The sequence below is a fragment of the Pongo pygmaeus genome, chromosome 1 (assembly GCF_028885625.2).
Source record: "Pongo pygmaeus isolate AG05252 chromosome 1, NHGRI_mPonPyg2-v2.0_pri, whole genome shotgun sequence".
NCBI classification, from domain to species: Eukaryota; Metazoa; Chordata; class Mammalia; order Primates; family Hominidae; genus Pongo; species Pongo pygmaeus.
This window is the reverse complement of record NC_072373.2, coordinates 26,643,133-26,931,490: the sequence shown is the minus strand read 5'-3', so window position 1 is coordinate 26,931,490 and position 288,358 is coordinate 26,643,133. Positions and strand designations below refer to the sequence as shown.

At 39.8% G+C, this 288,358-nt stretch overlaps 6 protein-coding genes, 1 long non-coding RNA gene, 1 other non-coding gene and 1 pseudogene across 23 annotated transcripts; 5 read left to right on the top strand and 4 right to left on the bottom strand.

Annotated features, from left to right (window-relative positions):
- Positions 1-48,861: 48,861 nt before the first annotated feature.
- TRNAT-UGU (transfer RNA threonine (anticodon UGU)) lies at positions 48,862-48,934 on the top strand. The gene has a single exon. It is a non-coding gene; the product is annotated as a tRNA-Thr (tRNA).
- Positions 48,935-51,462: 2,528 nt separating this feature from the next.
- HHIPL2 (HHIP like 2) lies at positions 51,463-79,201 on the bottom strand. Of its 2 annotated transcripts, XM_054468087.1 has the most exons (9): positions 78,881-79,201; positions 74,699-75,351; positions 73,162-73,305; positions 71,131-71,462; positions 69,789-69,915; positions 63,125-63,270; positions 58,118-58,199; positions 54,776-54,858; positions 53,417-54,047 (listed from the first exon to the last, which is right to left on the bottom strand). In XM_054468087.1, exons 1-9 carry the CDS (start codon positions 79,199-79,201, stop codon positions 53,761-53,763), a joined length of 2,175 nt encoding a protein of 724 aa, XP_054324062.1. In that variant the 3' UTR covers positions 53,417-53,760. The 2 variants fall into 2 exon arrangements, with proteins under 2 accessions (XP_063503797.1, XP_054324062.1); XM_063647727.1 differs by lacking the exons at positions 53,417-54,047; positions 78,881-79,201 and adding an exon at positions 51,463-51,637 and having other exon boundaries at positions 74,699-75,325.
- A 4,557-nt stretch (positions 79,202-83,758) lies between these two features.
- Positions 83,759-121,316, bottom strand: TAF1A (TATA-box binding protein associated factor, RNA polymerase I subunit A). Of its 5 annotated transcripts, none has more exons than XM_063647623.1 (12): positions 120,874-121,080; positions 119,591-119,713; positions 115,276-115,445; positions 110,926-111,039; positions 108,614-108,812; positions 101,704-101,834; positions 100,679-100,837; positions 95,228-95,294; positions 94,338-94,461; positions 92,525-92,679; positions 89,783-89,932; positions 83,759-89,432 (listed from the first exon to the last, which is right to left on the bottom strand). In XM_063647623.1, exons 2-11 carry the CDS (start codon positions 119,709-119,711, stop codon positions 89,820-89,822), a joined length of 1,353 nt encoding a protein of 450 aa, XP_063503693.1. In that variant the 5' UTR covers positions 119,712-119,713; positions 120,874-121,080; the 3' UTR covers positions 83,759-89,432; positions 89,783-89,819. The 5 variants fall into 5 exon arrangements, with proteins under 5 accessions (XP_063503693.1, XP_063503582.1, XP_054324035.1 ...); XM_063647512.1 differs by having other exon boundaries at positions 119,591-119,723; positions 120,874-121,063; XM_054468060.2 differs by lacking the exon at positions 83,759-89,432 and having other exon boundaries at positions 89,487-89,932; positions 119,591-119,723; positions 120,874-121,316.
- LOC134737697 (uncharacterized) lies at positions 121,135-124,629 on the top strand. The gene is made up of 2 exons (XR_010122858.1): positions 121,135-121,551; positions 123,347-124,629. It is a non-coding gene; the product is annotated as an uncharacterized LOC134737697 (long non-coding RNA).
- Positions 124,630-149,151: 24,522 nt separating this feature from the next.
- On the top strand, positions 149,152-196,920 carry MIA3 (MIA SH3 domain ER export factor 3). 4 transcript variants are annotated; one of them, XM_054467973.2, is made up of 29 exons: positions 149,152-149,332; positions 152,234-152,367; positions 155,520-155,606; positions 158,340-161,154; positions 162,922-163,083; positions 163,860-164,005; positions 176,326-176,457; positions 179,591-179,612; positions 181,060-181,148; positions 181,397-181,474; positions 181,556-181,666; positions 182,709-182,780; positions 182,961-183,065; positions 183,741-183,863; positions 183,963-184,074; positions 185,016-185,071; positions 185,162-185,252; positions 185,428-185,566; positions 189,509-189,610; positions 190,240-190,300; positions 190,409-190,444; positions 190,521-190,588; positions 190,692-190,792; positions 190,962-191,099; positions 192,837-192,905; positions 193,039-193,118; positions 193,239-193,310; positions 194,770-194,920; positions 196,080-196,920. In XM_054467973.2, exons 1-29 carry the CDS (start codon positions 149,200-149,202, stop codon positions 196,388-196,390), a joined length of 5,796 nt encoding a protein of 1,931 aa, XP_054323948.1. In that variant the 5' UTR covers positions 149,152-149,199; the 3' UTR covers positions 196,391-196,920. The 4 variants fall into 4 exon arrangements, with proteins under 4 accessions (XP_054323948.1, XP_054323931.1, XP_054323957.1 ...); XM_054467956.2 differs by lacking the exon at positions 193,239-193,310; XM_054467982.2 differs by lacking the exons at positions 149,152-149,332; positions 152,234-152,367; positions 155,520-155,606; ... (1 more) ...; positions 162,922-163,083; positions 163,860-164,005 and adding an exon at positions 175,028-175,362.
- Positions 171,874-174,425, bottom strand: LOC129009577 (prefoldin subunit 5-like; annotated as a pseudogene).
- Positions 196,921-198,770: 1,850 nt separating the features above from the next.
- Positions 198,771-243,170, bottom strand: AIDA (axin interactor, dorsalization associated). Its single transcript, XM_054468044.2, has 10 exons — positions 242,832-243,170; positions 233,991-234,060; positions 225,078-225,131; positions 224,657-224,711; positions 218,345-218,408; positions 217,680-217,786; positions 206,877-206,999; positions 204,081-204,203; positions 200,894-201,011; positions 198,771-200,749 (listed from the first exon to the last, which is right to left on the bottom strand). Exons 1-10 carry the CDS (start codon positions 242,939-242,941, stop codon positions 200,653-200,655), a joined length of 921 nt encoding a protein of 306 aa, XP_054324019.1. The 5' UTR covers positions 242,942-243,170; the 3' UTR covers positions 198,771-200,652.
- Positions 243,171-243,428: 258 nt separating this feature from the next.
- BROX (BRO1 domain and CAAX motif containing) lies at positions 243,429-265,715 on the top strand. Of its 6 annotated transcripts, none has more exons than XM_054468013.2 (13): positions 243,429-243,566; positions 246,321-246,437; positions 249,598-249,704; positions 249,927-250,023; positions 253,077-253,172; positions 254,747-254,819; positions 256,119-256,224; positions 257,837-257,926; positions 259,418-259,503; positions 260,286-260,367; positions 260,693-260,843; positions 262,025-262,184; positions 263,151-265,715. In XM_054468013.2, exons 2-13 carry the CDS (start codon positions 246,337-246,339, stop codon positions 263,235-263,237), a joined length of 1,236 nt encoding a protein of 411 aa, XP_054323988.1. In that variant the 5' UTR covers positions 243,429-243,566; positions 246,321-246,336; the 3' UTR covers positions 263,238-265,715. The 6 variants fall into 6 exon arrangements, with proteins under 6 accessions (XP_054323988.1, XP_054323996.1, XP_054323971.1 ...); XM_054467996.2 differs by lacking the exon at positions 243,429-243,566 and adding an exon at positions 243,898-244,040; XM_063647396.1 differs by lacking the exon at positions 243,429-243,566 and adding an exon at positions 248,503-248,542 and having other exon boundaries at positions 246,319-246,437.
- A 2,012-nt stretch (positions 265,716-267,727) lies between these two features.
- On the top strand, positions 267,728-281,498 carry FAM177B (family with sequence similarity 177 member B). Of its 3 annotated transcripts, none has more exons than XM_054467927.1 (6): positions 267,728-267,844; positions 268,429-268,546; positions 276,897-277,085; positions 277,378-277,444; positions 279,956-280,053; positions 280,412-281,498. In XM_054467927.1, exons 3-6 carry the CDS (start codon positions 276,912-276,914, stop codon positions 280,547-280,549), a joined length of 477 nt encoding a protein of 158 aa, XP_054323902.1. In that variant the 5' UTR covers positions 267,728-267,844; positions 268,429-268,546; positions 276,897-276,911; the 3' UTR covers positions 280,550-281,498. The 3 variants fall into 3 exon arrangements, with proteins under 3 accessions (XP_054323902.1, XP_054323918.1, XP_054323911.1); XM_054467943.1 differs by having other exon boundaries at positions 268,403-268,546; positions 280,412-281,300; XM_054467936.2 differs by lacking the exons at positions 267,728-267,844; positions 268,429-268,546 and adding an exon at positions 270,180-270,359 and having other exon boundaries at positions 280,412-281,300.
- Positions 281,499-288,358: the final 6,860 nt, after the last annotated feature.

The following is a 288,358-nucleotide window of genomic DNA, read 5'->3' as shown; positions in this document are numbered from 1 at the left end:
AGAAAGGGCTAAGTCATGCAGTTTGTGAGGAAGACAGGTCGTGGGGAACATTTCCTCTCCTTCCATATACCAAATGGTTTCATAATCTGTTGTGAATGTAAGGATGTGGAGTGCAGTCCCCAAAAGCCTGCATTAATTTTTTAAGTTTTAAAAATTAAAAATAACATCACAGGAGTGACTGTAAGTGAAGAGGATTACTAAGCTATAGACTATTTTATTTAATAATAGGTTCCATATCTCCAGATTAGCTTTTATGAACCTAGGCACTTTATAAAACATTCATCTATTGAACACTCTACTTCCTTCTATGTGGAATAATCCTCCTCTCTCATCACTCTCTTCCCCACTCTGCCTCTCCCTTCCCTGGCTAACCTCATTCATCTTTCAGGGTTCATGTTAGCTATCAGTTCCCCCAGAAGTCTGACCTAACTCCCAAATCTGGGTTAGGAGGTCCACTTATGGACCCTCAAAGCACTGTGTGCTCCCCACGCCATAGTTCTTTGAGACCTCACTCACAGTTCTTTCTACTCTTATTCCTAACCAAATCCTAGCTGATAAGCATGTCCATGAAGATAAATCACTCATGTGATGACCCTTTCAACAATGAGTTCTTGAAATTCACAAGTCTTCCTAACTATTCACGGTTACTCTACTGCAGGGGTCCTCAATCCCCAGGCCATGGACTGGTATCTGTCCGTGGCCTGTTAGGAACTGGGCCACACAGCAGGAGGTAAGCAGCAGGCATGAGCAAGCAAAGCTTCATCTTTGTTTACAGCCACTCCCCATCACTCTCATTACCACATGAGCTCTGTCTGCTGTCAGATCAGTGGCAGCATTGGATTCTCATAGGAATGCGAACCTTTTTATTATTATTATTATTATTATTATTATTATACTTTAGGTTTTATGGTACATGTGCGCAATGTGCAGGTAAGTTACATATGTATACATGTGCCATGCTGGTGTGCTGCACCCACTAACTCGTCATCTAGCATTAGGTATGTCTCCCAATGCTATCCCTCCCCCCTCCCCCCACCCCACAACAGTCCCCGAAGTGTGATGTTCCCCTTCCTGTGTCCATGTGTTCTCATTGTTCAATTCCCACCTATGAGTGAGAATATGCGGTGTTTGGTTTTTTGTTCTTGCGATAGTTTACTGAGAATGATGATTTCCAATTTCATCCATGTCCCTACAAAGGACATGAATTCATCATTTTTTAAGGCTGCATAGTATTCCATGGTGTATATGTGCCACATTTTCTTAATCCAGTCTATCATTGTTGGACATTTGGGTTGGTTCCAAGTCTTTGCTATTGTGAATAATGCTGCAATAAACATACGTGTGCATGTGTCTTTATAGCAGCATGATTTATAGTCCTTTGGGTATATACCCAGGAATGGGATGGCTGGGTCAAATGGTGTTTCTAGTTCTAGATCCCTGAGGAATCGCCACACTGACTTCCATAAGGGTTGAACTAGTTTACAGTCCCACCAACAGTGTAAAAGTGTTCCTATTTCTCCACATCCTCTCCAGCACCTGTTGTTTCCTGACTTTTTAAAGATTGCCATTCTAACTGGTGTAAGATGGTATCTCATTGTGGTTTTGATTTGCATTTCTCTGATGGCCAGTGATGGTGAGCATTTTTTCATGTGTTGTTTGGCTGCATAAATGTCTTCTTTTGAGAAGTGTCTGTTCATGTCCTTTGCCCACTTTTTGATGGGGTTGTTTGTTTTTTTCTTGTAAATTTGTTGGAGTTCATTGTAGATTCTGGATATTAGCCCTTTGTCAGATGAGTAAGTTGCAAAAATTTTCTCCCATTTTGTAGGTTGCCTGTTCACTCTGATGGTAGTTTCCTTTGCTGTGCAGAAGCTCTTTAATTAGATCCCATTTGTCAATTTTGGCTTTTGTTGCCATTGCTTTTGGTGTTTTAGACATGAAGTCCTTGCCCATGCCTATGTCCTGAATGGTAATGCCTAGGTTTTCTTCTAGGGTTTTTATGGTTTTAGGTCTAACATTTAAGTCTTTAATCCATCTTGAATTGATTTTTGTATAAGGTGTAAGGAAGGGATCCAGTTTCAGCTTTCTACATATGGCTAGCCAGTTTTCCCAGCACCATTTATTAAATAGGGAATCATTTCCCTATTTCTTGTTCTTCTCAGGTTTGTCAAAGATCAAATAGTTGTAGATATGTGGCATTATCTCTGCCACCTCTGTTCTGTTCCATTGATCTATATCTCTGTTTTGGTACCAGTACCATGCTGTTTTGGTTACTGTAGCCTTGTAGTATAGTTTGAAGTCAGGTAGTGTGATGCCTCCAGCTTTGTTCTTTTGGCTTAGGATTGACTTGGCGATGCAGGCTCTTTTTTGGTTCCATATGAACTTTAAAGTAGTTTTTTCCAATTCTGTGAAGAAAGTCATTGGTAGTTTGATGGGGATGGCATTGAATCTGTAAATTACCTTGGGAAGGATGGCCATTTTCACAATATTGATTCTTCCTACCCATGAGCATGGAATGTTCTTCCATTTGTTTGTATCCTCTTTTATTTCCTTGAGCAGTGGTTTGTAGTTCTCCTTGAAGAGGTCCTTCACATCCCTTGTAAGTTGGATTCCTAGGTATTTTATTCTCTTTGAAGCAATTGTGAATGGGAGTTCACTCATGATTTGGCTCTCTGTCTGTTATTGATGTATAAGAATGCTTGTGATTTTTGTACGTTGATTTTGTATCCTGAGACTTTGCTGAAGTTGCTTATCAGCTTAAGGAGATTTTGGGCTGAGACAATGGGGTTCTCTAGATATACAATCATATCATCTGCAAACAGGGACAATTTGACTTCCTCTTTTCCTAATTAAATACCGTTTATTTCCTTCTCCTGCCTAATTGCCCTGGCCAGAACTTCCAACACTATGTTGAATAGAAGTGGTGAGAGAGGGCATCCCTGTCTTGTGCCAGTTTTCAAAGGGAATGCTTCCAGTTTTTGCCCATTCAGTATGATATTGGCTGTGGGTCTGTCATAGATAGCTCTTATTATTTTGAGATACGTCCCATCAATACCTAATTTATTGAGAGTTTTTAGCATGAAGCGTTGTTGAATTTTGTCAAAGGCCTTTTCTGCATCTATTGAGGTAATCATGTGGTTTTTGTCTTTGGTTCTGTTTATATGCTGGATTACATTTATTGATTTGCATATATTGAACCAGCCTTGCATCCCAGGGATGAAGCCCACTTGATCATGGTGGATAAGCTTTTTGATGTGCTGCTGGATTCGGTTTGCCAGTATTTTATTGAGGATTTTTGCATCAATGTTCATCAAGGATATTGGTCTAAAATTCTATTTTTTTGTTATGTCTCTGCCAGGCTTTGGTATCAGGATGATGCTGGCCTCATAAAATGAGTTAGGGAGGATTCCCTCTTTTTCTATTGATTGGAATAGTTTCAGAAGGAATGGTACCAGCTCCTCCTTGTACCTCTGGTAGAATTCGGCTGTGAACCCATCTGGTCCTGGACTTTTTTTGGTTGGTAAGCTATTGATTATTGACACAATTTCAGCTCCTGTTATTGGTCTATTCAGAGATTCAACTTCTTCCTGGTTTAGTCTTGGGAGGGTGTATGTGTTGAGGAATTTATCCATTTCTTCTAGATTTTCTAGTTTATTTGCGTAGAGGTGTTTGTAATATTCTCTGATGGTAGTTTGTATTTCTGTGGGATCGGTGGTGATATCCCCTTTATCATTTTTTATTGCATCTATTTGATTCTTCTCTCTTTTTTTCTTTATTAATCTTGCTAGCGGTCTATCAATTTTGTTGATCCTTTCAAAAAACCAGCTCCTGGATTCATTAATTTTTTGAAGGGTTTTTTGTGTCTCTATTTCCTTCAGTTCTGCTCTGATTTTAGTTATTTCTTGCCTTCTGCTAGCTTTTGAATGTGGTTGCTCTTGATTTTCTAGTTCTTTTAATTGTGATGTTAGGGTGTCAATTTTGGATCTTTCCTGCTTTCTTTTGTGGGCATTTAGTGCTATAAATTTCCCTCTACACACTGCTTTGAATGCGTCCCAGAGATTCTGGTATGTTGTGTCTTGGTTCTCGTTGGTTTCAAAGAACATCTTTATTTCTGCCTTCATTTCGTTATGTACCCAGTAGTCATTCAGGAGCAGGTTGTTCAGTTTCCACGTAGTTGAGCGGTTTTGAGTGAGATTCTTAATCCTGAGTTCTAGCTTGATTGCACTGTGATCTGAGAGATAGTTTGTTATAATTTCTGTTCTTTTACATTTATTGAGGAGAGCTTTACTTCCAAGTATGTGGTCAATTTTGGAATAGGTGTGGTGTGGTGCTGAAAAAAATGTATATTCTGTTGATTTGGGGTGGAGAGTTCTGTAGATGTCTATTAGGTCCGCTTGGTGCAGAGCTGAGTTCAATTCCTGGGTATCCTTGTTGACTTTCTGTCTCGTTGATCTGTCTAATGTTGACAGTGGGGCGTTAAAGTCTCCCATTATTAATGTGTGGGAGTCTAAGTCTCTTTGTAGGTCACTCAGGACTTGCTTTATGAATCTGGGTGCTCCTGTATTGGGTGCATATATTTAGGATAGTTAGTTCTTCTTGTTGAATTAATCCCTTTACCATTATGTAATGGCCTTCTTTGTCTCTTTTGATCTTTGTTGGTTTAAAGTCTGTTTTATCAGAGACTAGGATTGCAACCCCTGCCTTTTTTTGTTTTCCATTTGCTTGGTAGATCTTCCTCCATCCTTTTATTTTGAGCCAATGTGTGTCTCTGCACGTGAGATGGGTTTCCTGAATACAGCACACTGATGGGTCTTGAGTCTTTATCCAATTTGCCAGTCTGTGTCTTTTAATTGGAGCATTTAGTCCATTTACATTTAAAGTTAATATTGTTATGTGTGAATTTGATCCTGTCATTATGATGTTAGCTGGTTATTTTGCTCGTTAGTTGATGCAATCTCTTCCTAGTCTCGATGGTCTTTACATTTTGGCATGATTTTGCAGTGGCTGGTACCGGTTGTGCCTTTCCATGTTTAGCGCTTCCTTCAGGAGCTCTTTTAGGGCAGGCCTGGTGGTGACAAAATCTCTCAGCATTTGCTTGTCTGTAAAGTATTTTATTTCTCCTTCACTTATGAAGCTTAGTTTGGCTGGATATGAAATTCTGGGTTGAAAATTCTTTTCTTTAAGAATGTTGAATATTGGCCCCCACTCTCTTCTGGCTTGTAGGGTTTCTGCCGAGAGATCCGCTGTTAGTCTGATGGGCTTCCCTTTGATGGTAACCCAACCTTTCTCTCTGGCTGCCCTTAACATTTTTTCCTTCATTTCAACTTTGGTGAATCTGACAATTATGTGTCTTGGAGTTGCTCTTCTTGAGGAGTATCTTTGTGGCATTCTCTGTATTTCCTGAATCTGAATGTTGGCCTGCCTTGCTAGATTGGGGAAGTTCTCCTGGATAATATCCTGCAGAGTGTTTTCCAACTTGTTTCCATTCTCCCCGTCACTTTCAGGTACACCAATCAGATGTAGATTTGGTCTTTTCACATAGTCCCACATTTCTTGGAGGCTTTGCTCGTTTCTTTTTATTCTTTTTTCTCTAAACTTCCCTTCTCGCTTCATTTCATTCATTTCATCTTCCAGGGCTGACACCCTTTCTTCCATTTGATTGCATCGGCTCCTGAGGCTTCTGCATTCTTCACGTAGTTCTCGAGCCTTGGTTTTCAGCTCCATCAGCTCCTTTAAGCACTTCTCTGTATTGGTTATTCTAGTTATACATTCTTCTAAATTTTTTTCAAAGTTTTCAACTTCTTTGCCTTTGGTTTGAATATCCTCCCGTAGCTCGGAGTAATTTGATCGTCTGAAGCCTTCTTCTCTCAGCTCGTCAAAGTCATTCTTCGTCCAGCTTTGTTCCGTTGCTGGTGAGGAACTGCGTTCCTTTGGAGGAGGAGAGGTACTCTGCTTTTTAGAGTTTCCAGTTTTTCTGCTCTGTTTTTTCCCCATCTTTGTGGTTTTATCTACTTTTGGTCTTTGATGATGGTGATGTGCAGATGGGTTTTTGGTGTGGATGTCCTTTCTGTTAGTTTTCCTTCTAACAGACAGGACTTTCAGCTGCAGGTCTGTTGGAGTACCTGGCCGGCCGTGTGAGGTGTCAGTCTGCCCCTGCTGGGGGGTGCCTCCCAGTTAGGCTGCTCGGGGGTCAGGGGTCAGGGACCCACTTGAGGAGGCAGTCTGCCCGTTCTCAGATCTCCAGCTGCGTGCTTGGAGAACCACTGCTCTCCTCAAAGCTGTCAGACAGGGACATTTAAGTCTGCAGAGGTTACTGCTGTCTTTTTGTTTGTCTGTGCCCTGACCCCAGAGGTCAGGAATGCGAACCTTATTGTGAACTGTGCATGTGAGTGATCTAGGTTGCATGCTCCTTATGAGAATCTAATGCCTGGTGATCTATCACTGTCTCCCATCACCCCCAGATGGGACCGTCTAGTTTCAGGAAAACAAACTCAGGGCTCCCACCAATTCTACATTATGGTGAGTTGTATAATTATTTCATTATATATTACAGTATAATAATAATACAAGTAAAGTGCACAGTAAATGTAATGCGCTTGAATCACCCTGAAACCATCCCCAACCCGAGTCCATGGAAAAATTGTCTTCCATGAAACCAGTCCCTGGTGCCAAAAAGGTTGGAAGTGCTGCTGTACTGCATTTGGACCATCTCTCCTCATGGCCACACTCTGGCTGGGTTTTGTCATCACCCAACAATCCTGAACCCTGATATTCTACTTCTTGGCCATATTTTCCAGTCTTCTGAGTTCTCTCATTTCCTTATTCCTACTATACTTGCTTCCTGGCCTCACAGTGTATTCTCGTTCCTTGACTCCTCCAATTTCTTTTTTTCTTTTTTTCTTTTTTTTTTCCAACCAGCAGCACTTTTTCTTTCCTGCCAGAGATGTATCTCTGGATGGATTGTTTGAACTCTTCTCTGTCTTTGAACTTTGACTACCTTGGGTCCCTATTTTTCTACCATATTCCTCAGGAAAATCCCAATCCTGAATCAATGCTCCAATTCCTATCCCTATGTCTACCAGATACACTGCTGAGAAAGACCCAGTAGTTCACAGGATTGGCTCCACTGCATATTCACGGATTCCAAGTTCATCTGCCTCTGACATTAACCAACAAGCCTTTGATTTGTCATTGGTCAACACCCTTTTCTATTCCCCACAAAAATTATTCCAAATGTTTACCATCTATTTCCTACTCAGCCCTTAGATTCCTCTCTTTCCATAGATGATCTTGCCTCACACTTTATCAACAAAACTGCTATTATAAAATGTGCTCTCCCTCACCTTCTCTTGCCTATCTATTAACTTATATATACAGAATATTAGTCTGCTCAAGCTACCATAATAAAATACCACAGACTGTGTGGCTTAAACAACACAATTGTTTTCTCATAGTTCTGGAGGTTGGAAAGTTCAAGATCAAGGTTCTAGTATGGTTGAACTCCTGATGACGGTTTGCTTTTTGGCTTTCAGATAACCACCTTCTCACTATGCCCTCGCATGGCCTTTCCTCAATGCATGTGCACACAGAGAGAGAGTGCAATGCTTTGGTGTCACTTCTTATAAATAGGACATTAATCCTATCAGATAAGAGCCCCACCTTTATGACCTAAGTTAGCTTTAATTACTTCCTTACTCCAAATACAACCACACTAGGGGTTAGGGCTTCAACATATGAATTTGGTGGGTGGTGGGGGACACATACATTCAGTCCATAATATACAGCCACAGCAGTTTTGATTCCTTTCCTCCAAACTCAGAAAATCTGGTATCCTTCTCCCCAGTAATAGTCAACCTTCCACCTGGGACCTTGCTCCCATCTCCCTGGACACCATCTCCTCTAGAAGCCTGCTCCAAAAGTTTTCTCCACCCTATGTCTACTCTATGGAGAAGATGAAAGAAGCACAAGGTGGCATCCCAGACCTTAAATAATTTTAGATTTGCTGAGAGAGACAAAATTAAGAGACATTGGGCCCAATATTAAAGCAGACAGGCAGGACAGGTAAAATCCTCAGCCTAACTAATATAGCCTCATGGATCTACCACCTAATCACAAAAAGTCAGTACTGGAAGGGACTGCAAGGTCATCTGATACTCCTGTCCCAGGCAGGCATCCAACTAAATGGACCAAGAAAGACAGTTGTCTAGCCTTGCATTAAAATCCTCCAGAGAGAAATTCCAACAAGTTTCCATCCCAAATTGGCAGTTGCACTGCCCTTAGGAGCTTTCAGAAGGGATATATTTTGACGGTGAGCCAATCCTTTCAATTTTCTCCTATTTCTTAAAATGCCTCATTCAAAAAGACCACAAGGCAATCAACTAAAATTACTTTCTGGAAATGAATAATGTGAAACTCTGGGAAAGTGCAGTCAGCCATAGGACTATCAGAGTTCTGATAGCTCAATTTCTTCTTGGAGGACTTGATGGCCTCTGGGATATAACCATCTTGGATATATACTCTTTTAGAGTAGTGTGGCCTTTGCTGGTAGCCAAAAGTAACCTGAGCATTTCTAGTGAGGGACACATACACACACACACGCACACGCATATGCATTTATTGGCCCAACAAGAATCTCTGATGTACCTCCCTCTACTTTTTCTTTCTCCCTAAGAGGCACAGTTCTGGAGCTTTGAAATTTGCCTGGCCTGCTTGATGGAAGTCATCCAATCCTGTCCAAGTGACTGACAGAATCTTTGCAACAAGGTCATTAACCCTGGACAGTCAGCCAAAGCCAGTTCAGGAGTCACTAAGCTGATGCTCTCTGTTTACTACAAAGCAACCCTCCTTCTCTTCTAGCCTACAGCATCACAGAGAGACACTGGAGCCTAAAAGTGAGGACCCCTGCACAGGGCAGCCAGAATCCCCAAAGAAGACTGCTACTAATGGATGTGAGACCTTCTGTAATAGTCATTAGGGTAAATTTCTTGCTTATAAATATTTCCTTTTGTTATAGCCAAACTTTATTTACAAGATTTATATTCCCCAGATTTTCAACTTTAAAACAGTTTTCCTTCTTGGAAGGATTTAGTCACTAAAATGCATAAAGAAGGCTTGAAGCTATTGGAAAACAGTGTAATGGTGTATTGTAAAGAACAGGAAACAAAATTAAGACTAAGAACCTAGACCTATCTCCACTACTAATTATACAACAATGAGCAAGGCTGAGTCAGTTGTATCCATGACCCCAAAATAGAGGAACTAGGAACACAATACAATTCAGTTGAAATAAAATGATACATATATTTATGACATTACCATGCATATCTTATTAAAATTGACTACACTTATAATAACAGAATCTAAAATAATTTATTGTCTTAATCGATTCATTTCAAATCATCAGTTTCTCCCATCAACTTTAAGAGGCATAATGGCATGGAAGAAAAGAGTGTTATATGGGAAGTCATTTTATCTCATTTCACTAAATGAGAAATTCAAGGTCCAGAAAGATTAAATTACTTACCCAAGACCTCTCAGCTTTTAAATGGCTGAGGCCAAACTTCAGCCCAGGTCCTGTGATTCTAAAGTATGATTTACTCGGCATAAACCTTACAAGTCACAAGTGATCTGGGTCCTATCTTTAGCTTCCTTAAACAGAATAACTGTAAGCCCAGAATTTTCTATTCAACAAAACTAAGTTTCATAAATGAAGGAGAAACAAATTCTTTTTCAGACGAGCAAATGCTGAGGGAATTTGTCACTATCAGACCAGCCCTACAAGAAATGCTAAAAATGGGTTATAAATCTTGAAACAAAAAATTGATGTGTGCCACAATAAAACCTCCTGAAGGCATAAAACTCACAGAGCCTAGAAAATAATAACACAATGAAGGAAAAAAGTAACTAGGTAACAACATGATGACTGGAACAGCACCTCACATCTCAATATTAACACTGAATGTAAATGGCCTAAATGTTCCACTTAAAAGATACAACTAAGCAGAAGAGATTTTTAAAAGTCACAAACCAAATATCTGCTGTCTTCAAGAGACTCACCTAACATGTGAGGATTCTTATAGACTCAAGGTAAAGGAGTGGAAAAAGATATTCCATGCAAATAAAAATCAAAAGCAAGCAGGAGTGGCTATTCTTAGATAAAACAGACTTTAAATCAACAACAGTTAAAAAAAAAAGAAGTCAAAGCAGGTCATTATATAATGATAAGAGAATCAATGGATCAACACAAGAAAATATTACAATCCTAAATACATATGCACCTAACTCTGGAGCTCCCAGATTCATAAAACAATTACTACTAGACTTAAGAAAAGAGAAAGCAACACAATAATAGTGAGGGACTTCAAAACTAGACTGATCATTGAATCTAGTGATCCAATGACAACACCAGACTGATCATTGAGGCACAAAGTCAACAAAAAAACACTGGACTTAAACTGCACTTAGAACAAATGGACCTAACAGATATTTATAGAACATTCTACCCAAGAACTGCAGAATATACATTCTTCTTATCAGCTCATGGAACACTCTCTAAAATAGACCATATGATAGGCCACAAAACAGGTCTCAATAAATTTTAAAAACAGAACTCATACCTAGTATCTTCTCAGACCACAGTGGAATAAAAATCAGAAATTAACTCCTAAAGGAACCCCAAAACTATACAAATATATAGAAATTAAACAATCTGCTCCTGAATGATTTTTGGGCCAACAATGAAATCCAGACAGAAATGTGTAAGTTTTTTGAAATGAATGACAATAGTGACACAAGTTATCACAACCTCTCTGATACAGCAAAAGCATGCTAAGAGGAAAGGAACTGCCTACATCAAAAAGTCTGAAAGATCACAAATTGACAACCTAATGTCACACCTCAAGAACTAGAGAAATAAGAACAAATCAAACCCAAAACTAGCAGAAGAAAAGAAATAACAAGGATCAGAGCAGAACTAAGTGAGACCGAAAGCAAAACAAACAGAAAAAAAAAAAAGCAAAAACAAAAACAGCCTGGGTGCAGTGGCTCATGCCTGTAATCCCATCAGTTTGGGAGGCCAAGGTGGGTGGATCACCTGAGGTCAGGAGTTCAAGACCAGCCTGGCCAACATGGTGAAACCTCATCTGTACTAAGAAGACAAAAATTAGCCGGCCATGGTGGCTCATGCCTGTAACCCCAGCTACTTGGGAAGCTGAAGCAGGAGAATTGCTTGAACCCAGAAGGTAGAGATTGCAGTGAGCAAAGATTATGCAACTGCACTTCAGCCTGGGCAACAGAGCCAGACTCCATCTCAAACAAACAAAACAAAAGATCAATGAAACAAAAAGTTGGTTTTTTGAAAAGATAAACAAAATTGATAGACCATTAGCTAAATGAAACAAGAGGAGACAAAATTTAAATAAGTTTAATTAGAAATGAAAATAGAGACATTACAACCAACACCACAGAAATACAAAAGATTATTCAAGACTATTACGAACATCTCCATGCCCACAAACTAGAAAATCTAGAGGAGGCCAGGCACAGTGGCTCACATCTGTAATCCCAGCACTTTGGGAGGCTGAGACAGGCATGTCAGTGAGGCCAGGAGTTAAAAGCCAGCCTGGCCAACATAACGAAACCCCATCTCTACTAAAAATACAAAAAAATCAGCTGGGCATAGTGGCACATGCCTGTAATCCCAGCTACTCATGAAGCTGAGGCATGAGAATCACTCAAACTAAGGAGGTGGAGGTTGCAATGAGCCAAGATCGTGCCACTGCACTCCAGCCTGGGTGACAGAGCAAGACTCTGTCTAAAAAAATTAAAAAGAAAGGAAGAAAAGAAAAGAAAATCTAGAGGAAATGAATAAATTCCTGAAACATACAACCCTCCTAGCTTGAATCATGAATAGAAATATTGAACAGACCAATAACAAGTAGTGAGAATGAATCAGTAATTTAAAAACTTGCCAACAACAACAACAACAAAAAAACCCAGAGCCAGACGGATTCACAGCCCAATTCTAGAAATCATAGATGACACAAACGAATGGAAATACATCCCATGCTCATGGATTGAAAGAATCAACATTGTGAAAATGACGATACTGCCCAAAGCAATCCACAAATTCAATGCAATTTCCATCAAAATACTAACATCATTTGTCTCATAATTAGAAAAAACAATCCTAAAATTCATATGGAACCAAAAAGGAGCTCAAATAGCTAAAATAATAGCAAGCAAAAAGAACAAATCTGGAGGCATCATATTATCTGACTTTAAATTATACTACAAGGTTATGTATAAACAGCATGGTGCTGGTATAAAATTAGATACATAGACCAATTGAACAGAATAGAGAATGCAGAAATAAAGCTGAATAATTACAACCAACTGATCTTCAACAAATCATACAAAAACATCAATTGGGGAAAGGATACCCTATTCAATTAATGGTGCTGGGGAAACTGGATAGCCACATGTAGAAAAATAAAACTGGATCTCTATCTCTACCATATTAAAAAAAATCACCTCAAGATGGATCAAAGTCTTAAATCTAAGACCTGAAACAGTAAAAATTTCTAGAAGAAAACCTAAGAAAAATTCTTCTGGACACTGGTCTAGGCAAAGAATTTATGACTAAGGCTCTAAAAGCAAATGCAACAAAAATAAGTAAATGGGACCCAATTAAACTAAAAAAAGTTCCTGCACAGCAAAAGAAACAGAGTAAGTAGACAACCCACAGAATGGGAGAAAATATTTGCAGGCTACGCATCCGACAAAGAACGAATATCCATAATCTACAAGGAACTCAAATCAGCAAGAAAACACAAATAATCCCATCCAAAAAAAAATGGACAAATGACATGAATAGACATTTCACAAAAGGAGATATACAAATGGCCAATAAACATATGAAAAAATGCTCAACGTCACAAATCATCAGGGAAATGTAAATTAAAACCACAATGAGATACCACCTTACCCCAGACAGAATGGCCATTTTTAAAAGTCAAAATACAATAGATGTTGGCATAGATATGGTGAAAAGGGAACACTTATACACTGCTGGTGGGAACGTGAATTAGTACATCCTCTATGGTAAACAGTATGGAGATTCCTTAAACAACTAAAAGTAGATCTACCATCCGATTCAGCAATCCCACTACTGGGTATCTACCCAAAGGAAAGGAAGTCATTATATTAAAAAGACACCTACATGCATATGTTTATCACAGCACAATTCACAATTGCAAATATAGGGAACCAACCTAAGTGCCCATCAACAAATGAGTGAATAAAGAAAATCTGGTATATATATATACACCATGGAACACTACTCAATCATAAAAGAGAACAAAATAATGTCTTTTGCAGCAACTTGGAGGGAGCTGGAGGCCATTACTCTAAGTAACTCAGGAATGGAAAACCAAATACCATATATGCTATCATATATGGTATATGATATCACTTGAGCTCAGGAGTTCAAGACCAGCCTGGGCAACATGGCAAGACTCCATCTCTACAAAATACACAAAAATTACCTGGGCATGGTGGCGTGCACCTGTAATCCCAGCTAGTTGGGAGGCTGAGGCATTAGAATCTTTGAACCAGGGAGGCAGAGTGAATTAGTCCATTCTTGTGCTGCTAATAAAGACATACCCAAGATTGGGTAATGTATAAAGGAAAGAGATTTAATTGACTCACAGTTCCACATTGCTGGGAAGGCCTCAGGAAACTTAACCGTCATGGCAGAAGGCAAAGGAGAAGAAGGCACCTTCTTCACAGGGCGGCAGGACAGAGTGAGTGAAGCAGGGGAAATGCCAGACTCTCATAAAACCATCAGATTTCATGAGACTCACTCATTATCACGAGAACAGCTTGGGGGAAACCACCCCCATGATTCAATTACCTCCACCTGGTCCCACCCTTGACACATGGGGATTATGGAGATTACAATTCAAGGTGAGATTTGAATGGGGACACAGAGACAAACCATATCACAGAGGTTACAGTGAGCCAAGATCACCACTGCACTCCATCCTGGGCAACAGAGCAAGACCTGTCTGTTAAAAAAAAGTGCAATTAGGAATGTGTCTTTTGCATTAGCTCTGACAGCTTTGGTGTGGTCTTCAAAAACAAATTGCCACTTTTCTAGACCATGATACTCAGATTAAGAATTCTCCATGGAAAGAGTTTCAAACAAAATACTTTTAATATAGAAATACATCACCAATTTACTAATATTTACAAGAAGTTATGAGGAATATAATGCACCATTATAAAGAATGGGTTAGAGCAGTGTTGTCCAACACAAACATGATGCAAGTAACTTTAAGTCTTCTAGTAGCCACGTTTTAAAAATAAAAGGAAATATGTAAAACCTAGTTTAACAATAATATTGCATTTAATTCAATACATTCAAAATATTCTTTCAACCTACAATCAACATAAAAATTATAAATGAGCTATTGTACATTCTTTTTTATTTTCACACTAAACCTAGAAATCAGGATTGGCTACATTTCAAATGCTCAGTAGCCATCTGCAGCTAGTGGCTACTGCATTGGACACAACAGGGTTAGAGACATCTACTCATCCAGAGGGACAGGGATGCCCATGGTATATTTTTAGGGGGAAAAACGGAAGGTGGAGGATATTATACAGTTAAGAGCTCATGTTTGAGGGGGAAACCTAGGCATGTATGTCATGTATGCTTGCATGGGCCTATATGAGCATGAAGAAGGATGGTGAAGTATATACACATCGGGCTTTAACACTGGTTATTCATGACAATAGGATTTGAGGGGACTGGGTACTAGATAGAATATTACTAGCTTTTTAAAATATATATATCCTTGTATTGTTTCACATATTACAATGGCCTGTATTAGTTTTGTAATTTTCAGCTGGGCACAGTGGCTCTTGCCTGTAACGCCAGCACTCTGGGAGGCTGAAATAAGAGGATAACCTGAGCAGGAGTTCGAGGCCAGCCTGGGCAACATAACAAGACCCCATATCTAAAAATAATTTTTAAAAATTAGTAGGGCATAATGGCATGCACCTGTGGGACCAGCTACTCTGCAGACTGAGGTGAGAGGCTTGCCTGAGCCCAGGAGGTCAAGGCTGCAATGATCCATGATCACATCACTGCACTCTAGCCTGGGTAAAAGAGTGAGACCCTGTCTCAAAAAACAAGATTGTAGCCAGGCACGGTGGCTTACATCTGTAATCCCAGCACTTTGGAGGCCAAGGCGGGCAGATCACGAGGTCAGGAGATCGAGACCATCCGGGCTAACACGGTGAAACCCCGTCTCTACTAAAAATACAAAAAAAAATTAGCTGGGCATGGTGGCGGGTGCCTGTAGTCCCAGCTACTGGGGAGGCTGAGGCAGGAGAATGGCGTGAACCTGGGAGGCGGAGCTTGCAGTGAGCCGAGATCACGCCACTGCACTCCAGCCTGGGCAACAGAGCGAGACCAGAGCGAGACTTTGTCTCAAAAAAAAAAAAAAAACAAGATTGTAATTTTCCTTTAACCTACTGAATAAGTTGCCAAAAGTTTCTAAAATTTATTTAAGAAGAGAGATTCAGTTGCTCTAACAGTCAGGTAAGCACAAGCTTTCCAGAAGAAGGGAAATTAAGGACATTTTATCTTTTACTCAACACACATAATGACAACAAATTTAGAAGTTACGTAGAAAAATAATGTTTGTTTAAAAAAAAAAAAAGAAAAATAGTAAGTTGTCATTTGAATCTTAGAATCAAATATTAAGGAATTAGAAGTCACTTCCCACCCTGCCCCATCTGAAGACTCCTACTTCACCTTGTCTGGTGTCTCACCTGCATGCCTTCCTTACTCAAGTTCTTCTCTCCATTTTAAATAAAAGCACCAGAACTTATAGAGCCCATTAATAATAGGACAGAAGTAATAAGGCGGACTCCTAGGCAGACCAAGGCTACAGACTACTCTGATGGATGGGTAGTAGAGAGTAGGGTTTTGATGCAATTCTCCTGAAGGCAGATGAAGATGCTAGGCCAAACCCGCCTAAGGCAGAGAGCAGCCAGGAGCAGGTGGGAGAAAACAGTTCAAGAAGGTCTCAGGGGAGAGCCTCAAGATCACCTTCACCACCACTCCCTGATAATTCTGCTGCCTGTTCCTGCAATTCACCAAATTATGACATAATATTTGCACAGGACTAAGGGACATAAAAAACTGTGCCAACAATCTTGAAACTTTTGACCAGAATATACCTTAAAATACACCAGTGATCACCTAGATGAGTCAGGGAAACTAACTGGAGAGAAGAGTTGGCTGAATAACTGGTTCTCTAGTACACGTAGGTTAGGAAAGCAGTTCCCCAAAAAACATGATGACATAACACAGCCATTTCCCCACTCAGCCAGAGCCCTTTTCCATAGTTTTTTCCTGGAGAATTGTGGTCCATGTCCTGACACAATCAACGTACAAGACTTCCATGGACAGAGAGATTCATCTAAAGGCCATATCAAATGATGAGCTATTGTTTCACTGGCTGACTCCCATTCTAACATATGTGAAAGAAACTCCCACGACGATGAATTCAAGATACCAGTTCAGAGCTCTGAAAGGAATAAACCAGCAGGCACTGATGATGTTTTTAAGGTAGTTATATGGAATCAAGGTCTAAAAAAAGAAGCAAAGAAAAAAAGATAGAAAATGTATGGGTAAATATGGCAGGAGAAATGGGCAGTGAGACAGGTAACAAACCTGCTGTTTGCTGGGTGCAGTTAGTCACAGCTCTCTGCTGCTATATGCCTTTCTTCAGGAAGGAAAAAAGAAGAGTTCAAGAGAGTGTTTGTACAAACAAAAACACATGTCATTTAGGATACCCTCTAAGAGATCTAAGGGAAAGGACATTGTAATTTTGGGTCTCCTAATCCATCTCTGCCAGTGTCTCCCTCTGATAGTTTCATTGAGCATTTTAAACCTTCCAGGATGTCAAAACTTAATAATAATGTGATTTATTCTAAACAGCCCTAGATTTCCTTAAAGCCTATTATGAATCCGTCAGACATTTATTTGTCCAAGGTTTTGAACTTTTCTATAATTTCAGTGTGTGATACATTTTAGAGAATAAAAGTTCCAAAAACTAAACTCTGTGAAGGCTTTCCTTGTATTTGTTCTTAAAATGTCTCTCAGGCTTTAAGGGTTGCCTCTAAATTCTGTTATTGTTTGGTTTGACATCAGGTCAATGCTGGTGCCATTCAAGTCCTCCATAATTTTTGTAATTTATAATGTACCACCCTTAACCTGTATGTACAGAATGGCTAGAAAGCTAGATTTCTCTTACTGTTTCTACTCGGGATTTTGTCTTAGTCCATGTGGGTGGCCATTTAATAATAGCATAAATTAGGTGGCTTATAAACAACAGAAATTTATTTCTCACAGCTCTAGGGGCTGGAAAGTCCAAGATCAAGGTGCTAGCAAATGTGGTGTCTACAGAGGGCCTCCTGCTTCCTGGTTCAAATACCTGTGTTCTTGCTGTGTCCTCAGATGGTGGTAGAGGCAAACCAGCTCCCTCAGGACTCTTATAAGAGCACTAATCCTATTCATGAGGGATTTGCCCTCATGACATAATCACCTCCCAAAGGTCCCACCTCCTAATATCATTCCTAATATCATTACCTTGGGGGTCAGGAATCAACATATTAATTGGAGTGTGGGGGGGTGCATAGCAAAGGTCTTCACAGTGAATGATTTTTCCACTAGAAATGACATTAAAGGCCTTAGCCTCACATAAAGCCCCAACTTCATGTCAAGGTACCAGGTCCATATGAAACTTCCAACGAGAGAAATATCTAAATAAAAGAGTGATAACAAGCCCCTAGGAACATAGCATCCATTCAATAAATTGCTTGCTAGACTAAGGGCATTAACCACATGTCTCTAGTTCATTAACCTCTTACCTCATATCCATCATCTGGTTCAAAATAAAGTGTCAGTTTATCCAGAAATCTCCATGACCCCTCAGGTCCAGGTTGCATGCTCTCATGGCCCCCATAGTTTCCTCTAACTTGCCTTTTCATCACACCACATTATGTTATAATTGTCTGTTATTTATCTGTATCCTGTTTCTCAAGCCAAACCATAACTCTCATGGCAGTTTTATTCTCAGACACATACCCAGTAACTAGCAGAGCCAAGGACAGTGCAATAAATATATGAGGAATCCATGAATTAGCTACTTTACCATAAATAAGCATTTTTAACTGATGTACCAAGACTATGTAATGTGCCTCCTCAATAGCTTTCTAGGCCATAGGTGACTGGGTCCCATAGGAAGCCTCTATCATACCATACACTCACATTGCAGCAGGGCTCTACACTTTAATACACCCAGAAATTGATCAAACTTCACAATTTACTAATAAAAAACACTTTAGTGAAGATTATACAGGAAGATGGAAAAGAAGGTTTACATTCTCATACCATAGCAAAACTTTCTTTAAAATCCCTTGCATACTTTTCTATTCTTTCCCATGAAATTCTCCTTGTACAGCCACCCCCTTTTCCCCCATGGGCTCCTTCTCCCCAGCCCTTCCTCTGCTTCTCTTCACCTGTATGTGTTAGAAAAGATTCACTCTAACTTGTATCTGCCCCCTCATCACCCAGCCCTATAAATACAGTAAATGCTTCACCTTGGGATCCATCCTCATTAGAAAGCAGAACCATACATCCAACATAAATAAGTTGTCCCTGAAACATATTTTTAGATGGGAGTTTACAGAGGGTATGGGGTCCTGTCCACTTAACCAGCCAGACCAATTCCACATGCAGTCTACCTTCTGGGCCTCAAATCCCGAAAGACTGACGAAAAGAGATTGCATTTTAGTCTGAGGGTCCTGTGAGAATCATCTCTTTCCTCGAAGTGGGAGGGAACAGAGGTTTGAGCAGAACTGTTTTTAAACATGTTTCAAGGACCTTGAAATACCTCCTACCACGAAGACATAAAATACTATGGATTGCTAATTGTCTCGGTCAAGATTCAACTAGAGAAGCAGAACCAGTAGGAGATACATATATTAGGAGATTTATTACAAGAAATTGCTTACATAGTTGTGGAGGCTGGCTAAGCAAGTCTGATATTCCTAGGCAGGTAGTCAGAAAGGAAGATCTCAAGCCAAGGTTGTGCACAGGCCAAAATTGTCCTCCATAAGCAGAATTCCTTCTTTTACCTAGGGAAGACTCAGCCCTGTTTTTAAGAGCTTCCACGCAATTCAGTCAGGCCCACCCAGGTTATCCTGAGTAATCTCCCCTACTTAAAATCACCTGGTTAAGAGCACGAGTTACATCTGCAAAATACCTTCAGAGTAAGACCTAGATTACTGTTTGATTGAATAAATGAGAACTGTAGCCTAGCCGAATTGACACATCAAAGAAGCCATCACTCTAAGACAATAAAAACCAGCAGCACTTAACGGAGTCCCATTCTAAACACCTCACACATGTTATGTCCTTTGCTTTGTGCAATCACCCTATATGATATGATTATCTCTATTATACACAAACTCTTCAGGCTGATTATTGGCTAAAATGCCGTTAGAAGGCAGCAGCTTCTATCTCGATCCAGTTTATTTTATTTTGTTTGTTTTGAAACAGGGTATCACTTGGTTGCCCAGGCTGAAGTGCAGTGGTACAATCATGGCTCACTGACGCCTCTGTCTCCCAGGCTCAAGTGATCTTCCCACCTCAGCCTCCCAAGCAGCTGGGACTACAGCTGTGTACCACTGCACACGGCTAATTTTTTTTATTTTATTTTTTATTATTATTATTTTTTTTAGTAAAACCAAGGTCTCCTTATGTTGCCCAGGCTGATTTCACACTCCTGGCCTCAAGTGATCCTCCTGCCTCAGCCTGCCAAAGTGCTGGGATTACAGGTGTGAGCCACCCCACCCAGCCTCGATCCATTTTAATTGTCAACCAACTGCTCTGTATTAGCAGCAAGAGGAACGTGACCTGAGGGGAGAAAATCCCTTCTTCAACACCCAGCAGATGGACCTGAGAAAATGCTCTTGATCCACCCACCATCCAGCCCAGGGGGTGCACCTCTTACTTCCTACTAAGAGTGCTCCCTCATCAAAGGATGTGCAGGCCAAAATTAGTGTAGAGATTGAGTGCACACCAGAGTTTCTTAGCAGCAATACTATTGACATTTCAGACTGAGTAATTCCTTACAGTCTAGCTGGGGGGTGCGCGGCTGTCCTGTGCACTGTTAGGTTTAGCAGCAGCCCTGACCAATACCCACTAGACTCCAAGAGCCCCCCAACCCCTCCACTATCAACAACCAAAAATGTCTCCAGATATTGCCCAATTTCTCCAGAGGGAAAGGATGGAAAAGAGGGAAGAAGCAGCAAAATCTCCCCAGTTGAAAACCACTGGGGTAGACAGCGTTCCTCCAAAGGAAAGGCTCGGGCTATACCAGGGTCATTTAGAAACAGAGGTCAGTGGTCTCTCTCCAGGGGAGCCACCACCCTTTAGGAATATAATACTCACTTTCTCACCTTCAGGCAGATGACACTCCCTCAGCCACCCCTCCCATTTGCCTGGATGATACCTACGTATCCTTCAGACTCCCTGAGTCCCTCAAGTGCAGGAAAGGTGCTCCTCCTCTGTGGCCTCTACTGAGGCACTCATTGCATAGTTTTCTTGCCCGTCGCTCACACTAGACCTAAGTTCTACCCTAGCACTAGCTGAGTCCTACTCAGCTCTCCTGCACCTGTCATAGTGCCGAGACTCTTGCTTAATTCATGCTCTTGTTAAAATAATAAAATCTAGGCCGGGACTGGTGGCTCACACCTGTAATCCCAGCACTTTGAGAGGCTGAAGCAGGTGGATTACCTGAGGTCAGGAGTTCGAGACCAGCCTGGCCAACATGGTGAAACCCCATCTCTACTAAAAATACAAAAAATCAGCCCGGTGTGGTGGCTCATGTCTGTAATCCCAGCTACTCGGGAGGCTGAGGCAAGAGAATCACTTGAGCCTGAGAGGCAGAGGTTGCAGTGAGCTGAGATCCTGCCACTGCACTCAAGCCTGGGCAACAGAGTGAGTGAGACTCCATCTCAAAACAAAAAATAATAATAATAATAATAATAATAAAATCTAAATGTTATTGATTGTATATATGCCAGGCACTGTGTAAAGAAAGAATGAGTTAACTATAAATAATAAATGAATTAATGTTGAAAGAATACATAAAATAAGCTATATATTATTCATTGTGGCCAAAATTGTACTAATTATCTCAACATTTAGAGTATTCCTAAATATACAACACAAAGAGTAACAATTTTCAAAGAATTGGTACCATCTGAAATGCGTTTTACATTAAAACTTTAACGAACATAATTTGTCTATCTGTGATGATACAGAGGCCCATTTAAGACATTTCTGTCTTGAGGAGTCATTATTAGGAATAGCAATTATCACATTTCTGCTGGGCACAGTGGCTCATGCCCATAATCTCAGCACATTGGGAGGCCAAGGTGGGAGGATCGCTTGAGCCCAGGAGTTCAAGACCAGCCTTGAAAACACAGCAAGAGCCTATCTCTACTATATATATATATATATATAGCAGATATATATATATAGTAGAGATATATATATAGTAGATATTATATATAGTAGAGATATATATATAGTAGATATATATAGTAGATATATATATATATAACTGTCAGATTTTATAGATAGGAGAAAGAGTCACACAATATTCAGTTATTGTTGATAGAATACCAGGTACACAGCCTTTTCCATGGCACAGACATGAGTTTAACATAAACTTACTCACTTTGAACCCCTGAATCATAGTGAAAGGGTCGCCAGATTTTCCCTCCCTCAAGAGGCAACGACGATGGGTCCAATAAGACATTTCTATTTGGTACTTAGCCTGGATTTTACACAAGGGACTAAAATGTTATATTATTTCAGCCAGATCCATCAAAACTAATGAGCCCTCTGCACTTTATGGTTCTTTCTCTCCATCATAGACTATTATCAGTGACCCTATGAGCCCTTCCCTTCTGAGAGCTGCCCAATGGCTCAGCTGCAAAACTCGGGCACCACTGCCTCCCAGTCCTTCTGCAAGCAGCCCTGCATTTCTGTGCAGATGGCCACCTAGGAATCAATTCATCACATGGTTCCAAAGAGCTCAATACAATTAAAAATATGCAATCTGGAAAAGCCCCAAGCCCAGACCATTGGCCCAGCCCTCTCTGTTCATGCTCAGCCCTGATCCTCCAGTGGTCAAGGAGTGACCTAGAAGGAGAGGGACAAGCTTGCTCGTGTTCAGTACTCATTGGCCATTTTGAAATTGCAAGAGAGCAGATGGAGAAGTAACCTCAAATGAATATTCATAAAAAAATCAATTATCCACCTTCTGTGCCACCTGCCCTCTTAACCCAACTTAGCCCACAGCTGTGAGCGGCAGGGGGGCATATACCCAAATCACGGCCTCACCTCGAAGGCATCCGCAGAGGCCAAGAGTCCAATGCCAAGCCTGGAACTTTGGCACACCTGACCTGAAAAGATGGAATGTTTTGTGTTTGTGACCTTTAAAACAAGAACCAAAGCCATAGGAAGATGGCACGGGGTGGTGGAAAGAACAAAACCTTCCAAGTAAGGCTGGTCTGGGCTCAGATCCCAGCACTGAACCTTCATAACTCCTGTCCCTTAACCCTGATTAAACTGGACAGGTCACCCACATGCTGAGCCTCATTTTCCTCACCTGCACAGTACGGATAAAACCGACCTGCATGGGGGTAGGGCACAGATTGGGCAGACTAAGTAAGATAAGAAATATGAAGATAGGAAGCACCCAGCCATGGTAGAAATAAACAAATATTAGTTCCTCCTGCCCCAACAATACCATGTCACAGGAGAGAGATCAGATTTTCTTGCATCAAAACCGTTTTAACAGACTGCTTAGGGATGGATGGATATATGTGATTCCTAAAAGTTTTATGACTCTAACATAGGACTTTTCAGGGAACTAAGATATATTTAAGGGATTTACTATTAATATAAAATGTTTCTGAAATATTTTTCAGTTGTTACGTTAAATAATATAGCTCCTTTGCATAAATCCTGTATTCTTGCATCCAAAGCTGTAACACGGACAAGGCCACCAGGACTTGCCCAGCACTAAAAAATTTAGAACATCCCAATTATCAATTGCACTTTTAAAGGGCAGAATGGTAGAAATGAATGGAATGGAAAGGCCAAGGTCAAGGGCAGGGATGCCCATTTGCCCAAGGGCCTCATTTTGAGCTGAGGGACTGCAGCCTGTCTCTCCAGCCATATACTTGGTTGTTAACTGTGTTTTCCTCCCCTCCCTAGTTCCCCCATTCCCAGTGGGAAGCAAAGGAACCACTTATGTCTCTGCTGTCCCCAAGTTAATATTCCCCTAGCCTAGGCCGGATCACCTTTTCCCAACCTTCTCACAAAACCATCTCAAAAGCGGGCTGGGACTCCAGCTTCCTACAGTGAAAATTCCAGCTTTCAACATAATTACCTTAATGTGGAAAGAGGGTGGGGGTGGAGGGGCATTGGCAGTCAATACAGAGGGGTCCTGTGGAAGAAAACCATTTTTATTCTGAGTGTTTATGATTTGCAACCAGGCTGTCTCCTTTTTTGTCTTTTGTTGGTTTTCCAAGTTTGTTAATCTGAGTGTCTGTTTGAAAAAGCGGAAGGTGAAAGGAAGTAGAGAGTTTGGGTGATCGATCACCCCTCCAGATAAGCAACCTGGGCTCTTGATTTAATCATGCAGAGAGAACAGTGAATTATTCTAATCAGGGGCTGCAGAACAGCTTTCCTTGGCCAAACCATAATTGGAAGCAAGTTGCTGGAGGCACCTGGGCCCCTGCCTGCCTTTCAGACAGCCAGGTGGCCACCACCATGATGATCCCAAGCAAGGACAGATTACAGACAACCCAGAGCCTTGAGTAACCCGGGATTCTACTTTCACATTGCAATTTCTCACCCACCTCACAGTGAATGGGACGAAAGCCTGACTCAATGTTGCATGTGACACACCTGCCCTCTCTCCCAACAGTCGATGACATTCACACCACACCCTTCCAACAATGGCTGTGGCTGTTCTGCAGCTCCTGGACTCCCCCAGCCCTTCATAACTAGATATTGACAGCTTGGAAGAGACAGGACAGAAAAGAGAGCTTCTAACCCATTCTCACCACTTCTCCTACCCAGAGCGGAGAAGTACGCACCCACCAGCCCATCCCCAGAAACCTTAAGTTGCTCACATCAGAAGCTCAGCTTTGAAATAATGAAACCTCATGTTTAGGGTTGGGAACAAGTGCAGATTTTTCTCTCAAACCTGGAGTTATGCAGGAGTGCCAGAAAGAGTGGGGGCAGAGTGGAAGAGGAGGGAGAGGGAAGGAGGAGAAAAAGGAGAGCTTCATTCATAGAACACTGCTGATTCGGGACAAGCCCCCAGGCAGATCTTTCTAAAGGTTCATGGCCATCCTCCTACACCATAGCCTGACTTCTTCTAGAGGCTCTGAAAAGGAGCCCTAAAGGAAAACATACCTCCTTCCCTACACCCGCTCTCTGGAAGCACCTGGGGTGAGATGAAGAGCCTGGACTTCACCTGTAATGTATATTTCCCCCTCTCCCTGCCTCCTTTCCACACGGCCTTGTTGTACCCAGGACCTTTCCTCTCTCTCCCACCCTTTACTCACAGGCCCATGTGCTCATTTTCGCTACTCACCTAGTCATTCTCAATCTATCTCAGCCCCCAGTTCTGCCCATTGGAAACACCTGCTCACCCCAACTGGTTCAAAAGTCCCTCCCTTCACGGAGGACTTGACGAATGTCCTCTATTCAAAGCACAAGGAGGAAGCCATTAGGCCACAGAGCTGATATTTGTCATCACCATCCCCTGGTTCTCTTCTATAACATTTTTCTACTGTTATTATTCCACAGAAACCCCGATGAAAATCACTGGGAGTGATTAAGACAAATAGAAAAAAGCAAACAGAATTATCAAGCATTCTGCTCCGGAGATGCAGAGGCCTTGGACAGCAGGCAGAGCTTTTCATGTGACCCACAGGCTTAGGCCCAGTATTAATCAGCAAAGCTTCACCCAGCTGGAATGTCAATGAGAGACTGGAGGATTATATAAGGGGAAGACGGATGTGCCCCCAGCGAGTAGTATCGAGGTCAGCAAGTCACTTTGTCCAGCTTTAAATCTATGAGGTGTGACATCTTGGCAGACCTGGAGATCTCCCTTGTTTTCTTTTTGATAGCAACTCAACATATTGCAGTGTGGGTCACTGTATATATTCAGGCCCTGACAGCTCCACAGAATTCCTTTCCTGCACACAATGGGGACATTCTCCACCTCAATCTGCAACCTGAAGCTGGGATAGAGCTGGTATTCAGAACTAGCAGGAAGGCCACTCAACCACAGCTGAGAAAAGGGCTCACTTGTCTGCCCCAAAGGTTCAGGAAGAAGTAAACATCCTGCCACCCCATCCAAGCTGCCTGGTTGGGATGGTGAGCAGTCAGCTGTATGCACCAGTGCCTGGCTTTGTGAAAGGCTGAGCAGAGACCCCATCAACCCCTCCCAACTGTCATTCCAGGAAAAGAGATTGAGGATGAAATTTTAAATCTCCTACCCTATGCACAAAACCTAGCCCAGGATACTCTCCCGAAGATAACCTGGTTCTCTGTAGAGTGACTCCGGGTGACATCTACTATAGTAAAGGTATTTGGATGTGCTGAGATACACTCTCCTACCCCTTGGATCCATGGCCTGTGGTCTTCCTTCCTCCTTTCCAGTCCCCACTGCCAGCCTGCATCCAGTAGCTAGTGTTTTCCACCTAGGGAAGCTCCTCTCCAATTCTCACTAGCCATGGAAATCTCATAATTGCTTTTGCATGCACCATTACCTCTGCCTGGAATGCCCTTCTCTCCCTCCCTGCCCTTTTGTCCAACAAGAAGTTCCCACTTCCAAGATCAGCTGTGACACCTTCTCAGACCCTTGCTCTCTGGTCTCACTGACCACCCTCTGCCTCCCCACTTTGAAAGTCCCTCTCATTAAGCATTTGCTACACTGTTTGGCAATTACGTGCTCACATGTGTCCTCCCGGAAGGCTAATCTCCTTGAGAACAGGAGTATTTTATTTTGTTCATCTTTATTTTATTGGTCTCTGAGTCCCAGCCAGCACAACAAGCATCTTAGGTGAATTGCATGCATTGACCAAGGCCACGGTCTTGCTACTGAATTCTTCAAATCTCTCCCAAGACCAGCATCACTCAGCCAGAGGTGTGTGGTCCTGCCCTCCTTTTCAGAGCACAGAGGGAAGCCACGAAGGATGCTTATCACCCCCTGACTGTTCTCTGTGAAATCTCTCATTTAAGATAGGCTTCTATGGCAGGCCACATGAAGTAAACTTTTTAAACTGTGAGGTGAAGCGAGGTTTGGTGGCAAAGTCCCTTCATAACACCAGGAAGGTCAACAACAGGTTGGGAGAGAGTCAGAAGGATGGAGAGCTCCCTGCACTATAGCAGGGCCTCTGATCCTGACTTCTTGTGAGCAGCGGTGTCCTCATCTCTCAGGCCACAAGCCTGAGGACCCCAGCCCTGTAGCCAGCTCCATGAGCCCTAGACCAGCCACCAACCCCTGAGGACTCTTAGGCAGAGGCAGCTGTCATGTGCGGTGCCTGAGGGTGGGTGACCACAAACCAGAGGCAGCCACAGGACATCAGATGCTTCACCAGACATTTTTATCCTGCTGGTTTCTGTGGAAAATTCTTCTTTCATATGGGTAGTGTGATGCCTCCAGCTTTGCTGTTTTGGCTCAGGGTTGCTTTAGCTATTCAGGGTCTTCTGTGGGATACATTTCATAACCCACCAGAGTTTCAACAGATGAGAAGGGGGACAACTTGATGAAAGAATTACTCGAAGTGGAAGGATCATAATAAAAGCCATGGGCCTCTGTTATTCCATCTAAACATCACCGTGCTCCAGGCCCAAGGACAGCTGGCTCTTCATCACAATCATTCTCGAATTTATGGGGCCTGGCTACCTTTCAAGTATGTCTCTTGGCAGAGAGAGATTCCTACAAGCTGGATGATCTTGACTGCATCCACAGAGAAGAAAAAAAATGTATCAAATTTGCACCTGACTGGCCCTCAAATTAAGTCCCTTAGTGTTTCCCACCCACCTCTTCCTGCCTTCTTGGTTAAAAATGGGAGAGGCATTAGGAAGGGTGGCATGGTGAAAAGGGAGTATGATTTGAAATCACACCTTTACCAAGGTTCAAATCTCAGCTCCATCACTTGCTAGCTGGGTAACCTTGAACAAGCTCCATGACCTTGCTAAACCTCAGTCTCTTTATCTTTAAAATGGGAATGAAAATACATAGCTCAGAAAGCCAATATAAGAAAGAAGATAATGTCTACGAAGCATCTGGCCGAGTTCCTGAAATGGAAGAAGCTCAGTCAGTGCTACTCCCCTTCACTTTAACTCAGGTTCTAAAGTGTAGATGTAGCATTCATTAAAAGAATTTCATAGTCAAATAAGTTTGGGAAGTACTTGGTTAAACAAATGTAAATGCTTTTCTTCTTTGCAGGACCTCTCAGAGTCTTTAATCTGCTAATGTGAGCTGTAAATCTCTAAGACGTACTACACTTTTCAGGCTTCCCAGACCACCATGACCACAAAACTCTTATCATGGAACATCACTCAGGAGTAATGTTCTGTGGTTTGCCATTTAGAAAATGATGCTTTAAAATAAAGGGAAAATAGCAGTTAGATGCCACAGCTACTCAAATGATCTCTTCTGGAGTCTGTAATTGGCCATTATTTCCCTTTAGGAAAACCATCACCAAAAAAAGAGAATCCAAAATCAATTTTCTTCCCCAAAGCTACTCTATAAAAGGACTGCTTATCCCAACCCTTGCATTTTCCTATGTATGGATCCTCAAGCACTGCACACTGCCTGAGCCTTTGCCACTCATATCCCTGCCGATATTCCTCGGCACTTGCTTCTCTGGAAGGCATTGAAGCCAAAAATAAAAGTAGAGGGGTAAATGGCCAGGCACTTTTTAGGTTTCTGTCTGATTTTATGCTCCACATATGAATTTACACCAAATAGAGATCCCTGGGCCAATTTGTAGCTGCAAAGAAATTTTCAGCCATCTTATTAACTTTGCATGCCCTTGTTAAAAAAAAAAAAAAAAAAAAAAGCAGGCTACAGATTTCCATCACCAATTGGCAAAGAAAGGAACAAAGGACCAGAGCCCAGAGCAGTTGAGCCAGAGAGCAAACTACCACCAGAGGAGGGTGCAGCCTCCCCAAGCATTCAGTTTAGCCCCAAATTGAATTCTATGATCATCACTTCTATTCATCAGTGTGGGTCCTGGCCTGTTGTGAAACTAGGCAATACTGCTGGCAAGTAGGTTGCATTTTGTAGAGAAAGAGAATTAATATGCACACTCAGTCTTTCCAAAACTATCTATCAGGTATGAAGAGCCACCATAGCCACTTTTGTCCAATAAAGTCCTGCCTAGAGTCCGGCCTAATAGCTTTACACTTTCGTTTGTTGATTAGATTCAAGCACAGTTTATCCCTTCATGCAGATGAGAATGTCAGACGGCTCACCTTCACCTCTGTGCCCTGAATCCAGGGGCACACTTAATCCTGCTGCTAAGTCAGATGCACAGCACACATGTGTCGACCTGGAGAGGTGGATGAGTGGGGAAAAAAGGAGCTTTGAAAATAAGGGTTAATGTTACCAAGGCTCGGCATCAAAATCCCCCTCTGCACATCTTTGTTTCCCCTTCCCAGCTCTCTCCAGCTGCATTCCTCTACTCTTAGTAATATCCCAGGGCCTAGAGCAGTGCCAATCCTACTAAAGTTGAGAGACCAGGATGGAGGTAGCTAGGTACTCTCTAGGGCACTCCCTCACCAACTTCCTCATAGCCATTCCAGGGAGGTAGAGACCAAGCTCTAGACAAGACTCTGGAGACAAGGGCCCCGCCTTCCTTGGGTCACTCATGCCTGAGTCCAGCCCTCTGCACCACAGAAGTGGGAATCAAACCACTAGGATCACCTGACTCTTGGTCCTTGGAGGTTGGGGTGAGGGAGAGTGGCAAGAGTCATGAGGAAACTGTGGCATTCAGACTACAAAAATTGTGATAAATCTGTGTATGAGTATCTGTCTTTCACCCAATCACTTCATGTAGAATATCATACTATCCCAAGCAGTCCCTTCAAACTAAATAGTAAATCCACTAACACAAGATCAATCACATTTACCCATCTGGGTTAGTTCATTTTGCGTTGCAAAGGAATATCTGAGGCTGACCAATTTATAAAGAAAAGATGTTTATTTGGACTCATGTTTCTGCAGACAGTACAAGAAGCACAATGCCAACAACTGCTTCTGGTGAGGGCCTCAGGATGCTTACAGTCATGGCAGAAGGTGAAGGGGAAGCGGGTGTGTCACAAGGCAAGAGAGTGAATAAGACAGAGAGGAAGAGGTACCAGGCTCCTTTTAACAAACAGCTCCTGCATGAACTAATAGAGCAAAACCTCACTTATCACCATGGAGATGGCACTAAGCCATTCATGAGAGAGACACCTCCATGACCCAACACCTCCCACTATGCCCCATCTCCAACACACTGGAGATCACATTTCAACATGAGATTTGGAGGGGACAAATATCCAAACCATATCACCATCCTTCAATGGTCAGCTCCTCTCTGTAGCCATCTCAGCCCTCCATCCCTCCTCATGCCCCCTCATCTGTGCTCCTGAGCACCCTATACCAACCTCTGGGACAGTCCATGCACATGGCAGCATGAGTCATGCATTTATGTATCTATCTTTTCTGCGAAGCTAGGTTCCCCCAAGGCAGGGTCCAAGCCTCAGGCATTGGTAGCTCTCCAATATCATGCCCTGTTCCTGGCATATGGTGGATCCTCATGTTGGTGTCACTGTTAAAGCCAAATCATAAAGCCAAATGGAGTGATGTTACCAGGTCTTAGATGTCAGAAAGTCCTTGTGCCTTGACATAGGTTCAGCATAAGCTGTTATAATATACACTAAATACATGGGACCCTCTTAGGTTCCCTTTCCTTTTCCAGACACAAGTCCTTTGACACACGTCAGTGTTGTTCTTGTCGATTCAGCACCCCATCCCCAAGTTCTGACCTGCAGAGGCATGATGAAGCGTTTTCATCGCTGTGGTGAATCTTATTAATACCGGCACACAGATTGGCCTATTCATCAGTGCATATAAAAAACCAGCCACAGAAAAGGAAAAACTTGACCATAGGCCAAGGAGTTTGCGGGGCTTATATTTATCCAAATTATTTTGGCATTAATACCATGCTGCAAAGTCTACAAAATCAAAAACGCGGAACTCTGGAAATGAGCAAGGTTAAACTAAGACCCGTTGCTGCAGTTATTTGTAATTACCACTCACTGCCTGAGTCTGCAGTGAGCTGCCCAGAAATAGCCTGTGCTCCCCTGGGATTCTGCCCATGAGGTCCCTGGTGCCACCTGCAGCCTCCCAATGCCATCTCCAGCCTGGGAAAGAGAGTGAGCATAGGCATGGGAGGCATTAACCAGAGAGAGGATGCATACAATAATGAGATCAAAGTGGAGGTGAGGGCTTGTGCATTCAGGTCTGTGGATCAGGCTGATGATAGCAGACAAAAGTACAAGAAGGATGCTTACTTCTTGACATCAGTCTTCCAATGACGTGGCCAAGAGTCGAAGCTCTGCTCACCACTCACAAATTGTGAACGTTTGGGCAAGTTACTTATCCTCTCTGGGCCGGTCTCCTCATCCGTAAACTTGGAAATCATGGCCCCTGTGTCATAGGGCTGTCATGAGGATCAAGTTAACAATATATGAAAGTGTGTTTGAACAGTGTCTGGGGCATGATATGTGTTACAAGTTTGTTGTTATCTTTATCTGGACTTGGTCCTCCTTTCTGATCACCTTACTAGGTGACATCACATTCAGCTTTTATTCATTCCTTCAATAAACACCTACTGAGTGCAGCTAGAGCACACTTTCCTCTGCAGGGCCAAACCCAAACTGTTTCAAGGCCCACCTCTCCATGAAGCTTTTCCAGTTATCCCCCATGGACGTGACCATCCCCTCCTCCTCACTCCATTTTTTCCCCTCTTTTAGCACTTAATCCTTTTAAGTTCAAATCATAGCTTAAAGCTTCTTGAGGACAGAATCAGTGTCTGATTCATTTTTATGTTTCCCACAGCATCATCTCTCACACTGAGTGTGAAGTCACTAAATAGTGTGGAATGAATAAAGGAAAACTTAGGATGAAAAGTAGGAAAAAGCAGCTCTCTGGGCTTCTCATCACCAGAACCTGTTTTTAAAAGGTAGCTAGGAGACCATAAATTGAACCCCCTACGAAAATGATTTTGTACTTAGTTTATGCACTGCACAAACCAACACGTAATTTTTTTAAATGAGAAAACCCAATGTCTTCACCATAGGATCTAATAATCAAGAAAAAGGGAAGAACCCAGTGCCCATTTGCAGTCCTGAATGCTGCTCCCCCATCCCTGCTCCAGGGTCACTGAGCTTCCAGTGAATCCAAGCACCTAACTGCCACCAGACTCCCTGTGGTTCTGCTGAGGCCTTCCCACTGCCCACAGTGCTGGGGTCAAACCTGCCTTGCCCTCCCTAAAACTCTCACTCTCTCATAAAGCCTACCATCTCATCTCACATTTCACCATGATTTGGGGGCCACAGAATGAATGTCCCCATTTCCTCCACTTTACCCCCATCCTTTTTCCTTCCACCACATCTGAGAAGACCAACCACTCTCCCTTCCAAAGGCCCCCTTTCCTGGGCTCAGGTTACCCTCCCCTGGTTCTGACTTCCCCAATCTTGCTTTCCTCCCTCCAGCCTTTTCCCCTCTTCCACTTATTAGGCCAATCTCTACTCCTGGACAAACTTGAGCAGTTTACTTAACCTCAACTATAAAAGCTAAGGTAATTTTTGGTTTAGGTTTTTCTTGATTTTTTGGAAAGACAGGCAGGATCTTGCTCTGTTGCCCAGGCTGGAGTACAGTGGTGCAATCATGGCTCACTGCAGCTTCGAACTCCTGGGCTCAAGCAATCCTCCCGCCTCAGCCTCCCAAAACAATGGGATTACAGGCAGAAGCTGCTGTGCCCAGACAAAAACTAAGACAATAATAAAACTCATCTCTCAGATCAAACGTGAGAAAGGATTTGCAAAGCAAAGGGCTTACAAAAATGTTAGGCATTTTCATGTCTTCCTGTGGACACAGATCACCGTTTTTAATTCCTCTTTGGATCATACACAATGTCTTGCAAAAGGTATGGCATATAGTAGGAATTCAATAGATGAGGCACATATTGGCTTAATGAATAAGCCCTGGTATGAATGAATCAAAACCCGCACATCGATTTCACTGATCAATTTATCTCTAAGTGAGAGTGTTTGGCCTTAACACCTTACTCTCAATCAAGTGAGAAAATTCCTGCTGGGTGGACCCCCTCTCTCAGAAAAGAGTATTTTGGGTCAAATTGGTAATGAAGTTGTAATCTGAAACAGTTTCACCCCTGAGCTCCTAACAACTCTAGGAGAAAATTCAGCTGTTGGGTGTGGCTAAGATTCATAAATCTCATCAATTTGTTAAGAACTTAGATTATGATCAATCATAGAGCTAATTTGTTAGTTGCAGAACACTGTTTTGGGGGGGTATTTTTGTTGTTTTGTTTTGTTTTGTTAAGACAGCATCTTGCTTTGTCACCCAGGCTGGAGTGCAGTGGCATGATCATGGTTCACTGCAGCCTTCCTGTGCTCAAGAGATCCTCCTGTCTCAGCCTCCTGAGTAGCTGGGACCACAGGCGTGTGCCACCATGCCCAGCTAACTTTTTTATTTTATTTTATTTTTTGTAGAGATGGGGGTCTCACTATGTTGCCCAAGCTGGTCTCAAACTCCTGAGCCCAAGTGATATTCCTTCCTCTCCTCCCAAGATTGCAATTACAGGTGTGACCCACTGCACCCAGCAGAACATTGTTTTAATGCTGTGGTATATAAATTTGTTGATTTCTTTAGGCTGGTGCATAAATATTATTTGTTGATGTAAATAATCTGTTACATGAACTTGTTGGTTTCGCTCATCTGTGTACCCTAGGTCTTCAGAAGCTCTGATGAGCAGGGTGTCACATATACCCAGGCCTCCCCAACGTTAAGGGACAAAACACCTTTCCTATCACACACACTGCTGCCCCCTTAAACTGCCATCCTATACCTTGCTTTCCTTCCTTTATCAAACCCCTGTCACAATAGCCTGCAATACTCCAATATTTGAAGCTCCTGAAATATCATCAGTTCTGCTCCACTCAGCTGCATTCTCCAATGACCTAATTACCAAATTCAGCGCATTTTATTTGATTTTCTACAATGTTTCAAACTGCTAGCCAGCCCATCTGTTTTGAACCTCTTGCCTTCTTTCCCAGACAAGATAACATCTCTGTGCTTCCATTGTTCCTCAGCCCCAACCTGCACCTCATTTCTCCAACTTCAGGCCCCAGCTGCTGATTCCCTGGGTCCTAGGGGCTCACCCACCCTTTGGCTTCAGCAGCAACTTTTTTTTTTTTTTTTTGAGATGGAGCCTCGCTCTGTAGCCCAGGCTGGAGTGCAGTGGCACAATCTCAGCTCACTGCAACTTCCGCCTCCCAGGTTCAAGTGATTCTCCTGCCTCAGCCTCCCGAATAGCTGGGATTACAGGCACGTGCCACCACACCCAGGTAATTTTTATATTTTCAGTAGAGATGGGGTTTCACCATGTTGGCCAGGCTGGTCTCCAACTCCTGACCTCAAATGATCCACCCACCTTGGCCTCCCAGTGTGCTGGGATTACAGGCGTGAGCCACCATGCCCAGCCCAGCAGCACCTTGACGAGGACACACATCTACAACTCAGGCCTCCCCCAGGCTGCAGCCTGGAATGTCCAGAGGCGTGTGGAACTCCACCTGGGTGGCCTGCAGCTCAGCAGGCCCAACACAGGATCAGTCCCCAGTTTCCCAAACCAGCTTCTCCTGTGACTCACATTCCTCATCAGGAGCCAGGCTCTGTCCTGTCACATATCCCACAAGAACAGATTGAGTGCCCACCCTGTGTGGGCATTGCCCAGGGGCGGGGGCTGCAGCATTGAGCAGGACACGGCCACTGTCCTCATGGATGGGGGAACTCACACAGTAAGCCAAAAAATAAACATAAAATATTACATCAGGTGGTGATGAACGCTATGAACAAAAATACAACAGGCTTAGGAGATCATGGCAGGGAGGCCTCCATTTTCTTTTCTTTTTCTTACCATTTTAGGAGTTTATAGTGTTTCACACAGATATTGAGCACTCTGGGTCAAGATGAGCTCATTCAGTAAGGGAACCTGGAGAAAGAAAAGAAGCAGAGGACCTGTCCCAGGGTGTGTAGACGTTTGGAGATTTGGAGGAGAATGAAAAGGCAGCCTGGGCCGGGTGTGGGGGCTCACACCTGTAATCCCAACACTTTGGGAGGCTGAGGAAGGTGGATCACCTGAGGTCAGGAGTTCGAGATCAGCCTGGCCAACATGGTGAAACCCCATCTCTACTAAAAATACAAAAATTAGCCAGGAGTAGTGGCACACACCTGTAATCCCAGCTACTTGGGAGGCTGAGACAGGAGAATCACTTGAACCCGGAGGCGGAGGTTGCAGTGAGCCAAGATCACGCCATTGCACTCCAGCCTGGGCAACAGAGTGAGACACCATCTCAAAAACAAAAACAAACAAACAAAAAAAAAAACAGAAAAAAACAAAAAGGCAGCCTGGAGACAGAAGGAGCTGTTGCTGCCTGAAAGTCTAAAGAAAATCAGGAGTGCACTTTCCCAGAAGCAAAGCAAAGAAACTTCCCAAGAAGAGTCGGCGGAGCCCAAGGCCCCAGTAGGGTGAAGACAGCATCAGCCATTGGCTTTGGCAACCTGGAGCTCGAAAGAGAGGAGACAAGGGTAGTTTCAGTGGTGCATGGGAGGGAACCCGTGAGAGAATGGGAAGTGAGGGACGAAGCAGAGACAGCAAGAGCACACAGCCCTTCCCAGGAGCTTTAAGAGAAACAGGAGCAGAGAAATGGAGCAGGAGTTAAAACAAAGTCTAACATGAGGCATTTTATGTTAGGAGATTCCAGCATATTTATATGCTGATGAGTATGAGCCAGAGGAGAAGGAAAATGTGAAGATGTCAGAGAAAAAGAAGTAATTGTAGAAGCAAACACTTGATTGGAGGGAGGGTTTAGGAACCATAGCACACATAGGGAGTTTGGCTTGGGACGAACAGAGAGTTTTCTTGAACTCCTCCCTTAGATCCCTAATCACTTATCTCTAAGCTATACTCGTGACATCTTAAATCTTGAATCAATCACCAAATGTAGTAATTTATTCACCCCATAGTACTGATCAGCTTTTGTCCCTTGATTTTCATTCTCACTGCCGTCATTTGGTAACTAAATTATCACATCTTGGAGAATCACTTGAACCTGGGAGGCAGTGAGCCAAGATCGTGCCGCTGCACTCTAGTCAGGGTGACAGAGCAAGACTTCATCTCAAAAAAAAATGAAAAAGATAAAACATGTTTGTTTTAATTTTCAAACCATAACCACACTGAGCCCCTACCTGCCCAGAGGAGCAGGATGACCAGTCTCCTTACATAATTCCCCTCTCCAAATACCCTGAGTACAGATAAGGTGGCATACGCAGTCCATGGATCAGCCCATGAGAGACTCCAATGCTCCCCTTGAAGCTACAATCACTGATGTCTGGACACTAGTCTCTGCTGCCTCCTGTCCCTTCCCTGCTAAGGCAAGGGCCTGGGGTCCCTGTTGGAATCCAGAGGATGAAGCAGGGCAAAGACAAGCCCCCAGTAGCTAGCCACAATGGTCACCTTGCTCATCAACATCCAGCAGATGGGGAAGAGGAGGAGAGATTGCCCAGGGAGATTGTGTAAGCCAGGCCTGGAAGGGATACCCATGGCCACACCTAAAGAGCATGGAATATTTGGTCTAGCTGTATTCCTAGGAAGAAGAGAAAACAGGTTTGTTGGATGGTAGTGACACATGAACATCTTATGAACCGGGGGTAATAATAGATGTTGCATAGGGACTGGCTGAGGATAAGAGATTATAGGTGACACAAAGTTTCTTAGCATATTACTTGGCACTTACATGATGGGCAAATGATCAGCTTCCTAAGTCTTCTCCCTTTTTCCCTCCTCCCTAGTCTCTCTTTTCACCAATCCTTTCTACCATTTGTTTCCTCATTAGTATTTCTAAAAGTTCTACTTTTCTCAAATCATTACCTACTCCTCACCCCATTCAGAAAATGCTGGTACTTCCCCCATTGCCTTCAGGACCAAGTCCAAATTCCAGAAACTGCCATTAAGGCTCCCTCCCCAAATGGATTGCTCTTCCACCCCTACTCCCATCATGAAGCTGCTCTATTCTCAGAACACACCAGGTGGGTTCGCAGCAAGTGTAATGTGTCCCATCTCTGCCCCCACCCAAATCTTACTCATGTTTCAAAAACGAATTCATGTCCTACCTTTTCCATGAGCCTCCTCTGACCACGCAGGCATCCCTTCCTCAGTTGAAGTCCTGTAGCACACATCGTCTTTTCTCACTGGACATGTGTGACATTTCTTCACATTATTCATTAACTTCCATCTGTGTGAATCTTCCTCCCACAGCGGTACTGGAGTTCCCTAAGGGCAAGAACCATGCCTCACTCTAGGTTGCCTAGCACAGCCCTTTTTGCAAAAAAGATGATTAAATAAATGTATTAAGGCACACATTTCAAGAGTAAGATGTACTAGGAAGAGCTCAGATCTGAGTTTTAAATCCCAAGTACAACGTTTGCAAGTTGCATGGTTAGAAACTTCTAAGTCAGAGCTAATTACAGCTACCTGATAGGGGGGGTTTGAGTATTAAGTGAGATAATGTATATAAGGCACCTAATATGTACCTGAAGCATGGTGGGCCCTCAACAAATTCCCTTCTCCTGCCACCCTACCTGAAACTGACATAGAATGACAAGAGACAAACCTGTTAGGAGACAGGCAAAGATGACAAAGGTACTTTCCATTCCACAGCTCAAAGATCCTGTTCCAGGAAGCATCTGTTTTGACAAGGTGTGAGGACTCTAAGGGAGACTGAAACTCTAAGGGAGATAATGAGATGCTAACAAGCTGGAAATCAGATGCATTTCAAGAACCATTTCCACCCCAAAATCCTGACCTCAGAAGGGCACTCGAGACTGCCCACTGCTTTGTACTGCAGGAAGGTGAGTATTCAACCCTAAAGAGGCGCTGGTCCAGAAAGCCCTGGTTCAGTATCCCAGTGGCTGAGGTCTGACCTCTAGCCTGTTCTCAACCAAATGGAGGAAGATGGGGGGTCACTCAGGCCCAGACCAGAAAGCAAGCTCACCTCCCTCTTACTTGCTGGCAAATTTCCTAACCAGTCACTAGAAGAGTCACTCTGTGGGACACCCAGTTGAGTCCATGCTATTAACAACATGATAAATGCATGCAACTCAGGATAAAAATAGTGCTCTGTACCTATATAGAAGGATGTGTGCATGAGCCTATATGTCCTTTGAAGCACCATTAATGATTGAACAAGAATTCTTTGCACCTATTTTTTCCAGAGCAGCCTCTGACACTTTATAATCTGAGAAAAAAATGGCAGAACTACTGCATCTCATACGGAGCAGTTGAGTTTCCTGCCCACCTGTTTTCTCAGATAAACCCGAGTCAGGCTCCTGACTCTCCGGCCCACCCACCCAGGACTTTGCGCAGAGATTTGCCTTCATTTCCTCATCTGTACCCAGTGTGATAACACTTACCTTGCAGGTAGTCATGAGCATTAAATAGAGGAAACTAATCTTCCTAAAGTGTTGGTATCATGCTTGCTGTTCCAACCCTGATAGCCATCATTACATTATTACAAGTCAAGCTGAAGGGCAGGAGGATAAATTGTAAGAATTCATTAAGCGTGGGTAGGGACCGAGTCTGGGCAGCCACAAGCAAAAATGAGAAAGGGATTCGCATGGTGGGAATGGCATTTGCCCATCTCCATTTTCGAGGCCTCTCTCTGGGTTCAACAGTTCTTCTAAGATCACGTGTGGCTGTCTGGCCACTTTATTTGTAAGCTTTCTCTGCTTCCAAAAGACGTGAACTCATTTCAAGCAGCTCATTGGCAGCCCTCCTGCCCATTCTATGCATATTTTACAGAGGAGAATTTTGAGGCTTAAGCAAAACGGCATTTGCAAGGTCACAGAGCTCACTGGTGGCAGAGCTGGGATACAGGAATATTGGATTCAAAGCCCCCCACCCACTTTTTACCTCCCTCCCCTTTCTAAAGCATGACCCACTGGAGCTTTCACAGTGGGGGCTATAGATTGTGGAAAAAAGTGGCAACATGACTATGAATTTGCATCTGATCCAGTGATTCCAAATCCCCTTACAATTGAGGCAGAGACTCCTCCGAAGGGACTGGTGAGCCCTGTGGCTGGCCCCATCACCATGACAACACTCCTGTTCCAGCGCCTCAAAGGATCTCCACTCTCCTACCTTCTCACGTAGGTGGGAAATGTGGCGTCCTCACCTACATGTACGGCCAGGTCTCCCACAATTTAAGCAGAGCCAGTTGGATCACTAAAATGGTCTCCATGCTACACGTTACAACTGCACATCTCACCACCCAAAGCCTTCACTGGACAGAGAAAACCGTGCCTGGGTGACTCGTGACTCGACATTGGCTCTGGAAGTGTCAGTACAGAGGAACATCGGTACCGGATCCCAGACATAGGACTGAGCCCAGCTGGTTCTCATTCTCTTCTGGGGCCAGGCCTGCTGCTCGTTTCACTTAATTGAATATTTTGATTGTTTGATTTCTGTAGCCAGAAGCCTGTAGGCAGTAAATGCCCTTTTCCATCAGTTCAAGAAAGAAAATGTACCTGCCGAGGTAGTATTTGCTTCGCTGAGCTGCTGACTTATTTTAAGAACTAAATCTTTCCTGTTACTATATTTTTCACTCTGGAGTGTGCGCGCTCCAAGACTGACAGTAACTCAGGTCTAGGACAGCAGCGTCCTCTCGGCGATGACGTAGCGCCACCTACTGACCACTTGCTCAACAGCGGCCACGTTCAGCAACCACGGTGATCTCGACAAACGCGAAAATGTTTTGTGCTCTCAACGAGAGGTTCTACATGCATTCTTCCCTTCTCACATAGCAGAGCTTGCCTAGCAGAATTGTGCTCCTTTTATTTTTTAATATAAATAAGTTAAGACACAGGGCTCCAGCAAGAAAACTGAGCAAGTTCTCCATTTGGCAACTGTTTCATACTTCCCGACTTTGACAGCTGTCATTTATAAATGATGAGTGAGGAGGCTGATGCAACCCCCAGGGGCCCAAAACACAAGCATGGAGAAAGACAGCCCTCCTGTGGGATCTGATGCAATCGTTTTGTCTTTTTTAGCCTTTCATACCAGTGTTTCCAAACGTTAGGTGCAAGATTATCCTCACAGCACCTCTAAGGAGTATAAACCCCAGGGTTATTACTTACAGGTTACCACAGCGACTCATATGTAAAGAGTTGGAAAGTCCTTCCTCTGTGGTGATTGACAGTAGAGATGGGGCTGTTTGCAACCCCCTAAACACATTGCCCCCTTGCCACACAACAGCAAAAATTGAGAATTATCATCCTGTCACCACCCAGTGGCTCTGGGCCCTCAAGCTCCCAATTCCTTACAGATATCTACAGCAGAGTCTCTTGACCTTCGCACCATCGGGTCAGATAGGTCTTTGTTGTTGGGAGGCTGCCTGTGCATTATGAGCATTTAGTAGTATCCTTGGCCTCTACCCACTGGTGTCACTGGCACCCCACCACTGTTCCCAAACCTCCACCCCTGTTATAACCATCAAAATACCTATAGACATTGCCAAATGTTTCCTGGGGGTACAAAATGACCTCTGCTTAAGAACCACCTATCTGGAAAGCAAATACATGGAATATAAGAAGAACAACAGTAATAATTACTAGTACTGCTATCATTTAAAAGGTAAAATTGCACCACCAGCTAATGGATAAGTCACTGGCTTCCTAAAAGGCGCTAATTATGTGCTGAGACTTTTATGGCCTTATCTTATTTAGTCTTCACAACCAAGAAACCAGTCTGTGTTGACAAAGCATTCACATTACAAAGAGACTGAAGTTCAGAGATGCCAAGTAACTTGGCCAAGGGTGCAGAGCTGTCAGTGGCTGAACTACCATTTGAAACCAGACTTTCCTGACTCTAAAATCTGAGCCTGTCGCCACCTCCAGATCCTGAGGTCACATAGCACAGATAGTTCTGGAACAGTCCTCATTCTCAAAAGTTCTGCCAGAGTATGCTAGCACTATTCAAATAATATATCTAGATTTAGATTTAAAGACATAAAGACTGTAGCTATCCTCTGTAAGAAATTGACCCAAAGTGTGACTGCTGCAGAGGTTTTCCAATAGGGGAATAGAGCAGGCCAGAGTCTTGGCCAGTAATTGACTATATGGCCTTTATTTGGGGTCAGTTACTTAAGCTCTTGAAGTCTCTTCTTGTTCATATATAAGATAAAAAATTTTGTCAGAGCAATGGTACTCAACTCTGGCTGCACATTAAAATCACTTGGGTAGCTTTTTGTCGTGGTTTGGATCTGTGTCCCCACCCAAATCTCATGTAATCCCCAATGTTGGAGTGGGGCCTGGTGTGAGGTGACTGGATCATGGGGGCAGATTTCCCCCTTGGTACTGTCCTCAAGATACTGAGTTCTCATGAGATCTGGTTGTTTAAAAGTATGTGGCACCTCCCGTCTCTTTCTCTTTTGCTCCTGCTCCTACCATGAAGACATATCTGCTCCCCATTTGCCTTCTGCCATAATTGTAAGTTTCCTGAGGTCTTCCCAGAAGCCAAGCAGATGCCAACATTGTGCTTCCTGTACAGTCTGTGGAACCATGAGCCAATTAAACCTCTTTTCTTTATAAATTACCCAATCTTGGGTGTTTGTTTGTGGCAATATGAGAATAGCCTAATACAGAAAATTGGTACCAGGAGTCGGATATTGCTACAAAGATACCCAAAAATGTGAAAGCAACTTTGAAACTGGGAAATGGGCAGAGGTTGGAAGACTGTGGAGGGCTAGAAGACAAGAAGTTGAGGGAAGGTTTGGAACATCCTAGAGAGTTGTTTAATGGTTGTGATTAAAATGCTGACAGTGATGTGGACAGTGAAGTCCAGCCTGAAGATGTCTCAGATGGAAATGAGGAACTTATTGGGAATGAATCAAGGTAAATTTTGCTATGCCTTATCAGACAGCTTAGCTACATTATGCCCCTGCTCTAGAGATCTGTGGGACTTTGAACTTGAGAGTGGTAATTTAGGATATCTGGCAGAAGAAATTTCTAAGCAGTAAAGTGTTCAAGATGTGACCTGGCTGCTTCTAACAGCCTATGCTCATATGTTTGAGCAAAGAAATGACCTGAAGTTGGAACTGATATTTAAATGGGAAACAGAACATAAAAGTTTGGAAAATTCGCAGCTTGGCTGTGTGGTAGAAAACAAAAGCCCATTTTCAGGGGAGGAATTTAAGCAGGCTGCAGAAATTTGCATAAATATAAAGGACCCAAGTGCTAATAGCCAAGACCATGGAGAAAAGGCCTCAAAGGCATTTCAGAGACCTTTGCAGCAGCCCCTCCCATCATAGGCCCAGGGACCTAGGAGGAAAGAATGCTTTTGTGGGCTAGGCCCAGGGACTCTGCTGCCCTATGCAGCCTCAGGACACTGCTCTCCACAGCCCAGCCACTCCAACTTCAGGCATGGCTCAAAGGGGTATAGCTCAGGCCACTGCTTCAGAGGGTGCAAGTCATAAGCCTTGGAAATTTCCATGTGATATTAAGCCTGCAGGTGCACAGAGTGCAAGGATTGAGGCTTGGGAGCCTCCAACTAGATTTCAGAGGATATATAGAAAAGCCTGGATGTCCAGACAGAAGCCTGCAGCAGGGGCAGAAGCCTCATGGAGAACCTCTACTAGGGCAGTATGAAGGAGAAATGTTGAGTTGGAGCCTCCACAAAGAGTCCCCACTGGGGCACTGCTTAGTGGAGCTGCACAAAGAGAGCCACCGTCCTTCAGACCCCAGAATGTTAGAGCCACCAACAGCTTGCACCATGTGCCTGGAAAAGCCACAGTCAATGCCAGCCTGTGAAAGCAACCATGGAGGCTGAACCCTGCAAAGTCATGGAGGCAGAGCTGCCCAAGGCCTGGGGAGAGCACTCCTCACACCAATGTGACCTGCATGTGAGACATGGAGTCAAAAGAGTTTATTTTGGAGCTTTAAGATTTAATGACTGCCCTGCTGGGTTTTGGACTTGCATGGGGCTTGTAGTTCCTTTCTTTTGGCAGATTTCTCCCTTTTGAAATGGGAATGTTTACCCAATGCTAGTATCCTCATTGTATCTTAGAAGTAAATAACTTCTTTTTTATTTTTTAGGCTCATAGGTGGAAGGAACTTGCCTTGTCTCAGATGTGACTTTGAACTTTGGAATTTTGAGTTAATATTAGAATGAGTTAAGACTTTGGGGGACTGTTGGGGAGGCATTATTGTATTTTGAAATGTGAGAAGGAAATAAGATTGGGGGAAGTGACAGGGATGGAATTATATGGTTTAGATCCGTGTCCCCCCCCAAATCTCATGTTGAATTGTAATCCCCAATGTTGGAGGTGGGGCGTGGTGGGAGGTGATTGGATCATGGGGTCAGATTTCCCCCTTGGTGCTGTCCTCAAGACAGTGAGTGAGATCTCATAAGATCTGGTTGTTTAAAAGTGTGTAGCACCGCCCATTTCTCTGTTGCTCCTGCTCCTGCCATGTAAGACATATCTGCACCCACTTTGCCTTCCACCATAATGGTAAATTTCCTGAGGCCTCCCCAGAAGCTAAGCAGTTGCCAGCATCATGTTTCCTGTACAGCCTGCAGATCTGTGAGCCAACAAAACCTCTTTTCTTTATAGATAACCTAGTCTCAGGTGTTGTTTTATAGCAATGTGAGAACAGCCTGATAGTTTTCAAATGGAATGCTTAAGCCCAATCCCAACTCATTTAAACTAGAATCTCTGAGTCCCAGGCAATGATATCTTTAAAACCCACAGGTGACTCTAATAGGACAGCCAGAATGGATAACCATGAGGCTGATGAACAGTAAGACCCTTCAGTTCTGTTTTTCCAACTTAGGTCCCAACTCTCCCAGGATCAGAAGCCATTCTTTTCTCCCTTACTGGGATCCATTCTGGGGGGTGGCTAGTTTCTCTGTCTCATAAGGCTGCCCCAAAAGCCTTGATTAATTTCCTGGAACTTTCTGACTGTCTCAACTGTCCTGCAGTCCCTGAACTGACCATTCCCAGCATCTCATTCTACCACCAAGAAGTATTGAAACCCCATCCCACTCTCCTGTGGTACATGTGGGTTGGAAACTTCTACCAAAAGCTGCAAAGAGCAGGAAACATGACAGAAGACAGCTGTGTCTACTGAAAGACTATCTTCTCCTTAGCCTCGTTGAATGCTTGCCCTGCCTGACTTTAATAAGGTTAATTCTAATCTGTGGCTTTTCCAGAGGTGAGAGAATCTCCCCTTTCTGAACATGACTCACTGGCTTCTATTTCAGCTCCCAAAGAAGAGTGATAATGTCTCACTCAGCAGGTGCCTGAGAGAAGCTTTGGCCTTATGAGCCCCATGTTCTTCACCCTTTTCTATGCCTCCTGTCACCCCTATTTCTACAACAGGAGAGCTTCGTGCAGCACTCTAAGATACAACTAACAATAAAAGTAATTTATATCACTTACTACTCTCCAGATGCGAGGCTCTGCATAAAGTGTTTACATGCTTCATTTCATTTATTCTTCACAAGTCCCCACATGAGATGATATTATAGTTATTATCATCATCATTCCCATTTTATAAATGAGGAATCTGAGTTGACTGTACTGCCTATTCCTCTTCCTTAGCACTGGTCCCCACAGTCCACCCATTATCTGAATAATGTCTGTTTTCCTACTAGTCTGTATGCTTGGCAAGAGCTGAGGCCACATCGGGATTGGCTGACCACTTAATCCCCAAACGGGCGGAGCAGAGCCAGAACTGAGACGCGAGCAGGCTGGCCCCAAGGGCCTTGTGTGCTCACCTTCTGCTCTCATGGAAAGTGAGTCTGCAAAGCTGAGAAGTGGGTTCCTGGGAGGTGGGCAGGCCCTTGGGGTATGTATGGGTCAGGAAGGCAGTGGAAGAGAGAGTTTTAGGAGGAAAAGCAGTCTTCGGCACCACGTGCTGCCAACCCACCAAGGCTTCACCCACATAGAGCTTACCTAGTGCCAATGAGGGTCATTTTGGTGGAGCTGTAGGGCCAGAAGACAGATGGGGCAAGTGGAATATGTGAAAGGTGAGAGTCAGAGTGAATGTGTGGGGACAACTCACTGGAGTTGAGGGGCGGTTTTTATTTTATTTTCCACGAGAGAGACACAGAAGCAGATGGAAGGATCCAGTTGAGCATGAGAGGTTGAGTGTCCCAGGGATAAAGGGCATAGTGGGTCCTGCAGGGGTCCTTAGAGGGAAGAGAGGACTGGGCCGGGCTTGGTGGCTCATGCCCGTAATCCCAGCACTTTGGGAGGCCGAGGCGAGCAGATCACCTGAAGTCAAAAGTTTGAGGCCAGCCTGGCCAACATGGCAAAACCTCGTCTTTACTAAAAGCATAAAAATTAGCCGGGCGTGGTGGCAGGCATCTGTAATCCCAGCTACTCAGGAGGCTTAGGCAGGAGAATTGCTTGAACCCGGGAGGCAGAGGTTGCAGCGAGCTGAAATCATGCCACTGCACTCAAGCCTAGGCGACAAGAACGAGACTCTGTCTCATTAAAAAAAAAAAAAAAAGAGGGCTGTCACTGGGAACAGATAAAGCTCCTCTACCATAATCGAAGGGCAGGCAGAAAAGTGAACCCGGCCACACAGGTCCAGGTGGGCAGTCCCTGAAGGGAGGTGAGGCCGGACCTGTGCTGACCTCTTTGCACCCAGCAGCACATTACACCCTGAAAGTGTGTACCCTCCTAGCTCCACTTCCTAGGTGAACAGGAGCTTCAAAAGTTAGGTAATTTTCAGACGCTGGGAAGGCGGGCTGAAGAGAGGTTGGTGATATACTCTGGTTCTGTGTCCCCACCCAAATCTCATCTTGAGTTGTAATCCAAATTATAATCCCCATGTGTTGGGGGAGGGACCTCGTGGGAGGTCATTGAATCATGAAGATGGTTACCCTCATGCTATTCTCATGATAGCGAGTGAGTTCTCATGAGATCCAATAGTTTTATAAGGGGCTTTTCCCGCTTTTGCTCAGCACTCCTCCTTCCTGCTGCCACGTGAAGAAGGACGTGTTTGCTTGTTTGCTTCCCCTTCTGCCATGACTGTAAATTCCTGAGGCCTCCCTAGCCCTGTGGAACAGTGAGTCAATTAAACCTCTTCCCTTTGTAAATTATCCAGTCTCGGGCAGTTCTTTATAGCAGCATGAGAACAGACTAATACAGTTGGTCAATGGGTACAAACATACAGTTAGATAGAAGGAATAAGTTCTAGTGTTCGATGGCACAGTAGGGTGACTATAATTATCAATAATGTATTGTATATTTCAAAATAGCTAGTAGAAAAGATTAGAAATGTTCCCAGCACATCATTTCATGCATGATGAAGTTCAAGTTCCTTCTTCTCATGAAGTCGCAGCTTTTTTCTCGCACTAGATAAGCTCAAAGGTTCCTTCTGGCCCTTACATCCTCATACCCTCTGACCTTGAGTCTGACTTTGGAGAGGACAGTAGAAGGTCTGCTCCCAGGAGGAGAGGATGCACGTGGGACGATGATTCAGAGAAGAGCCAAACAGGACCTACACCGAGTGGGTGGGAGAGCCGTCCTGGGCTCTCGCCTGTTTCCCACCACCTCAGGGATACCGGGGATTCGATGGGGAAGGGGAGAGGATGTAGAGGGGACAAAGGAGAGAATGAGGGTGAAGGAGGTGAGAAAGCAAAGAAACTATCTTCTTAAAGCAAAAAGAAGTCCCTTTAACACACAAAACGGCTGAGGGATGTGGCTGGGACTTACTAGTTTTCATCTCCTTTCCCTCCCAACAAAACTGGACCCTGGGATGCCTTCCCTCCTGGCAGTGCCAGAAGCTGGAATCTCTCCACGTGGTTTTCTGCTCAGGGTCGAACATAGACTAGAAGTAAATGCTCAACCTTTGAAAACCATTCCCTTCTATGTTCGTTTCTGGCATTTCACAGTTTCCTAGCACTTTCAGGTTCACTATTGTGTTGAATCCCTCAAAATGCTCTGAAACAGACAGGCCAAAATTATCACCTCCATTTTATAGTCTTTATAGGATGTCTACTTTCTTTATTTCATCTTACCATTTAACTTTGTGCCCTTTTTCTTACAGTACAGAAATTGGAATTGAAAAGAGGAGAGGTTCCATTTGTCTATCACATGCTACCTCCTGCTGCTGGGAGATCACATGCATGAGTACTGGGAGGAGCGGTCGGGGGTGGTGCTGTGCCAGGTCAAGGGAATGGAAGAAGGGAAATTCAAAATTCATTTGTTGAAGTCTTAACACCCAGTCCCCAAGAATGTGACCTTATTTGGAAAGAGTCTTTTCATAGGTAATCACGTTAAAGTGAGGTCAGTAGGGTGGGCCCTAACCCAATCTGACTGGTGTCCTTATAAAAAGGAGAAATTTGGATACAGAGCTATACATAGAGGGAAGATGATGTGAGGAGACACAAGGAGAAAATGGCCATCTACAAGCCAAGGAGATCCTTCCTTCACTGCCCTCAGAAGGAACCAACCCTATCAACACCTTGATTTCATACTTCTAGCCTCCAGAGCTAGAAGATAATACAGCTCTGTTGTTTAAGTCACCTAGTGTGAGGTATTTTGTTACAGCAGCCCTAGCAAACTAATACACTCCTCAAAACCGCCTCTGAGATGGAAAATAAGCCAGCTCTCTAAGGCTCTTGCCAAGACAACATAAGACATTAAAATCAGGCCTATATGTTTCAGGTGGAAGGAACCATGTGCGATGAGAGATGAAGGTACCTGCAGGTAGCTTGAGATGGAGAGAAAGTTTGTATATGAAAGATGAAATTACTGAGGAGTTTGACCTTTACCCAGAGTACAGTGAGAAGGCACTGAAGGTTCCTGGAGCTGAGGAGGGACGAGAGCCATGCATTAGGCAGTAAATCTCAGAGCAATGGGCCGGGGAAGCAGGAGAGGCAGAAAACCAGATAAGCTGCAGAATCGAAGGGTGATGCAAAATTTCAACATAGACAGAGTGCCAGCGCAAGTGAATATAAGGCAAAACAATGAGAAGACAGCTCCCAAAGCACTTCCCTGATTTCTCTTTTCTCTTAATTTACTAAATGAGCATCATCAGAGATGTCATTCATTTCGACATTTGTTGAGCATCTACTGTGAGCCAGACAGTATTCTGGTGTTGAGAAGACAACAGTGAATAAAACAGATCAAAGCCCTGGCCCTCAAAGAGCTGATATTCTATTAGGGAGAGATACATGAAGAATAAAAAACAATAAGCGCATTATCTACTACAAAAGAAGGTTAAGTAGTATGGAGTAAAAAGAGCAGAATAAGGAGGATGGTGCAGCTGTAAACAGGGGATCAGGACAGCTCTCACTGAGAGAGTGGATGTAAGCAGACACTTGGAGATGAGGGAGAGATGCCTGCAGCCCACTTGGTGAGCATGATCTTCATTCTCTCTTTCCTGCACTAACGGATCATGTTGTGGCCGTGACTTCATTCCTTCAGTAAATGGTTCATTAATCAAAAGGGAATGAAGCATAGTGATCCCGAACATTAAAAAAAAAAACAAGGCCCAGGTGCGGTGGCTCACACCTGTAATCCCAGCACTTTGGGAGGCCAAGGTGGGCGGATCACGAGGTCAAGAGATCAAGAACATCCTAGCCAACATGGTGAAACCACGTCTCTACTAAAACCACAAAAATTAGCTGGGCGTGGTGGTGCACACCTGTAGTCCCAGCTACTTGGGAGGCTGAGGCAGGAGAATGGCTTGAACCCGGGAGGCAGAAGTTGCAGTGAGCCAAGATCACACCATTGCACTCCAGCCCAGGCAACAGTGCGAGACTCTGTCTAAAAAAAAAAAAGGAAGAAAGAAAGAAAAAAGAAAAGAAAAAACAAAGCAGAGGCAGAGCTTTGCTTGTTCACTCTGCTTCATCTAGCATTATTTGAGTACTCAGTAAATATGTGTTGAAGCAATTAATTCATCCAAAATCAGTAGCTTAGTTTATGAGGACAAAGACACCCCCATAACTTCCCACTTCCCTGAAAGTACCAAACTTGATACAATTTATCAAGGAAGCAAGATCGAACGATTTATTGAGAGTAAACATACCACTGAAAATATGACCAGAACACCATTTCATTTTTGCACTTTCCCTCCCAGCCCTTGTCTGTATGCATAAGTTAGGTATGATTTAGTGTACTGTAATCACAAACATATGATTTGAGGTTTCAGTGTTTTCCACTTATCATCATGTTGTAAGCATTTTTCTTTGGCATTTCATAGCCTTTATAACTACCATTGATAATATATACATGGGGTCAAATTCTCACGGACCGCCAGATAAACCAATGTTGTTGGTAAGATCTGTGAATTCCTGGAGGCAAGATCTCGCGTGGGCTCCATAGCTCAGTGGTTAGAGCACTGGTCTTGTAAACCAGGGGTCGCGAGTTCGATCCTCGCTGGGGCCTCCTGTTGACTTACTTTTATTTTAATCCATAGCATTTAAATACAGAACAGAGTGACTTCCGAAAATGTTACTCCTAGCAGAGTTAAACATTAGTCCTCCTGAAATGCAAATGATGACCATCCTTAACGTGCTTTAGAAGTGACCCAGAAGAGAAAATCCTAGTCCCCCAACAAGAAGCAGGCAAGGGCAGGAGAAGGGGGATACTGGCCTGGCAGTCCCAGTATTACCTGGACCTGCAGGCCGGAGTACCGGAAATGGAGGCTCCATGGGCTCGTATTCAACGCCCTGCACACGGGCACCATCCCCTCAATTAAAACCAGGTGGAGGCGGCGGCCTCGGCCGTCAACTCGGCTGCTGGCTAACAGGACGGGCCGCGGCGTCGCTGCGCCTGCAGTTACGGCGCGTGGCCGGCGGGCGGCGCTGTGGCACCGCTCGCCATCGCCTCCCCGGAGGCTGGCGGCTGCGCTTCTCCACGCCCTGCCGGGGCCGAGAGCGCGGCCAGCGTGGCCCGAACGCTAGCCGTTTCTGTGGCTGACACGTGGCAGCCCAGGCCCCACAGCCCGGCCTGGCTCCAAGGTCCTGCCCCTTCCGAGGCTACTCCCAAAAATAGTCCCGGGTTGCTTGGGAAGCCAGTGTTTGCAGCCTTTCTGACTCTCCGTGTTTTCCCTGAATTCCTCAATGCCGCGTGACTACAGAGTCACCAGAGGAAAGTGCCAAGAGCCTTTTTTCTGAATACATGAATTTTTCCAACCCAGGATTTCTTTTCCCAGATCTGAGGGCCACAGCTTGAAAAAGGACTGTGTGTAAGGATGCCACAAGCCGCGTGTGGCCGCTGGGTGCTTGAAATGTGGTTAGTCCAAATGGCGATGTCCTGAAAGAGTAAAATACACATGGGATTTAAAAGACTTGGAACCGAAACAGGATGTAAGCCAACTCACTAGTAATTTTTGAATTGATTCCATGTTGAAATAATATTTTGGATATATTGGATTATATAAAATATAGTATAATTAAAATAATTATAAAAATAATTGTATAATTACAATTAACTGTATCTATTTTTTACTAGAAAATTTTAGGTTACATTTGTGGCTCCCATCTGCAGCTCTCATTTATCTTTCTGTTAGATGGTGCAGGTTAGGGACCCAGAGTCCTCTGACCTTGCGTTTAAGTTGATTCTTAATCTGGCTCCCACTAAGTAAACTGTAATAGCCAGAGAAACTCTCATCTCTGGGTCTGCCCGGAGTCAGTACTGTGCCTGACAAGCAGTAAGCACAGCCTTTGTTGAGATGAAATTAAATATCTCCCCAACAAGCTCTACAAAGCAAGGGAATGTACTTCCTTTTTTTTTTTCTTTTTCTTTGTTGTTGTTGGTTTTGTTTTGTTTTGTTTTGTTTTGTTTTTTTGAGAGGGAGTCTCCCTCTGTCGCCCAGGGTTGAGTGCAGTGGCGTGATTTCAGCTCACTGCAACCTCCACCTCCCAGGTTCAAGCAATTCTCTTGCCTCAGCCTCCCAAATAGCTGGGATTACAGGTGCCCGCCACCACGCCCAGCTAATTTTTTGCATTTTTAGTAGACGGGATTTTGCCATGTTGGCCAGGCTGGTCTCGAACGCCTGGCTTCAAGTGATCCACCCGCCACGGCCTCCCAAAGTGCAGAGATTACAGGTGTGAACCACTACAGGGAATGTGTTTCTTAAACTGAGTTCGCTTTTTAGAGTGATGCAACTGTAAGACTTTCTGTTTTGGCTTGCAATACTTTAGATCTAGGAAAACACACTCAACAACCTCATATTTTGTTAATTATTTTGGCTCTCTGTGGTCAGGATATCTACTGCTAGCAATGCTGTGGAGGTGAAGTGTTCACAGTGCCTTGAGGACATAGGACCCACTGATGCAAGAAAAATACCCATTATCGCAAAAGTATTAGCCCTTTACTAACACACTGAATGCCTTTTGGCAAAGCCATTTGGGATCCTTGAATACCTTAGTACCAGGACTACTTACTCTGAGTTAGTTGGTCATCAAGTAACAAAGTAGTAAGAAAGAAGTTTTTAAAGCGCTCTAATCCCGTCTCCCTCCAGTCATTGCCAGTTGTCATCATTCCTCTCCCTTCCCCTGACACCAGCTGATCTCTAGAAAGAGCAAGTACCTGCATGTGTGTATTTTTCAACTTTCTGAACTTTTCAACACCTTAGGCTGTAAGGAAGAGGAATACATTTTGGATTTTCTACGTCCTAGAGATTGTTTTCTAACAGTCCTAGACCCTTCCAGGAAGACTCACCGGCATCACCAGGCATCCTTCCAGAAAATAAAGCCACTTGCTAGAGAAAAACACTCTGCCTCTCGCCCCCCTTTCCAGCATTTGAGAGGTCCCATTCAGTTTCCCGTTCTAGACCCACGCACTACCCTCCAGTGCAAAACCAGTGTTTCAAATGCCTTGAATTTGGTGTGTGCGGTCCTTTAAGTTGATACATGAATTTTGAGCACTTTCCCCCAGCTCAAACACTTCCAGTCCAGACTGTAGTTTTGCCACATGTATTTGAAGAAAGACCATATGAGCAAAGAAAGCAGAGTGGCTCAAACATTTAGTCCAGAGGTTAGATCCAATCTCCTCAAACTGGCCTCGGGTTTTCAGCTCTTTCAACAAAATAACCGTGGGTTAATCCCCTCCACCTTTAAGTTGCTGTCTTCATCGGAGAAGAAGCTAAAAGTGTGAAATATCAAGTTGCTTAGACTCTGAAGTTCATTTCGATTCTAGAGAGTATTCATAAGCACTACAAAGGTAGGCAAGGAAAAATAAAACTATGAAAAAGGTGAAGGAAGAAGACTTAAAGATGATCAAAAAAATGATCTGCAGAACACGATGACTGGTGTTTAGCATCTTCCATAAAGACAGAACAAGAGAAAAAGAATCAGAGAGGTTTGATGGATTCCTGTTAGGTAAGGTTACCTAAAGCAAAAAGATGGAACCTGCCTCTATGGAAGTCTTTAAAAAAAAAAAATCTATCCAGAGTATGCCCAATTGTATCTAAAACAGTGATCATATGACCTTAAAAGTTAACAACCCTGGTATTTTACGCTTTTGTTCTCTTTAAACCAAATTGTCTACACTCTTCTGGATGTTTTGCATAATATGAAGAACTTGATGAAAATAGGGACCATTTCCTCCCTTAGTTCTTCATTCCTCAAATACATAGTTCAAAAGTCACAAGCCTTCATTGAGGGCCTCCATGAAGGCAGGTGCACAGCAGATTGCAAGAGGGAATTGGTTCTAGTCCAGCTGAACTGTTCCCTGTTCCCTCACACCACTGTGATCCAGACACTTAACCTCATAAAGTTTCACTTTTCTCATCTTCAGTGGAGGTTATATGGCAATATAGAAGAGCAGGGCTTTGAGGTTTCAAGATAAGGTATAAGCTTGGCACATAGTAGGTATTCAAATAAAATGTAGTTAAGTTTATTATGCTATGTGCATAATAAGGCCAAATAGTGAAACTTCCTTTGCAAAGATTATAACAGTGAGAGAAGCCTGGCATGGCTGACTCCCTCTTGCCTCTAGCCTCACGGGCTGGCTGTCCTCAATCATTCCTGACTGAGGCCAAGCTAACCATGGGAGGAATTTAGTTTATAGTTTAACTTTGAAGCAAGAATTATAATAGTCCCTCCCTAAAACAAACTCCCTCCTTGCTCAGGGACTGAAGCTGCCTTTGTAAAACTGATGAAAGGCCACTAGATAATGGGAAGGGCCTGAATTCTGCTAAAATGTAAGCATAGTTTCTATAATCCTTTACTGCTCAGGAGTCATGTGGTCAGAGTTCACAAGATTTATGACTTCTCCAGTTGCTCCTATAGATAACATCACCATTGTAGCACCTAAGATTGGTCTTCGGAGATGTTTTTCAGATGGTTGCATTCTGGAAACCAACTAACCCTATCCGGATTTGTGATTCAACACTCAACAGGTCCTGTGGCCCCGATCCAGAGGCAGACTCAGTGCACAAGGACTGTTCCTCACACCCCGATGATTCCATCCTCAACCAGTCAGCAGCTCACATTCCCTAGCCCCTCCCCCACCAAACTGTCCATAAAAACTCCAGCCTCTGAGTTCTCTGTGAGACTGATTTGAGTAATAACTCCAATCCTTCTACTTGGCAGGCTCTGTGTTAATTAAACTCTTTCTCTACTGCAATACTGTGGTCTCAGTGAATTGGTTTTGTCTGTGCACTACACAGGAAGAACCTGTCAGGCAATTACGATAGTAAGTGCTGGAGGTACAGAACTGAACCTGCTCTTGTTCACTTTATGAGCTTTGAGCTGGGGAAAGGAGATACCACATTTAAAGGGTCTTTCCTTGTAAGCTTGTCACAGGCTTCCTTTTAGACCTGGGGTGAGGCAGGAAGGTGAAGTATTGTTCTTATGCAAGAGTGGTACAGCATGCTAGATTTCCTAATGTCAAACAAACACCCAGGATATCAAAGGATATGTGTCAGTTTGAGCAAATGTTGATTTATTACCTCAGGTTGTAGGCATTTACAAGACAAAACGGAGACATCCAGTGTGATTCCAAGCGGGCTCATGGACTAGTGCTCACCATAACCCAGGTGCACAAGCAATCTGGGATATGGTCTCCTACAGAAGCACTGCATACAGAGAAGGTGCATTTATTTATTCAGTAGATAGCAAGATTTCCCAGGGAGAGGAAAACTGCCCTGCCCCACCTCTACCCTGGCTTCCCAGACTTCTAAGGTCTTTATTCAGCAATGACTTTCATTTGATGAGGTGGCTCTCCTCTCTCACATCACCCTGTTGGCCACCTTGACCAATAGGTCAAGGGCGACTTCTGCCAGCTCTCCTCTGCTCTGCTGATGGCCTCATCCTGCCACTGTGGCTTCTCAGGCTCTTCCTCCTCTTGCCCTGGCGGACATGGGGCCCCACTCTGGCTTTCTTCTTTGTACCAGGCCCTCGCAATGTATTCTTGCTGCTTGTAGGAGAAGCCAGCTTCTTGGAGGAGCCTTTCTTAGACAAACCCTGGGCTGGGCCAGAAGCTAAGGTTGCACTGGAAGATTTTCTAGCAGCTTTCTCTGATTGCTCCTTTAGCAAGTCCAAGACTGTCTCTGAGAAATCAGTATTTATTTAGTGAAAAAATAAGTCCCAGAAAGTAGCTATAAGAGAAACCTATAACTGCATCAGAGTTCTTTAATATAAATTATTTTTATTAATACTTTTTAATTCCCTAACTGGCCTTGGTCTAAATATATGACTTTTTTAGAAGGGTCACTCCAGTGATACATGGTTCTGTAATAGTTTCCTTAAGATAGTATCCTTCCTCTGTAAGTCTTTCCTGACTCCCCACCCTGCCCCAAGGAAACATTATTCGTTCTAGGGGCCCTCTCAGTGCCCTGAGCATCCTTCTATACCAGAACGTTAGTGCTACATTTATTTCTTTATTTGTCTGCACTTCCCATCCCCACTCCTATTTAACTCTGAATTCCTACATGTCATAGGCTTTAAGTGTTCATTGCTGTATCCCTAGGGATTAGCATAATTCCTGCCACAAAGTAAGTACGAAATGAATGATGCCAAATGAATGAATACATGAATGATTAAATGAATGAATCAACAAATGAATGAATGAATGAATGAATAACTAGAGGAAACCGGTCACAGTAGAAATGGGTATCCTCACACTCAAAACTCCTCTGTTATGCAGAGGAGATGTATAGACTTAGTTTCCCTCAGGGGGTAACTAAGACTCCACCATGGGAATTATATCCTGCTGGCTGAGGGCACTGCCTTAGCCTCCACACCAAGGCCTGAGCCTAAGACTCAAAGATGGACTCACTGGCGAGTGGTCTGAACGGGATCCGCTTACTCTTGGTTCTCACCGGCACTGGCTTGTATTTGCACTTGCCTGGGGGTGCTCGCCTAAAAACACAAACAGAAAGCATGAGGACGCAAGACTCTGAAGATGCAACCAGAAAATCAAGGTCACCAGAGGGCGTATATTTGCAAGAATTGGGGTCAGCCTTTACTTATCCATGGGGATGGGGTAGATGTAATAGGAAATATGCTATGAGCTCAGAAGGAGAGGTAAAAGGGCACAGACAGAACAGGGCACCTCAGGCCCTTGAGAGACAGTGCAGAGAGGGAGTTAGGAGTGTGGGCATGGTGTCAGTCAAAACGGGTTCACATCCTGGTAACCAGGGGCAAAAAAACCTTGCTAAGTCTCAGTCTCCACATCTATAAAATGCAAAAACTAATATTACCCATCTTGCTTGGAAGAGCGCCCAGCACATAACAAGAGCTCACAGATGAGGATGATGAAAATGATGATGAGGATGATTCTGCTGCTGCTTCTGATGGTGGTGCTGGTGACTCCCTTTAAAGAAAATGTCTTCAAGAACTCAAGGCACAGCTCTTAGGCAATGCCAGCTTCTCTGCCTAGTAACACACACATTCTTAAACTGCTTGTCCCCGTGTGCATCTTCTGAAATAAAAGGGACTCTGAGGACAGAGAGTACTTCCACCGTAGAGAGCAGAGCTGGAACTTCCCAGCCTGTCCCCATTGCCTTCTCTGCCTCTGCCTTGCTCCAGCTCTATCTCTCACTGCCATTCCCCCAAGTCCAGGTGGGGAAAAAACAAAAGGTAATTGTATTTATTTAAAAAACACTTATGTAGTGCTTAGGCACCATTCTAAATACTTTGCAAATATTAACTCATTGAGTCTTCCTAACAACCCTGTGAAGTAAGTACTATTATTATACTCATTTTACAGAGGGGAAATTGAGGCTCGCACAGGCTAAGAAACAGGCCCAAGGCCACATAGTTAGATAATGGCAAAGCCAAGATTCCAAGCCCAGGCTCAAGTCCATGTTCTCAACCACTGTATTTAGCTACCCCTAAAGGAAGGGTAGGAAGAAAAAATGGGAGGGGGAAAAGGATACATCAATTAATCAGGTGCCCTCAAAATGCTGGCATTGGTGCATTTCATGCAAGGACAAGCTGAATAAGTAATCAGAGCAGAATCTGGTCCACTTACAGAAGCTTTAAAAAGTCTATATGATTCAATATAGTTATAACTGAACAGAGGGAGTAGTGCTGAAATGACCTCTCCACAAAGAGAACTGAGTTCCTATTCCAGGCTCCTCTTAGCTGTACCTGGGGCAAGTAATTTAACTTACCTAGCCTTCAGTTTCTTTATCCATAGAGTGAGGATGTTAACCTGCCTGGTTGGAATTCTGTCAGCATTAAATGAGAGCCCACATGCACGGCACTTAGCACAGTGCCTGGGACACAGGAATAACTCCATAAATGTCAACTTAAAAAAAAAGGTGAATGAGTAAGGATGTCTTCAGTGTGAAAACGCTTTATGGGCGCTTTCTGTGTGCCTTCTCACAGCTGCTCTTGTGAAAGTGGGGAGTTAAATTACCTGCCAAATAAATCAGAAAACTGCCGAAGGAAAGAAAAATGGATTCACATAGGAAGCCTGTTAATGGAAAGAGAACTCCCCACCAAGGCATCGTCAACCATCAGAAGAACTTTAAAGACCCTGAGTCTGCTCCATCCCTTAAGCCCAGGAGAAGTGCACAGAAGCAGACCCAGCAGTGGAAACAGCCCAGTATTAAATTCACCCCTTGGCTATCCACGCTCCACCATCCACACATCACCCAGGGCACAGCCTCAGGGACGGAGCCTCTTCCAGGAACTTCCGAGAACACACAAACTGAGAGCCCTGTGGCCAAATACAAGCTGAACTAGAGCTGGCCCCCCAGCCCTAACCAGTGGCTGGACCTATTTGCCTCATGTCTACTGAATGCCAATCCAGATACGGGTAACATAAGCCTCAGGGGAAAATTTTCTTCTGCAGGTCTATCTGTAAGCTAATTCAGGGGGAGATTGTCTTGCTTTGGCAAGAATTTTTAGATAAATCTAGAGCACTGGGGCAGGGTGTGTGGTGGCACACACCGGTAATCCCAGCACTTTGGGAGGTCGAGGCAGGTGGATCGCTTGAGCCCAGGAGTTCAAGACTAGCCTGGGCAACATGGCAAAACCCTGTATCTGCTGAAAATACAAAAATTAGCCGGGTGTGGTGGTGCATGCCTGTAATCCCAGCGACTTGGGAGGCTGAGGCACACGAATAGCTTGAACCCAGGAGGCAGAGGCTGCAGTGAGCCGAGATCATGTCACTGCAGTCCAGCCTGGGAAACAGAGCAAGACTGTGTCTCTAAAAAAAAATAATAATAAATAAAAAATCTAGTGCACTGCCCAGACTCCTCAGGATGGATACACTGCATCACCCTCCCCGGGGCAGATAACCTGACCCAGACCCAACAACCTCTCAAGTGGGAAGTGGTATTGTGGCTTTTGCCTGTGCTGGTGGAGGTTGGTCAGCCTCTGAGAGAGATAGGCAAAGAAGCAGAAGGAAACAGCATAGAGCCCAGCAAGTGAATAAACACTAAACTCCAGGAAAGGTGGAGCTACTGAGGAACCTGCCAGTTAAACATATTTGCCAAAGACCTGGAGATCTGCGCCAAGCCCAGGGGACAGGGGAACAGTACTTACTCAGGCGCTCAGAGGTGTATACCTGTTGTTAGATGACCTCAGACAGACACTTCCAGAAGCATATTAAAAAAAAAAAAAAAAAGGCCAGGCATGGTGGCTTACACCAGTAATCCCAGCACTTTGGGAGACCGAGGCAGGTGAATCACCTGAGGTCGGGAGTTCGAGACCAGCCTGACCAACATGGAGAAACACCATCTCTACTAAAAATACAAAATTAGCTAGCTATGTTGGTGCATGCCTGTAATCTCAGCTACTTGGGAGGCTGAGGCAGGAATATCGCTTGAACCTGGGAGGCGGAGGTTGCAGTGAGCCAAGATGGCACCATTGCACTCCAGCCTGGGCAACAAGAGTGAAACTCCATCTCAAAAAAAAAAAAAGAAAAGCCACAGAGCTAGACTAACCCTAGAACAGCTCAAGGTCTTCATGTCCGACTGGAAAGAGACCGTTTCTCAAGTATTTCATAATTGTTATAGACGCACTGTCCTATGCCATTATTTGTCCAAACTGCTTTTCATCTAGAACATGAGTTTGCTTCGGGACAGTGAGGACTGTTTTTATGGGCTGCCATGGAGATAAGAAATGAGAAAAATGCATTTGAGAAGACAATGACATCAAATCTCACCTTGAGGGGTCAACAAACTTGTAAATAGATCCATGTGGTGCGTAGGCACTTGGGTAAGAGGTTGCCAGGAAATACAGCTCCCCTAAGGCAACAAAAATAGACAGGCAATAATGGGACATCAGGCAGGGCTGAGACACAGAGTTGGATGCACAGAAAATGGTCAAAAATAGGTTATGGCCCTAAAATGCAGTGAGCCCCAAGAACGGAATCCCAGAAACCTAACTGGCATCAGCTTTGCTGGGCTGTGAGCTCCTTGAGGAGAAAGTCCATCTTTGAACGCCCCAAAGACTAGCTCAGTGTATGGCCTAGCAGAGGTAATTTCACATGTATGTTTGTTTATCAAACCAAACAGGTTTCTCCCTTATCACCTCCTTGCTCTCAGAAACTTCACCTCAGTGAATCTCCATTTCCTTCCCCACCTCTTTCCTCTGTGAACACCTGGATATATACAGTCTGCAGGCTGAGAACCATCTGTCAATCACTTTATTTTGCCCCTTCTTTAGTCCTTTTGTTTCCCTTCAGCCTCACTCCCATTTTCCTCTTTCATTCTGCCCTTGAGTTCCTTACTTCCTGGTGACTCTCCCCACTCTCCACCTCTCCTCTTGATCTTTTCCATGCCCCACAAAAATCACCTCTACCCACTCTCTCCTGTCTCTCCTGTATCTCTCTGATATGGTTTGGCTGTGTCCCCACCCAAATCTCATCTTGAATTGTAGCTCCCATAATTCCCACGTGTTGTGGGAGTGACCCAATGGGAGATAATTGAATCATGGGGGCAGCTTCCCTCATACTGTTCTCCTGGTAGTAAATAAGTCTCATGAGCTCTGATGGTTTTATATAGTTTTATAAGAGGAAATCCCTTTCTCTTGGCTCTCATTTTCTCTCTTGTCTGCCACCATGTAAGAGGTGCCTTTCACCTTCCACCATGATTGTGAAGCCTTCCCAGCCATGTGGAACTGTGAGTCCACTAAGCCTCTTTTTCTTTATAAATTACCCAGTCTCAGGTATGTCTTTATCAGCAGTGGGAAAACAGACTAATACACTGTTAGAAAGAGCCCCCTGCTCCTTCCCATTTCTCCCAGTTGGAACTCTGGGAAATGTTCTTTTGTCACAGTAACTACCTCATTCCGCATTGCTTTCTAGTTATTTGTGAGGGACATTATGCTATGGGGTCATGAGCCCCAGTGGAGAGTCCCAGAAGTCTGGTTTGATTTCTGATTACACCAGTTCCTCTCCATGCTATCTTGGGAGACCTCTTCACCTGCACAGCCCTCGAGATATTTATTCATTTGTAAAATGGGGATCACAATGCCTCAAGTGATTGTTAGGTATTCAATTAGAAAGTGTTAGATAACCAGTCCGGGTGCGGTAGCTCATGCCTGTAATCCCAGCACTTTGGGAGGCTGAGGCAGGTGGATCACCAGAGGTCAGGAGTTCGAGACGAGCCTGGCCAACACAGCAAAACCCCCTCTCTACTAAAAATACAAAAATTATCCAGGCGTGGTGGCACACGCCTGTAATCCCAGCTATGCGGGAGGCTGAGACATGAGAATCACTTGAATCTGGGAGGCAGAGGTTGCAGTGAGCCAAGACCGCATCACTACACTCCCAGTGCAGTAGGCAACAGAGCGAGACTCTGTCTCAAAAAAAAAAAGAAAGTGTTCGATAATCGTAGTTATTATTACTTTCTCATCTCTCTGACCCAATGTTTGTGCCATTACACTGAATTAAATTCACTTGCTGTTATGTGCCTTACACAACTCTTTCTCAATTTTATGAAAGAAAATGTCTATTAAGTTGCAGTTCTGAAAAACCTAAAGCTTTATACAGCTCTGAATTATTTAAACAACTTTTATATATATATATACATATATATATATTTTTAGACAAGGTCTTGCTCTGTTGCTGACTGGAGTGTAGCTGCACAATCACAGCTCACTGTAGCCTCAACCTCCTGGGCTCAAGCAAACCTTCCACCTCAGTCTTTTGAGTAGCTGGGACTACAGGTGCATGCCACCACATCAGGATCATTTTTTAAACTTTTTGTAGAGACGGGGTCTCCCTATGTTGCTCAGGCTGGTCTCAAACTCCTGTACTCAAGCAATCCTCCCAGCTCAGCCTCCCAAAGCAGTAGGATTACAGGCATGAGCCACCACACAACAGCTCTAAACAACTGCTTTTTGTGGAGACCAGAGACCAGCATTTGTCTTGTGCTAAGTGTGAGCCTCATGGTATTTGCATAGCCCCTACACAGGGTAGCAGCTGCCTAACAAACTATGATTTGTGTACTGACAAACTAGATTTATAATCTTCCCCATGTAAGAGATCTGATGAACTAGGACACACCCTCCTTTAGAGTCAGTTTGCTTTGTCTGAATGGGAACCCCAGGCACCATCCAGAGTGATTCTACCATTAGATAAATGTGGTGTCTACGAAAGGTCCACGTGTACACAGGCAGGGGCCCCTCGAAACCACGCAAAGGCCTTCCAAGTCTAAAAAGAAAATTGAAAACCGTGCCCATACAGGACTGCAGTTTGTGTAAATTACATGTCTTCCACATTCCATAGACTTCCCATTGTATTATTAGGAGAAAACAATGCTAGAAATGAATTTCATCTGTAGCATCCAACTGATATTTTTAATTTACTTCTTAGGGGAGAAAAACTATAATATGCCATGTAAAACAAAAATGCATGCTATATAAATTTACTGCAAACAGAATTCATTTGACCAGCCCTCTTGGGAATGTCCTTCAGTGACTAACTTTCAGAAATCCCATCAATTAAACCTCAGCAATGGGCAGCTCCACACCAGCCATTCACTCAGCAGCAATTCATACCAGCTATCAACTCTCAGGACCCAGGGTGTGAACTGCAGCCATAGGTGAGGCAGAGCTCAATTTCCAAGTAAAAAGTGACTTACCTAAAGCCAGTGGACTGATAATAAAATAATGAAATAAGGCTCAGATCTAAAAATGCCTCTCAGAGGAAAAGAATATGGCAAGAGCAGAAAATATGAATCAGTTTATGCAAAAACACAAGAGCAAGCAACTCTGGAAAAAAAAATAATTTGCCTCAGGAACAGCCTCATTAGCCTCAGGGCCGCCCTTGGGCAAAGGCTTGGGAACACTTTGGCAAGTCTACCCCATGAAATTCAGCCAAGGACTGTGTTTTGTTTGCCAGATGTACCATGACTGGTTTTTTGTTTTTTTTTTATACTGTCTGTTTTCTACTGTGAGAAGTCTACAAGCACAACAAACCAAGCCACCAAAGCCAGGGTCTCTGTGGCCGCCTGAAGAGGAGCAAGCCACAGAAGATGGCAGCCCAGGATCCCTGGGCAGGCCTGCCTCTGGGGTTCCAATATCTGGGGTGGTGCTGGACACGGGGGTGTCCAGCAAAGGAGAGGCTCCACCACCGCCTGTAGCTTTCACGTCACTCACTTTCCACTGGCCATCATCCTGCCAGCCTGTGGTTTCTCTCCTTTTTCATGTGTTTGGACTTCCAATTTGGAACTCACATAGACTTTTTCCTGTTAAAATACTTGAAGTTTCCAAAATTCTCGAAGTTTCCTCTGCTCCTATAAAACATTCATCTCAAACTATCTGTTCATCAGCTAGCTGAGAGGAAAGGGTCCGGGAGCTGACTGGGTCTCTTTACATCCCACTCAAGTGAAGGTCCCAAGGCAGCCACCTCATGGCCCAGAGGGGAAAGAAACCAAATACTTCAGAATCCTTTGAGATTCTGGTTTACACCTATAGAGAATCATTTTTTAAAATTTTTTCTTTTTTTCTTTTTTTGTGTTTTTTGATTTGTTTTGTTTTCTGTTGTTTAATTATTTTTTTTCCACCTATAGAGAAATCTAGATGTGGAAGGGACCCTGAGAGATCACTTTATTATCTCTGCCTTTAAACATGATGATATCTCGTGCCAAATACTGAAAAGTTCACTGTCCTCACATAAAAAAATATATTTAAAATTTGAAAACTTTATCTTTCAGAGTGAAACATAACTTATGTAAAGCTGAAGTTAAAAATCGGTTTTCTGATGATAAAATGTTTGGAAATGTGTTAGAGCTGAGGCTGTCTGTGTTTCTCTCTCTCATGTGTACACATGCACATCATGCTTCACTGATGCCCTTAACACGTGCCTAGTCTGTCTATTGAGCAACCTCCTACCTAGATGTCTACCTTTTTTCTCAGATTTCTAAATAAATAAATAAATAAATAAAATCCTCCTTTTCTCAGAAACTCTTGGCAAGGTCAGGAAAGAACCTGGCCCAACCAGTGAGATGATCACCAGAGGTCCCTTTCCCAGACAGCACCGGCAGCATAAACACCCACTGCCCATTTAGTCTGGCCCACTGTTGGCCCTTTCCACATTCCTAAAACTGTGGTTCAGAATAGATCTTCCCCTCACAGTGAGTTGTGTGGTTCAGTCAGGAAGGAGTAGGTTGGCATACTCAGTCTATTTCTTCATTGGTGAAATGAGCATTATAATTACATCGTGGGTCCGGGCACGGTGGCTCACACCTGTAATCTCAGCACTTTGAGAAACTGAGGCGGGCAGATCACCTGAGGTCAGGAATTTGAGACCAGCCTGGCCAACATGGCAAAACCCCGTCTCTACTAAAAATACAAACATTAGCTGGGCATGGTGGCGGGCGCCTGTAGTCCCAGCTACTTGAGAGGCTGAGGCAGGAGAATTGCTTGGACTCTGGAAGCGGAGGTTGCAGTAAGCCGAGATGGCGCCACAGACAGAGAGCAAGACTCTGTCTCAAAAAAAAGAAGAAAAAATAAAAAATAATTATATCATGGAGGTGTTATGATTATGAAATAAGGTAAAAAATGTGAAGTGCTTAGAATAGTATCCAGTACATTATAAAAGATGACTAAACGATAGTGATCATAGTAGAAGTGATAATTACTATTTAAAATAAATGTTCAGTTGATGCCTGTGATTATCCGAGTTCCAGTAAGCAGAAATCAAACAACTCTGTACATTTGTTACCTGCTTCATCTTCAGCAAAGGAGATGATGAACTTGCTATGGGTGCTGATCAGCCCCGGGAAGGCACAGGACGTGGTGCTGCCCAGGCAAAGATCCTGCTTCTTCCATTTCTTGGTTTTTCTATCTTCCTGCAAAGCCATAAGTCGACTAGATGAAAAATAAAACCTTATGTTTTAGGAATCCATATATCCACTCTGCAGAATACTTTTTCTCCTAGAATCAGGGATCCCTGAGTACTAGGACTGAGTTCCCCATTAAGAGATCAATAACTACCCTGTCTCCAAGCAACCAAAAAGCTTCTTCAGAGATATTTCAATCACCCACTTGCCCTAGATGTGGAAGTTCATGTTCTATTATAAAAGGAGTTTGGACCAGGCCCAGTGGCTCACACCTGTAATCCCAGCACTTTGGAGGCCAAGGCAGGCAGATCACTTGAGGTCAGGAGTTCACGACCAGCCTGGCCAACATGGTGAAACACCCATCTCTACTAAAAATATAAAAATTAGCCAGGCAGGGTGCTGCACACCTATAGTCCCAGCTACTCAGGAGGCTGAGTCACAAGAAATGCTTGAACCCAGGACGTGGAGGTTGCAGTGAGCCAAGATCATGCCACTGCACACTCCAGCCTGGGTGACAGAGCGAGACTTTGTCTCAAAAAAAAAAAGAGTTTGATGCGCTGTGTAGGCTGCACCACTACAAAAGACTGATCTTTTCATTAGTTGTGTGACCTTTGGGTAGTTGCCCAATATCTCTAAGCTTCAGATTCCTCATCCGTAAAATGGGGAGTGATAACATAATTTACATAGGTGAGAATTTTGAAGGTTAAACAAAATAATATACATAAAGATCTCAGCAATGTGTGTGGCACATAGTAAGGGTTAAAAAAAACTACTAACTGTTATTATTATTGCTGTATGTTTATATAGTAGCAGAAAGATGTTTCCTATCCCTCTATCATCTATCTGAACTAAAAGCAGGTTTTTAGAAGAAAAGGGAAAGGAAGTTGGTTAGACCCTGGGTGCTCATCAGAATCACCTGGAAAGTTTTATGGAAACAGAGATCCCAAACCCAGGGGATTTTGATAAGTACACCTCAATTAAGAATCACTGCCTACGACTGGGTGCAGTGGCTTATGCCTGTAATCGCAACACTTTGGGAGGCTGAGGCAGGTGGATCACCTGAGGCCAGGAGTTCGAGACCAGCCTGACCAACATGGCAAATCCCCATCTCTACTGAAAATACAAAAATTAGCTGGGCGTGGTGGTGTGTGCCTGTAGTCCCAGCTGCTTGGGAGGCTGAGGCATGAGAATTGCTTAAACCCAGGAGGCAGAGGTTGCAGTGAGTCGAGACTGCACCACTGCACTCCAGCCTGGGCGACAGAGTGAGACTCTGTCTCAAAAAAAAAACAGAAAAAAAAAAAAAGAAAAGAAAAGAAAAATGAATCACTCCATATTAACCAAATGATGTGTGTATGGGGGCAGGGTGGTGAGTGGAGGTTGTAGGGAGAAAAACATGAAGAACAATGAAATCCCAAAGCTCTAGTAAATGATGATAAAGGACCTGACCAATTAGTAACTTTACCCCATCTCTGTAACTAAGAATTGCAGCATGAAAATAGAACATCTTTTCTAACAGGGACCAGATTTACTTTCCCATCTTAAACATTCCAAAACCTGCACAAGATAGAATAATAATGGCTTGAAAGATACTGAAGATCAGGCAATGGAGGAGTGTGTTCTCTGAGAGACAGGAAACAAACAAGGTGAACCCTATGATTGTTCCAGCATACTACCTTGAGAGTTTCCAGCACAGGGAGGGAAAATACAGGCAAAGCCCAGCAGGCTCCTTGAGCTGAAAAGATATTGCTGAGAGTCCAGGAAGACCAATGCAGTAAGAGATTGCAGGACAGATACTGGAGAGAAGAAAATTGCACAGAGAATGAATGCCAGAGAGCTGCAAAAGGTTCCTGAAGTAATCATCAGTATACTCAACAGCAGATACACGTGAGAAAATATTTTAAAACAAAGGAAAGATTAGAAGAAAAAGTACTTGGCATTTACTTGAGATCAGGAATAGCATAAGTATCACGGGGTATAGGTGGAATTCAGTAGTGAGGAATAGAAAGCACTAGAAAAAGCACTACGTTGGTTCTGTTTAGCAAATATCAATAGCAAGACCTGAAAGAATCACACTACTTCCAAGTAACTTAACTACGTCTCCAAGCAAAATTCAAAATCATTTATAGGAATACAAAAATATCCAGCACCTACTAAGTTAAATTAATATTTCTGGCATCCAATTAAAAATTACGAGGCAAGTAAAGAAGGAGGAGAATACAACCCATAATAAAGAGTAAAATCTGTCCATTGAAAGTGACACAGAACTGATGAAGATGTTAAAATTAGCAGACGAGAACATTTCAACAATGATTCTAAACCTCGTCTCTACTAAAAATACAAAAATTAGCTGGGCATGGTGGCGGACGCCTGTAGTCCCTGCTACTCAGGAAGCTGAGGCAGGAGAAGGGCATGAACCCGGGAGGCGGAGCTTGCAGTGAGCCAAGATCGCACCACTGCACTCCAGCCTGGGTGAAAGAGCAAGACTCTGTCTCTAAAAAAAAAAAAAAAAAAAAAATTATAGAGAGATATGAGAGATACAGAACAGACCCAAATCAAGTTTCTAGAGGTGAAAAATACACTGAGATTACACACACACACACACATACACTCAATGGGATGAATGGCTGGCTAGACATTACAAAAGAAACAATTCATGAACTAAAGACATAGCAATGGAACTACCCAAAATAAAACAAAGAGAAAATTTTTTAACATAAATAGATCATCAGCGAATTATGGAACAACTTTAAGCAGCCCAATATACATGTAATTAGAGCCTCTGAATAAAAGAAGAGAAGGAGTGGGGACAGAGAAAAACATATTTGAAGATATAATGGCCAAAAATGTTCCATATTTCTTGAAAGCTATAAATTCACAGATCCAATAACTGCAACAAACTCTAAGCACAAGAAATATGAAGAAAACCGAACTAAGGCATATTTTAATGAAACTACACAAAATTAATGATAAAGAGAAAATCTTAAAAAGCAGCCATAGGGAAAAAAATGATATATTACATATGAAGGAACAAACAGAAGTCTGGCAGTGGATTTCTCATTGGAATGGTGCAAACCAGAAAATAGTGGGGCAGCCTCTAAAGAATCAAAGAAAAAAACATGTTAACATAGACTTCTATACCCAGTGAAAATATCTTTCAAAAATGAAGGCAAAATAAAGACTCCAAAAGTGAAAACAATTCATCACTATAGACCCCATTGACAAGAAATGTTAAAAGAAGTTCTTCAGACAGAAGAAAAATGATATCAGATAGAAACATGCATCTACCCAAAGGAATTGAGAGCATTAGGAATGATAACATTCTTATTGCCACTGTAACAACTCACCTCAACTACAAATTACCACAACTTTGTGGCTTAAAACAACATACACTTATTCTTTTATAGTTTCAGATGCCAGAACTCTGAAATGGTCTTCACTAAGCCAAGATCAAGGTGTTGGCAGGACTGTGCTCCCTCCAGACGCTCTGGAGAAGAATCGGTTTCCTCACTGTTTCCAGCTTCTGAAGGCCGTCCCTATGCCTTGACTCATGGCCCCATGTCACATCACCTTTTCTTCCTCTGCCTTCATTGTCACATCACCTTCTATCTCTCCCATCTTCAAATTTCCCCCTACCTTCCTCTTCTAAACACACTTGTGATTTCATTTAGGACCCACCCAGAAAATCCAAGATAGTCCCCCAAGTCATATACAATATGTTCTGGGACCACAGTAAATCTAAAATAGAAATCAATAGCAGAAAGATCTCTGGAAAATCTTCAGGTAATTGGAAACTAAATAGCACACTTTGAAATAACTCATGGGACAAAGAAATCAAAAGGTAAATTAGAAAATATTTTTAACTGAATAACAATGAAAACACAATATATCAACATTTACAGGATACTGCTAAAATAGTACTTGGGGGGAAATTTATAGCACTAAACACATATATTAGAAAAGATGAAAGGTCTCAGATCAATAATCTCAGCTTCCATTTTGAGAAACTAGAAATAGAAGAGCAAATTAAACCCAAATCAAGCAGAAGGAAGAAAAAAGAGAAGAAATCAATGAAATAGAAGAAAACATAAAAATAACAGGAAAAAAATCAATGAACACAAAAGCTGGTTCTTATAGAAGATCAATAAAATGGACAAACCTCTAACCAGACTGATTTAAAAAAAAGAGAAGACACAACTACCAACTGTATCTAGAATAAGACAAGTGACATCACCATAGTTTCTATAGATATTAAAAGAATAGTAAAGGAATATTATGAACAACTGAATGCCAAAACATTTGACAACGTAGACAAACTGGAAAAATTCCTTGAAATGCACAGACTACCAAAGCTCATTCAGAAAGAAATAGATAAGCTGAATAATTAAATCTAATAAAGAAATTAAATTTGTAATTAAAAGTCTTTTCACATAGAAAACTTCAGGCCCAGATGGTTTTTCTTGGAAGGAAGAACACATAAGGAAAAATAATACCTATTTTACACAAACTCTTCCAGATAATTGAACAGGAGTACTTATTCTATAAAGCCTGTTTACCCTGATTCCAAATCTGACAAATGTATTACAAGAAAGAAAAACTATAGTTCACTATTCCTTCATGCACATAGATTTTAAAATTTCAAACAACATGTCAGCAAATCAAATCCATCTATATATAAAAAGGATGGGGCCAGGGGCAGTGAGTCATGCCTGTAATCCTACCACTTTGGGAGGCCAAGGTGGGAGAACAGCTTGAAGCCAAGAGTTCAAGACCAGCCTAGGCAACATAGTAAGACTCCATCTCTACAAAAAAAAAAAATTTTTTTTAATTAGCTGGGTGCCACCAGCTACTTGGCAGGCTGAGGTGGGAGGATCACTTGAGCCCAGGAGTTCGAGGCTGTAGTGAGCTATGATTGTGCCATTGCAGTTCAGCCTGCATAACACAGCAAAACCTTGTTTCAAAAAATAAATAAATAAATAAGATAATGCATTATGGCCAAGTGGTATTTTCCTCAGAATGAAAGACTGCTCTAGCAATTTTTAAATCAATCAATGAAATTCACCATATTAAGAAACTAAAAATTTTAAAAGCCCACATGATTCATCAAAAGATGAAAAGAAGCATTTGACAAAACCCAACATCTATATCTAATACAAATTTTCAAAGGACTAGAAATAAAAGAAAATGTCCCCAGCCTGATAAAGGGTGTATAGAAATCACCTACAGCTGACATCATATTGGTGTGATGTTACACAGTAACATCACACTAATATGACGGTGAAAATGAATCCTTTCCCCTATTTCTATTCAACACTGCACTGAGATTAAGGTAGAGCAACAAGCCAGTTAAAAAATAAGAGCAGGCTTCCAATTCAAAAAAAAAAAAGAAAGTAAATACAAAAAATTAGCTGGGCGTGGTGGCAGGCGCCTGTAGTCCCAGCTACTCAGGAGGCTGAGGCAGGAGAATGGCGGGAACCCGGGAGGCAGAGCTTGCAGTGAGCCGAGATTGCACCACTGCACTCCAGCCTGGGCGACAGAGCGAGACTCCATCTCAAAAAAAAAAAGAAAGTAAAAGTGTCTATATTCACAGACCTTCTAATAAAATTACGTTCCACATAGAAAATCCAGTAGAATCTACAAAAAAGCAATCAGAATGAACAAAGAGTTCAGCAAGGTTGCCAGATATAAGCTCAATATAAAAAAATTCTATATACTAACAATTAACAATCAGAAACTGGAATTTAACAAAATAACATTTACTATAACATCAAACACTAAGAGACAGGTAAATATGCAAGATCTCTACACTGAAGACTATAAAATACAGTAGCCATGTTATTCACAATATCTCATAACTGGGAATAGCCAAAATGTCCATCAGCAACACGGAGAACAGATGAATAAATTGTGGTGTATTCATACAACTGAATTTTACAAAGCAATAAAAAAGACAAATTACTGATACATGGAACAACATTGATGAATCCCACAGACATTACAAAATTAAAGAAGCCAAGCACAAAAAGAAGAGTACATACTATAATGATTCCATTTATATATGAAGTTCCAGAAGCAAAACTAAGCTGTGGTGAGAGTGCTTATCTCTGGCTGGGGTGTGTGTGTGTCTGTGTGTGTGTGTGTGTGTGTGTATGTCAACTTCTTTTTGGCCTGGATGGCTATATGTACATATTCACTGGGGACAGGGGACAGGCTGGAGACCCGATCCCTTTGGCATGTTTGGAAATGCTCAGAACAAGTAAGCTGGATGGACGCTGGGCCCCTGTCCCTTTGAAGTGAGCCCCTGGTACAAGAGAGAGACAGAGAGAGAGAGACAGAGAGAGAGAGAGAGAGGTAATAGACAAGAAGGAGCCTTCTAGGGTGATGGAAATATTCTGCCTCTTGATATGGTTGGTGGTAATATGAGTGCATACATTTGTCAAACATCATACACCTGTGCTCTTATATGATTATATTTCACCATATGTAAGTTATACCTCAGTAAAAATGTTAAAATAAAAAGAGGGAGAAGGGACATCAGTCCTTCCTTACCCACTCATGAAGTCTCCAAAGATATACAGGCCATTGAGATTTGGGGATTCACAACCACGATAGACATAACCTCCAGTGACTGACTTCCCCACTGCACGGCCATAAGCATAGATTGGCAGAACATCATCTGTCCAGGAGAGAGGAAAGAGAGTGAGTGTCGTGGCCTAAAATTGAAAGCTTCAAGGAGGAAGAAGGGGACTTTTTAATGCAGTTGCCTGATTCAGTAAAGAACACTTTACCTCTTGGTCTTCAGTAGGACAGGCAAGCAAGTGAATCATGTTTATTGTTCTCAATAGGCCATCCACAATATTTGCAAGCTTCCTACTTAACTGCTATCTGTAGGCAGAGAGGAAGCCAAAAATTCCCTCCATCTATGAGGCAGTGACTGGAAATCCACATGGCTAAGTTTTCCCCCTAGGTTGATATGGCAGAAACCCAGGTTTAAGGATATGGAAAATATTGTCACGGTCTGTAAGACTGTTTCATGACTTAGAGGACAAGAAAAGACTAAGAAGTAGTAATAGAGTCAGAACACTAGAATTTTGAGCCAGGTGGAGTTTCTAAAGTACACCTTGATTATTGGTGTTTAGAAAGTGTCCTGGGCCAGGCATGGTGACTCGCACCTGTAATCCCAGCACTTTGGGAGGCCGAGGCAGGCGGATCACGAGGTCAGGAGATGGAGACCATCCTGGCCAACATGGTGAAACCCCATCTCTACTAAAAATAAAAAAATTAGCTGGGACTGGTGGCACATGCCTGTAATCCCAGCTACTCAGGAGGCTGAGGCAGGAGAATCACTTGAACCAGGGAGTCGGAGGTTGCAGTGAGCCAAGATCGTGCCACTGCACTCCAGCCTGGTGACAGAGCAAGACTCTGTCTAAAAAAAAAAAAGAAAAGAAAACAAAAGAAAAGAAAGTGTCCTCTTACTTGACTATGTGCAGAATATCATTTCAGTGGCCTGTCCCAGTGGAGAAATAAATAAAAACATACACCAATTTTGGTCTGCCAGTAGTTCTCAAAATAATATGCCTAAAATTAATGTGGGTAACTTATTTAAAATACAGATTCCTGGGTCAATCTCATGCCTCCAATCCACCCAAAATTCAAATTCATTAGGTCTGGGGCAGAGTCTAGGAATTCACTTTTTAAAATAGCCACTGCCAAGATGTCTCTGGTGCCAGTGAGTGGCTGGAGGACCGCTTGGAGAAGCACTACACCACAGGACACAAACAAGGCATGATTTAAATGACCTGCAGGGCAGGACATTCAGGTTTTATTCCCCACCGCCACCTCCAACCCACTCAACTCATCCAAGAAATCACCCAGAGAGCTTCTTACTTACCCAAAGAGGCATTGTGACAAAGTTTTTTGTCATAACATGCAAACCCTTCCTTTGCTCTCCAGCCATAGTTTCCACCTTTCACAATGAGGTCAACCTCTTCAAACCTGTTCTGGCCCACATCCCCACAGAATATCCGGCCTCGGCCCTGGCGCGTGACGGGGTCCCCTCGGTCCACGGCACAACGCCACATGTTCCTGATCCCATAGGCATAGATGGCGGGGTGGGCCCCTGGCTCAGAAACAAATGGATTGTCCGAGGGGACTCGGTACCGCTTGCCATCTGAGCCTGCCCTGTTCACATCGATCCTTAAAACTTTTCCCAGCAGGGAACTTCTGAAAGAAAGAAGGCCAAGAAACAGAATCAGGTAAGCAAGGAAAGCCACAGGACTGGAAGAGGTCACCCAGAAGGGCCGACTCATAGCTGATGCCAAGAGACTGCTAAGGATTACATGGGAAGATCTGACTTCTTATTTTCCTTCTTTTTTTGTACCAGCAAGAATGAGCTGGAAGATTTTCTTTTAAATCTATACAAGATATTTAAGACTGCCCCATGTTTGGCTCGAAGAGAACTACGAGGCAAAAGTGTGATGTGATCTTAGCCCATGTGACCCTAAGCAAGTTGCAGCTTCAATTCTTATTTTAATGATGAGCACAGCTTCTCTCTGATGTGGTCTAATATGACAAAGTTTTTAAAGAAGCTAGTTATATTGTTTATTCTTTATTTAACAACGTGGTCAGTTAAAAGAACAGAATAGAAGCTTTTGAGAGGCTCTGCCAATGACTGTGGTCTCTGGGGCTGACTTTCCTCATTTGAAAGTCAGAGGAGAGTAACTGATGGCCTTGTGCCACTGCTTCCTGTGAGGATAAGAAATTTCACACTCAAGTAAAGGGTCTGGGATCTAATGGACACATGATAATCAGAGGTTGCTATTATTTTTAATATATTGGCCAGGTGCAGTGGCTCATGCCTGTAATCCCACATTTTGGGAGGCCAAGGTGGGTGGATAGCTTGAGGCCATGAGTTCAAGAACAGCCTAGGCAATACGGTGAGGCCCCGTCTCTATTTAAAATATATAGCTAGATAAATGTTATTTACCTTGCGGTGTGGTTGTGATGTAAGGGTTAAATGAGTTACTGTGTACATAGCGTTTAATGCAATTCTTGAGTCACAGTAGGTATTCGACAAATGTTAGCTTTGTATTATTATTAACCTCAATATTTTTATTACTAGGAATAATAGAAGCCAAGTGCTTACTGGGTGCAAAGGGCAGAAGGACCACATGACCTTGATATAGGCAACACAGCGTCACTGGGCTCTGGCGCCGTATTGTGTGGGTTGGGATTCTGTTTTTTCCACTTACTCATTGTACGACCTCTGTGCCTCCATTTTCTTGTCTGTAAAATGGATACTATTATATGTATACTTTGTAGGATTCATTCATTCTGTGTGTAATTATGGAAATGCTCCCTTGTGCCAGGCACTGTCCTAAGTGCTGGTGATATATCAATTAACAAAATAAATACTAGAAATAAATTCTTGCCCTTGAAGTTTGCTAAAATTACCTTCTCAAATATAAAGTACTTAGACCAGTGCCTGACAAGCTGCAAGCACCCAATACATACTGCCTCTCATGTTAACTTCTCATGTGTCTCCAGGGCCTAGCACAGCACCTGGAACATGGTGTTCAATAATATTATTGAGTTGAATTGAATTAGATGATTAGTGTGGTGAATAATGACCTGCTAATATATATATTTTTAAAATCCTGAATTCTCCTTTACATAACACTCTGACAGTTATATTGAGCATCAATAATATTAACTACCAAAATATACTATGTCTGAAATTTATGGAACAGGAAACCAAGCGTTCCTCCCATTGCCTCAGTGGAGTGGACTACATCTTGCAGTATGTGATTCGAGTTTGATGCCATCCCAGCAAAAACACCATACCAGGGGCTCACTCTGAAGGGAAACACCATACCAGGGGCTCACCCTGAAGGGGCAGGGGCCCAGCCTCCATCCAGCTTACTTGTTCTGAGCATTTCCAAACAGGCCAAAGGGATCTCCAGCCTGTCCCCCGTCCCCAGTGAATATGTACATATAGCCATCCAGGCCAAAAAGAAGTTGTCCGCCATTATGGTTTGAGGCTGGTTCTTCGATCTCCAAGATGACCCTGGAAGTGAAAAAAGAAACCATGCGTTAGGATTTGACACAAGCTGAAGCTGCATCCTCTTGAGATACCCAGAAATGACTGGGCCAAGCCACCGAGATTTGCCAAGCCAGCCAAGACCTGCTTCTGAGTTTTTAAGGATCACAAAGCAGGTAGCTTTGGGGCTCTGAGATGCCCCTTGTTTCCTGGTATAACTCTTTCATGGCTCATTTTTCTTTTGCTTTTTTTTTAGACAGTCTCACTCTGCATCCAAGCTGGAGCCCAGTGGTGCAATCTCACCTCACTGCAACCTCCACCTCCAGGTTCAAGTAATTCTCCTGCCTCAGCTGAGAGCCTCCCGAGTAGCTGGGATTACCACCCCACCACACCTGGCTTTTTTTTTTTTTTTTTTTTTTTTTTTTTTTTTTTTTTTTGAGATGGAGTCCTGCTCTGTCACCCAGGTTGGCATGCAGTGGCATGATCTTGGCTCACTGCAACCTCTGCCTCCCAGTTCAAGCGATTCTCCTGCCTCGGCCTCATGAGTAGCTGGGACTACAGACATGTGCCACCATGCCTGGCTAATTTTTGATAGAGACAAGGTTTTTCCATGTTGGCCAGGCTGGTCTTGAACTCCTGACCTCAAGTGATCCACCCGCCTCAGCTTCCCAAACTGTTGGGATTACAGGCATGAGCCACCATGCCCGGCCTCGTTTTTCTTTCATACCATGATTTAATGAGCTGTGGACCCAGCCAGGGTAACAACCGTCCTTTTCCAGGGCTTGCCCTTACTCTCCGCCCTACCAGAATGCTCCATCCCTTCTTTCGAGTAACTTAAGAGGGGTTAATCTATCAGTTCTTTATGCTCTTTGCAATCCTCCAACCTGTCTACCATGGGAAAAGAGACAAGGGAGAAAGGAGAAGAAGGAAAAACAAAGGCAGAGTGGTAGGGTGGAAAGATCATGAGCTTGGGGTCAGTTAAAACTGAGTCCTCACCTGGCCATGCATCCATAGCTTGATGGCCTTGTGCCACAGCTTCCAGTGAGAATAAGAAATCCCACATTCAAAGTAAAGGCCCTGGGATCTAATGGCACATAATAATCAGAGGCTGCTATTATGTTTCATATGTTGATATTATCTATAATCCTTTCTCAGACCCCTGTGGCTGCTGGTCCTTACCCTTTGTAAAGACAGGAAAGTATGTCTTCATTTAGGGTAGCTGTAAGGTGATGGCTACATCCCATTAAAAAGCCTTAACTCAAGAGTCTAACTTGGGGCGTCCTCAATCCACAGTGACTCCTTTCTCAACAGTTCGAGTAGTGCTCTAAAACCAGTGAAGTTCCCCTCTATTATCTCACGGACCCGGTTGGCATTATTTCGGAACACAGTACAGCTGCAGGCTCTCATGAGTACCTCTCACCTCTCTGATTTCAGGTCAGCTTTGTTAGGATCAGCCCGAGAAACCTTCATCTCACTAATTCGGATCTTTTCTACCTTCTTCTTGTCCAGGCACGAATAATAAATATAGAACTTGCGATTGTGGCGGAATTTGGGGTGAAAAGCCAACCCCAAGAAGCCTCTCTCATCCCCGATCCATGGGGTGGTCAACACGATGTTCTTGAGGTCCAGGAAGGGTTGCTCCAGGCGACTCCCATCAGGGAGATAGACCCACACCACTCCTACCTGCTCGGCAACGAAGAAGCGATGGGTGCCGTCCCCAGCATGGACCATGGAGACGGGGTTCCTCAGCCCGTTGGCCACCTCGCTCAGGCAGAGCTGCAGGCAGCCCTGAGGATCTTGGGCCACCATGCCCAGGTGGCGGTTGAGATAGTCGTTCCTCAGGACATTAGGGAAGCAATAGTCCTTGTCAGGAAGGTCCAGGAGGTGGCAGAAGCGGGTACCGTCCCTTCCATGAGACTCCTGGAGGCCGCGGTCATTGGTCAGCAGGGAGATGGCGGAGTGACAGTTAGAATGGAAGGCAGAGCAGTAATCAGAGCAGAGGCCCGGGAGATTCCGGAGAGGCGTCTGGGTGTTTTCGGCGTCGTAGAGGTGGGCAGCGTAGGGCGAGCACTCCTAAAAAAGAACGCGGAGCTCAGGCTCAGCATCAGACCTGCCACACCGGCACTTGTCTCAAGTTTCGAGCAAGCAGAAAGAAAAAATGGTGCTAGGCGGAAAAAATCAGGATTTTGGAGTTTTTGTTACCAACTGCTGCTAAAACTCTTCTCTGTGATTTTCTACCCAGTTAATGCTCCTGGAAGGCAGAAAGCAGGGAAAATCTCTCATATTCACTATACTATCTCTAACATTTCGGCTTAGTTTTTGACATTTAAAGTTTTATTAAATGGTGCATGAATAGTTTTTCAAAAAGATATTACTAAATTTCTAGATCTCTTTCTTTTTATTTTTTCATTTTCATTTTATTTTATTTTTCATAGAAACGGCCTCACCATGTTGCCCAGGCTGATTCCAAACTCCCAGGCTCAAGTGATTCTCCTGCCTCTTTGATCTCCCAAAGTGCTGGGATTACAGGCATGAGCCACCATGTCGGCCCAGCCTCATTTTCTTATGGATGCTATATCTACCAAGATTTTATCTCTTGATACAAATCTGAAACAATTTGGCAAAAATTTTACATTTGTTCAGATCTGGTTGTTGGAGATGCAGTGTTAATTATTTAATTTTTCTGTGCTTTTCCATATTTTTGGAATATTTTACAATGAAAAATAAAATTATCGGAATTGACATTGGATGTATCACTCTCAGAGATCAGGTGTCTAGCAATTTCTTCAACTATTTATTTTAAAAATTTCAGTGTTTAATATATGCAAACTACCATGCTGGAACCTATACACATTTGAATTGTGGCTATAGGGCAATATGCCTGCTCCTTACACAAACATATGAGGACTATTTGCTCAAAGGAGTATCTGCTACTTGGACCTCCCTAGACTATAACATTTTTTAGGAGGAAAAAAGAATATTGTGAGCAGATGAGCAACTCCCAGTAGTGATGAAAGACAGAGGCAACTGAGATTAGGAAGGTAAGAAAGCCCAATTCAAAGGGTGTCGTTTGGAGCCGTGCATTAGAGCAGAGTTCACCCATTGGCCCAGAAGCCCCCTTCTGATCACTAAGGACTCTCCTGAGCCAGCCAGCCTGTGCAGAACCATCTCATTCACCTCTGTGCTGCCATCGCTTCACAAAAGGACCAGCTGCGTTTTTCATGTATATGTGAGTTCCCTGTTCTCTTATTTCCTCTGATTGTACATTGCAGAGTCAGCTTTCGGTCATTGGGCAGAGGGGAAGAAGGAGCTCAGAGATTCACAGGCTCCCCTCGGGGTGTCTGTTTCCATTTAAGACACTTATCACAGCAGCTATCAAGAAGCAACATGACCCACTCTTAAGTGTCCCCTTGCTCTTTCTGTCCACTCTCGGAGACTGGGAAAAAGAGAGAGGGGAGGCTGAATTAAGGATCCAATACTAGAGAATAGAAGGGGGCTGTGGAAAGAGAACCATCACTATGGCACACTCTCATGCAGCCATTTGGAGTTTGCAAATTTGCTTCTACTCAATTAGCTCAGTAACTAAACAGATACTTCCCCACTTTAAAGGGAAGAAAATCAAAGCCCGTAAGGTCTCTAGCCAGGCGCAGTAGCTCACGCCTGTAATCCCAGCACTTTGAGAGGATGAGGGGGACAGATCACCTGAGGTCAGGAGTTCAAGACCAGCCTGGCCAACATGGTGAAACCATGTCATTACTAAAAATACAAAAAAAAAAAAAAATACCCAGGCATGGTGTCGTGTGCCTGTAGTCCCAGGTACTCAGGAGGCTGAGGCAGGAGAATCGCTTGAACCCGGGAGGCAGAGGTTGTAGTCAGCCAAGACCGTGTCACTGCACTCCATCCTGGGTGATAGAGTAAGACTCTGTCTCAAAAAAAAAAAAAAAAGAGTCCTATGTGACTCTCCTGTTGAGTCTCTCTTACATGCCAGGCACTGTTCTCTACATTGATTGGGAGGCAGCAGTGAGCGAAATGCACAAAGTCTCTCTTCCAATGGAGCATATAGTTTGGGGAGCTCAGAAAACCATTAAGTAAACAAGCCAGTGCTGCTGTTACTATACTTTAGCACGGTGTGATCGAAAGGCACAAAACTTGGAGCCTGAGCCTCTAGCTTTGTGCCCCAGGATTGTTTTACCTTGGGTAAGTCATCTAAACTCTTGAGCCCTCATCAGTAAAATGAGGATCATAACAACTTCCTGCAGAATCATTGCTGGGTACACACTACATATGTTGGGGAAGAAAGAGGACCTTATAAATGTGAACAAATAAACACGTGTAGGACTGTTTGGCTGAAATTGTTCTTATTCCTCAAATCCCTAAAACAACAGAGCTGCTGACTTTGACTTTCTGAAACCTCATGCAAGGGGGAAGGGTCAGGGGTATAAATTTTTACCAGGGGAGATCTCAGAAATAAACATTCTCAGTGCTGCTTGTAAAAGCTCAGCTTCTACCCTAATGGGTATCCTAGAGTTAATTCTCCAGGAAACAGCTGAGGATTGGTGTCCAAGAGTACAGCCCCAGGCGGTGCCACCCAGGTGGCTGACTTTCTGGGCCAGGCTCAGCTATAATTCTCTCCTGGACTCTGGGAAGCTCGGTTAACCACTCCACACCCTATGTGGGAGTTACGGTGGTCTGCAAGTTTGGGAACAGTGGCACCAGGAGTCATGAAGAGATGCCTGTGGATAGCCAAGTCATTGTGCTGACAAGCCCAGGGAGGGTCTCAGTTCAAAAGGCTGCCTGGACTTCTTGCCTCTCCTCTCCAACATCATTAGAGGGGTCCTCCCCAGGCAACCTCTTTTATCAGCTTTCCAAATGCTGACCTCTCCCCATTAACCCCCAAACACCCTCTTCCTACAAAGTCTGTGTGTACAGCCTACACCCACCCGTCTTGTTTTCAGGCTGAGCTCAATCAAAACGATGCCTCCCAGGGATGTGGATATTGGCTGTTGGGCAACCAGGAGAAGCAGAAACTCTGTGAGTCACTGCTACTCAGCAGCTCACATCTGTCTCTTCCAGCTCTGGAGTGCTGGGCAGACAGAACTCTGGAGAGAGTCTCCAACCCCTGCCACCGCCATGGTGACGCCAGAGATGCCCTGGCACAAATCACCCAGATGAGAAAGGACTGGACCCCAGCAGATGCCACCACTCCCTCCCTTAACGCACTCGGTAAATTCCACGGGTTTAAGTGCCTAGCTCTCTGAGCACTGCAGAGGATGCAAATAATTATTTGCCATGCACCACAGAGGGAGCGTGGCAAATAATGGCTTCTCTGAGAGGTCCAGGAAGAGTGTCCCTTTCATTCTCCTGAAGCCTAGAGAAGAATCAGAGCCAGCAGAATCCCAGAGGGAGAGTTTTGGGGAACCCATGGAGACCAGATTCAGCACACACTCATGTCAGTGTGCGTGTCCAAAGCCGGCAGCTCCAAGATGAAGCACCTGGCACATGAACTTCTAAAGGGCTGGGCTCCCAAAGCACCCTCCGCTCAGGACCCACACCATGCAGCCCAGCACCCAAACCCCTGGGGCTGGAAGGCAGTTTTCACTACCTGGCAAAGGATGTCTTTAATGTAATCTCCACACAGCTCATGTCTCTTCAGATCAAAATATTCCATGATGTCCCAGTACCGGGCAGCGATGCGGCGGTCCTTGTGCTGGTCACAGCAGCCGAAGGACTCATAGTCAGAGCAAAACTCAAGGTGCAGAAGGGGCTGGAAAGGGGGCCCGTAATCCAGGCACTGGGGGTGTCCCTGCAGCAAGCCCACCTGGCCCAACAAGAATATGAGGCAGAGGCAGAGAATGCCAGAAGAGAGCCAGGGGGCCCGGCAATGCAGACCACCACACAGATTAGGAGTGGATGTCCTCAGCATTTTGGCCTTGGGAACACTCGGGCTGCTGTGTTTGCTCAGGTTGGCTTCCCTGCTCTGCCCAAGGTCCTCCCTCTCTTCCTCCCCCAACCCCACCCCGTTTTCTCCTCCTTCCTCCTCTTCCCCGCCCCTCCCTGCTGAGGTGGTTTCTGAGCAGCGTCCCTTCTGTGGGCTCCCTTTGAAAGCAGTGGGAGGTGTCCCTTCCCCCCTCCCCCAACCCATCTAAACATGAAGCCCCACTCTAGTCCTGCTAGTGTTATGGGGGCACACCTTTGCTTAGCCAAAAGTGCAATGGTGTCAATGGCAGAGGTGCTCGATTCCTTAAAACTGCAAAGAATTCCTGCTGTCTGTGGGGATGCCTGGAAATTCACACTTTTTTATGTTTCTTCACAGGCTGAGAGGCCCAGAGTCACCATAAGAGCACCATATATTATATCATCCCAGACTTCACACACTGTAGAAGGAAAGCTTCAAGCGTTTCTACAGTGCTGAAGAGCCCCAAGGCGGTGGGAGATATGGAGGGGCCATGGCAGGAGGCAGGGTGTGCTGTATAGCTCCTGGGATCTGGCAAGGTGTGTATTTGGAAGGGCAGGAAGAGAGGGCATTTCATGAATCTTGCATCCACAGTAAGGACCAAGGAGAGGAAGGAGGACACAGTGAAGGAAAAGAAGGGGAATCTTAGTCCATGCTGCTGTAACAAAACACCACAGACTGTAATTTATAAATAATAGAAATGTATTGGTCACAGTTCTGGAGGCTGGGAAGTCCAAGATCAAGATGGCAGTAGGGGCTGGGCATGGTGGTTCATGCATGTAATCCCAGCACCGCAGGAGCCTGAGGCAGGATTACTTGAGCCCAGGAAGTTGAGACCAGACTGGGCAACATGTGAGACCCCCATCTCTACAAATATAAAAAGAAAATTAACCAGCCATGGTGGTGCACACCTGTAGTTCCAGCTACTTGGGAAGCTGAGTCAGGAGGATTGCTTGAGCCCAGGAGTTTGAGGATGCAGTCAGCTATGATCATGCCACTGCACTCCAGCCTGGGCAACAGAGCAAGACCATCTCTAAAAATAAAAAAAAAATAAGAGATGCCAACAGGTTCAGTGTCCGATGAGGGCCCTGTTCCTCATTGATAGTGACTTGTTGCTCCCATGGTGGGACAGAATGGTTCAAATCCACTCCTTCAAGGCCTTTTATAAAGACCCTAATCCTATCCATGAGGCCTCTGCCCTCATGACCTAATCACCTACCAAAGGCTCCACTTCTTAATACTATCACATTGGCGATTACATTCCAATATATGAATCTGAGGTAGGGAGGGACACATTCAGACCATAGAAGACGGAGGGTGGTCCAGTGAAAACAAAGAGTCAACAAGGACTGTTTGGGACAATTTCCTCAGGAAGCACAGCACAACTGGGTGCCTTCATTGCCAAATCTATAGCTGCTATAGGGACACTCCTCCTCACTTAGTGTATATTCCCACATTAGTATTTTAAAAATGTGTTTTGTGGCCGGGCACAGTGGCTCATGCCTGAAATCCCAGCACTTTGGGAGGCCGAGGCGGGTGAATCACCTGAGGTCCAGAGTTCAAGACCAGCCTGGCCAACATGGTGAAATTCCATCTTTCCTAAAAATACAAGAATTAGCGGCCAGGTGCGGTAGCTCACACCTGTAATCCCAGCACTTTGGGAGGCCAAGGCAGGTGGATCACGAGGTCAGGAGTTCAAGACCAGCCTGGCCAGCATGGTGAAACCCCGTTTCTACTAAAAATACAAAAAATTAGCTGGGCATGGTGGCGCATGCCTGTAGTCCCAGCTACTCAGGAAGCTGAGGCAGGATAATTTCTTGAACCCAGCAGGCGAAGGTTGCAGTGAGCCGAGATCATGCCACTGCATTCCAGCCTGGGTGACGGAGCAAGACTCCATCTCAAAAAAAAAAAAAAAAAAAAAAAAATTAGCTGGATGTGGTGGCGGGCGCCTGTAATCCCAGCTACTTGGGAGGCTGAGGCAGGAGAATCACTTGAACCCAGAAGGCAGAGGTTGCAGTGAGCTGAGACCGTGCCATTGCACTCCAGCCTGGGCAACAAGAGTGAAACTCCATCTCAAAAAGCAATAATAATAAAATAAATATAAAATAAAAAAAATGTGTTTTCCTTTGTTCACATCCCTTGCACATAACAGGCTTTGATAAATATTCCTTGAATGAATAAATGCAGAACATGAGTCCCAAACTCATACAGCCCCAAACCCAAACAGGCATGAGCCAAGGTGTAGGTCAATGGGGACATTTGGCACTTGAGCTAACTCTCCTTTCAGCATTTTCCATGGTTGTGGTCCACCTTGAATTTCCTTACTGGCAAAAGCTTCTGTTTGAAACACAGATGAAGTCCAAGTTTCTTCTTGTTCCAGATGTGCTGCTTCAGAGGATGCCTTACCTGGCTGCCCAACTCATCACCAGAAACAGTATTTGCCAGGGTATCATCAAGAAGGGACAGTGAACCTCAGTCTAGCCAAGTCTATACTCACAATGTTCTGGATTATGAAAGCTCCAAATAGCATTTAAAATACAAACAAAATTGGCCAGGTGTGGTTAATGCCTATAATCCCAGGACTTTGGGAGGCCAAGGCAGGAGGATCATTTGAGCCCAAAAGTTTGAGACCAGACTGGGCAACACAGTGAGACCCTGTTGCAATAAAATTTTTTTAAATTAGCTGGGTGTGGTGGCATGTATCTGTAGTCCCAGTTACTTGGGAGGCTAAGGTGGGAGAATTGCTTGAGCATAGGAGTTTGAGGCTGTGGTGAGCTGTGATCACACCACTGCACTCCAGCCTGGGTGACACAGGAAGATCCTGTAGATAGGTAGGTAGGCAGATAGATAGATGGATAGATAGATAGATAGATAGATAGATAGATAGATAGATAGATAGATAGATAGATAGGAGGGAGTAGTCAGAATGATCATCAGCATAGTCCTGCTTTCCTATTTGTACTGTTCAGTATTACACCTAGTTGGCCAGGTGTGGTGGCTCATGCCTGTAATCCCAACACTTTGGGAGGCCGAGGCGGGTGGATCACTTGAGGCCAGCAGTTTGAGACCAGCCTGGCCAACATAGCGAAACCCTGCCTCTACTAAAAGTACAAAAAAATTAGCTGGGTGTGGTGGCACACGCCTGTAATCCCAGCTACTCAGGAGGCCGAGGCAGGAGAATCACTTGAACTCAGGAGGCAGAGGCTGCAGTGAGCCGAGATCACACCACTGCACTCCAGCCTGAGTGACAGAGTGGGACTCTGTCTAAAAAAAAAGTGTACCTAGTTGAGTGGTGCTTTTTAAAACATGGATTACACCTATAATCTCAACACTTTGGGAAGCTGAGGTGGGTGGATGGCTTGAGCCCAGAAGTTTGAAACCAGTCTGGGCAACATAGTGAGACTCTGTCTCTACAAAAAAAATAAAAATAAAAAATTAGCCAGATGTGATGGTGCATGGCTGTGGTCCCAGCTACTCAGGAGGCTGAGGTAGGAGGATTGCTTGAGCCCAGAAGTTCAAGGCTGCAATGAGACATGATTGCACCACTGCACTTCAGCCTGGATGAGAGAGTGAGACCCTGTCTCAAAATAAATAAAAATTAAAATAAAATAAATGTCATCCATGATTCACTGTTGCCTGTGCTATTTCTTCTGGGTTATTTGCTCAAATGTCACAGAATGTCATGCTTCTGGAAGCCTTAAGCAGGAGGAGTAACATGGACTAATTTCAGCCAATGAATTCACCCCCATTGCCTTCTCAGAACCATCAAACCCTGGGATATGTAAGAATGAGTGCATTATCTCATTCATGTAGAGTATTTTCTGATCTCATGACATTTATGTCTCCATTTTCCCTTTGTCGTGAAAAATATGGAGATCTTATTGTTTTGAGCAGAGTCACTGCAAGATTAGCAGGGAAAGATAGGCGGGCAGAATCTGATCAGACGGTGACAGCGTGAGTTTCTGATTATTAAAATATGTAACATTTCAGATGATATTACGTTTTAGATATAATCATATATGTAATTATGGCCAGGCGTGGTGGCTCACACCTGTAATCCCAGCACTTTGGGAGGCCGAGGTGGGCAGATCACAAGGTAAGGAGTTCGAGACCAGCCTGACCAACAAGGTGAAACCCCTGTCCCTACTAAAAAAAAAAAAAAAAAAAAAATTAGCTGGGTGTGGTGGCATGTGCCTATAATCCCAGCCACTCAGGAGGCTTAGGCAGGAGAATCGCTTGAACCCAGGAGGCGGAGGTTGCAGTGAGCAGAGATTGCACCATTGCACTCCAGCCTGGGTGACAGAGCGAGACTCTATCTCAAAAAATATATATATGTAATTATATAATAATCATGCAATAATTTTACAAAAGCTGTCTTGGTGTCAATTCAGTAAATACATACTATTTTGTGTGAAGTATTATGCTGGAAGAGAAATGTTAACAGAAAACTGACATATAAAACAAACTTTTTCAAGGAGTTTATGCTCTGAGAAAAAAGGATTAAAGTATCCAAATAATACAGGCAGATATAAGATTAAGGTAACAGTAAGGGAGGAACAAACTGCCATTAGGGATCCCAAGGACGGAGAGATGACAATCAGCTGCAGTGGATTAAGAATATCATAATGAAAGTTGAGTGGGGCTTTTAGATAAGTTATGGATGGAAAAGAACAGAAAACACATTTTCACTGAATGTTAGGTGAGCTTATGAAATAACTCTGAAACTATAAGCTAGGACCAGAGTATCTGAAATCACTTCAGTTTCCACTTTTGAAGCAAACATAATCCTTTAAAAAATTAGCTAGGGCTGCTGTAACACAGCCACAAACTTGGTGGCTTAAACAACAGAAATTTATTGTCTCACAGCTGTGGAGCCCAGAAGTCTGAGATTAAGATGTTGGCAGGGTTGGTTCCTTCTGAAGGCCGCAAGGGACACTGCTCCATGCCTGATCCATAGCTTCGTGGGGTCTGCCAGCAATCTTGTATTCCCGAATTGTGGATGCATCACCCTGAGCTCTGTCTTCATGTTCACATGGTGCTCCTTCTCCCTGTGTGCGTTTATGTCCAAATTTCCCTTTATAAGGACATCAGTCATACTGGATTAGTGCCCACCATAATGACTTCATTTTAACATGATTGTCTCTGTAAAAACTATCTCCAAATAAGGTCACATTCTGAGGTACTGGGGGGTAGGACTTCAACCATTCTTTTTTAGGGGACACAATTCAGCCCATAGCAGTAACACACACATTCACACACATGCACACACAGTTTCATATATAGTATTGCCTTTTAACATCCACCCCCCGCCCCCCCACCCCGCAAGACAGGGTCTCAGTGTCACCCAGGCTGGAGTGCCAGTAGCTGGAACTGCAGGTGTGTGCCACCATGCTCAGTTAATTTTTACTTTTTTTTTTTTTTTTCTTTGTAGAGACGGTGGTTTCACCATGTTGCCCAGGCTGGTCTTGAACTCCTGGGCTCAAGTGATCTACCCCCTTCGGCCTCCCAAAGTGCTGGGATTATAGGCATGAGCCACCATGCCCAGTGCAAGTGCCTTTTAAAAAGTGATGTTGAGAGTCAGGTGTTTATCCTAAATCAGGTCATGGAACATAACAGAAAAAATATAAAAAGAAACGTTCTAGCTCAGTAGCTTCTCATATAGTTTACTGATGTAACTATCTATCTGCCTTCAGACTCCCTCTCTCACAGTCTAAAGATGAACAGGTTGTACCTGAGATTAGAGAAAGTATAACAACTCACTTGTACGAAGCATTACAGTTTACAAAGTATTTTCTCACACTACATTTCATTTGATCTTCAGTTCTCTCAAGACAAGTCAGCAAGGTAGATACATTACCAGTGAACATATGAATGAATGAAGTCCAAGAGGGGTTCAGTGAAATATTTTAGGGCCCCACTTTAGATGAATAGAGATGGCAACACAATTCAGGTGTTCTGAATTACAGCCCAGATCTTTTTCATTCCATCATGATGTACCCAAAAAGAATAAAAGTACAGTTATCACTTTTATTTGTTCTTCATTTGGAAAAATTTGTCTCAGATGCAGCCTACTGAAGAGTGGTATTGACTGAAGATTCAGTTCCATTGATAAGATTATCTGGGAGTTCTTGGTATAGGCATGAGGGGAGTTGTAATTAAACAACTGGCGGTGGTATCACTATGGGACTGACAGGCAGAAACAAAGAGCCGCCTCTACTCACTGAGCTAAAGGCTACCTTCATAACTATGAAAACAACATAGAAGTCGGCTCTGTATTTTTTGTTGGACTGAGTCGACTCCTACTTGGTGGCAGATTGGTTTAGAAGCATGAATCTTGGATTGACTTATTCAGATGTTAGTCATATTATTTGTAGACCATCCATCAAGGGTCTTGCTTGTTTCCTTTTGGAATATTTAAAATACAAAGATTCTAATTCAATCCAGCAGAAAAAGCCCTTGTGCTGTAAATATAGGTAAATAACTGGGTCCAAAAGGGCACACCTATCTGTTTTTTTCTTAATTTTTGTTGCTTTTCCTTTTTCAAAAACGTTAACATAAAACAATGTTTCTATTTATTGAGAAAAAACATTTACCAGGACCCACGCTCAGCACTTTATATCAACCTTTCCAGACCATCCCATTTTACAGAATAAAGGTGAGGCCCAGGCTAGGTGGGGGGCTTCAGCCATGCTGGAATTTGAACCTAGACCTTTCTGACTCCATAGAACATTCTTTTATTTCTTTTTATGAGGGGAGTGGGAAGGGAATAGGGTGTTGACAGCTTTACAGAGATGTAATTCACATTCCATATAATTAATCAGCTAGGGGCTAATAATCCAAAATATAGAAAGAACTCATACAACTCAATAACAAAAATATAATTCCATTTTAAAAATGGGGAAAAGACCTACATAGACACTTCTCAAAAGAAATTCAAATTGCTAACAGGTATATGAATAAGTGCTCAACATCTCCAGTCATGACAGAAATGCTAATCAAACCAGGAGATACAGCCTCACACCTGGTAGAATGAATAGTATCAAAGGTCAAAGATAAGTGCTAGGGAGGATGAAGAGAAGAGGAAGCACTTGTATGCTGCTGTTGGGGGATGTAAGTTATGGAAAACAATATGGAGGTCCCCCAAAAAATTGAAAATAGAAATATCTGGGTATATACCCAAAAGAATTGAAATCAAGATTGCAAAGAGATATCTGCACTCCTATGTTCATTGCAGCATTACTCAACGTCCTTTGATAGACGAATAAAGATAGGGTTTATAAAATTACAATTAAATACTGCTCAGCCTTATAAAAGGAAGAAATCCTGCCATTCAGAACATGGAGGACATCGTGCTGAGCAAAATTAAAACAGGCAAGACACAGAAAGAGAAATACTGCATGATCATCTCACTTGTATGTGAAATTTGAGCCCAATTCATAGAAGCAGAGGGTAAGATGGTTGCCAGAGGCTGAGGGAAGGGGGAAATGGAGTGATACTGGTCAAATGGCACAAAGTTTAAGTGATACAAGATGAACGATTTCTGGAGATCCAATGTCCAGCATGGTGATGACAGTTCAGTACTGTATTACATACTTGTAATTTGTTAAGAAAGATCTTAAATCTTCTCATCACACATACATACACAATACATACGTAATGGTAATTACGTAGAGGTAATGAAGACATTAATTAGCTTGATTATAGTGATAATTTCAGAATGTATATCAAAACATCAGATTGTACATCCTAAATATATACATTCAGAGGTTTCAAGGAGAAAACAAGACTTTCAATTATCTTTAGTTATGTTAAAGTGTCTTAAAGTAGTCATGACGAATGGTTATAAGTAGTAACCATATAAGCAAGCAGTCCTGTCAGACTGTTGCAGCACAGTATTTCAGCTCACTGCTTATATACAGGTGGTAGGGTTCAGTACAGTGCAAAATCACATCAAACTTGCTCAAAAGTTACATTCAACCAGAATCTCATCAAGGTTTAGGTATAAGAGTACATCTGTTATGGATTACAGAAGCATAATCACTAATCCCATCAGACATCTCATGTGTAGGAAAAGGCAAGGACTGGGGTCATTTAAGGAATGTAGTGACTCAGGCAAGTAATGTGTGGGTGCCCTGGGCTCTATGCTGTTTTGTCTTCAAGGCATCTTTCCAGAGAGTTGCATGTCGTCACAGGGTCAGGGGCTTTGTGAAATGATGCTGGCAGGCAGAAATGAGCAGGTCTGGGTTCTTACCTTTGCTGCTTTGTCTCACTCCACAACCTGGCTCAGTGCTCTGCATGAAGTCAACACTGACTGCACTGGGAGGCCATACAGGTACTACATGAGAGTGTGATCTTTGGAACCACATTGATTGGGTTAGGATCCTGGTGCCAACACCTATAAGCTGTGACCTTGGCAAGTTACTTCATCTCCAATGACCTCATTTTCTTTATTGGTAAAATAGGAATAATTCATAGGACTGTGGTGGTTTTACAATGAAAGGTAAAGCCCAATTTTAGCTGTTACTGTTATTCATGGAAGCAGCTTAAACATCAGCGGACCTAAAAAACGTTTCACAGGTGACTTGCACTACTCTTACTGAACAATTAGATAACAACATTTGATGTAAAAATGTTGAGACAGCTTTGTATGGAAACCAAGAATCATATCTACTCATTTCTTTTATTCTCACCTCCATTTTCTTAGAGATCAAGAGAAATCATAATCCTATTTTATAGCTTTTGACTAAAAGTTTCAGGAAGTATATCTTGGCCGATGCTTTCAGATTTTTTCCACATCGTCTGGGAATTTCATTGCTAGAGTATTGGTCTTATACAGAACTCCTACAAAACCGAATCATGGACTCCCAGCAGTAAAGCTACCCCTATTTATGTGGAAGCTTTAACTTGGTTTATTTTGGCTCTGTGGAACGCCTGCTCATTTTACATGTACTTTCTAAGTGCTTCTTTATTGATAGACCTTTCTTACTAAGTAATATTGAAATATAAACTATTGACAAAGCACAATTTGCCCCCTAACCTTCTTGCAGATGGTTTAGAATTAGTAGGAATATAAGCCAAAGGGAAATGTGTGTCTCGCCATCTAAATATTAGACTTGCTCTGAAGTTAGTGAGTCTTCATGGAACTCAATTACTAGTTATCCCAGCAGTAAATGTAAAAGCCAAGACATTTCTGAAGAAGCACTTATTCTACCAATTATCCCAACATATTATAAAGCCCAGCTCATATTCCAGGAAAGCTGCTGTTGGCTTCTGGCCAGGTTTTCCCCGTGGGTTTACTGTGTGACTCAGGGACACTAGTCCACTGGTGAGTTTCCTCCACTGTCCAGCTAAATACCGCTGCATCCTCATTTCCAAGAGAAAAAGGAGAGGGGACGCGTGAGTTCTTTTTCTCCGAGACAGAGTCTCGCTCTGTCACCAGGCTGGAGTGCAGTGACATGATCTCAGCTCACTGCAGCCTCCGCTTCCCAGGTTCAAGCGATTCTCCTGCCTCAGCCTCCCGAGTAGCTAGGACTACAAGCGCACACCAGCAAGTCTGGCTAATTTTTTTTTGGTATTTTTAGTAGAGACAGGGTTTCACCATGTTGGCCAGGATGGTCTCAGTCTCTTGACCTCGTGATCTTAGACTGCTGTGCCAGGCACCAAAAACGCCGAGCCCTTTAAAGTTAGGCCAGTGCCAGCTGAAAACAGCCAGCCCACTCTACTGCTATGACCCAAATTAGTCCTCTAGAGTCAAAGGTCTCTCTCTAGCAGGAGGTTATGTTGCCCCAAACTGTCAGGTCTTTATCCTGAAAGAGTCTTTTTTTTAATTTATTTTGAGACAGAGTCTAGTTCTGTCGCCCAGGCAGGAGTGCGGTGGTGCAATCTCGGCTCACTGCAACCTCTGCCTCCCGGGTTCAATCAATTCTCCTGCCTCAGCCTCCCAAGTAGCTGGGATTACAAATGCCCACCACTGCGCTCAGCTAATTTTTGTATTTTTAGTAGAGACAGCGTTTCACTGTGTTGGCCAGGCTGGTCTCGAACTCCTGACCTCATGATCCACCCACCTCGGCCTCCCAAGTGCTGGGATTAGAGGCGTGAGGCACCGCGCCCAGCCGAGAAAGAGTCTTTTTCTAAATCCTTCTCTCTTTTCAAAATTCCTCAACAGAACTCATCACCAATATATTTCTTCATGGTGGTTTACCTAAAATGGATTAATTAGAATATAAAAGTAGAATATAAATACATTTCACAGCACTACAAGTTACAGTTTATTACACAATAGCCAGAGGCAAAGTATTTGCAAACAATAACTGCTATAGAGCTATACTGTCTAATTAGTTTATCATTTGAAGAATTATTCCTTAACGAATGTAACATTTAACATTACAAAAAAGAAAACAGACATAGTTACAAAAAGCAAAGGCAGTAATATTGTTTCTCTAGCTATAAATAATACAAAAATATAAAAATATATAAAAATCAGTTTTTCGTAGTAATATAAGCTTCTTAATACACTACATAAATACTTTCAATAACTACTGAGCTACTTACTGTGTAGCTACTACTGTGAAATAACTAAAACTCAGTATCAGAGTCTTGGATTTACAATACTGTATTTTTTCACAGATCTCTTCATCCGCTTAATTTTCTTCCCTAAGATTTGGTGATCTTGCTTTAAAATATACCGGAAATATCTACAACCTAAAAAGTAAAGCAAAATAAAAAGTTTTAATACTCATCACATTTTTCAAGTATATTTCTACATTTTTAAAATTCTGCTTTAAGTTTAGCACACTAATGATTATGAAAGTAGATTTATTTGTATTATCAATATCTCCTAAGCATATTCTCAGCTGTGCCCAATGAAATACATGTCTTCCTATATACAAAATTTATTTGTATTACCAATATGGCATAAGTATATTCTCAGCTGTGCCCAACGAAACATATTTCTTCCTATATGCAAAGATGTTTCTAATCCATCATAATTAAAGCATAGACTTTAGCTTGTTTTCTACCCTTCCTCCCACACCCTAGTGATGGTGACAGGCATGTTATATACAGTCACATATTAAATGAGCCTTCTCCAAAAGCGCACTCGTATAGCTTGCTTCTCAATGTTAGCTTGTAAATCAGCCAAAGTTACATTCATAACAGTAAGAAAGTTCTCTGTAGAAAATCTTGGTGTGAAGGATTAGAATAAACAAATCACAGGTTAGAAATGGTCAAACATTATCTATTCATTCTAGCCAAGTAGAGAGCAGCAAGGTGGAGACCATGTAGCTCTCACACAGGTGCCTCATGCTCATTAGAAGTTCCACCTGCTGTTCATAGTCTTACAACACACAAAGGACTGTCAAGCATTTGTCAAATATTTCAGACAAATGAATCATATTTCTGTAAGAAAAATGTAAACTGGATATTGAGGTTTTTTAGAGTTGGTAAATGAATAAGACCATAAATCACATATGAAAAATTAATTTCATTACAGTTTCAGCTTGTATGCATCCATCTTCTCTGAGAAAATGCAAGGACATATACTGTACCTATAGTAACCATTTTTATTATTCCTGAAACTAGTACGCCAGAATTGCCAACATTTTTGTTTTGTTGTTTTTCCTGAGATGGGGTCTCACTATGGGACACAAACTGGTCTCAAATTCCTGGGCTCAAGCAATCCTCCCACCTCAGCCTCCCAAGTAGCTAGGATTACAGGCACACTGCATGCCACTGCACCCAGCTAGTAACGTTTTACTAGCTGGGAAGCAGTGATGTCTGTAGTATTACTAAAATAATTTGTGTTTCTAAACATATCATACTACCTTAGTAAAAAACAAAATACTTCGCACACAGACTTTTGCCTGTACCTATATAGAAAGCTGGAAAAAATTTCGTTCCCACCCTAACAAAGAGAAAAAGCTTAATAAACTAACTCTCAAGTTCATGAGAGCTGAAGTCACAGGGCAACCAAGTAGCTTCAATCCCAACAAGGAAAGGCCCCTCCAAGGAGAAATGGGCCTGGCTTGCTTTTAGCGGGGCATGGAAAGAAAGAGAGCCACCATACCCCACTCGAAGCACAAAGCAAAGGCAGACCACATCCAGAATTTGAATCCTATAAAGTAGGGTTGGTAACCAGAGCAAGAAGAAAACCCAGCTTAACTAATGAAGAGACTGACTCAACCCCACACTAACAGCCTGAGAGAAGATGTGGCTCTTGCAGGAGTAACTGATGCCTGATATTTGTAGAGCACTTTAGAAATTACAAAGCACGTTGATGCGATGTTCACATGATACTTACAACAGTAAGATGAGTGTTACAATGCCCACTTCACAGAAAAGGCTCCTAAAAGTTAACTGCTTGACCTAAGTTGCATAACAAGTGAGTGAATTGGAAAATTAACCCAGCTCTTCCTACTCTGCTCAAAGAGACCCCTTGATAATTGCGCTAGATGCCTCTCTACTCATAAAGTAGTAGAAAAATGACAATCCAAATCACCTTTCTGTTCCTTGTCATCAGTGTATTAATTTTTATTTTCTTCTTTATCAACATTGTATTACATTCACTGAGACTACTAATTCCAAAATAATAGAAACCATATTCAAAAGTGAATTGGAGAATCTCTTCAGGACACCTTAAGCTCCCTAGCAATGGACTGCTTACTAGTGGTCACTGTAAGATTTATTTTCTTCATTTCTGGACATACTCTGTGGTAGTTTCATTTCGGTACTGGCCACCTTTTAATAATTTCAGTGGTAGAAAGCAGGTAAGAATTTTACCACCCAAAATATTTCTTTTCTTTGAAGAAAAAATCCATATCCCTTTTCTTTGAAGAGAATTTTTTTCATATGCTAGTAGGAGGTATTCTTTCTCTTAAGTGGAGGAAATGTTTCACGCTTACAGAAACAGATAAGTAAATATTAGTATAATATGAAGCTATTAAAGAACAGTGAGATCAATAAAGAATATTTTGACACTTGAAAATCTCAGTAAACTTTCTATAAAACAAGGCCAAATGGTCAATTATTGTGAAAAGTCCATATCATGTATCTTAATGCCCCCTAACAACACTCAAGTCAGGAGATGAAAACCATTCACAATCAATATGAAATCACTGCTTCTAACCTAAGCACATGGTCCCAACTCAGGATTCACTCTTTCATTAAGCAGTTATGTCTTAAGCACCTAATATTTTTAGGTACCATGTTAGGTAAGCTCTAAATGAAGGCCATACTTCGTAATTTCAAAATCAGCCAAAAGCTGTGTCTAGATAAAATGAAAACAAAAATATGTACCTTTTCCTAACAGTAAACCAGCCACAAAAGCTTTCTCACAGGCCAAAGCTGTATCTTCCTTCCAATCACTTTTTGCCCAAAAGTAGCTGAAATGAAAGCCTGGCCACCAGTTTTTCCTGGAGTTCCACTCTTCCTGAACCCATGCAAGGTGGTTTCTGGAAAAGAAAAATGTCAAAAAGAGAGGGTCAATGATGGAAACAAATCTGTATTATCAGAATTTAGACTTAATTAGAGTCTACGGAAAGATGACAAGGAAGATGCTTCCAAGCTAAATTCTGAATATGGCCAAGGCATAACACATGATAGGCAACAGCAGGAAAGCAAATCCTTTTTTATTCTCTTCCATCTCCATATCCCATTTTCCATTTCACTAAACAGACAGTTCAGCACAGTGGTTACAGAACAGACTTGAAGCCAGAATCCTGGATTCAAATAGCAGCTCTTCCATTTACTATGTATGTGATCCTGGGCAAGTTGTAGAACCTCTCTGAGCTTCAGTGCCCTTGAGGACATTAGTGGTACTGATCTCATAGGAATGTTACTAAGATTAAACTATTCTAGTAGTAGGGTACAGCAGGTCTCATATAAAGCTCTTTGCATAGTGTCTGGTACATAGTAAATGTTCAATAAATATTATTTATTACTATTACTTAAGTAAAACCTTACTTAAAATTATATGCTGCCATGAATTACTATCCAAATGAAGATATCATTATTATACAAATACATTAAGACATATGTTAAACTGTTAAGTGCAGGCAATTCTGTGTGTCTGTGAATAATTTTTTCATTGTATATATTTAAGGTATACAACATGTTTCATATACATCTAGTTAACTTTTTTGTGTGGTGGGAGCACCTGAACTCTACTCATGGTAAATTTCCTATATGCAATACAATATTAACTACAGTCTGCATTGCACATTAGATCTCTATAATTTAATTGAGCAAATGCTTATTGGCACCCATGTGCCCCCTATGGTAGAACAAATAGAGGTTCGAAAAAATGAACCTCTTTGCTTTCGAGGACCTTATGATCTAGTAGGAGTTTATTCAGGGCTTCAGATTTAGAAAATGGTTTACAGTGAGTGCGTCAACATATGACACCAAAACTATTTTATAAACAGCACTGTCCCATCAGGACAAGTCAGATCTGAAGCCTGAAACAAGTTCCAACTGACACTGAATTGCCTAACAACTAAATTGGATATAATAAATATATGAAACAATTTTGTAATATCCCTTCTTCTCACACACTAAGTAAAAATAACAGGAAATTCATTTTCTTTTACTCGAAATGTGACACTAACAATATTATGATCAGAGGTACACTTTTAGATACCCAGGTCAAAATGGATTTAATGAGTATTTGTTAAATGAATAGTGTATGATGATCTTGTGAGGTCCTAAAAATACTCACTGAAAATGATCAAACACAGGTAGGAGGAAAGCTGCTTCCCATGTGATCTTACAAGTTAATGACGCACAAATCACAAAGAGTCTTTAGCAAAGAGTGATCCCTGCTAGTCTTTATTTCCAAATGGAAAACACATACGTATTCCTTAGCAAGCAGTAGTGCTAAGTACAGGATTTATTTTGATGGCATAAAAAAATTGATAGAATTTTTGTATGTTCTCCTTATGACTCTGTATTTCCTTGCTTCAGAAGAAAATGTACTCAGAAAACAACTGAAGGAACAGTTCAAGAAATTACAAAACATAAGCAAAGATCTTTAAAAATTGATAGATATTAGCTAAAATATTGGGAAATATTATTTATGATGACCTAGTAATAAATACCGTATGTTTCTTACCCCATTAAGATATTTTTCAGATATTTTGCCAAGTATTTCCAAGCAGTTATATTCTTAGTGCATCCGGCAAAATCTAAGACTCCAAATAATACCTCCAACCCCAGTTTACGGTGTTCTTCTTTTTCTGCAATGGTTTTAACAGTTCAAGTTTACATAAGGTATTAAAGTGTACAAAGCTAAAATATACGTGTATACATTTTATCAACTGTATATATACAACAACATATACATATATGTTGTTGATAAAATACTGAATCATAAGCCTTCTGGTTAACAGTTTTTAAAAATTCATTATGCTCTTACTCCTGCAATGAATCTGAAAAACTCAATAAAAATACCTGCTAATGAGGTAATGGTGGTGAATTTGATCTCAATATGGGTTACACTCCTCTACTGAGGACATTATTTAAAGTACCTGCTCTGTTTGGGCATTTTATACATGTTCTTTCATATTCAGAGAGGAACCTAGGCAGTCCTAGGACCAGTTTGGGCTTAGCCAGCTGATTTCCTTCTATGAAGGAGCATGCTCTTTTCTATGGTGTGCTGAAATCTAGCAGGGATTAAAATGGAGTGAATTATATAAAATCGAGCCATTTCTCTTTTGCAAACTACTGCCTTCACATTGTGTAACAGGAGTATGCAAACTTTTTCTATAAAGGCCCAGATAGTAAATATTTTAAGCTTTGCAAAGCATACAGTCTCTGTCACAACTACACAGCTCTGTCACTATAGTGCAAAAGCAGCCGCAGACAATACATAAACAGATGGACTCCAACAGAATTTGATTTATAAAATCAGGAAAGGGGTGGATTTAGCTGATGGGCCATAGTTTGCTGGTCCCTAGTCTATAGCTTGTCTACACAAGGTATAAAACAAAATTTATTTATTACCTGATTTTCTAAGTAATGTATGGAATTCCAACATCAATTTATGAGATGGCACAATCTGATACAAAATCTGAAAGAAAGAACAGTCTTATAATTTTTACATACTTATAAAAGCATTTCTCAAATTTCAGCTTACTTTCAAAATAAAGTTCTTACTGTCTAATATGCTCTCTGTAAATTTATTAAGTATTTTAAAAATACCCTGGCTTTTTATCTAGTTTCATTCTAAGTATAGAAAAGCATTCTCTGTAAAGCTGTCTTAAAAAAAAAAAAAAAAAGTCCCTGATAACAAAATAGTCAGGAGAAGTGAGGAAAATAGGCAGGGACTTTTTATCTGCTCCTTATACATATCTATAGTTTACCACGCTCAACAACTTAAAACAATTTCTTTCAGAAGCCAGGACTGAAGAAGAAAAGAAAAAAATCAATTATCACACAGAAAATATACTTATTTACTAAACAGAAGAGACCACAGAATATTTCTATGAAGCAAAAAAGCTAAAAAGGCTGGGAGTTAATTTCACAGATTGTGCTCAGGAACAGTTTACTAAGGTTATATGAGTAAATATTTTAACAACCTTTCACACAATGAAAAAATTAAAGATTTTTCTTTTAAAAAATAGGAAGGACCATTTTCATGAATATTCAAAAAATGGAATTTAAAGTAAAGCTGTATTTTTCATTTTAATACATTTAATACTAGAAATGAATTCATTCTGCTCACTAAAGTACTTTGATCTTACATTGAAATAATTTCCAACAAAATTAAAAGGAAATTTTGTTAATTTCTCTTAATCGTTTTTAAAAAGATCAATCAAGATCAATACACCAATATCAGAGAATATTACTGAAATTCGGTTCCTATGAAAGTCACACTTGTCTCACGATTTTATAGAATTCTGTATATGGTTCAATTCACTTAGATTTTTTTATTGAAATATAACATGTAGTAGAAGTGCATACAAATCATGACACCAGTCAGTTTTCACAAAGTTAAACACTCAGGTAACCAGCACCCAGATCAAATAATAGCACATCACCAGAACACTAGAAATCCTCCATTTGTTTTGAAAAAGTCTTAGTCATGAGCCCTTCAAATGTTAGGGTTTTTAAAAAATTAGTTTGCTTGCTTTTGCCCTGTTCTATTCAGAGGTCCTCCACCTAGGACTCCAATGACAAGTATGTCAGATCTTTTCACCAATTTACTTGTATGCTCATTTCTGCACCTTTCATCCTTTTTGTTCTCCATGGTTTAGCCTGATATTTTCTATGCAGTTCATTAATCCTCTCTTTTGCTATGTTCAATCTGCTATTAAACCCATGTACTGAGATCTGAATTCCAAATACCGTATTTTTCAAAAGGAAAAACAGAATTTCTCTAAATCCATCTTGTCTTGAATATAAATATGAGATAAGTATTCAACAGTTATTTTCTGTAGCATTTAAAAAAATCTTTTCAAAAACACCATTAGTGATTGATAACCTGAAAGCACAGTCTTGCTTTTGTTTTAAACACAATCCTTAATATTTTGTAATATAAATGAGCCAAAAGCTATCTTAAGAGAGTAAAATAAAAATAGCAACTTTAAAAGTATTGTTTAGTCCAGCCTGGGCAACATAGCAAAACCCCGTCTCTCCAAAAATACAAAAAAATTAGCCAGGCATGGTGGCGTTTGCCTGTAGTCCCAGCTACTTGGGAGGCTGAGGTGGCAGGATCACCTGAGCCAGGGAAGTGGAGGCTACAGTGAGCCTCATGTAATCATGCCACTGCACTCCAGCTTGGGCAACAGAGTGAGACCCTGTTTCAAACAACAACAACAACTGCAAAGGATTGTTTAGTAAAACAAAGCCTGTTGAAAAATTTATAAAATGTAGTTTCCACATCTGAAGGTTTGATAATGCCAATTTTGATCACAAAAGTATAAAGATAATAGGCCTTTTAAAAGAAAACAGAGATAAGAACTTTTCTCTATCATTTCTTTAGGTTGAAAGGACCTTTGTCTTTCACCTCTAAAATGCCATATTAAAAACTGAACACAAAATATACAAAGAATTCCTATAATTTAACAAAAACCAAACAACCCAATTCATAAAAGGGCAGAAGACTTGAACAGACATTTGCCAAAGATGATAAACAAATGGCCAATAAGCACATGAAAAGATACACATCACTAGACACTAGGCAAATGCAAACCAGAACCACAATGAGACACAGATACCACTTCACACCCACTAGGATAGTGGTCCCCAACCTTTCTGGCACCAGGTACTGGTTTTGTGGAAGACAATTTTTCCACGAACCAGGGTGAGGGTCGAGGATGGTTTTGGGATTGCATTATTTATGCACTTTACATTTATTGCACACTTTATATTATTACATTATAATATATAATGAAATAATTACACAACTCACCATAATGTAGAATCAGTGGGAGCCCTTGTTTTCCTGCAACTGGATGATCCCATCTGGGGGTGATGGGAGACAGTTACAGATCATTAGGCATTAAATTCTCATAAGGAGCACACAACTTAGATCCCTCGCAAGTGCAGTTCACAATACGGTCCGGGCTCCTATGAGAATCTAATGCCACCGCTGATCTGACAGGAGGCAGACCTCAGGTAATGCTCACTTGCCTGACGCTCACCTTCTGCTGTGTGGCCTGGTTCCTAACAGGCCACAAACAGATACCGGTCCATGACCCAGGGGTTGGGGATCCCTCTACTAGGATATCAATGATCAAAAAAGGGGATGGAGAATAGAAACTGTTAGCCAGGATGTGGAATTGTTGGTGGGAATGTAAAATAGTGTAGCTGCTGTAGAAAACAGTTTGACAATTCCTCAAAAAGTTAAAAGAATTACCATATAATCCAGCAATTTCACTCCTAAGTATACACCCAAAAGAAGTGAAAGCAGCGACTCCAACAAATACCTGTACACTAATCTTTAGAGCAGCATTACTTATAATAGCCAAACAACAAACACAATCCAAATGTCTACCAAAAAATGGATAAGCAAAATGTTGTAGGTACATAAAATGGAATATTATTCAGCCTTAAATAAAGATGGCCATTCTGATACATGCTACAACATGGATGAACCTTGAAAACATTATGCTAAGTGAAATCAGCAAGACACAAAAGGACAAATGTTATATGATTCCACTTATATGAGGTACCTAGAATAACCAAATTCACAAAGATGGAAATTAGCATAGATGTTTTCAGGGGCTGGGAGGAGCGGGCAATGAGGAGTTATTGTTTAATGAATAGTTTCTACTTCGGATAATGAAAACATTCTGGAAATAGTGATGGTGGTTGCACAAAACTGTGAATGAATGTACTTAATGCCACTAAATTATGTGCTTTAAAAATGATCAAAATGGTAACATTTATTTTTGTATATATTTTCCCACAATTTAAAATGTTAAGCAATATTATATACAACAACCCCATGAAACACTTAGGGACAAATTTAACAAAATACACACACTAAAAACTACAAAACAGTTCAGAGAGAAATTACAAACCTAAATAAATGGAGAGACATGCCATGTTTACACTTTGGAAACCTCAATACTGTTGAGATGTCAATTCTCTCAAACTGATCTATAGATTCAAAACCTCAGCAAGACCTTTTTGTAGCAACAGGTAAGTTGATTATACAATATACATGGAAAGTTAAAGAACCTAGAAAAGCCAAAAGCAATTTTGAAAAAGAACAAATTCGTATGACTTTCATGATATAATTCCAAGACTTGCTACAAAGCTACAGTAATCATATTAAGGCCACATGAGATATTACTACACACCCACTAGAATGGCAATAACTCAAATTTAAAAGACCTACAATACGAAGTATTGGCAAGGATGTGGAGATACTGAATTTTCATATATCGATGTGGAAATATACATCACTAGAACACAACAGACTTCATATACAGCCTACTGGTTTTCAACAAAGTTCCAAATGTACTAAATGGAGAAAGGAGAGTCTTCAATATAATGCTGGAACAACCATATGGGAAAAAATGAACCTTGACCTTTGCTGCACACTACCCACAAAAAAATAGCTAAAAATCTACCATGACCTAAACATAAAACTATATAACACATCTAGAAAAAAAAAAAAAAGAGAAGAGACTCTTCATTATCTTGAGATAGGCAAAGATTTCTTAGACAAAAAGCACTAACCATAGAAGAAAAAAAAAATGTACAAACTGAACATCAAAATTAGAAGTTTCTACTCTTTGAAAGATACTATTAAGGAAACCAAAAGGCAAGGCACAGAGAGAAAATATTCATAATTAATATTCTTCATAAAGGACTTACATCCAGATTATATAAAAATTTCCAAATCAGTAAGACAATTGATCCCCCCAAAAATAGACTAAGTAGTTGGACACATGACAAAAGAAGATATATGAATGGCCAATAGACATATTAAAAGATGCTCAACATCATTAGTCATTAGAGAAATACAATTTAATGCCACATGGGACACCACTATATACACCCACAAGCGGCTATTATTCAAAAGACCTCCAATACCAAGTGTTGGCACAGATGTGGAGAAACTGAATTTTCATATTGCTGTGTGAATGTCAATGGTACAGTCACTTCAAAAAATAGTTGGGCAGTTTCTTAGGAAGTTAAGCATATACTTTCCTTACTACTCTTAGGCAGCAACTCCTCTCTCAGGTAGCTACCCAAGAAACATGAAAATATATCTGTATACACAATCTCGTACATGAATGTTCTCAGCAGCATCATTCACAATAGCCAAAAAGTAAAAATTACCCAAATGTCCATCAAGAAGTGAATGTATAAAAATACTATTCAGCAGTAATAAGGAACAAATTACTAATATACACAATAACATGGATGAATCTCAAATACATTATGCTGAGCAAGAGAAGCCAGATTAAAATGACTACATAAGAGTCCATTTATATGAAATTCTAGAAGAGATAAAAATTAATCTATAGTGACAATAAGCAGATCAGTGATTGTCTGGGGCCATGGGTGTGGGGACAGACTGGCTGCAAAGGGAAATGAAAGGCATTCTGGGGGCGACAGAAATGTTCTATATCATGATTACCATGGTGGTTCATGAATGTAATGCATTCAAGCATATACTTAAAATAAGTGTGTTTACCCTCTGAAAATTAAATTTCAATAAAGTTGATTTTCAAAAAATATCAGTGCAGAGTATTCCAACCAGGGTTGTACAAGACTTCCGATCCTCTCTCCTCAGTCTCACCCAGGCAGCAGGGGATAGTGTGGATGATACATACACGGAGATGGCAGCTGGAGCCAACTTTCTCTGTTTATCTCAGTGTACTGTACATTATTGTAATTTTCTGTGGATGCCATAAAAGTTAGAAAGCAATGGCCTAAGAATGTTTTAATGTAGATTCCCAACCCTGGTCAAACATTGAGATAAAAATTCTATACCTTAAGCACACTTATCAATTTTGATCTTGGTGCCTTCTGTCTCTTTAGGAAGTTGTATAAGTAGATATGGGCATTTGGATTTGATGGAAACTTTTCATCATATGCATAATTGGTGAGTACCTCTTGGGCTCCATCTCGATCCCCATAGAATTCCAGCATCTATGTAAAATAAATCATAATATCTTAGCTGAATTCTGTAAGACAGCTACACGAAAGATAATACACAGCATAAGTTTACCGATGGGTTTTTTTTAAAAATCACAAAACTGACAGGGTTCTCATTTTTTCCCTGTATTTTGTTACTACTAATAAAAAATGCAGCAACCTCAACATAAATTCTCTTCCTATAAAAAATAAGAGTCCTCAAAGCAGGGAACACTAATGCTTGAAAATGTGATGCAACTAACCTCAGTGCCCTACATTACTGCAGCCACAAAAGGAGTGCATGAGAATTGTAATTCCTTTCATCCTGTTCCCATCCTTACACAGGAATTTCCAGGTTATGATTTTGGAGATTATCTTCTGACAACACAATTATCAACTTGCCACTCATTAACTTTCACAAAGCAAATTATTTTGAAGATTTATTCCTAGTGCCTAGCACCAAGGCCCTCAGTCCTTTTACAATGACGCTGGGATGACAGGACATTCTTACAAACTTCCAAAAAGCCATCATTCTTCACCTCATATATAATGACCCACTTTTTCAGATTTTTGTCCTCTTTCCTTCTATATCCCACCAAATCATAAGGTATCTTACTGCGTTTCTTTTAAGCTCAACAAGAATAAGATTGAATTAACATTTACAACTATACTGCTATTTATTTTATAGATACTTGGCCACGATGAGTTATACAGTGGTGAAAATAAACAAATTCAGACCAAAAAAGAGACACCATATTTTTGTTTTCTTTTAAATAATTTTTTCCATTAGATTCTTTCTGATCAATAAAGATTAGGCATGCAGTCTTTGTATAGGCTTTTGACAAAATAAAACCAATAAATTTTATGAAAATTCTACTTACTTCTACATAACTCTTCACAAAAGGGTCCCAAACTCCAGGAATTTTAATCAATGCAGAAATATTTGCAGATGTCTTCCAGCTGTGGTTGAACACATCCTGGGCTACTGCATTGTAAGCATAATCATCCTTATCTGCCCAAAGATAAAAGATCTTTTAACATTCATTAAACATTGAGGACTTCTGTTAAATTAGTAATTTAAAAAACTATCCGCAAGAAAAACTCAGTTCCTGATAGCTACAATTGTAAATTCCAACAAATATTTAAAGGAAAATACTAATTCTTCACAAATTCTCCCAAAAAAGGACAGAAAAGAATACTTCCTAACTTATTCTAAGCCAGTATTACCATGATACCAAAACCAAAGACAATACAATAAAACTACAGATCAGTATCTCTTATGAATATAGCTGCAAAAATCTTTAACAAAATACAAGCAAACTGAGTCCAGCAACATATAAAAAGCATTATACATCATGTCCAAGTGGGATCTATACTAGGAATGCAAGGTTGGCTTAACATCTGAAAATCAATTAATGCAAATAATAAAATAGAGATCTATTGATCTAAACCAAATCAAAAGAATACAGGACCAAAACCGCATGATCATCACAATAGATGCAGAAAAAGCATCTTAAAAAACACAATAACCCTTCATGATAAAAAGACTCAACAATGTAGGAATAGAAGGAACTTCCTCAATCTGATAAAGGGCATCCATGAAAAACTCATAGCTAACATTGAACTGAATGATAAAAGATTGCATGCTTTCCCCCTAAAATCAGGAATAAGACAAAAATGTCTTTTCTCACTACTTTTGTCCATTATATTGGTGGTTCCAGCCAGGACAATTAAGCAAGAACATAACAAAAAGATATCCAAGATTGGAAAGGAAGAAGTAAAACTATCTCTATTTGTACATGACATGGTGTTGTACACAGAAAAATCCTAGGAACCCACTAAAAATTTACTGAACTAATAAATGAGTTCACAAAGGTTGCAGAGTACAAGATCAATACACAATAATCAACTGTATGTCTATACACTTGCAATGAACAATCAGAAGATAAAATTAGGAAAACAATGCCATTTGCAAAAGCATCAAAAGTAACAAAATGGGCATAAATTTTACAAAAGAGATGCAAAATTTTACTCTGAAAGTGATACTGTTGAAAAAAAAATTTTAAAGACCTAAATGAATGAAAACACACTCTGTGTTCAGTTGAAAGACTTACTATTATCAAGTTGATCTACAGATACATATAATTCCTATCAAAAACTCAGTTGGCCTTTTTGCCTAAGTTGACTGGCTAATTCTATAATTCAAATGAAAATGCAAGGGACCAACGAAGAACAAAGAATGTTTAAAAAGGACAAAGTTGGAGAATGTACTCTATGACTATGGCCAGGCATGGTGGCTCACACCTATAATCCCAGCACTTTGGGAGGCCGATGTGGGTGGATTACCTGAGGTCAGGAGTTCGAGACCAGCCTGACCAACAAGGTGAAACCCCATCTCTACTAAAAATACAAAAAAATTAGCTGGGCGTGGTGGTGCACGCCTGTAGTCCCAGCTACTCGGGAGGCTGAGGCACAAGAATTGCTTGAACCTGGAAGACGCAGACTGCAGTGAGCTGAGATCATGCCACTGCACTCCAGCGTGGGCAACACAGCAAGACTCAGTCTCAAAAAAAAAAAAAAAAAAATTACTACAAAGCTGTAGTAATCAAGACTGTGTGATATTGGCAGGAGAGACATATGTAGATCAATGGAAGATTTAGAGTCCAGAAATAAACCTCTACATTTATAGGTAACTAATTTTGTTTTGTGTGTGTGTGTTAAGACAGGGCCTTACTCTGTCTCCCAGGCTGGACTGCAATGGCATGATTTCAGCTCACTGCAGCCTCACTCTACCTCCTGGGCTCAAGTGAACCTCTCACCTCAGCCACCCAAGTAGCCAGGACTACAGGCACACACCACCACACTCAGCTAATTTTTGTATTTTTTGTAGAGATGCAGTTTTACCATGTTGTCCAGGCTGGTTTTGAACTCCTGAGGGCTCATGAGATCTACCTGTCTTGGCCTCCCAAAGTGCTAGGATTACAGGCGTGGCCACTGCTCCCGGCTGCTAACTAATTTTCAATAAGGGTGCCATGACAATTCAGTAGGAAAATAATAGACTTTTCAATAAATGCTACAACAACTGGATATCCATATACAAAATAATGAAGTTGGGCCCCTACCCACTTCATAAAAATTAACTCAAAATAAATCAAAGGCCAAAATGTAAGAGCTAAAACTTTAAAACTCTCAGAAGTGAAAATCTTTGTGACCATGGAGTAGGCAATAGCTTCTTAGATGTGATACCAAAACCACAAGCAACAAAATAAAAAACAGTTAAATTAAACCTCATCAAATGAAACATTTTATGCTTCAAAGGACACCATCAAGATAGTGAAAAGAAGGCCAGGTGCAGTGGTTCACACCTGTAATTCTAACACTTTGGGAGGCCGAGGTGGGCAGATCACTTGAGGTCAGGAGCTCAAGACCAGCCTGGCCAACATGGTGAAACCCCATCTCTACTAAAAATACAAAAATTAGCCGGGCATGGTGGCAGGCGCCTGTAATCCCACCTACTCGGGAGGCTGAGGCAGGAGAATCACTTGAACCTGGGAGCCAGAGGTTGCAGTGAGCTGAGATTGCGCCACAGCACTCCAGCCTGGGTGACAGAGTGAGACTCTATCTCAAAAAATAATAATAGTAAAATAAAATTAAAAGATAGTGAAAACACACAGAAAAGGTGAAAATATTTCCAAGTCATGAATCTGATGTATCTGATAAGAGAATTCTGTCTAGAACAACTAAAGAACTCTTACAACTCAATAATCTAAAAGCAGGTAATTCAATTAAAATATGAGCAAAAGATCTGAATAAAAATTTCTCCGAAAATGATACACAAATGGCCCATAAGCACACGAAAAGATGCTCAACATCATTAACCCCTAGGAAAATGCAAATCAAAACTCCAAGATGCCACTTCACACCCACCAGGATGACTATAATGGAAAAGACAGATAACGACAAGTGTTGGTGAGGATGTGGAGAAATTTGTACCCTCATACACTGCTACTGGGGATATAAAATAGTGCAGTTGCTTTGGAAGACAGTCCAGTGGTTCTTAAAAAGGATAAACTTAGAGTTATACGATCAAGCAATTTCCCTCTTAGGTATATACTCAAGAGAAATAAAAACACATGTCCATACAAAAACTTGTACATAAATGTTCACAGCAATGTTATTCGAAATAGCCAAAAGTAGAAACAATCTAGTTGTCCATCAACTGATGAATGAATACCTAAGATGTGGTATATACAAACACTGGAATTCTATTCAATAATAGAAATGAAGTACCATCACACGCTATAACATTAAAAACATTATGCTTTCTTTGTCAAAATTTTCTGTTAGGGAAAAAAAAAACAACATTATACTAAGTAAAAGAAGACCACATACTGCATGATTCCGTTCATATGAAATGTCCAGAACAGGCAAATCTCTAGAGGCAGAAAGCAGATTAGTGGTTGCCTAGGACTGGAGAGATGGGGAGAAATGGAGAGTACAGGGTTTCTTTTTAGGGTCATGAAAATATTCTAAAATTGTAGTGATGGTTACAACTCTATGAATATACTAAAAACCACTGAGTTGTATTATTTTAAATGGGTGACTTTGTATGGTATGTGAATTATATCTTAATTCTCAATAAAGCTATAAAGAAAAAAAACCATGGGAGATCACTACACCCAACAAATTGGCTGATATGAAAACTCTGACAATAACAAATGTTGAGGAGAATACAAACAAAAGAAAACTCTAATCAGATTGTCAGTAAAGTACAAATTGGTAACCTTTTTGGAAAGAGTTTAGTATATTATGTACTAAAGTTAAAGATGCACAAAACATATTCTATGACAATTCTACTCCTAGAAATGCATACTTATGTGCACCAGTATACAGAAATTCATAGGGGTTAATTTCAAAGCAGATTTATAATAGCCCAAAACAATAACCTAAATGGCCATCAGTAATGGAATAGTGTGACTATCATAAAATAAAATATTTTATAACCGTAAAAATGAATAAATTAGAGCTACATCCAATAATATGTATTATCTTAAAACTGATTTTGAACAAAATATGCAAGGCCTAAAAGAATATATACAGTATGACTCCAAATATAGTATTCGGATATAGGCAAAACTAAATCACGTTGTTTACAAATGTATACATGAGTGGAAAGAGTATAAAGAAAAACAAGGGAGTGATTACCATAAGTCAGGACAGGGATTTTCTTGAGAGAGAATGGGAGGAAATGCAGTCAGGAAGGCACACAGGGAGAACTTTTAGGTTAGGATGACAGTATTTTGTGTTCCTTAATCTGGGTGGTGGTTATATGAATGTCCATTTTAAATTTATTCATTATATCTCACATTTGTTTTATATGCTTTTTCTGTATCTATTTCTCAATCTTAAAGGTTTACAAAGAAAGTTCAAGTCTTTCAAAAATAGCTATTAGAAGCACAAGATACTGCAAACCAAACAGAGGCACTGGTATCTTTTTCCCAGTGGATCAGTTAAATACATATCAATATGAACTTAGAAATGAGGTGATAGGAAAGTAGATAAGACATGATATGGAAAAAAATTTTTTTAAAAAAAGGGCTGGGCATGGTGGTTCATGCCTGTAATCCCAGCAGTTTGGAAGGCCAAGGCAGGAGGATTGCTTGAGCCCAGGGGTTCAAGACCAGCCTGAGCAACACAGTAAGCCCCCATCTTTACAAAAAAAAAAATTAGTCAGGTTTGATGGTGCACACCTGTAGTCCCAGGTCCTTGGGAGGCTGAGGTGGGAGGATCACTTGAGCCCAGGAGGTCGAGGCTGCAATGAGCCGTGATCACACCACTGCACTCCAGCCTGATAGCAAGAGACAGCAAGACTCTTGTCTCAAAGAGAAAGGGACAGATCCTTGAGTATAAATTGGGTTTGAATTTATTATAGAAGGAGGTTCCTAGTCACCAAGTGCATCGATCCCAACCAAGACAGAGCCATACAGAGCAGCAAGAAAGTCCCAAGCTGACTCCAAGTACAAGTTCACATGGTAAGTGCCTATGAGTTTGGTTATAAAGAACTAGTCCTAACTTTTTTTCTCATTAAATAGACACTTGAGGTGAATGATCATCTAAGAGCTCTACATATTATCCCATCATCATCTATTGTTGCTACAGAACTGTCAGCTATGGAAAGGTACTGAATCATCTATCCACAAGAGTAACATTACAAATGCGATGTTCCAACAGCTTTAATCATCAGATATTTGCTTGAGTTTTACCTAACCATGTATAAGAAGAAAATATTGACTTTAAAACTAACCTAATCAATGAATAAGCTTTTTTGAAAAAGAAATATTACACCAGAAAATATGACAAGACTAACAAAAGAAATAAAGGAATATTACATCAAACACTGATTAGTCTAAATGAGAAGACATCTGGACTAATAAAATACACATGAAAAAACTTAGCACAATTAGAAAGCAAGAGATGAATAGCCAAATGATTCAGGCTGAACATGCAGCTGATATATTAAGTTTAAGGTGTAAGAATGAGGGGTTGGGACAGCGATCCAATGAGTCTTGAAGAGTGGAGAGCATTCTAGATGAGGAGACTCTACAAAGGCCTCACAAGATTATCGTGATGAAGACAGCATTTCAGAGTATCTTGAAAGAAGAGGGAAGGGAATCGAAAAAAGTGAAACTACATGCCAGAGACCAAGGAAATACCACTTATCACATAAGGTTAATAAGGAAATACTGCTTACCACACAAGAAGTGATAAATACTAGGACTAAGATATGGAGGAGAATGAAAACAGAAAGGGGTTAATCCTAGAGACTAGGTTAATCTCTACGATTAACCCCTACGGAGAAACTATACAAGGCAAGCAAATTGCAAAGAATCATACAGCTCCAATGAATGCAAATCTGGGCATAAATGAAGATGATAACACTACTGAAGGTTAAGAGAAGGGGAATCAGTTTGAGAACTGAATGGTCAACTTCTGGTATAGTCAATAAATCAAGAAAATTGTCCATTATACCTTTACACAAAAATGAAATGACCGTCTTGACCTATTCTTTAAGCATATTATTCTGAGAAATAACATTACCAAGTAAATTCAACTCCATTCTAGGCACACAGGAAGAAATGTTTATTATACGTAATAATGACTGCTGAAGAAAATCTGTAGCCTTTCTTAGAAATTGGCAAAGACTTTCTTCTTGACCAAACTCCAGCCGGGCTTCTTTGAGCTCTCTTCTGGACTAGGCCTCAAACTTGGCCAATAAATACTTGAACAGACACTAACATAGTTTCTAACAGCTCAAGGCCACATCCCCAGGATGACCCCCGCCCCTCTTGAAATGTTTGCCTGGGAAAACTCCAGAAGAATGTACTGGTGGTTCTGCCTTCTGCTTTTTAAGCTCCCCACCCCCACCCTTTACAACCCCAGGTCACCTCCATAGTAATTGGAATGGAGCTTAGCTCTTCCACCTGTCAGTAGTTACTGAATCAAACCTGTCTCCATTGCTCTAATGTCTGGCTGTGTTTATCCTGGACTAAATCACATTCAAAACAGTAATGAACCTAAAATGATCATGAACTTCATTATGAACCATGTAATTTATGACTGAAGCTTTTTATATATCAGAAATATTATAAAGGATCAAGAATTTTAAATCCATAAAAAGTCTGTTCTCTGTAATATCTGGATGAAGTCAATAGGGAAATCACTAGATTACTCCTTAAGATCCCTCTGCCCCTCAGTCTCATCACAAGAAAAAGTTTACCTGTATTTACTCACCAAGCTTTGACAATTCCATCTTCTTTTTAGACCAGGTATAATATTGTAAGAGCCCTTTATAGGCCTGAATAAGGTTGATTAATATTTCCCGGGAAGACGTATTTTCACCATGTCTCCATGTCTCTGCCTCACTCAGATTTCTCTTAGCATCTTTAAGCATTCCATGATGCAGAAGGTATAATGCATGTTGTAAGGAGATCTGCAAAAATAATAAGGGCACGCTGCCATTTAAGCCATTAGATAACCATTAGTCAAAAAGCTCAGTAAATATATAATACATGCTGGGCAAAGACCTTGGTAGGATACAAATAACATGACATTGAAAATTTTGATGTTGGGTACAATCTGGCAAAGAAGTAAGACATAGGAAACAACACTATGTAAATATGAGCTAAATTATGTAAACTTACAAACAAAAGACAGTGTGATATAGTGGTAAAAAAAGAGGATTTGAAGATGGAGTGTCTTGGTTCATACACCACTTAAAAACTAAATAAACCTGGGTAAATTATTCACTCTTTGTGAGTCTCATTTGTTTTACGGAACATTACTGCCCCTTCAGAAGGGTGTTTTCAAGATTAAATGAGATAATACTTGCAAATCTCCTAATAGTTTGGCTCATAGCAGACATTCAACAAATATTACTATTTTATACATGTTATATAAGCTTAGAGAAAATATCTTAATAACGGATGTTTAAAAATGGCTTCAGTTCAGATGGAAAGGAAAGTATATCCCTGATACAGGAGAAGCAGGAAGAAAAATTATACAAAGAATGAGTATTACAAGAAGGGAAGACATTAAAGAGGAGAATAATGAGAACTACAATGAATCATATGGGTAGAGCCAAAGTACTGCAATAATTTGTCAACTGGCCTCTCCATTCCTGCCTCCCTACAATCCATCTTTCAAGTGGCTACCAAAGAAATCTCATCTTGTTAGTCATTTGCTAAACTCCTTCAATGGCTCCCACTGACTACAGAATTAAAATCCAAGTTCCTTGGGTATGGCACACAGGGCCCAGCCTACTTCCCCCGACCTCTACCCAAGTGATTTTTAGAGTAACTAAACTATTGGATGTAGGGCTTTTAAACTCTTTATAACCCCTGCCATGCAGGGCTGCCCTTTCCCCTAATCTGCCTAGTGAATGGCCGATTGCTTTTGCAAACTTATCTCAAGTATCACTTTCATTCTTTTCCTGATTTCCCCTACCCATTAAATCCTAACCCTCTCTAGTTCCAGAGAACTGGCCATTTTCTCCTTCATCTTCTCACTATATGTTGCATTTCTACTATGGTACCCATAACACTTCATTCCATTTACATGATCTTCCTCTACTATAAGAACCATGTCTAGCACATTGCGTGGTAAGCGGCAATAAGTGTTTTTAAAATTATTAACAACAAAAAAATGTTTTATTATCTATCCTAATTATCACTCTCAGACTCTTATTGAGAAATGAGGTTCCCTTTCAGTTTCTTTACTTCAATTGAGTAGATTCTATGAGCCAAAAGGGACCTAACCAACAGTTTAAACTTCACACTCCCTCCCCAATCAAATGGCTATCCAGTTTAGACCTGAAAAAAGAGACGTAGAGCACACATCAGGGTAGGCCATTCCCATTTCCAATTGTTAAGTTAGAAAGCTTTTTCTTAAGTAGAACCGTAAACTGCCCCCATTTAATTTCCACTCACAGTATACCTGGTCTACCAGAGAACAAAATCATAAGAGCATCTGGCACATAAGTAGACACTCAAAACATTTTTTTAAAGCAAAGCATTTACAAACCTGTATTGAAAAAGTGCTCTTTGAGACAAAAACATAGAGAGGGAGATATAATATTTTGAAAATGTCTCAATCTTTTTGGATAAGACTTTTACAAAAGAATATATGAATTTGGAGGTGAAGATTCCACCTAAATATTAGGAGTATTAAAATATTTTCACATATTTAAATTCCCAACTTGTTTAGCTCTTTCCTTTTCTAAACACCAACTCTAAGCTCAAGTGACTTCAGCAGACGTTTTAGAATTTGGCCAATCATCATACCACTGCAATCTCTGAATAACTGGTTTTGGCAGCCAAAAGAAATATACAAAGAAAAGGAATTTTTAGTCAGAGAACACAGGAGGTGCCTGAAAATCAAGAAGTAAATGGTTCTCATAATGCTGTCTTCTTTCAGTTTCTCTTATTTATCCAGATGTCTTATCCTTGTCCCACATTTTTTAGGTTAACTACCTTATCACTGACACAAGCAATTAAAAAAAAAAAAAGAATACTGCAAGTGTAAATTCACAAAGCCCATATTCTCACCTTTAAATAATTCATGACGCCAATATTTTTCATCCGGTCAGCAAAAGTATTGAAAGTCTCCATGTTGCTTTTGGGATGATAAAATAGAATTTCACTTCCGAGCTTCCAAATAATCTGTCAAAGCAGAAATTACTGCCAAAATGTAAAATTTTTGCCTTAACCAATTTCTGTCTAAGATACTGTTTTCCTGATTACAACATTAATAACCTGTGATTCCTTTTCCTAGAGACCACTACCGTCAGCATTTTACTCTACTTTGCCATGTAAAATTAATACTACTTCCTTATGTGATAAAATAGTTTTAACCTTTCAAATTTCTGTTAAAATATCAGATAGTATAATATCATCATTATTAATTTAGCAGTTTAAAGAAAGTAGGCAGTTAAGATACATATTTAATATAAAATGTTTAACTGGCATGGAAGAAAGAATATTAAAGTCAGAAAATTTGGGTTCTAATAATATTGGCTTCCTCATTGGTCTCAGCCTCATCTTCATCATCTGCAAAATGAGGGCAACAAACTACATATTTCCTGAGAGCCCATCAAATTCTACAACTATTGACTACATTTATTCTATATTTAGAATGCCAATTTAAGAATTTTCATTAGCTATGGACAAATCTTAATAAAAAAAAAATTTTATCCTCAGATCACCAAAACTTTGGGGGCAGAACTTGGAGCTCTTTTTTCATGAGAGCAAATCTCTATTTCTCTAACCTCAGTTTAAAGTACATCGATAATACCAACTTCAAAGTAAATTAAACTGAACTGTAAATCAATTATTTCTATGAACACACATATTGGTTATATGTGGATACACATACTATCACTGCTATAGTTACATATGATACACATATTATCATTTGGTATAATGATCCTCATCTTCCCAACTCAGAGATATCAAGATTTCATTTGTAGAATATCACAATGTAGTATTTGGGAGCTTAAAGAAAACCTGGGTCTTGGATCACCTACCACCAGGGATGGGTAAATGCAAGGGGGAAAAAAAAGCAGGGAAAAATAAAAAAAGAAAACTTTGAGATTATTATAGCTATTCTCACCACCAGTATACACAATAATTACATAGGACACCTGTTAAAAATAGATATTCTGGGCCAGGCACGGTGGCTTATGCCTGTAATCCCAGGATTTTGGGAGGCCGAGGCAGGCGGATCACGAGGTCAGGAGATCAAGACCATCCTGGCTAACACGGTGAAACCCCGTCTCTACTGAAAATACAAAAAATTAGCCGGGCGTCGTGGAGGGAGGCGGAGCTTGCAGGGAGCCGAGATCGTGCCACTGCACTCCAGCCTGGGTGACAGAGTGAGTGAGACTCCATCTCAAAAAAAAAAAAAAAAAAAAGATACTCTGACTCAATAGGACAGGGGTGGAGTAAAGGAATTTATACTTTGAATGAAAGCCCTAGGTGATCCAAATAGAGCCAAAGAAGTGCTCAGAAACCACTGATCCAATTCCTTCATTTTACAAAACAAAATCTGGACAACAAGAGGCTGTAACATCTCCATTGTTTTACAGGTGTATGTAACTTAAGTCCATAAATTAAATTTTCAATGAATGGTTAAACTTTTTTTTCAGCTTTTTTTTTTTTTTGCTCTAGAAGATAACTAATTGATGCAATGGTGACTGTGTTAGTAAAACCTATGAGACGCTCATGTCAAGCTATTTGTGGGTACACTGTCTTTTACTGAAGAAATTTAGCAGTATATGCCAGGCACTGTTTTAATCCTGCCCTGTGAAATTTACATTCTATGTAGAGAGACAAACAATAACCAAGAAATAAAATTAAATTGTCAAGTGTTGGGGAAAAGAATGGAGCAGGATAAGGAGATCAGGAGTGCCATTCAGAAAGTACAGGTTGCAGGTGGAGTAAGGCAATTGCAATTTTAAATAGTCAAGGTAGGCCTCATTGAAAAGGGGCCTTGAAGGAGGGTAGCTATAGTGATAGCTGGAGAAATAGCTTTCCAAGAACGGGTTAAGGCAAAGGCAATCAGTCAGGAATATGCCTGGCCCATTCAAGTAAGAACAAGGAGACCAGTGAGGATGGAAAAGAAAAATCAAGCAGGAGAGTACAGGTTGAGTATCCCTTATCTGAAATCGTTGGAACCAGAAATGTTTCAGATTTGAAATTTTTTTGGCTTTTTAAACATTTGTATATACAGAATGAGACTTGGGATAGGACTAAAGGCTAAACATGAAATTCACTTATGTTTCATATATACCTATACACATAGCCTGAAGGTAATTTTATACAATATTCTTAAAATTTTGTGCATGAAACAAAATTTGTATACATTGAACCATCAGAAAGCAAAGGTGTCACTATCTCATGTCAGTACTCAAAAAGCTTTGAAGCATTCTGGTTTTCACATTTTTGAATTCGGAATGCTCCACCTGTTTCAGGAGATGAAGTCAGAGAGGTCAAACAAGGAAAGGGAGTGAGCAGATCACATAGGAATTTACAGGCAATTATGACTTTGGCTTTTACTGAATGAAATGGAAAGCTATTACAGTGTTTTCAGCAGAGGAGTGACATGATCTGGTATGTTTTAAAAAGCTCACTCTGAATCATTAGTCATTAGAGAAATGCAAATCATAACCAGGATGATGCCACTTCACAACCACAAGGATGACTATTATCAGTAAGACAGGACAACAACAAAATATTGGCAAGGACTGGAGAAATTAGAAGCCTCAGATATTGCTGGTGAGAATATAAATGGTATGGCCACTTTGGAAAACAGTCTGGCAGTTCCTCAAGAGGCTAAACATAGTGTTACCATATGACCAGCAATTCCACTCCCAGGTGTAGACCCAGGAGAAATTAAAAAAAAAGTCCACACAAAAACCTGTACACAAATGTTCGCAGAAGCATTATTTCCAATAACCGAAAAGCAAAAACAACCTAAGTGTCTAACAACTGATAAATGGACAAATAAAACATGCTATTTCCATATGACAGATTATTTGGCAATAAAAGTAATGAAGTACTTATACATGCTACAACATGGATAAACCATGAAAACATTATGCCAAGTGAAAGAAACCATTTACAAAAGGCCACATATTGTACAAAACCACTTATATGAAATGTCCAGAATAGAAAATAGATTAGGCTGGGCATAGTGGCTCACGCTTGCAATACCAGCACTTTGGGGAGGCCGAGATGGACAGATCACTTGAGGCCAGGAGTTCAAGACCTGCCTGGCCAACAGAGTGAAACCCTGTCTCCACTAAAAATACGAAAAACTAGCTAGGTGTGGTGGTGCATGCCTGTAATCCCAGCCACCCAAGAGGCTGAGGTACAAGAATCACTTGAACACAGGAGCTGGAGGTTGCAGTGAGCAGAGATCATGCCACTGCACTCCAGCCTGGGCGACAGAGCAAGACTCTGTTTCAAAAGAAAAAGAAAGTAATAGATTAGTGGCTGCCAGTGTCTGGCAGCTGTGAGGAGGAATGGGGAAAGACTGCAAGTGGGTACAGGGTTTTGGTTTCATGGGAGGAAAAAAAGGTTCTAAATTTAGAGTGTGGTAATGGTTGGTTGCACAACTCTGTAAATGTATGAAAATACATTGAATTGTTCAATTTAAGTGGGTGATGGTGTATTAACAACGTCTAGATAAAACTAAAAAAAAAAGGATCACTCTAGTTGGAAAAAGAGAACAACCCTTTCAAGTTTTGCTAAAAGAGAGTAAAACAATGAAGCATAGTCTATGGGGGAAGTTTGGGTCAAGAGATGATTTTAAGATAGAATAGGCTGGGCGTGGTGACTCACACCTATAATCCCAGCACTTTGGGAGGCCGAGGCAGGTGGATCACGAGGTCAAGAGATTGAGACCATCCTGGCCAACATGGTGAAACCCCGTCTCTGCTAAAACACAAAAAGTTAGCCGGGCGTGGTGGTGTGTGCCTGTAGTCCGAGCTACTCGGGAGGCTGAGGCAGGGGAATCACTTGAACCCAGGAGGTGGAGACTGCAGTGAGCTGAGATCGCGCTACTTCACTCCAGCCTGGCGACAGACCAAGACTCCATCTCAAAAAAAAAAAAAAAAAAAAAAGATAGAATAACAAAATTTTTACATGATGATGGGAAATATCCATAAAGAGGGGGGAAAACGAAGAATTATTGGAATGAACATTTTAGTCTCCTTTAAAATAAGAGGTAAAAAGAAGTGTGCAAAAAAGGTCCCAATACAAACTCTCCACTCAAAAGTAGTTTTATTAGCTTTTAGCAAAATCACTGAGATTCTGTAAAAGCTACTGTAGGTGAAGCTGGAGGCATAAACTTCTGGGAATGTATCATTTCTTCCAGCAAACTCAAACTTTATTTACCTCAGGTGCAGCCTGCCTTTTGTAGCTATCTGAATCTTCCAAGGTCTGAAAATAACTGTACATGTATTCTGCAGCTTGCTGCCATTGGTGCTTCAGCAGAGCTTCTTGGATAAAACTTAAACAAGCACTTGTTGTCTGAGCAAAATCCTTCTTCCTTTTCCCTCCAATGGCTATAAAAATGAAAAAGACGACAGTTTTTATCACAGTGGCTCCAGTTCAACTATTCAAAAAACTTACTTCTCATAAGAAGTTTTAACAAGTAAACAGTAGGCACTACTTGACCCAGCCCATTCCCAGTATCAAAGCCAGCTTCACTTGAAACAAACCCTTCTACATTATATTAATTATTTTTAGCAGATAAAAACATATCTAATTTGATGTTTTGGGGCTACTAGAGTCACCAGATCCTTTAAATCTGATTCAATCATCCTTTCATCCTTGTACTAAATAATTTGGGGAGAATCTCTCAAACAGGCCCCCAAAAGCATAGTCCCAGGTATTTAGAATGGGTAAAATACCAGGGTCATTCTAGGCAAACATGGTCTTTATTACCTACCCATGTTCTGCAAACTCCAAGTGGGCTTTTATTTTTTAAGGACCAAATTCCTAGTAACTCAATGATATTATACACAAATGAGATTAAAACAGTTGCAAAAATTGGCATTTATATCTCTAAAGTATTGGCAATCCCAATGTTAAGAACATTTAGGCTTAGATACAGCGCTATTATATGAATGACTAGTTACATTGCTACATCTTCTTATCTTCCCACATAACTATGAGACCCCTCTAGTCCAGCTGGGTAATTGTACCCCAGTAAGTACACAAAGACCAACAGGTACTTTACAAAGATATTTTTAAAACAATTAACTTGCAGATATTTGATTTCCTTACATACTCTTTCCACAAGTTAATCTCCTAGACAGCTGTGCCTACATAGTCAAAGCTTCACAATCAAAATCATTACATACTATCTGAAGGTGAAAATACAGGTGTTGAAAAAGTAAATAACTCTAACATCTCCTTTTGCAAATTAGGCGATTCCCAATTCTTTGCTCATCAAAGCTGCAGAACAACGTAATTTTTTACAATAAATCATTATGCAATTTTTCATCAATAATTTAGAAAAAATTCAAGGACCTGATACATGGCTATAATTAAACTCCATTCACTGCCGTCTACTTACTTATGTGACTAAGGTTTCTCAGAATTTATGTCAATTAAAAAAATATAGCAGAATCAATGCTAAATGTTTTCTCATTCTAGAAATACATAAAAGTCACCCACAAATACATAAAACATTGGGGAAAAGTTTTAGATAACTTTATTAAAAAAAAAAAAAAAAAGAGTCTTGCTCTGTCACTCAGGCTGTACCGCACTAGCACAATCATAGCTCACTGTAGCCTTGACCTCCTGGGTTCAAGTGATCCTTCCTTTTGGCCTCCCAAAGTGCTGGGATTATGAGCATGAGCCACCACACCTGGCCAACAACACTTTTAATACATATGTTATATTGATCAGCTGTGTACAGCTATTAATGATAGCAATGTCTCAACCTAGAAAAAGTTTTAATTCTTAAAACTTACAGGATATAAACAAAAAAAAGTATAAATGTTGATACACACTTTTATTGCAAGAAGTACAACAAAAAGGAACATAAAATTTCCATCTATTAAAAGCTTTTTCATAACTTTTTTTAAATGGATAATGCAAGATATTAAAACCCTATGCCATTCCTATGCTACTTGGACTCCATCACATATAAAGTAATATATATTCATTTAAAAATACCAATGTGCTGGAAATTATATCTCTTGCAAATATTAAACATACAATAAAATTTTTTCAGATGATTCCTTAAAACTGTGCAAGGTAGTACTCAATTTTTCAGAAAAAAGTAGGGAATACAAAAGTGAAAAGTTTGAAGACTACTGTGCTAGACCAGTGTTCTCAGACTTTTCAATGTACATACAAATCACCTGGGGACCTGCCCTTGCTACTCAATGTGGTCCTGGCATGCAGCAGAAGTATCACCTGGAATCTCATTACAACTACAGAGTACTATGCCCAGCTCTCTGAATCAGAAGCTACATTTTATAAGATCTACACCAAAGCTGCTCAGCATCAGTGGCAATACCAGCCAGCTAGCCTACGAAACTGACAAAACACCTCGTCCTTAAAACATCCTTTACCTAAAGGAGAGAACTGTTCTCAGGCTAAGCTCCCTTCTATCACTCAAGCTTTCACAACTGAGATTATAAATCGACTTTAGATAACTATACCTAAATGCTGGGAAAATACTTTTGTCTTCCAACCTAGCCTAGTTACCTCAAGAAAAGTTCCCTCTCATTTCATTCTTTAATGAGCAAAGGATAGTCTTACTTGATCCTGATGACTTTAAGTAAAAAAAAATTGTCAAGGAAAACACATTTTTACATGGAATAGAGATGTACAATAAAGAACTAGTGTCATCAACCTAACTTCTAATATGCTACTCAAAGAATCTGGAAACTTATCAATCTGTCAACAAATATTTTTTGGGCACCACTGTGTGCCAAGCACTATTGCAGGTACTCATCACACAGCTTCAATCCAGACTGGCCCCGTCTTCAAAGTTTTTATTCTAAGGGGGTTGCTGGGCATGCCCTTCAAAATGCCAAAAGATATCTACCAGCATAAAAAATAAATACAGTAATTGTTAGGCAATTTTGTTTTCCTATTATGGTTAACTACCAGCACAATGTCAATATTAATTGCAAGTATTTTCTCATTGCAGACCAAAAGTATTTTGGGTTTAACAAGCTATCCATGACATATAAAATATTCCTAAGCATGTAAATTTTGGCCTTTGGTCTTAAACCTGTCTGCTTGCAGACTGACTCAGACTTTCTATAGAACACTGGTAACAGAAACATACCCAAGTATGACTTAACTATAGGAAATTTAAATTACTAGTTCCCTACCAGGGATACGGTAGCACTACCTCTGAAGTATCATTCATTCAAATCTGCCTTAAGCCATGTGCATTAATCTAGCAAAAATAAAATGAGGAGAGGAAAGGCACTATTATTTTTCAACACTCACTATGCATGAGATACTATGCTAGGTACTTTACATATATTGTCTCATTTTAAAAAATATAGTTCAGTGGTTAAAAGTGTAAGCTTTGAGATCAGACAAACCTGGATTTGACTCCTGATACCACTTAAGAGTTTAATGTCTTCAAGATTCAGTTTCCTCCTACCTAAACTGCCTAGCACAAAAATTTATTGAGAATTTACTGAGATCATTAAATGAGATGATACTTAGATCAAAAGAAAAAAATGGAAGCGAAATTTTAGGAGCCAAGGAATCTCTGTCAAGGGGAGAAAAGGCTGGGCAAAAAAACACATATTTAAGGGCAGTAAGTAAAATGCTGGTTCAAATGTAATCCCAGGACTATACCACTCAATATGCCAGCATACAGATAATAGCTTCTTTTATTTATACTTATATTAAATATATTCTTATAGGGAATTTATCCCATAGAAAAACATACTTGCATTTATATTAGATAAAAATGGGGGAAATTTTATCCCATAGAAAAACATGCTTGCATTTACATTAGATAAAAATGGGGGAAAATGCTCTTTTATCTAGGCTGGGTACAGTGGCTCACGCCTGTAATCCCACCACTTTGGGAGGCTGAGGAGGGCAGGTCACTTGAGGTCAAGAGTTCAAGAACAGCCTGCCCAACATGGTGAAACCCTGTCTCTACTAAAAATACGAAAACTAGCCAGGCGTGGTGGCAGGTACCTGTAATCTTAGCTACTCGGGAGGCTGAGTAGAATCGCTTGAACCTGGGAGGCAGAGGTTGCAGTAAGCCAAGATCTAGCCACTGCACTCCAGCGTGGGCAACAGAACAAGACTCTGTCTCAAAAAAAAAAAATCTATTACATGATCAATTCTATTTGAAATAATTTCAATGCAATTCAACAGCAACTTCTTGAACACTTCCTAGGCATGTTTTCCTCAATGGCAGAGACCATATCTTCATCTATGACTCCCCCATATTTAATCAATGCCAGAGATAAAAGTGCTCAGTAAGTATTACTGGAAAAAATGTGTATCTAGCATCATACAGACTATCTATTATTAATCCAAGGGCAAATAATTCTAAAAGAAAAAAGATTTTTTTTTGGCTTTTAGCCAAAAAACACTCCATATATTCCTCTTGAAAATTGAACCAGCCTGGTTATTCATTTTGTATCCATATTGAATCTTACCATCTCCTTACATTAAAGTTAAAATGGCTCAATGTTATTATTTTACTTACCCACAGTTTCTACGTATGTTTGAAGCCAAGGAAAATGCATTCCTGCACCACTGAGCACAGATGTTTCCACTTCTTCATCATCTGTCACAGGCCCTTTTAATTCTTCACTGAAATCACTCATACCTATTACAAGCTGAGATATCAGTTACTTTCTGTACATCTTAATCCACAGTCTTCTGAGTTGTACAGAAAAACAGCTATCTTTTTATCTAATAAATATAATTTGATCAGCAAAATGCATTATACCTGTCAGCTCTTTTAAAGTAAAAAATGAATTTAACTATGTCAGCAACAGCCAAAATGAATGATCTATTAAAGACCGAACCACTAATGTTTCAAGTCCATGTAAAGATAAATAAGATACTGCCCCTCTAATTTAAAAAATCTCAAGTCTAGACGAAGAAACGGCAAAACGTATAACAAAACAATATGAGAAGTACAATAAGAACAGTAGTAGCAGCTAATATTTATTAGGCCCTTACTATGCACCAGAAGTATAAATTATCTAATTTAATCCCCACAGCAATCCTGAGGTGGGTACTATTACTTTCTTCCATGTAAAGGTTGAAAAAACTGAAGGGCTTAGTGAAATGATGGAACCTGCCTAACATCACAAAAAAATGTGAGGACGATATTCTAGAAGACAGAACACCAAACTACTTGGCATGACTAGAATTCGGGGTGTGTGTGGAGGATGGGGTGCGGAAGGTGAGAAACGAACCTAGAAAAATCATCATAAGCCAAGCTGAGTTTGGACTTACTCCTAAAGATGCTCAGGGCCCCTTCCTCATTCCCCATATGAAATCGAGTATTAGTGCCCCTGATACTACCTCCCAAATTTCCCCTATTTCCCCTCTGCAATCCTACAGCACTATCCTAGTTCAAGACCCCTTCAAACAGTGCCTAGATTACTGCGTTAGCTTTCTAAATAATTACCCTGGCTCAGATTTTGCTTCTCTGCATTACACCCAGAGTAAACCCTCTAAAATCAAAGTATGTGGCTAGAAGTATGAATTATAAGTAACAACTGAATTTGAATCCGACCCATCATGTATTTTCAGGAGTAGTTACACAAATCCTCCCTTCCCAAATCCTCAAAAACCCAAATTGGTGACCTGCAGTTGCCACGGCAACCAAAGCTTCTCTATCCCCTTCTCTAGTTTTCAGACCCCAAGGGTTTCAGGTATTAGGAGGAAATATCAGGAGAACATGGATGAATCCTGACACACCCCTTCCCGTTCCATTTAAACGCAGGAACCACGGGCGATATCTGCGGCACTTACCCGCCTAAATTTAGTGCTCCTCAGTAAAGCTAAACTCAGTCTCCGACTCTGGACCACGTGAAGAAATTCCCACCGGAAGACGGGTTAGGAGAGCTTTATATGAGCAGGCGCAAAACCTGGTTTACGCATTCAGACAGCCCGCGGCCCAGCTCGTAGCTCCTCCTGCGGCAGCAGGCGTATTGTTGGCCTCGCCTCGACCCCGGAAGTGACTTCTGGAAGTGACCCAGGAAGTGACAGTGAACTGCCTCTCTCCGATTGGTTTTGCCCGAGTTTTATTTTTGTCTGTCTCAGCTAGAAAGTGGGAGACTTTCATTTAAAATGGAAATTGGAGCGAGGGGTCGGCGGCTGGGTGAAGGGAGCATTCAAAAGCGTAGAATGTCACTTTACCCGAGAAATTCACTACGATGGGCCATTGGTTCCTGCTCGGCTCGCAGGCGCACTGCACGAGTGGAGGCGTGGCTAGTGGCTGTGATGAGATAAATCCATGCATAGCCTTTTCATTGCGAGCTTGAAAGTTCTTTTCTATTACAGTTTTAGCTTTAGGTTTAATTGGTTCGACTGCCTTCTTCACAATTTGGGCGAGAATTTCTTTTGCCTTCTCAGCAAAAGTTCTGCGGACCCGTCTGGGTCAACTTTCATGAGGGACATTGAGACAAACAAATGAAATATTGGTCAAAGGTAAGATGGTTAAACCGTGTGAATTGAGAGACAGTTGAGGGGTTCTAGGGAAGATGACCCCGGAAAAGGACTGCAGGTCCATGGAAACGCAGTGTGCTTCTCCAATATTTGGAGGGCTGATCCGTGAAAGAAGGATCAGACAGACCCTTTTTCTTAGCAGCAGAGAACAGAACTAGGACTAATAAGTGAAAGGTAAAGAGAGGCTGCTTTCAAGTCACAGCAAGAAAGAATTTTGTCCACAAATGAGGATGCACAAATATAGCATAGGCTCCCCCAGGAATCACTGAGTTTCCTCCGTGTAGGTGAATAATTTGAGTAGAATCGGAGTATCGGAGAGGAAATTAAAGGGTCTAGTAAGAGTTTGAGGCCGGGCGCGGTGGCTCATGCCTGTAATCCCAGCACTTTGGAGGGCCGAGGCAGGCGGAAAGTTTGAGCTCAGGAGTTCGAAACCAGCCTAGTCAACATGATGAAACCCCGTCCCTACAAAAATAAAAAATAAAAAAATAAGCTGGGGTGATGATGCATGCCTCTAGTCCCAGCTACTCGGGAGGATGAGGTGGGAGGATCACCTGTGCCCAGGGAGGTCAAGGCTGCAGTGAGCTGTGATCACGCTACTGCACTCCAGCCTGGGCGACAGAATGAGAACCTCTAAAAAAAAATTTTGTACATGGATTCCTTAAAATGCTACAAATAGTTGATTCTATGTTGTCTTCATAAACAATATGCAGTACTTAAGGACTTGCAAGAAAAGTTCTTTCTGCTGCTCTGTCATTAGTTCTTGAGTCCTCACTCAAGCTTGTGCTCTAACTCTACAGGCAGGGCTAACATAAATTATGCGTAGTCCAGGAGACCACACACAAAATGACATACATAATCATTACTTTCTTGTCTAGAGGCTTAGTCTGACTACTTTTCTCCCATTGGCTTGAGGTGTAAATTCACCAAAAGCAGCCCAGAAATGATTTTACATGGCTAAAAGTTTATGTTCTCCCGAAAATGAGGAAGAGCTTTCTGATTTTCCTTGAAGTTCTCAAACAGGTCTAAGGAACAGTAGGAAACAATGGGAATAACTTAATGTGCCCTATCTACGCTTTTTCTTTCCCATGCTGCAATTCTGACAGAAAATGTGTTGGAGAGAAGAGATAAAAAAAAATCAACTAGATCACATCCAATAGCATAAACAAGCAGGAAGGAGGGAAGGTTGCCGTGGCAGGCACCTGTAGTCCCAGCTACTCCAGAGGCTGAGGCAGGAAGATCGCTGAGCTCAAAAGTTCAAAAGTTCAATTCCATCCTGGGCAACATAGCAAGACCATGTCTCAAAAAAAAGCATGACAAATATGAAAACATAAAGCATGCAAAAGACTTTTCTAGATTTCAATCTGTAAGAAAATATGTCCTAAGAAAAAGATGTTCTTACAATTGCTTTGTGCTACAGAGCAACTTAATATGGTGATGAATTATATTGTTTTTAAAGTTGATGAATTATGTTGTTTTTAAAGTTGCAAACTGTCATTTAAGGAGTATTATTTCCATGAACGCTTCCTGTGCAATCTATTAAAGAACAAACTTCACGCAGCCAAACAGTTGAAGAGACCTCATCATAAATAGACTATCCTGTATCACAGCTAACGAGAATAAAAAAGAAATGTGGCATGAAAGCATAAAAACAAAAACATCTCAGATAATAATATAGAGAAAACCAAAATACATGGGCTAGAATTCCACCCCAGGGACTGTATCCTCAAAGACACAGCTTTTTCTTCCTTTTTCTTTTTTTTTTCTTTTCATGTTTCAGTACTCTGAGCAGCTACAAAAAGAAGACCAGCCTATCCTGCTGGAGACAGTAGCCACGTGAAGAAAGAGCCCTTGGAGTATGAAAGACCACATGGAAAGAGAGGCCACATGGAACCAACAGTCAGCATCTTGGTTTCGGACATGTGAAGAAATTCATCTCAGACTGTGTATCCTAAATCAGGCACTTGCTGAATGCAACTACATGAGTGAGACCAGTTGACAACACATGGAGCAGACATGAGCTGTTCTCAGTGAGTCCTACACAAATTCCTGACTCACAAAATTGTGAGCAATAAAATGGTTGTTATTTTAAGCCACTGAAGTTTGCAGTGATTTCTTACATAGGAATAGATAAAATGAAACACAAACATTGATCATTTGCATCTTCTATCTTTTTTATGACTAGTCTTATTGGAAATTACCAGTTTATTTCTGCCATGGTTAGAAAACAAACTCTGAAATTTTGATACTTTAAAGTTTTTTTGAGACTTACTGTGCCCAGAATATAGTCTATCTTGGTAAATGTTCTGTGAGCACTAGACAAGAATATGTATTCTGGAGTTATTGAGCATTGTGTCCATCAATGTCAACGTGATTAAGGTGGTTAATAGTTTTCTTCAGATCTTCTATATTGTATTGATTGTTTTTTGTGTAGTGTTACTATTAATTATTGAGATAGGAGTGTAAACCTTAAACTATCGTTGTGAATTTGCCACTTCCTTTAGTTTTGTCAGCTTTTCTTTTGCATTTTTGAAGCTCTGTTATTGGGCATATAAACATTTATGGTTCTTGTGTCTTCCTGATGAATTGACCATTTTATCATTATGAAATGTCTTTATCGCTGATAATACTCCTTATCTTGAAGTCTAATTCATCCGATATTAGTATAGCCACTGCAGCCTTCCTAGCTTACTGTTTACTGGTATATCTTTATCTATCTTTTTACTTTCAACCTGTGTTTTTTAATATAATGTGCTTCTCTTATAGACAACAGATAGTTGAGTTTGTCTATCATTTTGCTATTTGTTTTCGATTTGTCCCATTTAGTTTTGTGTTCCTTTGTTCTTCACTTCCTGCTTTCTTTTGGGTTAATTAATGTTTTTGTATTTCATCTTAATTCCTCTGTTGGCTTTAACTGTATCTTTTTGCATTATTGCTTTACAGTGTTTTTGAGAATTATGATATACATTCTTAACTTATCACAGCCTTAGAGTTAAAATTATAATACTTCATGTAAAATAAAAGAGCCTTGCAATAGTAAAGTTCCACTTACCACCTCCCCAAGTCCTTTGTGCTTTGTTGTCATATATATCACATCTATAAACATTGTTATTTTTGCCTTAGTCATATGTATTTCAAAGAAATTAAGAGAAGAAAAGTATATATTACCTTTTATGTATTTACCTACATTTTGCTATTTCCAGTTCTTTTCATCCCTTCCTGTTTGTGGTGAATTATCTTTAATAGCTGTCAAAAAGTATTCACATTCTTGTATGTGCATGTTGCTTCTCCCTTTAAGAAATAGAATCGGCCAGGCATGGTGGCTCACGTCTGTAATCCCAGCACTTTGGGAGGTCAAGGCGGGTGGATCACAAGGTCAGGAGTTCAAGACCAGCCTGGACAACATGGTGAAACCCTGTCTCTACTAAAAATACAAAAAAGAAAAAATTCAGCTGGGCGTGGTTGCACATACCTGTAATCCCAGCTACTCAGGAGGCTGAGGCAGGAGAATCACTTGAACTTGAGAAGCAGAGGTTGCAGTGAGCCGAGATCGCGCCATTGCACTCCAGCGTGGGTGACAGAGCGAGACTCTGTCTCAAAAAAAAAAAAAAAAAAAAGAAATAAGAAATAAAGTCTGTGTTCCCACCCCTTGAATCTGGGCTGGTCTTTTAACTTTGATGAATAAAACATGGTGAAAATGATGTCATACCAATTCTAGTCCTAGCCCCTAAGAAGCCATACACCTTTGCTTTTATCCTCTAGAAATCTGGCCAACAAATAAGTAAGTTTAGGGTAGATTACTAAAGAATGAAAAACATTTCAGCCAACCATCCCAACCATTTCAGCCACACAGCTGAACTATCAGACATGTGAATTAAGCTAGTTTGGAAGTTCCAGCCCTGGCTAAGCATCCAGCTGAATGCAGCCACCTGAGTGACCCCAGCCAATAATATCCAGAGCAGGAGAATCATCCAGGTAAGCAAAGCTATAGAATAGGGAGAAATAATAAATGATTATTATTTTAAATTACTAAATATATTACATCAAAAGAATAACTAAAACATTACAGATTTCAGTTTCCATCTGGTATGTCATCGTCTTTCATCCTGAAGAATTTTTTTTAGCATTGCTTACACTGGAGGTCTATTGGTGTAGAATTTTCTGTTTTTATTTATCTGAAAATGTCTATTCTGCCTTCAGTTTTGAAGGATTTTTTTAGATATAGGATTCTGGATTGGCAGTTTTTGTCCATCAGCACTTTAAGCCCTCTAATGATTTTAACATCTTGTTTTTGATGAGAAGTCAGCTATCACTTTATTATTTTTGTCCGTGTGTAATGTATTATGTTTCTCAGACTGCCTGCAAAACTTTTCTTTCCCAGTACTTGGTTATTTGCAGTTTGACCATAATGTGTCTAGATGTGATTTTCTCTGTAATTAGACTATTTGATATTCACTGAGTTTCCTAGATTTGTCCATTTCTTTTATGATAATTTGGGATATTTTCAGCCATTATTGTCTTAAATATTTTTTTCTGTGCAATTATGCTTCTGCTCCCCTTCTGGGACTCCAATTATATGTATGTAAGACCACTGCATATTGATATGTACCAAGACTCGATTCATTTTTTTCCTGAGCTTTAGACTGAATACTTTTATATCATCAAATTAACTTTTTGTTGTTTTTGCAGTGTCCAAGCTACTGATAAGCCCATATTGTGAATTTTTAAATTCAAATTCTATACTTCTTAGTTCTTGAAATACATCTTTTTTAAAAAAAGGTTTTCATTTATATGCTGATATCCCCTGTTTATTATGACTCTATTCCTTTAAGTCCTTGAAAGTATTTATAAAAGCTAGGTTAAATTTTTTTTCTGCTAATCCCAACATCTGGATCATCTCACAGACTTTTTTTTAATAGACTGCCTTTTCTCTTATGATTCACATCTGTCTCTGTGGATATCTGATAAAATTTAATTGTATGCTGGACATTTGTAGGTGATAATTATAGGGAATCTGGATTATGTTGGCTTGTTTAAATGATATTATGTTTTGTGTGGCATGCAGCTTAATTAGTGGTGGATTCTTTAGGTCATGTCACATTTGGTATTTATTCATTTTCAGTATGAGTCTTATTTGGTTTTAAATTTAGTCCTAGCATATTCCCCTTACTCTTTAGTGTGATTCTTTCTCCTAAGACTTGGTTCTGGATTCTCAATTAAGTGCTCAAGGTATTAGTGAAGTTGCTGCACTGCTGGGCTGGAAATCTAATGTCTTCCAGCACTGCATGACCTTTAGTATCACTCTTCAGCCTTCCCCTACAGCACGCAAGCTCTGCTAAGTCTTGCAAGGTCTCGCTTGGCACATCTGTGTCCCCTGTGAATTTCCATACAGGCTTTTAGTATTACCCCCTTCTCTCTCTCTCTCTCTCTCTCTCTCTCCCTCCTTCCCCTGCCTTTCTCCTCTGTCTCTTTCGCTCTCCTCTCTCTCTGTCTCTTGCTGTCTCTCTCTCTCTCACACACACAGACACACACACACACACACACACACACATACACAGAGAGAGAGAGAGAGAGAGCTCAGATATTCTAGCCTACAAAATTTCAGCCATTCCAACAACCTTGAACTCTGATAATTTCCTCCTCAACTCAGCAAGGCCACCACTTTACTTAAGTTTCTCCTTCCTGATTATGGAGTTCACCTGTGTGTTTTGCTCTCATGGATCAGTCATGTGCTGCCTGTTTATCAATGCCTGAAAACAGTTGCTTTAAGTAGTTTTTCTAGTTTCTTACTCTTTTGTGACAGGAAGGCAAGTCCAGTACCAGGTAACTCAGTCATGGTTCAAAGTGAACGTACTAACTTCCTTATACACTTTTCCATCATTCATGATGGAGACACTCATTAAACAGAGCAAATTATGGAGAAACTCTGTAGTGTCTCTTTTAATGTCCATAGAAACCAAAATCAGCTGAAGGAGTAAACCCAACATGGGTCTATGAAAAATAAGCTGGCCAAAATTTGTGAGGTAATATGATTTAAATGATCATATGTTTTACCAATAGTTTTATGAGCATGAAATCCACAGTAACTAGAAAAATAAACGTTAATAGATGGACTCAAAACTTTTTACTGCAATTCAATATACAGTCTTTTATGATACTTTAATATATTAGATGATAGTTCTGAAATTATTATAAAATACTAGTGAACATAACAGATTAAAACATTCTTTCCAACTATTTTGAAAACCGTTGTCATTTTCTACAACCCAAAGATTAGATACACCTCAAAATGCCCTAGAAAAGACATTTCTTAAACCTCAACAAAATGAACTTCATTCGTTGTTTTTCACCTTTGACATGACACCGTGCCAAGATTTCTAGCCCTAAATGGAGGAGACGTTGGTCCCAACAATTAGCAGCTCCTTGATCCCATTTCATACAACCCATTCTAGCAATAAAAAAAGAAAAAATGCACATGTATTCTGCTGACATTTCATTTACAATCTATATCAGGAGTCAGCAAACATTTTCTGTAGAGACAGAGGTAAATATTTTAGATTTACATGTCATACAGTCTTTGTCGTAACCACTCTGCTGTTATATAGCATTAAAATAGCCACAGACAATATGTAAATGAATAAGCATGTCTGTGTTCTATTGAAACTTTATTTACAAAAACAGATGTGAGGCTGGATTTAGCTTGTGGGCCATAGTTTGTTAACCATTGCTCTGGAGTACCTATAGATGTTTATGCTCACAATAGAAGTTTGGTTGTGCTATATACCTAAATATGTATATATATATACATATATACATAAATATAATTTTAAAGATACATAGTCATATTGGTGGTGATTTTTGTGTCCAAAAAGAGATCTACTAAAAAAATTACTGATGTCATCATGCATCTCGGTCATTATGACAGTCGTTAACTCTACGTTGCTTCTTCTGCAATCTCTAACATACAATTAGTAGATGTCAATGCTAGGAGTGAGTTTGCTATTCTGTAGTGAAGGGCACTGATTATAATGGGGTAAATGAGATCAACCATCATGAACTGATACATATTTATTTAGTTTCAATTTCAATTGTCATTCTAACGACTATGTACTACGTCTCAACCTATATTCCCTAGGTCCTAATTGAGAAACATGTGCTTTAATTAAAATAAAGAAAAAGTCTTTCACATCCATTCCAAATAGGTCAAATTGTATCCATGGTTCAACTATTAACGCACACACACACACAAACAATAGAACTCATTAAGATGTAAATTCGAGGTAAGATAGTGCAGAAGAGGGAATAAATGTGCGAATATGGAAGTAGAACAATATAAGACCCCTTTTGTGTTCTTTTTTTAACTTTTATTTTCATTTCAGCAGGTACATGCACAGGTTTGTTACATAAGTAAATTGTGTGTCCCAGGGGTTTGGTGCACAGATTATTTCAACACCCAACTAATAAATAAGCATAGTACCTGATAGGTAATTTTTCAGTCCTCATTCTGCTTCCACCCTCCACCCTCAAGTAGCCCCTGGTGTTCTTTATTTGTGTCCATGTGTACTCAATGTTTAGCTGCCATTTATGAGTAAGAACATACGGTAATTGGTTTTCTGTTTCTGCATTAGTTAGCTTAGGGTAATGGCCTCCAGCTCTATCCATGTTGCTGCAAAGAACATGATCTCATTCTTTCTTATGGCTGCATAGTATTCCATGGTCTTCCATGGTATTCCATTTTCTTATCAACCCTACCATTGTATAAGTATTCTCTTTTCTCTGCAACCTCACCAGCATCTGTTATTTTTTGACTTTTTAATAATAGATAGGATCCCTTTTGGAGGTCAGGAAATATAAATTCAGAAGTATGAGACATCCTTTAAGGTGATGTTAGCTTTAAATGAAAAAAAAATGTGAAGCAAAGTCATTTGAATCTAGAAAGACTTTTGAGTTTTTTGGGTTTTATTGTTTTTGTTTTTACATTGATGTTATAATCTTTTCTTTTTGGCTGGTAAGAGAAACTACAGAAAACAGAATGTTTACAACCACAGGTGCTTTGTTAACTGATCAAATTTTAACAAAAGTCTCAAGCAGTGCATCTCATATTGGGAGGGTGGTATCATTCCCACCAAGGGGGGTTTGGAAATGCATGGGAGCAATTTTTATTTTGCTACCATGACTAGGGATGCTACGAAAAGTTCATGACCAGGGCATGGATGTTACACATTTGCACAAATAACATGCTCTGGTCCTTTACCTAACTGCAACTGTGTTTTCCTACAGTTCTGTCTAAAGGGATAAGGGCTTTCCTGAAGTCACATTATTTTCTTATCCATTTAAATGCAATGTTTAATTATTTTGTATGTCATGAATAGTAAATGTATTCAAGATAATTATGAGAAGCGATAAAAGCATGACTAGTATAGGAGCTTAATGATGGCTTCTAGCTTATACTTTTAATTGAAGACTTCACATTCATCTGAAATGATGATAAAATCCTCAGATGTCCCAAAAAATATCTCAACCTCTGATTGCAAACAAAAAACTAAGGTTTTTCAGATAGCCATCATCATTCTTTCTCTCTTCTGCAGAAGTTCCAAGAGAGCTTGGCCAGAAACATTTTAAATACTAAATGCAAGTTGAAGCTTTGCTTTTCTTTAAAAATAGTGTATAGAAAATAATGTACAAATATATAGTGTGAATCTGGTGTTAATTTCCAATCCCTACTTTCTAGAGCTGTGGCTGTCTTTAAATGTGCCTAGTCTGCATTGAAATGTGCAGTAAATGTAAAATACACTTCAGATTTCAAAGACTCCATGTGAAATAAAGACTGTAAAATATCTCATAATTTTTATATTGATAATGAGTTGAGATGATAATTTGCATAGATTTGGTTAAATAGAACATATTATTAAAATTAAGGTCACCTATTTTGTTTTACTTTTTTAAATGTGACTTCTAGAAAATTCAAATTGCATATGTAGCTAACACATTTCTATTGGACAGCATTGTTCTAGGGAATCAGTGAGAAATAAGTGAAAGCAGGTCATGTTTAGATGCTGTATTTAATCATTCTGGTTGGATGTCATTCACTGATCCTCTTATGTATTCCACACCATTTCACATTCCGCATGGATTTAGATAGCAGTGAACTTCCATACCAATTACAGGGTACTCTTATTTTTTCTGTGTCAGTTGATCAGTATCCACACTTGAGTATAGTTTTCATAATGGTACTTACATTCCTGTTTCTAATTTTATACTACATGTATCAATTAAAACGCTGAAGATTCAGGAGGTTTGTCTCAATGTATGATCTATAACAAATCAGCTGTGATTGTATGATATTCTCAGAAATCTATTTTCTCCTTCTCAGTTCTCAGTGTCTCCTCTAGAAGGCACTTTCAATCTTCCAACCACAGCTTGGGAGGCTGTTCCAGTCTTGCTGACTTTTAGTAAGAAGAAAACAGTTTCCAGTGAAGGTACTATCTAAAAATGTCTCCTTTGTGTAGAAGTGGTTTGCCATCAAACAATTCTTCTTGCATCATCAAACATCTCTTGACTGTAGCAGCTTGCAATTTTGCTATTTAATTATTTATATAACATAAGTGGACAATCTTTTTATATAGTATCTGATTGCCTTCTCAAAGAAATACTATAAAGTTTTGACTTTAGCCCCAATTTTCTAGAAGAGAGATCTGAGACTCAGAAAAGCTAATGGCTTGCCTATAGTCACACAATTAGACTTCTGATTCCTAGCCAATGCTTTTGACTCTATTCCTTGCCTCCACTGTTGCCCTGGTAGGGGAGTAATTTATATCTGAAAATTACACGGAAAAGCCAAACTGTGGAAATTGAGTTGTACAGGCCACACCCTGGAATCTGTTCTACATTTGTTTCAAAGCACCAAATATTTGACTTCTGTGGAAATGGTGCCAAGGTAAATTAGGTGGAACCGGAAACAGGAACTTGCATATATGTCTGTATATTAGTAGCAATTTGAGATGTTTGAGTTTCTTTCTTTGTACAATAGAAATTGGAATAATATTTGCCATGACTAGACAAATAGTACATGCTGATAGACCTTATATTATAGATGACTCATTCCCAATAGATCGTACCCTTTGACATGTCTTTTTAGTTGTTGGGAGGGATTTTTCCCTATTAACCATGCCCAACACAAACTTCTGTTCTTACTGGCTTTCAGAACAAGATACTTGCATAAATTCCCCTGCAGTTATATGCTCCCTTTACTTAAAATCTGATAGCTTTCTGTATTTTATTCTATTAAATCTAAATCCTCATGCTTGATTTTCAAGAGCTCTCAATAATCTGACCCATCCTAGCCACCCATTGAGATGGAGCCTCACTCTGTCACCCAGGCTGGAATGTAGTGGCATGATCTCGGCTCACTGTAACCTCTGTCTCCTGGGTTCAAGCGATTCTCCTGCCTTAGCCACCACCTGGGCTAATTTTTTGTATTTTTGGTGGAGACTGGGTTTCACCATGTTGGCCAGGCTGGTCTCGAACTCCTGATCTCAGGTGATCCACCTGCCTTGGCCTTCCAAAGTGTTGGGATTACAGGCGTGAGCCACCACTCCCAGCCTGTCTGCCACTTTTCTAATAGAACTCTTTCACTCTAGTAAGTTTAGGTCTCCATACCGTCCTTTAAACAAATTGCTTTCTGCTACTGCTGTGTCTTTTCCTATCTTGTTTTCTTCATTTGCCCTATCCTCTCTGTTTAGAATCTAAATTCTATGTATTCACTAAGGCTCAGTTCAAATTCCACCACCATCACTTACTTTCCTCCTTCTTTTAACTCGTTAGTGCTTAGAATTTGTAGTAAAACACATCTGAGCTCTTATTGTGTGGTAGGACAGGGTTCTTTGATGCCCCACCCCCTTATTCTTACTGAGAGAAGTAACTGGTATTAGCAAGAGAGGCTTGTTTATCTTTTAGGAGTTCCCACTCTGAAGAATATGGATGAGGATTCAGAGTCATCCTCCACCCTCGGGGATGGAGCCAAATTTAGGGCTCCTCGGGCACAGGCATAAAGGTGGACCCATCTTTTAGACACCGGCCAAACACACACAAAAAGCAAGAACTCGCAGAAGAGGGAAGAAAGGAAAGAGACATCATGACGCCCAGCAGGAAATGAGATTTTGTAGGCTGACCTGATAGAATAAAGAAATGTCTGTTTGTTATCATTTTTCTGACTCACTGTATTGTGACCAATCATAGTGTTTTTATTTTTACTAAGACCTTTACCGGGATTTACTTGGTTTGTAACTCTTAAGTTCCCTTTAAGGATAGTTGAATTTCATCTCTTTCTGTCTAACTTAAAAGTTTTCTCTACATAAGTTTTTTTGACAAGTCTACTTCAGTATAAAGGATATTTAAGTGTTTAAATTGTACAGTTTTATGAGTTTTGACACATGCATATATACCTGAATCCATCACCATGATCAAGAGGGGGAGGACACCCAAATTTCTTTGTGTCCATCTCTTCCTTATCTTGCCTCCTTGCCCCTTCACCAGGCAGCAACTGATCTGTGTTCTGTCATTATAAATTAGTTTGAATTTTCTAGTATTTTACATAAATGGAATTATGTAGTATGTATTGTTTTTGTCTGATTTATTTCACTCAACCTCCCTGTTGCTAGTATTTATTGATTGTTCCTTATTATTGCCCAGTAGTGTTCTAAAATTTATGATCTATTTACTTGATTATGGGCATCTGGGGTTCTTAACTATTACAAATGTAGCTACTATGAACATTTGTGTGTACAAGTCTTAGTGTGGACAAATACTTTTATTTCTCTGGAATAAATACCAAGGGGTGGAAAGACTGGGTTCATATGATAGATGTGGTTTCACTTTTAAAGAAAATGCCAAACTGATTGTACCATTTAAATTCTAGCTAGCAATGTTATATCAATTGCCCTTATGCTTGTCAATCTTTGTTATGATCAGCCTTTCCAATTTTGGCCATTCTAGTGGATGTGTAATAATAATATTGTGGCTTTGATTTGCATTTCACTAATGGCTAATGATGTTGAGTATCTTTTCATGTATATGTTTGCCATATGCATATCTACTTTGGCGAAATGTCTGTTCAAATCTTTTGCTTATTTTCCCCAATTTGATTGTTTTCTTATATTTTTTTCCTTTTATTTATTTATTTTTTTTGAGACAGAGTTTCGCTCTGTCACCCAGGCTGGAGTGCAGTGGCACGATCTTGGCTCACTGCAAGCTCCGCCTCCCAGGCTCATGCCGTTCCATTCTCGTGCCTCAGCCTCCCAAGTAACTGGGACTACAGGCACCTGCTACCACGCCAGGCTAATTTTTTGTATTTTTTAGTAGAGATGGGGTTTCACCGTGTTAGCCAGGATGATCTTGATCTCCTGACCTCGTGATCCACCCATCTCAGCCTCCCAAAGCGCTGGGATTACAGGAGTGAGCCACCGCGCCCTGCCTGGATTGTTTTCTTATTGATAAGTTGTAAGAATTATTTATATGCTCTAAATACAATTCTTTTTTTGAGTAGATGTTTTGCAAATACTTTCTCCTAGTCTATGGCTTACCTTTCCATTTTCATAACAGTGAATGTAGAGACAGCAAAAGTTTTTTGTTGTTGTTTCAGACAGGGTCTCCTTCTGTTGCCCAGGCTGGAGTGCAGTGGCACAACCATGGCTCACTGCAGCCTCAACCTCCCAGGCCCTAGTGATCCTCCTACCTCAGCCTCCTGAGTAGCTGGGAGCACAGGCATGTGCCACCATGCCCAGCTAACTTTTTAAATTTCGGGGGAAGAGTTGGGGGGTGAGGTCTCTCTGTGTTGCCAGGACTGATCTCAAACTCCTGGGCTCAAGCGATCCTCCTATCTTGGCCTCCCAAAGAGTGAGATTACAGGTGTGAGCCACCACGCCCAGCCAAAAGTGTTTAGTTTTATTAAGCCCAATAGATTAATTTACTTCTTTTAGAGATTGTGCTTTTTTGTGTGTATTTTAAAATCTTTGCCTATGTTTTATTCTAGAAGTTTTATACCTTTAGTTCTGACATTTAGGTCTATGATCTATTTTGAGTTCATTTTTTATATCATATGTGGCAAGGATTGAAGTTATTTATTTTTTAGTTATGGCTATGCAATTGTTTCAGCACCATTTATTAGGAAGATTACCTTTCTCCAGTTGAATTCTCTTGCCATGTTTGTTGAAAATCAGTTGTCTATATATGTGTGGGTCAATTTTTAGACCCTCAATTCTGCTCCACTGACCTGTGTGTCTGTGTTTACAACAATACCGCATTGTTCTAATTAATATAACTTAATAATAAATCTTGGTAAAGGCAATGTAACTCCTCCAACTTTGTTGTTCTTTTCAAAGATATTTTGGCTATTCTCTGTCCTTATTATATGATTTCCACATAAATCTTAAAATTAGCTTGTCAATGTCTACAAAGAAGCCTGCTGAATTTTGATTGGGCTTGTATTAAATCCATCAAGTAATTAGGGGAAAATGGACATCATTACACATTTAAGTCTTCTAATCTGTGAAGATGGCATAGCTTTCCATTTAATTCCTTACTTTTTATCAGCAATGGTTTGTATTCTTCAGTGCTCAGTTTTTCACATCTGTTGTCAGATTTATTCCAAAGTATTTCATTTTTTGATGCTGTTACAAATAGCATTACTCTTTTAATTTCAAGTCATAATTGTTTATTGTGAGTGTGTAATAACACAATTAATTTTTGCATATTGATCTTTTATTCTGCAACTTTGCTAAACTCACTTTTTAATTTAGTGGCTTTTAGATTCTTTAGGATATTCTATAGTGCCAATCATTTTGTCTGCAAATTTTACTTCTTTCTTTCCAATTTGTAGGCATTTTATGTTTTTCTTGCCTTATTTCACTGGTTAGAACCTCTATTACATTGTTAAGTAGAGGTGGTAAAAGACCTCTGTGACTTTTTCCTTCTTTGAAGGAAAGTTTTCTGTCAATCACCAACATGACTGACACTAGCAGTAGATTTTTTGTGAAAGCTCTTTATCAATTTGGGAAAGTTTCCTTCTATTCTCAGTGTGATGGGAGTTTTTTGTTTTTGTTTTTGTTTTTGTTTTGAGACAGAGTTTTGTTCTGTGGCCCAGGCTGGAGTGCAGTGACATGATCACAGCTAACTGCAACCTCTGCCTCCCAGGTTCAAGCAATTCTCGTGCCTCAGCCTTACGAGCAGCTAGGACTACAGGCATGCTCCACCACGCTTGGCTAATTTTTATTATTTTAGTAGAGACAGGGTTTCGCCATGTTGGCCAGGCTGGTCTCGAACTCCTGGCCTCAAGCAATCCACCTGCCTCAGCCTCCCATAGTGCTGGGATTGTAAGTGTGAGCCACCGTGCCTAGCCAAGTTTTTATTAGGAATAAATGTGGGGGCCAGGCGCCGTGGCTCACACCTGTAATCCCAGCACTTTGGGAGACTGAGGCAGGCGGATCACCTGAGGTCAGGAGTTCGAGACCAGCCTGGCCAACACAGTGAAACCCCATCTCTACTAAAAATACAAAATTTAGCTGGGCATAGTGGCACATGCCTGTGATCCCAGCTACTCAGGAGGCCAAGGCAGGAGAATTGCTTGAAGCTAGGAGGCAGAGGTTGCAGTCAGCCGAGATCGCACCATTGCACTCCAGCCTGGGCGACAAGCATGAATACTTGGTCTAAAAAAAAAAAAGAAGGAAGGAAGGAAAGGAATTTGTCAAATGTTTTGTGGCATCTATTGGGATGATCATATAGATTTTATTGTTTAATCTATTAATATGATAAATTACATTGATTGGCTTTTGAATGACAAAACAACCTTTCATTGCTGTGATAAAATCTGCTTGGTGGTGATGCATTACCATCATTATATACTGATAGGTTCAACTTGCTAAAATTTTGTTAAGGATTACTGCATCTGTGTTCATGAAATCTTCTGTAATGTCATTATTATAAGGTTGTTTTCCAGTTTGGATATCAGAGTAGTACTGGTGTTATAGAATTAATATGGACATATTTCATTCTCTTAAATTTTTTGAAAGAGTTTGTAGACAGTTGGTATTATTTCTGCCTTAAATGTGTAGTAGAAATCACCATTGAATTTATCTGGGTCTGGAGTTTTCTTTGTTGGAAGGTTGTTTTTTCTTTTTCTTTTTCTTGTTTTTTTTTTTTTTTTTTTTTTTTAAATAGATGGAGTCTTGCTCTGTCACCCAGTCTGGAGTGCAGTGGTGTGGTGCAGTCTCGGCTCACTGCAACCTCTGTCTCCCGGGTTCAAGCTATTCTCCTGCCTCGGCCTCCCAAGTAGCTGGGACTACAGGTGTGTGCCACCACGCCTGGCTAGTTTTTGTATTTTTAGTAGAGACGAGGTTTCACCATGTTGGCCAGGCTGGTCTCCAACTCTTGACCTTGGGTGATCCACCCACCTCAGCCTCCCAAAGTGCTGGGATTACAGGCGTGAGCCACTGTGCCTTGCCTGGAAGGTTGTTTTTTCTAGCCACCAATTAATTTCTATAATAAATATAGGGCTTTTCAGGTTACCTTGTTTTTAACTGAATGAACTTTGGTAGTCTGGGTCTTTCAGAGGCTAAATATTTTATCTAAGTTATCTAACTTATTTCTTCTTCTAATGTCTAGAATTTGTAGTGATGTCCTCTCTCTCATTTCTAATATTGGCATTTAGTATCCTCTCTCTTTTTAACCGCCGGATCAGTCTGACTAGAAGTTTATGAATTTTATTGATATTCTTAAAGAATCAACTTTTAGTTTCATTGATTTTCTCTATTTTCTTTTTGTTTTTCATTTTCTTGGTTTTTAAAAATCTTATCTTTATTATTTCCTTTCTCCTGCTCACTAGGGTTTTAATTTTCTTTTCCTTTTCTAGTTTTTTAAGGTAGAAGCTGAGGATATTAATTTGAGACCTTTCTGGTTTTTCTGATAGAGGCAAATTAGGGCAATAACTTTACCTCTAAGCAGGATTTTAGTGGCATCTCACAAATTTTTATATGTTTTCTTTTCATTTTCAATCACTGTTAAACACTTTCTTATTTCCCGTTGAATTTCTTCTTTGCCTCATGCATTATTTAAAAGTTGGTTATTTAGTGTATTAGTCTGTTTTTACGCTGCTGATAAAGACATATCTGAGTCTGGGCAATATACAAAAGAAAGAGATTTATTGGACTCACTATTCCGCATTGCTGGGGAGGCCTCACAATCATGGTGGAAGGCAAGGAGAAGCAAGTCACATCTTACATGAATGGCAGCAGGCAAAAAGAGGGCTTGTACAGGGCGACTCCCGTTTTAAAAACCATCAGATCTCATGAGACCCATTCACTATCATGAGAACAGCACAGGAAAGTCCTGCCCCTGTGATTCAATCATCTATCAGCGGGTCCCTCCCACAACATGCAAGAATTATGGGAGCTACAAGATGAGATTAGGGTGGAGACACAAAGCCAAACCATATTATTCCACCCCTGGCCTCTGCCAAATCTGGTATCTTCACATTTCAAAGCTAATCATGCCTCCCCAAAAGTTCCCCAAAGTCTCAACTCATTCCAACATTAACTCAAAAGTCCGCAGTCAGCTGGGCATGGTGGCTCACACCTGTAATCCCAGCACCTTGGGAGGCCAAGGTGAGCAGATCACCTGAGGTCAGGAGTTTGAGACAAGCCTGGCTGATATGGTGAAACCCCATCTCTACTAAAAATACGAAAATTAGCCAGGTGTGCTAGCACATGCCTGTAATCCCAGCTACTTGGGAGGCTGAGGCAGGAGAATCACTTAAGCCTAGGAGGTGGAGGTTGCAGTGAGCTAAGATTGTGCCACTGCACTCCAGCCTGGGCAACAGAGTGAGATTCTATCTCAGAAAAAAAAAAAAGTCCACAGTCCAAAGTCTTATCTGAGACAAGGCAAGTCCCTTCCACCTATGAGCCTGTAAAATCAAAAGCAAGTTAGTTACTTCCTAGATACAATGGGGGTGTAGGCACTGGATAAATAGAGCCATTCCAAATGGGAGGAATTGGCCAAAACAAAGGGGCTAGAAGCTCTATACAAGTCCTTAATCCAGTGGGGCAGTCAAATCTTAAAGCTCCAAAACTCTCTCCTTTGACCCCATGTCTCACACCCAGGTCATGCTGATGGAATAGGTGAGTTCCCGTAGTCTTGGGCAGCTCCACCCCTGTGGCTTTGCAGAGTACAGCCTCCCTCCCAGCTGCCTTCACAGGCTGGCACTGAGTGTCTGCAGCTTTTCCAGGTGCACAGTGCAAGCTGTCAGGGGATCTACCATTCTGGGGTCTGGAGGATGGTGGCTCTTTCTCACAGCTCCACTAGGCAGTGCCCCAGTAGGGACTCTGCATGGGGGCTCCCATTCTAAATTTCCCTTCTGTGGTGCCCTAGCAGAGGTTCTCCATGAGGGCTCCGCTCCTGCAGCAAACTTTTGCCTGAGCATCCAGGCCTTTCCTTGCATCTTCTGAAATCTAGGTGGAGGTTCCTAAACCTCAATTCTTGACTTCTGTGCACTCACAGGCTCAACATTACATGAAAGCTGCCAAGGCTTCAGGCTTGCACCCTCTAAATCCATGGCCCAAGCTCTACATTGGCCCCTTTCAGCCACAGCTGAAGCAGGTGGGATACAGGGCACCAAGTCCCTAGACTGCATACAGCAGAGGGACCCTGGGCCAGGCACACAAAACCACTTTTTCCTCCTAAACCTCCAGGCCTGTGATGGGAGGGGCTGCCACAAAGGTCTCTGACATGCCCTGGAGACATTTTCCCCATTGTCTTGGCTCATTGTTACTTATGCAAATTTCTGCAGCCAGCTTGAATTTCTCCCCAGAAAATGGGGTTTTCTTTTCTATCACATTGTCAGGCTGCAAATTTTCCAAACTTTTTTTTTTTTTTTTTGAGACAGATTCTTGCTCTGTCACCAGGCTGGAATGTGGTGGTGCGACCTTGGCTCACTGCAACCTCCGCCTCCCAAGTTCAAGTGATTCTCCTGCCTCAGCCTCCCAAGTAGCTGGGACTACAGGTGTGCACCACCATGCCCAGCTAATTTTTGTATTTTTAGTATAGATGGGGTTTCACCATTTTGGCCAGGATGGTCTTGATCTCTTGAGCTCATGATCCACCCGCCTCAGCCTCCCAAAGTGCTGGGATTACAGGCGTGAGCCACTGTGCCCAGCCAAATTTTCCAAACTTTTATGCTCCATTTCCGTTTTGAAGCTGAATGCCTTTAACAGCACCCAAGTCACCTCTTGAATGCTTTCTTTTAGAAATTTTCTTCTGCAAGATACCCTAAATCATCTCTTTCAAGTTCAAAGTTCCACAAATCTCTAGGGCAGGGGCAAAATGCTGCAAGTCTCTTTGCTAAAACATAACAAGAGTCACCTTTGCTCCAGTTCCCAACAAGTTCCTTATCTGCCTCTGAGACCACCTCCTCCTGGACCTTATTGTCCATATCACCATCAGCATTTTTGTCAAAGCCATTCAACAAGTCTCAAGGAAGTTCCAAATTTTCCCACATTTTCCTGTCTTCTTCTGAGCCTTCCAAATTGTTCCAACCTCTGCCTGTTACCCAGTTCCAAAGTTGCCTCCACATTTTTGGGTATCTTTTCAGCAATGCCCCACTCTACTGGTACCAATTTACTGTATTAGTTTGTTTTCATGCTGCTGATAAAGACATATCTGAGACTGGGCAATTTACAAAAGAAAGAGGTTTATTGGACTCACAGTTCCACATGGCTGGGGAGGCCTCACAATCATGGCAGAAGGCAAGGAGCAGCAAGCCACGTCTTACATGGATGGCAACAGACAAAAAGAGAGCTTGTACAGGGAGACTCCCATTTTAAAAACCATCAGATTTTGTGAGACCTATTCACTATCATGAGAACAGCATGGGAAAGACCCGCCCCATGATTCAATAATCTCTCACTGGGTCCCTCCCACAACACGTGGGAATTATGGGAGCTACAAGATGAGATTTGGGTGGGGACACAGAGCCAAACCATACTATTTAGTTTCTAAGACTTGGAGATCTTCCAGATACCTTTTTGTTATTGATTTCTAATTTAACTCCATGTGGTCAGAGAACATATTTTGCATAATTTGAATTTTTAAAAACATATTGTTCTGTGGCCCATGACATTGTTGTAACTATTCCACAAAAACTTAAAAAGAATATGTATTCTGTTGTCGTCAGGTGGAGTGTTCTACAAATATCAATTAGGACAAGTTAATTGATGGTGTTAAGCCTTCTATATCCTTACTGATTATCTGAGTTCTTGTTCGATCAATTATTGAGAGAGAGGTGTTGAAATCTCCAACTATTTGTGCAGTTCTCCTATTAGGTTTTATCACTTTTTGCTTCATGAATTTTAAAGTTCTATTATTAAATGTATATACATTTAAAATTGTATCATCTTGATGAGTTGTCTTCTTTAACATTATGAAATGGCTATCTCTGGTAATATTCTTTGCTCTTAAATCTATTTTGTCTGATATTAATTTGTCTACTCTAGCTTATTTTGATTAATGTTAGCGTGGTTTATCTTTTTTTACATTTAATGTATTTGTGTCATTATGTTTCAATTGTGTTTTCTTGTAGACAGCATCTAGTAGGGTATTGCTTTTGAATTGTATCTAACAATCCTGCCTTTGACCATTTACATTTAATGTGATTATTGATATGATTGATAAAATCCAGGGTCTTGTTATTTCCTTTCTATTTGTCCCATCTGTTTTTTTTTTCCCTTTTACTCTTTTATCTTCTACTTCTGAATTAACCACAGGTTATCTCCTTTATGAGCTTACTAGCTATAACTGTGCTTTTTTGGTGTTGCCTCAGGGTTTATAGTATATATCTTTAATTTATTATACTATACCTTCATGGAATATTTTATCACTTCATCTATAGTTTAAGATCTTTATTTCTATTTCTCCTCTCCTGCTTTTATACTTTTGTTGTCATTCATTTTAATGTACATATAGTGTATATTTCATGATATATTGTTATTAGTTTGCTTTAAACAGTTAATTATCTTTTAAAGAGATTTTTAAAATAAGAAACATGTTTTATATATTTTAAATAGAAAAATATTTTATATTTGCCCACATATATACATTTCTGGCATTCTTTATTCTTTTTTGTATATCCAGATTTCCATCTGTTATTTTTTTCTGCCTAAAGGGCTTCAACATTTCTTAAATTGTAGATCTTGTAGTGATGAATTCTTTCAGCATTTGTGCATGTGAAAATGTATTTTACCATATTTTGTCTTGCTTTATTTTGCATAGTTAGAAATTTACTTTTTGACATGAGAGTCTTTTGGAGGGGTACAGCTTTATTGATCTATAACTCGCATACCATACAATCCACCCACTTGAAGTGTACAGTTCTATGGTTGTTAGTATAGAGATGTGTAGCCTTCACCACAATCAATTTTAGAACACTTCCATCACCCCAAAGAGAAACTTTGTACACTTCATCTGTCAATCCTTGAGTTCCCATCTCTTCTAGCCCTGGGCATCCTACTTTCTGTGTCTATAGATTTTTCTACTCTGAAAATGTCATCTAAATGGAACCATACAGTATGTGGCTTTTTGTGGCTAAGTTCTTTCATTTAGAATAATGCATTCAAGGGTCACTTATGTTGTAGTTTGTATCATTATTTCGTTCCTTTTTAATTGTCACTGTATTAATATACCTACCATATTTTATACCTACCATTAATTCATCAGTTGAATGAACACGTGGGTTGTTTCCATTTTTTACTTTCATGAATAATGCTGTTATGAGCATTGGTGGACAAGGTTTTGTGTGGATATAAGTTTTCATTGCTCTTGGTTATATAACTAGGGGTAGATTTATTGGGTCATATGGTAATTCTATGTTTATCTTCTTGAGGAACTGCTAGACTATTTTCCAAAGTGCCTGTACCACTTGATATTCCTACCAGCAACATATGTGTGTTCCCATTTCTCCACATTCTTGACAACATCTGTTATTCTCTTTTATATTATAGCCAACCTAGTAGGTATGAAGTAGTGTCTCATTGTGGTTTTGATTTACACTCCTCTACTAGCTAATGATGTTGATTATCTATCCTTTCATTTGCTTATGGGCCATTGAATATTTTCTTTGGAGAAATGTCTATTCCAATCCTTTGCCCATTTTGTTTTGTTTTGTTTTGAGACAGAGTCTAGCTCTGTCACCCAGGCTGAAGGGCAGTGGTGTGATCTCGGCTCACTGCAACCTCCTCCTCCCAGGTTCAAGTGATTCTCCTGCCTTGACCTCCCTAGTAACTGGGATTACAGGAGCATGCCACCATGCCCAGCTGATTTTTTTGTATTTTAGTAGAGATGGGGTTTCACTGTGTTGCCCAGGCTGGTCTAGAACTCCTGAGCTCGGACAATCCACCTGCCTCGGCCTCCCAAAGTGCTAGGATTACAGGCGTGAGCCACCGCACCTGGCCCCTTTGCCCATTTTCAAATTGGGTTATTTATTTACCTTCTTCTTATTGAGTTGTAAGAGTTCCTTATATATTCTAGGTACAAGTTCTTTATCAGATATATTAATTTCAAATATTTTCTTCTGTTCTTTGTGACTGCCTTTTCATTTTTCTTTTTTTAAATTTTGTTTTGTTATAATGTCTCTTCATTTTCTTGATGGTAACCTTTGAAGCATAGAAGTTTTATATTTGATAAAGTCTAATTTATTTGTTCTTTTCTTTCGTTCCTTGTGCTTTTGGTGTCATAGATGAGAAACCATTGCCTATTCCAGGATTTACCCCTATGTTTTTTTCTAAGAGTCTTATGGTTTTAGCTATGACATTTAGGTCTGTGATCCATTTTGAGTTAAGCTTTATATGTGGTAGGAGGTAGGGTTCAACTTAACTCTTTTGCACATGGATATTCAGTTGTCTTAGCATCATTCATTGAAAAGACTTTACCTCATCTTTGAAAGAAAGACTACCTCATCTTTGGTATATAATTCCAGAATGTCAACTTTCTTTTCCTTCAGAACTTTAAAAATGTTGATCTACTGCGTTCTGGCTGACATGGTTTTGAAAAGAAGTATACTGTCATTTTATCTTTGCTCCTTTCTATATATTATGTATATTTTCTGTAGATCCTTTTCAAGTTTTTTTCCTTACCACTGGTTTTAGCCAATTTGATGTGCATTGGTGTTGTTTTCTTGATGTTTCCTGTGCGTGGGGTTTGTTGGGCTTCTTGAATCTGTGAGTTTTCATCAAATTTGGAATACCTTCACTCATTATTTATTCAAAAATGTTTTCTGTCTCTTCATCTCCTTCAGCGACCCCAATTACACATACATTGGACTGGTTGAAGTTGTGCATACTGATGGTCTATTCATTTCTTTCCATCTCTTTACTCTTTGTGTTTCATTGTTTGATTTTTTTTTCTTTTTAAAAATTTTTGTTTTCCTTTTTTTGCTTTGTACATCTGTCAGCTCATACCTATAGGTTTCATTGTGAAGAGTTTATATTGCTACATCTTCAAGCTCACTAATATTGTCTTCTGTAGTATACAATCTTTTGTTAATCCTATCCAGTGTATTTTTTATCTCAGGCATTGGTTTTTTTCACCTAAGTTTGAATTCGATTGTTTTTATATCTTGTTTCTCTTTTATATACGTATGCTTTCCTATAGCATTTTGAACATATGGACTATAACTGTGTTCATATCCTTGTGTAATAATTCCATCATTAGTGTCATTTTGGATCATTTCTATTGATCAATTTCTCTTTATTATGGGTTGCATTTTCTTACTTCTTTGCATACCTTATAATTTTTCACTGCATTCCAGACATCATGAATTTACCTTGTTGAGTGTTAGATATTTTTGTATTCTTTTAAATATGCTAGAGGTTTATTCTGGAATGCAGTTAATTTACTTGGAAGCATTTTGATCTTTTCAAGGCTTGCTTTTAAGTTTTGCTAGGCAGGACCAGGGTAGCCTCTAATCTTGGGCTAATTTTTCCCTTTTACTGAATACTTTACTTGATGCCCTGTTTATTACAGATTTTTCTACTCTGGCTGGTGATAGTACAAACTGTTCTGCACTCTAACAATTGTCTCTTCCATTCCTCCCTGGTGTTCTTTTCCTGGCATCAGCTAGTTCCTCACACACATATGCTTATTGTTACTCAGCTGAAGACTTGAAGGAAATCCTCTGTAGATCTCTGGAGCTCTCTCTGTACAATTCTCTCTTCTCCGTGTAGCATTTTTTTTTCCTCTCTTGGACTTTGCCCTGTGAACTCTAGCTACATTGGCTTCCTCAAACTCTCAAATCTGTCTCTTTAACTCAAGAAGATTTCCTATTTGAGTTTCTCTTCCCTGGCTGTGTCCTGGAAACTCTCCAGGCAGTAAGCAAGCGCAATCATAGCACTCATCTCATCTCTCAAGTTTATCTTAGGGATTACTGTTCTATATTGCTTATTGTCCAATGTCTGACAACATTTCATATATTTTGTCCAGATTTTTAGATGTTTAATGTGAAAGGGTAAATCCTGTGCCTGTTACTCCATCTTGGGTGGAAGCTATAGTCCTCAATAAATGTTTGACTCCATTCTCTAAACACTGAGTGATTTTATCATTGGCAATAGACTAGGTTCTTACTGGTAACTTCAGTGTTAGACCTTCTGGATGTTTATGGCTAGGCACCATGGCAAGTTTACAATGATATATGTTATTGTGATGTCTCCTATTTGTTTCAGTTATCTCTTGTTTTCTCATTTAGACTGCAAATTCCCTGATGTCAGAAACCCTCCAATCTTGCGTTTCTATGTATCTTCCATCCCAAACTAGACAAATTTAACTCTTACTCAATCTTTACCCATTTGAAAATTCCATTTGAAGTGTTACCAAATAATACACGTAGGATTAGAGTTTATGTTAAACATCAGTGCCACATATTCAAATGCTATGAGTGAAAATGAATGCTGATTCATCCCCTAATTTTATATATGCTAGGAGGAAGAACCACCACCCCTACCTGCATTGTGGTCAGCTGAGAACTGTCTTCTAATTATCCACCAGGCTTGTCAATATCTTTTTAAGAAAATAATTTTTTCAAAAATGTACATAAGTCAAAACCCTATAAAATCTACACACTTAAGTAGCTAGTTCTTCAGTAACAGAGAGCTCTGACCTTTCATGTAAAAGCATATGTAAATATTAGTCAAAGTAAATATTATTCACTTTGTAAAGTAATAATATTCAATTAGATCATGTTGGAGTTTTGTTTTTTTCATCAATGAATTGTTATTAATTCTAATCTAAGGAGAAATAAGATAAAATCATGTTTTAAATCTGCTTTAATATTCTGGTAGTATATAGGGAAAAAATACGTGCTGTTTCATCCACTCCCTCTGCAACAAATACACCCTCATTCAACAGTAAATACATTTCAGGTTCTGTCCTTGGCGGTAAGGATGCCGCTGAGGGTTTGACACCAAATGCCTTGTTTTCATGGTATATTCCCTTTTGGTACTATTCATTTTATGGAGGCTTTATTTAGGTTAATAGCATAATATATTTATAATATGTGAAGATCCGTGGGTTTATTCAACAAATCATTTGTTGAGTACCTTATATATTCCAGACATTGTTCTAGGCACTGATATTACAGCAGTGAACAAAACAGATAAATCCGCTGCTTCCACAGAGCTTATATTGGAGGTTGGGTGGCAGTAAAGTAGATAAACATAAGGCAGGTGGTAAACGCTCTAAAGAAAAATAAAGCAGGGTGATGAGCCAGCTAGTCATGAGAAGGAGTTCTGTTTTATGTAGGGGTATCAGGGAAGGCCTCATTTGTAAGACATGGCACTGTTACAGAGACATGATGAAGTGAGGAAACTAGTTAGCCAGGCAGACTATTTGGGGAATTATTCCAGGCTGAAGGAAAATTGCAAGTGCAGATACACGAATGCAGGATTAGGCTTGGTGTATCTGAGTAGAACCAACAGAGCAAGGGAGGAGTGTTAGGAAATGAGGGTAAAAGGGCAGAGGAGTAAAATTAAATAAGACAGTGTACTCCATAAAAAAGTAATTGCATTTTACTTGGAAATGGGAAGCCATGGGAAGGTTATGAGCAGGGGAGAGGCATGACCACATTTATTTCATAAAACTATTGCTTTAGTACTATTGAGACTATGACTTTGGAAGGGCAAGAGCAGAAGCAAGAACATGACAAGGCTATTGCAGTTATTCGGGTGAGAGATGGGTGGCCTGGCCTGCACTGCTGGCACTGGAGATGGGGAGAAGTGGTCAGATTCTGAATGTATTTCAAATGTTTATGCTGAGTGAAAGAGTCAGACAAAAAAAGAATGTATACTGTATTATTCCATTTATATCAAATTCTAGAAAATGCAAACCAATCTGCAGTGACAAAAGGTTGTCTGAAGACAGCTGGGACAAGGGAGGGAGGGATTATAAAGGATCATGAGAACTCTTTCAGAGGTGATGGTGATGAATATGTTAATTAACTTCATTGTGGTAATGGTCTCACGGGTGTAGACATATGTCAAAAATTATCAAATTGTACACTTTAAACATGTGCAATTTATTGTAGGTTAATTATACTTCAACAAAGCTATTAAGAAAGACATGGGATTGTCTGATGGATTGGACTTGGGTGTGAGAGAAAAGAGGTCAAGGATGGTTTGTATGTTTTTGGCTTAAGCACCTAGAAGATAGGAATTAAATTGTCATTCCTATTCCTCAAATAGGGAAGACTGAAAGGAGCAGAGTTTGAGAGGAAAAGATAAAGAGTTTGGTTTTCCACATATTGTTAGAGATGCCTGTTAGACACATCTAAGATATTAAAACAAATAAATACACAGTAGAAAAGAAATGAAGAATGAACGGAACTACTACTTGGATAGAAAGTGCTTGTCCGTGACCTTACCAAATGTATATTTTCTCAGGACAGCATTGGAGTTACATTGGCCCAGTAGGATCTCTCACGGCTCCTACAGACAAAAATTTGTGAGCATCTGTTTACCGTTTTTTCCTTATTCGATATAATGGATTGCACAGACAAGCCACATTCTTTCTTCTTGCTTTTAAGTAATACGATTTGTTTGGGAAACCAGCTGCTGGGTTTGTTGTTTAAGGTTGATGAGTAACCTTAGAGATTGCAATGAGAAGCTGCTGGTCACAGACAAATGCCAAGTTCTTCAACCAGGGCTGGAGAGCATTGTAGCCACTCTTCTCTGGGCTGACCTGCTCATGCAGTCCCCCGCTTTTTTAATTTGCACATATAAATAATCCAGTTATAGTATGATTTAAATAAGATTTTGCTTCCCTGCTCAGAAAGAAAGTACAAAAATTGCTTGTTGCTTGATGGGGGCTTTACAGAGTTGTGATTAAAAAGGAGCATACTACCTGGGTTTGAATCTTAGCTCCGTCACTCACTAGGTGTTTGAATGCCTTAAGGTAGTCATCTCTGAAATGGGGATCATAATAGGACCTACTACTCTAAGGTGCGATTGTTGTGAAGATTAATCTTAATTCTGGCATGAAATAAGTATAAAATGGAAGCTCATCACACTGTTATTGAATTAATTTACTTTTTTTCCTATGGATATAGATCTAGGAATCTCAAGATCTCAGCCCAAGGACCATTACTCATTTCTATTAAGGACCAAGCAGGCTACGGGCTCTGATTTACATCCTCAGCCCCCTATTCCACTCACCTCCCCCTTTCTTAATCAAAGAGCATCACGGGATGATCCCCCCAAGGAAGCCCTGGGAGGCTGAAGAGGAGGGAGCCTGAAACCAGAGACTAACAGTGGCAAATCGCGGGTGGGATTTGGTAGTTCAGAAAAGGAGGTACCATGCCAAGAGTGGGGGTAGCGGGGTGAAGTGGGGGGCTGGTTCGGGACAGGCCACAAACCAGAAGCTGCGAGAAGGCGCCAGAAGGGACCTGTTGAGATGGCGCAGGGTTGAGGGACCCAAGCGCGCAGGGAGGGGTGAACTAAGAATGGAGTCACGCGGAGGTTCTGCGAGGGACTGGGGCAAAGGCAGGTGATTGGGCGAGGGAGAACACTTAGAGTCCTGGTTGCCAAGGCAGCGACCAGAGGAGAAGGCTTCGAGGAGAGGACAAGGCTGCTGCCAGTCCTCCTCCTAGAGGTCTCCCGCATCCCTCGTAGAGCCCCTGCTGACGTGTCAGTCGGAAACTGCTCAGACCTTCGCGGGCGCCGCCCCTCTGCGCTTGTCTTCCCACACGCCCCCGGCGCTCCGCCCGGTCCCTGCCCGCGTCCCTGCGCCCGTCCCTGCCCCCGTCCCCGTCCCGGTCCCCGCCCCGGTCCCCGCCCCCGTCCCCGTCCCCGCCCCCGCCCCAGCCCCCCTCCCCGCCCCAGCTCCCCTCCTCCCCGCCCCAGCCCCCCCTTCCCCGCCCGGTCCCCGCCCCCGCCCCCCCCCTCCCCGCCCCGTCCCCGCCCCCGCCCCCCCTCCCCGCCCCCCCTCCCCGCCCCGTCCCCGCCCCCGTCCCGCCCCTCTGCGCCCGCCCCGTCCCCGCCCCCGTCCCGCCCCTCTGCGCCCGCCCCTGCCTCCTCCTCCGCGTCACCGGCTCCCCGAGTTGACCACAACATGGCTGCGGCGCCTGGGCTGCTCGTCTGGCTGCTCGTGCTCGGGCTGCCCTGGCGGGTGCCGGGCCCGCTGAACCCCAGCACTGGCCGGCGCTTCTCGGAGCACAAACTCTGCGCGGACGACGAATGCAGCAGTGAGTGCGCTAGGGGGGCGGCTGGCCTCGGGGTCTCCGCCGGTCCCGGGGTCTCCGCGGCGGCGCCGCCTGGGCTGTGCGGGGACCGGAGTTCCGCAGCCCCGCAGGCCGGCCCGGGGGTCCCAGGCGGGACGGGCTGAACGCGGGGGTGGGCGCGCTCCGGGTGCCTGTGTCTGCCTTCTCCCGCTCTGCCTGCGCCCGGCCCCTCGGGCCTGACCATGGGGGGCTGCACCTCCCACTTGTTGCCAGCGTTTTATTTTTCCTCTGCTGAGGCGGGGGGTTGCTTGCGGTGGTCCCCGGCTTCCCCAGTAGTGGCTCACAGCGTCCCCTTCCCACCCCTCCATCTGCCTGGGCTCGGAGGATAGATGTGGTTGCGCGCCGCGCGTCTGGGCTCCCCACGCCGCAACCAAAGCTTTCTTGCCCGCGCTGCGGGGACCTCAGTGGGTGCATCACCCCGGCAGATGCGCCAAGGGCTCGGTGGGCGTTTTCCCAGTGGCAGGTTGATGGTGGGGTTTGTTTGGAAAGGCTCCCTGGCGCTGCTCCTTTGCCCTTCTGCTTTATTGGGATTTGGGCTTGTACCGCCTTTTGAACAGGAATTGGGAGTTTAGGTTTGGGACGAGTCCGGAGTCCAAGCACTCATTGTATTCCGAGGTCTCTGCCCTGACTTTCATCAATCCTGTCGTTTCTCTGCTTGGAAGCCTCCTTGCAGACTGCCAGGCAGGGCTGCAGGAAGACCAAAATCTTTCGCTCTGCAGAGACCGAGGATCTGCACTGGCCACCTGGGACCGGCAGCCTCCTCTTCTGTGCGCAGGAAGCGGAATTGCTCTCCAGTCTGGGATTGGAGGTGGGCGGTGGAGAGGGCACAGATCTTCAGGCTCAGATGAAGAGGGTTATTACAGGAATGACAGTAAATACTCCAAGGGTCTCATAAGCCAAGCTTGGTTTAGCCTTAGCCACTTGTGTGTTGAAACCTCTTCCCTCTATGTTCGCTGGACCAGGATCATTTTAGGGCCTCCCAGACCGTCTCAACCTTGTAACTTACTGATAGCCACCGCAGAAACGGTTTTTCATACACTGTTAAGCAATGCCTGTAGAAAAGTATTCATTTTAAGAAGGCCAAGAACCCTACGGTTTAGCTGTTTATATTCAAATTGATGTTATCAAAACCGAATTTCGTAATATGAACTGTTTGTATCTCTACAACACTAATCAAGAAAAGAGATCTTTAATGAGTGTGAAGCCATTCCTAGAGATAACCCTGTGGTTGATGTAAATAAACACTACAAAAGCGGTACAACTGCCATGATTTTTCCCTTTAGTTTTCTTGGGTCAAAACCACGCTGTTACCCATTTGCCGTTGGCAATGGCAAGATAGTTGGTATTCTTTGCTTGCAAGCATTGCCCTGCCTGGGTTCCTCAATACAGGTTACCCGGAGAATCATCACATCACTGATGCTTCTTCAGTACTGAGGCGTGATGTTAGAAGAGCTCACGGTTGTAACATAACTTGAGAAATGGTATGTGTTCAGAGGAAACCAAATACAATAGGCATCAACAGGAGCAAGGTCTAGATGGGTCTGTGTTGTGTTGTAGAAAGTGTTTAGTAATGTGAGTGTGTACGGTGCCCTTGTGTGCTTTTCAAATAGCTGTTCCACAGGGCGCATTTTGTTGGCATCTGATATATTATCATAAATCCTCTATGATCTATTATAAGGGGGAGCAAAAGAAACATTGCCGTTTCCAGTTCTGATCTTATTCCCAACCTTAAATTGTCCATCACCTTAAACCTGGCCTCACACTCAATTATATCTGAGCTACAAAGCTGACATGTTGGAAAGTAATCAGAGTTTAGCTTCAAAAAACAAGTAGCCCCTTCCAAATCTATATGTGTGTATAGCCATTTAAAGGCACGTTTTTAATGTATTTTATTGCAAATTGGCTTTTGGAAAAAGTCTTGTTTCCATTCATCCTTCTTTGTCTCTGCTATTTAGATGTATTTATTGTCCATTTCATCTTACATGGAAAACTGTGTATGTGGTCAACAAAAATAAAAGTACTGCTTCTACCGGTTTCTAGATCAAGCGTGATTGAATTACTGACCTATTCTCATAGTTTTGCTTAGTCCCAGCCAAATGAGATGTCGACTTTTTATTTTGTTTATAGAAAAATATACATAAGGGTATTCTTTCCTTTGTTTTGAAACTTAATGTTGGATACAGTCAACATTATTTACTTTCAGAAAATATTGCCTTGTGATGTAATTGAATCTGTAGTAGGGTGTGATAGATATCCTTTCCCATTAATTTATCCAGACACTGTACTGAGGGAACAACTTGGCTGCAAATGAAATTGACAGTGTTTACTGCTACATAGTACTGGTTACAGTCACTTGAAGATAGAGCCTTTTAGTGGTTAGTTCAAGTTAATTGACCTCTTGGGGGTTCCTGGGTACTCTAATTCCCTATTACCCTTTCATGTAGCCATGCTTAAGCTAGTCATCATTTGGGCTTGAATTTACCCATTTGCAAAAGGAAGCTTTTTATGAATATGAAACAGAAAAGATTGAGGACTAGAAGGTTAGAGAGGGAATCGAGAGTTTCACTTGGGTGAGAAAAGCCATGTGTGGTAGTTGACACATTGCTTTTTGTTTCTCAGTATTATCCGTAGAGAAAAATAGAGAAGGTTTTCCTTTCCCTTGTCTGCTTGCAGAAGGTATGATTTATAGCAGTAAAGCTCTAAGGATTTGAGATACTTTGAGCATATGAAAGAAATTCCAGAGAGTACTGGAAAAACTTGGTTGTTGTTTATAGTGGGATTCTTATATTTCCTGATAAATCAATATGCACTGTGAACACTGAATCCTGATATCTGGCTATTTTTTTTCTCTCTCTTTATATACAGTGTTAATGTACCGCGGTGAGGCTCTTCAAGATTTCACAGGCCCGGATTGTCGTTTTGTGAATTTTAAAAAAGGTGATCCTGTATATGTTTACTATAAACTGGCAAGAGGATGGCCTGAAGTTTGGGCTGGAAGTGTAAGTAAAATTTTGGCATACTTTGTTTGCTTAATTTTTATTGGCTTCTTTAGCACTGTAGATTTAAATGACTGCATTTTCTTGGGACCTTTGATGGAGTTAACTTGTCCTCTCTGCCTGACTGTGAAAAAAGATGGCCCTGTGTCCCCAGCAGGCCTTGGGTCTGCACAGAGTAGGGGCTCAGCAGAGCCTTCTGAAATAGAACTGATTCTGGCAAGTTCCCCTCAGCGTCAACCTCTAGGATGCTCCGTACATATTAGAGGTTGAAATGGTAAGAGCTGAAAAATTCTTTACTTCATTGCTTTAAAAAGGAAGGATTCATAGGAATTAGACTTACTCCTGTAAACTATGTGTGAGAGAGTGTTTCAGGCATGTAAGTTTAAAGTTGATTTTATGTGTATTTCTTTGCTTATATTATTATTTATGAAAAAGTGGCAGTCTTGGGAACAGTTCCCTAATCATCTGTGCTATTATAAGTCTGTAAAAAAGCAAGATGTTGTGTTTCCCGTGTGCTTTCTTGTTTGTATTTTTGTTTGCAGCCTTGGGGGTCATCCTTGTCCTGCTTTTCAGACACTTGTGTCTGGAGGTTACCCCAGGGGATCTGTTCCCGGCTGATTTTATGGGTACCCTGATATCAGACCTGGCAGTCAATGACTGCATCATGCTTTGGTGTTTTTAATGAGGAGATTCACTGGGAGTGACCTGATTGAGAGGCCTGTCTTATGAGTTATTATCCTTTCCTTTTTAGAAAGCGTGATATGTGGACTGTGTCTTTACTTCAAGTAGTAAGGGTCCTCGATATCTTTAGGATTGTCCCAACTTAGAGAAATACCCATCCCAACTATGAAAGTTTTCACTGTCAGTAAAACACCAAACAAACAAAGAGAAAATAAGGCTTCAGAAATCCCCTTGGGGAAAACAGACGGATTTTGTTGGCATTCCAGGTTCCTAGGGAGTAATCTTGGGAAACAACAAGTGGTCAGGTTCAGCTCTCGTATTTAGAGAGCATCCCAAGTGACTCACTCCATACCAAAACAAATCTATTCTGTTTCTTTCAAGTCTACCTAATGAGATTTGTTGATAATCTTTACTCTTGGAAATATTTTTCCATGTACCTAGGCTGCGTTTTTCATAGAACAGTTAAGTTTTTTTTTCCACTCCTCATCTTTGAGCATTTGGATGAATGAACTTGACTTAACATTTTCCTCCCACTGCAGTTTTGCTCATTCACGTATTCACCTCTGGATGTCCTGTCAGTCTTTCTGGGTCACACCTCTCATCCTGCCTTCTTAAGGAACGCTGCCTTCAGCACCCAGCCAGAAAGGATCTTTGCTGCCTGATGATTGTTTAGGTGGCACTTTGTTTGCGCTGTTCATGTGGCATTTGTTTTACTGCTTTGTATGGCAGTTAATTTGTGTACTGTCTTAGCTCACGTAAAGTCAAAGACTCTTTAATGGAAAGGCTCATGCCTTATCTGTCATCTTTTTCAGTATTTCCTTATGAGGCAGTGGCATTTATTTATATTTGTCCTGATATTATCTTATGCAGAATTTGTTCTCTTAAGGCAATACTCTACTTCCCCCCCTACCCCCCGCCCAAATGAAATCAACAGTACCTCGGCAGAAATGATTTATGAAAGCAAAATTAGACATAAAGATTTTTTCTTGTCATGTGGGCCTATGATTTTTTTTTTTTTTTTGGTCAAATAAGAAATGAGATGCCACCTGTGGTCCTAATTGACAAAGATTAAGGAAGGTAAATGTATAGTATTTCCCTTTCTCTATATACCTCTACCTCTGATTTGTTTCCTTTTTCCAGGTTCTCCCTTAAAATAGTCTCCCCTCTAATTTGATGAACCTTATTCTTAGGAAATTAAAAACTCTGTCTTCAGCTTTCAAAATGATTCTCATTTCTGTTTCTTAGTTTTCATTCTGCAGTCTTTTTTGGTTTCTTAGCATTTTAGACTTGATCTGCCGATAACACAGAGTTTAATTGCCCTTATCTAATCTCCATGGCAGTATTTTACTACTAATACTGGCTTTCAGATAGTTTTCAGATCGAGAGCACTCATGAATGGAGATGTTTTATGAATTAGTGATAAGATGGCCTTTTTTTCTTTTTGTGCATTTGATTTACATGCCAGCCTCCTCCTTTAATGATTGGGAGATCTACCTCTTCCTTTCAGACAGTGTGTTTCTCAAGAGGGCACATTTTACTAGTGCTGAAAATGAATGGAATTATTTTCTGTACAGATTTTGGTGTGCATGAAACGAAAGCTTGGTGTGCAGATTAGTGTATATTACACTGTAATTTTGTTTTGTCTCCAGTTACCAATATCGTTTTGGAAAATGGCAGTATAGCACATCATATCTGCAAATACAGTTGATCCTTGGGCAACACAGGTTTGAACTCTGTGGGTCCACTTATAATGCAGATTTCTTTCAATAAATATATTGTAAAATTTTGTGGAGATTTGCATTAATTTGTTAAAAACTCAGACTGCATAGCCTAGAAATACTGAAAAAATTAAGAAAAAGATATGTTATTGATATGTAAACTATATGTAGATCCTAGTGTATTTTATTGTTTACTACCATAAAACATTCACAAATCTGTATAAAAAGTTACAGTTTATCAAAATGTACACACACAAACTCAGATCTTACATGGTGCCTTTTGCAGTCGAGAGAAATATAAACAAACGTAAAGATAAAATATTAAATCATAATTGCATAAATTAATTGTACTACATACTGTACTATAATATTTTATAGCCACCTCCTCTTGCTATTCTAGTGAGCTCAAGTATTGTGAGTATCCACTTAAAATGCCATGTGACGCTAATCATTTCCACGTGAGCAGTTCATCGCTCCAGTAAATTGTATAGTGCGTAAAAAGTGATCTCTTGTGGTTCTCATGTATTTTTTGTGTTTAGTGCAATACTGTAAACTTTGAATAACACTCTGGGACCCATACAAAGTGTCACTAGTGATGTTGGAAGTGGTCTCAAATAGCGGAGAAAAGTAATGACATTACAAGAAAAAGCTGATTGCTTGATATGTGCTGTAGATTGAGGTTTGCAGCTCTCTCGTTTATATTTCTCATACAGAATTTGATTGATATGTGTCCCTTTTGCCCATTCTTTTGTACAGGTTGGACACATTTTTGGATATTTCCCAAAAGATTTAATCCAGGTAGTCCATGAATATACCAAAGAAGAGCTACAAATTCCAACAGATGTAAGTTGTGGATTTCTGTCTTGTTCTCAGTTATAAGTTGGCTTATAAGTGACTACCTAGAAAAAAAGAAAAATTTCAAAAGAATTTAAATGAGATTTTATCATAATCTGATAGTTATCTAATATATTGAAATAGATGTTCTTATATAAGGCTATGTACTCTTTTTTTTTTTTTGTGTCGGAGTCTCGCTCTGTCACCCAGGCTGGAGTGCAGTGGTGTGATCTCGGCTCACTGCACGCTCTGCTTCCTGGGTTCACGCCATTCTCCTGCCTCAGTCTCTCGAGTAGCTGGGACTACAGGCGCCCGCCACCACGCCCAGCTAATTTTTTGTATTTTTAGTAGAGACGGGGTTTCATTGTGTTAGCCAGGATGGTCTCGATCTCCTGACCTCATGATCCGCCCGCCTCAGCCTCCCAAAGTACTGGGATTACAGGCGTGAGCCACCGCGCCGGGCCAAGGCCGTGTACTCTTATACAAGGCTTTTATTTGCTGCTTTATATGTGAAAAATTAAGAGTTCAGTAGTTTTATATTTACTTATTAATGTTAGAAGGCATATAATTTCATTTCACAAGCAAAAGGAGAAATTTGAAAACTACTTATTGGATAGCTGTTAGACATTTTAAGGATATAGAAGTCAGGTTAAATTAATTAAGCTCTAATTTTATACTGAGCCAGAAATGCAGACTTACAAAGGTTTTCTTATTATTGACTCTTTAGTGATTTAAGGCACTATAGTTATATATTTGGAAAAGGGAACCAGAGAGTTTCAGGTAAGGTCCAGTCTCATATCTATAAGGCGCTAACTACACATTCTGTAGAGCATTTATCTATAGTGCACAATGGCTTCGTGACTAAAAGGATTTTGTGTTCTAGAATCTGCATTCCATCTGATTATTATTTTTTTGAGACAGAGTCTCTCTCTGCCGCCCAGGCTGGAGTGCAGTGGTGCGATACCAGCTCACTGCAGCCTCTGCCTCCCAGGTTCAAGCAATTCTCCTGCCTCAGCCTCCGGAGTAGCTGGGATTACAGGCGCCTGCCACCATGCCCAGCCAATTTTTTTGTGTTTTTAGTAGGGACGAGGTTTCACCATGTTGGCCAGGCTGGTCTCAAACTCCTGACCTCAAGTGATCCATCTGCGTTGGCCTTCCAAAGTGCTAGGATTACAGGCTGCATTATATATATATATAACACTGTGCCCAGCCCCCCATGTGATTGTTTTCTGAGTTTTAGAATTTATAGTAATTGATGTCTGCTTTCATTCAAAAGTCTTTGAGTAGCTCTTTGAAGTTGCTGCAGAGCGTGCCAGCTGCTGGGCTAGGGCAGGTCTTAGATGAGATTGGCAGAGTGAAGTCACAGAGCTATTGCTATGCTTAAAATTTCTCGATGGTCTCAGGGGTTATATAGTCAATCCTATTGCCTGTTTGGCTTCACTCCTGATGAAGAGACTGCCCGGGATATGAGTGTAAGACAGCAATTCATTGGTCACAGAGACCTGACCTGTTTTGGATTCTGTATACTAATTGCAGTTCCCACTGCATGATTCCCTTGATATTAAAAAAATTGGCTCAGAAGTGTGCATGATGGAAAGAGGGAAGTCATTCATCTCCAGTACACTGGACAGGTCTCACCAGAAGATTGTGAATGTTTAGTTAGGGGAAGAAAATTATCTTTGTTGGTTTTTTAACTTTTCCATCATTTTATGGGTCCTTGTATGTCAATTTGCTTACTGGTGGAGGAAAGGAAAAATATAGATTTACTTGATAGTCCTGAAAGCAGATCTTAGTGACTGCCTAGAATCCTTATTTGGAGTTAGGTACCTACCTTACTGAATCTTGTTTTCAAGTTGTTCTTGTGGCAGTATTAAAATGGGGAGCCTCCTTTATACCATTCTTTGTTCTCTTACATTTTTATATCTCATGCACTTGTATCTCAGTAAGTTCCTTCTGAAGCTGATTTCTTTCCCAGTCCAAGGAAAATATGAGCCCCAAATCCATGTAGACTGAGAGCCTGACAGCCAGGTGATTCTGCCTGTTTCTGACTGGGTGAGCAGAGAAGTATGACATAGAGGGCGCAATGTAGAGAAGCTGATGGTCTTTCAGCTCCTCCTGGATGGGTTATTATGAGGTGAATTCCCAGAACATCAGGCATAGATGTTGGGAGTTGGGGAACCCAATAAATGACACCTCACTTTTCCCCACCTGTGCTCAAAACAAATTGAGAGACCCAGGAGTTGGGCAAATAGGAGATCAAAATGACCCCATTATTTACTGATAAAGCTGTTTGGGGTATGCAGAAATAATGGGCTTTCTAACATTGCAGTCTAAACTAAGATGGACTTATCCAGTCACAGACAGAGCTACCCAATAGGGGTCTCCCCAGGTGGGACTGTCCCTGTAAAACGGACAGCATGGAGGAACAGAATATGCATTTCCTCTCCAGCAGGTCCCAAACAGAAAACAGGATTGGGACTGAGCAAACTCACCGGTCACATGAATCATTCTTCCCCTGGGGAAGAGAGAATGAAGGGAAGCCAGGAGTATTACTCAGATGGGAAAGTGGGTTCCAGCCTCCTATCCACCCACTGCCCAAGAACAGTCAGTGCCCAGTGTTGACGTAAAAGCTCCTCTAGAGCCAAACATGAATTTGAGATTATCTCAATCATTAACATGGATAAGAGTTTGCTCTGGTGACAGTTGGCTATTGACAGACTAATGTTTTTCTTTTTCTTACAGGAGACGGATTTTGTTTGTTTTGATGGAGGACGAGATGATTTTCATAATTATAATGTAGAAGAACTTTTAGGGTTTTTGGAACTGTACAATTCTGCAGCTACAGATTCTGAGAAAGCTGTAGAAAAAACTTCACAGTATATGGAAAAAAACCCTGAATTAGCTAAGGAAAGGGAACCTGAACCTGAACCAGTAGAAGCCAACTCAGAGGAAAGTGATAGTGTATTCTCAGAAAACACTGAGGATCTTCAGGAACAGTTTACAACTCAGAAGCACCACTCCCATGCAAACAGCCAAGCAGATCATGCTCAGGGAGAGCAGCCTTCATTTGAATCTTTTGAAGAAATGCTGCAAGATAAACTAAAAGTGCCAGAAAGTGAAAACAACAAAACCAGCAATAGTTGTCAGGTCTCAAATGAACAGGATAAGATTGATGCCTATAAACTTTTGAAAAAAGAAATGACTTTAGACTTGAAAACCAAATTTGGCTCAACAGCTGATGCACTTGTATCTGATGATGAGACAACCAGACTCGTTACTTCATTAGAAGATGATTTTGATGAGGAATTGGATGCTGAGTATTATGCAGTTGGAAAGGAGGATGAGGAGAACCAAGAAGACTTTGATGAATTGCCATTACTTACCTTTACAGATGGGGAAGATATGAAAACTCCAGCAAAGTCTGGAGTTGAGAAATATCCAACAGATAAAGAGCAGAATTCAAATGAAGAGGACAAGGTTCAGCTAACTGTGCCCCCTGGCATCAAAAATGATGATAAAAATATACTAACAACCTGGGGGGACACTATCTTCTCTATTGTCACAGGAGGTGAAGAAAAAAGAGATACGATGGATTTAGAGAGCTCTAGTTCAGAGGAAGAAAAAGAAGATGATGATGATGCATTAGTCCCAGATAGCAAACAGGGGAAACCACAGTCAGCAACAGATTATAGTGACCCTGACAATGTAGATGATGGTCTTTTTATTGTAGACATTCCTAAAACAAATAATGACAAAGAAGTAAACACAGAACATCACATTAAAGGAAAAGGGAGGGGAGTTCAGGAATCCAAGAGGGGCCTGGTACAAGATGAGACAGAATTAGAGGATGAAAATCAAGAAGGCATGACTGTGCACAGTTCTGTTCACAGCAATAACCTCAACTCTGTGCCAGCTGCTGAAAAGAGTAAAGACACATTAAAATCAGCTTATGATGATAAAGAAAATGACCTAAAAGGAGCAGCTATTCATATCTCAAAAGGAATGCTCCACGAAGAAAAGCCTGGAGAGCAGATTTTGGAAGGTGGCTCAGAGAGTGAATCTGCACAGAAGACTACAGGGAATCAAATGAATGACAGAAAGATTCAACAGGAATGCTTGGGTAGTGCACCACTCATGGGAGATAACTACCCTAACGCATCCAGAGACAGTGTGGAGGGAGACGCTTTGGTAAATGGGGCCAAACTGCACACGCTTTTAGTGGAGCATCAACATGAGGAATTGAAAGAGGAATTAGTTCTTAAAACTCAAAACCAACCTAGATTCTCCTCTCCAGATGAGATTGATTTGCCCAGAGAACTGGAAGACGAGGTTCCCATTCTGGGAAGAAATCTTCCCTGGCAACAAGAAAGAGATGTGGCTGCCACAGTCAATAAGCAAACGAGTGAGAAGATAAGGCTCTCTGAGGGAGAAGCCAAAGAGGACTCCTTGGATGAAGAGTTTTTTCATCACAAGGCAATGCAGGGCATAGAGGTAGGACAGACAGACCAAACTGACAGCACAGGAGGACCAGCTTTCCTTTCTGAAGTAGAAGAGGATGATTATCCCTCTGAAGAACTGCTAGAGGATGAAAATGCTATAAATGCAAAACCATCTAAAGAAAAAAACCCTCGGAACCAGGGCAGGCAGTTTGATGTTAATCTGCAAGTCCCTGACAGAGCAGTTTTAGGGACCATTCATCTAGATCCAGAAATTGAAGAAAGCAAGCAAGAAACTAGTATGATTTTGGATAGTGAAAAAAAAAGTGAGACTGCTGCCAAAGGGGTCAACACAGGAGGCAGGGAACCAAATACAATGATGGAAAAAGAACGCCCTCTGGCAGATCAGAAAGCACAGAGACCATTTGAAGGAAGTGACTTTTCTGACAGCATAAAAACTCAGACTCCAGAATTAGGTGAAGTGTTTCAGAATAAAGATTCTGATTATCTGAAGAACGACAACCCTGAGGAACATCTGAAGACCTCAGGGCTTGCAGGGGAGCCTGAGGGAGAAATCTCAAAAGAGGACCATGAAAACACAGAGAAATACATGGGCACAGAAAGCCAGGGGTCTGCTGCTGCAGACCCTGAAGATGACTCGTTCCGCTGGACTCCACATACAAGTGTAGAGGCAGAGCATAGTGACAAGAGGGAGGACTTACTTATCATAAGCAGCTTCTTTAAAGAACAACAGTCTTTGCAGCGGTTCCAGAAGTACTTTAATGTCCATGAGCTGGAAGCCTTGCTACAAGAAATGTCATCAAAACTGAAGTCAGCGCAGCAGGAGAGCCTGCCCTATAATATGGAAAAAGTCCTAGATAAAGTCTTCCGTGCTTCTGAGTCACAAATTCTGAGCATAGCAGAAAAAATGCTTGATACTCGTGTGGCCGAAAATAGAGATCTGGGAATGAAGGAAAATAACATATTTGAAGAGGCTGCAGTGCTTGATGACATTCAAGACCTCATCTATTTTGTCAGGTACAAGCACTCCACAGCAGAGGAGACAGCCACACTGGTGATGGCACCACCTCTAGAGGAAAGCTCGGGTGGAGCAATGGAAGGTGAGATGCCTATGGCCTTGTAGAACTGGGCTGGAGAAGCAGGTGGGTGGGTCACTGAGGTGCCTCCTATCTTGTGAAGCTCTGTTCAGTTTCCAATGTGCCTAAAGGAGAGGGACAACACGGGGAGGTCCACATGTTCCTTCCTGCCATCTTTCTTTTAGGCTGGAGCATGGAGAAGAATTTCTTGCTGTTTCCCTTAGAATAGTTGAGACTGGTTAGCATTTTCAAAAGGAAACTTTGTAAAAAACTAAAGAGAAATAAACCAGAAAGTAATGTACAAAATACAAATGTCATGTAAAATTATGAAAGGGTTTTATTGAACACAATTTTTCAATCGTCAGATAACTGCTCTGTAACCATGGATTGACCGGTATAACTTTTAGATCAATGCCTTGGCTAAATTCCTACATTCTCCCCAATTTTATCTTTTGTGGATGGCTTGTTCTTCCTGTTTCTTGGGAGCACTTACTCCAGTTAAACCCTCCTGGGCCGTAAGGTTCTTGCATTCAGATTAATCCAGGTTGGGACAAGGCTTGATGCGTGGAAGCCATTCAGTTGAATTAACCCTGAGCCAATATCCTGACATAAGCATTCTGATTCCTAGTTCCTTGTTCTATTCTCTTCATCCAGGCTTTTCTCTTTCTTTTCTTTCCCTTTGCCCACCCGTCCTTCCTTCCTTCCTTCCTTCCTTCCTTCCTTCCTCCTTCTTTCTTTTTTTCTTTTTTTTTTTTCTTAAGACAGGATCTCACCCTGTCACCCAGGCTGGAGTGCAGTGGCATGATCATAGCTCATTGCAGCCTCCAACTCCTAGGCCCAAGCGAACCTCCCATCTCAGCCTCCTAAGTGGCTAGGACTACAGGCATGCGTCACTGTGCCCAAATAATTTTTTATTTATTGTAGAGATAGGGTCTCGGTATGTTGCCCAGGCTGATCTTGAACTCTTGGCCTCAAGTGACCCTCCTACTTTGGCCTCCCAAAGTACTGGGATTACAGGTGTGAGCTACCGCACCTGGTATAGCCAGGCTTTTCAGACAGATATATCTGAATTGAGAGTACCAAAGGGACAGGAAGCCACAGGAAAACGTATTACTCCAGAGTGCTAATTTTTCCTGAGAGTTGGGGGAGGAGAACTTTTTTGCATTTAATTAAAACATATATTTTGGATAAGAAGGCAATATTCAGATAAATTTTCAGGGTAAAATATGAGGCTACAAGGAAATTCACCTTTGCTGTGGATCACACTGGACTGTCCCCTAAGCCTCTTAGGAAAGGAGATGGCTTCAGTTTCTTTGACTCTTAGAGGTACTTTGAAAGTATTCGAAAGACATCTCAGCAAGCTGCCTTCGCATGGAATGTCCCTGTCTGTACTAGTTCTATGAGAAAGGCATGCTAGGGTGTGCAAGAGTTCATGTTACTTCTCTGCAGAATAGATGTTTCACATTTCTGCTCTTGAGTGGAATTCTCTTTTGCACATTTATTTGTGTGGGCGTAGGTTGATTTGCCAAGGAAATATGTTACTGAAGTCCCTACCATAAATGTATTTATTTATGAAATACTCCTCTGTAGATTTTATTATGTAGATTAGTCATCCTTTAAATGGAATAAAAGAAACTGAAACTCTTATTGCCCTACCCAGTTGTGCTCCATGGGATGCCCATGCATGGAGGGCAATGTTGAGGTGCCCTGGAGCTGGTGTGGTCAGTGGGATTAGCCTAACAGGTAATGTCATCAAGCTGTACTAGCCCAGTGTATTCTTCTCACCCGTAGAGATGCAACCACTGCATGAAGATAATTTCTCACAAGAGAAGACAGCAGAACTTAATATGCAGGTTCCTGAAGAACCCACCCACTTGGACCAACGTGTGATTGGGGACACTCATGCCTCAGAAGTGTCACAGAAGCCAAATACTGAGAAAGACTTGGACTCAGGTAAAGCCTGCTAATTTTTTTCTACAAAGTGGAGAAATCATAAAGAAGGCCTTCTAGGAGATTCATTGTCAAAGGTAGGAGCTAGAGACTTGTTAAATTCAAAGGAAAAAAGGATCCCAGAGCTAATTGAGAGAAAAGCAGGCATCAAGACAGATGGAGATCAAAAATAGGAAAGACACCAGAGACTGTAACTAACCTACAAACCAATGTTTGGCTGTCACTATCTTGTGTAAATTATTTCAATCTAAAATATTATTCTTAAAAGGCCTTATGCTCTAAAACAGTAGTTTTCAACCAGACCAGCAGCATCAGAAACTCTGGGGGTGGAACCAGCAATCTGTGTTTAACAAGCCTTCCAGGAAAGACTGACCTGATGCAAATTACAGTTGGAGAACCAGTGCTCTAAAATTCACAAATTCCGTTTTTCCTCTACTTTACCCCTCTCTTTCCAAATAAAATACAATGCAATGCAGTTCTTTTTTTGATTTGCTATCTGGACATGGTAAGTAAAACTTCTTAAAATACGGTGAAGGGGTCCAAGTATGTGTATAGCATAAGCTCATAGGAGACAGTACAGAACACTGTAGCGTGTAATAGTCCAGGATAGACCGACGCAAAGAGTATTTCACCACAGTGCACAGTAAACATCCAGTGAGAGATGAGAACATTTACTTTCCAGGCACAGTGCCTAATATTTAGTGAATACTCAATAAGTATTTTTTAAAGAGAATTCTTATTCTAAAGCACAAAATATCTATCTTTCCTCCCAATTCCAGGGCCAGTTACAACAGAAGACACTCCTATGGATGCTATTGATGCAAACAAGCAACTAGAGACAGCCGCCGAAGAGCCGGCAAGTGTCACACCTTTGGAAAACGCAATCCTTCTAATATATTCATTCATGTTTTATTTAACTGAGTCGGTAAGTTTAACATATGGTTTTTTTTTTTTTAACTAAAATGTTGATTATTGCAGTTTTTAAGTTGATTTTGAGCATGAGGTGAAGAACTTAAAATGTCTTTATGAACCTGACTCCTGATCCTTTGAAGAGAGACCCTGAAATGAGCCACAGGTGTGTAGCTTTAATGGGCTCTTAGTTCAGCACATGAGGAGGCTTTGCTGCATGCTGGAGCTGGGCACAAGCACACCTGTCAAATGTGGTTCTTCCTTTCGGGACCTTTCAGTTTAGCCAGGAGAGAAGGACATTCACTTTAAATGTAATATGATAATGGGCAGGAAGAGAAGTATTTACCTGATGGTAGAACAATCTGTGGCATAAATTGGTTCATCGTGGAGGGAGAGTGATAGGAAAGGCCAGAAATTCGCTGAGATATGCTTTAAGCAGAGTCGAAAGACAGATGGGAGCTTGACTTGGAGTTGTCAAAATAGAAGGGCTAGGGGAACGAGATGGGTGGGGGGCGGGGCGGGCAGCATGCAGTCAGGCAGAAGAAATAACACATTCAGAGAAATGGAGGCATGAAGAAAAGGTTATTTGGGGGAAGCCAGGGAAGCGTAGGTGGTTGGTGTTTTTTCTTTTTCTTTTTTTTTTTAATTGAGACAGGGTCTTGCTCTGTTGCCCAGGCAGGAGTGCATTGGCGTGATCTCAGCTCACTGCAACCTCTGCCTCCTGGGCTCAAGCGATCCTCCTGCCTCAGTCCCCTGAGTAGCTGGGATCACAAGTGCGCACCACCATGCCTGGCTATTTTTTGTAGAGGTGGGGTTTTGTGATGTTGCCCAGGTTGGTCTCGAACTCCTGAGCCCATGGGAGCTGCCCACCTTGGCCTCCCAAAGTGCTAGGATTACAGGCGTGAGCCACCATTCCCGGCCAGTTGGTGGTGTTAAAGTGTGGAGTTAAAATTAGCTGGGCAGGGTGATGCCCACCTGTAATCCCATCTACTTGGGAGACTGAGGCAGGAGAATAGCTTAAGCCCGGGAGGCAGAGGTTGCAGTTAGCTGAGATCGTGCCACTGCATTCCAGCCTGAGTGACAGAGCAAGACCCTGCCTCAGAAAAAATAAAAATAAAAAAGTATGGAGTTAGGAGGGAGAAGGTCAGTTGGAAGGACTCAGGGAAAGTCAGAAAGGAAATTGTATACCATGGTGAGTGGTCAGACCATTGTTGGCAGAGATCCTTGGAAGATTTTAAGCAGGAAAGGGATTGTCAGGTCTGTTTCTTAGAAAGAGTCACTTATGGCAGAGTATTTATTCAGATCTTTCTAAAGGGAGCCATGCTCCAAATGAGACGTTTAATGTCTAGAAGCTTATCTAGGCTTTTTAGGACTTAGCTCCCCCTTGTGGTACTTGGTGGAATTGGCCATTTTTTTCTTGGTAAATTAGAGGAATAAGCAAGCTCTTGAAGTTGGAGGCCAGGTTGCACTTAGGGCTACAGAGAAAGTATGCTCCTCACCAAAGCCATTTCCTTTAGGTTCTGTTATTTCAAGACTTGAATAGGAAAGAGCGTTCTTGTTGTTTTTCTGTTAAAATCCATGGGTTTCAAGCCAAGATGATTTTATTTCAAATCCCAAAGCTATCGATTAGAAGTTTAGGGCAAATTACTAAACTTTGAACGTCAACTTTCTCATCTGAAAAATTTAGATAATACCTACTCCGATTGTTGGTAAGAATTAAATGACATGATAATGTAAAATGTCTGGTGTAGCAACTGGCATTTTGTAAGATCTCATCCCTCACCTAATTCTCATTTGGATGGTCAGAGGGCATATAAAGACATTGAATACCTGGGGGTTTTAGGAGAAAGACCACCAGGATGGAAAACAAGTAGGAAAACCAAACCATTTTTCAGTATTATTCATGGTTGTGCTGGTGATAGCCACCTGGGTGAAGGTGTGTATTATCTGTGCAGTTGGAATAATGAAGTTTTCAGGGATTAAGACAGTCTCAGAATTCAGAATTTGGTTTTCAGAATGAAATTATCACTTGAAAAATTTAACAGCCCCAGTTGTAGAAGGAATTCTTTATTCATTGTATTTCTAGATACGCACAGAGCCCTCTTCTAGGCCTGGGTTGGGGCATATAGGAGTGGTGTAGGATATGATCTGTGATCAGGGGATAACAGGGAATGACAGACATGAATGGCAAGATATAAGGGCGCAGTGTTATAAGATGCCGACTTGAGAGGGATTGTCAAAAGAGCATTTTGATGGCTAAATATGTACTAGAAATTGTGCTAGGAATACAAGATTCCAAGAGCTATAAAGTGTAATTCTGACTTTTGAAAGGCTTAAAAAAAGGTTTACCAAATACATGTGAAAATTGGAGAAAGTGGAGAATATAGGAAATAGTTTATGCAAAGTATCAAGTAGTTCATATGGATAATTGTTTCATAGGGTTATGGAGTAATGGGGTGCTGACTTTATTGGGAAAACTATACCAGAGGTCAGACTCATAGATCAATAATTGATGAATAGTTAGTGGAATCTTAGGGTTGGAAGAGACCTTAGAAGCTACTAGTCCAACTTCTCAGTAGTCATAGCAATTCCCTGTACTCTAACCCTGCCATTTTGGGACCTGTGCGTCACTGGTTCCTAGTGTAAGCCACCTACCTTGCAAGACTATACATTCCTTTGTTGCCTAGTTCATTCTTATACTGACTCCAAATTTTCCTCCCCATGATTTCCTCTATAGAATCTAGTTTTCTTTTTGCATAGTAATCCTTTAAATATTTGAAGTTATATTTTAATTTATTTTAGCATTTTATCCTGGAAAATTTCAAATATTCAAAAGCAGAGAATCCATGGGACCATCACCCAATAATTCCCAAAAGTGACTGAACCATTTTATACTTCCATCAGCAGTTAATGAAACTTCCATTTGACCACACCTTCCCTAACACTTGGTATTATCAGTCTTAAATTTTAGCCATTGTAGTGGGTATGTCTTTGTGGTTTTAATTGTAATTCCTGATGATTAATGATATTGAGCACTTTTTCACTGCTTATTGGCCGTAATTTTTTGTGTGCAGTTCACTCTGACTAGCTGGAATTCAAATGTCTTGCAGCCCTGTGACAACTCTGGGAATTGTTTAGCTTACAGTTGTTCTTTTTTCCTTTAATTATTCTTTGCCTATCCTCAAGGAATCTTACCCTACACAGATGCTGTTTAGAATTCAGGCTGAGGCTGAAGGGGAGACCTCCTTGCATATTTCTGGAACTCTACTTGTTCCTAGTGTCCATCTTTTTTTTTTTTTTTTTTGAGACGGAGTCTTGCTCTGTTGCCCAGGCTAGAGTGCAGTGGCGCCATCTCGGCTCATTGCAACCTCCACCTCCCAGGTTCAAGCGATTCTCCTGCCTCAGCCTCCCAAGTAGCTGGGATTACAGGCACCCACCACCACACCCGGCTAATTTTTGTATTTTTCAGTAGAGACGGGGTTTCTCACCATCTTGGCCAGGCTGGTCTCGAACTCCTGACCTCGTGATCCACCGGCCTCGGCCTTCCAAAGTGCTGGGATTACAGGTGTGAGCCACTGTGCCCAGCCCATAGTATCCATCTTTCTGGTACCTTTTCCTGCATATTTCAGATGCCTCAGTCTCCCCGAGCTTTAATCTCTGCCTCCTCTGCAAGATTGGTGTACTCTGCTTGGGTTCCCCTTCCCTGCACTGAAGTCAAGAAAGTACCACCAGGTAGAAAGCTGGGAGGTTGTAGAGCTCACCTATTTGTTTCTTTTCTCTCAGGGGTCACAATTATATGCTGCCTGTTGTTCTCTATATGAAAAACAGTTTTTAAAATATCTTTTGTTTAGTTTGCTTGTTGCTTTCAGTGGGAGGGTGAGTCTCATACCAGTTACTGTCTGTGGAGTTCTTTCTGTTATTGTTGTTGTTATTGTAGTGCATTCATTGAAGAACAGTTTTGTTTGGCTTCTAAGGTGTATGATGGTCTAGATTTTGCTGACTACATCCCCCTGGTGTATTTTAACATGTTCCTCTGGTTCTTTATATTTCCTGGGAATTGATAGTTGCATCAGTAGTCAAATTCAGATTCAATTTTGTTTGTCAAGAATACTTAATAGGAGATGTTATGTACTTCCATCAGGAGGCATTTAACATCTGGGTGTCCCTCTTTTTTTAAAATTCTCTTTATATTGTTCCTCCTTCATTTAAAGGCTGGGGCATTTCTACAAAGAGAAACTTATGATCAAGTATTCTTTACACTGAGATTTGGCTTGTGTAGTTAAGACAGGGTAAATATTTGATTCTTTTTGTTTATTTAAACAATTTTCAAAATAACAAGTTAGACAACTCATTCATGGCATTATCAAATGATGCCCAAAGGGTTTTGTTTGTTTCTGACTCTTTCTAATAATCATTATGCTGTCATGGATTTAAAAATATTTGGTGTGTTTCAATCCAATCAAGAATAATTCTTTTTTTTTTTTTTTTTTTTTTTGTTAAGATAGGGTCTCACCCTGTTTCCCAGGCTGGAGTCCAGTGATGTGATCACGGCTCACTGCAGCCTCAACCTCTCTGGGCTCAGGTGATCCTCCTACCTCAGCCTCCTGAGTAGCTGGGACTACAGGTGTGCACTACCATTTTTTATATTTTTTGTAGAGACAGGGTTTTGCCATGTTTCCCAGTCTGGTCTCAAAATCCTGGGCTCAAGTAATTTGCCTGCCTCAGCCTCCCTAAATGTTGGGATTACAGACATGAGCCACCATGCCTGGCCAGTTATTCTTATTGATGATCAATTTACAATTATAATTGGAGATTTCAGTATCCCTTCTCAATAACTGATAGAATAGGAAGTCAATAAGGATCTAGAAGTTATGAACATCATCATTAACCAACTTGACATTATTGATGTTTATGGAACATTCCACCCAAGAAGAGCAGAATACCTATACTTTTTAGTGCACATGAAGCGTTTACCAAAATAAACTATATTATCAGCCATAAAACAAGTCTAATGAATATAAAATGATTCAAGCAGTACAAAGTGTGTTCTCTTCACAGTATAATTAAGTTAGAAATGAATAATGGAAATATCTGGAAAATCCCCAAATATTTGGAAACTAGGTGACACACTTCTTTCTGAACATCTTATGAGTTTAAGAGGAAAAGGAGAAATTAGTATTTTGAGATGAATGAAAATGAAAACAGGCCAGGCGCAGTGGCATCCCAGCCCTTTGGAAGGCTGAGGCAGGAGGATCACTTGAGCCCAGAACTTCAAGACCAGCCTAAACAACATGGTGAAATCCTGTTTCTACAAAACACACACACACACACACACACACACACAGCTGGACATGGTGGCACATGTCTGTAGTCCCAGCTACTCAGGAGGCTGAAGTGGGAAGGTTGCTTGAGCCCAGAGGTCGAGGCTGCAGTGAGCAGAGATTGCACCACTGCACTCCAGCCTGGGTGACAGAATGAGACCTTGTCTCAAGAAAAGAAAAAAAAATAAAGACAAGAAAATGAAAACAAATATATCAAGTGTGTACAATGTCGCCAAAGAACTAGTGGGAAATGTATAGCACTACCTATATTAGAAAAAAAAAGAAAGGTCTCAAATAAGTGACTTTATTTTCCACCGTAAGAGACTAGAAAAAGAAGAGCAAATTAATCCTCAAGTAAACAGAAGAAAAGAAATAATGAAGATAAGAGCATAATTCAATGAAATAGAAAACAAAAGGAAAAGAGAGAAAATCAGTGCAACCAAAACCTGGTTCTTTGAGATTAATAAAACTGATTAACCTATAGCCAAAGCGAACAGGGAAAGAAGAGAGGGAATACAGATTACCAATAGCAGCAATCAGAGAGACATCACCACAGATTCTTCAGATGTTAGAATTATAAGGGAATATTATGAGCAATTTATGTCAACTAATTTGACAATTTAGATGAAGAAATTCTAAAACACAGACTGCAAAAGCTCATTCAGGAAGAAACAGATAACCTTATGACTATTAAATAAATTGGAATTACAGCTAAAAACCGTTCCACAAAGAAAACCCAGGTGGCTTCACTGCTGAATTCTATTAAACTTAAGATGAAGAAATAATACAAATTCTACACAAACTTGTCTATTAAACTGAAGAGCAGAAAATACTTCCCAGCTCATTGTATGAAGCTGATGTTACCAGGATATCAAAACAAGACAAAGACAAGTAAGAAAGAAAACCACAGACCAGTATCTCTCATAAACATTGGTACAAAAATTCTAAACAAAAATTTTAGCAAATCAAATCCAACAGTATATAAAAAGGAAAATACTCTATGACCAAATAGGGTTAACACCAAGAATACAAAGTTTGCTTAACATTTGAAAATCAGTGTAATTAACCATAATGACAAACTTTAAAAAGACAATCCATATGTTCAGTTCAACAAACACAGAAAACCACTTCAGAAAAAATCTAAAATTGATTACTATGTAATTTAAAAAACAATAAATATATCAACAAACTAGGAATGGAAGGGTACTTAAATCACTTTTATGAAAGACTTAAAATGAACATCATACTTAATAGTGAATGATTCAATGTTTTTCCCGCAAGATCCAGAAGTGAAACAAGAATGTCTACTCTCCTTACATCTGTTCAGTGTTACAAGGCAACAGCCAGTGCACTAAGGCAAGAAAAAGAAATAAAATGCATCCAGATTGGGAAATAAGTAAAATTGTCTTTTTTTTTTTTGCAGGCAACATGCATAAAATCTGGTGGGATGTAGAAAAAAATCTACTAGATGTACTAAGTTTAGTAAGGTTGCTAGATAAAGATTTACCTCTAAAAGCAGTTGTATTTATATATAGTAGCAATGAACAATTTGAAATTGAAGTTAAATTCCATGTACAATAGTATCAAAAATATGGAGTACTTATGGATAAATGTGGCAAAGTGTGTAAGACATATGCATTAAAAACTATAAAATATTGCTGATAGAAATTAAAGAAGACCTAAATAGATGGAGAGATAGACCTTGTTTATGAGTCAGAAGACTATATTGTTAAGCTCCCCAATTTGATCACTTGCATTAACATAGCCCCAGTTAAAAACTCAGAAGGATTTTTTTTTTAATGACAAGCTGATTCTACAATTCTTATGGAAAATGTAGAGGACCTAGAATAGCCCAAGCATCATGTAATTTCAAGACTTCTTATAAAGCTCTAGTAACTAAGACAGCAGATGAATAGACCATTGGAACAAAATAGAAAATCCAGAAATATACATGTATGACAGTGGACTTCTGACAAAGGTGGAAAGACAATTAAATGTAAAAAGGAAAGTCTTTTCAACAAATGGTACCAAAACTATTAGATATTTATATGCAAAAAATTGATCCATACCTCACATCATGTACATAAATTAACTCAAAGCAGATCATAGACTTAAATGTAAACCCTAAAACTATAAAACTTCTAGGAAAAATTAAGAGAAAAATTTTGTTGAACTTGGATTGGCAAAGATTTCTTACAGTTGACATCAAAAGTATGATTCATAAAGGAGAAATTTGATAATTTGGATTTAATCAAAATAAAAACATCTCTTCAAAATACACTGTTATACAAACTATAGACTGGGAAAGAGTCACTGCAGAGCATCTATCTGATAAAATATTTGTATTCAGAATACATAAAGAACTCTCAAAATTCATCTAAAAAAATGTAATGCAGTAAAATTACACTTTACCATGGAAGATATACCAATTGCAAGTAAGCACATTTAAAAATGTTCAGCATAATTATCAGGGAAATGCCAATTTAAAGCAGAATGAGTTACCACTACACACTTACTATAATGGCTAAAATTTCAAAAACTGATTTTACCATGTGTTGGAGAAGATGTGGAGGAAATGGAAGTATCATACACTGCTGATGGGGATGTGAAGTGGTACAGCTATGTTGAAAAACAGCTTGTCAGTTTCTTAAGAAGGTAAACCTACACTGGTCATATGATCCAGCCATTCTTCTCCTAAACATTTACCTGAGACACATTTACCCGAGTGAAAATAAATTATACATGCATAGAAAGACTTGTAGATCAATGTTTTTGACAGTTTATTTTTTCTGCCCAGCTGGCACATTTACTGGCATTAAACATAAGACCCTTCCCTTCCCTGGCACCAGGAAGCCATGCCCAAGGGGTATCCCTCTGCCCCATTTCTGCAACAAACTCTCAGGTCTTAGCAGTAGCCTGAGCTGCCCCCAGGGCTCTGGGCTGCTGAATCGTCTGGCTCATCATTTCCATGACAGCCGGTTCCATGGCGTGCTCCTGGAGAGCTGGTGGATTTTCTCTATCTGCTTGGTTAGGAAGTCTGTCTTCCTCTTGAAGAAGTCCTTGGCATCCTCAGCTATCTTATCTACATAGTACCCAGTTCCTACATCAATGAGCACATGTTCCACATCATGCAGCTTCTCATGGACATACATCAAACTCGTCAGTGGGAGGAGTAATTCTCTTCCCTCATTGCTCTTACTCAGCATGTTCAGACAGTCCTTGGCTTCTACATACTTGGTCTGTACCACTTTGAGCTGGGCAGTGGAGGTGGACAAGAACTCCATTTCCTGGTCCAGCTGGTTCTTGAGCATTTCTAGCTGTGGCAGATTCATCTCCGTGATAGTCTTGGAAGTTTTATTTGTAAAAGCCTAAAACTGGAAAAAAACAAATATCCATCTATAGATGACAGATAAACAGATTATGGCATACCCATACAATGAAATGCTACTCAGCAATAAAAACAAATGAACCATTATAGATATGTGCAGCAATGTGGGTGAATTTCAAATTATGCCAAATGAGAGAAGCCACAGAAAATATAATCGTGCATTATTACATACATATAAAACTTTAGGAAATGCAAACTAATCTATTATGACAGACATTCTGCTTCGGGGGCAGGGAGGGATGAAAAGGGGCAGGAGATTACCAAGGGAATAAGGAGACTTTGGGAGGTTCACTATGTTGGTTGTGATGATGGTTTCACAGGTGTATTCATATGCAAAACTGATCAAACTGTGCACTTTAAATACATATAACTTATTGAATGTCATATTTCCCTTAAAGCTGTAAAGAAAAAAAATCCTAACTTTCTTAGATAAAAGTAGTAGTCTCTACTTTTCTCTACCTTTTAAAAAAATGTATTCTGACAGCATACCCTAGCAGTATACAAAATTATTTTCTTTTATAGCTTCACAGTATACTTTGTTGTATTTAATATGTCTTTCATTCATGGCCATTTTGGTTGTTTCTAGTCTTTTGTTATAAGTAATGCTGGAATAATATAGTTTTGTGCATATATTTTTTCAGCATTTGTTGTTATATCCCCAGTAGCTTTGAGATAGATCTTTAGAAGTGGGATTGTGGAGTCAGTAGGTAAATACACAAGTTATTTCGGGAGACGCTGCCAAATCATAGGATTGTATGATTTTATGTAAAGATCAGCATAGAATGACAGTGCCTGCTTCCTCCACATTCTCTCACCTACAGAGTGTGTTGTCAAATGTTTGGATCTTGCCAAGATAAGTGAGAAATCATATTTCATTGTAGGTTCATTTTGTATTTCTTGTATCATGAGTGAGGCAGAGCATGTTTCCATATGTTTTTAAATTATTTGCATTTCTTTTCCTGGGATCTGTTCATTACCTCAGCCCATTTTTCTATAGGTTTGCTGGCGGCTATGTTCTTATTTGTAAAGCACTTTATATTTTAGGAATATTAATCCTTCATAACATGTTACAAATACTTTTTGTTAGGTTACCCTTGCCAAACTTTGATTATTTTGCAATTTTTTGGATGGGGTTGGGCAAGTTTTTTTGGTTTTCCAGTAATCAAATGTACAAATCTTTTTCTTTGTTGCTTTTGGATTTTGATACATAATTAGGAAGGTCTTGCCCACTCACATAATACATAGAGACAGTCACTAAATTTTTTCAACTACTTGTTTGTTTTCATTTTTTACATTCAGGTTTCTGATTAACTTGGAATTTATGAACAATGAGAAAAAGATCCAGTTTTATCATTTTCCATATTTTTATCTAGATATGTAATACCACTTATTAAAGTCTGTTAACCAGCTGCCTTGCTGTATCCCAAATTTCCAGTGCAGTTGGGTCTATTTCTGGATTTTTTATTCTGCCCCGTGGTCGGTCTGCATTCTTGGGCCAGTACCATACTGTTATTACAGATCCTGCCCTCCTCTTGTACCACACCCTTCATTGCTCTTCTTTCTCAGGGTTTTCCTGCTTGTTCTTGCTTGATTGTTCCTCTGAGTTGACTTTATATTCAACTCGAAGAGAGACCTTTAAAGGTCTAAAAATGGTATTTTTTATCTACAGATACCGTTTTTCCCCACAGATTAAATGTCCCTGGTTTCTTCAACTTTTGGAACGTCATTTCCATACTATTCATTATCCTTGTCCTTTTCCACAAGTCATGTCCCAGCTTCTCAGATGGCTTGAGCCCCGGAGTTCGAGTCCAGCCTGGGTAACATAGGGAGACTCCCTCCCCTTCCCCGCAGCCACCATCTAAAAAAAAAAGTGGGACCCATAACTGAACCCATGTGCATGGGGGTGACACGATGACATGACTCCTGGGTAAGACTTTTTAATAGAGTGTCGGCAAGAATGTGAGACAGCGAGCGCAATGGAGGTCTGGAGGCGGAACAGTAAGCAGAGGACTGAGTGGACAGGGAAGAAAGGCCGCGCACTGCAGCGGCGCCCCATCTGAGCGGTGGTCCTTCCACGCTGTGACAGGAAGGGCCAGCTCCGGGCCGGCACGAGAGACCTGCCTTTCTCCTTTTCCCCAGCTGCCGCCCCCAATCCTCCTCCACGTAGATCCCTGGCCTCCTTACTCCGGGGCTCTTTTAAGTCGCCGGTTCCTGGCGGAAGCGCCAGTCACTTCCGCCTCCCTTCACTTGGATTCTTCCGCTCTAGCCCTATTCGCTCTTCTCTCCCGTTCCCCTCGATAGTTGGTTCCGTCTGCTCTGGCCCCGCCCTCGCCGGCCGGCTCCTTTGGTGCCTTGAAGTGCGCCAGGGGCAGTGGCTGATGACGTGTTTTATAGGAGGCATAAAGCGAAAGTGCAGGCAGCGGTGGAAGGCGAAGCTCACTCCCAGAGTCCGCCCCCTGAACTGGGGCCTTTCCGGAGGAGGAAGCTCTGAAAGACAGGGGGCCCAGTGCCATTCCGCAGGGAATTGTCGCTTGCGTTCAGCTGTTCTACACAATGGACTCAGTACCTGCCACTGTACCTTCTATCACCGCTACCCCGGGGGACCCGGAACTTCTGGGACCCCTGTCTGTGCTCTACGCAGCCTTCATAGCCAAGCTGCTGGAGGTGACAGTCCCCATTCCCAGGGGAGGGACCCAAGCTGTCACAGGCGGGTGGATGAGTTCTAAGCAAAGTGGGTGCGCTGATTGTGCAAAGGAGAAGTGGAGTGTGTCAGATCCGAGGAAAGCAAGACGTTTCTATGCTGTTTAGGGAGGCAGGTGGGAGTGTGTTTGAGAAGGTTTCGTCACTCTTTTTTTTTTTTAATTGAGTACTTACGAAGTGACAGCACTTTGTGTTCTGGTGTGAAGTCATGATCAAAACACAGAGAACCTACAGGTCTTTTCCGCATAACCCCCGGCTCTGTTGCGGGATGGGACCAGTGTGATAGTGTACTTGTAGAGGGCTGCGAAAACAGCATAGAGCAGACAGGTGTTTAATGCACTGTTTTCAAGGAAACATTTAGAATTAAGGCACTAAATTCAAAGCGGTTTATCTAGATCAGTTATCAGGAGCTATCCGAACTTAGTCAGCATTTGTTCTTTGTTTATGTAAGTCGATTTAAGATTTTAAATCTTAGAGGAATAACACATTATTTGTGGTATTCATTATCATCATATTGGTTTTATTTGCAGCCATAAAAAGTTAGTTACTTGTATATAAAAGGTTTTTTGTCTTATGTGGTTTTTTAAGCAATAAAAACCAATTTATTCAAGAGAAAAGTATGATGCAGAGAGATTCCATCCATGTTTTAGATAGCATATTTTATCAGGGCCTATTGAAACTAGAAATATATGCCCAACCTAAAGATATTTAGAGTCATAGTACTTCAAAACACCACAGGCCAAACAATAAGTATGAGACTCCCAGTATCCTATTTTTCTTGAAGCAGTGAGAGCTACTGAAGATTTTTGAGGGGATAGGTATCTGATAGAGTTGGTTTAGAATTTCTGTGATTGAGTCTTTGTGACTGCTTTATGGTAAGCTTCTTCAAGGTTTCTCATTATTTCTAACATTATTTCTAACATTCAGTTAGTTGCTACATTGCCTGATGATGTTCAGCCTGGGCCTGATTTTTATGGACTGCCATGGAAACCTGTACTTATCACTGCCTTCTTGGGAATTGCTTCGTTTGCCGTTTTCTTATGGAGAACTGTCCTTGTTGTGAGTAAATTAATGCATACTTTAACTCATAAATTCAAGTATGGTTTTATAATCACAGTCGTTTTTCAGTTTCTAATATGAACAGAAATCAATGCTTTTAATTCAAGCTAACCTTGTAAAATAATTTAGTATAATTTTTGTGTTGGTAAATTCTTAAGTGAATAAGATAACATGTATAATCTCAATGGGAAAACTTCAGTTTATATGTCCCTTATATCAAAATCTAAATTTTAAGAATTAGGTGAGTCTTTATTTCAACTCACAAAGGAAAAAAAGAAAGAATTAGATAGGTCATGTGTACACTGTTAGTAGAACTAGGAATTCTTAGAGCCATCCTGAAAAATAGTTTCATGATGTGTATGATAAGCCTTAAAAATGGTTATATCCTTTTATATTGTATTAATATCACGTCTAGTAATCGATCCTAAAGAAATAACCAATCGGCCAGGCACAGTGGCTCACGCCTGTAATCCCAGTACTTTGAGAGTCCGAGGCAGGCGGATCACTTGAGGCCAGGAGTTCGAGACCAGCCTAGCCAACATGACAAAACCCCATCTCTTCTAAAAATACGAAAATTAGCCGGGTGTTGTGGCACATGCCTGTAATCCCAGCTACTCAGGACGCTGAGGCAGAGAATCACTTGAACCTGGGAGGCAGAGGCTGCAGTGAGCTGAGATGCGCCACTGCACTCCAGCCTGTGTGACAGAGTGAGACTCCATCTCAAAAAAAAAAAGAAAGAAAGAACCAATCATGCATTAAATATCTTACATGGCCGGGTGTGGTGGCTCACACCTGTAATACCAGCACTTTGGGAGGCGGAGGCGGGTGGATCACATAAGGCCAGGAGTTTGAGACCAGCCTGGCCAACAAGACAAAACCCCGTCTCTACTAAAAATACAAAACTTAGCTGGGGATGGTGGCAGGAGCCTGTAATCCCAGCTACTTGGGAGGCTCAGGCAGGAGAATCGCTTGAACCGGGGAGGCAGATCATGCCACTGCACTCCAGCCTAGGCGACAAAGTGAGACTGTCTCAAAAAAAAAGTTTTAAATATCTTACATAAGAGCATTCCGTAGAATAGTATTTATTAGAGTGAAAACTTTGACATAACCTACTGTGATTCACAGTGGGAAAATTGTTAAATTATTGAATGTTCATATAATGGGATATTAGGCTGCTTTATATAATTCAAAGACATAGGGGCACAACAGATACTCACAATTTAACATGAAGTAGAAAAAAAGTAGAAACCAAGACTTTAAGGTATAGATAAACTGTATATTACATAAACATACACACAGAAAATAAATGCTGCAAGGAAATACAACAAAATGATAAAAATTCTTATATCTAGGAGATGAGGTAAGTTTTCAGTATTTAAAAAATGTGTATTTCCCAGATTTTCTGATTTGATCATGTACTATTTTACTCAGAAAGTATCTTTTTATTTCGAAATGCAAATTATATCATGTGTAAAGACATACCATTAATTTTTTTATCTTCTGTGCAGAATTTGTCTTTCAGACTTAAATGTATGTATGTATAAGTGTGTATACTCATACTTGTACATCCTTATGATTATGCTATATAGCATTCAGCTTCATAGTTATTTAACATAATTGGGAGAAGATTATTTGTGTAAATGAGCTTTGCAGATGAAAAGCTTTGTATTGAAACTTCACAGTTAAAATTGCCAAAATTATTGGATACAAATCTTTCTAAAACCGAGTACTCTTTTTCTGATTTCATAATTATATCGTATATATCATCATTAATAAAATTTTCTCTGCTTTCACAATTGATTGTAAAATTACTTAAAAAGAAGGGTCTTTTTTCCTGTGAGGCCTTCTCTAACCTCGTGGTGCTTTTCTTCAGATAAAAAGGGAGAATTAAAGGGTAAATGGAAGGGGAAAAGGTGAAAACATTTTACATTTCCCACTCTTGTTTCTCCTATTTGTTAATAAAAAAATTCTAACGCCTTTTTCGTTTTTCAGAAAGTTATATAGGCTCTGTGTCCTAACTGCTGTTCCTCAGCCTCAGCACTTGACTTTTGGAACCTTGGTCTCTACTTGCCTGTTAGTTTGGGTGAAATGGAGCAGAGGAATTAGCAAGGCCATGACATTAGAGAGATAGTAATTTCTTTCCATGTTGGAATTTTCTGAATGCATATTCCTGTAACAATGGTATTATAAGTGGGATTTAGATACTGGAATTATGGATACAGTATATTAATTATTATATACAGTAATACAGTATATTATGTAAACAGTATATTTACTGAGATTATGGATGATTTGTGGACTGGTGTTAGTATCTCATCAGCATAACATTTGAAAGGGAAAATATGTTCTGGGTTGCAAAGAAATTTAGTAATATTCTTTTTACAATATTAGTTACTGCTTAGATTTTCTTGTCCTATAATTTAGTGCTGGCTTTTGGGGGATGATTTGGGTGCCCTTTTAGGAAGATGATAGTTGTCATTTTTCTTGTTGCTTATGCATTTTCCTCTAGCAGTCTTCCCTTCCCTGTCAGGTTTATGAGCACTGTTTTTAGTGGTCTAGGAAAATCAAATAATCTAGCTTAGTATTTATAGCATTATTTTAAAATTCAGCCAGTAGTCAACTTTGAGTAGGATTTCTGAGGTGTTTTCTGGAGAGCAAAAGAGGTGTGCATCTTAGTACGAAGATCATACCTTTAATTTTGTTTCCTCAGAGTCTTTTTGAGTAGTCATTGTTTTTAGATTTCTTTCTGGCTATTTGGAGTTGTCAAATAAGTGACTTTGAGTAAATAAAACGTTAATATATTTATTACAAAAATATTAGCCATTTCTGTTATTCAATTAAGTGCTCATTTCATAAGACTGGTGCTCATTTAGATATATAAACATATCTTTAGCTGTGCAAAGTAAGATATTTACCTTAGTGCTTTTTCTGTCAGACCACAACATATCACTACTGGTTAAATTTGAAATGCTTTTTAACCTTTTTAAGTTTTTTCATCTTGAGGATTCATTATGCTAAACCAAGGTATTATTAAATTCTCGTTTGGTTACAATTCTGACAGTTGTATTAGAAACTATATACATCTATTAATAAAATGTTTGACATCAAATTTAATTTTATTTCTCTTTTCTAGGTGAAGGATAGAGTATATCAAGGTAAATCTTTAGGCTTATTTTGTTATTTGTACTATTCCCTCTGTATTGGTGTTTGATATGGATTTTATATGTAAGTAGTTTTAGTGACTTCTGATGTCTGACTGACTTATAGCTTCTGAAAACTTTACTATTCCTAGGTTGCCAGGTTGGATGATAGAGTAAATGGCGATGCTACCAACTGAGATAGGAGATGAGGAGGAACAAATTGTGGGCGTAGGGAGAAGATAATTAATTTGGGGCAGATTGACCTTAAATGTTGATGTACTACCAATTTATTACATGTGACCAGTGTTCCTGTGCTAATGATTTAGTCAGTACATTAAATATTTATTTAAGTAGATAATTTGAGGACTAGAAATATAAATCAGCATGCCTGCATTTTCTGTTTCTCTTTGCAAATGACGTATTTGAAGTGATGCCACTTTCTGAGAAGAAAGATGCTTCATGCAGGGAGGAATATTGAGCTATAACATTTTACTGTATTTCCCATCTTGGAAATAAATTAGACTCTCATTGAAATAAAGGTTCTTATTATATTTTTCTTAAATTGTAACAGTATTTTTACATCCTTATTCTTGTTAGCAGATTGCTTTTTGTATTAATCTGTTTTCACACTGCTATAAAGAAATACCCAAGGCCTGGTGTGGTGGCTCATGCCTGTAATCCCAACACTTCGGGAGGCCAAAGCAGGAGGATTGCTTGAGCTCAGGAGTTTGAGACCAGCCTGGGCAACATGGAGAAACCCCATATCTATAAAAAAAAATACAAAAATAATCTGGGTGTGGTGGCACACACCTGTAGTCCCAGCTACTCAGGAGGCTGAGGCAGGAGGATTGCTTGAGCTTGGGAGGCGGAGTTTGCAGTGAGCTGAGATTGCGCCACTGAACTCCAGCCTGGACAACAGAGCAAGACCCTGTCTCAAAAAAAGAAATACCTGAAACTGGGTAATTTATAAGAAGTTTAATTAGCTCATGTTTCTGCAGGCTATAGGAAGTATAGCGGCATCTGCTTCTGAGGAGGCCTCAGGGAGCTTTTACTCATAGCAGAAGGCAAAGAGAGAGCAGGCCATCTTACATGGCGGGAGCAGGAGCAAGAGAGAGTGAGCGGGGAGGTGCTGCACACTTTTAAAACAACCAGATTCCACAAGAACTCAGTCACCATCACAGAATAGCACCACAGGGATGGTGATAAACCACTCATGAGAAATCTAGCCCTATGATCCAGTCACCTTCCACCAGGCCCCACCTGAACACTGGGGACTATAATTTGACAAGAGATTTGGTGGAGACACAGAACCAAACCATATCACTTTTTAAAACCATAATAGTTATGCTGAGAAGTTCTTTTTCCTCATAGTGCCAGATAACATGTCTTTGCTGCTGATACATTGGGTAATTCAGTTTCATTTAGTGATCATAATAACCTTATTAATTTTTTCTTTTTTCAGTCACGGAACAGCAAATTTCTGAGAAGTTGAAGACTATCATGAAAGAAAATACAGAACTTGTACAAAAATTGTCAAATTATGAACAGAAGGTATAATTATTCTTTTGTTTTTTTTTTTCCATGGTCCCAGCTTGAATTGTCACCTATCTTATAGTTCAGTTACTATGGTATTTTTAAATAGTATTTATTATTACATTAATTCCTATAAACCATCCAGATCTTAAGCAGTCATATGTGTAAAGTACTGTTTTCTTCTGTAAGAGGTCAGTCACTTGAAAATAAGTTCTGGTAGCACTATACTTTATATTTCTGGATTCTGAATGCTTTATTTTATATAGATCAAGGAATCAAAGAAACATGTTCAGGAAACCAGGAAACAAAATATGATTCTCTCTGATGAAGCAATTAAATTTAAGGTAAAAAGTTCTTTTGGGGATTATATTTTAAAACTAAAGTAAAAGTAATGAGTATAACCAACCTTAATATCTTTTTTGTAGGATAAAATCAAGACACTTGAAAAAAATCAGGAAATTCTGGATGACACAGCTAAAAATCTTCGTGTTATGCTAGAATCTGAGAGAGAACAGAATGTCAAGAATCAGGACTTGGTAAGAGTTTTGCTGCTAAGTGTTACTAATAATTTGGGTTTTGAACTCTTTTGTAGATTGAGTTGAACTCTTTATTTTCCATGCTGTTATGTGAAGTAAGAGTACGAGTCAGGGAAGTTGAACCTACTTCTGTCCATTTTTGTGGAATTTTAAGTACTTACACAAGAAGTTATTCTTACAGGCCTAGGAAGTATTTTGGTTCTCAACCCTAGGTAATTGTCATATTGCTTGGCTCTGCCCTCCGAAACATGTGGAACAACTAAGAAACCCAGTTGAACAGTCCTTGTGTTTTGTTTTGTTTTGCAAAGTTTTTTTTTTTTTTTTCTGTAAACATTTTATTTTATTAATAGAATAGTTTTAGAATGACCTAAAAGTTGCAAAGATAGTAGAGAGGGTTCCCATAAATCCCACACCCTATTAATCTTGATGACCTCACTGAGGTAGTATTGCCAGATTTCTTCACTGTAAAATTACTTTTTTTTTTTTTAAACTTTTTGCATTATTGTACTCTTTGGAAGGAAGTTACTAACACAGCCCACAGTTAAAAAGTGAAGGGTTATGCTCCATCCCCTTGAGGAGCCAGAATCTTCATAAATTATCTAGAATTCTATATGGGTGATCTGTCTGTTCTCACTCCAATCTTACCATTTTTAATTTAGGCAAGAGAATTTTTAAAGTACCTTGGGGATTTTTTTTTTTTCTCTTGCCACAAGAAAAAAGAAAAGTCACATTGATTTGAACTGGTTTACTTAAAAGTTTTTTCAATTTCTTTTCTTTCACCTTTTAGTCTGGTCATCTACCACATTTTATTCTAACCAGGAAGGTTGTGTACTCCGTGAAATATTTATGCCTTTGATTATTTTCCCTTACCTCTTTAAGTTCTTGATTTTTCCCGAGGGCAAAACTGAAACACCTGCTTTTACCTGAAACATAGGGGATGGCTCTGGGACATACTTTGTTGATGTTTTTTCTTCTTAGTATGTATCCCAGTGTTTCTACTGAAATCCTAATATGCATTTTGTGTTCTGTTTTTACATGGCAGATATCAGAAAACAAGAAATCTATAGAGAAGTTACAGGATGTTATTTCAATGAATGCCTCAGAATTTTCAGAGGTAAAGCTGACTATAATTTCTGCAGGATATTAATACTATATCATAGTTTGATTGCAGAGCAAAAATTTGATGTATGCTAAAATGTGCAAAAAATGAAAACTACATGACGTTGGGTTTGGAAAAGTAACTTTTTTTGGTTTTCTTTGGAATTAATTCACTAATAGGAGTGTTTTGCATTAGGTTCAGATTGCACTTAATGAAGCTAAGCTTAGTGAAGAGAAGGTGAAGTCTGAATGCCATCGGGTTCAAGAAGAAAATGCTAGGCTCAAGAAGAAAAAAGAGCAGGTAAAGGAAAGTGCGTGTCCTGGGTCATGTAAAATAGAGAACCCAGTATCATACCTCATGAATGCCTTTACTCAGATCTATTTTTAAGGTAATATATGTGCAGGATTCTGTTCTTAGATATGCAAAGTTTAAACTGTGCTTCCAAAATTGAGTGTAGGTATCCATTCTCTATCTGTTCTGGATTTTCTGTTCTGTACAATTTATTTTGGCTATCAGAGTGTGTAGTCTTGTTTTGTCAAACACCAATTGCTATTAACTTGAGTAGCCTCAAGTGGGTAATAGATTGGCTTTTTAGACCTAAGAGTTAGATATTTTATAACCCTCCTTTGAGTAGTTACTGCTTCACTAGTCAAGGGAAGGTTACATGATCAGGAGTGTGGACTTGGGAGATAGTAGGATGAGCCCTTCTGTTCCTTCTGGAAGTGAATTATTTGAATTGGCTACAATTTTCTGAAGGATGCGATAAACAAGATCAATTTCCTTGACAGCTCTGATGTTCTCATTACAGCTCTGAGTGTTGGGGCCACTCTCCCCTCCCACTTAACCAAGGTCTTAGCCCATAGTGATAGGCCAAGGAGAGGCATGGTTCCTTACTTCCCTGTCTCATTCACGTGGTCCCGATGTCTCCAGTGCAAAAGCCCTAACCTGTGGGAATCATGTGTTTTAACTTTTCAGTTGCAGCAGGAAATCGAAGACTGGAGTAAATTACATGCTGAGCTCAGTGAGCAAATCAAATCATTTGAGAAGTCTCAGAAAGATCTGGAAGTAGCTCTTACTCACAAGGATGATAATATTAATGTAAGTACATTCTCATGAATACAAGCTTAATTCTTGTGAATTATGAAATCTGTTGAATTAAATGGAAAGACTCTTAATGCCCTTTTACTTCTTTTCTAGGCATTGACTAACTGCATTACACAGTTGAATCTGTTAGAATGTGAATCTGAATCTGAGGGTCAAAATAAAGGTGGAAATGATTCAGATGAATTAGCAAATGGAGAAGTGGGAGGTAAGATCAGCCTCAAGGAGGATGGACCCCTTTTGCCTTCCTGTCTTTAAGTGCACCAGTGCTACTTTTCAGCTGGCTGAATTTCCTCTTAAGCTTTCAAGTTGTAAATACATCGGATTTGAATGTATGTCTATTTGCATTGGGCAGAGGTGGATTGCTAGCGGGTGTGGTGTAGCAATAAGCATGCAATGAACACTGGCTTTGTTTTTACATTGAGACTAGAAGGGTGCACGGGAGCTGCACTGGTCATGTCTTACACCTCTAAGTATTGAACACATGCAGTAGTAGGAACTTGTTTCTCAATTTCATGGAGATAACATTTTAAAATTCGTCATCTCAGTAGCTGTGTGGTTTTAAGGCCCACAACTGGTTTTAAGAGTACTGAGGTGGTTGGAGGCATAAACTGACTAAGGCCATGAAAGAAAACCACAACTGGTTTTGAGAGTACTGAGGTGGTTGGATCCATAAACTAAGGCCATGAGAGTGGAGGCTATAATGTTGCAGTGTTTACTGATGAGGAAAATGTTTCTAGATGCCCTCTCTCAAGTTGGATATTGCTTGTGTAGTGGGTGTTTTAAACCACAGCTGGTAGCAGATTCTGGAGGAGAATAGGAGGGAATCTTTCTGAATAAGACACTAAGCCCAGATGGAAGAAAGAGCTTTTATCTCACATGTTTCTTCTTGCTCAAGAATGGCATGTATAACATGTTTATTGTACAAATGGGAATTCACTTTTTCAGTCTTAAGTTTGCAGTTCTCTTAAAAGTCAGTCTAATCCTGTTCTGTTTTTGTTTGTTCTTTAAATGTTTGAACATGACAGTTGTTTGGGTAAATAGTTTTGGGTAAATTGTTTGGGTAAATAGTTTTGGGTAAATCAAGAAAATATAGATTTAAAAAGCAAGGGAAGAAAAAGCAATGAAAGAAAGCCTTTTGTTTTTTAGGTGACCGGAATGAGAAGATGAAAAATCAAATTAAGCAGATGATGGATGTCTCTCGGGTATAATCCTTTTTAGAGTCCCATAATTGCCTGTGAATGCTTTTACTATGCCTCACTTTTATGAATACTTGTCTCTTCTGCAATTTTTAGACACAGACTACAATATCGGTAGTTGAAGAGGATCTAAAGCTTTTACACCTTAAGCTAAGAGCCTCCGTGTCCACTAAATGTAACCTGGAAGGTAGGTTGCTTCTTGAGAAGAAATTGCTATATATTGGAAAGATACAAAATTGCATTAGAAAGATAAAGAGCGGCTTCCTGCTTTCATACTTTTCATTTCTCTCAGCACGAGCCCCCAGCCAAGTTCTCAAGTTCTTGTGCACACATATGGAACTCAAATGTTTTATCCTTTACAGACCAGATAAAGAAATTGGAAGATGACCGCAACTCACTACAAGCTGCCAAAGCTGGACTGGAAGATGAATGCAAAACCTTGAGGCAGAAAGTGGAGATTCTGAATGAACTCTATCAGCAGAAGGAGATGGCTTTGCAAAAGTAAGATTATCATCATTTACTGTTAACTGTATTGTCATGTGACTAAATAAATGTGTACTAATATAGATAATGTTATCGTTTTTCAGGATTATTTATACTCTTTTGCATCTGTAATTAGTATAAATTTGTCTTTCTTTCTGCTTTGTTTCTCATAAGCTGCATTTTTCTTTCCTTTCTAACCAGTAGTCAGAAACTGTTGCCTGGAACTCACTTAAGGGGGAGCAGTGTGCTGGTACTGATGGTGGCTGCTGTGGGAGTGCTTCTCTTTTGAAGATCTGGCCAAGCCTTGTCTGTGGCTCCACCACTTGTTTCACTTTCCTTTCTTTGTGGGCAATTATGTAATTTCCTTTAAACAGTCTGAGTGATTTGTATGACATGTGTTTTAGTAGAATAAAAACTTCAAAAAAGGAAAATTTACTTATTGAAGGTACATTTAGTTTTGGACTTCACAGAGTCAGATATTCAAACTAAACATAATTGTGGCAAAGATATTAGGAGTTTTGAATATAGAACTATTTGGTGTGTATATTTAGATATTAATCCTCTGAAATACATATCTCAAATTTCAAGCGAGGTACCTTTTGAAAGGTATATTTTTATAGTTCATTTCAAGTTTTTTGTCCACAAAAACATCTGAATTTTCTAAAAATAGGTTATCTGTGGCAGTTGCTATTTGTGTTTGCTCTTATGTTTTACTCTTTGGTGTATATGGCAGTGTGTGAGAAGGCCTCTCTTGCTAAGCAAATTTAACTTTTTTAAATGCTTAGACTGCCACTGCTGTATGCCATTAAATATTGAAACCATACCGTTAACTTTTTCTCTAATTCTTTGCTCACCAAGCCGCCAGTTTAGATTTTCCAAGTTTTGTTCAGGCCAGCTCTAAATGCCTGTCCTCCTTCAGAGAGACCTTCCTCATTTCATTACTTTTTAAAAAAGAGCACTTCTCTGCCTCCAATAGTAATGTGAATTACTTAAATGGCAACTGTTTTTCTTCATGATACAGTTAACCCATTGATGTGGCAGTGTTTTATTCAACTTCCCCAAAATTCAGTCAGTCTCCATGTGTGGTTTGTACTCTGCTGTCTACCCCTAAAGTCACTGTGTTAGTTCAGGCCCTTGTCATCTTTTATGCCAGTCCCCTAGCTAATCATGTATCTCCAGTCTGTCTTTCCTTTTTTTTTTTTTTTTTTTTGAGACAGAGTCTTGCTCTGCCGCCCAGGCTGGAGTGCAGTGTGTGGTCTCAGCTCACTGCAAGCTCCGCCTCCCAGGTTCATGCCATTCTTCTGCCTCAGTCTCCCGAGTAGCTGGGACTACAGGCACCCGCCACCATGCCCAGCTAATTTTTTTTGTATTTTTAGTAGAGATGGGGTTTCACCTACGTTAGCCAGGATGGTCTTGATCTCCTGACGTCGTGATCCCCCCGCCTCGGCCTCCCAAAGTGCTGGGATTACAGGTGTGAGCCACCGTGCCCGGCTGCAGAATATACTTTAATGCAGGTTCAGTGAGTTTACTTTTGTATGAAAATGTCTTTATTTTGACTCCATTTTAAAAAGATCTTTCTGCTGGTTCTGGAATTTTGATAGTTGTTTAATATCAGCACTTTAAAGATAACCAATTATCTTCTGGTTTTAAAGTTTCTTTGAGGAATCTGTTATCATTCTTATTTTCTTTTCTCTTTTTTCAAATGTTTTATGCCTGCCCTAGCTGCCTTTAGTCATTTTTCTTTTTTGGTTTTTCAGCAGTTTTCTTGGGAGGTGCCTACATGTAGGGTTTTGTCATCACCCCTCCACCACTACCCTCCTGCTTTTTCTTTTGCATTTATACTGCTTGAGGTTATAAACATCTCTTGAGTTTGGAGCCTCTTTTTTCACATATTAATTCTATCTCATTCTCACTTGTCCTGAGAATCCAATTCAACATACTAGGATCTCTCACCCCTACCCCTCGCCCAGTGCCTCCTACATTCTGAATGTGCTTCATTCTGGATGTTTTCTTCTGACCTATCTTCCAATGTGCTAAAAATCTCACCTCAGTTGTCTAATCTGCTAAAATCATTGAGTTCTTTTTGGTTTCACTATTTTTCACTTTTATAGTTTAATCCTCTGCTGAAATTTGTAATCTTGACTTGTACTTCCTTCAATTTGTAAGGCACAGTTGTTTTAAAATCTATGTGGTAATCCTATTATGTGGATCCCTTATGAGTGTGTTTCTCTGGTCTTCTAGATTGTGATTACATTGTCTTGTCTTGTGGAATGCCTGGTTGATTTTGATGGAGTGGTGAACATTGTTTGTGAAAATTGTAGGGGAAATTTCAGGTCTAAGATGATGTTATCGTCCTACATAAAAGATATGAGATTACCTCTAGCAGGTGGTCATTACTTTATTCCAGTTAGCAATTAAAATCATTCAAAAACGGCTTAGTTCCTTTAAAGGACATCGTATTTATTGCCTGTTCAATACTGCAAGTGTGCAGCTCTTTTCTGGTCTCAACCCAAAGCCTAGGGCTTTTACTAGGGGTCCTTCTCATTGACAGCCCTGAACTCTCTCCACTTCTTGTTTCTCTCAACCCAGGGATCTGTTGAAAGTTCTTTTCAGCCTTCTTACATATCTGCATTGTCTTCAATGCATGGATGAACCTGGGGGGAAATGGCTTAAAATGCCAGGCTTACTGATAGTTCTGTGTTTTTTCCTACTGGATTTTCTTCACTGCTTTATTAGCTTTCTGATGCCTTCGAGCACATTCTTTCTATTTTTGTCCATATGTTCTTATTTTCAGTGTTTGCAGACTAACTCCTCCATTATTGGAAACAAAATTCTCTTGAATCTTTCTTCAAGACTTGTTTTTTCCACATCCCTTCCTAAGCCAGAGTCAGAGAGGGATTGTTCTGTTCTTATATGCACCTTTTACACATTCAACTGTCAGCTCCATTAGTGCAGAGGTGGTACTTACCATACCCATACCTTTATCTTAGCCTCTTACAAGGTAACTAGTATATTATAACCATTCATAAAATATTTGCTGAAGTATTGAATGAGCAGTTGTAAAAGAATACATAAACTTTTTTCTCTTTGGTGTTAATAACCCTTTTTACTATAGCTCCTCTATTTTTGTTTCCAATTTATAGAAAATTTTCAAGTATCTTTTGCATCAGAACTATGAGTAAAGAAGTACAAGGGTAACTACAAGTAGCACTTTTAAACCGTTAAATGTTGCTGCCTTTACAATCTGTGTTATAGTTGGCTGACCTCTTGAGCTTGAAGGTTATCAGGTTAAAACCAATTTCCAGTACATAGCACCCTGATTACGGGACAGTTTGGATTCTTTTTCTATTCAACAGACATCGCCAGTACTTGGATTTGTCTCTTTGCTTTATCATGATTCCATTGAAATAGGTAGGGGAGCTCCATATCTGAAGTGTGAAAATGTTCTGGGGTTAATTGTACAGTTAAGGACATGTTCTAAAAAGCTCTTTCATTGGCTGTCTTTATCATGGTACCAGTCTCTTGGATTGAGAAACAGCCCATAAGAAAATTAATTAGTGGTCTTTCCATGGTTAGAAATAAGAGAAGTAATTATCTCCTGCATTATTCTAATAAGCTTAACTGTGTTAGTTTGATCAGTCCTGGCTTTCTACATTGAAGAAAAGTGAGCATTCATCATTTCAACCCAACAGTCTTTCCCATGGGACACATAGTGTTTTTTCACATTTGTTTCATTTACTAGTGAGGAGAGAATTATGAGACGTTAGAAAATGCAGGTGATGTATCAACAGGCCACAGTTGGATTTTTATCCTAAAGGGCAGTTTTACTTCCTTCCTATGACTTTGTATAATCTATGCACTTTTAAGAATAGGATGGGAAGTGAGATTTTATTGGAGTATTCAGACAGAATGCCAGGAGGAAAAGAGAAACACTTTCATTGACAACCAGTTTTATCTTAGGAAACTGAGTCAAGAAGAGTATGAACGGCAAGAAAGAGAGCACAGGCTGTCAGCTGCAGATGAAAAGGCAGTTTCGGCTGCAGAAGAAGTAAAAACTTACAAGTAAGTTCACCTTCTAAAGAGGGTATCAGTGGCTAATTAAACTAGTGTTGGCTTTTTTTATTAGCACAAAAGCATAAATAAATGGTTAGAGGACATGAATACATCAATTCACACAAAAGAAAAATTAAATTTTAAGTTAACAAATGGAAAAATATTAACAAATACCCAGTGTTGGCAAAACTGTAAGGGAACTTGATTCATGCAAACAGTTCTGCGGGTTGGAGGGGGTGGGAGCAGTTTGTTATATGAGGTATCAAAAGCCATTAAAGTGATTTTGCCATTTGATAGACCCAGTAGTCCTAACTTTGGGAAAATTTTTATGATGTAATTAAAGGATGAAAAAAGGTTTATAGTGGATGATATTAATAATAGGATTATTTGAGAACATATTTAGGAACAGTTAAAGGAATTTTAATATATCAACTCAATCTCCAGCTGTTAAAGGAAATTATGTATCATTAGTTTTCATCATATTGTACTTTTGTTATAACCAACCATGTAAAATATGCTTTATATTTCTGGATAAGCTCTATTAGGGTACAGTTGTTAGAGTAACGGTTAACATAGTCAGATTGTTTGGGTTTTTATTCAGTTGTGCTTTAAATGATAAAGCCAAGTGTAATTCTTAGGCGGAGAATTGAAGAAATGGAGGATGAATTACAGAAGACAGAGCGGTCATTTAAAAACCAGGTAATAATTCTAGTGCCCTACTATATAGTGCCCAGAATTCTTTGATAACTAATAGAGGCTATTATAATGAATCTGTAAGTATATTTTGTGATCTATTATCTTTTTCAGATCGCTAACCATGAGAAGAAAGCTCATGAAAACTGGGTAAGATTTCTTTTTTTCTTTCCCTTATTTTGTGCATAGTCTCCCACAACTGAATTTGGATATTTTTCTTCAATAGCTCAAAGCTCGTGCTGCAGAAAGAGCTATAGCTGAAGAGAAAAGGGAAGCTGCCAACTTGAGGCACAAGTATGTGATTTTGATGCCTATATTTTCAGTGTGTGTTCTCTTAAGGAATTGGTTTCTATTTCATATTTAACTCTTTCTTAAATATTCTTTCTCTATATTCAAGATTATTAGAATTAACACAAAAGATGGCAATGCTGCAAGAAGAACCTGTGATTGTAAAACCAATGCCAGGAAAACCAAATACACAAAACCCTCCACGGAGAGGTAAGGGAGCACCTTGTAAAGGGCAACAATCTGTTTTTTGATGTAAAATGTATGTAAGTGACTTTTTGTTTCTGTGTGTAATGGTTATGGTACCCTAGGAATAATCCCAAGAACTGAATAAAAAAAAAAAGGCTGTCTTAAAATGCTAACAAGATGCTGTCATCTTTAGGTCCTCTGAGCCAGAATGGCTCTTTTGGCCCATCCCCTGTGAGTGGTGGAGAATGCTCCCCTCCATTGACAGTGGAGCCACCTGTGAGACCTCTCTCTGCTACTCTCAATCGAAGAGATATGCCTAGAAGTGAATTTGGTGAGCATTCACATGTTTCCTTGCAATACTCTTTAGGGTGGCTTTTTCCCTTTTATTTGAGAATTCTAATGCAAACACTTTAGAATTCGGGTCTGTCCAGTATAGAAAAGAAAATTTCTTAATTTGTCTTGGTGGATTCAACTGCAAGTATTCAACTGCAAGATTTGCTTTAGAACAGAAGGCATTTATTATTTTCCTTTATTGTTTTGTTTCTCTTTAATTTTTTACTCTGAAGTGTAAGCCCTTATCTTTCAATTAAAGTTCTGTGGGTTTCCTCTCCCAAATATAGCTGACCTTTGAACAACACAAGTTTGATCTGTGCAGGTCCACTTCTATGCAGATTTTTTTCAAAAAATATTTTGGGAAATTTTTTGGAGCTTTGCAATAATTTGAAAGACCTTGCAGATGAACCACATAGCCTAGAAATATAAAAAAATTAAGAAAAATTTATGTATGTCGTGATCACATAAAATATATGTAGATACTAGTCTATGTTATAAACTATTGGAAAACATACAAAGATCTATTTTAAAAAGTTAAAATTTATCAAAACTTGCACAAGCAGATGTACATGACACCATTCACAACTGGGAAAAAGGAAACATGTAAAGATGCAGTTTCAAATCATAAATGCATAAGATTAGCTGTAGTACATACTGTAGTACTATAATAATTTCATAACCACCTCCTGTTGCTATTGCAGTGAGCTCAAGTGTTGTGAGTATCTGCTTAAAACACCGTGTGATGTTAATCTCCATGTGGGCAGTTCATCTTTCCAGTAAACTGTGTATCACAGTAAACATCATCTCTCATGGTTCTTGTGTTTTTCATGTTTAGTGCAATAACATAAACTTGAATAACACCATGGGACCCTTATAAAATGCCACTAGTGATGCTGGAAGTATTCTCAAGAAGCAAAGTCATGACACTACTAGAAAAAGTTGAATTGCTTTGATATATACCGTAGTTTTGGAGTGTGCAGCTGCAGTCATTTCAGTCAGACGATTCATCTTGTAAACAGACCATGTACACGTACAGTACAAATACAATACAGTGTTATAAATACATTTCCTCTTCCTTATGATTTCAATAACATTTTCTTTAGCTTACTTTATTAAAGTAAGAATACAGTATACAATATATATACAGAATATGTGTTAACTGTTTATGTTATTGGTAAGGCTTCTGGTCAATAGTAGGCTATTTATTAGTAGGTAGGTTTTGGGGAGTCAAAAGTTACACGTGGATTCTTGACTGCGCAGGGGATCAGCACACCTAACCCCTGCATTGTTCAAGTCAACAGTATTATAAAAGTAGCCTTAATAACTTTATCGTTTATGCGGCATACATGTTTCCACTTCTCATGACTATAGTATGAAACGCTGTTGAGTCTATTTTGAATCCTAAATATGTCTATAATACTCAGTAAGATACGGAAGTCAGATTACATATACACTGAACAAAAATCACCATGTAGAATACTGTACATGTAAGTCTGTAGCTTGAGGTATAGAACCAGAGCCATTAATGTGCAGGGCTTATTGTTCTTTCAGTGCAAGGCAGTTCTTATTTTAATTCTTTAAGTCCGTGCATAAATTGTAAGTGATTTCCCTTCATAAGTATTGGGAGACCCATTTTTAATGTTGCTTTCCAGATAAGACTTGAACCCTGATCTGTCCACAATTGATTATTTCTTCCAAAAAATACATGTAAGGACTCTGTTATTTCTTTCTCAAGGATCAGTGGACGGGCCTCTACCTCATCCTCAATGGTCAGCTGAGGCATCTGGGAAACCCTCTCCTTCTGGTAAGGGAGAAAGAGTGTTCAAAGAGTCTAAAACCATGCAGGAAGTGGGGAGAGGATTTTTTTTTTTTTTTAATCCTCCTCACAGAGTACACAAGTCAGAATAAGTCTAAATCAGTTCTCTGGTCTTTAACAGATCCAGGATCTGGTACAGCTACCATGATGAACAGCAGCTCAAGAGGCTCTTCCCCTACCAGGGTACTCGATGAAGGCAAGGTAAATGCACCCATTTTGAATAATTAGTTATTTCAGGAACATTTAGCTGTTCCTACAACTCTCTCTTTGCCTCATCTCCTATTTGTGTGTTCTATCTGTACTATCTATTTTTTAAAAAAGCAAACTGTTCTCCAAGAGCCTGAAGTCCCCTCAGTTCCCAGCATTACATCTTTGGCTGAGTGTCCAGTAGCAGTAAGTACTTAGAAGTGTGGACTGAACTGGGCTATAAGTTGCATGGCAATATTGATCTTACTTTTATCCTTGACTTGGGAGTGTTGCTGAAATCTGATGGAGTCATTGGCCTTTTCTCCTCTCTCCTGTTTGATTAGACATTTAACCTGTGTGGAGCATCTGCTGTAACTGTTAACTTAAACAAAAGTGAAAAGTCCCCACTCTTGTGTGTCTCAGTGTTTAATGCTGTTAGGCAAAGTAAATTCATTGTGTAATTCATTATTATGTCTTCATTTGGAAGTGTGCTATTTAAGAATACCTACAGTTGTATACTAGGCAAACCCTATTTTGAATGATCTGAAATTACAGATTGATAACAGAAGAATGTTTGCTGGAAGTGAAATACTGAATAGTGGAAGTCTATAATTACCTGTTGAGCCAGTTCCCAGCAGTGTCCTTAAACAGTGTCCACATAAGTGTATTCTCTTGTAACTTGTATAGCTGTTATGGCTGGTAAGTCCTCTGATCATACTTCACTGTGATTCTCGACATTGAAATTAAAATAATTTTAATGATGGAGAGTTTCCAACCCACTTTCCCATAGGAAATGATTAATCAGTATCTCATAGTAGACAGTATTACTAGTGAATGAAGGTAAATAGAGCTGTGCTTGTGTAATTTGTGTACATAACATTGTTTCTCTTGGAAAATACTTCCAAGTTCCAGCACAGGACTCCAGGAATACACATTTCTTGAGAAATGTTTTTATCTAAGGGCAGCTTGGATAAGACCCAAGACCCCTTTGAAGTAGGAGACTTCAAAGAGTGTAGAGACTACTTTGTTAGAAAGGAGAAGCAGAGGTGGAAAGAACATGGCCTTGGAGTCAAACCTGGCATGGAATTCCAGCCAGCCTCTTACATGCTGTGTGACCGTCAGCAAATCTAATACTCTCTGTGCCTGTGTTCCTGCATATTTAGAATAAGATGGTCCTATTAGAGATTTAGAGATGTGAGAATTCGTGTTAATATATGTAAGGCCTACAGAAGGTACTCTGAAAAATCGCTATTACATGGTAGAGAATGGATTTTTCATTCCCTTTCATTCTCTGCATTCTTAATATGGAAATTACTCTGATGGGAGGGATGTGCAGAGGGAGTGACTGCCTTAGAAATAGATGTGTGAATGGCATAACTTCTATCATTAGTCAGGAATGACCTCCATTTATAACCTGTGCGTTCCCTTCCATTTGCAGATGTAAGCAATAATATGATTACAGCAAGTGTTCACTCCTGTGGCATACTTTTAACCTTTCTAAGCTTGTCAGTGGGAACAAATGAGAGGGGTAGAGTTTTTTGCACTAATTCTGCTCTTTGGACAAGTGCCTGACATCTGCTTCATTGGGTTTTAGTTTTTACTGGTGTTGGTGCTTTTGTCTGTCATACCATAGTATTTCAAAACTTCAATTGCTTCTACTCTGCAGGTTAATATGGCTCCAAAAGGGCCCCCTCCTTTCCCAGGAGTCCCTCTCATGAGCACCCCCATGGGAGGCCCTGTACCACCACCCATTCGATATGGACCACCACCTCAGCTCTGTGGACCTTTTGGGCCTCGGCCATTTCCTCCACCCTTTGGTAAGATGATCTGAACAGTAGTAATTGACTTGTAAAGCACATTCATCTTCTCCCTCTATCCCTTGCTAAAACAACTGCAATTGCAGGGCTTTGCAATGCAGCGATGAAGCTGATTGAGTACACTAACTTTTCCCCAAGTTTCTTTGGAGACAAAGGGTGCTGCATAATCTCCTGTGATTAGATGGGCAATAGTTGTCTCTAATAGAACAAGCAAAGGGGCTATTTATAAAAAGCCAGAAATATTCATCACATTGAACATCTGTGGCTATGTACTAGGCTCTGCAATGGATAGCAAGGTAGATAAAATACATCCCCCTAACTAAGATGTCCTGTAGGTCACAAATATACACATTCTGCAACAAAGCTTCTAATCACCCATAATGGAAGCATAAGCAGTAGGTCACAGAATATTAAGGAAAGATAAAACCCTCAACCCTCACCTTGGGAATACAAAGAAGGGAGATATGAAAGAGAAGGTAGAATTTAACAGCTATCTAATGAATGCTGCTGAATTTAATTAGATGGAGCTGGAAAGCCTTTTCCAGCAGGGCAAGCACCTTAATTTTTATGGCATTTATTAGGTACATCTTGAGCTACTGCATAAATTTTTAACTGATACACAGTAGTTAATGGAATTTATCAAAATTTTTATTGCAATGAAGCCATATTTAGTCTGTCTTCTTGGTATGGTATATAGTACTTCCGAGTACAAATCTATCTCTTTTTTTCAGATAAAGATGACAGGCCAGGCACAGTGGCTCACGCCTGTAATCCCAGCACTTTATGAATCCCAGCATTCATTAGATGAGGCTGAGGCAGGTGGATCCCTTGAGCCTAGGAGTTTGAGACCAGCCTGGGCAACATGGTGAAACCCCCATCTCTACAAAAAATACAAAAATTAGCTGGGAGTGGTGGCGTGCACCTGTAGTCCCAGCTACTGCGGAGTCTGAGGTGGGAGGATCAATTGAGTCCAGGAGATTGAGGCTGCAGTGAGCCATGATCACTCCATTATACTCCAGCCCGGGTGACAGGCAAGACCCTGCCGCCAAAAAAAAAAAAAAAAAAAAAAAAAAGATGACAGACTGTATTAACATACCTGGCATTATCTTAATTTAGATACGTTCCTAGGAATTTACTTGAAATAATTTTTGTTTTCCAGGCCCTGGTATGCGTCCACCACTAGGCTTAAGAGAATTTGCACCAGGCGTTCCACCAGGAAGACGGGACCTGCCTCTCCACCCTCGGGAATTTTTACCTGGACACGCACCATTTAGACCTTTAGGTTCATTTGGCCCAAGAGAGTACTTTATTCCTGGTACCCAATTACCACCCCCAACCCATGGTCCCCAGGAATACCCACCACCACCTGCTGTAAGAGACTTACTGCCGTCAGGCTCTAGAGATGAGCCTCCACCTGCCTCTCAGAGCACTAGTCAGGACTGTTCACAGGCTTTAAAACAGAGCCCATAAAACTATGACCTCTGAGATTTCATTGGAGAGAAATTGTACTGTGCATTATTCATTACAGTAAAGGATTTCATTGGCTTCAAAATCCAAAAGTTTATTTTAAAAGATTTGTTGTTAGAACTAAGCTGCCTTGGCAGTGTGCATTTTTGAGCCAAACAATTCAAAAATGTCATTTCTTCCCTAAATAAAAATCACCTTTTAAGCTAGAGCGTCCTTACAACTTTGAAATGTGCAATAAAGAATACCTGTGTTTTAGCTAATGTAGCATATGTAACTGCAAAATGATTTAGAATGTCATGAAAAATATGAACATTTCCTGTGGAAATGCTTTAAGAACATGTATTTCCATTATCCTATTTTTAGTGTACACCAGCTGAATACAGAGCAATGGTGTTTATAAGCGTTTTTTTTTAAACTATCTGGTCACAAAGACTGTTACGCTAAAAATGTTTACTAAAAGATCACTAAACTATCTCCCCTCTTGCTGAAGTTATTTGTAGTAACAGCTCATAAAAATTTGTTTATTAATATTTCCCAAGTGTCTGTTGATTCATTGGGCTGTTATGAGGCTTGTGCCATTTGGGGAACATGTAAACTCAGGCTCCCAGAACTGAAGATGGTGGCTGGTGGCACACTTCCAGCTGCTCCTCCGTCACCTGTGAACTCTACAAGTGATGTCTTTTTATTCAAAAAGAAGTTTATTTCCCACTTGTATAGCATTCACATGCTTTCTTTACGATCCTCATTGTCTATTTGAGAATGGTTTTCTGAGTGAGTTTACATTAGTAGCAAGAGTTGTTTGACCTGATGTTCCATTGCTTTTACCATTCCTGTAGAAAAAGGGTGCACAACAGAAAAATGAAAATAATGTGTCATAGCCATAAAAGTACAGAAATCTTTAAAAATTTTAAAATGTACAGTCCCTTATCTTTCCCATTCCTTGCCACTGATTTTTGAGGAATATAATAAAAAGATTGGAAGAGTATAATGCCATGAGAAAGAATGATTTAGGACTGTGAGGGTTATATCATGCCCTAGGTCAGCAACCAAGGGTTGAAATCAATTCTTTTTTAGGGGGAATGGGGGGGGCGACAGATATTATTCCAAAATTAATATTTAAACATTGGTGTTTTTATTTAAAAATCAGTAACTAACCATCTGGAATTGCACCATACTGAAAGTCTTATCCATTACTACACTGTGTCTTTAAAACAATGTTTCTTTAAATACTCTACAATGTTTCTAAGAACGAACTTCAGACATTTTAATTACAGTAATAATAACACTCCTTTTAAGGAGTTTAAGATCCACACTAAAACTAAAATCATAAAAGGCTGATACTTCTTTTGTTTGCTACTGGGCTATATTCTTCCATTCTTTGAAGTCCTATGATGTAATATTTTTGAAACCTAGTGTATGTCTTGTCACTGTTGTGATATTTAATCGATTAAGAATATCTTATAAAAAGGAGCAAAAGTTTCAATGTGAAACAATTTTCTCTTTATACTAAACAACTGAAGACAGATAGTTTAGAAAGATAAGGACCTTTGAAAGAAGACAACTCTGTCAAAGTTCATTAAGGAATATATAAATTCTTCAGGAAAAGAGAATCCAATCTATATGTCCTCCCGTTTAATATCAAGAATAGAAGACATTAAGAGGAAAACTCCACAGAAGAGCATAGGCCACTTTTAGCCATGTAAAATAAGATTAAGTCACAAATACAACTTTTGAATTTACCTGTCAATCTCTTTAGGACACAAAACAATGCTGAAGTTAATATAATTTCTAATTTTAAATGTCATTTAAGTATAGATTATGCCATCTAGGAAGGTAAGTAGGAAAGGTAAATTAAATCTATTTTTAAAATTCAAAATTAGAGTATTTTTCCCCTCTAAAGCCTTTTTTGGTGATTATTCTGTATCTGACATAATTGAGAAACTGGTAAGCTGTGAAGATTCCAGTGTAGCTTCTCTGAGAAGTTGTGAGCCAGTCCACAACTGCTTCCTCTCACATCCATCTGACTGCACCATTTCTGCAGCAAACCCCAAAGCAGGGTGCCAATATGCAGATGGCATAGGGAGTATCATCCCTCAGCCAAATCACTTTTCCATCTCTAAAGTTTCATCTATTTTGGAAGTCATCTCCAACTGATTGTATCTGGATTTAGTTGCTAAAATTGTCTTATTTATGAAGCAGCAATATTCAGCCTGAAAGCATTTCTGCCATAGTTGTAGTTATATCGCCAATGGCTGATTTTTTTCATTGGAAAGTAAATTTAAGTAATTCGTGGGATGTGGTATATTCTGTGTCAACTTCAAGACAATCACTCATTTTCTCGTTATATTCAGGTCTGAATTAAAGTTAAGTTAATCACACAGTGTTCAATTTAAGCTTCTTTAATGTTGATGAAAGGTATTTGTAGTTCATATAAACCATACTTATGTGAAGGATAGCAGATGCTTCATATAAATTATCACTTTGATATACATATCTTATGGTTTATGAGAAAAGAGAGAAAATAATACATCGGTTTTGCTACATTTTAATGGGTTTTTTTTTTAAGGGATTTTTTTTAGGTCTTGTCAGCAACATCAAACAAAAGGTACTGAGTACTCCACAGGGTACAGAGTGCTGCCAAGCACCTTAGAAAAATTACATGACACGGAGAAAATGCACTTCTTGCTCCTTGAAGAGCTTACAGTCTAGGGATTTGACAACTCACAGTCTTAGGAACTGAGTGAACAACAAAGTAAGGCAAATTCTTCATCCCCTAGAGCTATTGCGGACTGAATCATTTTAGAATTTGGAATTAATCCAATCAAGATGAGAGACAAGACTAAATTTGGCCGAGAATTCATTCAGGCTCGCATAGTTTTTATTAACATCCGTCTGGTAAACAGAATGGACCTAACAGACAACTGAAAGTAAAGACTAGATCTCTTGAAGTGCAAGGGCTAAAACAACTTAATTGTGGTTATTTTAAAAAGCAAACATACTGAATGGTATGACTAGGGTGATTACACTAGTTTAAAAATAGGCCAGGTACTGACACTGCATTCCCCTCATGCATTGCTCATTTAAAATAGTGAATATTAAAATGTGGGCTTTACATCTAACCCACAGAAAGCCCACCACAAATGTTCTGTGTATCAAATATCCACCTCATGTGTACTATGAAAGTTTTATTTATGCCCTATTAAGTCAAAAGTAAATAGTCAAATTATAGTAAGCTAATGACCTGCATATTTTCATATGGATGAATGTCAGTATATCTAAATAGGAAATAAATGGCGATCCTATCTACCTATATAAAAAAAATAGAATATCTTTCCAGATTTTGCATACTCCTCACTGTAAGAAGAGGTATGCAGGTTTTAAGGTTTCACAATCAGTTGTCAGAAAAACAGCAGTTATGCCTGCAGTATCTCGTTAGCATCTGACTCAATTATTTTTAGATTACATTGTTTAGAGGACATTGTAAACCCATCTAAAAATTTGTAATTATTTTGAGATGGTTCCAATGTTAACCCTAGAATCATCATCAGAAAGAGTAACAATGTGATGTAGAAGAACAGCTAATCGACATGACTAAAAATATGCTCATTTTCAGAAAAACAATCTGGTCATCTGGAAACAATCACAGCTACAACCTAGGGAACACTCCCATGTGGGATACTGATCTGGCCAAGGCACACTAAGCAGGAAAACTATCAGATCAGGGTGAATTTAGGCCACTTCAGAGGTGCTGCCTATAAACATCCAGACAGACCTTCTTAGGCAGCAGAACTGGTCCAATTCCTCTCAAAGCAGTTTGACACTACCCTACCCACATCAACCCAAAGCTTGACGTTAAGTCAAAAGAGCATATTGGAGCAAAAGTGAACAGATGTGTAAACTCTAGCACATTCTTATTGCTGTATTAAGTCTGAAGATGAGCACATCCTACCCACAACAGTATTGTTCCAGGAAGCAGGGTAGGAGGAGTGGTAAATTAGAAAATAGACTATTAATTGCACAATTAATAGAAAAGTAAAAACATGTTTCAAAATCTACAATAAACCTGTATCCCAAGGAGTCCTATACGTCAGTGATGTGCTGGACTTTGAATTCTGTGGTACAGCTTTGCATTGGACTCCCTCCGGCCTACTGGTCTGGGTACGGCTTGCTTCCTGCCTGTTGAAGGGTGAATATGCTACACAGAGCTATGATGGTTTCTACTGAGTGGTAAAATTCACAGAAGTTCCAGGTTCATCATGTCAGGATCATTCCTTGTGCAAAGTTTGATGTAGATGAAGATAAAGTGGTTTCTTGGTCAATAATTGCAATTTCTTTCTTTTAAAGTCAGTTGGTTTCTTGTATCTGTGATCACAACAGAAAGACCATTGTTTAAAATACATTGATAACTGAACTCTTCCAAGGTTAAATACTGGATATGGGGGATTCAGAAGAAAGATATACTAGTCACCATCAAATTAGTACTAATTCTATATGCACATCACTTACAGTTCTATTACAATTGGCCCAGGTTTAATTTCATCCATCTCCATGAAAGCAAAACACTTGGTGCTGGTAAACCTTTTTTTAGGCTTGTAGTGTTTGAATTCAAAGAAGATAGCTGCACCTAAGGAATTAAAACAAGCCACATAAACCACAGATAGCACATTTCTTGTGTGTCAGTTAATTTTCTTTGATCACCAGAAGCATATGAACAGCTACAGCTGGCATAATTTGACAAAAACAACTTGTGCCAGTCTCAATGATTTGACAGTCTTACTATGGTTGTCACCCAAACTCTTCTGTATCTGAGTAGAGTGACATTTCTCCTTATCATCCAATTCTACAAACTATAGCAAAACTTCTTGAGCTAGACTGCCTCAAGAATGTATAACAGTTATGTACACAGATAGAATCATAAGCTGCTATAAAATATGAAATGCCACAGAACAGAGAAGATACTTCAATACACATAGAAACTCATTAGGTAGAAAATGCATTTAAAAGAGTTCCTAAAAAAATTTAAGCTTGAATTGTTTCCCTTACCCCGAAACAAAAACTCAAAAATTCAATCTTGGGGGTATTTGGAATTCAAACAACATAAATCACACGCTGGCTCAGCTGTAAAATGTTATCTGTTTCCTTAACGCCTTTTTCAGTATTCAAAGCACTGCTGTGATGTTTTTCCTGGAATTGCATGTTTGTGTCAAGACAGTGCTGTAGAAGACAAAGGTTCCAAGAGCAAATCTATTTATTTTGCCACTCTCCTCCAATGAGCAAGTGATAATAAGAAATTTAGACAGTTCTGGCTGGGTGCGGTGGCTCACGCCTATAATCCCAGCACTTTGGGAGGCAGAGATGGGCAGGTCACTTGAGCCCAGGAGTTTGAGACCAGCCTGGGCAACAAGGGGGTGGTAAGACCCCACCTCTACAAAAAAAATTTTAAAAATAGCCAGGCTTGGTGGCACGTGCCTATACTCCCAGCTACTCGGGGGAGGCTGAGTTGGGAGGACTGCCTGCGCCTGGGGAGATTGAGGCTGCAGTAAGCCATGATCATGCCACTGTGTCCCAGCCTGTGTGACAAAGTGAGACTCTGTCTCAAAAAAAGAAAAAAATTAGAAATTTAGACAATCCTATGTCCCCAAAGTCCAACAGATAAACTCTTCCCCCAATCCTGCAGAAAAAAGCTAAAAATGGAGAAATAAGTTGCCTCATCAATGTGGCCAAGAAAAATGAATTTCTAAAGAAGGCATGGAAAGTGAAGGAAGGAAGTCAGTGTCTCACTCTTCACCGGCTACTTCTAAATACTGCCTTAACCAGAGCAGTCCAGGAGCTTGGCTTGCAAAGACAACATACATTTAATACTGTCGCTGATGACAAAACTCACAAGTCACTAGAAGTTTAGCAATGTTCAGAAATGTGTGTACAGTATTGGCACTTGGGTCCAAATGGACCACGTCACATGGCAAGGGAGGAAAGAAAAACCAATTGCTCAGGAGACAATGGGATGTGGATGAGGGAGAGATGGGCGTATTTGGCCATCCACTCTCAACACGCTCGAAAGGATTACAATAGTTAGATTACTGGTAACATCTCTTCCCTAGGTGTATGACCTTGTCATTTCCACAAATGGTGGCTTCTCTTCTCCCTCCCACAGCACTCAGAGGCATTTTGTCATTAGAAAACCTCAAAGATTTTAAAGACAGCAGAGTCTTTTCTGCTAGGAAACTCATCTCCTCCTCATGATCGTGTCTTGAGGTCTAAATAAATATGAATGATAAAGTCACGTTTGAAAACAATACTAAAGTTCAAATATGTTACCATCATTTTGAGGAAGTTAAACAAATTATTAATCTGCATCACCTGTAAATAATATATTTCCTGCATCCTTCATCATGCTTTTTATAAGAAAGAACAAAATGTGAAACAGGAATATCCTGGGAACATTAAATTAAAATGTTTGTAAACATGAAAGTATGGTCATTAACACTAATGCCAGTTAAAACTACAGTAACAGTAAACGGTAAGTTTGAAGCTGGAGAAAATTAATAGAGTCAAATTTTGAATCTAGTTCTACTTTTCTTATCTGGTGAGTCGAGCCATTAAGAAAGAACACAGTGTAATGAAATAGAAAAGTTAGCCCATGAAACACTCCACCTTCTCCCCTCCACATCACAAACATTTCCTAAGGCAATGGAGTTAAAGAAATGAAACAAATCAATAGTTTTGTTCAGAAGACATACTTTGTAACTGAAATTTCTTCAACATTATTTATTAAGCACCTCCTACATATATAGTCTTCTAACACAGCGACTCTGGAGCTTTGGTGTATGTCAGAATCACCTAGAGGGCTTCCTAAAACAAGACTGCTAGGCCCATCCCCATGGTTTCGGATTCAGGATGTCTGGGGTTGCCACCTAAGAAGGCTCCAGGTGCTGCTGCTGTTCCAGGAATCATACTCTGAGAACCACTGTTCTAACAGAAGCACTGAAAGGTCTTTTAGTGGAGGAACAGAGGAGGCAGCAGCACGAGACTTGAGAAGTGAAATATCGAGTATTTCAGACGCCGAGGCAATCACTTCAAAAGGCACTTGAATATCCTACAGAGCTTGATTGAACATTTCAGAAACTGCAATTGAATGCTCAGGTGATAAAGGGATTCTGAAGTCACCTTTTTGGAGAATACTGAAATTTTCACTGGGCGAAAAGCATGGGGAAGTATTTAATACTAAGAATCGTACTTGGACATGTAGCCTCACTATTTCAAAAATTTGCTTTTGTCCTTTCCTATTTCCTAACAATTAACTGCAAGTTAAGTTATCATTCTACCAAACTAGAAATACTGGAAGAAAACCCTGGTTCTTAATTTTAAGATTAAAACTTAATCATCAGGCAGCCTTCACGCACTCCTGCTTCTCCCGGCCCTTTAGTGTGTGAAAAACTTTGTTTTGTTGGTAAAGACAATAAAATTTTATTATCAAAGATTGTTTTACTATATAACAGTGTTATTAGACAAGTAGATAACACAATTTCTAATTTGTACATTTTAAAAATATGTATATTTATTCAAATCAATAAACACTATGTTACATTTACTTCTGCCAGATACTAACTATGCTAGGTCCACCATATGTACAAACACAAATAAGATGAGAATTCTGTCCATAAGAAGCCAATTATTATTTAGGATTACAAACCTTTGGTTAATTTTTCAACATGTTTCTGGAGCTCAATGTCCACATTAAAATGAACATATGTATCTTCTTTTCTTGAAGCCACAGGAGTATCTTGCACAGGAGTTAAGTCTATGCCATTCAGATCTAAAGAGAAAAGAAGTTTCTCTTTAGGAACATTCAAATATACAGACTTAAAAACTGCAGGCCAGGCACGGTGGCTCACGCCTGTAATCCTAGCACTTGGGGAGGCCGAGGTGGGCAGATTACAAGGTCAGGAGATCAAGAACATCCTGGCTAACATGGTGAAACCCCGTCTCTACTAAAAATACAAAAAAAATTAGCCAGGTGTGGTGGCAGGTGCCTGTAGTCCCAGCTACTCGGGAGGCTGAGGCAGGATAATGGCGTGAACCCGGGAGGTGGAGCTTGCAGTGAGCCGAGATCGCACCACTGCACTCCAGCCTGGGCAAAAGAGCTAGACTCCATCTCAAAAACAAAACAAAAAAACAAAACTGCAAACTAGGTAGGACAGGGTGGCTCACACCTGTAATCCCAGAACTTTGGGAGGCTGAGGCAGGTGGATCACTTAAGGTCAGGAGTTCAAGACTAGCCTGACCAACATGGTGAAACCCCATCTCTACTAAAAATACAAAAAATTAGCCAGGGGTGGTGGTGCACACCTGTAATCCCAGCTACTTGGGAGGCTGAAGCAGGAGAATCTCTTGAATCTGGGAGGCGGAGGTTGCAGTGACCAAGATCGTGCCACTGCACTCCAGCCTGGGCAATAAGAGTGAAACTCCGTGTAAAAAAAAGCAAAAAACAAACAAACAAACAAAAAAACCCGTCAACTACAGGGCGTATATTTCATAAGGATGCTTGCAGAAAGGTAAGAGGAAATTCTTGGGCTAACAGAATTCCCATTTGGCGTGAGCAGGTACCTGAAGAGTTGCAGGTGACCACAGAGGCATGTGGAGGGGGCTGAATGAGGGGATGGGAGACTTCGTGGTGGGAAGGAGGAAACCTGTCTCAATCAGGTACAAAAGAAAGCTTGTAGAACACAAAATTTCATCTTTATAGGGAAGAAGTGAAAAGAACTTTTTGTTTTCCTTAGGAAATAGGCCACTATATTTTTGTCTGCAATAAAAACTTAGAATGTAAATAATATGCCTCAATGGGACCTTACCCCTAATTTCCAAACTTGATCAAGTGTATGGTTTGGAAAGACCTTTAAATCTAACATTATCAGAATCCCCCTGCTGTATTCAAGTCAAAGGACCAAAAACGGACATGAAAATTGCCAATGAAACCCTTCCATCAATGAATACGTTTTTACAAATATTATCTAAATTCTCATTATATTTGTTGTAACAACCTGTTTTATACCAACTAGACAGAACACTAAGTTATTGTGTATGGTTTTAATTTCCTGGATCCAGGAATCTTCCAGTTTAATCAAATTCAACATGGACTCATTTAATGACTACTCAAGTGTTTATGTATTATTCAACAGATTTGTCATAGAGAACTTAAAACGATATAGTACATTGATTGTTTCAGGTCTTAAAGATATTTACAAAAACATGTTTTAGTTCAACATGTATGCAAAGGTAACTTAACAGCTACTACACTATCATTAAACATCTTTTTGTTTTGGTGTACATTTCTGCATGAGTTACACAGTTCTGTAAATGACCTATCAAACTATAATGTAGAGTATATATGCTTTCCAGTAGGCCATATACTTGATACCTGATAACATCAGAAGTTAAAGTTTCACAGCATTAGTGCTGTGGATCACGGTCTCCAAATAATCCCTCTCTGTGGCAGAATTCCTTTTTATTTTAACTGGTACTAATGAACTTTTGAATCTGAATTTATTTCTATGACTGACAAAAGTTCTCTTCATTTGATTTCAGCCCCTATCTGTTTCTTTGACTTGCCTCAAATTACAGATTAAAGTAAACCACTTGGATTAGCTGTGCAGTTGTTTCTGGATAGGAGTATGACAACTTCATTCTCAATCGCCCAATAATTATTTTTAAAAGACTGTTAACTACTTTATAAATAAAGTACTGTATAAAATGTTTGGCAACAATAAAATAATTCAACCAATGTGGTTTCCCTTTGAAAGAATGAAAATGTTGTTTTTAAGGAATAAATGAATTGCCACACTGGGTAGGAGAAAAAAACCAAATCCTAAGAATAATCATGCTTCCTAACCACAGTAACATAGTTAAGGATAAGAAATACTTCACTTGTTGAATGCTCCATAGGATTACATTCAGAGCATGCATGCTATGGATCTGTCCTAGCTCCCCGTCCTCACCGATGATTCACTTAAGGCCTGATCCTCATCCACCTTTGTAGGACTCTCCAATGTAGACCTCTCTCTTGGACAGAAAGGAGAGGGCCTAACGCAGGAGGAATCGGGAAACAGAACACTGGGCTTTGCAAACAAACCTACACACCTTTGGAAGGTGAGGGACATTCTGTTAACCTGTATCCTGAAGGATGTATCTGCTGTTAAAGATGTGTAGCCAGCACCCCAGATGGGATTTTAAGAATAAAAAGATATACACAAAGAAAAACTCAAAAGCAAAACAATGTAAGTTATAAATAAGAAAATAAGTAAATCTCTCAGAAGTGTTCTGTGAAGAAGTGATGATCTCTTCCAGGGACTTTGCCTCATAATAGAATGAACTAAAATGAGTTGTCACATACGTAAGACTTCCTGCCCCACCACCAAAATAAAACTGTCCCAAATGAGAAGCAACATTATAAAATTCACCTGAGAAAAAAAAAGGAAACAGAGTCATTTACCCTTTACACTAACTGTAATATAGGGATCGATGCACTGCCCAGCATCTTTCAAACCAATTTTCTCAATTCTGATAGTGAGTAATGTCATTCCTGGTTCCGATGGCAACCTTGGTAATAAAGTACCTGGCAACAGAGAAAAAGCAATAAAAGCTCCATGTCATTTCACAGTAAACATTTTAACGAACACAGAGAAGATACAGCCTTGCTTGTAACTGACTTAGTAACTAGCCAGGCATTATTTTGGTTCCCAAAACTCCCAAACACCTGGCATTATTTTTTCAAATGTTTAATTATACGTAAGAGAAATCTGCAGTTCCATGTCTCATAGTCACCACTAAAGCAGAAATTATTCAAGTCTGTCAGAAATTCAAGTCACTCCAGGAAGCCCAATTATAAATTAACACATAATTAATAATAAACTCACATACATATACTTTGTATATGCTCATTTATATAATATACTTCGCATTTCAATATGAAGTGGTAGAAGAAAAAACTTTAAAAATACTTGTTATATTATCCGAACATTTGAGAAACATAATACCAGAGTTGATCAACAAATGCTTTAGTTACTTTTTTTTTGACACAGGGTCTCACTCTGTCACCCAGGCTAGAGTGCAGTGGCACAATCACAGCTCACTGCAGCCTCGACCTCCCAGGTTCAAGCGATCCTCCCACCTCAGCCTCCCGAGTACCAGGGACTACAGGCATTTGCCACTAGTTACTATTGATAGAGGAAATAATTTACAACTTAATAATGGTGTATTTAATGGAATAATTTTACAGTCTAATTTCCCATTCTTTTCCTTATGAACAATTGAAGCAAAAAAAAACACAAAAAAACAAAAAAAAACCCATCTGTTGAAATTGCAGTGAAGTTTAGATCAATTTTAGAAAGAATCACATCTTTAGAAATTGCTTCTTCCAATCCATCAACTGATATCTCTCAACTTTTTAAAGACTTCTTAATTTTCTCAATAGAATTTTATTCTTTTCTTCACAAAAGTCTTATACTTCTTTTGGTGGGTTTATTATAAGATACTTGATATTTTCTGATACTATTATAGACGGTATATTTCATTTTCTGAGCACTTATTGCTTATTTAAAGAGAGAGGATCGATTTTTTAATAATACCTCCGCTGGCAGGAAGAACTGATTTTTATGTACAGATTTTATACTCAGGAACCCTACTCTCTTATTAATACTAATGACTTATCCATAGGTTCTCTTTCATGTTCTAAATACATATTCATAACATTTGCAAATAAAGGGACAGGTTTTCCCCCTTCTAATTTTTATATTTTATTTCTTTTTCTTATACTAGTACACTGGCCAGAACTTCTAAAGCACTGTTGAGGAAAATAGTTAATAGTAGGCACCCTTGTTTTGTTCCTGATCTGAAAAGGAAAGCTTTCCATTTTATCATTAAATATGACTGAGGCGCTAAATGTCATTACAGCTACCTTTTATCAGATTAAGAATGTTCTGTTCTTGGTCTGCTAAGAAATTTTTTAAATCATGAAAGAAATTAGAATGTAATTGAAAAATGTTTCTGCATCTCTTGAGATCATGAGATTCTTCTCCTTAATCTGCTAATGTGAATTACCTTGATACATGTATCTTGCTGATTTAACAATATATTCTGAAAAAAAAAATCACTCAACAGTTCATGGAGATTTTCCTAATTATTTTCTGTAATAGTCCATGTATTGGCTATTTATTCAGCCAATCTTTGTATGGCAGTTAGGTTGTTTCTAATATATTACTATTACCAAAAACACCTCAATAGAGAACCTGGTGTATATGCAAGTATTTAAAAAAAATTTTTTTACACATTATTGGAGGTGTATCTTCAGAGTAAATTCCTAGGAACAGGATTGCTAAACTAAGAAAAATTGTATATTTTTGTTGTTGCTGAGCTATTGCTGAACTCTCCTTTAAAGGGACTATTACCACTTTCTATTCCCACTAGTGATAAATGAGCCCATTTCCCTGTTGTCTCAGCAACATGGAACTGCCATATAAGGCATTTGCATGTCTTTTATCATATGTGAAGTTGAGTATCTTCTAATACGTTTAAGAGCTATTTGTATATCTTGGGGGGGGGGGTGTATGTGTGTGTGTACTATCTGTTCATGTCTTTTGCCCAATTTTCTAATGTGTTTGGGGTCTTTGTTGTCACAACTTAAAATTTTCTTTATATATTAAGGATATTAGTCGCTTGTCATTTTGACTTTGATTATGGTGTTTTCTGACAGACAAAAGAGACAAGTTCTTTTTATGATAGACTATTTTCTCCCAAGTAAACATTAAAAATTCTTCTACCTTTAGGTGAATCAGTTTCATAACCTGTAATTGTCTAGATCTTTTAGTTGAAATAATGAGGCTGACATTTCTTTCTTCCTTACCAACAAACTTTTTTTTTGCCTGAGACTATAATAAGGTTTAATCTATTAAATATATTTCTAACAACGTAATATGGAGGCAGTGATTCCAAGCTGGAAAGATACTTAATTTATTCAGTTCTTCCCTAATTCAAGGTAGAACATAAAACATTTCATCTCCACCATGAAGGTTCAGTAGTTTTATCTTTACTAAGAAACAGCTGAAGCTATGTAATTAAGACGACAGGTAATATAGAAAGGTGTATTTCTCAGTAGTTTCTAATGTGCTCTCTCCCTGCCTAGTCAACTCCTACACTCCCTTTGAGTCTCAGTTCTGACTAGATTACCTTTGCTAAACTCTGTCAGTCCTTTTTTCGTTCACTCATAATATACTGTGTCCACCTCTAACCATGATGATGTACTTTTTTTTGGCTCTGTCTTACATGTTGAGCATCCTGAAAGACGGGGATGAGTAACTGTTCATTTTTCTATTGTTTTCACTAGTAATAAAGAGATCTTTGTTTTAGAAATATTTTGTTGAATGATAAATGAATTTTACAGTTCTAAAGGTTATTATGCTCTATTAAACACGTGGCCTGAAAACATATATCAATGTACTGCCTTATATAATATGCATGAAAGAAGACAAAATACTAGGATAATACCATACCATTCCAGGGTTAGATGAAAAAGTTAACATATTTGTGTATCAAAGATAAAAACATACAATAATTAAAAATCAAGGCAATGTATTAAAAGCAAGATTTCTAAAAGAAGAATGAACACATTCAACTGTATAGAGTAATATGAGAATAAGTAACTACATTTATAAAACTTGAAGACTGTAACTGAAGTAAGAAAAGAAATCATACATGAGCCATGAAAAACTGCGTGTTTCCAGCTAGATCATTTGCTGTTAGATCTAAAGTGAGGATCAGAAATAATAAATGTTCTTCCATGTGGAAAAGCTGCATAAATAATAAACAGCCAACTTTTACAGAACATGTCAGGGTGTGCCAGGCACTGTTCTAATCCTTTACATGTACTAACTCAATTAATCCTCCCAACAACCCTATAACACAGGTGCTACAGCACCCTGTAACAAGGTGTCCCAGTTTTTCAGAAGTGAAAACTAAGACAGAAAAATTAAGTAATCTGCCCACAATCATATAGCAGTTTGGCATGGGATTCCATGCTTGTAACCACCACACCCCATTTGGCCATTTCTTAATTGTCAATAGAGCCTAAACAGGAGCTGCAAGATGACCTCCCCATCTCAAGGTCCTTAACATAATCACATCTGCAAAGTCTCTGTTGCCGTGTAACGTAAGAAACATATGCACAGATTCTGAGGATTAGGATGTGGACATCTTTGGGAAGGGATGCATTATTTCTGCCTCACACTTCTAAATATGAAAAGCTCTGTATGGCTACAACTGTCTAAATCAAGATTTCTCAACCTGGGTTCTGTGGAATCCCAGGGTGTCCCTGAACTCACTAGGAGCTCCACGCAAGAGAGTGATTTCTATCAATGCACTGCCTTTAAATATGCACTAAAGACAATAAAATACTAGGATAATACTACACCATCTGCAGCCCCTGCAATGGGCTTTGTGCACTGAGCAATGCAGGTTCACAGTGATGGAAAGAGACTATGCAGCCCTATAGCAATTTTATTATAGGTCTTTGAGCCTCATATGGCAGTAAGCAGTTAAGATAATGTTCATTTGACTTGGTCCATTTAATTTTTTTTTTTTTTTCAGGAGACAGGGGAAGCCACTGGTAGCTGATGAGCTCTATACAGCAGTCTGATGTCAGCCTCTTCAGCTTTACCTGCCCCAACCTTCCCTTATGCACCAACAGCTGAAGCAAACATGCTCTACTTGTAGCAAAGAAAACTGGAGGAAATTTTTCAATTCAATGTGATTTCTAAAGAAGAAGTATGAGCTAGGAGAGGAAGGTTCTAAGCCTAAGCATAGAGACAATTCTCCCTAAGTAAAAACAATGAATTTCAAGCTTCTGAATCATTTCACTGCACTAGTGCACTGGGAAAAACAAAAAAGTCCATTTAATGATGAGACCTACTTATTAATAAGGTTGTACCTGGATGGATAATTTCCAAGTTGCATCATCTGTGAAAAACACTTTATCAATGCTGCGACGGATCCAACAAAATCGAAAAATCGCAACTACAAGTCACAACCATTGATAAGTAAAGACACAGATTATTTTGATATCCTAATGGCCATTTAAAATAAAGTTTTTTTTTTTTTTAAAGTAATGTTCAGCTAAAAAAGGCTCAAAAAGGAAATTACTTAGTAGCAGAGCTTAATGCCCAGAGGAAGAAAAGTCACACAGTGGGCAAGGATCTCATAATGCCTGCATGTGAAATTACAAGACGTTTCTAGCACAAGATACAGTATAAGAAATTTAAAAGGCTCCATTCAAAAACCGCGCAATAAGTGGACAGAGATGACTTTTCATATCCTGAAGAGGTTTTGTGATAAACTATAAAAAATATAGCTTCTCTATTGAGTCTAAAAATTTTACCAATAAATGACATGCTATAGCATTTGTAAGGTCTATAAATGATGGTGAACTCAAGAAAACTGTGTCTGCTGTGAAGTCCCCAAACAAGCAAAGGCCAAGCTGGATTTCATGCCCTGTCCTCACGTGTACCTCTGAGGAACTGCCGTGGGCTATACACTGTGGTGTCAAAACAGAAAACGCTGACACTGTCAACTCATGGCTTTCTTCACTGAGGTGCTGCTGTCAAAATTCTCACAAATAAAATGAAAAGTGGTTCTAGGTATCAGAGAAATGGCTAAGTTTATTCAACAAAGACCAGTTCACTCAAGAATGTTTTGAAAATTGGCCGAGCATGGTGGCTTATACCTGTAATCCCAGCACTTTGGGAGGCCAAGGTGGGTGGATTACCTGAGGTGAGGAGTTTGAGATCAGCCTGGCCAACATGGTGAAACTCTGCTTGCACTAAAAATACAAAAATTAGCCGGTGTGGTAGTGCATGACTGTAATCGAAGCTACTTGGGAGGCTGACGCAGGAGAATTGCTTGAACCCGGGAGGCAGAGGTTGCAGTGAGCTGAAATTGTACCATTGCACTCCAGCCTGGGCGACAGAGCGAGACTCTGTCTCAAAAAAAAGAAAAAAAAAAGAATGTTTTGAAAACTGTACAAGTGTCTAACCTAGCAACAGGGCAGGCTCTCAGAAGAGTGTGTTATAGCCACTGCCACCGTGGGGAAGAGATGTGGACTGTGCAAGCAAGTCCTCTGGCCATGCTGGCCATGTGAATCCCCAGATGACCACCAAGGTGTCCAGCAATCAGTACCACTCTCCCTCCTACAGGTGGTACATAGAAAAGCAGAGGAACATCTGAGGCCCCTCACTTACAACTTCTCTGTTCCAAGAGGAAGCTGATAAAAATGGAGATCCCAGCAAGGAGTAGGATCTTCTCACATTGACTAGTTCTGTGTGTGGCCAAAGGCACTCTGGACAATGGAGATTACGGAGAACCAGACTATGAATGGATGAGGAGTCTGGGGTTACATGAAAGGAACTTGAAGTCAGTGAAATCCTTTAAGACCCTGTCCTCAGAGAAGAGGAAGGCTGCCATTTCCTTTTTTGTCTTATTATTTCTGCTTTTTAAAAAATTGCTATTGTTTACATCATATACCACCACAAAAGGAAAATTTTTCTATGGTCCAAAAGGGCAAATAGCATGATGGTGTTTGTTCTAAAATAGTAGTATATCACCACCTAGACCAGAACGTTAAAGAGGCAATGCCTTCTCAGAAAATTACTAAGGATTGTATCTTCTGAAAACATTGTGATTTGAATTTGCTTATTAAGTTTATTTGATTTTTATATGATATTTTATAGATGCTTGTCACAGGCACTGGTACTTCAATGAGAGGTCAGTCCTTATGTTGCCTTGGTGCTTTGAAAATTAAATGTCATGTACAAAGAGTACATAATTTTTTATCCACACTTTTAGGACAGAATTCAATCAGGTGTCTAAAATGCAAACTCAACATTATCATATCATAATATATACATATGATAATATATATACCCATGATAATATATACATTGCTAGTTTCCACCATTTTTAACTTATCATACTTGTAATTAAATTTGCATATCTGGTATGTATCTGATTTTCTCAGTCATCCAAATTTTTTTTGAGTATATATTTCTTTGTGCTGCCAAAACATAATAAAAATATACATACTTGATAATGCTTTGCATTATTTTGAGATAATTTTTAACATAATTTAAGATAAAGATACTGCTCAAATTGGCTACAATATTTGGTAGATGGAAGATAACACATGAAATGTGTCTTGAAAATCTGGCAATAGAAAATCTTTGCAATTTGCATTGCACATAGATAACAGGTCATGGTGATACCATTTATTTGTTTGAATTGCTGAGTTACATTTAGAGATAGAAATCATTGTAAAATATTAAAACACATATGCAATTTATTTTAGCTAGCAATTGATTAGCAGTTGAGGAACATGGGTTCCTCAAGCTTTTAAGAGAAAGGCTTTGAAATTATAAGTTTGTTCATTTTGAAATTATTTTAAAAGTTTGACAAAATCTTAGGGGCCATTATCATTGAAATAATATTGTATGTAGGTCTGTTGAATTAAAGCTATACCTGATTAAAGTTGTTTGTAAACATAACCATACACTTCAGATGATATTAACTGCTTGGCCCCTAAACATGTTCTGGATTTCCACAAAAAAGGAATGCCCTGATAGTCACAGGAAAGCAATGAACATTTGCTACAGTTTTTGACTTTCTTACATGTGTGTTAGCAAGAAAAGAAACTGCTTCATTTCAGCGGAAAATAAAATCCATGTTTTCTTATCTTTCAAGTTCAACTCAGAATTGAATAGTTATGCAGCAGAAAACAAATACAGGTTTGACATTAAATAGGTAAATTTCATTCTTTGAGTTTCAAAAATAATGTTTTATGATTACATAAGCCTACGTAAGAGATGAAGAACCAGTACCTATGTATAATAATTCTGAAACTGCTACGACTATTTGAGCTTGGATCATGTTACTTAGTAAGAAAATATTTTTAAAAGTCTTGTGTAAAGTTGTGTCTTAGCTATTTTTAAAGTTATATTGCTTTGGTTTATCATTTTATAGCTTTACTATTCAAGACTATCAGTAAATTTTTAGGTTATAAATAATAGGCTATAAGCTTATACTTTCTATTTAAATGAAATCTACCAAGACTATCTTTAGAAAAGTTAACTCCCATTTTGGCTAGGCCAATTATATAACATAAATACGTTTGTCTTATAAAATTTAAAAATTTTGAAAAGAAAGTAAGGAGATTAATATCAAGAAAGGTAAGTAAGCTTGACTACCTTTTTTTTATTTTCATGAAAGGCTGGCTAAAAAGTTTTTAATTTTAAATTTTAAATCAGAAAAAAATTATTCTTGGTCATACTGTATCTACATACCATACATCATACCCTCACACCTCATTATCTTAACAGTGGTAGTGGTTAGTATATGAGTTGGTCAAAACTCATTAAAGGTACATATTAAAAAGAATGAATTTCTTTTTTTTTTTTGAGACGGAGTCTGGCTGTTGTTAGCCTGGGTTGGAGTACAATGGCACAACCTTAGCTCACAGCACCTCCGCCTCCCAGGTTCCAGCAATTCTCCTGCCTCAGCTTCCCAAGTAGCTGAGATTACAGGTGCCCACCACCACGCCTGGCTAATTTTTGTATTTTTAGTAGAGACGGGGTTTCACCAAGTTGTCCAGGCTGGTCTCAAACTCCTGACCTCAGGTGATTCACCTGCCTCGGCCTCCCGAAGTTTTGGAATTACAGGCGTGAGCCACTGCGCCCAGCCAAGTGAATTTCATATATGTAAATATCCTAGTAAAACTGATTTTAAATTTTGGGTTCCCTTTGGGTAACAAGAAACTTTTTCTTGCTCTATAATTAAAAGTTAAGTATCATCTTGCTATTTCAATTACATTTTCAATGAATATAATTTTACAAGTTATTTTTCAATAACACAGGCCCTGAACAATATGATCCCAAACCAAATATAGCTAATTAAACCATACATACTCTTTCTTTTAAGGGGAAAAAAATTCAGGGACTAGAAGGGTTCAGTAAGGCATTTGTATCTCTGAAATGAAATATCACAATGCTATATCAGAATACAAATTCAGTTTGGGCTTTATCTTACATAGCAAATGGATTTAATTTATGGTAGAAGTTCCTTTTCAACTTAGCAACCTGAACTCCATAAAGACATTAATCTGCCCACTTCATGATTTACATCATCTGCTTCTTGTTTGATACAGAAGTACAGTAAGCAGGAAAACAACCAAATCAGATAGAAATTTATAGAACTGGAAGCTATACCAATTACAGTATGTGGTTTGAAAAGGCAATAAAAATTATCAAGTCAGTGAAACAGCAAAATATCTCACCATCTTGGCAATCTTGAAATACCCTATAAAAGCAAGAAAAATATAGCTCTATCTTCATAAAGCAAAGTAAATTGGAAATAATGCCCTTGTATCAAAGAAACATTATTAACAATAAGAGCTACCATTAATAGTGCCTGCAATGTTTCCAATAACCCTGCAGTGTAGCTACTGTTATCCCCATGTAGAGATGATGATAAGGGTAACAGCCACCACTAATATTCAGCATATAAACAATACAATGCTAAATGGTTTACACTTAGTATCTTGTTAATCTTCACAGTAACCTTATGAGTTAGGCACTATCATTATCCCATTTTATAAAGAAACAGAAGTTCAGATTGGTTTAAGACACAGGAGCAAAGTCACTCAACTAGTGATTGGCAGAGCCCAGACTCAAAAGCCCAGTTATCTGTTGGTCCAAGCCTATATTGTTCCTACTCTAAATGACTGCTCTTCAAGGAGTATTCAAAATACTGGAATATTAATTATGAAGAAAGCTATCTGAACAGCACACAGATTGTATTTAACTATAATGGAAAGCTTCTAGAATCTCTTCTAAAATGCATCACAGTATTATAGCAGATTGCTATACTTCCTAAAGTAAACTAGTTTATCAGAAATAAAAACTGTACTTTATAAGAACAGAACAGAGTAAAGCAGTAATTGGGAGAGGCAAGAAATTTACCCAGGGTGCTTGCCAAGGTTATTTACAGGGAGGGAAGATACTCATGGAGAGCTTCTAGAAATAAAAAAGTTTCCATATATTCTTTGCTTCCCTAAAACAAGATGGGGAAGAAAGGGCAATTGTTCAATATCCACTCCCATGGGTCCACTTTTAACCACCACAATTTGATTAATTAAAGAAGTACTTATGGCCGGGCGCAATGGCTCATGCCTGTAATCCCAGCACTGTGAGAGGCTGAGGCAGGTGGATCACCTGAGGTCAGGAGTTCGAGACCAGCCTGGCCAACATGGTGAAACCCTGTCTCTACTAAAAATACAAAAATTAGCCGGGTGTGGTGGCATGGGCCTATAATCCCAGCTACTTGGGAGGGTGAGATACGAGAATTGCTTGAAACCTGGGAGGCGGAGTTTGCTGTGAGCCGAGATGGTGCCACTGCACTCCAGCTTAGGTGACAGAACGAGACTCTGTCTCAAAAGAAAACAAAACAAAACAAAAAAAGTACTTATGACAGTATACAGAAAAGAATTAACATAGCAGGCCTAAGACTGTTATTCTTAGAAAACGTCCTTGCAAGGTCAGCCCATGGCTGGCATCTGGGATCTTGGATTTGGGGAGGGTTCCCACCATTCCCTGATAAGAATGGTCACTGTGCCTAAACTGTGTAAACAATATGGTTTGTGCTAAACATCTTGTTTCCTCTGTAGTCTGGAATTTTGGTCTGTGTCAGGCAGAAGGTACCCACATAATCAGTCCCCAATAAAAGCTTTGGGCACTGACTCTAAAGAGCTTCTCTAGTAGACAACATTGTGCATTTCACATATGTTGTCACAACTTGTTGCACGGGAAATTAAGCACGTCTTATGTGACTCTCCTGGAAGGGGATTCTTGAAAGCTTGCATCTGGTTTCCTCCAGACTTTGCACACATGCCTTTTCTGTTTGCTGATTTTGTTCTTGTGTTCCCTTGTAATGAATCCTAGCTATGAATACAACTACATAGTGAGCCTTGTGAGTCGTCCTAGTGAATCCCTGAACATGGGGATGGTCCTGAGGACCCCTGATACAGATAGTAAGATAACTTCACACCATACTTATGAAATAGCTACTGCCAATAAAATTTGCCTAAGATTGGCATGAGCTTTAGAGTGGTTGTACTGCCCCACTAGCAAATACCAAGTAAGTTTCAAACACCCTGACTTTGGTTGCAGTTAAGTAATGTTTATTTTTAATAAGTGATACCTACCAGGAACTCTAGCAGGAAAAGAATCAGGAGACCCTGCTCCAGCACCACCTTCTTCTTCATCTTCTTCAAATTCCAAATTCTCTTCTTCACCAGGTGCCAAAATTCTTCTACACAAAAAAAGGGCAGAAAAAACAACAAACTGCAAAACTAAATATACTAGTGAAGCCTCACAGATACTCGTTTCCCAGGCAAGATGCTGACATAAAAAAATGCTGATAGGCCGGGTGTGGTGGCTCATGCTTGTAATACTAGCACTTTTGGAGGCCGAGGCGGGTAGACTGCCTGAGCTCAGGAGTTCGAGACCAGCCTGGGCAACACGGTGAAATCCCGTCTCTACTAAAATACAAAAAAATTAGCTGGGCGTGGCACCGTGCACCTATAATCCCAGTTACTTGGGAGGCTGAGGCAGGAGAATTGCTTGAACCCAGGAGGCAGAGGTTGCAGTGAGCCGAGATAGCGCCATTGCACGCCAGCCTGGGTGACAAAGCAAGACTCCATCTCAAAAAAATAATAATACTAAAATAAAATAAAATGCTGATATACTGTTATCATTGTTGATGTCAATGATATCAATAATACCAAAGTTGATATTTAAGAAAACCCAGAAATATCTGAAAGAGAGGTATAAAATAAAATAAGAAAATAAATATAAATGTTTCTTTTACCTTAATGGGACAGGCTGAACATCAAATGGGAATTCTTTATTATATGTAAGAATATTCTTTAGGACTAGAATAAGAAGATAAAGAAATATGAATTCTTCCATGAAGCAAAATCAAAAATTATATCTTAAATGATTAATTTTTAATCAATTTTATTGTGCATATTAATATATATATTTAAATTCCCAGCCTTACCACCATTTGAGAGCTACACAGTACATTTGTCCACTGAAGTCTTAGCAAAATTAAAATATCCATGATATACTCTAGGTACCAGTATCTTCAGAGTAATGTCAGATCTCCAAGAAGAGAAGAGTAAGTTCCAGAGTCTCAGAGCCCTCACAGAAAATGAATCCTATCTACAAGTTCCTAGGTGAGACATGGGGTACCAGAAAAAGAGAACGCCTCCTCCCTATAGTAGTTTAATTAAAAGATTTGAGCCTGGGCAACACAGGGAGACTCCTGTCTCTACAAAATAAAAATAAAAATTAGCCAGGCATGGTGGCACAGGCCTGTGGTCCCAGCTACTCAGGAGGCTGAGGTAGGAGAATCACTTGAGCCTGGGAGGTCAAGGCTGCAGTGAGCCATGATCACGCCATTGCAAGAATGATACTCTGTTTCCAAAAAAAAAGTTGTATAAAAGATGCCCAGTTAGAGATACATGAATACATTTTATTCTCTGTCCTGAGATTTCCTCTCAATGCCATTAAACTGGTAGTTTGTAGCAGCAAGGTTATAATTCTCATATTTCTTTTATGATAAAATTTATTATACTGAGTCCTGGCATTCTGAGTCTTAAAAAATTATTATAATCAGTCATGCACCACATAATAATGTTTCAGTCAGCGACAGACCACATACATGACAGTGGTCCCATAAGATTACAATGGAGCTGAAAAATTTCAACTGCCTAGTATATACTATACTTTTTATAGTATATTGTTTACATGGAACTTACTGTACTTACTATATTTTTTGTCATTATTTTAGAGTGTACTTCTTCTACTTACTAAAAAAAAGTTAATTTTTTTTTTTTTTTTTTTTTTTTTTGAGACAGAGTCTCGCTCCGTCGCCCAGGCTAGAGTGCATTGGCATGATCTCGGCTCACTGCAACCTCTGCCTCCCAGGTTCAAGCGATTCTCCTGCCTCAGCTTCCCGAGTAGCTAGGATTACAGGCATGAGCCACCACACCTGGCTAATTTTTGTATTTTTATAGAGACGGAGTTTCGCCATGTTGCCCAGGCTGGTCTCGAACTCCTGACCTCAGGTGATTGCCTGCCTCAGCCTCCCCCCAGAAAAAGTTAATTATAAAACAGCCTCAGGCAGGTCCTTCAGGAGGTATCAGAAGAAGGCATTGTTATCATAGGAGACGACAGCTCCATGTGTGTTACTGCCCTGGAAGACCTTACAGTGGGACAAGATGTGGAGGTGGAAGACAGTGATATTGATGATCCTGACCCCGTGTAGGCCTAAGCTAATGTGTGTGTGTGTTTCTTAGTTGTTAAAAAAAAGTTTAAAAAGTAAAAACAAACAAAAATTAAAATAGAAAACACTTATAGAATAAGGACATAAGGAAAAAATATTATTGTGGCTGGCGCATTGGTTCACACCTGTAATCCCAGCACTTTGGGAGGCTGAGGCAGATGGATCCCTGGCAGACAGGAGTTTGAGACCAGCCTGGCCAACACAGCGAAACCGCATCTCTACTAAAAATATAAAAAAATTAGCCAGGCCTGGTGGCACACGCCTGTAATTCCAGCTACTCCGGAGGCTGAGTCATGAGAATTGCTTGAACCCAGGAGATGGAGGTTGCAGTGAGCGGACATCATGCCACTGCACTCCAGCCTGGTCAACAGAGCCAGACTGTCTCAAAAGCTGTCTCAAGAAAAAAAAATATATATATATACGTGTGTGTATATATATATATACACGTGTGTATATATATATACGTGTGTGTATATATATATACGTGTGTATATATATATACGTGTGTGTATATATATACGTGTATATATGTGTATTATATATACGTGTATATATGTGTATTATATATACGTGTATATATGTATATATATACACACACATATATACATATATACACACATATATACATATATACACATATATATGCACACACACACACATATATATTTGTACAGCTGTACAAAGTGTTTGTATTTTAAGCTAAATGGTATTACAAAAGAGTCTAAAAGTTTTAAAAAGTTTAAGTTAATAAAGTTTATATACAGTAAACTAAGGTTAATTTGTTATTAAAGACAGGATAATTTTTACAATAAATTTAGTTTAGCCTAATTGTACAGTGTTTATAAAGTCTACGGTAGTGTACAATAACGTCCTAGGCCTTCATATCCATTTATCACTCACTCAATGACTCACCCAGAGCAACTTGCAGTCCTGCAAGCTCCATTCATAGTAAGTACCCTATAAAGGCATATCATTTATTATCTTTTACATGTATTTTTACTATCCTTTTTCTACTATGTTCGGATAGGTTACATACATAAAAACTTACCACTGTGTTACAATTGCCTACAGTATTCAGTACAGTAACAGGTTGTAGAGGTTTGTAGCCTAGGAGCAATAGGCTATACCATATAGGCTATACTATCTAGGTTTGTGTAAGTGTACTCTATGATGCTTACACAACAAAATCACCTAAGGATGTATTTCCTTGAGTGCATCCCTGTCATTAAGTGACAAATGATTGTATATATACACATGTACTTCCATATTTATATACACACATTCACAAAGAGGGGTTCATCCTGAAGAGAAGACTTCAAACAATATGGGACCACCTGCTGTGTTCTGGCTGTGACCAATCTATATTTCAATGATTACATTCTGGCATGTAAACTTAAAGAGAGGCATCTTACAATTCTAGCTACCTCTGAAGGATATGTATGTAATTCAGTTTCGTTTCTAGCTTTATGGGTGCCCAGTAACTACTCGTGATTACATTAAAGTGAATTCATGACATTAACTGGAAGACCTAAAAGGCTTCCATGATTTTGTACTCAATTTATTCAATCTTTAATTTTGGAGTCCTGCAGTTTAGAGCTAAAATGGGTGTGGCATATTGGCATCCCAAAGGAGGAAATCCAGAGACTGCATGTTGCAATTCCATGACTTACTCCAACATTCCTTCATCTTCTTCTTACATATATATAAATCTTTATGTTTATATGTATATGATCTTATATATAATCTATACTCTTCATACATATAATCTATACCTTCTTATATATATAATCTTTTATACATAATCCATAGTATATTCATTCTTATCTATGTAATCTATACCAAACCCTCCAGTGAGAAAGAACTCTGACGCTGGTGTCTAGATTCTCATTCATTCTCTTTCTTCTTCTCAACAAATATGGATTGAGTGCCTATAATGTTCCAGCCACTGATTTAGGTGCTAAAGAGAACAGTGATCAAGACAGAGAGTCTTTGCCCTCATATATGGATCTCAGACTCTCATCAGAAAAAGCAATAAGCCAACAAGTAAGATAATGTAACTGTGATTAGTGTTATAAAGGACACAAACAGGATAAGTGTGTAAATGGATTAAGTAGAGAAGAGGGAAAACTTTAGCTAAGGTAGACAGGGTAAGCCTTTCAAAACCAAATTATTAGAAGACATCTGAGCCACGACCTAGGATGACAGGAACCATCTGCAGGCAGCTGTAGGGAAAGGGCTTTCCAGGGATTAGCAAACAGCCTGGAGCAACAACAAAGGCTCTGAGGCAGAAACTAGTCAGGCTTGTTCAAGGAATAGAATCAACTGTATAGCAGAAGTTTGATAAGCAAGGCAGAAGTGGCCGAAGATGAAAGTTAGAAGGTTTGAAATCAAATCCTAGCCCAAGAATTATGCCAATGACTTGAACATTCACATAGCCACTCTGAATCTCAGTTTCCTCAATTCTACAATGAGAACATTTCCTTCAGAGTCTGTCAGAATTAAAATCATGAAATTACATAGAAAAATTTAAAGTACAAGTATAAACCTACATTATATATAACTCGTTCTCTACCACTATTTAGCCGACTAGAATCCCTGCATTTCAGATCTCACTAAAAAGCACTGTTTTTAAAAAAAATTATAAGAACATCCTTTCTAAACTTCATACATGATAGCTCATTGTGAGTAAATGATTAATTCAACTCAATAAATATCAATTAATCACTAACATAATATTGTATTAGATACCAAGAATGGGAAAGGGGAACAGGTGACAAAAAAGACCATGTGTCATTCATATCAGAAACAAAAACACATAGTAATATTTTAATAATAAAATGGGGAAAAAAATCAACCTTTACATTTGTATAAAACACCAATAAAAAAGTTGAAAACTGTATCAGTTACTAGGAATATCCTCCATTTGTATTGTAATAGAAGAATTAAACAGCATTTTCTTTTCTTAGGTATCAGTGCTTTGAAAAGGAAATGCTTGTTTTGGCATAATAACCTTTCATTATTTTGTTTTTACAAATGTAGAGTGTATCAAATACTTAATTTATGTGGATAATTTTGGAAGGAAAAACAGATCCTTTCTCATTTTCTGTGGGATAGGTTTCCATTTTCACCAGCTATAGAATAACAGGGATTGTAATGCCTTTAAAAACAGGATTTACCTTAAACTTTACATAGGGTTTTCCTTCCACTAGTACTACTAATTATACTTTAGGAGGATGCGGAGAAGGGGAGAGGTGAGTTTATAATTTCACAGAAGGTATTAAATGAACACAAAGTACATCATGGGTTGGAGACTCACTGGCTCATTCAGTAGACTCTACACACTGAGGACCTCTGAATGGCAGACGTGGGGACTAGTAAAAATTCTGCACTCCCAGCCTGTTCTCACGGAGCATGGACCTGCCACCCTCCTGAAGCTTACACTCTAGAAATGACACACACACAAATATCAATATGTGTTCTCTTTGCCACTGACTTGTTTCATTTTTGTGGTAGGCAAAATGGGTAACTGTTCCCATCTGAAACATTATTTCTTAATTATGAGAAGTTTCCCTAAAGACATTCAATTCTATTCAATGTAACAAAATTTGCCATGCCCATATTACGTACAAAGCACTGAATTAGGCTCTGTGGGAAAAATACAAAGGTTATTCACAATCTCTCTGAGGAGTGAAACAAATACAGGGCAAACAATGAAGATGGATATAAAAAGTGTTACTATAAAAGATAGGAAGCCGAGTTCAATATGGCTAGGGAAACAGAGAAAGATGGGACATCTGAGGGACTTTGAAGGATGAATTTATGGAAGGGAATTTTACAGGGTCATGAAGAGATATGTTTGAGTAAGAAGTAGTATGTGACTGAGGATTATAAGCAAATTAAATGTATTTTCACAACCAGTATGAATTTCAGACATAATTTTCAATAGTTTTTTTAAAACTCTGAAGAATACATCAGCAAAACAACCAACCTAGTCCAACCTAGTCCAACATACTGCAAGTTACAGTCATTAATTTTCCTCAGAAGAGGCTACTAAGGGCTGAAGTGAAATAGAGCAAGTTGTTTCAGCTTTGTTCAACTATAAAGTGAGAGAACTCAACTATATGACTCTTAAAACTCCTTTCTGTTCTAAAATGCTATGATTTTATGATTCCCTACTTAGATATTTGACTTAGATGGATAAATAAACTCTATTTACATAATAATGTTAAGATGTGCGATCTTGTCTCAATGAAAAATGAGAATATTGATTTATATTCATTTAGTTTTATATTCAACTCTTGTGCATTTGCCCATATTGCAAAGAACATTCATCTGAACCAGCAAAAAAGCTTTATTTGGCAGCATACTAACCACCAAAACATTTGAAGAAATTATTTACTTCAAAGAAGTTTTAAAGAGAAAGGAAAGTGAAGACAACAAAAAAATATTTTGCAGAGCAGCTCCAACAGCTGGACTGTAGTTTTCAATGACATGTAGTGTAAATGGGCATCAATGACTAAAGCTTTATATTCTCCACTAGATGCTGCTGCAAATGTTTACCAAAGTAATTGTGGTTTTATTAAAGTAAGACAAAATAAAGGCTAATACATATTTAGATGAGGTAGAATCTCATACATTCTACAACGAAGGTAAAATCCAAAAAATAATTACTACAAATGTTACAGAAGCAACAAAAGCAACCAAAAAATCACATAGGACTAGATATTAACAGAAATAAATCAAATCAGAATCTTTGTTAAATAGCCTTAACATCTTTAATAGATTATTTTTCCAAAGGAGTATCACAAAAAAATATAAACTTAAACTTACTTGGTTCTAGCTTCTTCAGGTCCTCCAGTTTAAATTCTTCTTGAGACTGTGTGGACTAAATTTAAAATAAGCATATTACATCTTTCCACTACAAGGATTTCACTGCACCCTGTCTTTTAAGCAGCAAGAACCAAATATTCAAAAGGATTCTATTTCTTGCTTTCAAGGTAGAAAATGAAAAGTCCCAAACTGGTTTTTGTTTATTTTTGGAACACTCAGGCCAAAAATAACAGAAAAAATTGAAGTCATATCTTTTATTTTACAATTTATAAAATATGAACTAAAAAAGTATGAATTTAATAGATGTTGTTATAAAACACTTCTGAGACAATACTGCTTTTAACATAAATGTATAATGTTTTATCAGAATAATGCAGAATAAGTTATTTTCCTTGTATTACAGAGGAGAAAAACTCCTTACCTGTAAAGCTGCACTTCGCAATTCCAAGCATGTTGCAATTTTGCCTATGGTTTTCTGCAGGGGAATAAAAAAAGCTATAAATACCAAAATTATCATAACTGTTAGTTCAAATCATCAAGTTAATTTTTATTAACAAAAGATCCATAATTCTCTTAAATAAGTTAAATTTTATTTCTTTCTAGCATCTTTCAGACTTTAGAGAAAAGAAATAAGAGGCAAAGGGTTGGGATGAGGGAGAGAAGGTGAGTATATATTCTCCCCTGACCTAATGTGCCACAGCTAATTCTAAATCAAGTTTGCTTTGATGACAGCTGTAGATATGATTTAAAGGGCTGCCTGGTATCTTCTGCTCCAAGCTTCACCTTTTCTTCTCCATAAAGCCTAAAATTCACCTTTTAAAAGGCTTAAAAATATCTGAAAGTTAGCATAATGGTACAATGAATTTAATTCTGACTTAAGTCCAACACCAACTTGTTTAATTAAATATATAGGCAACACTAAGCAAAATTGGTATTTGTGATAAATGGTGGTAAATTTTATAGTTGGATCTGTTTCATATAACATGAGCTATAAAATGGATATTAATGATAGGGCATAGATAGTGTTTGCCTTTAATAAGCTCATGTTGCATTAGGAGAGATAAGACACATACAGAATCATTATAAAATAAAGCGGACATTTGATTGTATGAGCTTTAGCAAGGTATGCCATTATATGACCTAAAGAAACAGAACAAGATCTGTATTAGGAATCAAGCCCCAACGACCAGGAGGATTTCTAAAATTAAAGGATTTAGAAAATTGTCATGGTTCAATTGTCTAAAGTCTCAAACTGAAAGCAGAAGGAAAAGTAAAGTTGAGAGAAGGGGGCTGTCATTCTGAGGTGGACCTTCAATAACCAGCTGAGAAATCTGTGATTACTTTAGCAGTAATTACACAGAAGGGATTTTTTTGTGTTTTGGTTTTCTCTACCTCTTTCAGATCTGCCCTTTAAGAAGACTATTGTGGCCAGGCATGGTAGCTCACGCCTGTAATCCCAGCACTTTGGGAATCCAAGGCAGGCGGATCACTTGAGGTTGGGGGTTCGAGACCAGCCTGGCCAACATGGTGAAACTCTGTCTCTACTAAAAATACAAAAATTAGCCAGGTATGGTTGCGCATGCCTGTAGTCCCAGCTACTGGGAAGGCTGAGGCAGGAGAATCACTTAAACCTGGGAGGCGGAGGTTGCAGTGAGCTGAAATCACGCCACTGCACTCCAGCCTGGGTAACAGAGTGAGACTCCATCTCAAAAAAAAAGACTATTGTGATAAAAGTATACATAGGTTGAAGTAGAAAAGGGCAAAGACTAAAGGCAAAATCAATCAGATTATTTCAATTGTCCAAGTAAATAGTAATCAGAACAAAAATATGAATAACTAGGGTGGAAATTAAAGGGAGATTCATATAAGAAACATATATCAGGACAGGCAGCTAATTACGCCCATCAAGGCTTTTAAGTCCTTCCAAAAGAGATACTTCTTAAGTTTTTATTAGGAATAAATCCAGATCATAAAAGTATTTATGCACAATGTCTGCAATGCCTGCACAATGAAATATTCTGGGAAGGAAAAAAGCATGTTTTTCTAAATGTATTGATAACTTGCAAAAGTTTAGTAAATTGGACTTGGTGGTTTTCTCTTTTATCAATTTTCTTTGGAAGGTGAATAAGGAGCAAAGAGGAGTAACAAGTGCCATCCTGGCCCCTAGTACTTATGCAAGTGGGCACTATACAACTACCGCATCTACAATAAACGGTGATACAACAACTCACAAAATAAACCACTACTGAGCAAGATACGACTCGATGCCAAAGAACAAGTGACAATATTGAACCACTTCCACAATCTCTAAAAATTCTTTTTAATCCCAATACAAGAGTTTAGAAGATGTCCAATTTTATTCTGAAAACTTACATTTAAAGATTACATTTGAAAATTACATTTATATGTGGCAACTGCAAAAGATTTCACGATATTCATAGATTTATTCACTCTCTCAAACAACTGTTGCATAGAAACCAGCAAATAGTCTTTTCTACATAGAATCCAATATCCTCAAATTATTGTTATTCAAACACGCCACTCAATTCTAACAAAACTAGTAAATAATTCTAAACATAAATATAATAGTAATAGTAATGGCTAACAACTACTGAGCACTTACTAAGTGACAGGTTCTCCTAAGTGATTTACAAACATTAATTCTTTTAATCCTCACTATAACTCTATGAGTTAGATACAACCATTTTAAAAGTGTGAAAACTGAAGCACAGAGAGGTTAAGTAACTTGCCCTAGGCATCAATGCCTTCTCCCATCCAAGTATTAATCAGGACCCACCCTGCTTTGCTTCTGAGATCACACAAGATTGGGAGCATTCGGGGTGATACGGTGGCAGACCAGCAATGCCTTCTATGCAATACAGCAATATATGCAACAAAGCAATATTTTTATATCAATACCATTTAGCTATACTTTTATGTTCTTTGAAAACTGATTTTTAAAAAGAATTTTGTCTGTATTAAGTGAGATATGTCAATTACTAAGTCTTTTAAAGCATTACTTTCTTTTCCTTTCTTTACTGTAAAATCCATGTGATTTCATGCTTTTAACATTTAAGGTAAAATGTTGTAGTTTAACAACTATGAGTCCACTAATAAACTATTTTAAATTTAAACATTTCTTGAAGCAGAAGCAACAGGTTTTTGTTTGTTTTTTAATATACGGAGTCTCGCTCTGTTGCCCAGGCTGGTGTGCAGTGGCACGGTCTTGGCTCACTGCAACCTCCACTTCCCAGGCTCAAGCAATTCTCCTGCCTCAGCCTCCCGAGTAGCTGGGATTACAGGCATCCACCACCGCGCCCAGCTAATTTCTGTATTTTTATTAGAGACAGGGTTTCACCATGTTGGCCAGGCTGGTCTCGAACTTCTGACCTCAGGTGATCCGCCCGCCTCGGCCTCCCAAAGTACTGGGATTATACGCATGAGCCACTGTGCCTGGCTGCAACAGTTTTTAATACAGAAATCTACAGAACTATGGCAAAATACCTCCGTAGGCATTATTCATTTAAGGAACCACACCCAACCTCAGTATTAAAAAAGGAGTGGAACACTCATTTCAGCTATAGCATTAACTTCTAAAACATTTAGAATGTATTGATATCAAATTGTTTCACTTTTCTTAGAAACAGATGACTCAGAAAAATGATTAAGAAGCACAAGTTCACATGTGTCAGAGTATATGTACTGACAATTAAGACTTGAATTATTAGCACTCAAATTAACTGCTCATATCCAATATGGTATAAATTGGAAAATGCTTTCATTTTCAAAATATTAGCTATTAATTGTCATTGCTAGGAAAATTGACAGCTCAAAAGATCAGTTAAAGGAAAAGATGGAATAGAAATGGACAATTAAAGAGCTAAGTTAATTTTGCTAAAATGTATTCAATCTATGTAAGAAAAAATAGGTTTAAAAAATACACATAAATTAGAATATTCTCACTTAATCCAGACTTAATTTTTTAGATTCAAACAGCCAGTAATCTACTGTCTAGCTGGGAGCTGGAGGTGGTGGGGGTAGAACTGAGGGGGAAGAGATGAGGGTAAGGGTGGAAAGGAGAGCATTATAAAATATAAAACAAGCACATAGTGCTGGAATTCTCATTACCACCAAATTTGACTCAAGACAGGGAAACGCTTTCTAAGCATCATGAGACAGGATATTCTATTCTGTCCAGAAACTTACTTGAGAAAATCTACTACACCAAAGTCAGGAATTCAGTGGAATGAAAGCTTTTGGCAGCTATTCTTTGGTTACCAAACCCAGTTGTTATAATGACAACACTATCAGGAACTGAAATGAAAGCTAAGTGAACTAATCATAAAAGAGGACCAACTAAGTATCATGAACTTTATTTTACACCAGAAATCGCTGAGAATATTAAGAATAAAAAAAAAAAGACGTTTCATACTATTTATCACCAATTAATAAAGTTTAGAGATCAGTAGTTCTGCTTTAGAGCTCATTAGACTTAAATATAGTGAAAATGAATGTAAGTTACTCTCTCAAAAATGAGAATTTATCTAAAAAACAGAATTAATCTTGTCTTAAATAACAATCATATGTGAATAAATATCAACAACCTAAGACACAGAATAGCATTTATTCATCAAATTTTTTTTTTTTTTTGTGAGACGGAGTTTCACTCTTGTTGCCCAGGCTGGGGTGCAGTGGTGTGATTTCGGCTCATTGCAACCTCTGCCTCCCGGATTCAAGCAATTCTCCTGTCTCAACCTCCCAAGTAGCTGGGATTACAAGCATGTCTCACCACGCCCAGCTAATTTTGTATTTTTAGCAGAGACGGGGTTTCTCCATGTTGGTCAGGCTGGTCTCGAACTCCAGACCTCAGGTGATCCGCCTGCCTCAGCCTCCCAAAGTGCTGGGATTACAGGCATGAGCCACCATGCCTGGCCCATCAAATATTTTCAAGGGCCCACTGTGCGCTAGACAGTAACAAGTTTCATAAAGAAAGCACTTTAAAAAATATGTTTTGTGTTTGTTTGTTTGTTTTGGGACGGAGTCTAGCTCTGTCGCCCAGGCTAGAGTACAGTGGCAGGATCTTGGTTCACTGCGAGCTCCGCCTCCCAGGTTCATGCCATTCTCCTGCCTCAGCCTCCCGAGTAGCTGGGACTACAGGCGCCTGCCACCACGCCCGGCTAATTTTTTGTATTTTCAGTAGAGACGGGGTTTCACCGTGTTAGCCAGGACAGTCTCGATCTCCTGACCTCATGATCTGCCTCACTCGGCCTCCCAAAGTGCTGCGATTACAGGCGTGAGCCACCCCGTCTGGCCAAAGTATGTTTTGTTTTGTTTTTTTAATCTTCTTTCAAAGTTGTGCAAACTATTGAACGGTTGGCATAATTCTAAGATTTGCCATTGCTACAAAAAACACGAAAAAGAGTAAAAGCATAAAAATTCCAATTAAAAATAAAAAACACAAACAACAATTTTGCTTAGCATAATGTAAAGAACATTCTCCATTTTTCTCTTTTGAAGAAAACACAATTGAGTTTTTTCTCCTTTGGCTTGCATGCTAGGTCTGGCATTTAATTAATTTTGCAGATCCAACAGTTTATATCAAAATTTCCTATAATATGTTTCAGAACACTAGACTCAATGAAATGTTCTTTGAAGGGAGATGGAGACTTCCAAAAGCAAATAAATTTTAAAATACTACATGCCCAAACTCTTTAAAATATTAAACATACACATGTGCATACTAAAGGTCCTGAGAAGTCACAAACTCTATCTGTTCAAATAACATCTATTAATTTTTCAGAACCAATGTTCCCCAGAATACACCTGGAAGATCTCTGTTTTCTAATCATTTATTAACTTAGAGCCTCTGGTAACTTCTTCCCTATATGACATTGAAATAAGGCCTACATGTCAGTATGACTTTTTTTGGCCCGCTGTGAATGTTTTGCTTGCATTTTTAAAGAAAATTAAACTTTTTTTTTTTGAGGCGAGTCTCGCTCTGTTGCCCAGGCTGGAGTGCAGTGGCACGATCTCGGCTCACTGCAAACTCCGCCTCCCGGATTCATGCCATTCTCCTGCCTCAGCCTCCCGAGTAGCTGGGACTACAGGTGGCCGCCACCGCGCTGGCTAATTTTTTGTATTTTTAGTAGAGACGGGGTTTCACCGTGGTGTCGATCTCCTAACCTCGTGATCTGCCTGCCTCGGCCTCCCAAAGTGCTGGGATTACAGGCGTGAGCCACCACGTCCGGCTAAGAAGATTAAACTTTTAAAGGCATACAATTTGCCTTATATTCACAATGTAGTATACAGTGATTTGGAGTTCCTTATCCAAGTCCAAAGAATAGGTAGGCAGGCACAAGCTCTCTCTGTAGTCTCAACTGGCAGCCACAAATGCCTCCTAGGCAGGTATCATAAATAATAAATGCCTCAGAAAGCAGGCCTCCAGTAAAGAAGGAAGTGCAGAACACTTCAAAGTAGAGGACATGAGAAGATTCAGGGATACTCTGAAGATCATTTAGAGTTTTCTAGTCCCTCATTTCATACATAAGAAAATTAAGGCCACAGCCAGAGCAAGAGCAAGACTCCCAGTCTTCTGACTCCAGATCTCAGCTCTCTCCTCTAGGTCATGCTGCCTCCTGGTCCTTTTAGGGTACAAGATCTGTGGGTCGGGTCGGGCGCGGTGGCTCACGCCTATAATCCCAGCACTCTGGGAGGCCGAGGTGGGCGGATCACAAGGTCAGGAGATCCAGACCATCCTGGCTAACACGTGAAACCCCGTCTCTACTAAAAATACAAAAAATTAGCAGGGCGCGGTGGTGGGCGTCTTAGTCCCAGCTACTCCGGAGGCTGAGGCAGGAGAATGGCGTGAACCTGGGAGGCGGAGCTTGCAGTGAGCCGAGATAGCGCCACTGCACATCGGCCTGGGCGACAGAGCAAGACTCCGTCTCAAAAAAAAAAAAATCTGTAGGTCTTTGCAACCAAAGATAAGCTGAAAAAAGACAGTGGCCATGTGGCTGCTAAGGAATAGCTATAAATTTAAAACTAAATAGCATTATCAAACACCAGCTTCAGCCTTAGAAAGTTGAAGAAAATTAAGAAAAAGTTAATTTTTTCTCATTAGTCTAATCATTATACGCTAGGCTCATTTCTTGATTTTTTTTTTTTTTTTTTTTGAGACAGGGTCTCACTGTGTCACCCAGGCTGGAGTGCAGTGGCATGATCTCAGCTCACTGCAATCTCCACCTCCCGAGTTCAGGTGATCCTCCCACCTCAGCCTCCCAAGTAGCTGGAACTACAGGCTTACACCACCACGCCTACCTAATTTTTGTATTTTCAGTAGAGATGGGGTTTCACCATGTTGCCCAGGCCGGTCTTGAACTCCTGGGCTCAAACAATCTTCCCAACTCGACCTCCCAAAGTGCTAAGATTACAGGCATGTGGCACCATGCCCAGTGGTATTTTTCTTTAAATATAATTTTTAGTGTGTTCTAGGTCAAATCACTTTATATTTGAGGTCATTTGGCTCAGAAGTCCTATACCTCAGCAATATATGTTGGAAACAGGATGCAAGTAACTCAAACAGGTGATTAAAGATTAAACATTTTTTAATTCCCTAAGTTTTCATTCTGTTTCCATATTCATAACACATTCTGATAGCTATTAATTTATATATGTGGATATCTGAGATTCTGTTTATCAAAACTTAGGTACTGTAACTCCCAATTCTGTGATGCCAGCTGATCATTTCCTAATCAATTCCTAGAGAAATTTCAGATTTTACAGAGGCTCCTTTCCTTAAGCAAATCAGTAATTTCCGCTGTGGTCATTATTTTCCAGGGCTAAAATCCTAAGACTCCTAATATCTATTGTGTATATTAGGAGCTACTAAGAAAAAAAATATATTCTTTTTTTAAAATTTATTTATTTTCAAGACAAGAGTCTTGCTCTGGCTGTCGTTCAGGCTGGAGTGCAGTGGTGCTATCTCAGCTCACTGCAACCTCTGCCTCCCAGGTTCAAGTGATTCTCTTGCCTCAGCCTCCCTAGTAGCTGGAATTACAGGCACGCACCACTACACTCGGCTAATTTTTGTATTTTTAGTAGAGACGGGGTTTTACCATATTGGCCAGGCTGATCTCGAACTCCTGACCTCAAGTGATCTGCCCGCCTTGGCCTCCCAAAGTGCTGGGATCACAGGCAAAAGCTACCACACCCAGCCAAAAAAAAATTTCTTTTAAATTGTAGTGATTTTTGTTTTTTAAATACAAAATAAAAAAGTACATTAGATAAAGTAGATCCTAAATATTTTTAAAATGCAAATATACAAACTTGTGTAAGAAATATGGCTAACCCTAATCTTTAGGGGCTTCTTCTTCCCAAACTCCTATAAATAAGAGTCAAATGAACGTAGATGAATAGACTAAAATGGATGTTGTTAGGCTTACTGTAAAAGTGTGGAAAAATCATTACCACTCCCTTTGTACACTCCCTTTGTAAAGAAAAGAGCAAATTATGTCGCCATAGTTTTCACACTGTCTTTTCTTAAGAGATGGGGGATAGACTGACACTTTTTTTTCATTATCTACAAGACTAAACATTGACTTAACACTAGATACTCTGAGCCAAGAGAAAATGGGAGTTGTTTCCTCCCATTTCTTCTCACCCTTTTAAAGCTTCAGTCGCCCATTTTTCATAATCACTAACAGTTTAGAAACTCAACTTGACACACAAAGAATTTAATTCAAGGAGAAAAGGCACGATTGAAACATTTTGCAACCTTATGCATTTATTTTGCAGATGGATTTTTATGCCAAATTCTTGACTTGAACTAATTTTTTTCAGTGGAGAGGTGTTTTGGTTTGTCTTGGTCTTTTGTTTTTTGTGTGTATTTGTTTGTTCTGAGAGAAGGTAGATAGGAGTTGGGAAAGTTCAGAATCAAGTAAGTGTTGGGGTGGAATGCAATTACCCACAATCTTTCTATTTTCCCAAGGACTCTAGACACATTCCAGTCTCTGGGTTTCCCCAGTCTTCACCAAAGTGTGGATTGGGTTCTCCCCCTCTTCAGCGAAAGCATGGATGGTCTCCACTAAAGTTAAGCAAAGTTAAGCAAAGCCTAAATGGCTGAGTACAACAATTTTATTGTTTTAAATTGATAAGTCATATGGTATCTCTAAATAATCACTTAATGTTAGGCAAAGCATAATCAATATCATTCTTTTTACTTAGGTATAACAGTCTTTTGTTTTTGTTGTGTTGTTTTTTGTTTTGCTTAATAAACTCAAAAGACAAAACACTTTTTGTTTGGAATCTGATATATCTAGAAATTATTTTATGGTACCTTTTGTTCTTCTGTGAATTCAGAATTATTGTGTTGAGCTTGGGCCTCCTTTTGTAGATGTCTTGCTAATCTGTAAGAAGAAAACATATTCTTTAGAATGGAAGAAAAGCAAACTACTGCAACAAAGGGTAACAATTTAAAGCTTTTTAACATGTGAAGTACAATTATTGTCCTGTTTTTAAAATATAAATCTACATTGAGAACCAAATTCTTCTCAAAAAAAAAAAAAACTCTTTATACAATGATGATGAAAATGAGATACAATACTTTTCATACCATTTCACTGGGACAAACTTCAGCTCTAGGCAGTAAAAACAGAGCTGGAAAGAATCTCAAAGGGCATCTAATCCAACTTTCTTTAGTATGCGTGACTTTCTTCTATAATAAGCCAGTAAGTAGTTGTCCAGATTCTGCTTGAACACTTCCAGGGAGCACCAGTGATAATACTAACCAGAGATACTTTATCAGTCTGTCATTAATTTGGTAGTAAAATTAGTCCTAATCCAAATTACAGCAATGACAAAGTGGTAATAATCCATCCTACTATCAATATATACTTTTGAAAACATGTTTTCATGGAAAATAAAGCAAATTCTCCACCAATCAGCAACAGAAATCATTGTCTGTCCAATTATCATTATACTTAAAAATAACAGCTAGGCCTTGCATGAGTTTTTAATGGATGGATCTATATTAGTCCAAGCTCAACAATAAGGACCCAAAGCTATTTCTGAGACAGCAAAAAAACTTGTATAGTTTAGTTTGTAAAAGTCAACCCTCTTACAAACTAAACTATAGAACTATGGTTTCAACTATAAAAAGACCAATTTTGGACAAAGGATTTGAATAGACAGTTCTCCAAAGAAGACATAAAATGGTCAATAAGCACATGAAAAGACGATCAACATTACTAGTCATTATGAAAACACAGATCAAAATCACAATAAGCTATCACTTCATACCCACTAGAATGAGTACAATTTTTAAAAAAATGGAACTGCATCCTTATGGGGGAAAGAGAGAGAAGATAACAGGTACTGACAGGATGTGAAAAACTGGAACCCTCAGATATTGCTGGTGGGAATGTAAAATGGCACCAGCCACTGTGGAAAACAATCTGGCCATTCCTCAAAAAGTTAAATATAGAGTTACTGTACGATCCAGCAATTTCAAAATCCTAGGTATATATCCAAAAGAACTGAAAAACATATGTTTACACAAAAAAAATGAACACAAATGTACAGCCAAAAAGTGAAAACAACCAAAATGTCCATCAGCTGATGAATGGATAAACAAAATGTGGTATATCCATTCAATGGAAAATTATTCAGTCAAAAAGAGGAATGAAGTACTACTAACATGTGTAACACAGATGAACTTCAAAAACATTATGCTAAATGAAAAAAGCCAGATGCAAAAGATTATACGTTATATGATTCCATTTATATGAAATGTCCAGACTAGATCAATCCACAGAAACAAAAAGCAGATTAGTGGTTGCCAGGAGATGAGGGAACTGGGAGTAACTGATACCAAGTATGGTGTTTCTTTCGGGAGTGATGGGAATGTTCAGGACAGTGGAAATGGTTGTACAACACTGTGAATACACTAAAAACCATGGAATTGTACGCTTTAAACTGGTAAGTTTCATGTGATGTGATATTTATCTCAATTTTTAAAAAATGTACGGGAAAAAACTGGCAAAAGAATTTGAAAATTAAACTCCCAAGCATACTATGTACTATTCTGGGTGGGCAATAGGAACAGGAATACAAAGGGTAACAAGTGCTAGATTTTCTACCAAGCCAACTGCAGGAGACAGTTTATGTTTCCAAATAAAATGTACTAGATGGGAGTTTTATGCAATCATGTCTTTAAAGATAAGGCATAAAGTACCTTATTCTTGATGGCCTCTATCCAATTTATGAAAGGTTTGCATCCTCCTTAACATAAGGCAAGAATTAGCTACAAAAAAACTTAATATTTGCAAGATAGCTCCACTGTGTTACTTAGTTGAACTGCTTCCATTCATTTATTTCTTTTCTCCCTGAACTCAGGGAAGTTACAGTGTGGAATGAGTTTCTTTGAGTAATTCTACACATAATTTGCAGTGGTGGCCATCAACCTAAGCAGAATCACTGTCCGAAGGGTGTAATTCTACACTCCTGTTCAAATGCTAATTGGCGATAGAGAAAGGAAGGATGCTTGATTCAAAAGGAATCCTGCTATTAAAAATTATGCAAGGCCGGGCAGAGTGGCTCACACCTGTAATCCCAGCACTTTGGGAGGCCAAGGTGGGTGGATCACCTGAGGTGAGGAGTTCGAGACCAGCCTAGCCAACATGGTGAAACCTGTCTCTACTAAAAATATGAAAATTAGCTGGGCGTGGTGGCTGGCACCTGTAATCCCAGCTACTGGGGAGGCTGAGGCAGGAGAATCGCTCGAACCCAGGAGGCAAAGGGTGCAGTGAGCCAAGATCGCACCACTGCACTCCAGCCTGAGTAACAAGACCAAAACTCCATCAAAAAAAAAAAAAGCACAAAAGAATCGGAGGAAATATTTGCAAATCATGTATCTGATAAAAGACTGTATCCAGAATATATAAAGATCACTTAGAATTCAATAGATAAAAGACAGGAAACTCAATTTTAAAATGCGTAAAAGATTTGAAAAGCCAGTTAAAAAAATTTACAGAAGGAAAGGAAGCATACAAAAGACACTCAACTTTATTAGTCACTAAAGAAATGCAGATTAAAACCACAGTGAGGTATGTATTATACACCCACTAGAATGGCTATAATCCAAAAGACAATAACAAATGCTGGTGATATGAAGAAACTGGAACCTTCCTGCACTACTGGTACAAATATAAAATGATACACCCAGTTTGGAGAATTATTTGGCAGTTTCTTTATAAAGTTACACATAAACTTATCATATGACCCAGTAATTCCACTCCTAGGCATCTACCCAAGAAAAATGAAAATATATGTCCATGCAAAGACTTGCATTTGAATGTTCAGGGCAGTATTACTAATAACAGTCCAAAAGTAGAAACAATCCAAATGTCCACCAACTAGTGAAAGGTTACACCAAATATGGTATATCCATAATATGTAGTATTACACACCAATTAAAAAAAAAAAGCAATGACACATGCTATAACATAGATGAAACTTAAAAACATTACACTAAATGAAAGAAGCCAGATGCAAAAGATCACACCCGGCATGTGGTGGCTCACGCCTGTAATCCCAGCACTTTGGGAGGCCGAGGCAGGTGGATCACTTGAGGTGAGGAGTTCGAGACCAGCCTGACCAACAGGGTGAAACCCTGTCTCTACAAAAAATACAAAAATTAGCCAGGTGTGGTGATGCGCACCTGCAATCCCAGCTACTCGGGAGGCTGAGGCACGAAAATCATGGAGGGTGCAGTGAGCCTAGATCACCCCACTGCACTCTACCCAGGGTAACAGAGTGAGACTGCACCTCAAAAAAAAAAAAGATCACATACTGCATGATTCAAATTTCATGAAATGTCTGGAAAAGACAAATCTATAGAGACAAAATGTAGATTAGTGGTTGTCTGTGGCTAGAGTGGGAATATGGAGTGACTGCAAATGAACACTAGGTGTCTTGTGGGGGTGATGGAAATTTTCTAAAATCTGTAAAGATGGTTGCACATCTTGGTAAATTTCACTAAAAAATCATTAAATTGCACATGTAAAATAGATGAATTTCATGTATATAAATTATACCTCAATAAACCGGTCTGTAAAATAACTTTTTTTTTTGAGACAGGGGGAAAAAAAAAACAAACTTGCACAGGCTGGAGTGCAGTGGCATGATCTTGGCTCACTGCAACCTCTGTCTCCGGGGCTCAGGCAATCCTCCCACCTCAGCCTCCTGAGTAGCTGGGACCACAGGCGTGTACCACCACACCAGGCTAATTTTTGTATGTTTTGTAGAGACTGGGTTTTGCCATGTTGCCAAGGCTGGTCTTGAACTCCTGAGCTCAAGCATTCTACCCATCTAAGGCCTCCCAAAGTGCTGGGATTACAGGCGTGAGCCACCGCACCCAGCCATAAAAAGAACTTTTTAAGCCGACATGAAAAATTAATTTTCTATATCCACAAATGAGTGTACCATTTTAAGACAAAGTGACACCTGATTTTGTCCACTGAGGGAAATCTACACGTTCTGAATATTAGATGACCAAATAAAAGTTGACATTCTATTAGGAAAACTGAAATAAACCTGTCAAATATTCTTCTCTAGAGACTGATCTCACCCTACAAAGGTATCTACACGTAAAACAGGACTATTCTCAAGGGAGAGTTTTAAACATACCTTAAGCACATACACAAGTAACTCCTGGAAACCCCACAGCATTCCGTGACATAGAAATTCGTGCTTCTCAAACCATCTGTAGCAAAGGATCACTTTTTCCCCAAATTTGTTCTAGACTAATACTTTTGTAAATACAATTTCAAAAATATCACGAGGATGTCAAATTGCTATAAAGTTTCCACATGCTTACTCTCAATTTCTTTCCTTATGTTACTGCAGAGCAGTAACAGTTTACAGACCATCACCAATCTGTGGAGCACACTTCAAGTAGCAGAGACATAAAGAACAGCAAAAATGACAAGTGGGGCCGGGCCCAGTGGCTCATGCCTGTAATCCCAACACTTTGGGAGGCGAAGGCAGGCAGATCACTTGAGGTCAGGAGTTCGAGACCAGCCTGGCCAACATGGCAAAACCCCGTCTCTACTAAAAATAAAAAAAAATTAGCCAGGTGTGGTGGCACGCACCTGTAGTCCCAGCTACTCAGGAGGCTGAGGCAGGAGAATCACTTGAACCTGGGAAGTGGAGGTTGCAGTGAGCCGAAATGGCACCACTGCACTCCAGCCTAGGCGACAGAGTGAGACTCCATCTCAAAAAAACAATGACAAGTGGCCATTATCCAGTCTTCAGACTCATGGATTCACTTAGCAGATATTTATTTGTTTTTTTAAGACGAGTCTCGCTCCATCACCCAGGCTGGAGTGCAGTGGCACGATCACCCCTCACTGTAACCTTCACCTCCCAGGTTCAAGCGATTCTTGTGCCTCAGCCTCCCTAGCAGCTGGGACTACAGGCACACGCCACCACACCTGGCTAATGTTTTTGTATTTTTAGTAGAGAGGGGGTTTCGTCATGTTGGCCAGGATGGTCTCGAACTCCTGACCTCAAGTGATCTGCCCGCCTCAGCCTCACAGTGCTAGGATGACAGGCGTGAGCCACCACACCCAACCAGTTAGCAGATATTTATTGAGTATCCATGTGCTAGATAAATATCTCAGGATTGATCCTGTGAAATGTCTGATTCTGAGCAACAGTTTCTGTGCCACTCTACCATAAGTTAGTGGCCACATATCCCCAGATAGCTAAATGCAGTTACTTTTAATTGATCATCTAATACTTTGGATGACTATTTTAGTCTTGACAGAATTCATTTAAATCTTCCAATAGTATTTTGGCATCAACTCCTTAATGCTCCCATAGCATACTCCTAAATTCATCCATTCAATAGAATAATTACATAATATCTAAACAAACAATGACGTGTGGATAGCCTAGTACTACTCTGGACACTAAGTATACAGTAGAGAACAAAACAGACACCGCCCCAACACCCTGCAACATACGCCCATACTTTACCCTCAAAGAGCTTACATTCCAGTGGGGAAAGAGACAGTAAACAAAACAAATACAGAAAATATATTTTCAACTGTGGCCGGGCACAGTGGCTCATGCCTGTAATCTCAGCACTCTGGGAGGCTGAGGCGGGTGGATCACGAGGTCAGGAGTTCAAGACCAGCCTGGCCAAGATGGTGAAACCTGGTCTCTACTAAAAATACAAAAATTAGTTGGACGTGGTGGTGGGTGCCTGTAATCCCAGCTACTCAGGAGGCTGAGGAAGGAGAATTGCTTGAACCCGGGAGGCACAAGTTGCAGTGAGCCGAGATCACACCACTGCACTCCAGCCTGGGCGACAGAGTAAGACTCTGTCTCAGAAAAAACAAAACAAACAAAAAATATATATATTTTTTCGATTGTGGTAAGTACCATGGAAAAAAATGAAAAAAATGAAGCAGGATGGGGAGCAGGAGGTGTGAAACTGAGATAGAGGCAGTGGGGGTGGACAAGAGACTTTGCAATTTTAAACAGGGTGGCCAGAGACAGCCTCATTGAGGATATTTGAACAAAGACCTGAAGGAGGTGACAAAGTGACCCAAACAGAAAATGGGGGGAAAAGTGTCCCAGAAAAAAAATACAAGAGCCCTAAGGCAGAACTATGTTCCAGGAAATAGCAAGGAATGTGGGAGCACTTACTCTTTTCATACTTCCATAATTGCAACACCCAGTTACTCTAAAATCTTCCATTGGATTCTCAGTGCTTTGAGGGCAGAAATCAAATTTTATTCATCTTTGTATCCCCAACCCTTACTTGTTGAGTCAAGAAATTGTTTAAGCTACAGTATTATTACATTATGATAATACAGATACGCACTATCTCTCCCCCTACATCCCTCCCATAAAGCAGCTCCTGTGTGTTGTATGGCCATAAGATTGCTGCCTACCCAATTAGAAATCCCAACGATCCTAGACTCTTCCTCCTTCTACACCCTCAATATCCAGTCAGTAACTAAATCCTGTCAATTCTAGTTTACATCATTATAGTGGCCCCCAATTGGTCTATTTTGCTGCAGCCTTTCCCCCCAGGTATTTCGAATGAAAAAGATAATTTGCATTCATTTCTGGATATATTAGGTAATTTTAAACTCTTGACCTCATTTTATATGTAACCTACATGTTTACAGAATTTAAGCCAATCATCACATGTTTTCATTGAAATTTGACCCTGGCAGTTTTTACAATTTGAGGACTACTAGCTAGAATCATGAAGTTCAATGGTTAGTACTGAGGTCCAACAATGGATTTGCACGTGCCTATCACCCTCACCTTCCTGTTCCTAGAAATTCAAACTAAACAGCTTGCATATTCAATTTTCCTTTGTAATTTCAATTGGACATGGTATTCTTCACTTTCCATTGTGAAGTCGGCCGCCCAGTGTCAACAGCTGCTAGGTCTCACCACATCACAAGTACGAGATGGCTTTCTATTTCAAGCTATGCAATATTAGTTAATATACAGAATGGGTATACATAGGTGCTTACTGTCTAATTGGCTACAGTATGGAAGGGTGTGTTCTCCAGTAATAAAGAAAATCTTATAATTTGTCTAATTCACTTACAGAATTACTCTCTCAGTACATCTTAAGCACTCTGTAGTAGAGACAGGATTTGGATTTTCTTTTTTAAATCCCAGATTTCAGTGGTATCAGCTTGTGACCTAAGTAATCTGTTTAACCTGGGCTTCAGTTTCCTCATTTCGTAAAATGAGAATAATTATATTCTCACTGGGTTATTGCAAGAGCAAATGAAATCATGTGAAAGTGCAAAACAAATGCTAGTAGTTGTTACACATAGCAAAATGGCCCAGAGCAAGGGGTTTTGTCAGAGCTTTTTGAAACTACAGGCAATTCAAAGTCAGTACCTACACCTTTAAATTATCTTAATAGATAAAAACAAATAACTAAAACCAAATAACTATTGTGGGGACAGGATAAGAGTTTAGATCTTCCAAGTACCAAGCGTATATTCTTTCCAGAAATCATTGTGTGTCGCGGGCGGAGAGGGGGTGGGGGATGCCGGGGGTATTCTACTTATACATGGTTTCATACTCAGTGAAATCTCAAACAATAACTTGCTTTAAACAAAGAATAATTAATGGCGAGTTTGCAAACAATAGCATTTTGGCAGATAGTTCCTAAGTTCAGTAAAATGTGCAAAAACCTAAGCAAGGTTTTATGTGTATATAAATTTTTTATTTTTTAAGACATCCCTGAAGTTTTCTGTGGAAACCAGAAAGGGCAAGAAATTGGTCTTAGGTTGCTCAAGGAAACTGGTACTCACTTGTACCCTGCGGCTATACATTATATACAGGAAAAGGAGGAGGGATCCAAAGAGGGAGTGGTGCTCCTGTGCGTGGTCCATTAATTCACATTTTGCTCTCTTCTGTTCACATCCTGCGCGGACTCCACCCAAGGCAACCGAGCGAGGGGGTGGGTGGGACTCACAGCCTACCAAATAACAGTCCCAGAAACCGAAACGAAATCGAGGTGGAATTCTGAAAACACGGCTCACCAGAAAGAGGGGTGGAGAAGGAGAGCGAGAGGAGACCCTTCTTTTGGCAGAAGAGGTATCCCTAGCCCTCGCTGCTTCCTGGGCACCCCCCCTCCCCTCAATCGCAAACAGTTCCCTCCTTTCCTACACATGGAAGACACACACAGAGCAAGGCCACTCATCCTTGGAACGTGGGCGGAGAACACACAAGTATTCCTCAGAGAATTTCAAAGGGAAATCGAGGAAAGGCAACCTGCGAGAGGAGGAGGAAAGGAAACTGACTGCCAAGTGGGGGACCCGCGAGACGGTGGAAAGGAACTAAGTAGATAGCCTGCTAGGGCCTGCGCCCCAGGAAAGAAGGGCTACCTGTTGAATGGAACTGTCCCTGCGGAGGCGGAGGGGGAAGAAGGCGAGTCACCCCAGAGAGCGGAGCCGTTGTCCCCAGAGCAGCCTCGCTGGGGCTGGTGGCGAGGGATCTCAGCCCCAGTGCCTGCCGAGCCCCACCCTGAGAAGCCTTGGCTGCAGATACAGTGATGAGAGACACCGACAGAAACAAGGGAGAGGCGCACGCCTGGAGCCGGTCTGGCCCGCTCCCGCGGTTAGTCACTCACATCTGATACTCGTCTATCGCCTCCACCAGCTGGCCCCAAGAGTCGAAGTCGGCGCCTCTCCTAAAACTGGCGCCCCAGCGCTGCAGCAGACTCCGGGTCACCTCCGACATGGCCGGTCCCCACCCCGTCCCCTCCCGCCCCTACCCCAGCAAGGCCGGGTTCTAGGGCGCCATCCTCCCCGGGCCTGGCCCCGACATTAACAGGGCCAGGAGGAACCGCTACGGCCACCACCGCCACCCGCCGAGGAGCCGCCCAAGCCCATTTGCCGCCACAGCCAAACTTTGCGGCTCCAAAGCGACCGCCCCTCCGAGATCCCGCCCCCGAGGCCCCGCCCCGGGTTAGGTTGAGGCCGCCCCACTGCGTCGAGGGCCGCCATCGCTATTGCGGCATTCTCCTTCGGCTCCGGAGGCAGGGGCAGCTCTTCTCTTCCTGTCTGGGAAAAAGACCATAGCTCAAAAGGAAGGCCGAGGGAGAAGTTAGAAAGGGATGATGAACGGAGCGTTTTGAGGGGACTGGGACGCCCCCGCAATACCCGCCCCTGAGCTGCGCGCACTACCGCCTCGGTAGCTGTCATGGCCGCCGGGCCACGTGACTCCGGCTTGGCGCCGTCCTGGTTTTCCGTCACTCTGGTTCTGTAGTGTGGGTTCTCCGACTCCCTCTTTTTCTCGCTTGTGGACTCCGAAATATTGCCCTTCTTCCCTTAGAAGAACTGCTGAACCGACTCTGAGAAATTTGGTAAGTATGTCAGAGGATGGGTGTTTCTCAGTAATATCTCCCGCTATTTCCCCGGAGTCTCAAGCAATAGGATCACCTCTTCTTACATTAGTCTCCATAGACCCCTGGACAGTAGGCCAAAGGTCTCCTTCTAATGCCTTGAAACAAACGACAGAAAGAAAATCCACATTGGTCACCACAAATCAGTGGCATTAACAGCTAGATCCGCTGAATCCCCTTGCCTCGCATCTCCATTGGTCATTGGAGATCTTATAATACAAGCTAAACTGGGGTTCGTTCGGCCGTTGTCTGGCCACCTCTCCCGGGTTGACAGTATCGGCTTTCCACAAAAATGCCTGTTTGGAAAGAGGGGAACTCAAGTGTTGGCGCGTGCGCACGGTCGCCGCCCGCCGCCTGGAACGGGACTGGGCACGGGAGGAAGAGGCTGGGTGGTAAACAGGAAGTGGGCGCTCAGAGCTCGGGGGCGGCGCTCAGGTAGGTTCTTCTGGGGACTCGGGGCCTCCGGAGTGGGGGTCCCTTGTTAGGAGCGGGAGTCCTCTTGTGGAAGTGTGTTAGCTTACAGCTTCGATCCGAATGTTGTATTGGTGGCTCTAAAGGCACCCTTGTCCCTGCGGGTGGGTGTGTCGTTCTTCTGTCCCACCCTAGGAACTCCCGAAAACTGAAGATCGCCGGGTCGCAGAAGGGGAGAAGATGGGGCAGGGGCAGAAACCCTCTTCTTTCCTGAAGTAAAGATACGCAAAACTTCAGACATTTTCATCCAGGAAGTAGGAGGCCGCATTAAAAGAAGTATTTGTGGAAGATTTCGCAGCATCAAGTGCTGAGTGTGATACTAGCTCTAAGTTTATTTGTAGGCACATAGATGCTGTATTAGGCTATCGGAATTTATATGGAAGATGTGTAGAAGATGATAGTTTCTGAAATAACTCGTTAAATGTTTTGAGTCCTAAATAAACCTGCTCAGTTTTTCGTTGGGTACGCATTGCATTCTCTATTCATGAAGTATGTGGTGCTCCTCAAAACCGGCTTTGTCATGAATAAATAGCATAAAGGAAGCACTTGATGTAGGCATTTCATACACTGTGCAGCCAACATTTTCTAATAATAGGAAAAGTCGATTGTCAGGCTTGTACAGTGCCTACAAATTAAATAAACCTTATAAGAATTTCTTCTCTGTTACTTCCTGGAATCTAATTGCCACGTTTAGGTCTTCGCCTGGGCTTTCTCCGTATTATCTGCTGCACTACCTACCCGAGGACATTTAGACAAGACGTGCTGCTTTTGCTTTTTTTTTTTTTTTTTTTGAGACGGAGTCTCCCTCTGTCGCCCAGGCTGGAGTGCAGTGGCGCCATCTTGGCTCACTGCAAGCTCCGCCTCCCGGGTTCTCCTGCCTCAGTCTCCCGAGTAGCTGGGACTACAGGCGACCGCCACCATGCCAGGCTAATTTATTTTTTGTACTTTTAGTAGAGTCACCGTGTTAGCCAGGATGTTCTCGATCTCCTGACCTTGTGATCTGCCCGCCTCGGCCTCCCAAAGTGCTGGGATTACAGGCGTGAGCCACCAAGCGTTTTTTTTAAGTAGAAGGCATGGAACTTATTTTTTTTTTTAAGTTGGCATCTCAATTAGGTGGTGTTTCAAGTTGTTTTTTGTTTTTTGTTTTTTGTTTTTCCTTTTTCGTTTTTTGAGATAGGATCTTGCCCTGTCGCCCAGGCTGGAGTGCCATGGGAAGATCAGGGCTCACTGCAGCCTACATCTCCTTGACTCAAGGGATCCTCCCTCCTCATTCTCCCCAGTAGCTAGAACCACAGGCGTGGCTACCATCCCCGGCTAATTTTTGTAGAGACGGGGTCTCACCATGTTGCCCAGGCTAGTCTCAAATTCCTGAGCTCAAGCGAGCCACCCACCTCGGCCTTCCAAAATGCTGAGATTACAGGCGTGAGCCACCACACCCAGCCCAATGTTTTCATTTTATAATAGAATTTATTGGTCAATTATTGTATTACATTTTTATTTTTAAAATATTCTTTAGGTATTTTTTGGAAAGTACATTTTATTATAGAACACATGCTATAACCAATCCACTGTTGTCAGCAATATGTTGGAAATACAGCAATTAACTTAAAACGTATTACAAGTAGCCTTGGCGATATAATCAGGGTTACCATTTGAACCCGTTTTGGAAATTACATTCATCTGGTCCTGTGCCCTTTTTACTTGCAGTTATCCAGCCAAAATCTAGTACTTTGCTATTCAAAAGTGTCTGGGGACCAGCAGCATCAGCATCTCAGGTCCTGCCCCAGGCTATTGAATTAGAGCCTGCATTTGACAAAACCACCCACCCCCAGGTGATTTTTATGTATATTAGAGTTTAAACATTACTGCTCCTATATAGGTATGTTAACATTGAAGTTATTGTGGGCAGATTTTCAGATGCTCTTCTGCTTTTTTTTATAGGCCTGATCTGAACATAGACCACCATAAATAGACAATTAAAACATACCTGAGGCCGGGCGCGGTGGCTCACGCCTGTACTCCCAACACTTTGGGAGGCCAAGGCGGGTGGATCACTTGAGGTCAAGAATTTGAGACCAGCCTGGCCAACATGGTGAAACCCCGTCTCTATTAAAAAAATACAAAATTTAGCCAGGCTAATTTTTTGAATTAAATTTTTATATTATTAAAATAGATTGTTATGCTATTTACCTTGTTTATTAAATATATTTAATTTTCGTACATTTTTTACTTTTTTGTCTATAGAAAACATTTGGAGAAAATGACCCATTGGTTTCATAGGAACCCATTAAAAGCCACAGCTCCTGTGTCTTTTAATTACTATGGTGTAGTCACTGGCCCTTCTGCTTCAAAAATATGCAAGTAAGTTTATTGATTGAACCACTCTTAGATGCAAGGTACTTTTTTTGGTTCCATGGCAATGCAGAAATATGTAACACACTGTTTCTAACTCTAAGTTTGTTATAAATTTATAAATGACATGTAAAGAGTTAAATCAGATTATTTAAACTTTGGCAGTCTTCTAGGCCTGGATCCTTAATTTTAGATGAGTAAATGAGTCCCAGAGAGGCTAAAGCAATCACAGTAAAACAGTTAATCTGTGTATTACATCAGTACAAGAGACTCTACAAAGTAGTGTATGGACATTTTTATTTTTTATTTATTTGTATTTTTTTTTTTATTTTTTGTGATGGAGTTTCACTCTTGTCGCCCAGGCTGGAGTGCAATGGCTTTATCTCGGCTCACTGCAACCTCCGCCTCCTGGGTTCAAGCAATTCTTTTGCCTCAGCCTCCCGAGTAGCTGGGATTATAGGCACCTGCCACCACGCCCTGGTAGTTTTTGTATTTTTAGTAGAGACAGGTTTTCACCATGTTGGCCAGGCTGGTCTCAAACTCCTGACCTCAAGTGATCCACCTACCTTGGCCTCCCAAAGTGCTGGGATTACAGGCGTGAGCCACCATGCCCAGCTTTATAGGGACATTTTAAATTGGCCACATATTAAACTTCTTGACTTCAGAGTAAGGAGAGATCCCTATGATCTGAAATGGCCTTCAAAGTGTTCACACAGGAAAAAGTACTTGAGTTAGGCCTTGAATGAATTGTATGGCTTAGATCAAGGGTTGACAAACTGTGTCCTATGGATTTGGACCATTGCTTGTTTTTATAAATAAAGTTTTATTGGAACACAGCCAGCCCCACATTTATTGACATACTGTGTATGGCTGCCTCTGGCTGCTTTCTTCTACAACACCAGAATTGAATAGTCCCAGTGGATACCTTATTACCAGAAAAGCCTGAAATGTTTACTATTTGGCACTTTCCAAAAAAAATTTGAGTATTCTTGACTTAGATTGTCAGAGGGGAAAGGAGAACGTTATTTCTGTCAGGAAAACCTTTGTGCTGGTGATAGTGAGTACAGCAGTTTGGCTGAAACAAAAGAGATAAATGCAAAAGATGTTTTGAAGGAGGAGTCAATGGACCTGATTGACTAATTTGCCTTGGGAGGCTGAAAAGGATTCAGTCTATATGAGATACAGAATCTAGATGATTAAGACATTGGTGGTACCAATAAAGGAAAATCTGAAGAGTTGCCGCTTTTATGGGAAGAAGTGATGACAACAAAAGATAGGATAATTGGCTTATTAATCTAAACCAATGGTCATCAAACTGTTTTTAAAAGCTACATAGTATTTATTTTAGGCTTTGTGGTCCACAAACAGTCACGGCTGCATATTATTCTTTGTTCATTTTTACAGCCCTTTTAAAAATATGAAAACCATTCTTAGTTTGAGGGCTGAATGAAAATAAGCTGTGGGGTATACAGAAACCGGTTACAGTTTGTAGTTTGTCAACCTCTGATCTAGACTCCTGGAGGCAAGTCCCAACTTAGCTGTTTTATCTGTACCATTGGGCGAGTCCCTTAACTTCTTTGGGCCTAATTCCTAATCTACAAAATGAACAGCCTAAATTAAATATATCTGAGGTACATTTTTCTCAAATTCTATAATTTAAGATGAATATGACTTTAGAAGTTGAGCTGTAGGTGATGATCAAGCATCAATATGGAAATAGCCAACTATTTGAGTGCAGAATAGGCTTTACGGATTCAAATTTCTGCCTAGTCCAGGAATTGAATCACTTTCCAGCTTCTAGAGAAATACCTCAAACAATGATTAATTCATAAGATAGCCAGTCACATTTTCAGTCAGCTGTTTGTAATTGGCAATACATACATACTTTCTTGGAATAAGCCTCCTTAGAGTTAGTACCAATCAGTAAGACTCAAGGGATGTACCATTCAGGATTAAGTCTGTGCTGTCTTCTAAACATCACTGCTACCTTATAGTCTAAATCTCAAAAGATAATATTTGAAAAGTTATTCTTCTTCCACTCAACAAGTAATTTTGAATATGTGCTTTATCCTAGGCGCCTACCAAATTCTGGATATACAGCCTCTACTCTCTTGGTGCTTACCATTTAAATTTAGTCTATCTTAAATGGTTTACACATATTTCAAGGGTCTTTGGTCATACCCATGTATTGTAGTTTCGGAAGCCTCACTAAGCTAATTGCCTTCTGGATTCGATTTGGAACTGGGATAGAACCAAGTGAAAGCTAATGATGGAAATCTAGGAATTGATACAGTTGAAGCTATACTAATAGGTGAGATCTCAAAAGAGAGAAAACCAGAAAGCCAAAGACTGGACATTTCTAGAGTTGGGAATGAAAAGGAGACACAGAAAAAAATATAAAAGGAACTTTAAAGAGATAAGGGGAGCACCTGGAAAATTTAGTGTTATTGGAATCAAAGGAGAAAATCATTTCAAGAAGGAAAAGGTGGATCTACAACATTTATTGCTGTAGAGAAGTAAAGGAGAATGTAGATTAGGGAGCAGTTTTAAAACAACTAATGGCCACGTTTTACATGTTCTTGATGTATATGTTGAATTACATGTCAAGCATATGTAATGTAATTTCATTTTTTAAATATTTTTATGCAGTATATTTTCACATTTTTGTGTTTTATGTCAGATTTAGAAACTTTAAGGAGGTATTAAAATGATACACAGATAAATTTTCATTTTTTCAAGAAATTTATTGTGAACTGCTTAGTTTTTTATTCTTTCCCCACATCTTAAATGCATGCATTTGTTTGATTGTTTTTAATTAAAACTTGACATATATTTTTATTATGTAATTGAATTCATTATTTGCCCCTTTAATTGGTCCGAATTTATTTTAGTACAACTTTTAAAACAGTTATTAGAAATTTTTTCTCTAGATTTAGTCCTGATTAAATTCATTTCTGTGTATTTGGTAATCCCTTAGAGGAGGTAGGTATGTGCATGCGTGTGTGTGTTTTAAAGCTTTTACACTGAAACCTGGTGCGTGTGTGTGTGTGTGTGTGTGTGTGTGTGTGTGTGTGTGTTTTAAAGCTTTTACATTGAAACCTGGAAGCCACTTTTATGTAGATTGATTGCAGTACAGCTAACTTTACTGTCTTTTTCTATCTCTTATAAGTGACTTGAGGTCATCCAGGGCACGACTCCTTGAACTGTTCACTGATTTGAGCTGTAATCCAGAAATGATGAAGAATGCAGCAGATTCATATTTCTCACTTTTACAAGGTTAGTTATTTATATGAACTTGAGGTTTTTTAAAAAACTGTCTAGAAGTTTACATTTAATTCTTTGACTTTTCAAATTTGATTAGTTTACTCTTCCAGACTGTATTCTTTGGAAAAGGGCAAGAAGTTTCATTCAGACACCTGGAAAATTAATCTGAAAATTTTTCCCAACAGAACACTCAATATTTCTTCTAGAACTAAAATGTCTTGTACTTTTCTATAGGTTTCATAAATTCTTTGGATGAATCTACCCAAGAAAGCAAGTTACGATATATTCAAAATTTCAAGTGGACTGATACATTGCAAGGACAGGTTCCAAGGTAAGCAACACTAAGGTGGTACTAAATTGGAGCCAGTTTTTGTAACTGTGTAGCCGGTGGTTAACTCATAGCCTCTGTATTTGGAGAAGAAAAATACAGGTCTGCTCAGCGTTTTCTGTTACCAGGAAATTAATTAAAAGCATTTTACCTCAATCCTAGTACATAGTAAGTAAAAATATAATTTCTTTCTCCCAAACAAATCTATTTTTGAGGTAATCAATACAGATGTTAACTACAGTTGAACAGCCTTGACCTTTAATAACACACAAAGGATGATTTGAGGATTTAGAACCCAAACTGACATTCCGTATGTGCCTACATTCAAGCTGAGCAGAATTTAAGTTTTTCCCTTGCTTTTCTTTTGCTGATGGATACTTCATGTCTTCCATTAGTCTTTCTCTGTCTCATTCTTTCTCTCCAACTCCATACTCTTGATTCACAGTATGTTTTCTTCCTTATCTCTCTTCCCTATTTCTACTCTTTTTAAAAACTTCTCTTGAGAGCTTTCTTATCACTCACTTGAAACTATTTGTAATAGATCTAATTTTAACAGGAAATAGATCACAATGGTGTTAATTTTTTACTTACCTACTGTTTTTCAACACCATTTTGTTGTTGAAATGCCCGTATATTTTAATCCCAATTTGCTTTAGAATTACTATTTTATAAAAACAGAAAGGAAGGAGTGGAGGTTGCTGAAAGACCGGAGCAGGCTGTACATTACAACGACAAGAGTATGAACATTGGGTTTGTACATATTTAGATGCAAGTCCAGGTTTTCTACTGCATGAACATCTTCAACTATATCTTGGGGCTACAGATACAGTACTTTGTGAGAAGCAAAATAAGAAAATTTTTGTTAAGTGACTGACAACAGTACTAGGCTTATAAGACATTCATTAAATGTTCATTTCCTTTCTTCCTTCCTTGGGAATATTTTATGTAGAATTCATATTATTCTGGGATACTCAGATTTTCTAAGACCTTGTTTTCTGTTTTTTAATGTGACCCATTTGTTTTTAATCCAAAGTTAAGGATTTTTTTAAATAGACTTTTTTAAAGAATCAAACCTCTGTCATTATTTTGACAGATTCTATAATGTGTGCATTTCATAAATTTGGCATTTTTCCAACCATGCCACATTTTGATTCTGTGTAATAGTGAGCTAAAGCCGGGCGTAGTGGCTCACGCCTGTAATCCCAACACTTTGGGAGACCAAGGCAGGCAGATCACTTGAGTTCAGGAGTTTGAGACCAGCCTGGCCAACATGGTAAAACACTGTCTATACTAAAAAATATAAAAATTAGCTATGCGTGGTGGACGGTACCTATAATCCCAGCTACTTGGGAGGCTGAGACAGGAGAATCGCTTGAACCCAGGAAGCCAAGGTTGCAGTGAGCTGAGATGAAGCCACTGCACTCCAGCCTGGGCGACACAGCGAGAGTCCATCTCAAAAAAATTAAAAAATTAAAAAGTGAGCTACTGTTTAACCTTTTTTCAGCAGTTTTATGAGATAGTGAAGAATTATGTGATGAAGACTTTAATACTAAATACTCAGCACAAGTGAGACTTCTAAGTTACTTTATTCTTGATTGCTGCTTACTCAGTAGAAATCATGTTGTGAGTTTATCTGTTCTGAAAAATATTTTTTCCATTATAGTTGCTATGACTACTACTTTTATGTGGTGTCATAGAAATGGAGTGTTTGGAAACAAGGCATGTTGACATAAATGAAGGATTATAAAGGAAGAGAGTTACTCATGAGACTTCACATAAATTAGCCAAATTGTTATTTAAAAGTTATAAATTAGACATGTCCACTAGATCTCCAGATGTAATTCATTTGATAGTTTCAGTGCAGAAAATAATAAGCTATTAAACTATGTATTAAATTTTTTTCAGGAAGATAAAAGTGTTTTGAGAAGTTTGTTCATAACTGTCATTTTTGGATGTTATAATCTATACTAAACAAGACAGTTTAGAAATTATTTTTTAATTACTACATATTTTATAACACTTTTTTTTCATTAAAAACGTTGCCATATCTCCATTTATCTTAAGACAGGGGCAAGAAGTAACTAAAAAATAAAAAGTAGAATGATAATCTGGTTTCTTCTTTTTGGGTAGCTTTTCTGTGTCTTAGTATTACATGTGTAAAATAAGGATATTCTGCTTTCTTCATCAGTTGAGATAAATGAGATCATGTGTAAAAAATTTTCAGGTTCTTCTAAGAACAATAGTGAATATATATTGTTATGGATATCTTATTTGCTTGATATGCTTTTGCCATCTTTATTTCATACTTCGTAATAGAATCTGAAGGAAACAAGGTATAAAACATACTTGTGTTCAGGACCTTTTTCTGGAATACTGATTGGCTAGGCATTCAGAATCTTATACAGTTTGCCTTCAGCTTGCTTTTTGCCCTTCTTTTCCTGGATTTCTTTTTTACATACCATCTGCTCCAGTCAAGCTCATTGGGTCACTTCTATCAGAAAATTTTTTATACTCCTCTTGTGCTTTGATAGCATTGTTTCCTCACCTGGGATGTCCTTTTGCTTCCCTTCTAGTCATCTTTCCAGGGACAGTTCAGATTTTATATATACCATTAAACCTTCTTAATTATTCTAGCCTGAAACGATCTCTCCTCTGAATTTGATTTTTCTAAAATGTTATATAAGAGCCACACCTTTGAGAATCGACTGAGTACTTGTTAAAAATACGATTCTAAGCCCCATCCCAGGCTTTCTGACTCTGGGATTAAGGCCCAGAAATCTGTATTTTAAAAGCTACTCTATGTACAGTAAACTTTGGGAGCTCCTATTCCCATGCTTATTATTAAGTACATAGTACCTTCTGGACCATTATACTTAGCCATGTGTAGTTAATTACCTGTACATCTTATCTCCCCATCTATATTAAACACAACCATTTTCTTCATACATACCAGTTAGCATATACTTCTTTGTAATTTTGAGTCGGATGTCCAATAGGCTTCATGGTGTGATGTCTCGATAATTGACAGAACTTAATGATCATGTTTATAATTCCAGTGCCCAGCAGGATGCTGTTTTTGAATTAATTTCCATGGGATTTAATGTAGCTTTATGGCATACCAAATATGCTTCAAGACTGGCTGGAAAAGAAAAGTAAGTTAAAAGGAGAGGATTGTGTACATCTGTGTTATTTTTCAAGTATATGGCACTTCATTATTTTAAAAATCTATTTTAAAAAGTATCACTTTGGACATGTGAAGGATTGCCTTGTAATGTTAGTATTTTGAGTGTCAGAATTATGGCACCTAGTGTTAAGAGGTAAAATAAATTTTAAAAGTCTTGTCATATGGAAGATCTTGCTAAGTAAGACCCTAAATCAAGAACCCATAAAGTAAAGCATGACTATTTAACTACATCAAAGGACCATAAACAAAGTTAAAAAACAGATGACAAGATTGGTCAAAAACATTGCAATTCATATGATAAATTGTTTGTTTTTATAACGTATACTCTTATAAATCAGCAAAGGAAAGACTGTCAAATCAATTGAAAAGTAAAGGACATGAACAGGCAATTCACAGAAAGCAAGTACAGAAGGCTAGCAGTATGTGAAAAGATGTTTTGCAGGATTAAATAATTATAAAAGGTGATACAATTTTTATAATAGCTATAGTGGATACAGCAATAGGAAATTGTCAATTTATGGTTCATCCATACATGGGAATAGTATGCAACCACTTGAAAATGATGTCAAATTGTATGTGCTGATGTAAAATTATCTCTAAAGTAAATTAGGTGATTAAAATAAGAGCAGAGTAATGATTATAGCTACCATTGTGTATCTATGTGTTTCTTAAGCATGTATATGCATTAAGTGTATAATATTTTGTCTTGTTTATATACAAATATCCGTAAGGAAAAATAAGGCTTTGTCTGGATTTTATTTTGTTTTGTTTTTTGTAGAGGTGAGTTCTCACTATGTTTTCTGGGCTGGTCTTGAACTCCTAGCTTCAGGTGATTCTCCTGCCTTGGCTTCCCAAAGTACTGGGATTACAGGCATGATCCACCATGCCTGGCTGCAGATTTTACGCCTAGTTAGGGTCTCTCCTTTTTCATGTGTAGTATCTTCTTTTTGGAGACATATTGACATGCTTTTGCCATCTTAACGTTACTTTCATGTCATATACTTGTTTTCAAGACCTTTTTGTGGAATACTGATTGGCTTAGCATTCAAAATCCTTTACAGTTTTTACGAGTTTCCTATAAATGTACATTTCATGTGCATTTGTTCCTTTTCTAGATGTCAAAATTAAATTTTTTTGGTGGCGGGGGAATGGAGTGCCGCTCTGTTGCCAGGCCAGGCTGGAGTGCAGTGGCGCGATCTTGGCTCACTGCAACTGCCGCCTCCTGGGTTCAAGTGATTTTCGTGCCTCAGCCTCCCAAGTAGCTGGGATTACAGGTGCCTGCCACCATACCCAGCTAATTAGGGTTTTGCCATGCTTGCCAGGATGGTCTCAAACTTCTGGCCTCAAGCAACCTGCCCGTCTCAGCCTCCCAAAGTGCTAGGATTACAGGCCTGGCCTCAAAATTAGATTTTTTTAAAAGGAAGAAAATTAGCAGTGAGAAACGTAAATGACTACTTTGGATGTATAATAATGTATTGGTTGTTGTGTTTTAATACCAGAAATGGAATTCATCCTCTAACTAATGTAACCCCTATCTTTAAGTATAACAGAAGATGAAGCAAAAGAAGTTCATCGAAGCCTAAAGATTGCAGCTGGGATTTTTAAACATTTAAAGGTAAAACAAACAAACAGAAACCATTATTTGCTCTTAATGCTTTAATTCTTGAATAGTTTTTCTTTTGGGGGGATATGGGGAAAGAATTGTTTCATTATATTAAAAAAGGTACTATGTGTTCTGTTTTCCTTATGTTAAGTATGTTATTGATGAGTGCAGCCAGTTACTAAATATTAAATGTCTCCATTTTTGTTTTAAAATAACCAGTGACTTTTACAATTAGAAAACTTAAGTTCTAGTGCTCTGCTTATTTTTCTGTGTCTTTGAAAAGACAGGAAAGCAGAAATATTGATGATTCTTACCTACCTCATTGCTCTCCACAGAAATTACCAGGAGCAGTCCTGATTCTGCAAAACCAAACTTCTGATTGTATGCTCTGTATCTCACTAAAAACATTAGAGGGACAATCAGTGCACTCTAATTGTATTAAATAGCCAGGAGATGTGATGGGAATTAGGAGAAAGAATATTGTGTCTTTAAACAATGTCCCCCTACTTTATTCTAATTAAATCACTTTATTGAAGGCCTCCTAGAGGCCAGTGTTGAGTTTTTTCATAGTAAAATATAAGATGCTTTTATAGTGATTAGAAAGCTGTGATCCTGAATTAGATGTAGAATTGTGGGATTTTTTTTTCTTTATATCTTTTTTTTTTCTTTGAGACAGAGTCTTGCACTGTTGCCCAGGCTGGAGTGTAGTGATGCGATCTTGGCTCACTGCAACCTCCGCCTCCTGGTTCAAGCAATTCTCTTGCCTCAGCCTCCCGAGTAGCTGGAATTATAGGTGTCTGCCACCACGCCCAGCTAATTTTTTGTATTTTTAGTAGAGACGGGATTTCACCATGTTGGTCAGGCTGGTCTCAAACTCCTGACCTTGTGATTCACCCGCCTCGGCCTCCCAAAGTGCTGGGATTACAGGCGTGAGCCACCGCACCCAGCCTCTTTATATCTTTAATTATTAATGTGAATGAACAATTCAGGCTATCCCGCAAAAGGAATTTTGGTTACTATTTCAGTTAACATTTTTCAAGATGATAGTGTGACTTGCGTATCTCAGCAGTCTATCATGACTTAAATTTTGCTTTTGAATTTCTTGTTCTTATAAAAACTGAGTTTTAATATACAGGAACTTTTATTTATAAGCTTACTGTTGTTAGTTTTTATAGTTTTTGTTTATACTCTGAATTTCTACTAAGCCTCCAAATTGAATGTCTCATAACTTTCATTTTCTTCATCTCTAACAACTGGATTAAAATAAAATTTGGCTGCTTTGTTTTTTGTCTTTTTTGTTGTTGTTCTCAGGAAAGTCATATCCCAAAACTCATTACACCTGCAGAAAAAGGAAGAGATTTAGAGTCACGACTCATAGAAGCATATGTTATTCAATGTCAGGCTGAAGCTCAAGAAGGTATCCTAAATATTGTAAGATTTTTTAAAATGAAAGTCTATATTGTCATTTAATTCCTCTTTAAAAATCAGAAGTTGGGCATTGTGGCTTATGCATGTAGTCCCAGCACTTTGGGAGGTCAAGGTGGGCAGATCACTTGAGCCCAGGAGTTCAAGACCAGCCTGGGCAACGTGGCAAAACCCCAGTTCTATAGAAAATACAAAAATTAGCTGGGCATGGTGGCACGTTCCTGTAGTCCCAGTTCCCCACAAGGCTGAGATGGGAAGGATTGCTGGAGCCTGGGAGGTCAAAGCTGTAGTAAGGCAAGACTGTGCCACTGCACTTCACCCTGAGCAATGGTGTGAGACCCTGTCTCAAAACAATTAATTAATTAAATAAAAATCAGAATTAGCCAGAATCAGGCTTTAGATTTTGAGAAATTTTAGAATGAGGAATAAGTTTACCTTTAGCGTTTGCCTTCACTCTTAGTTAGCAGGAAAGGCCTTACAGTTTAATGGCTCTTTTTAAGAGGATTTTTATTTCATGTTATTTCTGATAGTACAACATTAATTCTTTAATTCGTCTTTTCTCTCTCTACTGTGCTCATTCTTTTTTCTCTTTCACTCGTTGGGTTTCCTTAAAGTCTTCACCTTTCAATGTCAAGTAATAATGACACTCAACGTGAAACAATTAAGAAACTTTGTAGGCTTTTGTTTTTCTTTATTTCAAACTCTAGTCTTCCTCTGAAAACGGCTGGGCTGGTGGCTCATGCCTGTAATCCCAGTAATTTGGGAGGCCGAGGCAGGAGAATTGCTTGAGCCCAGGAGTTTGAGACCAGCCTGGGCAGTATGGCAAGACCTCCATCTCTACAAAAAATTATTTAAAAAATTAGCCAGTTGGCTGGGTGTGGTGGTGGCTCACGCCTGTAATCTCAGCACTTTGGGTGGTCGAGGCAGGCAGATCACCTGAGGTTGGGAGTTCGAGACCAGCCTGACCAACATGGAGAAACCCCGTCTCTACTAAAAAATACAAAATTAGCTGGGCATGGTGGCGTATGCCTGCAATCCCAGCTACTCGGGAGGCTGAGGCAGGAGAATCGCTTGAACCTGGGAGGCGGAGGTTGTGGTGAGCCGAGATCGTGCCATTGCACTCTAGCCTGGTCAACAAGAGTAAAACTCCATCTCAAAAAAAAAAAAGAAATCAGCCAGGTGCCATGGCATCCATGTGTAGTCTCAGCCACTCAGGAGACTGAAGCAGAAGGATCACTTGGGCCCGAGAGTTTGAGGCTGCAGTAAGCCATGATCAAGCCACTGCACTGCATCGTGGGTGACAGCAAGACCCTGTCTCAAAAAAAAAAAGAATTTGCTGTTAGGTCATGCTGTTTTGTAATAGTGATTCTCTCTGATTAGCTAGTAATTCGCTGATGATTTATTTAAAGAAATGGCATTGGAACCAACAAGCTCAGTGTTTTTTGTTAATGTTTGCATTTTCTATAACTTTGTACGTTAAAATGTTTAACAAACTGTATTAAAATCCAAGAGAGATTATCAGACTGTCTTTTGCTATTATAATTGAATTTAGGATGAGTAGAGTGTGATTAATTATAGATTCACTTTATTGTGTTCGGTTACAGTAACAATTGCCCGAGCAATTGAACTAAAACATGCTCCTGGACTAATTGCTGCACTGGCGTATGAAACAGCCAATTTCTATCAAAAAGCTGGTAAGCTTCTAATTCTGTTGTTACATTTTTAGTCTTTAGATTTTCAGATTTATTTGATCTTGAATTAATAGGGAACAAAACAAAAGGGTTCTCAGATTCTGTCATTATTTGCAAAACTGGAGTAATATTTTATTTATTGCATTTAAAATAGAGCTGTTCATATTTAGTATGCTGCATAACTTCTAATGGAAGAGAAAACCAGTGATGTCTAATAAAATTATACAGCTTTTTTGCTTGAAATTTTTTTTTAGTCTTTATAACAACCTTATAGTTACTATGCTTTAGACAAGAATCTGAAATCCAGAGAGTTAACATGACCCATAATTTAACTGCTAGAAAGTGGGAGATTGGGCGTAGAACACAGCTACTGTGATAAGCCTATTACTCTTCATTTACTTGTTTAGGAAACATACATGTGTTTTTATTTATGGGATAGTTACTGTTTTTGTTGCTAAGGAGAGGTAAATAGAAAAGATCTGCAGTTTAGGGAAGAAGACAAACATGTAACCCCGTTATTATATCCTGAAGTAAGACATCACAGCAGTGAATTAGGAACCTTAACAAGCTGGGCATGCTAAAGAAGGACTCTAGAAGAAGATGCTTTAGCCTTATTGTGAAGTGTAAATAAAAGTCTTATGTTCCCTAGGAAGCTTTGGAGTTTGGGTGTAGAATTCTATAGTAAGTACAGACATAAGAAAGAACTTAGCACATTCTGGAAACTTCAGACAGTTGCTGTTACCTGAAACACAGGATGAGTGGTAGGAGAAGAGTTTGAAAAAGTATGCATGCTTGGAATCAAACACTGGTTTGTAAGCCATTCTGTAGATACTTGGGACCTATTAAAAGATTAAAAGCCTGACTTGATTGGATTTGAATTTAAGAAAGGTCCCTATAGTTGCAGTATTAGAGATAGGCTTGCTACATGAAGGAGTAATAGGCTAACTTAACTTGGCACTTAAGAAATTCTTAAAGTTTATGAAGGAAATGATGAAAGCTTTGGCAAATACAGCAAAGTAGCAAATAGGAAAAAATAGATTTGAGAGATGTTTGGTAGAAGGATATGTGAGTGAATGTGTGTGTGTTTCACATAAAATTCAGTGATGGGGGTAGAGAGGAGAGTATCCTATTTCTGATTTGAGTGACTAGACTACTATTTGCTTTGCTATATTATATATTTTTTTAATTAGCTAATATAACGGTATAAACAATATTCACTTTGAAGTTCTTGGTCACAATCTGTTTTTATCATTATCTTTAAATTAAAGTTGTATTAACCATCAAATCAAAGAGCTGCCATAGTATTTAACCAATCTTGTGTAACTTAAAGTGTAGATTTGGGAAAATCAAGTAAAGGTGTTTTTTAAAAAAAGAATTCTTGAGTTTTAGACTTGAATGGCATTCTTTCTGCTTTTATCATCAGAACACATGAACTAAAAGTCTTCTAGTGAATCAGGGTGAAATTATATTTTGCTTTTTAAAATGTAACTTTAGATCATACTTTATCCAGTTTGGAGCCTGCATATTCTGCCAAATGGAGAAAATATCTTCACTTGAAGATGTGTTTCTACACAGCTTATGTAAGTATTCACAACGCTAAAAACAATGTAAATTATTGTTTCTCCAGCCCTTGGAGTGCCAGGTCTCTCATCTCACCAGAGTCTTTCATTAGCATTTTACAAATAATGGACAGCTAACTCTCAGTAAATGTTCACTGAGAGTCAGTGCAACCATTGTGAACTAAAGTGGGTGGAAAGAGATGATGTAGGATTATAGAAGTGGATTATAGCAATACAATTATTGTTTGATTGAAAACCCACTTGCAGCATACTTAATGAAATTCTTTCAATTGTTTCATCCTGTGCATTGAGAAACATATTTACTAATTCTAATATTAAGGCATATCACACAATATATCACCTAGCTTAGTGAAGAACCATCAATAAACGTCATTTTGGAAGTTATGTATCAGTCTGTTATACCCACCAAACTTAATTGTTTTGTTAATTAGAATATCATATGAGAGATCATCAAGAACCTTTTTCAGGTCTGAGTAGATATTTCTTATACCTCCTTCTTCCTCTGCATTAGCACAATAATTTCCTCCTTTATCTACTATTTCCTAATTTTAAATACAGATTTCAGCAAATAACTTTTGCTCAGTACATGGTTAGAAAGCTGTTTGGGCTCAAGACTTGACATATTTCCACCTTTTCTATGAACAAAGGTTGGGGAAGAGCTAAAATGTAAGGGATTGCATTGATACTTAAGTGTATGAAGGTACTAATTTATCTGATAGATACATAATAATAGGGGAAAGCATCTTGGAGAGAATGAATAAAAAATTTGTTTATTTCGTCAGGCTTACTGTTACCATGGTGAGACTTTATTGGCTAGTGATAAATGCGGTGAAGCAATCAGGTCTCTCCAAGAAGCAGAAAAATGTAAGTATTCCTGCCAGAATATTAACTCCCCTTTAAAAAACAAATGACTTTATCATAAAAGGGAATATGTGCTTAAAGAGATTTTGGCTGAGTTCATGAAAGGGAAATGGGAATGGGTGATGTAATTGGAGAAAAGAAAAAAATGTTTCAAAAACCTAGAACCTGTAGAAAATACACACCTTCTACTTACAGTATTATTATTGGTATTGCTATTATATTAGGTAAAGAGCAGTAAATGTCTTACCACCTCCAGTTTAAAGCGTTGTAGGGATAAATAGGCAGTGTTAATTATAATCAAAAGACTTTATATCTCTTTCAAATGCAGTGTATGCAAAGGCAGAAGCACTGTGTAAAGAATATGGAGAAACCAAAGGACCTGGACCAACAGTCAAACCTTCAGGACATCTATTCTTTAGGAAACTTGGAAACCTTGTGAAGAACACCCTAGAAAAATGTCAGAGAGAAAATGGATTTATGTGAGTACAGCTTAATATTATTTTAGTAATATTAATATTATGTTGATTTATAATTATATTAAAATATTAATATTTTAGTAATATCATTTCTGTTAGTCTCTATTCCCAAAAGTTTTATGTTGAATAGCACTCATGGGCTAGGCGTGGTGGCTCACAACTGTAATCCCAGCACTCTGGGAGGCCAAGAAGGGTGAATCCCTCAAGCCCAGGAGTTTGAGACCAGCCTGGGCAACATGGCAAAAACCTGTCTCTACAGAAAATACAAATAAATTAGCTGGGCATGGTGGCACACGCCTGTAAATCCAAGCTACTCAGGAGGATGAGGTGGGAGAATCATCTGAAGCTGGGAAGTCAAGGCTGCACTGAGCCATGATTAAGTCACTGCACTCCCGCCTGGGCAAGAGTGAGACACTGTCTCAAATATATATAGTATTTACATTTCACGTTAATTTTCTCTTTAAATTGACGATACATTTCAATTGTGTAGGGCCTTTTATTCTACTTAGGATGATAATATATAAAAGCAGACTTTAAAATTAAAACATGAGTTATTAACATAGAGTTCACTTCATTAGGACACTCACAGTGTCCTGATTTTCTCTTAACTCTGTTTCCCTGCCATTCTTCCTCCATATGTTTTAAATATATCTTCTCAACCTCCTTTGCATATTCATCTCACTCTGGTTTCAGCTACCTATAAAGAAGGAAAATAAATTTTCTCTCCAGTTTTTCTTGTTTTTTTTTAAGAGGTTTTCCATTATTAAATCAGTGCTGTTCAAATAGTAGATCACCATCTGTGTAGGTGGGTAGACTCAATCTCATTCCTGCTTTTATCTCCTTACATTCTTCCCCTTATATTCTTCATCTAGTCATACTGAGCTTTTCACTTCCTTAAGCATGCCTAGTTCACCTTTAATCAGTTCCTTTGGAAGGAGTCAGTGAACTTAATTCTGGGTTAATTCCCCTTGTCTGCATTCTCATGGCACTCTACATCCATGTGGTAGCTCCAATTACATTGCATTGTAATTGACAAAAGTTTCTTGACTTTTTCACTTTCCTACATAAGGCAGAAAAACCTGTTCTCCATCATTAAATTGTCATTGTCCCAAACAGGACCTTACATATTAGGCACTCAAATAATGAACAAATGAATGAATTGCTATTTAAATTATTTTTTGCAGTTACTTTCAAAAAATCCCAACAGAAGCCCCACAGCTGGAACTCAAAGCAAATTATGGTCTCGTAGAGCCTATACCTTTCGAATTTCCTCCTACAAGCGCTCAGTGGACACCAGAAACATTGGCTGCATTTGATCTCACCAAAAGACCCAAGGATGACAGTGTATGAGATTGTTTTTGGTTTTTTTCCCTTTCATTCACAAAAGTTTAAAAGAAAATTCAGAGTTAGCATTTTGATATTTTTCTCTAAATAGGTACATATCTTTGTCTAAATGTTAAGTTAGCTAGTTATAGTGCTTAGTGTAATCTGTGGTAGAACATTCTCAGAGATAAGACCTCTAGGCCTTAAATGTCTTCTGGTTTTCTACATAATGACATTCTTTTCAACACATTATCTTGCCTCTTTACAACTTGTCAGTGCCTCCTTTAAGAAGAATGTGGGAGAAAAGATCATCCATGTTTATACTGCTATAGCAATACTCTGTTTTTGTTTTAGCAAATTGCAGAGCATTTGCAGATTTGGCCTAATTTAAGTATTCTGTGAATCCAGGTGTAAAATAAGAATGCTTTTATTTATTGGTATCTAAGTACATCTTGGTGTTCTAAATCAAATAGTAAATTAAGTGGAAATTTTGAGGTCTAACTACCAAAAGACTAGGGATCTGTGACAAATGAATAGGAATTATTTTACAGCCATTGCTCCTTTTTTGAGATTGAATTGTGTTTATATAATTTCCTTTCCATATTAAAATTTATTCCTTAAAATAACTATCTTTATATTCTGTTCAGCTATAAAATAATGCCCTAAGAGATAGCCTATTGCTGTCATAAGTTATGTCTAAGCTTTAGGGTTCTACATGTATAGATAGATCACTTAGAAAAAAGTGTGGAGTAAGAGTACCATTAGCTTGGTTTTTGCCTGCCAAACTAGGTTTTCATCTCTACTGAAATGTTTTTTTCTGATTATATCTTAAAATGAATTGGTCTGTAGTTTCTGGAAATAGCTTTGTCAGTATCCGTGTTATGTAATTTAATATAGCATCTTTTAAAAGTCTGAAATGGAAAAGATTTAGTGTTTGTTTTCTCAATCTTAGTTTATGTACTTAAACTGTGGTTTTTTTCTCCCTAGACTAAACCCAAACCAGAAGAAGAAGTGAAACCTGTGAAAGAACCAGACATCAAACCTCAAAAGGACACTGGGTGCTACATCTCCTAAAATACTCCTAAAATACAATTTGCACTTAGAATTTCTCTAGCAGTAGATAAGATAAACCACAGAATTTCAGTTCTTATTTCTCAAAATGATTTCTCTGAAGCTTGTAGAATAACTATTACATTCAGAGGGTTATCTGCCTTCAGCTTAGTTGTTCTTGATTTTTAATACAGTGGAGATGTTTCTTGCTTTGTTTTCAGACTCCTTTTTAATCAGGACAACATTTGAAAGATTTTATTGTGCCTCTAAAGGGTATATTTGGGGATTGGGTCTTTTTGTTAAACTCTGGATAGTAGTAAGTTTCAGGTCAGTATAGGCCCAAATCATGTGGTTTCAGGTAAGTTTTTGTTTTTTCTTTTCTTTTCTTTTTTTTTTTTTTTTTTGAGGCGGAGTCTCCCTCTGTTGCCCAGGCTGGAGTGCAGTGGCACGATCTCGGCTCACTGCAACCCTCCACCTCCTGGATTAAAGTGATTCTCCTGCCTTAGCCTCCCGAGTAACTGGGATTACAGGCACGCACCACTACACCCAGATAATTTTTGTATTTTTAGTAGAGACGTGATTTCACCATGTTGGCCAGGCTGGTCTTGAACTCCTGACCTCAGCTGATCTGCCCACCTTGGCCTCCCAAAGTGCTGGGATTACAGGCGTGAGCCACTGCACCTGGCCTCAGGTATGTTTTTCTATCTACACACAAAAAATTTATTTTCCTTCCTCTTATTTGATATCAGAAGAATGACAGGAATCAGTTTTTAACAGAGATAGTTTTTCCATTTCTCTATTGTGTTAATCAGAGCACAGGCTTACATTCTCAGTCATTTATCTTTTCTGGTGGAGAATAAAAAGTCACTTACAGTTAAAGATCAGAAAATTATCACACCAAATCCTTTACATATGTTAGAACCAATAATTTACTCAAAAATCAGTTTTTATAGGTATGTTGGCACCTTATCCAAGAACTTATCCCTGTTCCAGTACCCCTGTGCTTCATTCAGTATCAGTAACCCTGCAATGATTTTTACAAATATCTTTTTCTAGTGGATTTTTTACTTAGAGGAAAGAACTTTGTAATAGCTCTTAATGTTTATATATAAGAGAAGACAGAATGGAAAATGTTTTTTGAATCAAATATTGCATGATGTAAAGAAAAAACTTTAAACTTAAATGAGTAGGATGTCCTGAATTACACTGGTAACTCTCTACTTCTTTATTAAAGAAGTTATAGTAAGATGCCTTTGTTACCTGATTTCAGTGTACATTGTTTTTATGTGGTTTTCTGATAATGTCCTGTCAGAATTGTATTGGCTTAGGCCAAAGGCCATAGCAAAAACATAGAGAACAAATATAGATACAATATGATCTTAAAAATAGATTGTAACATTTTAAACAATTAGTTTAGTAATTTGGGAAATAGTGGATGCATAATACTTTAACAGAAGTCACACATCTGTAGGTTTATCTTTTGATTATTCTGCTGAAGCATTAGATAATTTTTCTATTATAAGTGACAGATTGACTCAATATAAATAAGTAGCGTACACTAAAAGCTTACTATGTGCCAGATACTGTGCTGGACACTTACATAGATAAGCCATTGAATCCACACAGCAGCCCTGTGAGAAATAAGTAAAATCTGCATAAAGTGTTGAAATAGGAATATACATTTCATTATGAAAAATGAATAGATTATGCCTATCTGAATCAATATTGCATTCAAATAAGTGATTACTTAAATCATATATCATAGTTTACACTCCTTAAAAAAGGTACATAAATTCAGTGAGGTTTTTTTCTTAACATACAGAAGTAGTAAATACTGCTTGCAGTATAATATTAATAATGGAAGCTGCAGTTTCCAGAATAAGTGGAGTAATAACTAAACAGACATTTAATTTTATTTCAGTATCTATGGAAAAAACACTTTATTAAATCTCCGTGTATTTTATGTTGTCTTTATTACAGAATCACTTGTCTGTCTGTTGTGTGCCACTTACTGACAGAACTGTAAACAGTACTTGATGCCAGCTCTTTACTCTCTGGCTGTGGGACCTATTTCTCTTAGGTACTTGTGCTTATTAATAATCTACTTACTAAATTTTCACATTGACATTTTTGGGGATGATACTACCATATATGAAATGGAAAATGTAATATGCTCAGTGCTTCTGTAAAATGCAGCAATACTGGTATTACTTTATGTCAGTAGGCATCTTTGACATGAGCATATAAATATTTTGTTGACTCAGCAAAGGTGACACTTTGTGACTAAAGTATCCCATTATATATAATGTTTTTTGAAATGTTGTTGGAAATTTTGGGGAATTATCAAATGTATAAAAGTTGCATGAAGGTTATAGAGAGGTGTAACTGTTAACTATTACATGGATTTCATACTAGGCAGTGACAACTAACATGTTACTTCAGCTAAAAGTATATAATGGGTTGTCTTTTTATTTATGAAAATAAAAGTAATTTTACTTACAATTTCATTGAGATCTTTTGTTTTTCGACAAATATTTTTATACTTACTAAGCCAGTAACAGTTAAAACAGCGCAAAATTATTCTTCACAGTAATGTTTTAAAATGACAGATAACGAGGCATGGTGGCTTACGCCTATAATCCTAGTACTTTAGGAGACTGGGGCGGGAGGATTGCTTGAGCCCAGGAGTTGAGACCAGCCTGGACAACGTGGTGAAACCCTGTCTCTGCAAAAAATAAAAAATTAGCTGGGTATGGTGGCACGTGCAGTGAACCACAGTCATGCCACTGCACTCCAGCTTGGGCGACACAGTGAGGCCCTGTCAAAAAAAAATAAAATGACAGAAACATTTGCATCAATTGTTTTATGCTTCATGGGTTCATTAAATATTCAACGCTCCTTGACTTGTTCAGTTTCTACTTATGTTTATTGGCACCTATCACTTCTTAATCTCAAAGGATTTTGATTGGCCTGTTTATGTCTTGTGCTTAGTAATATCCAATATGATGCAGTATTTGTACTATGGTACGCTAAGCTAAAGAGTTTATCATTATTGCTGTACAATAATCTGTAGAAAACTTTATTCCTTGCAAACTTGAGGCAGCACTTTTAGCGTTGTATAAATGCATGCAGAAATAATACCATATTCAGAATTCTTTTAGAATTAGAGTACTCATGCTTTAGAAAATACTGCGTTTCTTATCTCTTAATATGTGTAAAATAAACTTGGAATGTCACTTTGGGTTACCATAAGTTTGTATCTAAAGATTTTATTTGACATTTGAATAATTTGCTTAAAATTTAAATTTTTATGTAAGAATGTTATAGTAATAAAGGGATCAAAATAGTTAATCTGGAAGGGGAGTTGACAAATTATAAAACGGAAAACTATATTTGATTGTGCATCTCCAAAAAGCCAGAGCTATCACTTTTTAATGTATCTAATGCCTGTGATTTGCTTGAGGTCGGTAGAAGCTTATATAGTCACTTTCAGAGCACTCCCCAGAGAAAATGTCAAGACTTGAATTTGCTTCTCTAATGCAGAGCTTCTCAAGTAGTTTGTCTCAAGCTATTGATCGAAGCCTTCTGGGGGGCTAGCTGGGCAGCACTTAAGGTGGCTGGAGCTCCCAGGCTGGTCGCCTCCAGAATTCCAAACAAATAATTTTCTCTATCTGCCATGATGTAAAAAATGTTGTGAAACACCACAGTGGGACAGGCATGGACACATATGCAGGCAGTGGGGTGCATGTATGTGGTTTAATACTGAAAATAAGGATACAAAAATCCTGCCAGGTGATGCTCCTGTAATTCTCAAGGAGCGGCAGTGATTTGTTATTTCACATTTTTCCTCACTCTACCCTTGCCCCCGACACACACACTGCAAGTCACTGATTGGAGCAGGCCAGTTCCCTCAGGTGAAGGGGCCTAGAGAAATGTCAGTGAATACTGCGCTGTGAAACTGCATCTGAGGCGCGCAGTGGGGCTTTGGTTCTCTCCTCTCACCAGGGGTTTGACCTTTCAACCACCTCAGAAAAAAGGAAAGGTGGAAGCAGGAAGGGGGACCAGCAGCTCCGGGCAAGCAACGCTAATTAGCTCCAGCGTAATGACCCAACATCAGTTCTTAGCTGAATTTTAACAGTCCATTTGAAAACATTTTCTAGATAAATGAAAATGGAAAGAACTCTAGAAAATGTTTAAGTGTTACATACTTAAAATAGTATATTTACTTATTGAAGTTAAATGCCAAGATGTAGAACTAGTGTGTTATTTTCTTGGTACAGATTACAATGCTGTTTCAGTGAAGGAGCTAATTAAAATGAAATGATTAGTAGATAGATGTAATCAGAAAAATATTAAATGAAGATAGTAATTTCTAAAGCAGGAAATAAAGACAGTTACAAGTCTGTTCTTATTTTTCCAATCTGTTGTATAACTCCTCCCACCCATTAACCTTAACTAAATGTATGATTCATTTGTTAAACAAATACTGAGTTCCAGCTATGTGTAAGGCATTGTAGGGGCAGAAGATACAGCAGTGAACGTAACAGGTAAAACCCTCCCCCTCTGCCAAGGGGCGGGACAGGGAGGAAAGGGAAGACACAGACTGGTGGACTATGGAGTGTTCAGTGTTGGTAAGTGCTAAGGAGAAAAAATGAAACAGGAGGTAAGATGCAGAGGGTGGTGGTGAAGGCAATGGGAGGTTGCCTTGAAAGCGGAGCTCAGCGTAGTCTCCATTTGAGTTAAAGACTGGAAATGAGCAAGGAAACAGTCTAAGGAAAGGAAGACTAATAGAGCAGCCAACACAGAGCTCTCTGCAGAGAGGGAGGGCGGACCTGTGTGGTCAGGGAATTGCAGTAAGAAGGCCCGTGTGGTTAGAGTGATGTCAGTGGAGGGAGAGTAGTACAAGATGGCGTCAGAAAGCTCATAGGGGTTAGATATACAGCCTTGGAGGCCGTTGTGAGGAGTTTGGCTTTTACTCTAGGTGAGACGGGAACCCACTGGAGAGTTTTAAGCAAAGACATGACATGATCTCACTTAGGATTTAACAATTCTGGCTCTTTTTCAAGCGTAGACTGGAGGGGGCCAATTAGGAGGCTGCTGCAATAATTAATCTAGGTGAGAGATGACGGCAAGGGTGAGAGATGATAGACAGGGTGGTAGCAGTGGAGTAATGAAAACTGTGATTCCAGAAATATCCAAGAGAATTTCCTAGCAGATTTGATGTGAGGTGTGATTAAAGAAGAACCAAGAATGACTTTAGTGTTGTTGACCTGAGCAACCGGAAGAATAGAGTTGCCATTTATTGAGATGAGAAGGCTGCCAGAAGAGTAGAGGTAAATGTGTGAGTATGTGTGTGTTGGGGGGATGGAGGGAGAGTTGCACTGAAAGCATGAGCAAAGATTTAGACAAATTAGGATTGAGATGTCCATTAGACAACTAAGAAGAGATGTCAAGCAGGTAGTTGGATCTGTGAGATTGAGGGAAAAAGTCTGACCTGGAGAATATAAATGTTCCAATCATCTGTGTGTGGATAGTACTGAATGCCACAGGGCCAAAGCAGATCTTCAAGAAGGCAGATAGAAAAGAGAAGAGGTCCAGTCACTGAGCCCTGGGGTAATACAATATTTAAAAGGTCAGAGAGATTATATGGCCTGTTAATTACATTATATACTTAGGAACTATCCTTCATAGTCTATATTTGGGGTTTTTAAGAAACAAAAGGTAGAGGTGCTCCCAAGAATTAAACTGAGCCGGGCGCAGTGGCTCATGCCTGTAATTCCAGCACTTTGGGAGGGTGAGGCAGGAGGATCGCTTGAGTCCAGAAGTTCAAGACCAGCCTGGGCAATATAGGGAGACTCCATCTCTACAAAAACTGCAAAAAAAAAAAAAAAAAAAAAAAGGCTGGGCGTGTGGCACGTGCCTGTGGGAGGTTGAGGTTGCACCACTGTACTCCAGCCTGGGCAAAAGCAAGACTGTGTCTCAAAAAAAAGAAAAAAAAATTAAACCAAAGCCAAAAGAAGATCACTTACAAAATACCCACATCTAGGTGTGAAGCTGGCAGTGCTCCCAAGGTTTTTGTAAATAAGTTGATTCCAAACTTTTCACTATTGAGACCCCTCTGTGTGACATGCACCGATTACAAAGATGAATTTTGCATAGCATATTCTAAAATGCCCATTAGGTGGCAGAAAAACATTCAGTAAACCAACTGTGAGCTAGCTAGTGCTCGCTCTTGTGCTCATTCACAGTCTCTCTCTCCACTCCCCTCCAACCTCCCAAAGAGCCCTCTGAACTTAAAGATGTGTACGGCTATTAATGCACAACACCATAATCATGAAGAACGAAGACTGGTATTTTCTTCAGAGAGCCAACAGATATCATCAGTCTGTAAGATAATAGAGGCAAGCCAGGTGTACAGGGGATGAAGGTGTGCATATGTTTCATTTGGTTTGGAAATGTATGAATTTGGACAGTCTTAAGAGGAGTAAATTGACTATAATGAGACTATTAGGCCTTATTTTTAAACTTTTGATATTTAAGCTTTTTAGCTTGGGGCAGTGTGAAGAAGTGTTTATAAAGTAGAAAGCAAGAAAGCCTCTTGGAAAAAAAATAGACAAGATGTTTTACAACTAGCCTGATGTTTAAGCTTTCCGCAATACACCAAATCCCTAAATCACAAGTCTCTGTTTCAGTTTCAAAGTTTCCTCTTTTCTCACTCTCTTTAGGGCACTGGTCCCCAAACTTGCCTGAACATTGGGATGACCTGGGCAGCTTCAAAATATACTAGTGCCTGAGTTCCACCCACAGAGATTGTGATTTAAGTGGTCTTAGGTGTGGCCTGTCTTTGAAATTATTTAAAAGACCCCCGGATGGTTCTCATAACAAAATAATTTTGAGAGCCACTGGGCTTAGCTAATATTGGATGTATAAATATAGACCTTCCCACAACTCAAACATGTTCCACCCTGTAAGACACACAAGAGAACACTTCCACGTCAGCATATCCAAGTGCACTGTATGGCCTCAGCCTACAGAACCCTTAACTCTTAAATTTATCATCTATTGAACAATTTCTAGCATCAAAATTTGTACTACTTTCAACACCAAACATCACTAATTAATGAAAGAAAAATACAGAGGAATTATGTAAGTTACTTTTTGAAAATGTTTTATTTTCTTTTGCTTGTTGTTGCAGAATGTGTTTTGTTTCTTATGGCACTGATAGTATTTATTTGTGCAATAGTATTATGCTTAACATATTGTTGGTCTTTCATTCCAAATTAAAATGGGTATTTTTTGCTGTTCGTTAGCATCAGAAACTAAATGATAATACCTCTTCTTACTTCTTACTGAGGCTTTTTTGTGATACACCATTACTAAGTCAGGGGAAACCATGTGTACCATTCAGAGGTCCCCAAACAGGGCAGATATCACATCACCTTGCTGTGGATGACAAATGTAACCTTTGGCAGATCTTTTGCAACTCTGACCTTTGACACAGGTATTAAACTCAGCATTATAGCAATAAGATTTGGTGATTTATTTGTATATATATAAGCATGTGCATATATAATATATATGTGTGTATTCAATCATGTTTGCATTGCCCATAAAATATTTTTAAAATTCGATCTGCTAGTCTTCATTTTAATGGATGACTGACAATCCATTTGCATTTATTATGATTATTGACTTACTTGGAATTAATGCTAATATTTTATTTAGTGTTTCTTTTGATCATGATTTTTCTTTACTGTTTCTTCTCTCTTGCCTTCTTTCATAGTGTTTCTTTTCTTTTTTATTTTCTTCTGCTGGTTTTGAAGCTATACATTCTAATTCCATTATTTGTCTAGTTACCTTTCAATTGTTAATATGCATAGTTAACAACGTATCTTATCCAGCCTATCCCAAAATAATACTTAGAAGTCAGCTCATATTTTTTGTTATTATCTAGTACTTAATACTGTTTTGTCTTTATACTGTCCCTACCAAAATAGTGTTTTTGGTTTTTGCTTTGTTTCTTGAGACGGAGTCTCGCTCTGTCACCCAGGCTGCAGTGCAGTGGCGCGATCTTAGCTCACTGCAAGCTCGGCCTCCCAGGTTCACACCATTCTCCCGCCTCAGACTCCCAAGTAGCTGGGACTACAGGCGCCCGCCACCACGCCCAGCTAACTTTTTGTATTTTTAGTAGGGACGGGGTTTCCCCATGTTAGCCAGGATGGTCTTGATCTCCTGACCTTGTGATCTGCCCATCTCGGCCTCCCAAAGTGCTGGGATTACAGGCGTGAGCCACCACACCCGGGTTTGTTACCCTGTTTACTAATGTTTTTACTTATATTTATTGCATCTTACTTTTTCTTTTCTTTTCTTTTCTTTTTTTTTTTTTTTGAGACAGAGTCTTAATCTGTCACTCAGGCTGGAGTGCAGTGGTGCAATCTCAACTCACTGCAACCTCTGCCTCCTGGGTTCAAGCAATGCTCCCACCTCAGACTCCTGAGTAGCTGGGACTACAGTCACATGCCACCAAGTCCAGCTACTTTTTTTTGTATTTTTTTTAGTACAGACGCATTTTCGCCACGTTGGCCAGGATGATATTGAACTCCTGGCCTCAAGTGATCCACCAGCCTTGCCCTCCCAAAGTGCTGGGATTACAGGCATGAGCCACCATGCCTGGGACATCTTACTTTTTCTTACCTCTGGGTTTAGTTTTCTTCTTCTTGACATAGAATTTCCTATTATTAATCTTTCAATCAAGATGCAGGAATGGTTAATGCTCAGTTTTTGTAGGTCTGAATATATCATTACATTACTCCCACTTATTGTTTAGCTGGATATTGAATTCTCTATTTTTTTTTTTTTTTTTTTGAAATGGCATCTTCTCTGTTGCCCAGGCTAGAGTGCAGTGGCACAATCGCTGCTCACTGCAACCTCACCTCAAACTCCCAGACTCAAGCAAGTCTGTCACCTCAGTCTCCCAAGTAGCTGGAACAGCAGGCATGCACCACTTTGCTCAACTCTCTCTTTTCCTTCCTTCCTTCCTTCCCTCCCTCCCTTCTTTCTTTCTCTTTCTTTCTTTTTCCTTCTTTCTTTTCTTTCTCTTTCTTTCTTTCTTTTTTCCCTCCTTCCTTCCTTCCTTTCTTCTTTCTTTCTTTTTCTTTCTTTCTTTCATAGAGACAAAGTCTCACAATGTTGCCCAGGCTGGTCTCAAACTCATGGCCTCAAGTGAGCCTCTCACCTCAACCTCCGAAAGTGCTAGGATTATAGGTGTGAGCCACAGCGCCCGGCCGGTATTCACTTCTGAAACTCCTATTAGACGTACTGAACTTTCTCATCTATCCTTTATATCACCTAACTTTTCTTTCATATTAAATATATATCTCTTTTTTGCTAACCCCACACTCCAACATAAATTATACTGTATTGTCTGTTGCTTGAACTATTTTGTAATAATTAAACTTTGATGTTGAGAAATTACAACTTTATTGTACACTTCATTGCAACTTGAAATTCATGGTCTTAAAGTGAGATCTGAATTTCTATTGAGCGCCTTTTAAAAAGTAATACCAAACCATAAAGTTAAAATTGATGTATATTGAGTCATATCTAAAACCAAGTATAAACATAAATTGTATTTCGTGTTTTAATTTCAGGGGAACTACTGTTTGGGAAAGCTATTATTAGGTAAATGTTTTAAAAATTACTGTTTCTCATTTTCAGTCATACCCTAATGATCCCAGCAAGATAATGTCCTGTCTTCTAAGATGTGCATCAAGCCTGGTACATACTGAAAATCTTATAAGGTCCTGGATAATTTTTGTTTGATTATTCATTGAAGAAATATTTATTTTCCAATTGTGTGAAGTTTCTGACTGTTAATAAAAGAATCTGTCAGCCATCAAAAGTAAAAAAAATTATACTATATTGTGAGAGCTTTTCTCAGATTTCTTCGTATGCTTAATCAATATCCAACCTACCACTATGCGATGATATTTTTTTTTCTGCAATTTGTTCTTTTTCAAGTCAGTCTTCTTTTGGGTATATTTTGCTTCTTTTATCTTTTTGAATACAAAAGTAATTGCAGTTTTTCCATGGCTTTTAATGGCAAAAAATGGAATTCCTTTTGCACCAACCTAACATTAAGCACACTAACTTTAATGTTTCCTGTTGTCCTATCATTCCTAATTCTCAGGTGAGGACTCCCCAGTTTTCTCATCAGCTGAAGCTTCCTCCAGATGCCTAGTTTCTTCATGTAGTTTGTAAGTTTTTACAATAAGCACATCCTCAGCAGGCATTTGTTGGGTTTGTTTTTATTTTTGTTTTTTGAGACAGTGTCTCACTCTGTCGCCCAGGCTGGAGTGCAATGGCATGATCTCGGCTCACTGCAACCTCCGCCTCCTGGGATCAAGCAATTCTAGTGCGTCAGCCTCCCGAGTAGCTGGGATTATAGGCTCCTGCCACCATGCCTGGCTAATTTTTGTATTTTCTGTGGAGACAGGGTTTCACCATGTTGGCCAGGCTGGTCTGGAACTCCTGACCTCATGCTATCTGCCCGCCTTGCCCTCCCAAAGTGCTGGGATTACAGGCATGAGCCACCACGCCCAGCCAGGAATTGTTTTTAGTGGAGATTCAGTATATCCTGTCTTGTTGAATTATTCCTCCAAGGTGACTTTGTACTTGGCGTCTGACAGAGTTCAGTGGATTACAGTGCCTTTAGTTCACTCAGCTTCATCTTAGGTTTTCACAGCATATGAGGACTATGAATTTGGGCCACACACCAGCATGCGGTACTGGTGGGGGTTTCCAATATTTTTTAGGTGACTATTTCTACCCTTGTTGCTAGGAGGTAGCAAATTACTTTGCTACTTTTGCAAGCCAGGGGGTAGATTTTCCTGTCCATATTTTATAGATAAGATAGTATTTTATTATCTTAGTTTTATGCAGGTGGCTTCATTTCAGCTCTCCACACTCATGGGATCTGAGATTTGGACTCTCCTCTCTCTATTGGTATTAAAACTCTGGCTCCAAGGCCTATATCTGGTTCTGAATCCCCCAGCAACCATCTCGGCTTCAGCTCATACTTACAGTTTTGTTCTTTCTCTTATTCTGACATCTAGGCTGGCTGACTTTCTTTCAACCTACTGCCCCTCTCTCTCTCATCTCTATCCCTAGGTCTCTCTCTTTTTTCTACTTCCTTAGTGTACTTATGATATAATGTTTTCATTTAATTTCATCCAGCATTTCTGTGTGTCTGGAATAGGAAGAACTATTCTACATCAGTTCAGCCATATTTGTTGATATAATCTTAAAGTATCTTAAATATTAATTAAAACAATACGAGGCCAGACATGGTGGCTCACGCCTGTAATCCCAGCACTTTGGGAGGCTGAGGCAGGTGGATCATCTGAGGTCAGGAGTTCGAGATCAGCCTGGCCAACATGGTGAAACCCCGTCTCTACTAAATATACAAAAAATTAGCCAGGGGTGGTGGTGGGTGCCTGTAGTCCCACCTATTCAGGAGGCTGAGGCAGGTGAATCGCTTGAACCTGGAAGGCAGAGGTTGCAGTGAGCTGAGATCATGCCATTGCACTCCAGCCTGGGCAACAAGAGCGAAACTTCGTCTCAAAAAAAAAAAAAAAGCAACAATGCATTTGTAGGTAGGTATGCTTACAACATTGGAATACTGCCTGACATATACACTGCTAAGTAAATTAGAGATACTTAATAATAGCCAGCTTTTATTAACAGTTACCATTTGCTAAGAATTGCTCTAACTTCTTTATGTATCTTTACTCATTTACCCTTCATAACAATTTTATAAGGTTGGCACTATATCATTTCATACTATTATTTTATAGATGAGAAAACCAAGACACCAGGATATTAAATAATAGGATTTTAAATCCAGGAAGTCTGTCTCCAAAGCTTTCCAGCTTTATTAAGATATACCTTAAATACAATAAAATGAACTAATTTTAAGTGTAGAATTTGATTCATTTTGACAAATTATACAGTCAAGTAACGGACATTATGATCATGATATCTATTAGAACATTTCCATCACCCCAAAAAGCTCCCTTTGTCACTTTGTAGTTAATCTTAACCCCCTACCCACTCTCGTCTAGCAAACAGTGATCTGTTTTCTACCATAATTTTGCCTTTTCTAAATTTCTACATAAATGGAATTATATACTATGCAGTATCTGGCTTCTTTTGCTTAGCATAATACATTTGAGAGTCACTTACAGTGTTGCAAATATTCATTGTTTATTACTTTTAATTGCTGAGGAGTATTCCATTGAATACATGGACCACATTTTGTTTATCCATCATCAGTGGATGGACATTGAGTTGACTCCAGTTTGGAGTGTTCACAAATAAAATTGCTACAAATATTCCCATACAAATCTTTAGGGAGACATATGTTTTCATTTCTCTTGGATAAACATCTAGGTGAAATTACAAGATTTTATGTTTAACTTTTAAGAGACCAGGCATAGTGGCTCACATCTGTACTCAGCACTTTGGGAGGCCAAGGTGGGAGGATCTTTTGAGCTCAGGAGTTCGAGACCAGCCTAGGTAACATAGTGAGACCCCATCCCTATAAAAAAAATTTTTTTTTTAATTAGCCAGGCTTGGTGACACGCACCTGTGGTCCCAGCTACTCAGGAGGTTGAGGCAGGAAGATTGCTTAAGCCTGGGAGGTGAGGGCTGCGGTGAGTCATGATTGCACCACTGCACTCCAGCCTGGGCGACAGAGCAAGACTCTGTCTCTGCACCCCCCTCAAAAAAATTTTAGGCCGGGCACGGTGGCTCATGCCTATAATCCCAGCACTTTGGAAGGCCAAGGTGGGTGGATTACTCGACATCAGGAGTTTGAGACCAGCCTGACCAACATGGTGAAACCGTCTCTACTAAAAACACAAAAAATTATCCAGGCGGTGCCTGTAATCCCAGCTACTCAGGAGGCAGAGGCAAGAGAATCACTTGAACCCAGGAGGCGGAGGTTGCAGTGAGCTGAGATCACGCCATTGTACTCCAGCCTGGGCAACAAGAGCAAAAGTCTGTTTCAAAAAAAAAAAAAGAAAGAAAGAAAATTAGCCATTACAGTGGGTATGTTATGATATCTCATTATGATTTTAATTTGCATTTCCCAAATGACTAATGACATTTGTCATCTGTATATCTTTGGTAAAATCTCTACTCAAATATTTTGCCCATATTTTAATTGAGTTATTTGCCTTTTACCTATTGAATTGTAATCGCTCTTTACATGTTCTGAATATAAGTCCATTACCAAATATATACTTTGCACATATTTTCTCCCGTCTGTGTGAAGTCTGTACTCTTAACCATTTCCTACATTGCTTCTCAATATTTATTGAAATAATTGAGAAACTTCTGCAGGGCAGTGACCCCTTCCTACTAGCAATTGTGTGTTTTAATGTTAACAAAAGGTAAGAAAACCCTCTTGACACTTTTGTTTGAAGACTGAAAGTTCACGTTTTCACTATTTATCAAATCTCTTCCATTTTGGTACAGAATAGAACAGTCCTTTTTTGGATTTGAAGAGGTCACAAGTGTGATTACCTCTAAATTCTCTGTCTTTACTATCCATTGAAAATAACTAGATAACTCTCAGCTCTAGGTAACTTGCCCTATGGTGCCCTGTTTTTAATTTTCTAGTTGTTTTGTTTCATTATGGAGATTGACGGTTTCCAGAAGTTAGACCTAGAGAAGAGTGTACCTTCCAAAAAGACTACTCCTAAAAGGATTATCCATTTTGTTGACGGAGACATCATGGAAGAATATAGCACAGAGGAGGAGGAAGAAGAGGAAAAAGAGGAGCAGAGCACAAATTCAACACTTGACGCTGTAAGCTTAGCATATCAATATTAGGGAACATGGTGGGGAAGGCGGTGAATGAACAAGAGACTGAGCCAGACAAGGTTCACAGAAAGAATAGCTTTAAGCTAAGTCCTTGGTCTCCTTTTTTGCTTTCTAGATCCATGCGTAGGCAACTTATAATTTTAATCATCTTAGTCTCTTCATCTGTGAGAGAGAAAATGGAACATATTATATAGAGCATTTTGAAATCTCTACATTAAAACAAATCTGCAGTCACCATTCCTCTTAACTACTCTATCTCGATTTCTCCTTTTTTCAGTCTAAACTTTCCTGGGGGCCCTACCTACGATTTTGGGCAGGACGAATAGCAAACACCTCATTTTCTAGTAAGTACTGCTAAGGTTATTTTGTTTCTATCCTAAACAAATATATATATCCATAGGACCTCAGAGTTATGTGGGACTTCCAATTGTGTAAGCCACTCCATCGCATCCTGAATAAGTGAGATCTGGGCTAAGCCTTCATTCCCAAAGGCACAGAACTTCGCATCCTCAGGCAGACCCTTCATCTTTTACCAACTCTCATCAGGAAATACTTATCTCGGCCCAAATTTTATCTACTTCTAAAGTTCCTACTTATCTTTCTTAGAACCATACAAAACTGCTATAGATGCCTCTTTCATAGGACAGAGGACAATATTTGAGGGCAATAATCAGTCCTCCTTGAGTTGACTCTTCTCCTGAATGAACTTCCAAGTTAAAAAAACTATTATTGTTGTATGACACAGTTCTCAGTTTCTAACTTCCCTCATCATAACTGCTTTATTATAAACATGAACTTTATTGATCCCTCCTAGGGGCATAATGAATGGGCTAAGTGAATACTTGTAACAACTAAAATACTAAATCTTATTTTGTTTGACTTTCACCAATTTGTTTAAGACACAGTTGACAACATCTAATTACTCATTTCCTTCTAACTTGCACATCTTGTGAAGATGATAGGAAGGCAAACTACTTTAAGAGTGTGAGAAAATAGAAATTGTATTAATAGCTCTTAGAAATTGATCTTCATTCATTCATTTAAAAAAACATTAGTAAGTGTCTACTATATGCTCAGCACTGTGCTGGACCCTGGGACACAAAGATGAATGACAAGTCTCTGCTTTCAAGGGACTCAATATTCAGTGAATCGTATAGACCAGCAAACATGCTCGTAATTATAATTTGTTGTCACAATTGCCAGGGTAGAAAGTGCATAGGGACTCTGACCTGGAAGACTCGGGCATGCTGACATACGGGGGGAGACACCTTAAGAGAGCTATGAAAGTGTGGCTGGCTAAGGCTAGCTTGAGGACCATGAAAGTGACCAGGGAGTCTTTAGATTACAGTAAAAAGTAAAGATGGGGTGATTTAGGCAGATGGTATGAACCTTCAAGAAATAAGTGCTTTTACACAAGCACAGAAGTTTAGTGATTTGGAAGTTACATTGAAAATCCCAGTGAATACTAACCTACCCTGACCATAATAAGTTAACAGAAAAAAAAATGCTGTCTTCCAGACAGCTCTCTACACTTCGGTTAAGGCAAAGGGGTTTGAAAAGATATGTTTTAGAGGGAGGGAATCGGAGAAGATTAGGTCAGGTAAAAGAAGCAAAACTCAATATGGGATTGAGAATATGGAGAAGAAGAGTGATTTGCATGTTGGGTTTTGATTTAAGATTGCAGGGATAGGATGCATGGTGATACTAGCTTCCTTGTGAGTTCCAAACAGAACTGCAGTGGTAAAATGCTCCTGACTGGGGCTTCAAGATTGTAGTGGAGGCAAAAAGATGCTAGCAGTCAGTGCTGTGGTCTGTCTACACAGAGATTTTGTTTGAATGGAGTTGGAACCCAGATGACACTGGTAATTAATTTTTTCAATTTAAAATTCTAGTAGGTCATAAACAGGAAAGCTTCCTAAGATTTATTTTAATATTTTTTTAAAAAGTTATCTTCTACACATGTACTAGGCAGTGCAGCAAATAAACAGGACAAAGAGATAATATATTAATGAAAAGATAAGACATATTTAAAAACAGCATCATTTTGATGCCTTATATGAGCAATATCCCAAGAGGTAGAATGAGTCAGAGGAATCAGAAAGTCCTATAATTGAGGGGTAAGACAAGGCTGTCGGAAATCCCCTAATTGTAAAGGAAAACTTTTCTAGGAGACATCTTTAGGAAACCACTCATTATTCATGCTACGCCTTTATCCCTGACTCTAACGATCCCAGTGCTGAGCCTGCAGGCTACCTTACTACTGAAGGCAGAAAAGGAAGGCCTTAAACAACTTCTGAGGAGTCTGTCTGGATGCATGGAAGAATTCCTGATGTGGGTCTTGGTAATACTGGATTGAGTTTGGGTTTAATTTGAAATATACTTGAAGCGGATGTTTAGCTGGTATTCATGGGGATAATGAGCAATACCTGTTCTGATTGCTCAGGACCCATGCTATACCTGTTGTTAAAGTATATTGAAAATCTCTCCTGATATATACATCTGGAAAAAATAGTTTATATATAATCCCATATAAAGATAGAAGATTTGACAAATTTCCTTTGAATCCTAGAATTTTTGAGAGGCCAAAGCAATTGAAATGTTTTGTCGGCCTTGAAGTTAAGTATAGTAATAGATCACTATTACCATACTATACTATAGTAATAGATCACTATTACCATACTATACTACAGTAATAGATCACTATTACCATACTATACTATAGTAATAGATCACTATTACCATACTATATTGGGATTGCCTTCCCAATATCAGAGTAGTTTAAACTCTGGGCGTCTCAACTGATGTGAAGCTTCAGTTGCAATTCAGTTTACGCAAGTGCTCATTCTTTCTTTTAGCATGTGAATTCCTTGGTGGAAGATTTGCTGTCTTCTTTGGTCTTACTCAACCCAAATATCAGTATGTGTTAAACGAGTTCTATAGGATACAAAACAAGGTATGTGACCCTCTGATGGAGACAAGGGGCCTGAGATGGAAATATTGGTTGCTCCAACTTTAGGCCAGAATAGAAAAGTATTTTTCCCACCTGGTCATATGTACTATAATTTCACCAAGCTACCATAGTCAGACTGACTTATTTTTCTAGTTCTGCTCACCCCAGGACACTTCTTCATATTTGCCTCACTCCTGCGAAGTTAGGATGTCATGAGCTGTGTTGTAGAAGAAGGTAGTTGGGTGTGAAGGCTCAGATTGCTTAAAGTAGAAGCTTCTTACATGGGCATTATATACAAGAAGGGGAGTTCAGAGGTCTTTGTTTGTACAGTTAAACATTTCCTTATTTCTCTCCAAAACAGAAAAGTGACAACAAAAGTGAAAGGAAAGGATCAAAGGCCCAGGCAGCTGAGGTTCCTGATGAAAAGTGTCACTTGGAGGCTGGGGTCCGAGAGTATGGAACCATACAACAGGACGCAGCAGAGGCCATTTCTCAGTGAAGCACCTCATCCAGGGAGGGTCTGGTGGCAGATCCTAGCTCATGATGGCAGCAAAGACTATAGTTTCCCTGGATCTCTGTTCCTTGGCCATTGATTACCATGGCAACAACACCACAGGTAGCACTTCTGAGCCAGATCTGATCCTAATCTCCGTGTGACTTAGTCTCAAGCATCCAGGAATTACAAGCAATAATGAGAGTAATTTTGGACACTTTCTCAGAATAATTTTTATATTCAAGGCACCCCACCTCAACTCCACCCCCGTGATACAAGTCCCATGAGTACTGACATCTGCACAGTAGCATAAATACCTTAAGGAATTTGGGACTGGGAGTTTTTGGCTGAAATCCTCTGTCATGGGACGAGGGTACAGTAAAGAAGCTCTCTTCCTCAGAAGAAAATTTGGGCACTGCAAAGTCTAAATAAATCCCCTTTCAGGGTTTGATATAGGTGTGTACTTCCAACAACCATCCTGGCTTAGTTGGGGATTGTTTTACAATAAGTAAACATTGCTAATAACTCTGTTACAAGATCATTATCAAGATCTTTAAGAATTAGGTACATCCCTCCAAATTAAAACAATCAATAAATAATATAAGCTCTAGAAAAAAAATTTTTAATGGATTATTTTCTTATTTATTTGTCAAGAAATGTTCAAAACCTGGAAAGATCGAACATGGAAATCATTGTTAGATAACACACGGTGTGCTGGCCAAAGTAACTGTGATACATTAATAGCAAAAAACAAACCAAAAAAAAAAGAAAGAAAAACACAGGGCCTGCAGTAGTAAGACATGAGTTCCAGTTTCACTTCTCCCATTTACTAGTTGTGTGATTTGAGGTGTCTAGATTTCTGAGCTCCAGTCTACTTTGTAAAATATGGGTGACTTGACTTTGCTTGTTATTGTTATACAGAATTATGAGAAATAATAATTTATTGTTGTTTTAAGCTTTGGAGTGGTTTGTTATGCAGCCATATATAACTGAAATTATAGCTCTAAGAGAAGAGGAAGTTGGAATTAATTTAATATGAAATCAAAGAAGAAGTAGGCCTGGAGCATAAGGGGTTATGAGTTGAATATAGTAGGATAGGATAGATATGCTCCACAGACACCTCCAAAATCTCAGTGTCCTAAAACAAGAAAGTTTATTTCTTTCTCTTGAGAAGTCCACTGTCAGTTTAGGTGGCTTCCCAGACAGGTGTTCTCCGTGTGATAGCTCAGTGTTGCATGCTTCTTTGATCTTACGTTTCCTCCATACTGTGATGTGCTCTCAGGGTTGCTGGAAAAAGAAACAGCATGGAGAGTTAAGCAGTGGCAATCAATATCTCCACTAACAATGAATCATGTCACCTCTGCATATGTTTCGTTCACCAAAGCAAGTCACATGGCTATAATTAATTTTATGGGTGTCTGAGCCTCCTAAAATAGCTGAGAAAAGGAAACACTTTCTTCTAATGGCATAGGAGATAAATGGTAGGCTCAAGGATCAATATGATATTGATTTAATCTCAGCTCTCCTGCCTCTTTGTAACCCAGTAGCCCTGTGCAAATTACTCAACTTCTCAATGTTCTCATCTATCAAACAGGTTTGAGACAGGAAGCAAATATAATTTGAACCAGCTTTATGCAACAAAAAAGAATTTTGTGGAAAGTACACTGAGTTATCAAATGGACACCAAAGGGAGATTAGTCTCAATAGGATCTGAACAGTGTGAAAAGCAAGCACCCAACAGGTACTGTCTGTCCATCTCTCATCTTTCTTGCACATGAGGAAGATGCCCACTCTATAGCTCTTCATAACTCTTCTGTTCAAGTGACTGATATACTAGTCTTTCGTCCCCATTTCAAATCACAGTGGGGATAGAATCTGTTTCGCTCCTTTTTGTCAAGTATCACTCTCTAATTCAATTAATTGTGGCCAGGGAGATGGAGCCTTGTAGTGGCAACATGGTTATGGGACCTATTTCTGGGTTAGGATGGTTCTCAGGAAAAGGAAATTGAAGTGAGCTAGGTAGGTATCCCATGACTGTTTCATGTGAAAATTGAGGAAAAGCATGTAAAGCTGTGGCTCTAATAAGGTGCTTAAGTCATAGTATCAATTACAATTATTAATATTTATGATGGTTAATTGTATGTGTCAACTTGACTGGGCCACAGGATGCCCAAATTAAACATTACTTCTGGGTGTATCTGTGAGAATATTTCTGGATGGCATTAGCATTTGAATTGTTGGACTCAGTAAGTGGATTGCCTTCCCAATGCGGATGAGTATCATCCAATCCACTGAGGGCTTGAATGAAACAAAAGGCCAAGAAAGGAAGAATTTGCTCCTTTTTTCTGCCTCATTGCTTGAGCTTGGATATCTCATCTCATTTCATCTTCTCCTGTCCATGGACTGGGATTTACTACCTTGGCTTCTCTGGTTCTTAGGCCTTTGAACTCAAACCGATTTACATCACTGGCTTTCCTGGGTCTCCAGTTGGTGAATGAAAGATTGTGGGACTTCTCAACCACCATAACCATAATAAATTCAATTCCTCATAATAAATCTCATTGTATCTATCTATCCAATTATCTGTCTATCTACCTATGTCTCAATAAATCTATGCTATTGGTTCTGTTTCACTGGAGAACCCTGACTAATATAATATTGAATGAGAATCCCGGTTTCATGGATTCTGAATGGCTTGTCCCCACTGAAGAGTCAGTCTTAGGTCTTCATCTGGCATGTTCTGTTAGTCCAGTTTCAAGGCGAAGTAAATCTGAAGGTTTTATCATATTGCAGAAGTGACCAAGTCTAGCAGTTAAGCATTGGTTACTTCAGTCTTAGGTGTCCGATCATACTAACAATCTATACCTGATTTACTTCCTATTTTGCTTCAGAATAGCCCTAGGAATGGACTGTTTTTGACTTTTCCACTTTTCTAAAAAATTATCCACTTCTTGAATATCCACTTATTGATGATTCTAAGGAACTAGGTGGGCTTTTCCCTTTCAGACACCCCTCTCTCACAAGAGAAAGACGGCTGCTCTCCTTTCTCTTTCTTTTGCCCATTAAACCTCTGCTTCTAAACTCAAAAAAAAAAAAAAAAAAAGAACTAGGCAAAACAAAGTGTGATATTTGAATTGAAGAAGTGGATTTTTATCTAGCAAATGTATACTCTCAATTTAATTTTCTTTTTCACTAAAAGAAAAGATTCTCTTATTGTCAGTGACCATATGCAAATCAATTGAATCTTGAGCAAAATATAATAAAGAAGACAAATGGAACCAAATACCCAGATCTTATCAGCCTATTCCTGCAGGATAAGTCCACAGTTTCTTTAATATTAAAATTAATTCATTTATTTAATATTAATTGGACATCTACTATGTGCCAGTTTTGTTTGTTTGTTTGTTTTTTGTTTTGCTTGTTTTTTTTAGGTATTACTAACCAAGAAGACAGAAATTTCTACTTTCCTGTTAGCCTTGAATTCCCAACAGCTAAATTATTAGGACATTCAGTCTTTGTATGGCCAGCCTCAGATGGTCCTCAATGATCTCCTCCTCCTGCTATTCATACCTTGTGTAGTTCCTTCTCACACTGCATCAGGGTGATTTATGTAACCAAGAGAATATGGCAGAATTAATGATATGCCACTCCAGAGATTGTTATAAAAGATACTATGGCTTCGGTCTTGATCTTTCTCACTACTTTTCTCTTGGATCATTCATTCTGAAGGAAGCCATCTGCCATGTTATGAGGACACTCAGCCAGTGCAGCAGACTGAATATGTTCCCCCACAAATTCATATGTTGAAACCCTAATCCCAGTGTGATGACTTTGGAGGCGGGGTTTTTGGGAGGTAATTAGATCATGAGGGTGCAGCCCTCATGAATGAGATTAGTACCCTCATAAGAAAGGAGAGAGAATGGCCTGGCGCGGTGGCTCATGCCTGTAATCTCAGCACTTTGGGAGGCCGAGGCAGGCAGATCATGAGGTCAGGAGATCGAGACCATCCTGGCTAACACGGTGAAATCCCCTCTCTACTAAAAATACAAAAAATTAGCCAGGCGTGGTGGTGGTGGGTGCCTGTAGTCCCAGCTACTTGGGAGGCTGAGGCAGGAGAATGGCGTGAACCCGGGAGGCTGAGCTTGCAGTAAGCCAAGATGAAGATCACGCCACTGCACTCCAGCCTAGGCGACAGAGCAAGACTCCGTCTCAAAAAAAAAAAAAAAAAAAATGGCCAGAGAGCTAACTGGCTCTCTTTCAATTCAGCATGTGAGGATACAATGAGAAGTCAGCAGTCTGCATCCCAGAAGTGTGCCCTCACCAGAACCTGACGATGCTGATGTCCTCATCTCAGATTTCCAGTCTCCAGAGCCGTGAGAAATAAATTTCTGTTGTTTACAAACTACCTAGTCTACAGTATTCTGTTATGGCAGCATGAACTGATTAAGACTTGGAGAGCTCATTGTGCTAAGAAACTTTCATCTCCAGCGAACAACCTTTGAGGAACTTGAGGCCTGCCTACAACCACGTGAGTGTGCTTGGAAGACCGCCTTCCTCCAGCCTGCAGAGGATTGCAGCTCCAGGCAACAGCTTGCTTGCAACCTCATGAGAGATGCTGAGCCAGAACCTCCCAGCTAAGCCACTCCTGGATTCCTGACTCATTGAGAATATGAGATAAATGTTTATTGTTTTAAGCTACTAAATGTTATGGTAATTTCTTATAGTGCAATGGATAACTACTTCATTTTTTATTCCTAAATATTCCTAAGGACTTCTGAGGATAAACTCATCCAAGAACTATAATGCACCCAGAAGGAGTATAGGAATTTTACCTTACTCCCTCAAGGCTAGATGGAACTCACTGAGCTGTATCAGATAAGCTTCCTGCCTTACTGCGCGGTGTGGGGGCCTAACTAGGCAACCATTGCCTGCAAGTTGAATCTGGCTATTTTATTTGCCATCACTGCCAATTCCCATATTTGCCACCTGCTGAGTCACCCAAAGGGATTTTCAATGTACCAGGAAAAACACTTCTCTGAAATATTAGTCATGAGCATCCCAAAGTGAAAAAGTTTAGCATCCAGAAAGTACAGCTTTTTAGCGATAACATATTTTACTCAGATATCCATAACCATTTTCCTCAAAGCACAATCATAATGTCAAGTTGACTCAGTAGGAAGGTATATTAGTTCATTCTCGCATTGCTATTAAGAAATACCTAAGACTGGGTAATTTATAAAGAAAGGAGGTTTAATTGGCTCATGGTTCCATAGGCTGTAAAGAAAGCATGGCAGCATCTGCTTGGCATCAATCATGGTGGAAGGCAAAAGGGAAGCTGGCACTTCACATGGCCGGAGCAGGAGGAAGAGAGAGGGGGAAGGTGCTACACACTTTTAAACAACCAGATCCCATAAGAACTCTGTCATGAAAATAGCACTAAGGGGATGGTGCTAAACCACCAGAAACCTCCTCCATGATCCAATCACCTCCACCAGGCCACATCTCCAACATTGGGGATTACAACTGAACATGAGATTTGGGTGGGGACAACCATACCAGAAGGGGTTCCACCACTGGCCATACTCTATAATCAGAACCAATGCTCTTCACCAATAATCCGGACACTGGTATAGTACTTGTCAGGGGTCCAGACTCTCCCTCTTTTATAGTAGGTTTCCTCTTGAAACCTACTTTCCATGCCATCTGGTCTTGGTCAGTGTCATCCCAGCCCATCTTAACTCATTTTTCTCTCCTTGAACCTGAGAGAAGGTGTTGCAGTCCTAGTCCTTTTCCTCCCAGGAGGCATTTCTGCCCTTTGTAAATTTATGGATGCTAAACAAAATGTACAGAAAACATATTGCCCTGCTCTATCTGGCAGTTTCCAAGATTCAATGATATATTGGGAAAGGAGAACTCACTTCCCCTTCCAGCAACATGTAAGCCCTAGACTCCTGCCAGGCCAAAAATATCCCCGATTAAACAAATTATGTAGCAGAAAGTCTTTGAATTAATAAACTAAATTTGAATAATTATCTGGTTCTTGATGTTTTTAGTTATTTATTATGACCATACTTCAATGTGTGTAATGCAGGTAAATGAAAGTTAATTTTATTATTTCTCTTTCTAATGATGGATTCATATAAACCTTTACCTTCAGAGTGGAAATTCAGGGAGTCTCAAGTGATCAAAGAAGCTCTTTAGCAAATGCACACAGACAATCTTACCCCCCTTTATCTTCATACATACAAAATTCAAATGTCTTTCCCTAATGGGCAGTCCTGCCAAGAATTGTTTGGGTCTTTTTCATCTTTGTTGGTGAGGTGGTCCTTCAATTATCTGTAAATGTTTCTATCCTCTGCCAAATTACACCACTTCCAAATGCAAGATATAATTATTTCCTCTACCTACAGCAAAATGAAGCCAAGTACACCTTGAACCGTTTTCATTCTCAGGTACCTTATATAGGTTTGCCAAGAGCCAGGAAACACAGTGGTCAGCTTTTCAGGCAAACGTGTTGAAAGCTCTTTAGGGAAAATCTTCTCTGTAAGTTTTCATTTAAATTGGGAACCAGAGGGGAGTGGCATGGTTCTATCAATCTGAATTTAATTTGGGTGGGAAGTATTTTTACTGGGAAAAAGAAAATGAAGGGCCCCCAACAAATTACTCAAAAGAAAGTGGATATTATTTTCCTGGAACATTTACTTAATCTGTCATCGTCAAGCCTGCCCTCAGGCTTGACTGGCTGTATAAATCAGGACAAAGTGGAAGAAACAAAATTCTCTTCAGAATCGAGTGAATTTCTGTAGAAAATGTGTCCTAAGGTAAGCATTTTATGGTGGTCTTTGGTGTCTTGGGGAAAAAATTTGTTTCAGTGACAGAGCAAGATGACCTCAAGAGTAAGATGACCCCAAGAGCAAGACAGCTCCCAAGAATGTGGTGATGGTGGGAAAACCTACTTCTTTCTCTTCAAATTGTAAAAAGGTAGTTCTTGAAACTTTGTATATAAAATTATTAATGCCAATTTTAAGGAACTGATCAAAATATCAACTTTTCCTCATTGGCTGATGTGATGGCTAGTTTCATATGTCAACTTGGCTAGGCTCTAGTACCCAGTTACTTAATGAAATATTAAGCTAGGTGTTGCTATAGAGGTATTTCATAGTTAACATCTACAATCAGTTGACTTTAAGTAAAGGAGATGATGCTAGATAATACGGGTGGGGCCCCATCCAGGTAGTTGAAGGCCTTTAAGAGCAAAACCCTGAAGAGAAAGAAATTCTGCCTCAAGACTATAGCATCAGCCAGGCATGATAGTTCATGCCTGTAATCTCAGTACTTTGGGAAGTCAAGGCAGGAGGATTGGTTGAGCCCAGGAATTCGAGACTAGCCTGCGCAACACGGCGAGACCCCATCTCTACAGTCAGAAATTAGCCTGGCGTGGTGGCATGAACCTGTTAGTCCCAGCTACTCGGAAGGCTGAGGCGGGAGGATTACTGGAGCCCAGGAGATTCAGGCTGCAGTGAGCCATGATGGTGCCACTGCGCTTCAGCCAGAGTGATAGAACGAAACCCTGTCTCAACAAAAACAAAAACAAACCAAAAAGAACCCCTACAGCTTCAAGTCTTACATGAGTTTCCAGCCCGCTGGCCTGCCCTACAGATTTCAGACTTGACAGCCCTCATAAGTATGTAAGCCAATCCCTTGAAATAAATCTCTTTGATTCTGTTTCTCTAGAGAACTCTGACTGATAAAGCTGTTACCCAACATGCATTTAGGAAGTTACCACTACCATATTTAGTTAACTATTACATGGGC

Excerpts from the sequence above, each read along its gene's own strand:
- HHIPL2 (XM_054468087.1), bottom strand. The coding sequence starts at position 79,201 with ATGCTGAGGACATCCACTCCTAATCTGTGTGGTGGTCTGCATTGCCGG. Across the intron at positions 73,306-74,698 it reads GCTGACCTGAAATCAGAGAG|GGTCATCTTGGAGATCGAAG; the intron begins GTGAGAGGTACT and ends TTTCACTTCCAG. Across the intron at positions 71,463-73,161 it reads TTTGGAAATGCTCAGAACAA|AAGTTCCCTGCTGGGAAAAG; the intron begins GTAAGCTGGATG and ends TCTTTCTTTCAG.
- TAF1A (XM_054468060.2), bottom strand. The coding sequence starts at position 119,711 with ATGAGTGATTTCAGTGAAGAATTAAAAGGGCCTGTGACAGATGATGAA. Across the intron at positions 94,462-95,227 it reads TACATTACTTAGAAAATCAG|AAAAAGAAGAACACCGTAAA; the intron begins GTAATAAATAAA and ends AAACCATTGCAG. Across the intron at positions 92,680-94,337 it reads CTGAAAAATATCTTAATGGG|AAACCACCTTGCATGGGTTC; the intron begins GTAAGAAACATA and ends TTTCTTTTCCAG.
- MIA3 (XM_054467973.2), top strand. The coding sequence starts at position 149,200 with ATGGCTGCGGCGCCTGGGCTGCTCGTCTGGCTGCTCGTGCTCGGGCTG. Across the intron at positions 161,155-162,921 it reads CTCGGGTGGAGCAATGGAAG|AGATGCAACCACTGCATGAA; the intron begins GTGAGATGCCTA and ends TCTCACCCGTAG. Across the intron at positions 191,100-192,836 it reads TATGCCTAGAAGTGAATTTG|GATCAGTGGACGGGCCTCTA; the intron begins GTGAGCATTCAC and ends TTCTTTCTCAAG.
- AIDA (XM_054468044.2), bottom strand. The coding sequence starts at position 242,941 with ATGTCGGAGGTGACCCGGAGTCTGCTGCAGCGCTGGGGCGCCAGTTTT. Across the intron at positions 225,132-233,990 it reads AATTCACAGAAGAACAAAAG|AAAACCATAGGCAAAATTGC; the intron begins GTACCATAAAAT and ends ATTCCCCTGCAG. Across the intron at positions 200,750-200,893 it reads GGGCCAATTGTAATAGAACT|ATACAAGAAACCAACTGACT; the intron begins GTAAGTGATGTG and ends TTGTGATCACAG.
- BROX (XM_054467996.2), top strand. The coding sequence starts at position 243,898 with ATGCCTGTTTGGAAAGAGGGGAACTCAAGTGTTGGCGCGTGCGCACGG. Across the intron at positions 244,041-246,320 it reads AGCTCGGGGGCGGCGCTCAG|AAAACATTTGGAGAAAATGA; the intron begins GTAGGTTCTTCT and ends TTTTGTCTATAG. Across the intron at positions 254,820-256,118 it reads GGATTTTTAAACATTTAAAG|GAAAGTCATATCCCAAAACT; the intron begins GTAAAACAAACA and ends TGTTGTTCTCAG.
- FAM177B (XM_054467927.1), top strand. The coding sequence starts at position 276,912 with ATGGAGATTGACGGTTTCCAGAAGTTAGACCTAGAGAAGAGTGTACCT. Across the intron at positions 277,445-279,955 it reads AGCAAACACCTCATTTTCTA|CATGTGAATTCCTTGGTGGA; the intron begins GTAAGTACTGCT and ends TCTTTCTTTTAG. Across the intron at positions 280,054-280,411 it reads TCTATAGGATACAAAACAAG|AAAAGTGACAACAAAAGTGA; the intron begins GTATGTGACCCT and ends TCTCCAAAACAG.